This window comes from Cavia porcellus, unplaced genomic scaffold (genome assembly GCF_034190915.1).
Source record: "Cavia porcellus strain 051 isolate PalLab524CR breed Dunkin Hartley unplaced genomic scaffold, mCavPor4.1 scaffold_5, whole genome shotgun sequence".
In the NCBI taxonomy this organism is placed as follows: domain Eukaryota; kingdom Metazoa; phylum Chordata; class Mammalia; order Rodentia; family Caviidae; genus Cavia; species Cavia porcellus.
In genome coordinates, this window is record NW_026947488.1 from 63,490,589 (window position 1) to 63,729,610 (window position 239,022).

At 40.3% G+C, this 239,022-nt stretch overlaps 3 protein-coding genes and 1 pseudogene across 20 annotated transcripts; 2 read left to right on the forward strand and 2 right to left on the reverse strand.

The window, feature by feature from the left end:
• The first annotated feature begins 31,900 nt into the window (after nt 1-31,900).
• Esyt3 (extended synaptotagmin 3) lies at nt 31,901-95,900 on the forward strand. Of its 5 annotated transcripts, none has more exons than XM_063249069.1 (23): nt 31,901-32,431; nt 48,946-48,987; nt 52,003-52,137; nt 58,816-58,892; nt 60,380-60,446; nt 60,965-61,054; nt 61,572-61,627; nt 63,074-63,194; nt 65,201-65,371; nt 66,183-66,265; nt 67,722-67,770; nt 68,219-68,308; nt 68,739-68,801; nt 68,900-68,962; nt 69,464-69,532; nt 70,060-70,146; nt 70,865-71,014; nt 71,629-72,110; nt 72,746-72,844; nt 73,340-73,471; nt 74,859-74,964; nt 75,598-75,647; nt 95,688-95,900. In XM_063249069.1, coding segments are annotated over exons 1-23 (2,619 nt in total). In that variant the 5' UTR covers nt 31,901-32,095; the 3' UTR covers nt 95,689-95,900. The 5 variants fall into 5 exon arrangements, 4 of the variants coding, with proteins under 4 accessions (XP_063105139.1, XP_013015416.1, XP_063105140.1 ...); XM_013159962.2 differs by lacking the exon at nt 95,688-95,900 and adding an exon at nt 76,105-77,680 and having other exon boundaries at nt 73,358-73,471; XM_003476745.4 differs by lacking the exon at nt 95,688-95,900 and adding an exon at nt 76,105-77,680 and having other exon boundaries at nt 31,902-32,431.
• On the reverse strand, nt 80,917-131,932 carry Cep70 (centrosomal protein 70). 9 transcript variants are annotated; one of them, XM_063249072.1, is made up of 20 exons: nt 131,770-131,932; nt 121,257-121,351; nt 121,061-121,133; nt 108,920-109,045; nt 107,337-107,427; nt 107,094-107,217; nt 106,525-106,705; nt 102,260-102,429; nt 98,798-98,854; nt 97,756-97,843; nt 97,583-97,671; nt 95,931-96,005; nt 93,432-93,537; nt 90,459-90,626; nt 85,020-85,166; nt 84,761-84,929; nt 84,324-84,438; nt 83,158-83,237; nt 82,328-82,426; nt 80,917-81,605 (listed from the first exon to the last, which is right to left on the reverse strand). In XM_063249072.1, the coding sequence occupies exons 4-19, from the start codon at nt 108,932-108,934 to the stop codon at nt 82,347-82,349; spliced, it is 1,755 nt and encodes a 584-aa protein (XP_063105142.1). In that variant the 5' UTR covers nt 108,935-109,045; nt 121,061-121,133; nt 121,257-121,351; nt 131,770-131,932; the 3' UTR covers nt 80,917-81,605; nt 82,328-82,346. The 9 variants fall into 9 exon arrangements, with proteins under 9 accessions (XP_063105142.1, XP_013015413.1, XP_063105141.1 ...); XM_013159959.3 differs by lacking the exon at nt 131,770-131,932 and adding an exon at nt 124,084-124,289; XM_063249071.1 differs by lacking the exon at nt 121,061-121,133.
• On the reverse strand, nt 104,615-106,039 carry LOC106029049 (heterogeneous nuclear ribonucleoprotein L-like; annotated as a pseudogene).
• Nucleotides 131,933-132,150: 218 nt separating the features above from the next.
• On the forward strand, nt 132,151-181,879 carry Faim (Fas apoptotic inhibitory molecule). 6 transcript variants are annotated; one of them, XM_063249076.1, is made up of 7 exons: nt 132,151-132,292; nt 140,673-140,848; nt 141,561-141,619; nt 143,379-143,511; nt 143,850-144,078; nt 162,270-162,319; nt 164,681-165,155. In XM_063249076.1, the coding sequence occupies exons 3-7, from the start codon at nt 141,576-141,578 to the stop codon at nt 164,828-164,830; spliced, it is 606 nt and encodes a 201-aa protein (XP_063105146.1). In that variant the 5' UTR covers nt 132,151-132,292; nt 140,673-140,848; nt 141,561-141,575; the 3' UTR covers nt 164,831-165,155. The 6 variants fall into 6 exon arrangements, with proteins under 6 accessions (XP_063105146.1, XP_063105148.1, XP_063105144.1 ...); XM_063249078.1 differs by lacking the exons at nt 141,561-141,619; nt 164,681-165,155 and adding an exon at nt 176,551-181,879; XM_063249074.1 differs by lacking the exon at nt 140,673-140,848 and having other exon boundaries at nt 132,153-132,292.
• The last annotated feature ends 57,143 nt before the right edge of the window (nt 181,880-239,022 follow it).

Sequence of the window (239,022 nt, forward strand, 5' to 3'; positions counted from 1 at the left end):
GTTTCTTACGACTGTTATAACAAATCACAAACTTAGTGGCTTAACACAGAAGTTTATTCTCTCATGATTCTACAGGCCGGAAGTCCCCACTCAGTATCCCTGGGCTATAATCGCGGTCACATGGAGACCACTAATTCCATCACTTTTGGAGATTAAAGATTTCCTTTTCTGGAGTATGCCCAGGTTGCTAGGTCTATAAAAGCACTACTTTAAAGTCCACCTCCATCTTTGCACACTTTTGAAGGGGCCATGAATAAAAGTTCCAGGTGCCACAAATGTCAGCATTGACAGTGCTCAGAGCTTATGGGTCATAATGGCAGCCCCAAGGCGCTGAGGAAGAATCCGCACTCTCACAAGACGCCAACTGGTCATTGCATACAGCAGTATACGCAGCCCTGCCCCCGAATGTCAAGACTGACATGGGGATAAGATCCAGCCCCAACTTCACTGTGCAGACAACTATGTTAAATATGAAGAATGAGAGAAATTAAACAGACTGAGCTAGGGAAGTCTTCAAAAATCTCCATGTTCTTCAAAAAGTGCTCTGTGCAAACTTGGGTCCTCTTGTTCCCCAGGATTCTCACTTTCCATGACTGCTAGGCTCCAGCGTGTTGCTCAACAGCTAATGGTGATAGCTGCTGGCTCTCTGGCAAAGTTGCCCTGGTCCTTCCTCTTTCCTTCTTGCGTCTGATTAGTGAGGGACCCTCAAGGTCTGGAAGCAGGGGCCCTCGGAACCTTGTAAGCTACACAGAATGAAGGTGTATTTCCATTCTGCCAGACTTTCAGTGGGTGGTTGTCCAGTATCAGCCTCTGTAATCTTTTCTGATGCCAGGCCCTTCGGGTAGTTTCACAGCCACAGCGAATGAGAAGAGGAAATGAAAGGAGCAAAGAGCCATCTACTGTGCCACTTCTAGAAGCGCTGACAAAATCGTTCATTTGGTGGCCGGGTCCCTGAACTCCCTCCCACGACATCCTGAGGGAGGGGAGGGGCAGGTTTCTCTGCTCCCAGTTCCCCCCACATGACTGAGTGTGCAGCCTACACATGACTCAACTGCGACCTCCTGCCTCCCTGGCCCCCAACTCGCTGCCCAGACTTGGGAAAGAGGAGGAAATTGAGGATATCGTAACAGCCCCAGGGTGATCTGGCAGCCCATCAGGGTGGGAGCCCAGCTGGGAAACAAGGGCAAAGGAGAGCCGTGAGGATTGCAGGAAAAGCACTTGAAGTCAAATGCTATGCATCTGCACATGAGGTCGGATGTGTAACCATCTAGGCCAGTGTTTGCAGCCCCGGGGTATGTGTTACAATCACACAGAGAGTCTGAAAAATTATCTCATGGCCCAGACCAACCCCCAGAGAAATGTGTGTGATTGCTCTGGCTTGGGGCCCAGGCATCGAGACTCTACAGCTCCCCAGATGATTCTCCCATTGAGTCAAATTGAGACCAACTGGGGTGTGTTTTATTCTGGTCCCTTGAATGCTATGGCTTTCCAGTGAGCTCCGGTTATTCAGAAAATTAGCTGTCTGTTATTTCCAGTGTCCCAGCCCTTTGTGTGTACATAAATGCTGGACCATAGATAATGCTTCCCATTAAAGCAGGTTCTGCCTAGAGCCTGGCTTATATTTTTGATTTATCTAATCACAAACTACAGTGACTTCTCATTTACCCTTTCGTTTTTATATACCCTAAGGTCCAGGTAAGGGCTTGGTGGAACAAAGTTAATGCTTAATGTTTATTAAATGAATTAAGTTCTTACTTGATCTCCATGCCTTGAAACTGAGGCTAGATTGACTCAAAAACTCGGCTTCTCCACCCCTCATCCCATAGCTTGTGGCAGTCCCGAGGCTATTTTAACTTCAAACAACTCCCCAGGTCAAGATTGCCTGTCCTCTGCCTCTTCTCTGCTGTGTGGTTTTCCTTCTCAAGTTCAGCTCCTGCCTCAGTTTCCATGAAGAAAACTGATCTCAGTAACTTTGCTGAGATTTTCTGAGGACTTGAGGGTCTCAAGGGCAGTCTCTCTGCTGTCAGGGCCTCTCAATGGACCTTTGCCCTGTGCCACACCAGACCCTCTGCCAACCCTGCTCCTGCGGTAGCCCCCACATAAGCAGAACATCGGTTCCTCAGATTCTGTCAACCCCATTTCTTTCTTTAGACACATAATCTAATAATCTTTTTAAAAAATTATTTTTTATGTTAAAGATAATAAATCCCAAAAAGCAAAACAGAATAAATCCAATCAAAACAAAGCACTGAAATGGGTACAGAACCTCAAAGCAGGACAACAGGAAAACAATGGCTACCATAGTATATCTTGTCATCTTCACAATAGTTGTCCATTCCACCAGACATAACAAGATCAAACCAAAAAAAAGCAATCAAAACAGAATACTGAACAGAGCGAAACAATCAGAACAAAGCATAACAGAACAATATTGGATTTCAAAAACAAGACAGAAGGGAATACCCCCTAATGGCTATACTGCACACGGTTATCCTCCATGTAGATGCTCAGACCATGCCCCAGGCTTGAAAAGTCAAGCAAACAATACAAGCACTCAGCTGCCCCTGTATCTCAGTTGACACCAACTCAGACTGCCCTCTGAACTGGCCAGCCATCCCTGGTGGGGTGGGAGGGGTGTGTGGGAGGTGCTATCTGACTTTTCTCTTCCTGGGCCCAGTTTCCTGGGCTTGCACAGTTTACCAGAAAGCCTGGCTAGTTGGCTTGTTGGTCAGATCTTCCCAGTCCCAGCATGGCTGATTCTTTGGAGGTGTAATAATCTTTTCCTAGGGTGAAATATGTGTGGTTCCAGCTGTTAACTATGTAACAAAAGCCTCCAGTTTGCTCAGGAAGAGGTGTTTTCTGTGCTGCCGGACATTTCCAATTCCATGTCCAAATCTGGGTCACTCAGGACTGTCACTCACCTTACTCGATAAAGAGTAAAATGTTCATCCCCTTCTATGATAATAGCACCAATAACTAAATTAGTTTAAGGTTCTCAGTAGTTAACAACCATCCTAATCCCTTAGGAGGCTGGTTCACTTTGTAGGTGGCTAACTACAATCCTTTGTCACAGCCCCAGGATCCAACCACCTTAATTTGGGATGATGCAGTGTAATTGGCCCAGCAACCAAGTTGTCTGGGAAGTGATGCTAGTATTGTTAATGTCACAAAGGTAATCTAAGTATTGCGTTGCAGAGAAATAGCAATTATGTGACCCTGATAATGTCAAGGGAATCATCCACCATAGTAGATGATATCTACCAAGACAAATTGGATGTTAATGTACCTTAAGAAACCGCTATGAACCACCCTTAATCCTAAAGAAGAAGTCCACAATTAAGGTACAAACACTAAGACAACCCGGGTGCTGACTTAAAGCTAATGAGTACTAAATGGGGCAGCTGTATCTCCACTAATTGGTAGAAAAAAAATCAACAGTAATTGTACAGAGTTAACTATCAAAAGATTAATAAAGCTTTCTGGTTATATTAGTAAAGATACAGGGCTTGGGGGTGGGGAATGCAAAAAGAAGTCTTTGGAACTTTAAACTTGGACAGGAGAAAGGAGAGAGTGGTACAAAGGATCTCATTAGGGAGCAGAAGGGTAAAATTTATAAAATTAGGTAAAGGCAAGCAAAAACTGACAAGAAATAGAAGATTTAAAAGGGAGTAAAAGAAAAATTGTATAGAGGTAGGAGAGAAAAATGTAAAAAGAGGAAAACATTTTTAAGGTAATAAGAAAAAGAGGTAAGCAAGGAAGAAGGACAAAGAAAAAATTCCCCAAGTCCAAAAAAACTAATGAAAAAGGAAGAAGAGGAAAGAAGAGAAAAAAGCAAAAACAAAATAATAAGAATAATAAATATGTATACATACACACACTCACCAAGAAAATCAGCAAAAAACCCACAGAAACAAAAAACCAAAAAGATAAGAAAACCAAACTAAAACCAAAACTTTTTTTCTGTGATTCTGAATGTGTGCTTTTCTCCTGGGAACCACAGTTTTGGGGCAGGAGTGCAGTGGGTGCTTGGATTGCGGGTGCTCACCAGCCATTGCAGCTCCCAGTGTCCGCCATTACACCACTGCTCTCCCAGAAGCCCTCTGGAGGGCCCTGCTTTTGCTTTCTCCCTGAGGATTCACTTTTCATTTCTCACGAGCCAGGATCTGATACCCAGAGAGAGAGCACAGCTTAGTGTTGCCCTAGTCTTCATTTTGTTTTGTCTCTTCAATTTTTCTGTAAGTTTTAATTTTCCTGTCAGATTCTTCCTGGTTCCTAGGCATCTACTCCCCGCCACCACCCAAGTTGTTTTTCGTAGTGTCTGGATTCTGAGTCTCAGAGGCTGAGCTGTTGTCGCTGACTACTCTGCCATGTTCCTGGAAGGCTGATTTATGATTTAGCATGTCCAGGTTAGGCCTGAGAATGTGCTTTTCTAACATATTTCAGATGATGGGATTTTGTTGGCCTGGGACCCCTCTTTGAGAACTCTCTAGTAGCTAATTCATGTGGCACACTCAGTAGAGTGTTGGCTTGAGCAAATGCCAGCTAACATTGTTAAATGCTTCCCGCGAGCCAGGCACAGTACTGCCTCTATGTATTCTCTCATTTAATCCTCACAACGATTTGTGAGGTGATATTTTATAGAAAGGAAAACTGTGGCCCAGTGCCAGCTAAAACTGCTTGAGGCTGGCCATGCACCAGCTCTCACTCTGAAGCCCGTGCTCCGTTACCTGCACGCCTGCCTGCCACACCGAGGACCAGCTCGGCCCAGCTCTCTGTGCACCCTATTTTAAACGTTACCTTTGTTTGAGGAAAACGTTTCAGTACCATCTCCCACATCCCACCCTCTTCCGAGTGAGCTGAATGCAGATCAGCTTCCTCCGGATGACTCAGCACAGCGTTCTGACCTTTGATGACAGTCATTTTCCAGAGTGTCTGCATTAGGCCTCCTCCCAGGGCGGCCCTCACTCTGACCTCTGACTCCAGTTCCAGTCCCTCCTGCTGCCCTCCCGCCTTCCAGCAAGAACATCCAGGCCAAGACAGCCCAGTGGTTAGCACAGGGGGTGAGGTACAAGAGGTGTTACCTGCTGTCTAGGAGCCTCTGGCTCCCCTCACAGGGGAGCACCCATAGCCAGGGGCACCTCCTGGCCCCCACCTTGGCCCTGTTTCCTTGGCCTTCAAATGGATTCCCTCATGCAAGTCACTACAGCGACTTGTTATTAAATAAATTCCGACTCCCAAATAAATGCAGACTCTGAGCTCCCTCGTTGTGGCTAGCATCTAAGGCCTCTGGGCCTACAGTTGCAGAAGGCTGTGTGCAGCTGTGGGGAGACCCCGGGCTGCCCTGGTCGAGCCTGGCTTCGCTGCTATCTGAGGACCTCAGGCGAGGTGTCCAACCTCTTCAAGCCTCAGTTCCCTCACTTGTCAAAATGGGTTGATGAGAATGCTTCAGAGAGTTACAGGCTGATTGTTGGGTTTGAATTCAATATATACTTTCAGAATATGGCTGGCACATAGAAACCGTACTTGAATGTGAGCAAGAATCCCAGAATCAATTCCACAAATGCTTTTGAATGCCTCCTGGTAGCTACCGGCTCCTTGTACTGAAACTTAGCTTGCACCAGTCCCTGTGACTTGCACAGGTCATTTCATTTAAGGTGTGGAGGAGTCAGGTGACTTCTTCACGCACACCTCTTAGGAAGTGGGGTCCTGGGATCCAGCCTGGGTTGACCGACCCAGTGCAACCCCCCCTGCCTGCCTGTGGGACAGGCCCTCGCTGTGCATTCAGCAGGGAGCTTCGGCCCTATCCTAACTCCATGACAGCTCCTGCCCTGCCCTCTCAGCCTGCCTCAGCCACGTGACCCTGATGTTCTCCATCAGGGTCACCCTGCGGCTGCCTAGTGTCTATCCCCAAGATGCCTCTCTGAGGAGCCTCTCCCAGAGAAACAATTGAATGTGCAAAAAAGGATAGACAGAGATGACCTTTGCATTCATCTGACAAAAGATTCTAGGGGCTGGGGATTTAGCTCAGTGGCATAAGTGCCTGCCTGGCAAGCATGAGCTCATAAGTTTGATCTCCAGTACTGAAAAAAAATTTTTTTAAAAAAGATTCTAAAGGATCCGAGTGGACAGTAAGAGGGGAATGACTGAATAAATACTATACCTCTGTAAGAGCAGATTATGCAGCTGCATGAGCAACAAAAGAAATGTTTGGCTCCCTCATTTTCTGTGTGTGTGTGTGTGTACTGGGACTGAACCCAGAGCCTTCACGTGGAGCTACATTCTCAGTTCTTTTTGGGTTTTGAGTCAGGATCTTGTTAAGCAGCTTAGGCTGGGCTCCAACTTGTGTTCTCCTGCCTCAGCCTCCCAGAATGCTGGTGTTACAGGCACATGCCACCATGACCGGCTTGTTATCATCTTTTAAAAAAAAAAAAAGTTTGCTTAGTGAAGATGTTGGAGAAATGAAAGCCAGTTTCTAGTTTATTAACATTTCTTTGATCCCAGATAAGATCAAACTTTTTAAAGTTTTTGTTTCTTGTGTGTGTGTGTGTGTGTGTGTGTTTTTCCTTTTTATCGGTAACGGGGATTGAACTCAACTGCTTGCAAGGCAGGCACTTATGCCACTGAGCTAAATCCCCAGCCCCAGGGTTTTGTTTCTTTATTCGTTACAAATGGCTCATTTGTGCCTTCTTTTTAATTTTTTATTAGAAATCTCATTTATTTATTGGTTTTTGTACATTAAATGTATTAACTGTTTATATGTCATATTTATTGAAGAATTTTCTCCTAGAGTATAATTTCTTTCTTCATTGTGCTGATGATTTTTTTTACTATACACATTTTAAGTTTTAAATGTTCAGAGCTATGATTTTCTGTCTTACAGCTTTTGACTTTGGTGTAATGCTAACAACCTTTTCCATACAAATATTATTCTTTTCTTCAAACACTTTTATAGTTCAACATTTCACTATGGATGACTTTTTAATCCATAAAACAAGGGAATGGAAATATCCATAGCTCATGCCATTACACTGAGGATTAAATAGAAAATTTATAGAAAGTTTTAGAAATAATAACTGGTTCACAGTGGTTTCCTTCTTATTGTTGGCTATTATTCCTTCAAATTTTGATTCATTGGAAACTTATTCTGGAAGAAAACAAGAAGTCACCAAGAAGCAAGCCCTCCCCGCAAATCGGCACCATGTGTGGGCCACTGTGAGGAGAGCTAGATGCCAGCCCCTTCTAGCGTGTGGGCTGGGAGACAAGAAGAGCCAACCTTCCTCCCCTTCCACCCCACCCCTGCCATGTGACCGGCTGATTCGGAGAAACACAGGCTGTGAGGGTAGCTATTGAGGAAAAATACAATTTAATGTTTGTAGTGTTTAGTATCCCACTGACTTTGCAGATCTAAGGCCAGCAGCCTGATCATCTATTCAGTGGATAAAAATATGAAATGTAGCGTCTATGAAGGAATCTCCTTCTGAAGGTGGTAGCCTTGTTAATTCCATATTATCTTGTTTTGAAGTCCTGGATCATTTTCATTGTTTTGTTGGGTTGGGTTTTATTCTGTTTTGTTTTATTTGATTTTGTTATATCCGATGGCATGAGCAGCTATTTCAAAGATAACAAGATATATTATGGCAGCCATTTTGGATTTACTATTATCTTGTTTTGAAATCCTTTATTGCATTCATTGTTTTATTATTGGTTCTGTTCTGTTTGATTTATACTGTGTCTGAAGGTATCTGCAGCTGTTTTGAAGATGACCAGAGGCATTATAATAACAGCTGTTGATTTCCTATGGTTTTGAAGTCCTGTGTCACTTGCACTGGTTTGTTTTGATTGGCTTTATTCTGTTTTATTTTGCTTGGATTTATTCTCTTTAAAATAAAAATTAAAAGATGTTTAATCTGGATTAGGTGTGTGATGGGCTTTAGTTTCCTACTGAGCCCACTGCCCCATCACCACTTACAACACTCCTGTCCTGGAATGCAATATTACTGGTGGCCCAAGCCCAGGGGAAATTCTTTTCTGAGGCAGGAGATGAGTCCAGAGTTCTGGGCTCACCCTCCCACCCTGGTCTTACCCTGTGCCAAGTTCATAAAAGGTCTCTTAGGAAAGGGTACAGAACAAAGCCGCATCAGCCCAAGTACACTTGCCTTTCCTAGCCCAGGGTCAGAGACTCCTGCCTCAGTCCCTCCTCCTTGGCTTCCTTACCCACACTCTGGCCTCCAGGGCCGGTGAGGTTCCATGTTCTCCCCTCTGTGCCATGGACTTGCCCATGGCCAAGCCCCCACTCCAGGCCAGCATGCCCAAGCTGGGGTCATGAGGAGGGCAGTCCCTTGTCTTTTACTGGGGGGTGGTGCAGGGAGAGAGTGCTTCCCTCTCTCCTGGGGGAAGACACCCAATGAGGCACCCCTGGCCACTGCCAGTTTGGACCCAAGAAAGGGCCAAAGATTGTGGGTCTAAAATTTAGGTAGTGTTAATCCCTCTTGTTTCCTGAAAATTTCCTCTAGAAGGAAGTCTCCAGAAGCAATGCACATTTTCTCCTCAGGGATGGACTTGGTTGATAGATGACGCCTCTTATTAATCAGAGATATCCTTGCACTGTGCTGTTACATGGCCTATGAGGGGATGGCGCCCCCTTGCTTTTGTAGCAGCCACTGCATGTGTGAAATGCTCTCACTAAATTCTCCCTGCTGGCGGTAGGCTGTAAATAACCCTTCAAGACCTCACAGGCCTGTAGGCAAAGCTAGAACTCAGACTTATGTGTGTCTGACTTCACTCCATGCCAACCCGTCTAGGATCTGAAGAGATTTCCTCACTAACTGTGACCCTGGGCAAATTACTGCAACTCTACGGGTCTGGGCTCCTCATCTGGAAGCCTAGAATCCTGTAGGTATTTAGGGCTCTTGGGAGGACTGAATGACTTAATGCGTTCGAAGAGCTTATGAAAGTACTTAAAATACATATAGAAAACTCCAGGCACTTCACAGTTGCTATTTTTAGCATTTCCAGCGTTACTATTTATTCTTACTTGAGTTTCTAGGTGCCCACACCGGAGCATCAGGAAAGTTGAGCCAGTGCCCCTCTACTCCACCAGATGGCGCCATCGCAGAACAAATGCGTCCATTTCCGGCCAAACATCTTCAGGGCTTTGTGGGACTTGGTGGATCCAGGAGGCTGTCCCAAAAGGCTATCAAAAGTCACACCCCTCAGCCCACATGTTTTTGTTCTTACGTCTGCCGCCTGGGACTTCCTAACCCTCCAGGGATTCTTGTATTAGAGAAACACGTCTGGGGTGCAAATTCAGCACTTAATTTGCTGCATGCTTTGCACAGGTCCAGGCCAAAGACGTTCTCGACCACTGTTCCTCTGTACCCACGGTCACCTGGCTCTCCAGAGTCTTCCAGCTGTGCTGTGTACCTTCTAGAGTGGATGCTTTGTCTGCTTGAGCTTCCCAGGTAGGCACCAGAAATGTGGGGCCCAAAGAGGCACAACAGGACAGCTCTCAGGGCCCCATGCTCCAAGGCTCCGTACGCAAGCCTTTCTACCCGCCTCTGCCTAGGGAGTCTCAGCGCACTGACCTCTGGCCTGGAGCCTGCCTACTATGCACCCAGCATGTCAGAAGTGTGTGTGTGCATTGCCTGCTTCCCATCAGAGGTGGAGTTTCCAGGCAGATTCCAAAGCCACAGTTAGGGACGGTGGTCCTCAAAGTGCAGTCCTGGGACAAGGGCAGTGCATCTCCTGGGAGCTTGTAAGAAAAGCAAATATTTCACCACTCTACACCTACTGAATCTGAAACTCTAGGGCAGGGTCCAGCAAGCTGTGTGTTAAACCTTCTAGGTGCTACACAGGGAGGTTGAGACCCCTGGCCTGTCCTCTCCACCCCCAAGGGCTACCGGATACTTCTGCAGATGGTGCCAATCTCATTGACTCTTCTAGCACACAGGTGGACCCAGTTCACTGTTTCTGAGAGTCATAGAACTCAGAATTGCCATGTAGTAAGAGAGGGAAGATCTGGTGGTTCATATACAGAAAGCTGTCTTAATGATGCTGGAAACTGCTGGAAAACAAAGACATTTTAAACTTACAGATACATTTGTATGTTTTGTAAAACTTCTCAACCCAATGATCATAATTCTATAAACAGAGGTGCAGGAAGTTGAATAGTGTCTGTAAGAGGATAAGTCCAAGTCTTTACCTCCAGTCCCTATGATCATAAGCTGATTTGAAAGTAAGATCTTTGCAGGTAAACTTGAGGATCTCAAGATGAGATCATCCCAGATTTAGAGCAGGCCCTAAACCCAGTGACTGGTGTCATTGTTACAGAAAATGGGTTGGAGCCAGATAGAAGACACAAAGCACCAGAGGCACTTGAAAGGCAACCAGCTTTATTTATGCCAGTGGGATGATGGGACTCTCAGATCCAAATCATCAGCCCCATCTTGGGGTTAATCAAACACTTATGTATGTTGTTAATAGGAAATACAAAAGGCTAGCAGGAAGTACATAAAAGGCTGATAACCAGGCTTTCTATAGTTGGTTACTTATTATCTTGCCATTGGTTGTTAGGCAGGTTTATTTAGGCCAGTTAGTTGGGCATGTTTTATCCTATAGTAGGAAGATCAGGGTTAGGGTTAGGGTGAGCAGAAAGAATCAATTACTGTTTTAGACTGAGCCAAGGTGTCTCTGAGAGGTAACTCCTTAAAACCTTGGAAGGGGTTAACATAACAAGATGCTCTTTTTTTTTTTTTTTTTTTTGGTCTTTTTCCTTTGTATCTGTACTGGGGGTTGAACTCACGACTGCTTGCTTGCAAGGCAGGGGCCTATGCCGCTGAGCTAAATCCCCAGCCCCAACAAGATGCTCTTTTATCCGAGTTACACTTCTCTTACATGCTGCAGCTGGTACTGGCACTGGAATGCCAAGGCTGGGTTTTGCATTCTCTAAGAATGAGAAGAGGCTGCACCTGCCTTTCCCATCCTTGAATATAGTGGCAGACTTATGAATTTTGAAATTTCCTTAACAACCTCATATGAGACAGGAAAAGACAACTGGAGACACAAGGCAGAAAGGCCCAGTGAGCACAGGCAGATATTGTAGTCAGGTGCCCATAAACCCGGAAATGCTAAGGATTGCCAGGCCTACTAGAAACTAGTGGGGAGGCAGAAACAGACTCTCTCAGAGAGCCCCCCCCCCAAAAAAAAAAAACCTTACTGGCACCCCTTACCGGCACTTTGCCTTGACAAGTATGAGAAAATAAATTTCTGCTGCTTTAAGCCAGCCAGTGGTAATCTGTTACAGTAGCTATAGTAAATTAGCATAAGAACATTATGTACTACTTCATAGCCCTAAATTTCAGCCAAGAATGAAAATGGAGGCTTCTCTGGCAATGTTTATACTGTCAAGTGTGACATCAAAACAGGAAGAAAAAAGTGAACAGAAACACTTGGAAAAGTTATTAAAGATTTTATCACTTTTTAAAGCATCATATGAAGATTGTTTTACAATCAAGTTTTGCTTAACTTTCCCCAAATTCTTTTGTTATTTAAAGTATGAAAAACTAGAGAGAAAGCCCCTAAGTTATCTGATAAAGCTAGAAACTCATTAGCGCTGAAGTCTGGTAAAGCAAACAAAAAATAAATAAAACATAAATACATATAACATTAAAGTATATAGATATACAAAGCAAACCAACTGACAGTATATAAAAGAGATGTGGCATGATTCAGGAGGTTTGTTTCTGGATAAAGAGCAGTAAAGGCTGCTCTTCTGCACATCTCAGTCTTGGCAGGGCAAGAACAAGGGCAGACTTGCGAAGCCGCATTCTGGAGGGAACCTGACCTCTGTGCAGGCCGGGGGGCTCCGGACCATGGGCTTACCTGCAGGGCTGATGCATGGCTACTGTTTGGTGCTTGCCTAGCATGCATGAGACCTGGAGTTCAGTCCCCCGCTCTGCAGAAACAAAAGCAACAGGTCCTCTGTGGGGAGTGAAGAGTGAACACGGGCAGGACAGACTCCAGGGAGAGGCTGTGGCTGCAGCTGCTCCTCTGTGCTTGTAGACTGCAGTGAGGGTGTTCTTAACAGAGGGTCTGGGTCTCCACCTTTGGCAGCTATAATATGCATGTTGCCAGGGAGCACCTCACGGAAGAGAGAGATACTTAGCGGGGACCCCTACCCTTGGCCCAGTGTACCAGGGAGAGTACACTGTCAGCTGGAGGAGACACTGGCTGGGTCAGAGGCCCTCCCCAGGCACTATGAGGACAGTGCATCCAATGCCAGATGGCTGTGCCCTGGACCAGGAGGGCCTTCCTGCTGCTTAGCTCTGCTCTCTCCTCAGAGGCCTGTGTTAATTCCATGTGTTCAACTTAACTGGTCCACAGAGTACCCACATATTTGATTAAACATTAGTTCTGAGTCTGTCTTTTTAAAATTTTTTTTATTTTTATTTTAAAAGGGGTAAAATTAAACACAACAAAACAGGACATAAGAAAGCAATGTAAGAGGTATAAATTTCAAAGCTAGACCACCTGAGATCTTCACTGCCTATCATATTACCTCTTGTGTTCTTCCAAATAGTTGTCCATGTCTTCTCATACAGAGAATTCATACAAAACACCATAGTATAAAACTGATCCGAAGAGAATGAGGAAGGTGTTTTAGGACTTCAAAACTAGATAATAGGGAAGTTGCTAATGGCTGTTGTAGAGTCTCTTGTTCTCTTCAAAAATAGCTGTCCACACCCTCATGTATTTTGAAGTTCAACAAAACAGAACAGGTAAGGGGGAAGGGATTACTTGGTTTCCTGGCACTCCAGGTCTCAGCATGGCGCAGGCCCCAGTACTGAGTATGTCTTCATGGGATTTGGGACTCGCATTTGAACTGGTAGACTAAGTGAAGGAAATTGACTTCCCCACTATGTGTGAGCATCACCCAGTAGTGAAGTTTGGAGCAGAACAAGAAGCAAAGGAAAAGACAATTCGCTCTGCCTGACTGCTGAGCTGGGACATTAGTCTTTTCCTGTTTAGGACTGGCAGTGACTCCACTGCCTTCCACGATTCTCAGGCCTTTGTACTCAAGCTAAATGACAGCAATAGCTTGCCTGGGTCTCCATCCTGCAGATGACAGACTGCAGGACAGCTTGGTCTCTGGAATTGCATGACCTAATTCCCGATCATAAATTTAGATGTGTGTGTGCGTGCATGTGTGGTGCACATGTGCAGTTGGTTGTTTCCCTATTACAACCTCCAAAAAAGAGCACTTCAGAAAGAGTCTCCATCACAGTCACAGCCACAATCTCCACCACAGGTTTCTCAGCTGAAGACTAAAGGAAAGAGGAAATTTAAATTAGATTTAAAAAAAAAAAAGTAAAGAGAAAATGGTTATATTCCTTCCTTTTCCCCAGTACTGAGGATTGAGCCTAGGACCTTGCTCATGCTCAGCAAGCACCCTGCCACTGAGCTATCTCCCCAATGCTTTTTCTGTTTTGAGGCAGAGTCCTGCTAAATTACACAGGCTGGCCCCAAATTTGCATTCCTTCTGCCTCAGCCTCCTAAGTAGCTAGGATTCCAAGTGTGCACCACTGCTATTAAAGTAAAACTGTTCTTAGAACAAAACTGGTTGAAAAGCTATGAGAGCCACCCATGATTCTGTGCAGGACAGAAGAGCACACCTTAGGGTGGGCTTAGGGCGGTGGGGACAGCTCGCTTTCCACTGGCACCTTCCTGGGGACACCTGTGGTAAACTGGTTGCCTCAGGAATGCAAGGGTGGTTCAATGCTAGGTACACTTTAAAGCATACGTTCACATCTATCGGTGACAAGAAGACATTTAATGAAATTCAGTACACATTCCTAACACCAGATAACACCAGATAACATAAGAATAAAAAGAAATCACATACTGTTTTAAAGGCAAACCAACTACTGTCTATTTTGGTTTTTAAAATGCAGAGATGTACAAAAAGGAACAAAAATCACTCATTCCTATCCTTACATCTAAAAGTTGGCATATTTGCTTACTACTTCTAAAACTATATATGTATATGTATATGTATATATCTATATATATATATATATATTAGTGTCTATTAATGTCTCAATGTGGCATTTTCATGCTTGTGTATATTTTTATCATATCCATCCCCCTTTTATCATCCCTCTTTCCTCTTCCGCCTTCTTGGATTCCACGTACTGGGGACTGTCTATCTGAGTCTGGCTTATTTTGCTCAACATGGTGATCTCTAGTTCCATCCTGGAGATGTCCATTTCCTGGGAATGAAAATTTGGGGATTCTTTACAACTAATGATAGTCCATTGTGTGTGTGTATGTGTTCCACATTTTCTTTACTCATTCATCTGCTGACAGCTCTTTTGTGTTGCAGTAAACATGAGTATGTGGGGAGCCCTCGGTGTGCTGACCACAGTTCCTTCAAGTGGTGTAGCTGGGTCACCCAGTAGTTCTGTTGTCAGTTTACTGAGGAGCTGCCATCCTGACTTTCATAGTGTCTAATTCACATTCCCAGCAGCAGTGTAGAAGGCTTCTTTTCCCTCTTTGTACAATCACCAGGATTTATTTTCATTTCCTTCATAGTTAAGAATTTTGAACATTTTTTGATACTTATTTGCTATTCTTCTGAAAAATGACTGTTCACTACATTAGCCCATTTACTAATTGAGCTATTTGATTTTTTGGCATTTTAAAAATTCTTTATATATATTCTACACACTACTCTTCTGTCAAAAGTGTATTTCTTCCATTCTGTAGACCGTTCTTCATTCAAGTGCTTGCTTTGCTAAGCAGAAACTTTAATTTGACATAGTTCTTTCTAATTTGATGTTGGTTCTTGCTATTATTTTCTGTGCCACTGGAGATCTACTGGGGAGTCTTTTTCTACAAGTGTTTCCCCTCTGCTTTCTTTCAGCAGCTTCAAAGTTTCAGGCCCCATACTCAGGTCTTTGATCCATTTGAACTGATTTTTATTTGGGGTAAGAGATGAGAACTAGTTTCAGTCTTCCACATGTGGATGTATCTAGTTTGCCAGCACACTTGCTGAAGAGGCTGTCTTTTCTCCAGCATACGTTTTTGGTTCCTTGGTCTAGAATCTGATGGCTGCAGTCGCATGGGCTTGTCTGTGTGCTCTCCATTCTGTTCATTGGTCTGCATGTCTGTCCTCATGCCAGGATCATCCTGGTTTTGTGGTTATGACTTGGAGTGCAATTTGGAGTCAGGTGTTGTGGTGCCTCCCTCAGCCTTACCCATTTTTGCTCAGGCGTGTTGTGACTATTCTGGATCTTTGGTGCTTCCAATTGAATTTTAGTGGTGTGTGTGTGTGTGTGTGTGTGTGTGTGTGTGTGTGTGTTTTCCTAGGTCTGGGAAGAATGTCATTGGAATTTTGCTGGGCATTGTTTGGAAGCTGTAGATTGCTTTCAGTAACATGGCCATTTTTTTTTTTTTTTTTTTTTTTTTTTTGTCTTTTTCCTTTTTATCGGTACCGGGGATCGAACTCACGACTGCCTGCTTGCAAGGCAGGTGCTTATGCCGCTGAGCTAAATCCCCAGCCCCAACATGGCCATTTTAACATTAGTTCTTCGGATTCATGAACATGGTGGGGGGGGGCGTCTTTCCACCTTCTCTGTCTTCTTCAATTTCTTCCTCCAGTGTTCTGTAATTGTGGGGGTGAAGGTACTGGGTGGGGATCGAGCTCACCATCTGGAGCTTGCCAGACAGGCACTTACGCTACTGAGCTAAATCCCCAGCCCCAGTGTTCTGTAATTTTATTGTACAGGTCTTTCACCTTCTGCACTACATTGATTCCTAGTTTTTTTTTTTTAATATTGTGAATGGAATTATTTCTTGATTTCCTGCTCACTCTAGAAAAGCTATTGATTTTTTAATGTTGGCTTTGTATCTGGTACTCTGCTGAATTTACTTATCAGCCCTGAGACTTTTGGTGGAACTTTCAGGGTCTTCAAATATTGGATCATATCGAATAAGGATAATTTGATTTCCTCCTCATTTGTGTTTCTGTTCTTTCTCTTGTCTAAAAATTTTAGCTGTTGAACAGAAGTGGTAAGAGTAGTCATTCTTGCCTTGTTTCTGATTTTGGAGGAAATACTTTGGGGTTTTTTCCCATTCAGAATGATTCTGTGCTTCCTGCCTTTTTAATGAAAGATTATTCTGCTATATAATACATGTCTTGATAGAATTCAATGACAAAAAAATGTGCAAATAGAAGTTTTAAGTTGCCAATCAGAAGCAGTCTTTATTAACACTAGGTAAATACTTGAATCTTCAATAGACATTTACAGGTAGAAGATATAGTAATACATACATATGTTTAATTTTACTTAAATTTGCTTGGATGTTCATGAGGAATATTGGCCTGCAGTTCTTTTTTTTTTTTTTTTTTTTCTTTCTGTCTTTATCTTTGTCTATGTCTTTGTCTGATTTGAATTGGAAGAATTCCAGCTTTCTGGGCCTGGAATTTCCATTGTAGAAAGCTTTGAATTACAATTTCAAATTCTGAAATTAATGTAGACACACTGAAATTTTCTGTTTCTTCTTGGACAAGTTTTGGTATTTCAGGTCTTTGATTCTTCATCAAGACCATCTAATATTTTGGCATAAAGTTGTTCCAAATATTTTATCCCTTTATCTTTTTAATATCTATTGTAACCATACTGATTCTCCTGCTTTTATTTCTGATATTATTATATGTCAGCTAAAAATTTATCAATCGTAGTGATTTTTCAAAGAATTGTGTTTTTATTTCACTACTTTTTCTGTCGATTTGTTAAATCAAGTGCTGTACTTGTTTTTGTTATTTCCTTCCCTCCACTTTTTTTCTTTTGTTTTTGAGACAGGGCTTCACTATGCAGCTCTGACTGGCCTTAAACTCACTTTATAGCCCGGGCTGGTGTAGAACTTGCAGTTCTCCTGCCTCGGCCTCCTGTGTGCTGGGATTACTGGTGTGTGCCACCATGCCTGGCCTCCTCCTACTTATTTTGATTTGTACTTTTCTTCTAATTTCTTGAGATAGGAACATATATCATTGGTTTTATTTTTTTCTAATACTAACATTTATAGCTACAATTTTTCTTCTTGGTTTTATACTATTGTTTGTGTCTGGATGTCCCCCCACAGTTTTATGCAGTCATGGGGGCAGGTTTCTAGAGTTTGTGTGTGATTCATGGTCCAGTGCTGGGGCTATGGGTATGAGTGCTACACCCACCCTAGAGTGAGTAACCTGCATACAAGGACAGAAAGAAGCTCATCTCTATGTTCCTCCCTTTTCGCTCTTGTTGCTTTGAGTGTGTTCTGCAGACATGAACCGTTGTCCCTTTGCTGTGCCACCCTGCCCTGGAGTCAGCTCATTATGAACTGAAACCTCCACAAATTGTGAGCTTAATAAACCTTCCCTTCCTTAATTTTGGCGTCGGTTGTTTTGTCTCAACAAGAGACAAAAGTAATTAACATACTTTATTTTAGCTACATCTTACAAAATGTGTTTCTATTTTTAAATTAGATTTAAATATCATCCACCTTTCCTTGACCTTCTTTAGTCTGTGGATTTTATAGAAGCATTTTGCTGAATTTCCAAATATTTTGTGTTTTTCTAGTTATCATTTTTGAGCCCTCATTTAATTCCATTGTGATCAAAGAATATATTCCCTGTAATTTTGATCCTTTCAGTTTTATGAGGTAGCATATGATATATACACCTGAAAAAAATGAAGCTAGCCATTTTGTATCAGTTAAATAAAGTACCAATTAAATCAAAGTTTGACCGTGCTTTTCATGTCTTTTCTAATCTTTATTGAGGTTTTCCCTTTGGTCTAGGTATAGTGAGCACAAGAAAACTGGATGGATTATTTGTACTAAGCAGAACAGACTTCAAGATGAGAACTATCAAAGAGAGCAGGGCAATTTTACAACAGTAAAATCATGATTTTATTAGGTAGACATAATTATAAATGTGTATATCCTTAAAAGCAGAACTTCAAAATACATTCAACAAGCCATGATAGAACCAAAGTCTCCATAATACTGTCAATCTCCTGATCTAAGTGACATTTGTAGAATATTATACTCAATGGTTACACAGCAAGCCTTCCTTTCCAGGACATATGAAACAAACACGCTTCTGAACACTTAGCGCACATGAAGTATGTGCTTTACTCACAATGAATTAAGAAGTCAGTAACAAATGAACTACAGTCTCCAACAATTTTAGAGTCTTCTAAATAATTAATGAATCCTTGATTATTCACTTCAGTCATCAGTGAATGGAAAATAGAATATTTTAACTGAACGAGTAACGAAATTTATAGTTTAGATGTCAAATGTCCCTCAAAGCCAAGTATGGCAGGTCACATCTACAATCCCAGCCCTTGGGAGACTGAGCCAGGAGGGTTACTGCAAAGGTGAGGCCAGCCTGAATTACAGGTGAGTTCAAGGCAGCCTGAACTATATAGTGAGACCTGTCTAAAAAACAATCCCCCACCAAAGTCTGATGTGTTTGGAAGATGATTAGATTTCTCAGTAGAGTAACCATCCTTTAATGAATTCAGTAGCCAAACGCACTGTTAGGAGGTGGCACCTGGTTGGAGGCAGGTCACGGGGGTGTGGCCTGGCAGGGTCCATTCCTCTTCCTGGCTCCCTTATTTGCTTCCGGGCTGCTATGCTGTGAGCTGCTCTCTTTCAGTTTCACCACTCAGCTTCTGCCTTGGAGCCAGCCAATCATGTACTCAACCCACTGAATCTGTGAGCCTAAGTAAACCTCTCCTTCTTTAAACTGTGGGTACTGGCTGTTTTTCCTTAGAGATGGAAAGGTGACTAACACACGAACTATAACATATTGAACCTAAACCTGATATAAGAATAAACAAAAGATTTAAGTAGTCCTATGTGTTAAAAAAAATCAAACCAATAATTAAGAAACTTCTTACAAACTTAAAACTCTGGGCTCTGGTAGATTTACTGGTAAATTCTATAAAATATCAAAGAAATAATACCATATTAATTATTATTTAATACCATATTATCTATGGTATTATTTAATACAATATTAGTTATTAATACCATATATAAATTCTTATAAGTTTTGTGGTACAATTTAGATATAATGATCACATTCATCAGAGAGAACTTGTACCTGTACATAATATATCCTGATATAAATTCTTTCAAAGTACAGAGGAAAAAGAAAACTTCTCAAGTCACATGAGAAGATACCGTAATCCTGCTGTCAAACACTGATGAGGGTAGGAGATGTAGTTCAGTGGAAGTTGTTTGCCTACTACATGCAAAGCCCTGGGTTTGTTACTCAGCACAGAAAGAACATTCACAATGGGTGTGCCTGTTAATCTTGATAGTCAGCTTTGTTGGATTAAAAGACTCCTAGAATGTGTTTGGATTGTGAAGGCACTAACCTCATTAATTTGTTAAGAGGGTTAAATGGAAAATTCGGAAGTTAGTCCTAAATTAGTTGGAGGCCGCAGACTGCGGGGAGGGGAGTGGTCTCTGGCCCCTTTTCTCCAGCTCTTTCTGATTGGCTCTCTTCCCAGCTGTCAGGAGTGAAGCACTTTTCCTCTGCCATCCTCTTCTGGGGTGATGCTTCTGCCTTGGAGCTGTGGACCCTGAAGCAGTGAGCCAAAATAAACCTCTTCTTTTTTTAGTTTTGAATGAAACTGACCAGTGGGAGGTATAACCGGTGGTAGAACATGTGCTTAGCATGGATAAGTCGTCCTGGGCTCAATCGCCAGCACCCCTCCCTGCAAATAGTTGACATGGAAAGAAAATCCCAAGAACCGAAAATTTCAGACCGATCCCTCATAAGCATAGCTGCAAAAATTCTAAACAGAACATTAGCAAGTCAGAGCCACTATTAAAAGGGTAATATTTATTTGCACTAAGTATGCAGGTTATTTCATAGATACAGACATTACATTTATCTCATATATACCCATAAATTACACACTATAATTCTATGTTAACAATATAAAGGGAAAGATCATATGATTGTCTCTAAAGATGCAGAAAAAGCATTTAATCAAAGTATTTGTAACATCAAACTCAGAAAACTAAGAGGGGAAATTTCTTAATGTGATAAAGGACATATATTTGAAAATTACAGTTAGGTCATGCATAATAATGAAACATTGAATGCTTTTCCTCTAAGATCAGAAATATAAAGCTATAGCTACAGCTATATAAAGCTTAGCTATATAAAATATGGCTCTCATGATTATTCAATAGTGTGCCAAAGGTCCCAACCATTCAAAAATGTAAATATTATATAGAAACTAAAGACATGAAGATGGAAACAAAAATGTACAAATGTGCTTCTTGATAGAAGACATGTTTTGGAGTGAAATATCCAAAAGAATGCATAAGCAAACTAATAAATTAATGAGATTGCTAAACATAAAGTTGATTCATAAAAATCAATGGTATTTCCATGTGTTATCCATAAATTACTAGAAAATGAAATTTAAAAATCAATACCACTTACAGTAGCATCAAGTCAAACATGGTAGTGCATGCCTATAATCCCAGCACTTGGGAGGCTGAGGCAGGAGAATCACAAGTTTGAGGCCATCTTGGGCTACAGTGTGAGTTCAAGGGCAGCCTGAACTACATAGCAAGACCCTGCTTCAAATAAATAAATACATAGCTGCGTGTGGCAGTGCATTTTGTAATCCCAGCACTTGGAAGGCTGGGGCAGGAGGATCCATACAAGCTTGAGACCAGCCTGGGCTACAAAGTGAGCTCATGACCAGCTTGAACTGCATAATGAGACCCTGTCTCAAAAAATACATAAATACATTTTTAAAAACCAATAGCATCAAAATATTTTAAATTCTAGTTCTGAGACCTCTATTTTGAAAGCTAAAAACATTTTCCAATGAATCAAACAAATGCTATAGAATCCTTAAAAAGTAAAGGAATATAGCATGTTCATAGATTGTACAACTTAATATTGATAAGGTGTGGTGGGCCAAAGTCTAAGATGCCTTCTAATTTTAAGTCTTGTATAATTCTCTCTCCTTGAGTATGGCAAAACCAGTGACCTACTTCCAAGCAATGAAAAATGTGAAAGATAAAGAACTGTCATTCTTGTAATTATGTTATTATATAATTATAAATACATTAATCCTTGCTTTGCAGTTTTGTAAGTCAAGCTGAAATTGTTCAAAGTCATCATAATTACCTTAATAATCAACAGAGAAAATTAAGATCATTTTCTGACATTAAATATTTGACAAAGCATTAAGAACTCTTCATATGGTATAAAGAAAAACAAGAAATCCCAAGAAAGAAAGATCATTTAATATTCTGTAATTTAAAATATTAGGAACATGATAAAACTAAAAATTTACCTATTTTGTGATCGGTAATTCTACACAAAGCCAAGAGAACACATGTTCACTTTAACAGTATATGCAAGAATTTTTATAGGAATTTTCTTTACAATAAAACAGTAAAAAATGATAATAGCTTAAAAAATTTAAATGTTCATTTTCAGGAGAATGATTCAACAAATTGGAATATAACCAAATAATAGAATTTTTTTTATTTGAAAAAGAATAAAGCCAAACAAAATAGAATACAGCCAATCAAAACAAAACAGTGAACACAACACAGGAGTTCAAGATAATAGGAAATCAACAATGACTACTATAATGCCTCTTGTTATCTTTACAGTAGCTCCCTATAAGATAAAATAAAATCAAACAAAATGAAACAGTGTAAAGTCAATCAAAACAAAGCAATGAAAATGATATAGATTTCAAAGCAAGATAATGGGACATCAACAATAGCTACCTTAATACATCCTTTTTTTTTTTTTTTTTTTTTTTTGGTACCAGGGACAGAACTCATGATCTTGCTCTTGCCAGGCAGGTGTTTATGCCACTGAGCTATTCTCCAGCCCCAATATATCTTACTATCTTTGAAATAGATGCCCATCAGATATAATAAAATCGAACAAAACAAAACAGCAGTGAAAATAATTCAGGGCTTCAAAACAATAGGAAATTAACAATGGCTACCATCTTCCCTTTTTAGACATTTACACCCCTTTCACTTTCATAATATCTATTGAACATTTTGGATCCCACTAACTCCTTCCGTTTTTATAGTAGGGAGACACTACGATGTTTACCCATGTGAGTCCAAATCATTTTATCCATGAGCAGGATCTCAGATTGCATCAGTTTACCTACAGAAGCCTCGTGGCTATCCCTCTTTATAGCTGAGTGGCTTTCCATTATATAAAAATACCGTATCTTTCTTATCCATTCTGCAGTTGGTGGGCAAGCTACTCCTGCTTTTTTCTGATTACCTGTCACATGGAGCATTGTTTTCTCTCCTTTGACTTTCAGTCTATGAGTTTCCTTTTGAGTTAAATGTTTCCTTTATACCACATATTGATGGATCTTGTTTCTTGAAACACTCTGCCTGTGTTTCTTTGTATTGGTGAATTGAGGCCCTCTATATTAATGGTTATGTCCAACATGCACTGGCTCGTCTTTGTCTTGCTATTTTCCTGCTGTTGGCTCCCTGCTTTCCCCCTCTATTCAGTTGTCTTCCCTTCTTGGTGATCTCTTCCGCTGCTGTTCCTAGAACCCTACCATTTTTCTCTTTCACAATGTCCTTCAGTATTCTTTGTAGGATTGGTTTAGTGGTCATAAATTCCTTTGGTTGTTCTTTGTCATGGAAGTATCTTGTTTCTCCATTAATTTTGAAAGATAGTTTTTCAGGGTACATCAATCTGGGTTGGAAGTTATTTTCTTTCAGGACTTGAAATACTTCACTCTAGCCTCTTCTTGACATGAAATCTGTCATGATTCTGATAGGTTTTCCTTTTAGATGATCTGTTTCTTTTCTCTAACATCTTTGAATATTCTGTTCTTGTGTTGAATTTCTATTATTATATATTTGGGTGTAGCTTTATTTTGGTTTTGGCTAGCTGGAGTTCTCTGTGCCTCACTTATCTGCATGTCAGGTTCTTTTCTCATGCTTGGAAAGTTTTCTGCTATTACTTCTGTAAATAGTCTTTTTGTGTCATTTATGTTAACTCCTACTTTTTTTTTTTTGGTCTTTTTTATTTTTACTGGTACCAGGGATCAAACTCACGACTGCCTGCTTGCAAGGCAGGCACTTACGCCGTTGAGCTAAATCCCCAGCCCAACTCCTACTTTTTTATAACATCTATCACTCTTAAATTACTTTTCTTTGCATCATCTTGCAGCCATTGTATTGTTATTTCTTGGTTCCTTATTATTTTTATGAGATCTTGCCTTTTGTTATTGCTGGCTGTAAGCCTGTCTTCAGGGTCTGAGAGTTTACCTTCAATTTCTTTCAAACAGTTTTGTCCAGCTTTCAATCGAGTTTTTAATTTTTCTAAATCTGTCTCATGCATTCCAATTCTTCCCTATATTTCACATTCAGTTTTCCTCATTTTTCTATGTCCACTTTTTAAAATCTATTTTCTTTAGATATGTTCAGCAACCCTCTCATTATGTTTGTCATTTCCTCTTTTACCTGAGATATTATTTCTGATCTAATTATTTTTACAGCCTAATAAAGTATTTTTTTATTTCAGTTGCCATCACCCCAGAAATTTCAGGTGTAAGACTTGTACTTTCCTCTATGTCTGTTTCTCCTGGGCTTGTGTAGGCTGGAGACCAGAGATAGCCTTTTGCTCTTTTATCTTGACATTTTTCTGCTTTCTTCTAGATGAGCCAGTTGTGGCGTTCCAGGTGCTTTGTGTGTTCATCACCCATCTGCAGTGTAGGAGAATGGCTCAGGCACCTGGGTATCTCCAAGCCTAGGTTCCCAGAGAGGCAGTGGGGTGCAGGGTGAGCTTCTCCAGACACATGCAGCTTCTTCTAAGTCTGGCTGGCTGATTCTCCTGACCCATTTTGGCTACAGGTCCCTGATGGTGGCCACTGGGCTTGCAGGAGTAGGGATGGCTGCTTCTTTTCCTGGGCCATGCCTGCTTTCCTCAGCAGTGTCTGGATGGCCCATACAACAGAATATTACATAGCAAATTTTAAAACCTAATTCTCATACATAAAGCAAGAAATATTAAGTTGAATACAAGAAATATTAAGTTGAACAAAAAGGCCAGACATGAAATTATACATACTCTTGGACTACTGTTGGACTTGATCTATATGAAGTTAAAAAACAAACCACACCTAATTAATCCTTTTAGGAGTCAGAAGAGTAATTACCGTTGAATACGAGTTTTAACTGGAATGAAGCATAAGAAAACTTTCTGGGATAAGGAAGTTCCATATTTGGACTTGGTGATTATACAGATGTATAGTTGGTAAAAGCTGATTGGAATATATTGTTAATGCTTGTGCATTTTATACTAGGTAAATTATACTTAAAAATAGGTATATGGAAAGAGATGCTTACAGCTGGCACATTGTGGGCCAATAACACAATTACATGATCTTAATAAATGTCAGCAATTTGCTGCTTAAAGAATTTGTAGTATGCAGTTATAGTTTGACAGAAGTCTAGAGTTCTAAATGCATGTCATAAAAGAAGATGAAAATTATCCTACTTTCTATCTTGAGACACTAGCTAAAGGATACAATAAAACTCAAAAAGTAAAGCCCAAGAAAGTAAATAAGATAGAAGCAAAATCAGTGAAATAATAAACATATATACAGAAAATAATTCCAGCCAAATGTTGGCTATTTAGCATATGTGCTATAATTGATAAGCCCTTAGCAAGATTGACAGTAAACAGAAGTCACAGTGTAGCTCTAACAAGAATGTAAAAGGAGCATCAGTCCAGAATAAGAATATGAACACCTCCATCCCAATACATTTTAGAACTTACCTAAGAGTAAAAATTTTCTTGAAAATAACTTCCATAGTTTGGAAAATACAGCTAATCTTCAAAAGAGAAAATCTTAAAGCTCAGAGGTATTAAAAGAATTGAGTATAAAATAATCACTGGGTTGGAGCCCAGTGGCTGCAGGTAGGACTGTAGGGTAGGACGCGCTACTAGCTTTGCAGAAAGACAGAGAGGACAGAGGAGATTGCCTGCTTCTCACCTGCGCCTTGATCTGCACAGCAAGGTTTGCGCCTTGGCCTGCACCGCCAGTCATGTCTTAGGGATGATCATGGTAGTTATGGGTGAGGACATGCTGCTATCTGTGTGGAAGACAGTCTGAGGAACGAGGGACCTTCCATATGGATGCAACTCTGTCAGTCCTGCCAGCTCTGGGGGAGGTGGGGACACAGTCCCAAAAACCTGCCTGCTACCCAGAGACAAACAGAAGGAGAAGTCTTCTACTGGGTACAAGACTGGAACTGATGAAAGATCCTAAAGATTCTAAAGAAACTAAAACTGCATGTGGACCAGAATAATCCACGTCTGAGGCCAGCATGTAAGATGAGATGAGATGAAGATTCTCTGCTGAAACCTAGTACGTCTATCTGAGGTCAATAGACAGTGTTTTCTTCTAACCACAGGAAGAAGCAAGTTATTTTAGGCACCTAAAGAGCAGAGTGGAAGATGTTACAAAAAAAAAAAAAAAACCTTACCTCAGTGAGCTAACTAGGTCAGAAGATCAAAACTCTTATTAGTTAACCAAAACTAATAGCCTTTTAAAAAAGGGACAAGCTAAGTGTGGTGGCATGTGCCTGTAATTCCAGCTACATGGGAGGCTGAGGCAGAGGATCATTTGAACTCAAGAGTCTGAGGCTAGCCTGACACAGATGAAGAGTTCTGAGTTCAGTGCATCTTAAAACAAAAAGAATGCTGTGATTTACCTTGAGAACGTCCCCCATAGGCCTCACAGGTGCACAGGCAAGGCTTTTGGAAGCGGACGGGACTTGGTGTCGGGAGGTGTGGCCTGGCTAGGGGAGGCAGATCAATAAGGGGTGACCCGGAAGGTGTGTCTCCCTCTCTGGCTCCTCCCTTTCTGTTTCCTAGATGATGTGACGAGCAGCTTTCTTCCACACTGGCGCCTCTGCCAACCATGCTGTCTTGGAGCTGGCTGACCGTGGACTGTAATCAATCTTGAACCAAAATAAACCTTTCTTCCTTTGAATTGCAGGTGTAGTTTGTCCCAGCAATGAGGAAGTGACTACAGCAGAGGACATTCTGCCATATGCTACAACGTGGGTGAACCTTGAGGGTACTACGCTAAGGAAACAAGTCAACCCCAAAAGATACAACTATGACTCTGCATCTATGAGGTATACTACCCAGGAGTCAGACTCATCGAGACAAAAAGAATGGTGGCTGCCAGGAACTTGGCAGCTGGGAGAAATAGGATTTATTGAGGAGTGTAAAGTTTCAGTTTTGTAAGACAAAGTGTTCTGGAGATAGATGTGGGGATGGTTGCGCCACAGTATGAGTGTACTTAATACCAGTGAGCTGTGCACTTAAAAATGGTTATGCTTGTAAATATTACATTTTAGCTCAATAACAAATTATAAAAAACAATTACACACAAATACATTCCTGTGGTTAAAAAGTCAAACAATCCAGACAAAATTAAATTCTTGCCTCACGAATGCCCCATCTGGATCGACAGCCTCACACGCATTGCACCTTGCCTGATGCTCGCGCCACCCTGTGATTTAAGTATTATTATAACCTGCATTTTACAGAGAAGGAAGTAAGACTGCAGCTTTCCCACAGTCCTGGGGCCAGGGTCGGGGACGCGCTGGAGAGCAGACTCAAACCGAGGCAAGTGCAGTACAGCCCGTGCTCAGCCCTGGCTTCCTGCTCTGTGGAGCCCAGACCTGGGCCCTGCACAGACTCTGCCCTCAGGGAAATTTTAGTCCTGCAGTAGAAATGACTGTGTGGCCTCGTATGGAAATGCAAAAATAAAACTAATGACAGCTACATATTGGAGGATGTTTTTGCTTATGATAAGACAGACAACTTTATAATACCAACTTTCTGTAATAAGATGAAATTGTATGCATACTTTCCATCTTTTTATTTGATTCTCACCTTCTCAGACAGACCTCTTCAAATTGAACAGCCCTCTGCTCGCTCTGATCATACTGTTTCACACTAGCGCACTGTCTTCACAGCATCTTTCCCTCCCTTCACTTTCCTCATTTTTAAGACATGCTTTTGTCTTGTCTTCTCCATTAGAATGTCACAGCAGGAATTCTTTTGCTCCTGTTTACCCTAGATCTCCTGTGCCTTGGACAGTACCTGGCATTCAATAGGTGGCAATAGCTGTTTTTGAGAGGTGCTATAGAAAGTGCCACGCACTAGGAGGCCTAAAGAATAGGAATGTATTCACCTTACAGTTCTGGAGGCCAGGAGACACCAAGCTCTCTCCAAAAAGTCTACACAACACGATGCCCCGGCTTCTTCCTAGCTTCTGTTGTTTGCAAAGCAATCCCGGCTTTCCTTGGGAGTAGCTGCATCATTTGTTTGTACTTCTGTCTTCACGTGGGCTTCTTTCCTTTCTGTGCCTTCTCTGTAACTCTATGTACAAAATTCCCTTTTCTTAGGCCAGGCATGGTGGTGCACAGCTGTAATCCCAGCACTTGAGAGGCTGAGGCAGGAAGATTGTTGTTCAAGACTAACCTGAGCTACATGAGCTCAAGGCCAGCCTGAACTACATAGTGAGACCCCATCTCAAAAAGACAAAAAAATTCCCTTTTTTTTGTGATGTTACTCATACATTTGAGGCATATATAATGATCACATTAATCATAGCAGAATTCCTTTTTCTCAAAAAGATACAAGTCATTGAATTGAGCCACCAATAATAATAATAATATCATAATCTAATATAATCTGATCTTAATTTGATTATATCTGCAAAGACTGTCTCCAAATAAGATAACATTCATGGGTACCACGATTTAGGACTTCAATATAGCTTTCTGGGAAACACACTTCAACCCACAACAGTAGTCCAAAATTATTTGAGCCACTATGTTCCGGAAAGCTGACGTGCAACATGATGAACTCACGAGAGTACAAGTGAAGGTTCTGAAAGGCGTCATCCTCCCAGGTTGTGCTGTGATCGAACAGTCCACGATTTGTTGGACTGCAGTAGTTAGGGTGTCCTTTCCCACCACTGGGATTATATACCTGACATCTACAATTTAAAGGAATAGAGGTTTATTTGGCTCACATTTCAGTGGATTCAGTCCATGGCCAGCTGACTCCAAGGCAAGAACAGCATGGCAGAGGAAAGCTGCTCACCACATGGCAGGCAGGAAACAGAGCAAGAAGGGAAGAACCAAGGACAAAACTGTACCGGCCCAAGTCACACATCCAGTGACCCCTTCTGATCAGGCCTTGCCTCTGAATGTGAGACTTTTAGGGGACACTTTAGATCTAAAAGGTAACATTCTCTCCCTACACCCAAGAGGTTCATGTCCTTCTCATTTTGAAAAATGCATTTAGTTTATCTCTTCTGTAAGACTTGCCAGTGTCTACTCAGTGCCAGCAATGCGAAAAGTTCAAGACCAAAATATCCTCAGAGACTCAAGGCAAACTCTTAGCTATGAATATCTGTAAAAATAGAAAAGAAAGTTAAATACTTCTGACATAGAATGGCACAGGGTAAATATTCCCATTCTTAAAAGGAGAAATGGGAATAAAAGATATTGGGCCAAAGCAAGACTGAAACCTAGCAAAGCAAATATTAAATCCTTTAGCTGTATGCGCAGCTTCCAGGACAGGTTGTGGTGAGACATGACCTCCAAAGTGCGTAGGCAGTGATGTCACTATGATCTTCCTGGTTGCACCCCACATGACCTGTCTGTTGGGCTGGCTTAGTTCACTGTCTGCAGCTTCCTTCAGTAGATGATCAATATATCTGGAATTTCCAACTTCCTGGTGGCTCCACTGTCTCAGGGCATGGGCAGTACAGTAAATCCCTGACTTACAAACATTTGAGTTGCAAACTTTCACAAGTGTATTGTAAAAAATTCACTTTGTCAGCTTATGAAAGAATTTGAATTATGAAAAATTCCAAAATGGAACTTGTCCATAAGTCAGGGGCAAATTTTCTGACAAAGTAAAACACATATGGCCTTTAGTCCAGGGGCCAAATGGAGTCCTTATTTTCAACTGAAACCTCCTGAGCCTGGCCTTTAACTTTCACATTCCTATCAGCATTTCAATTTTTAGAGCTCTGACCAATATCATTGCTTACAACATTGTAGAGCTCCAAATTTTTCCTGCAAACCCATTCCAAAGACTTCTGAATCACAAGAACAGGTACAGTAACAGCAGCAGTCTAACTTCTGGTACCAATTTTATGTATTAATCACTTTCTCATCATTGAGATAAAATATCAGAAACCCACAATTTAAATGAGAAGTTTATTTTGCTTACAGTTTCCATAGAATCAGTCCATGGTCAGTTGCTCCAAGGTGAAAATGGCATGGAAGAATGGAATGGTAGAGGAAAAGTATTCATTACATGGCAACCAGGAAAAAGACAGAGACAGAGAGAGACAGAGTGACACACACACACACACACACACACACACACAGAGAGAGAGAGAGAGAGAGAGACAGAGAGAGAGAGAGAGAGACAGACAGAGAGACAGAGAGACAGAGATCAGATACACAGACACAGATAGAAAAGAAGAGCCAGGGACAAGAATTCACCTTTCCAAACCACACCTCTAGTGAAATAGTGACATACCCTTTCTCACCAGAGCGCATCTTCAAACATGAGACTTTTGGGGGACATTTTAGATGTAAATCACAATATCAGGTGAAGAGAAGTAATGTATCCAATGTTCTAAGTACAGATTTGATAACAAGGATATGACATTTTAGATGCAATATTCTCATGTATTTAATTTCTGAAGGTAATTTAATAATACTATTCCTAAGCTTTAGAAATATCAAATCATAATCCTACCACCTTACTTACTGTGGAGACCACTTAGGGGAGGAACATTCCAGATAGAAGTAACAACAAGTTCAAAAGCCTAGAGGCATGGATCAGTTTTCCAAATTCCAAGAACAAAAAAAGGCAATGTTGAGGGCAAGTTTTACAGGATGTTGACCTGCCTTGTACTGGACATCTGCCTGGGTAGCCATCCCTTTTACAAGCTTCCTTTCTCTGGTAATCCTCCCTCAAACCTGCTACCTTCCCTAAGCCTCCCAAACACCCTAACCTAGGTGGAGCATGAGGTGTGGGGCCAGTGAGTGTGAAAAGCAAGAGGAATGGTAGATACAACCTGGATCTTCTCTCCAAAGAATCTGCAACTGAAACGGGTTCAAAGCAATCTCTCAATCTGCAAGAAGTGTTCTGTAGACCTGGATGCTGGAGGAGGACTCTGTGCTCTGTGTGAATGAGGAGCAAAGTTCTGACGATTAACTTTCTGGTCCATCCACTCTGACACCAAGCCACATTCTGTCCCAAGTCCCAGGAGCCTTCCCTAAAGCTCTGCCATAAATTCTTGTTTCTTTAGCTCTTGCTAACCTTGGGCAATGGATAGTGGTGTTTCCAAGAAACCCTAGAGTAAATAATGTTTAACTAATGTTTTTGTCTTTAAGATTTTTCAGAGGCTTTAATAGGATTTGCACAGTCCAAAAAGGAACTCAGGTGTGCAGCAATTCTTGCATTGATTTCTCAGGCTATACTAGGAAGTGCCAGTGTGACAGGATGTTAAATTGGGAAGTTTTCAAACTCTGTTTAGACTGAGTCCTGAAAGGCCAAGAGCCTGTCAAGGGAAACGCAAGTATTCTGACTGCCAGGGCCACACGGGTGTTGAAAATCCTCACTGCAGCCAACAGTTTTATCCAGGACAGGTGGATAAAATCAGAGAGTAACAGAGCGAGCTGAAGGGCAGAGAAGAAAACAGTTATCTGCTTTCCACGAGGCCCAGCCTTTCAATAAAACTATCGAAAAAGGATTCTAACTCATGTAGTACACCTGCTGGCTCCAAAGCACATTCCAGTAACTGGTATGAATGAACTACATAAAACATATGCCACCCACAGGATGACTTACTATTCTCTGTTTTGGATCTAAAATGTTCCCTAAAAGTCTCATGTGTTCAGCAGTGGGGCTTTGAAAGGTGACTGAATCATAGGATACTCATCAGTGGGGTTGGTCTATTGATAAATTCATGGCTGAATATCTTGCTCTGAGGTGGGGCCAGATTGGGGGGATGTGACTTGAAAGGTGTGTTCTCGTGCGTGCTGTGTATTTTGCCCCAGTGATGGGAAACTGACTAGTACACGTCTCGACTTAGAGATGCAGAGCTGCACTTGCTCTGACCCGGGCTTCACCAGAAGACTCCCTAACACTTCAGACATATGTGGTTCATTCACAAGTCACTTGCTCTTACCTGACACTCGCGGAAGAGGAGGGCCGGCTGACCCTAGAAAGCACCCAGTCTGATGAAGCAGGGAATCAACGCCGAAATTAATACTCCGGAGAGAAGTGGGGAGAGCGGAGCAGATAGCGTTGGATGCCCAGGAGGGGCCCTAAGCTCAGCCTGCCTGTTAGTTGATAGGTTCAGGCTTTTTAGACGCCAGAAGGGGTAGTGTTGGGGGCTCCGAGAGCCACCTGGTGCGCTGAGATTCAGGGACAGGCCCATACTCAGGCTGGGGTGGTGGGTAAGGAGGTGGGTGGAGAGCCTCAAATGCCCAGCTAAAAATCCAAACTCAACTGGTATAGGAAACAGGATTTCAGTGATGTTTTCCCATCATACACCGGCTCGGTAACTCATAAACCGCGTGGGACAGCCCCTGGTTCACTCCAAGTGGGAATGCCCCTCTACTGCTGATAGGCAGGACCTAGAGACTGGGACTCCTTGGCTGCTTGGCCCCGCCCCTTTCACCTGGTCCTGCCTTGCAGGGCGGAGACTTCCGGATTCTCCACCCCCACCCCACCCCCACCCCATCCCCACCCTCGGGTGCGGGCTCCGCCCCAGTCGCATTCTGGGGCGCGCGCCTAGCTCCGCAAGTGAACACGGGCTGGCCCGTCCTGGTAGAGCAGTCTAGTCCTCGCGCTTCGTGGACTGATGTGCCCAGGTGTCATCGGGGCGTGGGGGCGTGCAAGCCTGAGCGCAGGTGAAGTTCTTGAAGAGGGCAACGCGGTGGCGAGGAGATGGAAGCGGAGGAGCCCTGCGCCCCTACAGCGTCCGAAGCCCCTGGCGCCCGGGGAGCCCAGCGCGCGCCGGGTCCCGAGCTGCGCCTGACCAGCCAGCTGCTGCCGGAGCTCTACAGCTTCGTGGTGCGCGTGCTGCTCTACCTGGCTCCCGTCTACCTGGCCGGCTACCTGGGGCTCAGCATACTCTGGTTGCTGCTGGGCGTCCTGCTGTGGATGTGGTGGCGCCGGAACCGCCGCGGGAAGCTAGGGCGCCTGGAGGCCGCCTTTGAGTTCCTCAACAACGAGCGCGAGTTCATCAGCCGCGAGCTGCGGGGCCAACACCTGCCGGCCTGGGTGAGCGGAGCCGGGCGGGGTCGCGGTTCGGAAGAACCTGGGTGCGCGGGAGGCCGGGGCGCGCAGCTCGAGGGGGGCGGGAGCCCCGTGACCGCACACACATTGGCTCCCACCGAGCGTGGCGCGCGGACTCCGGGGCGGTGACCGTCCCCTAGACCCAGCGGTGGGAGTGGAAAACCTGAGTTTCACTTAAAGCCCAGAACCAGTGGGAAGTCATAGGCGGGCCACACCCAGGAGAAAAACAGGGACGCCCGGGACTCTGCAAAGTTACCCGTGAGGAAGAGGCAGGCACTTGTTCCACTGCCTGTTGCTTCAGAGGACGAACGCGGGGTACAAAATGTCAATCGATGAACGCTGTGAGGCTGAAACTGCGAGCTCTGATTGCTTCCGGCTGAGTTTGGGGTGGGGGCTGGGCCGGGCTTTTGGCGGAGGGGGCGCAGCGGGGCGCGCGTCTCGCGCTCCTACCGCAAACGGGGCTCTCGCCGCGGAAGGGCCCAGGCTCCGGTTTCTGAAGGCGCCTGGCTCATTTAAAAGCCAGGTCTGGGGAGCTGGGACCGAGGCATCCTTGGGTGATTATTATAATCAGAAGAGGTAGGCGCCAGCTGGCAAGAGGAGGGTTTCAAGAGCTGGCATGTGACAAACCTGCCCCATTGTGCCGCGACATCACCTTTTCGGGTCTGTCCAGTGCACTCTTGCTCACGGGGCAAGATTCCAGAGTCCTCAGACTTACTTGTCCCCTCGCCCATGTGCCTATGTGTGACCTGTGCTGTGAAACCCAGCTAGGCCACAGATTCATCACTCCTGCCCTGATAGCAGCCTCCAGAGTGGGGTGTGAGAAGAAAACATTACAAAGGTTGTATTATATTTAAGCAAAAGACAGAAAGCAAGCTTCTCTGAATTTAGTTTGGTAGGACTGGCATAACAGAGTACCATGCGTGGCCTGGGTAGTTTGAACAGGAATTTGCTGCTCCTCAGTTCTGGAGGCAGTAAATTCAACATCGAGGTGTCTGCAGGTCGCTTTCTTCTGAAGCCTCTCTACTTCTCTGATTCTCCCTCTGCATATCTGTCTGAATTTCCTTTTCTTGTAAGTACACAGTCATACTGGATGAAGGCCCGTTCGAATGGCCCTATTCTAACTTAATTACATCTTTGAAGACTGTATCCAGATACTGCCATATACAGAAGTCCTGAAGGTCAGAACATGAATTTGAGGATACACAACTCAGGCCATAACACTTATGGATATTTAGTGTATGGCTTGACAATAGAGCTTTGTAAATAGGATTATTTACATTCGGTGTGAGGGGGCCAAAGGGTTAGTGGTAAGGGTGCACAAGGAAAATCTGTTGTAATCATTTTCCTGGAGCAGCAGCCACAAGGGCAGCCCCCTCCCCACATTTCAACTTAAGCACAAAAGGAATTTTATCAGGAGGGATCTCATCCATCCCGGTTGTTCCCCGCCCCCCCCTTCATCTTGGTTGTTCTGAGCAGTCTGACATTCTGGAAGGTATGGACCCAGAGAGCAGACCCGACTTGTCCATAGCTCTTGCTCAATGTCTAGGAGCTCAGGTCACCTGTCAGACCTGTGTTGTGACCTGTCATGGCTTCGGTTGGTGAGGGTGGGCCCATGTTTTTCTCAACCTTCCTGTATCAGAGAGGCCTCCAGGCTATTGAAAAGGCAGTGTTTCTGAAATTGGATCAAGAATCCTGTAGGGGCACTGGCACTCACATGGACACAATAGAGGCAGGTCTGGCTTCTACTGGGGCAAGGGACCCCAGGAGCAATGCAGACCTAGCCAGCAGGAAGCTCAGCCTGAACACAAGCAGACACTCCTTGGGTGCTGTACCCCAAAGCCCATTCCCCAGGTCTGATCTGGCTGGGTGTGGGGAGACACACAGGGAGGTGATAGGGTCTCTACCAAATGGCAGTCTCAGGAGTCAGACAGATGCATGACCATAATTGCCAGTGAGATCTGAGGGAAATCCGACACAGGAGCCTGAATAGGGTCTTCTGGTCTAGTTGAGGGTGTCAAAGGCCTGATGGAGGATGCCTTCCCTGTGTGCTTCCTATCTCACGTTGCCCATAGACTCCTGCCTCTTGACAGGGTCTTTGGGAGGGCCTCGATTTAGTTTTTCAGAACCCCCTTGGCAGCTCAGCAGGCTAATCAGGAAGGTCAGGGTGCGGATCACTTATTGAAGCCATGGTGGTGCGCAGGGCATTCCAGGCCAAGGGAGGCTGTGGGCACAGTGTGGCGGTATGGGCTGGCTGCTCTGAGGGAGCACTGTGTCCTTGGCGTGGCTGACGTGTGGTAGGGGCGGATGGACAGGGCCAAGGTGAGGCAGGTATGATAGCAGTTGGTCTAATTCTGATCCTGTGGGGGGTTTTCAAAGACCCTGCAGAAAGCAGCATGTAAGGAAGAGAGAAGCAACTGGGGGATGATTTGAGCTAACATGGCAGCAGTGAAGACCAGCAGGAGATGAGGGATGTGTAGGAGTGGGACTCTGCATGCTTGGTAGCCTCTAGAGTGGAGTAAAGGAAGGATCTAGGGGTCTCCAGGGTGCTTTCTGCTTTGGGGTCATGGGTGTCCATTACTGTGATTGGATCCCCAAATGTGAAGCATGTCTGGGGAGGGTGGTTATCTGTGTGCACCTGGGAAGACCCAAGGCTTTTTGAAGCCTCCTGAAGGTTTCTGAACCCAGAAGGGAGCCTGCATGGTGCAGTTCTCCTTTCCTCCTTAGGAACATGCACGGTTTATGAAGGCAAAAAGAGATGAGGCTCTTGCCTAAGATCTTGGAGCACACATAAAGGGTTATCTTTAGCGTTACATGTTGTCTTTTTCTTGTGCCTTCTCACTTTCGAAAACTGATTTCCTTGCATGGAAGAAGGGATGAGGCTTATGCCCTGCTGTGATATCAAGAAGATATGTTTAAAGGTACCAAATGGCACATGAAGTGGGGAGACTTTGTTGCTTCTGTGTGGCTCCTATGCTCTGCACTGCCTTGCTCAGTTGTGCAGATTATCTCTTCTACACTAGCACCCTCTGAGGGAGAGGTTGGATATCCAGCCCCCCTGCTGCTTGTCCAAGGGGATACCTTTTCCCAAGAAACCTTTTCCCAATACACACCAAGTTCCCATGATGCGGTGGAGGCCGAGACCAGACTAGCTGTAGTGAGGATATCGTCCCTCCCTCCTGCCAGGATGTGGCCCCTGTCACCTCTCAGTTGTGCCCTCCTTTCTCACCCAGACTTAGATTTCTCTGTGTTGCCTCAAGCTGCTGCCTCAAGGGGGTCACAAAGGTCGCTCTTTCTTCCCAGTCCTACCCAGACAAGGAGATGGGTCTGGGTGGTCTTTCAGAGCTATCTCAGCCCTGCTCTCTGATCTCCAATCAAACTTCAGACTGTCCTGCTCCTCTCCCAGGCTCCCTTCCAGGGCAGAAAGAACTCAAAAAGCGGCCATGAGCAAAGTTCCTGTGGATGTCTTTGTCGTGTGAATGTGGCTTGGTCACATGGAAAGAGCTAGAGGGACACAGCTGTACACACTCCGCAAGGAGTGGCTGCAAGTTTATGTAAGTGTGCCCCACTGGCACCATTTTTAGAAGTAGTTTTGAAGGACTTGAGCTGCCTTGCTCAGCTGTGCACACAGTGACAAGCTGCAGCCCTTTATATGACTTGTTGAGCTGTGGGCCTCCGTGAGCCACTAACACGGTTTCCCTGTGAAGTCGCAGTGAGTTGAATGTTTGAAGACCCACTTGTTTAGAGCCACTGAGACCCTAGTGTTTGCCTGGTAGGGTCTGTCACTTGCTGTTCCTCAATTTTTCAGGCCTCCCAATGCAGCCTTTTCATTATGACACTAATGGCCCAGTGTCTCAGCAACAAATGCATCTTTTGGGAGCTGGTTGACTGGAGAGGGCCGAGGGAAGAGGTAATAGCAGGGGCTCACAGAGCCCCTCAGTGAAACACCACCTGCCTGGGTCTGCTCCGGGCTTCCCAAATTGGGGCTGTGGTGGTCCAGTGAGTGCTCCCTCGCTGACCTCCTGAGCTGGGCCTTCAGGCTCTGTGCTCCTCAAGACTTCTTGTGGTTGCTGTCTGACTGCCTCAGCTGCCTCCCCAGCACACGGTGGACCATCACCAATCAGTCCCTTTCTGGGCTGTTCACTGAGCCGTTCATCAAAGCGCCAGTCAGACAACTGGTTTATCAGAAATGGTGTTTATTTTGCCCCTGCTGTGTCTGAGCTGATGGGAGGAGGGAAGTTTGGTGAACAATTCCCCTGGCTTCACCCCAGTTTATGTGTGGGGTGGTTAAGAGCCAATTGATAGGAAAATAGCCGGAGGCAGGTTAGAGAAGGGAAAGAGTTGTCATGGAGCTGGCGTTTTGCCTGTCTGTGGTTTGGATCCAGTGGGGCTTGCTGTTCTGCCAGCTGATGGCAGTCCATTGGCAGCTTTGTTAGGGACAGTCAGGCCTCGTGCCTTTCCTGAAGGGTGGCGCCAGTGTGGCATGGTGGATGCAGAGACTCGAGTGCATTCACTGAGAGATGTCCGTCTCTGGACTCTGCCTGCTATCTGAAGATGTTTCTGGAGCTGCTGTAATCACAGGAGCTTACCATCCTCAGCCAGTGCTGTCAGTCCTGCCCCCACCCCACGACTCATTTCCCAGCCTTTCTGACCCACACCCCATCTAACTGGCAGCGGGAGAGGAATGCCGGCCAAGTCAAGCACACAGAAATGACGAGCTGTTTACACAACGCAGCAGAGCTGGAGGCACTGGCAGCACCCCGGGATTGTCCCCTGGGAGCCTACCCGAGAGCTGCTCAGGCTGGCTGCTTTGCCGGTGCTGTGGGTCTGGCATTCTTTGTGGGCAGCACAGATGATTCTCGTGGTCTGTCTTGTGCAGGTGCTTGTGTCCATGAGAGGAATTAAATACTTCGATAACTTAGAGCCCTCACTGAGTACCCTCAAATAAGATCAAAGAACTTAATCCTTTGGGCTGGTGCCATGAAACTTGGTTTTAAACATCAGGACTAGTTGGGAGTCACTTGGGGCTGGAGGGAAGTGCTTACCCTGAGGTTCCTGCTGCTCTGGATCATTCCAGTTGGCTTGGCATCAGGCCTCTGCACAGGAAGAAAGAGGCAGGCAGGTTTTTAGTCATGCCCTTGGGTTTCTGCCCCATGTCTCAGTGATGATTTATGGATCTATCATGTCTTGCATCAGGATGGGGCAATGAGAGTAACAGGGTGCAGGCTTTCTTCACTCCAAGCCCAGCGTAGGGATGTTAGACATCTCTGTGTTCATTCCTGTACTCAGCCAGCAAACATGTGTGGAGGTTTTCGATGTGGGAGGCATGGTGTTGCGGGTGGGGCCGTGGACCTGAGTGACATACTCCCTCTGGGACCTGGCATGGGACTCAGACCATGAGGAGCGACTTTTCTGAGACAGTATGAATAGTCCTAAGAGGTGGCAGTTTAAGATGCTGAGCAGCTTGGGGAGGGCACCTAACCCAGACTGGAAGCAACCCAGGAAGCCTTCTTGGAAGAAGAGGCAGTGTGGTGTTACTTGTTGTAGAAAGGGTAGGGACCATGGGTCTCAAGCTTTCCATAGGTCACAGGAGCTCATCATTTTTCTTAGGGTATGCAGATTCCAGGACAGCAGCTCAAAGTACCCAAACTCTCCTGCCTGTCACCTCTTATACAAGTGCTTTCTGGGACGGGAGTGCCCAGAGCAACCTTTCTTGCAGGCCAGGGGCCTGAGGACCCAAGTAATCAGGAGGATCAAGGACAATTGTAAGGACAGTCCTGTCCTTTGCCTGTGTTGCAGCCCCTCCCCAGCAAGATGGGCAAGGTGTGGAGAGCTGACCACTGGCTTCTTTTGACTCCTGGCTCAGAGCCTTGGTAGCGGCAGAGGCTGCATTTCTGTAGGATGTGCCTTTGGGAATTTCTAGGGAAGCTTTTGGGAGGTGCAAATCTCCCTCTCATAATCTGTGAGGGCTTTGACCCAACTCCACTGGGGAGCAAGGGCCTGGCCATGCCCTTCCCTTCCTCAGCACTGTTCTCTCCCAGCCCTCCATCAGAGTTCCTTCTTCCAGCAATTTGTAGGAGACCTAGAGCTTACAGCACAAAGTGTTGGCCTGCGCTTCAGGCCATCAGCTTCCTACAAGCCCTGCCTGTGCAGGAGGGCAGGAGAGCCCCCATTGAGCCAGCATGCCTTGAACTGTGTGTCCATGGGCCACTTGGAGAAACTTCTCTGGGCACCACTCCATTTCTTTGTCCATGTTGTATTCTTTTTTTTCCTTTTACATAACTACTTATAAACTGATTAAAATTTGATTTTTCCAGTTATGAAACTAGTGTATTCCCCCGTAGAAAATTTAGGAATGGCCTAAAAGACAAAGTGGGAAAAAGAATTTATGATTCTTCTACCCAGAGCTGCATGGTTATATTTGACTGTGCTTCCTGAACATAGAAGGTGTATAAAAACTGCTTTATTTTTAAAGTTGTACCTTTCCCCCTTCTGTTCCTTTTCCTTTAAAAAAAAAAAAAAAACATTCCTAGCATTAAATTACAAAGGTTTACCAGATAACCCTTTTAACGGTGCTATCTTTGATCTGAACATACCTGAAGTGAGTTGACCTTTTTGTTAACATTGATTCTTTCAGGCGTTTGCAGGTTGTCCCTCTGCATGGCTGGCTGGCTGGGTGGTGGTTCCCATTGGGTCTGGAGTTTCTCCTCGGTGGCTGGGCTGGGTCTGCTGACTCATCCTGCAAGCCCTTCTGCTCAGGCACCCAGGGAGCCCCGAGCACGCATCTCTTATCACACAGCTTCCCATGCTGATTTGTACCCACTGATTTTTATGCCTTGCTTTTCTTCCGGGCTGACTGCACTTTTAAGGCCAGGCGTGCTTTCTTGTTCACTTCTGCACCCTTGGCTCCTAGCGCACTGCCTCCTGCATCGTGGAACCTCAGTAATGCTGAATGAATGGTGTAGTGAAAGTCTGCTGTATGAATCTTAGTTTACATTTTTGAATTTCCATAGTGCAGATTCCTGGAAGTTAAACTTTTTTGAAACATCAAAAAAAGTATAAACATTTTAAAAGACTACTGCGGCCTTGCCATCTGAATGTTATTACTTTTGGGCCTTTATTAGTTGGATAAACAAGAAGAAAAGTTTGCTCAGCTCATAGGCATTATGAAACCTAACCAGATCACTGAACTCTCTGGCAGCTTACCATTATCACGCAGACCCGGCTAACTCTGTAGTGTCCGGCTGTCCCCTTGTGCTCTGAGTCCTTCCTCCTCTTTGAAAGGTGTCGGGCTCCTGGTGTTTTCATCACAGGTGACCACCTCAGATTTCCTCTGCTCAGTCTAGCTGATTTTTGCAGTTTGCCAGGGAGATGTGTTGGTAAGGAGCCCATAGGTTATAAAACAGTGCTAGACAGCTTGACAAAGAAATTGTTTCAGCGCTTTTAGCAGGGTGATTTAAAATAGAAGAGAGTTAAAAGCAGTTTTCAGCTGGGCATGGGGTGCACACCTATCTATAATCCCAGCACAGGAGAGACTGGCCCAAGAACTTCCCTGCGAGTTCTAGGCCAGCCTGAGCTACACAGTGAGTTCAAGGCCACCGTGAACTACAAAGCAAGAGCTTATCTTGAAAAACAAAATATATGGGTAGATGGAGATGTGCATGCGGTTTTCATGGTTAAAATATTTGCCTCCCAAAACAGAAAAAGAGAACAAAAGACTGTGCTTCATCTGGAGGAAAAAAAAGAAAGTGAGGGTTCATTTTCCTGATAAAGCACACTCAGGAAGACAGAGCCAACCTGAGGTCCAGGGGCTGCCTTCATAGGACTGTACAGTTCCCATGGAAATAAACATGGGGTAAGGGTTGGTAACATCAGTTTGAGGCACACACAGGCTGTGTGTGTGTGTGTGTGTGTGTGTGTGTGTGTGAGAGAGAGAGAGAGAGAGAGACAGAGACAGAGAATGGACATGTCTGTAGGTCTGTCTAGCTCTGTGTGTGTGCATGTGCGTGCTTCCGTGTCTGCATATCTGTGTGTCTCATACCCCTGCATCTGTGGGTCAGTCCACAGGAGCTGCGTCCCTCCTTATGGGAGGAGCAGAATCTACCTAGTGACCCCAGGTAGGCAGGAGGCCCTGCCTCCTGAGCAGTTCTGATGGCGCAAAGCTCCTGTGAAGATTTCCACCCCACCCCAGAGCCTTCTGTGTGAGCCCACAAGGCTTTGGCTGGATGGGTTGCAGCCAGCACTCTGGCTTCTCCATCCTCATTTTTCCTAAAGGTTTTAGGAAATAAAGCACAGATAGCATCACCTAAAGATAGACTATTATTGATTTAGCCTCTTTTGTGGCCTCTGCTGGCTGAGGATTCTGCCTTGAACTTGAACTTGCTGTACAGTTTGTATCTGTTAAGTTCCCTTTACAAGCCATTCCTTGCCAGTGTCTCAAATTGCTCTCATGAAGGTATCATCACACTTTTTCTGGAAGGTTTTGGGCCAAATGAAGGAACCAGAGTGTTAGTTGAGGGAGGTGTGGATGGGGCTGCAGACTATTTAAACTTCCCTAGGGCAGTGCAGGAGGAATGGCAGAGGTCCCAGGTCCTGGTTGCTGACTCTGTGTTAGGTCATCTTTGGGATTTTCCAGGCCTACTTTGGCTACACATTCTCACTTGTGAGAAATCAATCAGAATAGTACAGTATCTCCATTTCTTTGATACTGAATTTGTCTCTAGGCCTAAACTAATTAGAAGTATTTCCAGGTCCATTATCTTGTGGGATTGTGGATTCGGGCAGAGCAGGGATTAACAACCTCATCCCAGTGGGAAGGCTGAGGCTGAAGGAAATTAGGACTGGAACTCAGCTCCTCTAACCCTTGGCTGCCCTTCCCACTGCTTCTGCAGCCTGGCTGGGTTATGAGTGGCTCACCTTTCAGAACAAAAGATAGCCCCAAAGCTAGGCAAGATCATGACGCCGTGTTTCATTACTTTCTAAGGTCTTGATTTCTCTTGTTCTTGAGGGAAGAGGTCCCTTCGTTGACACTTTTTCCAATGCTGGGAATCGAACCCAGGGCCTTCCACATACTAGACAAATCCTCTATTACTGAGCTACCTTCTCAGCCCATGCACGACAGGTCCCTTTCTGGAAGAACAGAGGTCCACAGAATGATGATGAGAATTTGATGACATAGCAGTGTCACTCAGCAGTGACAGCTGCAACCTCACAATGACTTTGGAGCCCTAGCCAGGAGCCCTGGGAAGAAGGGGTGGAGATCCTCCTTTCCCCAGGGCTCAAGAAAAGCCCTCTAACCTGAGGGATGTTGTCTGCCATTCTTCCATGCCCTCCACCAAGATCAGAATCACCAGAAGAACTTGATAAAGATGCAGGTCCTGCCCCAGTGTTCCTGCATCAGAATCTCTAAGGGCCCAGGCCAGGAATCTGCATTTTAATGAGCTCTTCCAGAGGTGATTTTTGTATACAGCTATTTGAGAACCACTGCCAGTCTAGCTCTTTGCCTGGGTAGAGGGTGTAGGGCTGGTCCCAGAGACTCTCAGCCTTGTAATGAATTGGAACAAAACTCGGTGCTTTAGGACTTAGTTTGAAGACGACCCATCCACCTTCATTTTCTGCCTTCTCTCTGTTTCCTCAGTAAGGAAAGACACAGGATGGCTCTCCTTGGGGCCCTTTGCCAGGCCTTACTGTGATGCACCCATTGGGCAGGGTTTCCTGTGGGCAAGGCTTTGGGCCCAACCCAAGGGTGACTGTAGCTGAGGCACAGATCCCCTCAGCCAATCAGCAGAGGCCAGGAAAATGACCAGTCACATTCCTTTTCCTTCATCTCAACCACTTCGCTGTGATCTCTGTTCTCCTCTCCTGTTTCTCAAAGTGCAGAGCCAGAGGCACCAGGAGATTCAGCCCAAAACTTCCTGGGCTTTGGGTCGGGCAGAACTGGACACAACCCAGGTGACATTTTTTTCTTGCATGGACCTTTGGTCAAACGTGTCAGACTGCCTGCACAACATCCTGAACTGGGAAGGGCACCGGGCACCTTGCACACCTCGTCCCTTTGCATCTTCTCAGAACTGTGAAGTTGGCAGTATTGAAGCCATCTTGCAGTGAAGCAAGCTGAGGCTTAGAGAAGCAGACTTTTAAGGTGTAAGGAACAAGTTGGAGAAACACCAAGGAATGAACTTCAAAGGCTCCACCTCTGGGGGAAGATTGGAGGGGGAAACGGATAAGAAAGGACTTGAGGGTGGGGATACGGGGAACCTGGGAAATCTTAACAAGCACCGCAATAACTAGCCTGGGAGCCTCTTCTGCTCATGGAAAGTAGGGGCAATTACATCTTTACTTATAGAGATTTAGGAGTATCAAAAGAAAATGTTTATGGAATGTTCTGGGTGTGTGTGAATGCCCTATAAAGCGTGGCTTCCCAGTGAGGCCAAGTCTCAGGAGGGTAACCCACTGCTAACTAGATTCCTGTAGAGGAGGAAGCGCAGTGAGGTGTGAGGTTTGCTTACAAGGAGTGAGTGAGGCAGAGTGCAAAGTACAGGCTGGGCCTGTCCCTCTCCAGCACACCATAGCTAGTGATTGCAGGTCATACAACCTCTCTGAGCCTCAGTCTCCATATCTGTAAAATAGGACTGATAAGAGAGTAGGCAAATATTAAATGATATGAGTTTGATATGAACTCAGGAGGTTGAGAAGAACATGGAAAAAGAACTGGGCAGTTTTGAAACACAAGGCTTGAATAGCAATTTTCATATTGGCAAAATAGAATATAAGTCAACTATAAGGGCAGGGAAAGATGTTCTATACTTGTAAAAATACAATCATAGCCACATATGTACTGTTATTTCACAATAGGAACTTGAAACCTAGGTCCACAACTGACACGAAGAATAAATTAACCAGTAGTTGGGCTTGGAAATGTGAATATCTTTCTCTCTGAAAATGATGAGCAAAGGATAAGCAAGGACACTGGTTTGATGACACGGGACGGTCACAGACATTAGTCATGGACCAGGCCACAGAACCTATCGGTGTGTTCCATTTGTGCTCAGACCACAAAGAAACGAAACTAGGAAACAGTATAAACGGAAAGCTATAGAAATCTCACATGTCTAGAGATATTTTTAAACATTGCTATTTAAAAACACGTGAAGAGGAAGTCATAATGGAAGAAACACACAGAATAACAATGAAAACATGTTAAGGCTGGAAGGAGAATTTGTAAGTTTGAATTTATCATAAAACAAAAATTAAAAACGATTAAACTCATGCTCATGAACCTCAACTCTGAATCATAAAAGAACAACAGATTTAGTTCACAGAAATAAGGAAATAATACATACTAAGATGAAAATATTTTATCTTTTATTAGTGTGAGTTTGTTACATTTGTTTTGGAGACTCGCACGTGTATGTCATATCTAGATCATTTTTGGTTCCTTTATTCCCCTTCCTCCACCCCCTCTTCATTTCCTCATTTCCAAGAAAACCTGCAAGAAAACAGTATTTTCCAAGAAAACACCGTTTCCTATCATCTCTCCTTTATTTTACTCTAAATAATATTTTTAAAGTAAAGGAAGAAGGGGAAGAGAACAATTTAACACTTCCAACCGAAAGCTGATTCTCTGAAAAGGCTGATACAGTGAGCAGACCTTTGACAAGACTTTTCATGTAAAAAATATAAAAGATGAAAAATAATATAGTGTGATGTAGCTCAGCAGCACAGTGCCTGCCTGGCAAGTACAAGGCCCTGAGTTCGATCTCCGGTACCAAACAAGCAAAAAATAGGATGAAAAAGTAAAAAATAACACTACATATAATACATTAGGAAAATTTAAACAAATACATCAGTTTGAGAGCCTAGATAAAATACATTCCTAGAAAAAGAAATACTAATGTTACCACAGTAAGAGCTAGACTTCTAATACACCATTAACCCTGCTAGTATTCAGTAGAGAAACTGTAATTACCCAGAAAGCCTCAGACCATGATAGTTTTGTGGGCCCTATAATTTCTATATTTAAATGTTATTTCAGAAGATAGAATAGGAAAGCTGTCCATTCTCTTTACAATTTATTGCAAAGTCTACCAAAACCTGATACAAATTTTATAAGAACAGAAATTGCAGGCATCACGTTGAATCACAGCCCTGTAAAACCTAAATGAATATCAGACTTCTAAAGACCTATCACATTGAAGTGGGGTTTACCCCAGGAACCAGAAATGGCTCTGCTTTAGCAGAGAAGGGGGTGGGGGGAGGTCAGTTTTCCCAGTAGGCTGAAGAAATATTGAATATAATTCAGTGCCCACTTACAATAAAACCTTGGAAAATTAAGAATTGAAAAGAACTTGCTCAGTCTGCAAGACACTGTCCAAAATCTACAGCAAAAATGTGTTTCATAGAGAAACTTTAGGAGCCATTCTTGAAGTTAGTGCTACTGCTGCTAGGCATAGCATCAGAGGTTCTGGCCAAGGAAGTAGCAAAGGAAAAAATCAGATAAAGGCAGGGAGCCAAAAATATAAAAGTATTATTTGCGGATGATAAGTTTATATGAGTAGGGGAATTGAGGGACAATTAGAACTATTAACAAATTTTAGCAAAGTTGCTCAGAAAAAAATATTTTATAAAAAAATCACAAGTAAATAAAAGTATAAGGCTAGTATAGAAAAAAGTTTTATCATACTAAATATATTAAATACCATAAAAAGTGAATAAATAAAAGGAGATACCCTGCTCCTGGATGTAAAACTTCAGGTTATGGAGGTGCCAGTATTCAGACGGAAACTCAATATCAAGTGTCATGCTTAGGGTCTGAAAAGGCCCCCAAAGTCCCGTGTTGAAGTGCTGGTCCCCACCCATGCTCCTGTGATGGGTGGGTAGAGGTGGGACTTAGTGGGAGGCAGGAGGTCACTGGGAGCATGCCCTGGACCCTATGCCCTGTCTGTTTCTCTCTCTGCTACAAAATGCTGGGTTGTTAGTGTGTGGCTCGACCTGGAACTGCTGCCAGTGTTCTGCCTAAAACAGTGGGTGAGCAACACAGACTGACACTTCAGAAACCAAGAACCAAAATAAACCTTTCCTCCTCTTAAGTCGACTTTCTCAGGTATTTCAATACAGTAATGCAAGCTAACAGATCTGTTAATTAAATGAATTTGAAAATGAAAAGCCAAAAAAAAAAAGGGGGGGGGGATCACCCTACCCCAGATCAGTGTGCAAAAACATAGTGATTAAAACAATGTGGTACTTGTAGAGGAACAGTGGACCAATGGAGTGAAAACCAAGTCCAGGAACACGGGAGCACATCCAGGAAGCTGGTTTTGAGTGAAACATCTTTACAAATCAGGAAAAGACTTTTGTTGTTGTTATGTGATGGTGGAAGACTGCTCTAGTAGAAGCATAGAGGGAGAGTAATAAAATCATATCCCCATCTCACCCTTTTTAAAAATTCCAAAAATAATTAAGAATTTAATTTAAAGATAAAGTCTTAGGATAGCTGAGAATTTGGAGTGGGAAAGATTTGTTTAGCAAGGGGCTGGGGGTTTAGCTCAGCGGCATAAGCACCTGCCTTGCAAGCAGACAGTCATGAGTTCGATCCCCGATACTGATTTAAAAAAAAAAAAAAAAAAGATTTGTTTAGCAAGATGATAAAAAAAGAGACCAATCTTGCTGGAAACTCACACTGACCATTCTGACTGTGTCAACCCAGGAAAATACTAGTGGTGAGAAGTTACTTTTAAGTTTTAGTCTCTGTGATGTCCTTCCTGCTCCACACTTACCAGGGGCAGTCACAAGAATGTGGTCAGGTCTTGTGTGTTACCTCACTGGGGTGAAAACAGGCATTGAGATTTGGGCAGAGGGAGGACCACACGTACCTGTGGCAGAACAAGGAGCCCTGAAAATTTCTTACTTGAATTGCTTCTCTTTTAGGGGTTCAGACTTGTCTATGGAGGCTCTTCCTGGTGAGGAGTGTCTAATACACAGGTACAGGAAATCGAGGGAGACCACAAAAACACAGAAGCAGTCAGGCCTGATTGTTTGCTGCTGCCTACACTTTCAGGGTAACCATGGGTCACACTAATGCAAGAGATGGCTGGTCCTTGGTTCCTCACAGCCAGTCTTGACCGAGCTCCAGAATCATGCCAGGAGCTCATTAAAAATAAATCACAGGGCCTCACCCCGATACGCTCTGATTCAAGAGGCGTGAGGCGAGCAGCTCAGGAATCTTCATCTGACCCAGAGGTGGCCAGGGCTGGACCTGCCACGCTGGATCACCTTTCCAGGACCAGAGTCAGAGCCACTCAGTCCCTAAAGATGCAGAACTGCCTGGGCCGGGGTGTCCATGGGTACACAGCTGAGATGTGCCTGGGCAGGATGGGAAGTGCTGTGGTTTTGGAGGGAAGGAGGAGGCCAGCCCAGCCAGCAGCTCAGGCAGGGAAGGAGACGGGCCCTGAGGTTCCTACTGGAATCAGACTCTTCTCGAGATGTTCACTTCCCCAGCTTTGGTCCTGATCCTGTGGGACAGCTTCTGTCCCCCCCATCTGCCGCCTCCACCAGCCTGGGAGCTGCTTGAGGACAAGAATCTGGCATTCATTTAGTCATATACTCATTTATTCCATGGGTGTGCAGAAATTCCTGTGCAAGGAGCAGGCTGTGACAGGGCACAAGGGCCAGTTAGCCCTCTGAGTGCTCCCAGTCTAGAAGGGAAGGAAGCAGTGACACCAGGAGGTCTGATGAGGTGTATGGAGCACTGTGATTGGGCCCCATCAGACACCCAAGGATACCTGTCTCTGGGAGATCTAGAGAGGCTCCTTGGAAGGAGTGAGGTTCGAGTGAAGCGGTGAGAGGGGAAGAGGGAAGACTGTTTCACATCCAGGGAATGGCTTGGGCAAGTCCTTGGTGGCAGTGGGAATGGTCCTGAGGAAGCTCTGGGGGATGAAGCCCTCTCCAGGCCTGTGTGCAGGAGTTGCTGCTGCAGCCAGGGAGCAATGGAAGGTTCTTGCCTTCCACTTTCCGGGCTTCCACCTTGGGACCTGGCCCAGGGTGCTGGAGAGAATATGTGGTGATGGTATCTCCTCCTGCCTGGAAGGACTGGCTGACCTGGGCTCATGCCTGCTCCCCCCTGTATTCCTTCCCCCATTGCTCCCCTTCCTTCCAGTGGCCTGGGCCAGCTCCCCATCAAGGAACCAGGCAGGGCTTTCCTTTAGCATCTGGAATGTTAACTTCTGAGTGAAGGGTACAGCTCAGCGGCACAGCGGCCTGCCTGGGAAGCACAAGGTTGTGAGTTTGACCCCAGTGCAGCACACACACACATACATGCATGCATATAGCATGCAGCTAGCCAACTGCCTGGCACCTGGTGGTGTATGCAGGAGATGTGTGACCTGCATAGACGTGTGTGCCCAGGCCCTGGATGTGTCACTAGGCCCCGGATGAGGGGGGCAGGTTCGTTCTCCTAGGTGGTTCCAGGCCGTGGTCAGTATGATCTCAAGCTGGCCCCATGCTCAGAGGATTGCCACGAGCATTATCATTGCCACCTTTTACTTTATTGACCTTTGTTTTGTGCCAGGCACCCTGCATGCCCACTCCTATGTCACTCATCCTCCCCATAAAATCTTCAAGGGGGAGAAGCTTAGCATACTGATATGGAGCCTGGGATGCCTACAAGGGGTGAGCACTCAGAAACTTGTTATGAAAGGACTATGGCACACACCAGCCTCGCCTCTCCTGCAGGGCTCACCCAGCAGAGGTGGTTAGGGATTGTGACCTAGAGGAAGGTGCCTGACTAGCAGCCCCTCCAGAAGGGGTTAGACTTGGATGGGGCTCCTGGGAGCCAGGGTAGGGAAAGGAGGGAGGGGCTCCAGAGGCACCCTCCCCCCAATCCGGTTGCCATTGAGAACATTCACCCATTAAAGATAATCACCAATAGGAGGTGATATTTCCTAATCTTTTCTTTCTACTTAACTAATTTTTGCACTTAACGTAGTTCTCTATTGAAACTATTACTTGTATCATTAAAATGACTAAGAGGATGAAATTTACAAGGAAGAAACCTAGGTGTCCTGGGAGGGTCCAGTGCTTTGGCAGGGAAAGCGGGGCTTATTTGCATATGCAAAAAAGCAGAAGACAGCCTTCTCCCTTTCCCCTTTTGACCTCGTACAGCAGGGGGCCAAGGGGCAGGTCAAAAGTGCAGGGAGTGACATACACCACCCCCCTTCAAGTCAAGGCAGGCCGGGGAACTGCCCACACATGTGCCTTTCAGCTTGGGAGCAGGCCTGTGCTGTGCAGTCCATGCCCGCTGCTGCTTGCTACCTGCCCCACTAAAGGTGCACTCCTGCAGGGCAGGGATGGTTGAATCTCTGGGGGCCCAGGGGTTGCCTTTGTGGGGGGCAGGTGAGGAGGTGCCCACGGGGTGGGGTGGGCGTGAACCAGACTCTCCAGGCTGCTTGCTTGGTTCCCAGGGGCTTGTGGCTGTATCTAAATCCCTCTTGCCCTTCTGTTCCTAGATCCACTTTCCAGATGTGGAGCGAGTGGAGTGGGCCAACAAGGTAAGGCCTCAGGCGACCTCTGGCAGGTACAGACCTCAGCCTTGCTGAGCCTCGGCCCATGGGTCATCAGCAGCAGCCGCCAGCGTATCTGTGACTCAGGCCAGGATCCTCAGTCCCTGCAGTGCCCATGCCGGGAAGGAGGAGAAGGGAGGGCCCTCCACTGCAGGGTGGGGGGCAGCTTCACCCTCCCTTTGTTCACCAGATGGCTTTCTTTCCTTTAAAAAAAAAAAATATATATATATATATATATATATATGCACACAGAAGACAGATTAGAAAATAGAAGTACTGTATAAAGAACAACCCTGCCCATACCTGTGAAGGCTCCAACCAAAATCAACACCTTCCTAGCGGGAGGAAGACCCTAACTAGACAACAACTCTGGCTTCCACCTGGTTCCCAGCCCAGATGTTAACTACCACTGGCTGTGCAGCCTCTGGCAGTCTGCTTGATATCTTTGAGCTGGTTTCCTTTTCCATAAAATGGGAGAAATCCCAGGTCCTGGTACATGGTGAACACAGAGGTTGTTAATAGCCGTTGTTATCCTCCAGGGGATAACACCAGTGAGATCTGCCACCAGATGCCCAGAAGGGGGCTCTCCCCCAGCATGAACCCCTACTTCACAGATGAGAAACCTGAGTCCTAGCTCTGCTTGCCCTGCCCATACCTGTGAAGGCTCCCCACCAACAGGCTCATGGCTTGGGACTTGCCTGCCTTCCTTCCTCTGCTTAGCCCATAGCAGGAAAGACCTGACAGATGTCAGTCTCAAGTTGGTACCTCACATTCCCAGAAATGTAAGCAAATACTTCTGAAACTTGCCCTAGCCTCTGGGCAAAATGTGGAGGAAGGAGGTTGCTGCTTTAGGAGCTGTGCCCAGGCCTCCATGTATCTACGGAGAGTCTCAGGCCTCTAGGGCAAACCCTGTAGAGTTCCTCCTGAGTGGCCAGTACAGGCCACTGCTCCTGTTCCGCCTTCCCCAAGCAGCACAGAAGCACACAGGAAGCTCTGAGGAGGGATCTTTTGGGAATCAAACCCCACCTTTGCTTGGACAGAGACATTGAACAGGCGTTTTAGACAGAGGTTGTGAAAACAGTTACAGTCAGGACACAGAATTTATAATATTATTTTATGATGGTCACCGAGTTAAACACAAAGTGCCAGAAATCTGTCCACAACACTAAAGGCCCAGAATATTCAGCCAGGGGCCTGGATCCCACAGCAATGTGCTGCATGAGTCCAGCTGAAGACCTAGAGTCCATGACAGTGCCTCCCATGAGTCCAACTGGAGGTCTAGAGCTCATGCCAGTCTGTTTTAAGAATTTGCTAGGAAGGCCCAAAGGTCAGTGGTGGAAACCAGAAAGTCTATGCCAGCAGGGTGAAGGAGCTGTGCCAGTAGGTTAAGGGTTCTATTCTGGAGCTGAGAAGTCATGCTCAAAATAAGGACCAGGGATGCCCTGAAAAGTACCACAGTTATTCTCAGTGACAAGGAGGTCCTGAGCTCATCCGATGATAAGAACAGTCGAGTACAAGCCAGGAAGCCAGGGTGACAAGCTTCTCCCTTAGAGATTAAACAGCACACATCTTCCCCTCCAGAGCCAGGAAATAATGCTCAATGTAAGGACCAGGGCTCCCCCAAAGTGAACCCCAGCCATTCTCACCAACAAGGTCCTGAGCTCCCCTGATAATGGCCAAACTCACACTGGGGAAGCTAGTCATGACAAGCTCCTCCAGGAGAACCAACAGCTCGAAACAACACTTTAGAGACTCTAACACAACACCTAGCTCTTCTCCACGTCTCTGTTTATGCTGGCAACTTTCCTCAGGTGGGCCATCTATGCCCCGCACCATGCTGATTTAATTCAGCTGGCGTTAAGTTGACCACCAGTTTTTAATCCATAACAGCTGGTGAACCACACATGCAGATGCACTCCAGAGACCCTGGGCAATGACCCTGGTGAGGCAGGAAGGTGGGCCCAGCCTCTCGAGATTTAGAACCTGCATTTTTGAAGAGGCCTTAGAAGTGAGGAGAACAATAAGCCCTGAAGTCTTGAACCCTTACGCTCTTCCAGCTATGGGTTTGGAAGACGAGAAAGGTAGAGGGAGGTGCTTCTTTAAACTGAGGCCCAAATCCATGGAGGAAAAGCAGAAGAGCCCTGCTCTCAGCCCTGCACACCCTCTGATTCCCATCATCCACCACTCCACCTAGAAGAGAAAAAGGACATGAGTGGTCAAAATGAAACTCAGATAGTCTACAGATGAGTTTAAAATGGAACAGTCTTCTTAGTTTTGACTATTGTGTACTCATGCACATGTAACAATGTTTCCATCAACAAGCACTCACGTACATAAACACAAATACCATTGTGTCACAGCAAATACAGTTGCTCACAGCGTTCAGCACAGTGACACGGTATTACAGCTGTGTAGCCTAGCAGTGGCAGGCCATGCCAGCGAGGTTTGTGTAAGTAAACTCGATATTTGCTCAGTGACAGACTCACCTAACCCTGTATCTCTCAATGCTGCCCATAGCTAAAGGACACATGACTATATTATGATTATATAAGGTGCTGATATAAAAGGGAACTGGGTCCTGCACATTCCTCGACCAGCACCATGACTCATTCTGCTACAGAAGTTGGCCCTTCTGGCTGCTGAAACATATACAGTGGACAATTTAACTTTTCTGTAACTCTTTCTTAAACCTTTGGCATCTGCTGCTTTTTATGTAAGCTGCAGTGTAGGATGAGATTATGTACCATAGGGCTTCCTATTTCTAAATTTAGTGAATGAGCATTTCCATGGTGCTCTGCGAAATGACCCCAAGCGTTGGGGTCCTAGATATTTGAGAGACAGACCGGGAGGTGGGTAGAAGGGGCATTAGGTGCTGCAGCACAGGGGCCATGGGACCCCAGCCCTGGAGGGGCTGCCAAGGCTCAGGACTGGGTGCTGGACACTTGTAGGTCTGTGATCCAGGCACAGACCTGGCCTCCAGAGGCCTCTTCCTGTTCCCTCTAGATCATTGTCCAGATTTGGCCCTACCTGACCATGATCATGGAGAACAAGATTCGGGAGAAACTGGAACCCAAGATCCGGGAGAAGAGCTCTTACCTGAGGACCTTCACCTTCACCAAGCTCTACTTTGGGCAGAAGGTCAGTGCTGCCTTGGAAAGGGCAGCCCGGGCTTGCTGTGCAGCCTCCTTTCTGTTGCCGCCTCCTTACCTAAGGCAGTCACCTATCGGCAAGGATCTCACTGGCCCTCAGAGGGGCACGACCTCCTCGTCCTCCGAACTTCCCAGCTCAGGTGCACTGCCCTTGCCTGTTGACCCCACAGCACCTGATCTCTCCAGGGTCCCAGGAGCCTGAGTCAGGGCTAGAAAGGAGAGGTGGCAACCAGTTCCTCTCTTCTGAAGTAAAATCTTGAAAACAGGCCACATTGATAGCCAGACAGATGTTTCTCCACAGATAGAGTTGCTGATTGCGGTTTTCAGCTGGACAAGTCCCCTTCATGATTTGTGATAGTACCATAAAGCAGTTTAGAATTATCTGAAGGGTTCTGGCAGTCAGTTCTGTGAAAACTAGTGGATATCCCCAGAGAAAATGGTCCATGGCCAAAGAAACCTGTGTCCAGCATACTTAATATCATGGTCCTCTTCCAGAGTGAGCTTGATATTTTGCCTTTTGTGCCCTACTCCTTTGACTCTGATGTGCTTACTGATCTCTCATTTTGATCATCCGGAATACATCCCCAGGCATTTGATGACATCCACTGCTCAGTAAGGCAGAGGCGTTCTCCTGCAGGATGCCCTGGAACAAGCAGGAGTCAGAGTGCAGGCCAGCCTGCTGGGAGCCACCACCACCCTGTCTGGCAGCCCCATAGGTGGGGTGGATTAGCCATGCCTCAGCCATGGAGAGGGTGGGTTGTGCCACTCAGACTTGGCCGGGACTGATTAGGCCCAGCATCTGTCGGTCACCTATTGTCTCCTGGTCTCAGTCACATATGACCTACTGAACACGTGCTGTGCATTAGGCACCATAGACTGACTCAAGTGTGCTGTGCCCTGCTTCAGGAAGTAGACGCACAAACTGTTGAAACATGGAGGTGCATGAGTTCAGGAGTTGGAGATATGTATCAGGGGTATTAGTCAGGGAAGACTTCCTGGAGGAAGTGATATCTCAGTTGGCTTTTGAAGAATTCCGTAGGCAAACAGCCAGGAAGCCTGCAGACTGCTGTGCTTAGAGCAGAGCCAGCTCAGCCAGCCACTCCTCTTCCGGTAGTGTCTGGGGGATGTGGCGTCCATGGCAAGTGATCATCAGGAATGGTTTTTACCATGTCCAGAGAAACTGAAGGCTGCAGGCTGGACACTGGTCTAGTCCTGCAGAAGAAAAGCCCCTGCCTGGCCTTGTAAGTCCTTCTTGTCCTCCCTGCCCACCTCCTTCCCACTTCTCATCTTCCCATCTCTCTGCTTCATCCTGGACTTGCAGAAAACTCGCAGACCCCTGCAGCCTCGGCCGGTGCCCAGTGCACTTGCGGCACCCATGAGTGCTCCGGTGCCCTCTGCAGTGGTGACTGGGTCAGCACTTAGCCTTGCTGAGTGCCAGTTTCCTCATGTGAAAAATATATTTTATTGTTACCTGTAAGTTTTACACCATGCTGTGTTTCACTGTGAGTTTTCATTTACACATGTACCACACTGTGTGTATTTTGGTCATATCCATAGCTGTTACCCTCTCTTAAGTTCTTGTCTCAGAGGAGTCTTCCTGCTACTTTCATGGCATCTTTTTTTTTTTTTCTTTTTAAAATCCCACATTTTAGGGAATACATGCAATTTTTGTCTGTGAGTCTGTCTTCTTTGGCTTAACATAATGATCTCTAGTTCTGTCCATTTTCCTGCAAATAATGTGATTTGTTCTTTTGCACAGCCGAGTAATGCTCAGATTTCTTTATTGATTCATATGTTGAAGGCCCCTCGGCTGGTTCTGTATTTGGCGACTGGTGTGGTTTGTACTTCGATAAACATGGGTATGCAGGTGGCCCAATAATGTGCCTAAAATCCTTCGGGCACATACCAAGGGGTAAGATAGCTAGATCATATGGTAGTTATATTTTTAGTTTTTTGAGGAACTCCGTACTTATCTCCATAGTGACAGTACTAATTTACATTTCCACTAGCAGCAAAAAAGGTCCCCCCCCATTCCCAGCCTTCCCAGAATTTACTGTTTTTTGTGTTCTTGATGATGGCCATTCTGATTGGAGACGAATCCCAGTGTAGGTTTGATTTGCATTCCTCTAATGGTTAAAGGTACTGAACATTTTTATGTACTAGTTGACTATTCTTTTGAGAAGTGTCTATTCAATTCATTTGCCGTTTAATGATTGGGCTATTTGGGTGTCTGTCTTTCTTTCTTTTTTTAGCTCTTTATATATTCTAAATATTGACCCTCTGTCTGAAGAGTGGCTGAAAAGATCTTTCCCTGTTTTCTAGGATGCCTGTTCACTGTTGTTTCTCTTGCAGCACAGAAACTGTTACTTCTGTACAGTTTCATTTGTTGGTTCTGGTTGTTTTCTGTGGGGCTGGAGTTCTCTTCAGGAAGCCTTTCCTGTGTCTCTCATGAGGAACAACCCTGCCCCACTTTGATTGTGCCCAACAGACAGACTGTTTCGAGGACTGGGAACAGCCAGAGTGAGACATTTTAGTTTTCCAGGTCTTGCAAGAACCGGGTGCTGGCCTAAGAAACATGGCTGTTTTTATTTTCTAATTTTTTTATTTTGAAGAAGTAAAAGTACAACAGAACAAGACAGAACAAAGGCAATTGAGACAATGTGGTGAAATCTGTAAGAACTTCAGAGCAGTTTACCAGGATAACAGTAATAGGTACCATAGTATATTTCATTATCTTCACAATAGTTGTCTAGCCAATTAGGTATAGCAAAATCAAAGCAAAAACAACATTATAAAACCAATCAAAAGAGAACATTGAATAGAGTAAAACAATTAATCATAATGAATCAAAACAGTGAAGACAACATTTGCTTTCAAACGGAAGATAGAAGGAAATCCCCTTTTTTGCCATATTGCATACAGTCAATCCTCCCGAGAGATGCTCAGACCTGTGTCCCCAGATGGTAGTGGTGAGGGGTAGGCTCACAGGAGATGCTGACTGGGTGGTCTCCTGGCTCATGCCGGAGAGAGGCGGTTACCAAGAGGGCAGACGAATTGCTTTTTGTGCAGCCGCCTGCCTTCCACCATGACAGTGGCCGATTCTGGTGGGGGTGTGTGTGTGACTGGTTCTCCTGGCTCACGCTGGAGGGAGCTGTTTTACTGTTTAAAATAAAAAATAAAATAAAATAGTACTTTCTAAAAAAAGCAAATGATTAAGCTACAGGAGGTAGCCTGTTAACTGCCAGTGTTTTCCTATCAGAGTTAGCATAGTGGATTCCACATTTGATTGTTTACCCTCCCTCCTCTGTTTAGAGACCCTGTCAGATGCTTGACCTTAGTCACATCCTCAGGCCACCTGACCTTTTCCTGGAACAGACGGCTTTACATATTTGTTTCTTACACCTGTTATTTCAAGTATTTCCACTTGTTTGATGTTTTCCTTTTTCTTTTTTCGAACTGGGGATCAAACTCATGACTGTGCTTATAAGGCAGGCACTTATGCTGCTGAGCTAAATCCCCAGCTCCTATTAGATGTTTTCATCAAACATGTCTAGCAGGTTCAAAGTTTCAGGCCCCATACTCAGGTCTTTGACCCATTTGAATTGATTTTTATTTGGGGTAAGAGATGAGAACTAGTTTCAGTCTTCCACATGTGGATATATCTAGTTTGCCAGCACACTTGCTGAAGAGGCTGTCTTTTCTCCAGCATATATTTTTGGTTCCTTGGTCTAGAATCTGATGGCTGCAGTCACATGGGCTCGTCTGTGTGCTCTCCATTCTGTTCATTGGTCTGCACGTCTGTTCTCGTGCCAGCATCATCTTGGCTTTGTTGCTATGACTGAGTGTAATTTGGAGTCAGGTGTTGTGGTGCCTCCCTCTGCCCTACCCATTTTGCTTAGGAGTGTTGTGGCTATTTTGGATCTTTTGTGTTTCCATGCAAATTTGAGAGACAGACAGATAGAGGGGGGGAGAGAGAGAAAGAGAGAGAGAGACAGTGTGTGTGTTTCTAGGTCTGGGAAGAAAGTTGGAATTTTGCTAGGGATTGCATGGAAGCTGTAGATGGCTTTCAATCAATCCATGAACATGCAAGATTTTTCCGCCTTCTCCATCCTCTTCAGTTTGTTCCTCCACTGTGTTATAATTTTTACCGTAGAGGTCTTTCACTTCTTGGGCTACACTGATTGCTAGGGGTTTTGTTTTGTTTTAGCTGTTGTGAATAGAATTGTTTTCTCAGTTCGCTGCTCAGTTGGTTCACTCTTGGTGTATAGAAAAACTATTGATTTTTTTAATGTTGATTTTTTGTATCCTGCTACTTTTACTGAATTTGATTACCTCGCTAAAATTCTTTCTTGTTCGAGTCTTTTAGGATCTTCAAATACAGCATCCTATCATGTACAACTAAGAATAATTTGACTTCTTCCTTTCTTCTTTGTATCTGAAAGGACCCCCTTTTGAAGGGTGCTCTGAGGCCCAAGCAGCTCGGCCTCAGGGTGGCTTGAGACTGTAGTGCCCTGCACTGTAGAGGGCAGATTCTTGCCTGGTGCCCTTTGCCCTGCTGTGAGCCCAGGCCAATGCCACCCTGCCTGGCACGCAGTGGATGCTTAAAGGAGGTCATCCTTCCTCTCTGTGGTAGCAGCCTCCAGGCAGGCAGTCTTCTCTGGAATCTGTCCCTGTAAATAAGGGTCTAGGTGCTCACCCGCTTTTATGGTTGCTGCTCCCACCCGTTATTTGCAGTGCACCCCCTCCAGCCAGGCTTCCAGGGGGATCCCTCTGAAGCTTCTACAATCTAGGGACTGTCTTTAAAAAAAGAATATAAAATTAGCTGGGCTTGGTGACACATTCCTATAATGCTAGCCCTCTGGGAGGCTGAGGCAGGAGGATCACTTCAGGCAATTTAGCCATATTCTGTCATAAAACAAACAGCTTGAGGATACAGCCAAATATGAAGAGCCTGGGCTCAATCACCAATAAGTAAATAGTAAAAATGCAAAATCAGAACAAAATAAACGTTAAATATAAAAAGCTCTATGTGGTGGCACATACTTGTAACCCCAGCACTCTGGGAGACTGAAGCTGGAGGATCACAAATCTGAGCCCAGTCTGGGCAATTTAGCATCTCAGTCAAACTCTGGCTCAAAAATAAACAATAAAAACTGGGCTGGGGATGTAGCTCAGAGGGTTTAATACCCTGTATTGACACAAAACAAAACACAACAAATAATGAGAAACAACTTTAAAAGGTTGTTGTATCACTCATATTACAGATTATGGGAAAACTACATGATATTATTAATTAACTGTTGAACATGTCCTTGTAATACTTTTTTTTTTTTTTTTTGCATTTTTGGTTCCACACTCTGAGAACCTTTTCTTTTTTACACTTTTTTTTTGGTCTTTTTCCTTTTGATCGGTACCAGGGATCGAACTCACGACTGCCTGCTTGCAAGGCAGGCGCTTATGCCACTGAGCTAAAATCCCCAGCCCCTCTGAGAACCTTTTCATGGGACAGTACATTTGTAAATAACAGTTTCTATAGCGTAAATGGAAAGTGCATGAAATCTTCCCTCTAGCAGGATTGATTAAATCTTTCTAAATTTTACTATGGAAAATTTTAAACACACAAAAAGTTGAATTACTACAGCAAACATCTTATACCTACTGTCTGAACTATAGCAGTGTTAGCTTATTGCTATATTTGATTTATTACAGTCATGCTTCTCTCTAGTCATCTTTTTTAAAAAATGCATTTCAAACTATATAGCAGACATCAGTGAACTACACCTCTAACCACTGCCTCTCAACGTGCATATCATTAACCCAGATTCAAATAATGTTATTATTGTGATGCTGAGGATTAGAGGGTTAAACTCAAGGCCTTTGCACTGAGCCATATCCCCAGCCCTTTAAAAAAATTTTTTTTTTTATCTTCAGACAGGGTCCTGTCAAATTGCTAAACTGTCGAGGATGGGCTTTGACTTTCGATCTGCCTGCCTCTGCCTCCCCAGTGCTGGGACTGCAGATGTGTGGCGCCCTATCTGACTTGAAATTTGGTTTTTATCTCTGATCAGTAATAATCAGATCCCTGCTGGGAAAAGAGGAATCTGGGCAGAGGGGGACAGTTACCAGGAAAATGGCTGGCTGTCGGCCCAGAGCCTGGAACTATTGCTCCAGCCACGGGACCTTGAATCCTGGGGATCAGACTCCTCAGCCGGGACCCTGCCCTCTTGCCTTACCCTTGTGGGGCCAAGCCGTACTCATCTGCCAGACTTGCTGTAATCGCTTTCCCCTCTAGGAACCTTCACTAAACCCATCTAGGCTGGGCTGGGAGATGTCCCTGAAGTCCCTGATCCCCTGGGATAACATGGGCTGCTCCTCCTTGTACCCCCAGCCCACTTTTCTCTGAATGGTCGCCATCACTCCTTGCCTTCTCTCCAGGCTGCACAGAGGCAGGTGTGCCCCACAGATGGCTGTGGCAGGAAGGGAGAGAAAGGAGGGGTCTGCTCAAGGGAGGGGCAGCACAGGGGCTCAGGGTGAGTTTCCTTGTGTGCTTCAGCCTAGAGGATATCGGTCATGCTGACTGTTGTGACAAGGCCCAGTGCTGGCTGAGGGCTGGGGCCCCCACTGCCATGAGAACCTGCTGACCTGGCCCTCCCCTCATCTCTTCCAGTGTCCCAGGGTGAACGGAGTCAAGGCCCACACTAACAAAAGCAACCCGAGACAGGTGACCCTGGACCTACAGATATGGTGAGCCTCCGTCCCAGGGTCTAGTGGGGCCAAGTATGCATTGAGAGGCAGGACTGCTCTGGAAGAACTGGTGTGGAGACAGTGATTTAGGGTATAGATTCCCTCCCAGACCCAGGACCCCATCCAGGCTGGAGCGCTAGGGCCTGGCTGGAGCTGGGGGAGCGGTGTCAGGAGAATAGATGGGGAGTGACCGGTCCCAAGGAAGCCACCCTGGCCCACTCCTGGCTTTTTTTTTTTTTTTTTTAACCCCATGGCAGCTGTGGATTCTAAGGGCTCAGCAGCAGAACCTTGTTGGAAACCAAGCCTGGATCACCTGGAGAGTCAGACTAGCTGCCACAATAAGGATGTGGCTAGAGGGAAAAGTGTGACAGGAGCAGGAGGGGACTCAGGTCAGGCTCGGGGCTCTGTGGCACGACAGGAAAGTGACAAGGAGCCAGGACACAGGCATGGCTAATTCAGTGGGTTTGAGAAAGGGCTCTTTGAAATGCGATTTATAAGGGGCTTATGTCAGGAAGAAGATTCCATCCAGAAATTTCCCTGGAGGTGTGAGGTTGGAATTGTGCTCCAAAGGTAGGGTTTACTCCTGAGGGTCCAGAGTGCTGCTGTCCCCTCTGGTGTCTCCTGTTTCCTGTCTTGACCCAGTGCTATCCTTAGCTGGTATTGAAAGCACACTGGGGAGGAAGGAGCCAGTTATGGGACCACCGTGTCCTGTTCAGGCGGGGGCTGGTGCCAGGCAACCAGGTGCTCCTGGCTGTGAGGCTTAGCTGTGTGAATAGCAGGGCACGTGGGGTCACCTGGCCCACTCAGTGCCTACAACAGTGCCTGCAGTCGCTTCTGCGCATCCTGCCTGCCCCGACTGAAGGGTAGCTTGGGCTTGCTGTGATTTGTGACATCGGGCACCTCTGCCCATGTCCTGCAACGTATGATGGCTGCCTTCTCCCTCTACTTAGACTTCTCCTTCAGCTCCCTGCTCTTCACCCTCCCTGGCTTCCTGGGCCTAGCAACTGAAAGGAGCCACAAGTCAGGCTTCCTTTCTTGCAGCCTAAGAACTTGTTACCTTTGCCTACCTCTACCACCCCCAGCAAAACCTGGGGTGACGGCTGGATCTAGGCAATGGGACTGCCACTGTGTCCTCAGGGTGGATGCCTGGGCAGAGACCGAGCAGGGATGCAGCGTAGTTACCAAGTGCCCCTCCTTCTCAGCTGTGGGTGACATGGGGTGAGAGCCCCCAGTCACTGCCCTTCTGACCCCACGTCAGACTGTCTTGCCAGGATTCCAGGTGCAGGAGCCTGGGTGGTTGCTTCTTGGGTCTGAGCCTGAGCAGAGCTGAACAATGTTGAGGCTGTTGGTGTAGCCACATGCTGACTGACACAATTCAGGCTCGTGGTCAGCAGCCAGGACTGGGGCTATATGTACACACTGGGCAAGTTTCCTGCCCTCTCTAAGCAGTGGACCTGCCTGTCTCTCCCCCAACATCCCCATGTCAGCTACATCGGAGACTGTGAGATCAGTGTGGAGCTGCAGAAGATTCATGCTGGTGTGAATGGCATCCAGGTGGGTGAAACGCAGCCCCTGGTCTGGGCTCAGGGAAGGGGGAGCCAGCTTTTGCTGGAGCAGCAGCAAAGGTGGTGATGACACTGCACAGGGGCTGGTCACATGGCAAGGAGGTGGTGTTGGGCTTCATCAATTGCTACTCTGCCTCAGGGCCCACAGTCTGCCTCTGTTTGCAAAGACTCTTTACTGCTGGGGGAGATGAGGCTGTTTCTAGAGTGACAGAGTCTTTCTGTAAAACCCAGGAGGTTAAAATGACCTGTATTGGGCTGGAAATCTGTTCTGGGTGACCTCTGCCTGGGTCAGCCAGTTCACGGCCCACTGTGGCTGGCAGCAGGGTCCCAGCTGTGTCCCCGTTCCTGTGCACTGGGTAGGCTCCCGGTGGTGACAGCAGGTGGGCTGGGGCGGATGGTCCTGACACTCAGGGAGGGTGTGGCAGGGGACAAGGCAGCGGTGGCCTTCACTGAGCATAGCAGAAGGGAAGGAGCCTGAGTTCCTCATACATTCTTGTATCTGTCTAGTTGCAGGGCACCCTGCGGATCATCCTGGAGCCTTTGTTGGTGGACAAGCCCTTTGTGGGGGCTGTGACTGTATTCTTCCTTCAAAAGCCGGTGAGTCCCAGAGCGGGGGTAGGCTGGCCGTTCCCTGTGAGCAGGCATTGCCCACTGGGCCTTGTACCCTGGAATTGAGCCCAAGCACAGACTGCCTCAGCCCCCAGTGGCCTCCTCACCTCAGCTTGAGGAGTTAAGACTCAAGATGAGGACTTCCCCATGATGAAGAAGCCACGTTCAGAGGGACTCATGGGTGGGCTGAACTGTTGCTGAGACAAACTTTAAGCTAATTAAAAATCTAGCCCAGAGAGGAGGGGGCCATGTGGGCAGGCCCCCTCCTCTCATGGTCCTGGCAGGAAGCAGTGGCCTGACCTCATGCCCATCCTGAGCGAAGACCTGGGTGCTCCACAGCCCAGAGGCCTGAGAGCCAGGCCAGGAAGTATCCTTAGCTACCTGATATTCTGAAAGGATGCCCCCGACACCCTGCCCAGCACCATTCTCTGTTTGGGTGGTACGAGTATCTGAGCTCTGGGCTCCCAGCTCTTTCCAGCTTCATAGCCTCTCTCTCCCCTGGTAGCACCTGCAGATCAACTGGACAGGCCTGACCAACCTGCTGGATGCACCAGGAATCAAGTAAGTGCTAAGACTTCCAGAATTCAAGTGTGGGCCCCTCAGGGCCCTGCGGTCAGTGCCAGGAGCTACTCTGAGCTTAGGGAAGAGGGCAGCAGAGGTGGCAGCAGCAGAGGAAAAATTCTTCAGGTATTTGGAGTGTGGGCTGAGGTGGGCGGCTAAGAGGGTCATGCAGCCTCTGGGAGCAGGTCTTGGCCCAGTATGTGCACACGTGTACTATACACATAGACACACACGAATACACACTGTGGGGAAGAAGTGCTTTGATCAATGTTGGGCTGAGGGATAGCGGGCCCCTGTGCTGGGCAGGGGAAAGGGATAGTGGCTCTGATCAGATGAGAAGTCCTGGAGGAGGCCGTGTGGACTAATGAAGCCACAGCCTCAGCCAGCTCCTGCTCTGTCACTTAGCTAATATGTGACTGTGGACAAGTCACTTTACCTCTCTGGGCCCTTCCTCAGTAAACAGGAGCCTAAGGGCTCTGTCTGGTAGTCCCTGGAAGAACGCCCAGCTGTGCATGGGGGGAGATCCCTGGATCTGGACACATGCAAATGGCCCCCTTCATCCCAACCCCTCCCTCCCCCACTAGCCCAAGTACGTGGGGGGCAGCCCAGGTGACCGTGATGGCTGCAAACATAGGCGACAGTGTCACAGCAGTAGCCTGAAGGAAAAGCTGCCTTCCAAGGCCACTTTCCTGGAGCCAGGGGCTCAGAGGAGGATTCCAGCCCCACCAGCCACCCCTGCCCCAGAGGGAGGGACAGCTGGACTGGCCAGATGGATGCCAGTTCTCTTGCCACATACTCAAGCAGTCATTTCAGGTCTCCCCACAGATCTTCCTATTCTGGGTGAAGAGAATCTAGTTGTGCATTCTCCCTTTCAAAAACGTATTTCTTGAGTACTTACTGTGTTCCAGTCCTGCCTATCCCCTGTCCCTCCTTCCCTGCACTGGGGGAGAGGGCAGCAGGTAAGAGAGTATCAGTGTGACACCAAAGAGCAGGAGCACAATGGCCAACTCTCGGGAACTCTGCCTGAGAAAGAGGCACTGTTCTCAGTGCTTTTATCACTTCCTGGTGAGAACAGCCAGGAGGCAGGCATTGATTGTCATCCTCACTGTTAGCTGAGAGACTAGCTCCCAAAGGTCGGGGACGGAGCTGAGATTCCAGCCCAGGCTGTAGCATCTGCTGGTGGCTGTCCTGCTGTGTTGCCTCAGTGCAGCAGACTGGGGCAGAGGGGTTTGGAGCATAAGTGAGGGCACAGCTTATTGGGCAGAGTGTCAGGGCCTGTCAATCAGTGTACTCACCTCCCTCCCAACCCAGGCTGGATGGGTGATGGCTGCCTATAGGTGGGAACCCCGCGAAGCAGGGCCCTTGGTTCCAGCACCGAGGGGGATGGGCAGGTGGCATGGGGAAGCAGAGTCACCCTTCCACAGCTGGTCATGCCCGGTATCCCAGTGAGGTGTCAGATGGCCTGCTGGAGGACCTCATTGCTGCCCACCTGGTGCTGCCCAACCGCATGACCGTGCCTGTGAAGAAGGGTCTGGACGTGACCAACCTGCGCTTCCCTCTGCCCTGTGTGAGTGCCCAGTGCCTGCTGCAGGGCCCAGGCCCCAGGGTGCGGGGGCTGGTGGTGGGGGAGTCCCTGAAAAGCATTCAGTGCTACGCTTAGTCCTGCCTTGTGGAGACGGTGGAGTCTGAGGCTGAGAGCTGGATTGACTTGCCCGAAGCCACCCATCTAAGGAAGGGGAGGACCAGCCGCATTCTTTCCTGTGCTCCTGGTCCCCCATGCTGCTTGTGTGGGGGCTGTAGGCACTTGCAACCAGGAAACATAGAGTCCCCTTCCTCTCCTCAGGGAGGATCTCTTACCTCTGTCACCGTGGGGTTTGCTGAGGAAGATTCTGGCTAATTCCAGACTGGTCCACTGTTCCTCATGTCCTATGGCCCTGGCTGTGGGAAGAGCCGGGAGTCAGGACCCCAGGGTGGGCAAGTGCCCAGTTTTGCCTGTGGCAGCAGGTGTGAAGCACCCCCTTTTGTTCCCACTCAGTCGGCTGCACAGTCCTGCAGAGGCAGGGCCCTGGAGGCCAGGCTGGCAGGGGAGCATCCTCACACCATCCTCGCAGCCTTCCCACTGGCATGCACTGGCTTTAACTCACACTGCGTGCCCGACAGCCCCAGATTGTCAGTACAACACCGCCACCCATGCCACAGTTACCAGAAACATTCTGTCCTTAGCATGTATCCTACATACTGTCAACTTGCTGCAGTCTGAATGCATCTAGGATAGTGTGTGTTTGTGTGTGTGTGTGAGTGTGTGAGAGAGAGAGTCAGAGAGAGACAAACCACAAATACTGACATTGATTTGTTTCATTTCTGTTTTTAGGGTTTATTTTTTTTACCTTGACTTCCTTTTATAGTTGTGCTTATTTTATGTAAGTACAATAAATATAAAAAATAAATTAGGAGCCAGGTGTGGTGGCGCATGCCTGTAATCCCAGCACTTGGGAGGCTGAAGCAGGAGGATTGTGTGTTTGAGGCCAGCCTAGGTCACAAAGTGAGTTCAAGACCAACCTGAACCGCATAGTGTCTCAAAAAGACAAAACAAACAAACAAAAACCCCAAATTATATTTTAAGGAGCTTGACTTGTACCTCTTGTTTTTCCTGCCTGATCCCCACCTTTCCCCTGAATGGTTTATTCTCCCGTTATTTTACATTCTTCTTAGTAAGACCAGACACATGTATGTGGTCCTAAGTACACATATGTGTCCCCATTTCTTTGGTAGTAGAATAGGCTGCAGCACTCCTGCCATGGGAGTGGACAGACTCCAAGCTCACCTGGCGCCCACCTATGGACAGCTAGTTGTACCTAGTCTTTTGCCATTACAGTGTCATGATTAGCCTATGCATGTGTCTTTTTATATTTCTGTCAGTTTGCCTCAGGGGTATATTTTCATAGGTGATTTTGTAGTCAAAAGACAAATGCATGTATGTTTACTGGGATTTAAAAAACTGTCCTAAGATGGAGGCATCACCCCTCTAAGCTGTTATTGTCCTAATCTTTATGTGCTGTTTTTTTTTTATTAACAGAGTCACAGTTTTTCATTTCATTAACAGTCACCTATGTGAATGAGGGAAGGGTAGCATAACAGGGTATGTGTATGTGTGGGGGTGATGCTTGATGCTGGGAGCACAGGTATCACCTCCTCAGGTGATACAGCTGGTGGCACAGGAGGGGCAAACAGCTGCAGGTGAATACAGTGGTACTTTGGTTCATGAACACTTTCATTTGCAGTTTGGTTCACAAATGGAAGTATTTGATAAAATTTTTTGTTTGCAAACTCTGCCTTGGGTGACAAACATGACTGTGGCCATCTTTCTCATGCAATCACAAACATGGCCATCTTTTCCAAAACTGTAGAACTTCAGTTTGTGAACCGAGGCACCACTGTAAGCCATTGGGGTGGCAGGATGGAGGCAGGCACGGGCTGAAACACTCTGATGCGAGGGAGACAGCCCTGGGCCCGAGGGCTGGCCTGGTCCAGCCCAGGGAGCAGCTGTGAGCCCTGGGCGGGGGCATTTTCTAGGGGGTGATCAGAGTCCACTTGCTGGAGGCTGAGAAGCTGGCCCAGAAGGACAACTTCCTGGGACTTGGATGCAAGTCAGACCCCTACGCCAAGGTGGGCATCGGCCTGCAGCACTTCCGGAGCAGGACCATCTACAAGAATCTGAATCCCACCTGGAACGAGGTATTTGAGGTGAGAGGCTCCAGGGCCTGTTCACGTGCCTCCAGGCTTCACTCAGGGGCTCACTGGGCACAGTCAAGGGAAACATGGGTACCACAGGGACTCACTGGCCAGGGGAGTGAGCCTTGGGGACAGGCAGGCAGGTCCATGCACATCCTACTTCCCTGTCACCAGGCTTCAGTGGCTGGCTGCTTTGCCACTCCCATCCCCCATTTGCATCCTGCAATCGAGCCCCTACCTTCTTTCCCCATGAGTCATCTTTGCTGGAAGTTTTCAGATCAAAGAAAAAGTCCCTCAGGCAGTTCTGTCTTACACTGTCAGCCTCAGACACTAGGGTCCGAAGTTCCTGAGTTCAGCCATGGTCCTTCCTACTTGAAGGGCGGGACCCAGAAGACCCCTCGCTTCTGTGTTCCAGGCCACCACCTAGGTGCCGTCTTCCACACTCTCCTCCCACTGTGCCATCTATGCGTTCTCCTGTATGGGCTGAGGCAGTGAATGCAGGGTGATATAGACGGCTTAGTTTTCTGGTGTCATGCTGTGGGGTCAGAAGGATGTGATGGGCAAATGCACTAAGACATTTAAGCTCGATGCAGAGTGGGCACCAGCCACTGTCCCTGGGCACCCACTGCCTGGGCTATGCATGCATTGCCTCTAATCCTGCCTGGCAGCTGTGGGGGTGAAGCACTGCTCCCTTCTTACAGGTGGGCTCTAGGGCACTGAGACAGCTAGAAACCTGCCAGGACATCAAGCTGGCACTTGGCTCCTTCTGGGTCATCCATGGCTGATCCATTCATTGTGACCTGCAACACTTTTGTTTTTCCAGTTCATGGTGTATGAAGTCCCTGGTCAGGACTTAGAGGTGGACCTGTACGATGAGGATACTGACAAGGATGACTTCCTGGGCAGGTGAGGAGGGGTGGGGCTGGGCCGGGCTGGGGGCTCTGAGCTAGGCCCTGGGGCACAGGGACCCTGCTCCCAGTGCTAAATGACCTGCAACCTTTCTGATCACTTTGACAGAAAAACCGTGCGAGACATCCTGTGTCCCCATTCCAGTCCTGCCACAGACTTTCCCAGATGTGTCTTGAGCCCCCAGCCCTCATATAGGTCCTTGGGCAGTACAGAGAGGACCCCAGAGTCCTCTTGAAGCAGTGAAAGAGGCTGGCATGGATAGCGAGGTTCCTGATCCCACAGAAGCCTGGCCTTCAGGGATATGTACAGATTGGAGTGGCTGGGGTGGGGTCAAATTCATATGTCTAGAAACAGTCCCACTTCCAGGATTCTATAAAATAAGAGCATGAGTATTTAAAAAGCTTATCGGAGTGTCTGGAAATAGACTTCCTCCTCAACCCAGAGACCTGAATGGCCAGCTGCAGAGGGCCCTGACTGAATGACAGAAAATTCTGCAGTTTTCAGAACCCATAGAATCAGTGTGTGTTGATGGAAGGCCACCTGGGATATGCTAGTAAGTGGGGGAGCACTGTGTAGTTGGGCTCATCTTTCCAGGAGAGATCCCCAAGTGTGCATGTTCACCTGTGTCCCTGAGCAGAAAGAGCCTCACAAGTGTTAGCATCCTCACCTCAGGGCAGGAAGTGCTGAGTCTATACACCCTGTACTGTCGCATTTGCTTTTGTGCAAATGTAATTATAAAATACCAAATGGGAGAGATTCAATCTAACAGCTGAAGAAAGAGTTCGTACCAGGTCTTAGCACTTTTATCTTCATCTTAATGAAAATTAAGTTGCAATTTTAAGAGTTGCAGGCTAGGATTCTGGTTTGTGGTCCATGCCTTGAACTGAGGTACTTTGAGCTCAAGCACATTTCTAAGTTACACAGAAATGACACGCTTCCCCTGTGGCTGTCGGGACCTCCTGGTGGGCTTCGGTCCTAGGGATGCTGTGATGTGGGAGTGACCTCCTCTCACATACATGCCATCTGTACTTAGCCCTTTAAATCAAAGGAGGCACAATGACTGCAAGAGATGGTACCATGGCATCAGAAGGCACAGGACTAGCAAGCTAAATTCCCACAATGCATGAGCAGTTTTGCACAATGAAGAATCATCCCACTCAAAATACCAGCAGCATTGCTGCTGGGAAATCCAGAGGCATGTGTGCAGCGTCCCCTGCTTGTCCTGGCTGGGCCTGGAAGCCATCTGCCTCCTGGGGGAGGGGTCCCATGTCCAATGGATCAGGCTTGATGGTTAGCTAATTCATCTGAGCTAGAATTGGTCTCCAGTTGTTTTCTTGGGATGCATAAAACCCACTATCTTAATGGCCTCCTCAGATACTTGAAAACAGATCCTGGGGTAGGTTTCCAGGACCCCTGTGGATTGCTGCTGACTCCCTCTCCCTGTGTCTTCCAGCCTGCAGATCTGCCTCGGGGATGTCATGACGAATAGAGTGGTGGATGAGGTAGACCTGGTGCCCACACCCCTGGGAGTTCTCGGTGTAGCCCCCTTCCTGCAGACAGCTCTAGCAGGTTGCGTCAGCCAAGCTAGTCCTATGACATGGGCCCCCTTCCAGGCTGCACACATACCCATCCTCAGGGACAAGCTGAGGGAGGCACAGGTGGTGCCAGGAACTGCTGGTCCACCAGAGCCCACAGAGTAAGGATGCCCAGCAGAGGGCAGTCACATCACGGGGAGGACACACTGGACCAATGTTTTCCACCCCAAAGTATAGTATTTCTGCCCTCCTACAGCCACCTCTGCCAGTCCTGCTGATCCTGTCTCAGTTGGGTCACATTTTCCCTGGAGCCTATGTTAAGATCCACCAGGCCTCAGGAGTGAGTGACCCCAAAGGGCTTTACAGCATCTCCCTATTCATGTCCTTGAGCTTTTCTCTCCTGCCTCTACCCCAGTGGTTTGTCCTGAATGACACAACCAGTGGACGGCTACATCTGCGGCTGGAGTGGCTTTCACTGCTCACTGACCAGGAGGCGCTGACAGAGGTGAGTGTCAATGACTCCCTAGTAGAACACTGAGGGTGCGTGTAGGTGAAGAAGGGAAAGAGATGAGGCGCCCCACTTCTTATCTCCTGGAGAATATGTCACTCAGCCCCCTTTCTCCATCCAGGGAAGCCCCAGTCTACTCTGGAGCAATAGCCTCTGAGCAACTCAGTCATTTTCAGGAAGAATGAGGTCCTTAGAGCTCTGTGTCTGTGCCTGTCATCCTGGTTCACAGGGAAACATACCCTTGTGTCTAACTTGAATCTGCCATGCTTCAGTTATTTCTTAGCTGCAGCATAAGCCTAGGAGGTGATAGAGGTAGGGCTAGTCTGGAGTGAGGGCTGGCTTCCCTCACCGTGAGTAGGCATCTCTAAAACCAGTCTGTTTCTCTTGCTGCTGAGGCCACTTGGTAACAGCTTGTGTCCGTTTTCAGGACCATGGTGGTCTTTCTACTGCCATCCTTGTGGTCTTCTTGGAGAATGCTTGCAACCTGCCGGTGAGTGGCGACATATTCAGTGTCACACACAACTTCCCTAGTACATAGCATTTCCAAATTTCCAAGGTGATTTAACCTTGACTCTCCTTGTGCTGCAGAGAAACCCTTTTGACTACTTGAATGGTGAATATCGAGCCAAAAAACTCTCCAGATTTACCAAGGTAGGCATAAATGGGCCAAAAACTCAAGAAGGCAAATTACACTTTTATCACAAAGGGTAACAGGAGTGCAGGTACCCTTCACTGTGTCTCCTGTATGCTGAGCACTGGCTTGGCAGCTCCTCCCGTTCCTTATCTGTGACTACTGTAATTTTTATTGCCATTTACATACTCAAGAGTACCCAGATTATGTGCCTGGGTCTTACAGTGAGGAGGCGGAACTTTACTCTGTCTGTTTTCATAGCCCCAGGGGAAGAGCCTGCTCCCTGCCAAGCCAAGCTCTGGCCCAGGCCTCTAGTCTGTAACTTGGAACCTCTGCCTGCATCAGCCCCATCCTGTGTAGTTGCGTAATTGTGGCCCAGTGAGCCAGAGGGCCTTCTCTAAGGGAAGCAGTTGCTACTCCAACTGCCCTGAGGGCTGATGGGAGCAGGGTGTGGTGGAGATGGGGACCCTGGCAGACCCTCATGGCACCATTTCAATATTGTGGGCTTTCCTATTTCACAGAATAAGGGCAGCAGAGACCCTTCTTCCTATGTCAAGTTGTCAGTAGGCAAGAAGACATACACAAGTAAGGTAAGAGTCTCTGGTGTGCAGGCCTGGGGTAAGGAACTGAGCAAACAGGAAGGAAATTAGCTTAGCCTGAATACCTAGGAGGCACTTTATTTTAGTGGGCCTCACAATAACTTCACAGAGTAGTTTTATAGTTCAGGCTCTGAGGATCAGAGGTACTGACACGCCCAAGAGCAGCACCACAAAGCAATTGTTAGGGTATAAGCTTGAGCATGGTTCTAGAGCCCTTGTCCTTTCTACAACACCATGAAGCCCTCAGTCTGGTACCAGACATCGGCCTGGCCCCACTCCCCCAGAGTGAGCTCTCACCATAGGGCAATGTTAAGCTTCCAGTAAAACTTCTGGCAGAGTCCCCCTGGCCTTTGAGTGTGGTCTCCTGCCCTCATATGTCCCTGGCTGGAGTGGGCAGGTCTGAGCCCTGCGTGCAGGTAAGGTTCCCATTGGTACATGGTGGCCAGACTGACAGCGGAGAAGGCCAGCAGCAAGCTCTGCCCAAACTGACCTGTAGCAACCTCCCCTTCTGTTCTCAGACCTGTCCGCACAGCAAGGACCCTGTGTGGAGCCAGGTGTTCGCCTTTTTTGTGCACAGTGTGACAGTTGAGCATCTCCATCTGAAGGTTTGAACTGGGGCTCTTGGGATGGAGTTAAGAGATCTCTAAGCTGGGAGGGCTTGCAGGCCTTGAGCAGGTTCCAGCCCTATTTCATCAGCCTCTGGTATGTGGGAGGACACTGGAGCCCCACAAGGCTGCATCTCCTTGGGGCTGGTACCCAATGTCATAGTGTAGGAGGCTTTCAAACCCCTCAAGTTCCTTAGCTCTACCTGAAAAGGGACTCTATAGTTTCACACACCCCTGAGTGGCCTATGTTGGTATCTATGCAGGACATTATAATGGCATACCTGTTTAAAAATTTTCATTGAATCTTCATAAAAAATCTGTTGGAAGAGATTAACTCCTTTTATATATAAGCAGATAGATGCTAAATCAGTGATTTGCCCAAGATCTCAGGACCAGTGAGTGGTGAAGCTGGGACCCTCTGGAATCCCTAGTTTTGCCTGGATGTCAGCTGCTGGTCCCTGAAGCCCCTGTGCCCGTGTAGCCCTGGGCATCTGCCTGACTGGCTTCAGAAGAACCATACTCACCTCTGCCCTGAGTCACTCTCTTGCCCTGACCACAGGCAGAGACCAGCTCTGACCTAGCTCTGTACCTGTTTCTAGAAAAGAATGAGATGCCAAATATGAACTGAAGTAAACCCAGACTGGCGGGAGCCCAGAAGGTAGCAGTGGTGTAGGTAGGGCTAGCCAGCCTTTCATTCTGTGACTGGCCCTCTGCCCAGGTCCTGGATGACAGCCAGGAGTGTGCGCTGGGAGTGCTGGAGTTCCCCCTGTGCCAGATCCTGTCCAGTGTGGACCTCACCCTGGAGCAGCGCTTTCCGCTGGACCACTCAGGCCTGGACAGCCTCATTTCTATGAGGCTGGTGTTGCGGGTAAATCTTTCTTGTCCCCAGGGAGAGTACAGCTTTGGCTATGGAGCAAGGTGAACTATCCCAGAAGCTCTGGACAAACAGGTTTCAAATACAGTCAGTTGTCTCTGCAAATACTGCCTTCCCACATTCTCTTTTTTTTTTTGGTACTGGGAATCAAACTCATGACATCACACTTGCCATGTCTCCGGCTCTCTCATTCTTAAATCCCTCTTTACAGCCTCTATACTGGTCCTTCTCATCTGTCTTCCATGTCTCTTGACCATACCTTTTATTTCTATTTCCTTAGTACTTTTTCACAGAGATCTCATCTTTATGGATCTCAGTATAACTCTCACAATGACTCAAGAATAGCTTAACTTTCATTTTTCAGTTTTCTTTTTAAAAGGAATTATGCTTGCTTGCTTATCAATTTGCTGTGCATTTTAAAAGATGCTCATTTCATTTTGGCATAGAAGATTTTTCAGGACACTTGGGTTAACATATTTTTGTAAATGAAATTCCCTAGGAAGGGTCTTGGTGATCGATGATTGAGGGGAAAAGGGAAAGAAACACAGTGACTGGGGTGGTAGAAGTGCTGGGCCCAGTCCATAAACTACCTTGTCGTCTGCTTCCAGTTTTTGTGCATAGAGGAACGAGAGCTGGGGAGCCCATACACAGGACCCAAAGCCCTAAAGAAAGGGCCTCTGTTCATCAAGAAGGTGGCTACCAACCATGGTCCCAAAGACCCACCCCAAGGAGAAGGCCCTGCAGAGTTGCCGTGTCCTCTCGCCCCTGCTTCTGACACCACGGATGCCTGCAAGAGCACCTTAACCACCACCACTGTTGCCAACCCTGTAACGCAAGAGACAGGCCCAGATCCCAAAGGCAAGGACAGTGCCAAAGGGTTCTGTGAGCCTGCAGGGAAGAAGAGCTCAGCTACCATCTTCCTGACTGTCCCAGGCCCCCATTCTCCAGGGCCCATCAAGTCACCCAGACCCATCAAGGGCCCTGCCTCCCCATTTGTATGGCCACCCAAGGGTCTGCTTCCCAGCATGTCCTCGCTCAACTCCCTGGCCTCTTCCTGCTTTGACCTGACAGATGTCACCTTCAACTCTGAGTATGCACCTCTCTGCTTAACCTTTTCTAATACCACCTGCATGACAAATATTTCCTGGATGGGAAAGCAGACATGACCTTAAATAGCTATAGAAATTGTGGTTTTCCACAGAATACCATATCTTTGTGAGGTAGCATGGTGTGATAGAAAGAATATAGGATAAGGGAAAAAGCCCATCTGTCTGGTTATGTCTCCAGCTATATACAATGGTAAAATAGAAAGTCTCTTCTAGCAGAACCATCTGCTGAATGCTAAAGCGCTATGGTGTAATGAAATGAAAAGCTTAAGATATGTAATTATGTAACTAGTGGCTGCCACTTATTGTTTACTATAGACTGAATATTTTATCTGATTTGGTTCAGTCTTCACCATAATCCTAAGAGAGAACTTAGTATCTTAAAAATCAGATTGACCCAAAGGAACTGCAAGGCAGATCCATTCCAGGGTTCATGTTTGTCCTACTGCAAAACAGGCCAGCTATGATCTGATGCTGGGTGGAACCAACTTCCACCTGAAAGGAACTTAGAAGTATGCACCCACATGGCTCTGGGTTCCCGCAGAAGAACACACTTCTGTTTTGAGGGGAGAGGGTTAACCCGTTATGACAAGAGAGGTTACAAGCTCTTTCTTCACAGAATTGGCAGCTGCAGACCGCAAGGGCTTGGTGAGATCCAGCTCACGGTGCGCTACGTGTGTCTGTGGCGCTGCCTCAGGGTGCTGGTCAATGGCTGCAGGTAAAGGGATTCTGGGACAAGGAGGTTCTTTGGAACCATCAGGCAACCGTAAATCAAAATGTGGGCCCTTGGAGCAATAGTAAGGGCATGTAGTAGACAGAGACGAGGTAGTAACATTAACTGGGGAGAAATGAAATTTAAAGGCCTGTGTGTCATGAGTGGAAAAGGACACACAAGTGGTTATTCATTGATGGTGTTGATGAGGTCAGGAAGCTAAGGCTGTGCTAAGACCCTTGGGTTGGCTGACAGCCAGTAGATTTTCCCAAGCAGAAATATCTAACTTAGATGGAAAGTGTTTGGCCTAACATGGTTTTGAAATTATGCACCTGGTACTTTGTCCTCTAAATTCTGGAGACTTTCGTGTTTTGTAAACTTTCAAGTAGACCACAAAAAGTGTTTATTCTCAAGCCCACCTAACGGCAGATGTTTAGCTCTCCCCCGAATGACTATTTTCAGTGTCTGAAATCCAAGGGCCTTTTCCCCCCTACAAATCAGAAACCTGACTCCATGTAGTAGCAGAGGAGCTGACCCCTACGTCCGCATCTACCTGTTGCCCGAAAGGAGGTGGGCAAGTCGCAAGAAGACCTCAGTGAAACGCAAGACCCTGGAGCCCCTGTTTGACGAGACGTAAGTGGCCGCGGGTCAGCCTAGAATGCCCAGTCCTTTCAGGTAGCTGCTGGGTGCTGCCGAGTGCCAGAGGCAGCCAGGCTGTTCAGGGTTAACGGTCTGACTTAAAGAAGCCTCTACATACTTTTTTGTGGGAGAAAAGGGCTGCCCCCATTTAACAGCCCACTGAGACCAGTGTTCCTGATTATGAAATGTTCTATACTCATTCTCTTTAAATATTTTTTGGCAATAAGATTTGAATTTGATCAAAATTTGTGTTCTGTATCTGTTTTAATGGAACCTGAGGACCTAAAATTTCCTCTATGGCTCAAAGCTTTTGGCCCTCTTGCAACATAAGAGATGGCAGGTGAGACAAATGCTTTCCACTTCTCCACAGAGGCTTCTCCACCCATGTCCGTAGGAAGACAACTGCTTGGCAGGTTCTAATCACATAGCAAATTTCATTTCAAATATTTTCAGTCTTGATAATCCACAAGTTTCTGAAGTCAGAATTTCATCATTACTTCTGTTTCAGAGTCCTAAGAAAATCTACTTTAGCCAGCTTAGAAGATGGCACAAATATACTCCTAATTTTGGCCAACACTTTAAAAGGATTGTAACTGATTCTTTTTTGACAATGTCGAAGAACTATGTCTATGTTCTCTTAAGAGCTATGCTCTGAGTTTGTTAAGAAAAGCTGTCATAGCTGGGCTTGGTGGTGCAGGCCTGTAATCACAGCATTTAGGAGGCCGAGGCAGGGGGATCATGGCAAGTTTGAGACTAGGCCTGAGTTACAAAGTGAGCCCAAGGCCAGCCTGACCTGCACAGCAAAAACCTGACTCAAAAAGTCCAAAAAAAAGTTTAAAAAAGGGCTGTCAGGAAGATATTTTATTGTTCATTTACTCAGTACCTCATGCCAGACACCACTGTATCATCTAGAGCCACATAAGAGACTTTGACCTCAAAGACAGCTCAGCCACACAAAAAGATGTCAAAATGCTACGTAGGGATTGAAGGGGTAGGTTTAACATTTGACTTAACACACAATTAGTTTCTTATTCTCTCAAAAGAATCTGGAAGACAGACTTGGCCACCCCTACCTTAAAAATAAACCTAGATATACTGGCTCCAGAGTCCTTTAGGAATATATGACAGAGACTCTTCTGCCTTAGTCCAAGGAGGCAGCTGCTAATTTTCAAGAGGTACTTCTCAGGCCCCTTTCTACTTCCCGGGTTCATGACCAACATGGGACGGTAATGATCTATAATCAATTTACTGAGGTACTCAGTCAGAACCACTCCAGATGCTCAATCTGTGGTTCCTGTTTCAGTGGGGGAGTAGATGAAACACTTTAAAATTTCAACCAAAATGACTGAAATACGTAAATCTCATTTCTTGCTCCTTAAAGATTTGAATTTTTTGTTCCTATGGAAGAAGTACAGAAGAGGTCATTAGATGTTGCGGTCAAAAACAGTAGGCCACTTGGTTCACACAGAAGGAAGGAGTTAGGAAAAGTAAGTATACAAGACAAGGACTGCTGGTGTCCTGATGGGGGAACTTAGCCTTGCAGAAATTCTGGCAAAATCATTACAGCTAGTATTAGAACTGACTCCAAAACCCTTTTTGTCTTTCATATTCTTTAAAGAATACAGAAATATGAATTGGTATGAATTATTTTAATTTGACAAGCCAAATTCAGCATTCCACAAATATTTGAACATTTGCCATGGTATTAACTCCCAGGAATATGCCCAGGAGAGACCCACTCAAAATGTATTTGTGTAGCACTCTGTACCTGTTGTATTTTAATAAATACCTTATAGTCACCTCTTTAAAGCACTCACTGCGATGAAGCAGATGGTATTATTCCTGTTTACAGATAAAGCAAATTTTATTTTTATAACATTCATTTAAAAATTTAAAAAGGAAAAAAACCTGAAGTAAACTCTGAAGAGCAACTGGCCTTTGCCCAGGACACTGAGGTCAGTGTCTGCACTGTCCCTGGAGAGGTGCAATGTCGAGAGCCAAAACAAAATCGCTGCTGGAAAGCTGAGTGCTATGGAGCTCCTTTTATGATCAATTCAGTTTATTTCACTGTTTCTATTTAAAGCAGTGTTTTATATAAGGGAACTTTTTGTCACCTTTAGGTACTGATTGATTTATCAAAAGAAGATCTGATTAAAGGCTTTTCACAATGGTAAGTCTTTTTATTTTATCACTGTTAATGTGCTATTCAAGATAGTCTCAGTTGCCCATATTTTCTCTCCAAAGTTCTTCCCCTTTCAGTAATATTTCACTGTAGGAAACGAGACAAATTAACACCTCATAGCAGTAATGGTGAATTTAGAGACAAGGGCCTAAAGTGCAACCCTCTGATTTATCACAGAGTACCAACGCTGAAGTAAATCTCAACACTGAGGTTTTAGTTTAGAAAAAACATTTCATACAATGTGCATGCCCTCAGTGTGCCACCACTTCCTTAAAGTACTGCCTTCAGGTCTCGCCCATATGACTTTTGTAAATTCTAGTGTTAACTCTGCCCGGCCAACTCAAGAGATGGGACTGTAGGCTCTGTGGAGGCCCAGACATCTTACCCTGTTACAGCTACAACACACTGACCTCCTAACACAGGTGCAAACCCCACTGTCTTACAGGTATGAGCTGACTCCAGATGGACAGCCCAGAAGCTGAAAAGTGCCATTATCATCAATGTTAGAATGTGTACATATGTATAGTATTTAAATAAGTCACTTGTTGAATATATATATATGTATATATTGTATAAAATTTAGCTATGACTAGATTGGAAGAGGCAGTATTATATAAAGGCAAGAACTACTTCATCTTGGTTAGATTTGTTCAAATCCAGAAAGAAATGGGATATTAAGTTATCAAAACTTCAGGGGTAGACTATTTTTTTACTTTTGGTAGGTAATTAGACACATTTGATAGACACATTTGACTTAGGACTTGACTGAATGTATGCAGCAGAAAGTGTCTCAGCCTTGACATAAGGGCCAGGAGAGATCTGTTCCTGGAGCACTTAACAGTTATTCCTGGCCAGTTATTGACCAAGGGAGGGAACTTCTGTGGAAACACTGACCCAACAGCTAACACTGCCAAAGCCATTCTGGCTGTCCCTGTGATATTTCTATGGTTGGAGATTTAGTCCTGTATCTGATTTGGAAAATGCATTTCCCTAATGACAACTATGTTATAACAACATACTTAAATACTCTGGAAATAATTCCACAGGCTAAGGGCTGGCCCTAGGCTATGCACTACAGTAGGAACATGGAAGCCAATTTCCAAAGCCAGGTCTGATTTGAACTTACAGCAGAGCTTTGGAGACTCCCACAGAGTATAATTACAAACTTGAAAGTTGTCACTTTTTTTTTTTTAGGAGATAACCTTTAACATTATTTAAGTGAACCAGCTAATTGTATACAAAAAGTGCCTCTTTTGCAGTTCAAACTTGAAAGATCAAATAGACTTATTCCTTCTTCTATGTTCTTACAGCTACTGTAAACATCATGGCAGGAATGTTGTCTGAGTGGTAAGGGGAGAGGATCTAAGATGGTTTTTGTTTTTGTCTTTTTGAGAAAGGCTTTCACTAAGCAGTTCAGGATGTCCTTGAACTCACAGCAGTCCTCCTGCCTCAGGGATTACAGGTGTGTCCTACCACATTCAGCCTCTGTCATAAGTTTTTTGTCCTCACCAATATTATTTTTCTTTCTTTTTTTTATTTTTGGTACCAGGGATCGAACTCAGGACCTTGCGCTTGATAAGCAGGTGCTTGTGCTGCTGAGCTAAATCCCCTAGCCCAACAATACCATTTTTCTAACGAATGGCAACATTTTAAACATATTTGTTCTCACAAATTTCTGTAAAAATCAAAATGCACTCCTTAATTTTTGCCTTTTAGATGTAAGATAACCAGGTTTCGGTTGCTTTATTCACCTACATTAAGCCAACCCACAATGAAATGGCCTATTCCCACCTCCTGTAGAGTGTTTCTCATATTAACAATCATAACAGTAAAATATTATACATGTTTACTAGGTATTGACTAAGGTCACATGCTAAGCTATGTTACGTATGTCTGGTATTTAATGTTTCGGTTTACATGTCAGTTGAACTGTTACCTGAACTGTTCTTCACCCTTGCCATCCTAACCTGTGCAATTCTGAACAATGAATTCTCAGAATAAACTATGTCAAGTGATGTTTATCTGGTGTACTTCATGACAACACTGTAACTGCTCTCTAAATGGAAAAGTGCCTCAAAAATGGTAAAGTACAAGAAGTAAAAGAGAATTCACGGTATAGTCCATCCTAAATATTTGCAACTACTGTTGATCAAGATGACAGACAAGTGAAATCTCTAGAGGTGATATCCCGCTGCCAACTAAAAAGCACACAGGTAAAGGTCTTAGTGATGGTTAAAACAGGAAACCAGAACAGTTTGAAGAATACAAATGGGACGTTAAAGTGTTGAAGGGAATGAGAATTTTAGCACACATCAGACAGGAGGCAAGGAACCTCAGAAGTTTTGTCTCAATAGAAAACACCTTGCTTGGCAGGTTGGCAGGAGGGGTGAAAGCAAGCTGTCCTACAGAAGCACAGGGTCTGAAGTTCCCTACCATCAACCTGAAGCAGAACCCTAAAAACTAGAATAGGTTTAGAAACTGGAACTCTGTGAAAACCTTCGTTAGCTACAACACTGGTACTTGGTGGCTACTTGTAGCCAGGGCACATAGGAAAGCACTGTAGCAGACACTGGCATGAATGGGAACTTGAAGGTAAAGATGACGGAACTTGTAACGCGGAACATCACACTGAAAATGACTAACATTTCCATAAGAGAGGAAAGGTTCTATTAAGGCAGAAGTAGCATAAGGGATGCAAAGATATCTGTAAAATACACTGGCAAACATGTCTTGGTCATTTAGCAATATAACCAAGTATGTTAGTCAGCTTTCCAGTACTATAACAAATGCCAGAGACGACCAGCTCATAACTAAAAGTTCATTTTGTTTCGTAGTTTTGTAGGTTTCATCAGTGATGGTGCATGGCATGGCATATTAGGAAAGTATGTCAGCTATGAATTTCTATGCTTAGAAAATTAGGCTCAAAATTTTTTGAAATTTTGTATTAGTATTTCCTAGAAACTGGCAAATCAAGCACAAAGATTTACAAATGTAGATTTAAATAACACAGTAGCATGATGTACACTGAGAATAGACTGTAAGGACATATAAAAAAATTTATCTAAAGCCATAAAGTCTCAACAGATTCTAAAGACTCCATACCAGAAAGACCACACAGTATTCTCTAAATACAAGGCAAATAAAATTAGATCAAAACAAAACACCAGGTTAGCCAATGTGTTAAGTTACTTTCCTTGTTGCTGAGGCAAAGTACTAGACACCCAAGGTAAAAGGAGGAAAGTTTTATTTTAACTCACAGTTGGTAGACATTTCAGTCCATTGGCTGGCTCCAAGGCAGGGTGGAATGGCAGACAAGAAACAGCCCATAGCAGCAGGCCTGTCTTCCATCTTTCCTTTTATATTAGTGTTGGTTGGTACAACCCACATCCAGAACTGCTAAATCAATCAATGGACTGATTTAATTATCACACTCCCTTCATCCATATTCACACCCTCCTGATTCACATTCACACATCCAGCCACTTCCACAAAGCCCCAGCTAGACTTCACACCATAATTCTAGAGCAGCGTGGTGATGCATGCCTGTAACCCCGCACTCAGAGGCTCAGGTAGGAGGACAGAGTTCCAGGCCAACCTGAGCTATGCAGTGATACCCTGTCTCAACCAATGCCTTTTCCCAAATACTTCTAAACTATATTCTAGCCAGGATAGAGGGACAGACACCAAATTAACCCTTCTACCTTTAACAGCCAAATAACATACAAATAAAACTACCAAAAACAAACAACCACCACCAAAACAAAAGCTCCAAAACCAAAATACATGGAACAGGCTGAGCCACTCAGTATCAGGCATATGTTCATATGAATATGAGTGTAGGCTGCAATTTTATAGTATTCAAAATTAGAAACTCAAATTTCCATCAACAGGTGAAGGAATAAACAAATTATGGTATATTCATACAACAGAACAGTACATAATAATGAACTATTAATACACACAAAAATCTTAATTTCTGAAAAACTGCCAAGCCAAAACAAAAAGAACATGATTCCATTTATACTAAATTCTATAACATGCAAACTATAGTAATCTATAGTGATAGAAAACATAAAATGTTGCTGGAGGATAAGAGAAAATAGAAAGGATTAGCAAAGACAGAAAACTGGAATGACAGGTACACTGAATCTTCTAATTTGACTGCGGTGATGGTTTTGGATATATTTGTATATCTGAATTTATCAGATTGTGTATTTTAAGTGTGCACCACTTATATACTAGTTATACCTCAATAACACTGTTAAATCAATTTTCTAGTATTTTAAATGTTTTCATTTAAAAATTGCTAAGTAATTGTACTTTTATTTATAATAAGAATTCATAATAAGAAGTTGGTTAAGAGCCGATCTGATAGGGACAGCCTAAAGCCACTGCTGTGTCACTGCACTCCTCAGTGGTCCTGAGGTCCCTCCAACACATGGCCTCTGGAAAAGTGTTTCAAAATTTCTATATTGAACTAAGAGTTAATCATAGGCTCATAAACTAGATGGCAAAATTCAGATGAAAATAATATTTTGGGCATATTTCTTTCCAATATATAAACTTTTTCATAACAGTTTCTTGGGATAATTTTCAGAGTATTTATATAATCAAATATTCAAATACTGTACTTTTTCTACTCAATCCTCAAGACATATGTTCTTTACAAACTGTTGGCTTGTGATCTAACTATAGGTTAACAAAGCAATGTTAAATATAGAAGAAATCCAAGATACTGTCTTATATATCCCTGAACCTAAGGTCACACCACCAAGGATGTGGATGCTGATCTATCGACGTTTATTCTTCACTGCACCTTGCCTCTTGGTAGGCTCTACAATATTCTATGTGCCACCTGGCCACAGTGACTGAGAAATCTTCCTTGGCTTGTTACTTATAAAAAGTAGGATGGGGGTTGGCTTGAAGCAGTTTGTACGCATGCATGTGATGTAGAACCCTCGTCCCTTTTAGAGAGCGAAAAACAGTAAGCATAGTACTTTGGTTTGGTTTGGTTTTTTTTCAGACAGGGTCTTACAACATAGACAGGGCTGGCCTTGAACTCGCAGCAGTCCTCCCGCCTTAGCTTCTTGAGTGCTGGGATTACAGGCGTGCACCACCATGCCTGAGAGGCTAGTACTCTATGTAAAACACACAAAGGGTAAAATCAGGTGCCCAAGGAAAGCTCAGCCTAGGAAGTGTATAACTCAATATTTGTAAATAATATAAATAAGTCACTAAGAACACTTAGGTTTGGAAATATTTTTTACAAAACTTTTATTTGAGATTGAATCTCCTTATAAAAGCACATTACATGAAGACTACAAAAAAGACATTAAAAAGAGGAGCTTTTATCTAGTCACCTATTTTATTCCACGATTTCCTAGTCTAAACAAAGATACAAATTTTTTTCTTTTTTTCCTCCTTCCTGCTCTAAAAGAAAAACTGCCATGAGGGATATCTTAATAGAACACCAATTAATCCTTGCCAGGAAAGCTGACTAGACTTGGCATTCCTTTTGCCCGAACAGAAGGGAGTAAATCTTTAACTTAAATACAACTTTTCCATTATTTCCATACTCTCTCTCTCTGGGTCTTTTACTCACAAACTCTACCCTAAATTTTAAGCACTCAAGAACTGCTTAAAATATGATTAAGGAATCTAGAGTTAATTTACTAATTTACCAACTTTTTAACAACTTAGCCATTTTTTATAAAAGAATCTCAAAGTTAATAAAAAAAAACTATAAGGAGAATCACCCACTACTAAGAGGATGAATTCTGAAAGCAAATATATTTTATACCTTTTAGCTCAAGATAAGACCAAATCCATAGAATAGTTAAAATGGCAAAAATGCAATTTACACACTAAAATGATTTGATTTGTTTCAGTATGAAAGTACTTTTAATTTCTTTACTGCAGGTACAATGGCATCCAAGTCATCAATTTCTGTAATGGAAAAACAAGAATAATAAAGAAGAGAAACTTTTTCTAGTGATAAACTCAGAAAAATGAGAACTTCCATCAGTTATTTAATTTTCTCACTTAAGTCAGAATACTTGTCTAGATCCACTTATACAACAGAGAAGCTGGCTCACCATGGTAAAGTACAAGACCAAGTTATTCCTTGGTGCCCCACCCTCACCTCATTCTGAAATCAACCTGTTTTCTCACTAAATGAGAAACTTGACTTACAGAAATGCATCTTACAGAGAATACTTTATAAGAAAAAAATATTTAAAAGAATCTATTGAAAAAAGACTCTTATCTGGCACTCAGTACACCACTCTGGACTGAGTGGTAATGACATTCTGCCCAACAGATTCTAACTTTTTCAATCCTAAACATAATAATTAAGCCCATAATTTAAATTCTGACCAAAATGCAGAATTCATCTACAAAGAAACTTGGCTTTCTAAAGCAACTGATCTTATGTGAACCAGATTAAGTGTCATAATATCTGAAAGTTTCTATAAAAGAATCTAAATAAGAGTTACAAGTATACCTAATATTTGTTAATGTACAAGATGGTATTTATTAGTGACAAATACATCACTATTATGTTACTGGGCATTCTAAAGCAAGTAGAATCACTCTGTGAAACCAAGCTCTTCAGGACGTTAGCAACACACTTACACATTTACACATTTACACACTTACACATTTCATACCTTAAATTTAACTTTGCAGTTACACTTTGACTTGCCAGGACTTTTCCAGTGTATTGGCACACCTACAGGACACTCGCTGTCTCCCTTGCTCTGACAGCCCTTTAAGCAGCACCCAGAAAACCTGTTATGTTCACTAGGCTACATATTCCAGTCAGAGAGTTCATTCATTTATTAATCTTACCAAGTTGGAATCTACTTATTTCCTGTAATCCCTGTACTCAGAGGCTGATCACAAGTTTATGTCCAGTCTGGACTTAGCTATAATATGTATAGCTATAATTTAAGGACCTAATGAGATCCTGTGCCAAAAATAAAACATACAAAAGAGGTCTAGAAATGTAGCTCAGTGTGAAGGCCCTGGGTTCAATTCCAAGTACTAAGAAAAAACAAACAAAACCCCCACCTACAAGATTGGTTATTAGAGTATGACAGAAGGCCAGGCGTGGTGGGGCACACATGTAATCCCAGCACTGGGAAGGCTGGGGCAGAAGGATTGCCATAGGTTTGAGGCCAACCTGAACGACATATTGAGACCCTGTCTCAAAAAAAAAAAAAGGAGAGAGAACAGGACAGAGCCAGAGATGGGCAGTCCCTGTCTCCTTAAAGACCCATTGCTCCCATTCTGTGGACTGATCCCAAACAACTCTAACTGCAAGTGAGAAGTGTGTCTGACAGCCATAGTATCAGTGGCTTCCAGACACCTGCCAAGTACTCAATCTAAAACTACTCACCTAGCCTAAAAGCACTTTTCTCTCAAACCCACTGACATTTTAAAAGTCAAAGTCACTGACATCTTAAAAGTCAAAATTTCCCAACAACAGAGATCTTACCTAAGATTTCAAGTAGATCATTAGCAAATGCCTGAAACGCTGGGAAAAATTCCTCATGTTCTTCCAGTCTGCTGATAATGCTGTTTAAAAAACGTACAGTTTATACCAAAATTCTAATTTAAAGGTTCCTTGCACTTGATTGGAAATAGGTGGCTGCAAACAGAACATCTTCAAAGTAGAAAGAAACTATCCTAATTCAAATATAAACTACGATTCTTTGTTTTTGAATCCTCTGTTCACCTAATATCACTTTTCTAAAAAAGCATCTTATTATCAGCATAAATATTTGTTAAATTTATATAACATTCATAACAAAACAAATTTTCCATTCAGCTTGAGACTTCTTAGTGAACGATACTTTCATATTATTTTCTAAAAATAGGCCTTTATATCCAAAATCCAATTAAAAATGAAGAAAAAGCATTAACAGTCAGTAAATCTACCAGAGGGGGAAAAAGACCAACACCGGGATATATGTTCCTTTTAAAAGCATCAAATACCAAATAGGTATGCGCCAGATTAAGGTTCTTCCTGGAAAACCTGCAGAATATATCTTCCTATCCCATATGTTCTGTATAAAATTGGAGGTGAGAACTGGGAAAAGTTTCTTTATCTATAGCTAATACTGTCTTAATGGGGGAGAAGGCTAAGGATTGAACACAGGGTTTCGCGTATGCTAATCACAAGTTCAACCACACAGCTACACCCTAACCCCCTCAATATTTTTAAGACCTCAGATTTTATGTTAGTAATGCCCAGTCTTTTTTAAAAAAACCCTTAACATTTGTCTTCTAATCAAATAATATGTATACATGTATCATTTTCTAATCAAATATATGTATTTGTGTATAATGTTGGCAATTATTCAGTGGTCTATGATGAATCGTAAAATAGGACTTCCTAATATAATTAGAACTCCCATGAAGTAGTTTAAAGATCTGAACTTCATCATATGTAATTTTCCTTGAGAACAGGAGTATGTTGAAGAGTATCTGACTCACTCTATGGGCCTACAATCTACTTTATCTTGAATACTTGGCATTTTCTCTGTTCCTAAGGTGTGAGATTATGCTCTTCCAGACAGAGAGGGTAAATAACATGAAGGTTTGCATGTCTTTAATTTCACCATTTTAAGCATTCTGAATGATTATTTTTCAAACAAATACCTTTGGAGGTCTTCGGGTCCTAATACTTGTTTAACCTGCTCATTCACATCCTCATTAATCAGCCTACACAATTTTCCAACTGTGCTTACCAGCACACACAATGAGGATGAACTATCTGCAAAAGAGAAATAATAATATAAGACTTTATTTTTTTGCTTTTTTTTTTTGAGACAGGGTCTCACTATGAAGAGTTTAGACTGGCCTTGAACCCACTTTGTAGCACAGGCTGGCCTCGAACTCACAGCATTCCTTCTATCTCAGCCTCCCAGTACTGGGATTAAAATAACACATTTCAAGAGACAATTTCCAAAATCAGTGCAGCTATCAAACATTTTGTTTCAGTTATCCTCAATTTTTACTTTAAAAAATTTTTATTTTTTTATGATTTATAAGAAATATTTCTTAAATGGGAGCTAAAAGTGATAAAAGGTCATCACCTAGTTCTAGGAGTTCTTGGAGGTTCCTCACAGCATTGTTCATTTCTCCAAGCCTACTATAAACTTCATTCATTCGGGGATAGACTCCATTTAAAGAAGGTACATCAAATAACTTTTGGAAGTGAGAGACAATAGCTTGCAAAGTTTGAAAGTTTGGCGTGTTGCTATCCTGTTGAAAAGCAGCAAAAAGTTCAAAATAATCCCAAACAGATCATCAAAAACTTCAAAGTGTGAGCCTTTAGTAAGAATTAAGTATTACCTTTTTCTTATTTTCAGCTTCTTCCAACATGGCATCTACCATAAACAGCAGGTCTTCAACTCTGACGCCTTCACTTACATCCTGTTTCTTAAAGTTATGCCAAGGCACCAGTTCTGTAGATAGTATTTTCAAGGACTTATACAAATCCTTTAAACAAAACAAAACCTAGATGCTATTATTATTTTAATAAACAGTTCCAGCATTTTCCAGCTTACCTGCCTACTTACTCTTGCCATTGGATGTGCTCTCTCAATTTTCATTTTATTGTGATAAAATATACATAGTTCACAGTTTTTGCCACTTTTACATATAAGTTATGTGATATTCAACAGATTCATCATTTTGTTTAACCATCTTCACTACCCATTCCCCATCTCTTTGTCTTGTAAAATGGAAACTTGCTACCCATTAAATTACTCTTTTTCTCTTCTCTTAGCAACCACTGTTCTCTCAGTCTGTGATCTTCTCTACTGTAATAGTTATATAAATGAAATCATATGGTATTTTTCTTTTGATGACTTCTTTCACTTAGCATAATATCCTCATAATATTCACTCAATGTTGTGGTATGGATTAGAATTTGCTTCATTTTTGTGACTCAGTAATATTCCTGTAAATAAAGTAACTCAGTCAGGAGTGGTGGCACATAATTGTAATCTCAGTACTTGGGAGGCTGAAGCAGGAAGATCACCACAGGTTCAAGGCCAGCCTGGACTACATAGTGAGTTAGTTCAAGCCCAACCTGAACTATATAGCAAGACCCTATCTTAGAGAGAGAGAGAGGGAGAAAGAGAGACAGACAAAGAGAGACCAAGAGAGACTGAGAGAGACAGAGACAGACAGAAGGACACTGAGATTCTAAGCAGATTGAGTGATAAACAGCAAAGAAACAGCCTCTCTGAGATTTGGCGCCTACACACTGTAATGTAACAACCTGAAGAGGAGGAGGAGGAGGTAAGTGGGGTCTACAAGAACCAGCAAGCACCTGAAGCAGAAACTGAAGCCCACAGGGAGAGTGAAGAGAGAAGAGTGAAAGCAGAAGAAGGTGGCAGGTGGTGTATTTTCCCTGAGCCCTGATTTGCTGAAAGTGAGGAGCAGCTTGAATCTGCAGACTCACAGTGAATCCTGGTGACATCTGAGGCCTCCACAGTGAAACACACCAGTGGCATGGAGCACAGATGCAGTGGCTGCTGATAATTGCGGTTTGGTCGTCCCCCAGGAGAGTGTGACTGGTGCTGCCATCTTAGAGAGGGGCCGACAGGACTCAGAACGCAGAGCCACTATAGGCTGGCTCCATCTAGCCTCTCCCAGTGTCCGTGGGAGGTGGAACCAACTGCAAGTCAGCACAAGGTCAAGGAGCACAGTTCAAGGTGGCAGGAGGTACTCCGTGTTGCAGTCTGAACAATGCACACTCCAGCCCCACACTCAGAAGCCAGCCTGAACTTCAGAGGAACTAAAGAGGCAGGCTTGCTGGGTTATTCACTACCCTGCCTTAAACCTATCACTGGCTTGCTGGGATTAATCAGCACAGATCTGGGCTCTTCTGCCTACTTGGTCTACCAGGCACAGCAGAGACATGCCCTGAAGTGGATGTCTCCTTTTTTGTTTTTGTTTTTGAGTATGAACACTGTTTCTGGTTTATTGTTGTTCTGTTCTTTTTATTTCTTCTTTCTCTTTCCCTCCTGCCTTCTTCACTAGTTTCCCAAAGTCCACATGATCATCCTTTGTCCTCCAGCCTTGCTTCTAATCTCTTCCTCTTGTTTCTCTCTCTCTTTCATCCCCCCACCCCCCTCACTCTCTCTCTTTACCTATAACTTCCTTTAAATTTCTCCCCGAGGGTAAAATTATCATAGTGAGTGATGTCCACCTATCTATTATTTGCAATTTTCTGGTTTGTTTTAGATTTTGTTATATAGGCACAAATTAATTCATGTGGTTAAAGGTGGCAAATTAACAGTTACCACAGTTTGTCACTTTCTAGGCTGTGTTTACATTAGCTAAGGTGACATAATTCTGATTAGCTGTTCTTTCTGGCATACCAAGACTGAGACTGTCTAACCATCATAAACAATACTTTAGGCCAGTGCCAAAGAACCAGGGGCTGGGCCACATAGGCAGCAACTTCTCATCCCAGGTAGGGGGGGTCTGTCTCTCCCTCTCTCCCTCTCTCTCTCTCTCTCTCTCTCTCTCTCTCTCTCTCAACAGGTACGATCTTGCAACAGACTTAAAACCCAAAAGCCAGCTACACCTGGAGGACACCTCTGAGAAAATATCAGAAAATGCAAAGATATCCCTTGTTGTTGGGTAGGAAAAACAAATATAATAAAAAGTGCTGTACTTAAAAAATTGTTAAACAGATTTAATGCAATCCCAATCAAAATGCCAATAGCATATCTTACAAAATTAGAGAAAACCCTAAATTCTTTTGGAACCAGAAAGAGACTTTGAATAGTAAAAGCAAATTGTGGGTAACAAAGGCAAGGCAGGGGCGTTATAATACCTGATTTGAAATTATACTATGAAGCTACTGAGATAAAAATATGGTACTGGAAAAAAAAAAAAAAGACCCAAGGATCAATGTAACAGATTTAGAAGATGCAGAAACAACTCCAAACACACTCAGCCACCTTTTGTTTGATAAAGGGGCCAAACACCTTCACTAGAAGACAGCCTCTTTAATAAGTGGTGCTGGGAAAACTGGCTTTCCACAGGCTGAAGTTTAAAACCAGACCCATATCTATTATCTTGCACTAAACTAAAATCAAAATGGATCAAAGATTAAATATTAAATATTCCGCTGGAAGGTAGAATAAGTAGAACTCTTGAATACATCGGTCTAAGCAGAGACTCTATTAGTAAGACCCCAGTCACACGGGAAATACCACAAAGGATCAACTGAGATTTCATCTTATTACAAAACTTTTGCACAGCAAAAGAAACCACTAACAGAGTGAAGACACAACCTACAGTGTGGGCAAATATTTTTGCCAGCTGTTCCTCATACAAAGGACTAATATTCAGAATATACAAAGAACCTAAATCATATTCCCCAAATTCAAAGACCCATCAAAAAAGGCCATCTGAAATGAACAGACACTTCTCAGATCAAGAAATACAGGCAGTAGTATATGCAAAAATGTTCAGTATCACTATTTGAGAGATGCAAATTAAAACCTTAGGATTCCATCTCACCCTAGAAAGAATGGCTATCATCAAGCAATCCACCAATAACAAATGCTGGTGGAGCTGTGAAGAAAAACAACCCTTCTCCAGTGCTGTTGGGAATGCAGACTGGTGTAACCACTGTGGCATATCAGTGTGAAGACTGCTCAAAGACCTAAAACTCAGCTATTCCCTTTCTTTGTATCTTCCTGAAAGAATTAAAAGCATTACACAATAGCAATATATGCACACCCACTATTTACAGTAGAACAATGTGTGACAGCTAAATGCTGGAATCAGTCCAAGTGCCCACCAACCAGTGAATGGATACAGATGTGGTTTTTAATACAACGGAGTACTACTCTGTCATAAAGAAGAACATGCTTGAGACATTTGTAGCTAAATGGCTGTACCTTGAGACTGTACTCTTTAGTAAAATAAATCAGACACCCACATTTAAATACTGCGTTGTTTCTCTGGTGTAAGAAACTGAAAGAATAAATGAGGCTCAAAATACATAAAAGATACTGGGAAATGGGAAGAAAATGTTCAAAGGGGAAGGGGAACAAGGTGAGGGGAGAAGAGAAGGAAAGAAGGGACAAGAAAATAGAAGAAAAATGCAAACAAAGCTTTTGTAATAAGGAGGGAAAGAGGGGTAAGAAGGGACGGGGAAGGGGCGATGGGACAAAAAGAGGCCAGATATGTCATGCACAGCTACAAACTCCCTATGATGAGCGCTGTCACTGTGTATATCTAAAGTGTATCAATAAAATTGAAAAAACAACAGATGATAACTCTCATGCACTGCTGGTGGGAATGCAAATTACTTTAGCTATTATGGAAAATATTATGGAGGTTCTTTTAAAAAAACTGGAAAGAAAGCTGTCATACAATTCAGCAAGCCTACTACTGGGTACATATCCCAAGAAAATGAAATTAATACATCAGAGAGACACCAGCACTTACATGATTACTGTGGCATGATTCACAATTGCCAAGATACGAAATCAACCTACGTTTCCAACAAGAGATGAATGGATACAGAAAATACGGTGTATAAATACAACGGAATACTATTCAGCCACAAAAGAAGAAAATTCTTGTTGCTTGCAACAACATAGATGGAACTGGAAGACATTGTAAGTAAAACAAACCCCAGATGCAGAACAATAAAACCACATGTTCTTATTTACAGAAATTAAAGTTGTTTTTTTTTTTGTCTTTTTCATTTTTATCGGTACCGGGGATCGAACTCATGACCACCTGCTTGCAAGGCAGGTGCTTATGCCACTGAGCTAAATCCCCAGCCCCATGTTGATCTTGGGGAAGGGAGAAGGGGAAAAAGAAGTAAAAAGAATTAAGATGTGTTATATGGATGTACCAACTCCCTATAATGAATGCCGCCATTATGTACTACAAACATGTACTAATAAAAAAATAAAAAGCTCCCTAGTATCTTGATATAAAAAACAAATAAAAATAAAAACCTAAATAAAATAAAATGTTGATCTCATAGAAGTAAAGCAGGGGTAGTGGTTTTCAGAGCCTGGCTAGGATGTGGGTAAAACTTACAGAGATGATGGTTAATGGGTATAGGGTGCACCTGGACAGCAGGAATAACTTTGATTGTTCTATAACACAGCAGGATAACTAAAATTGACAACCGGCTAGTAGCAGGGTTAGTTGCCCAGGCTGGGTTCAAACTTAGGATCCTCCTGTTTCAGCCGCTGGGTTGGGATTAAAGCATGCACCACTATGCCCAACAGTAAGTGAACACATTTTAATCTCCCATGATAGATAGAATAATTAGTAGTAAGGTTGGATGCTAGTTGACTATTACCTGCTCTGAAAAATAGACAAACATAAACTTAGCTCTGAGAGAAGAAAAATACAATGTGAAGAAAAGAAAGATTCCCAATTAAAAGGAAATGAATATGATATTATGTCTGGATAGAAAAATCCAGGAAAATCTACAACATGGAAATATGAATAGAAGTGAAATAAAGGTAGAAGAGAACAGCCTAGAAGTATAAAATTGGATCTTCTACAGATTTTCAATGAAGCAATGGGCCTAAAACATCTCTTGGTAGAACTTTAGAGGTAAACTTAACAGTAATGATAACATCATATTGATACTATTTAAAATCAATATGCAATATAGTTCTAGATAAGCTAAGCTTTTATAGCTTTATAAACAGCAAAAGCCAAGTCTTATAAATAAGGTCACCAAAAGTGCAGCAGATTTTCAAAGCATGTAAAGAATATTCAAACTCTTACCTTCAGGGATGTCAGTTCATCTGCCCACATTTCTATTATAGGAACAAGATGTTCAAATCCATAGTCTTGAACAAAGTCTTTGTTAAAATGCTGGGATTCTTTGCTCTGTTTATAAATTATTACTGGAGCTCTTGGATTGTGAATAATTGAATTGATGCTACATAGTACCTTCAAAAGAAGATAATATTTTGAGTTAAAATATTTATCCTAATTCTATGAAGTGACAGACATTAAAAGAATGTTTTCTTTATATTTCAACATGACACCATTTTCAGAGCGACTAAGTTCAGGTATTAAGAAACTCTTTAACACATTCCTGCTGGCTTGTACCATCACTGTTTAAAGCTGCCCGGCAATGAGACATGAGATTTATGACTGCCTTGTGAACATGTTAATAAAATTGATATTTGTAATCTGTTGGTAATACAGTAGTTTCATTAACATGTTAAATATATAACCAAATAAAACCAAAAACTTCACAGAAAAACTAAAATGAATTTGACTTGATAAGCAATTATGAATAACATAATCCACATGGAGAATAATAACCACCCAGACATTCTTAGCTACATTCTCTGCATTTCTGTTTCTGTCCCTCATATTTAAGCTAAGTAACAATACTAAGAAGGGCTTTTCCGGGCTGGCTTTAGCCCAGCGGTTCCTTCGAGTCTGGCTTCCCAACCGCCCGGGCCGATTAGTCCGGTGGTTCGAGACCCCAGGGTGCTCTCCAGTCCTTTTTTAAAAAAAAGAAGGGCTTTTCCAATGTTATATAACTTTAATTGAAGTTCACAGTGAAGACATTTACTAATTAAGTCTCATATATTCTAAAGAGAAGTCATGGACACATCATGTAGATTTGGGTAAGAGGTGATCAAATTAACTCTAAATGGTGATCCAAGAAAACGTTAGATGTTCATTAGACAGGCTCATCAACAAAGTGTCTTTAAAAGAATAGACAGAACTAATGAAAAACACTGTTGCTCTTTTCTTCCCATAGAAAGCTACACAAGCAGGTCTTTTCATAATCTGACTTTGAATATTTATTTATAAGCAATTTTTTTTCAGTGCAGGAGGGTACGTTTCAATATTTGACTTCTCTACTTAAATTTGTCTATGAATACCATTTTAATTAAAATTCTTCTACTACATTAGAAGCAGTAGTATCCTTTTGCACCTGCCATGCCAAAGGTCAAGAAGGTGGCAGGAGAACTCAAAGGGAACAGGGAACTGATACTATCCAAACTTCAGGAAATCAAAGGTACTTCTCATGAGAGTAATAGTAAGCTAAGTGTTATTACTTGCATGTTTAGCAGTTTGTATACATACTTTGTCTTAGACTGTTGGAAAAAATGATCTCAATTATTTCTGTTTATATTCTTGCATATTTGCACTTGGACATGACTCTGTGAGTCTGGCCTGGTTCTGGGCCTGGACTGGACCCTTGGAATGTGTCTGAATGTTATGCCAGCTCAAAGCCCAATTCTCAAGAGGGCTTGATCACTTTTGCTTTTGCTCTCTGCACTCTGTTGCTGACATATGTCAAGCCCAGATTGGACTGCTAGATAATGAGACACGTGGACCAGTCAGCCTCATTGCTGTGAGGCAATATTCACTGAACTCCCAGAAGCAGAGCCACTATACTGACTTGTATCTCACAGCAGATGCACAGCCAACATCACCCGAACTACCTAGTTGTTGAAGTACATTAATATTAAAAGTGCACAACAAAAAGGCTGTCTCTTTACATTGTGATGGGGTAAAAATACATTCTGGCCAACTAGACATTCTGGTAGAGTTAAGCTTTACTTTCAAAAGAAATGATTGCCTAAGACTAAAGGACCTGGGGGAAGTGAGGAATTCCTAAGAAGTCACCTGGAAAATGTACTGCTCACAAAATGAGTACTGCTATAGTCCCTAATTAGTGGACAGGAAATAACTAAACAAATATATACAGAGGCTGACAAGTTCTAAGATTTAGTTAGCAAGCAGAGATCCAGGATTACTGATGTATAGTTGTATTACAATACTTTTGAAGTGCTAATGTTTCAATTCAAGTCCAAAGGTGGGAAAAAAATGATGCCAAAGACAGCTAGGAAAAACAACCTCCTTCTTACTAATAGATAACTAGATGATTTCAGAAAGGTGCCTTGACCCATTCACAATAGCAATAAAAGCTGTTAAATATCTAGAAAACAAGCCTAACAAGAAATACATGAGAACTAAATTTAAATGTTAAACTTTATTGAACACTATGAAAGAGATCCTCCAAAAATCAGACATGTTTCTCAATAGGATGATTCAAAACTGTAAAGATATGACTTCTCCAAATATCAATCTGTAAAGTCAATCCAATGGGATTTATTTTCTAATTTGAAAAACTGTTCATCCCGAAGGAAATATTAGTTTTTATATATTGCCAATTAATTCAAAATTTAAAAGCCTATGTAGGCTCAACGAGGATGAGTGCAGGTCTGGTTCAAACAACCTGACTTAATTGCTCATCTATTCAATAAGTAATCTATAAACCAGTAAGGTTAGATTCCCTGTGATATCACATAGAAAATTAAATTTGACATGGATTAAATATCCAAACAAAAGCAAAACTACAAAAGAAAGCTACAAAAATAATTTACTTACGAAATAGCAACAATGAAAACAAAGGGAAAATAGCTTTGAGGGGAGCATTATCTTTTAAAATTCCTAATCAATACTTTTCCCTGCCATTACTATCTAGAGAATACAATGTAACAATGCTATCTGCATAGCATTTATGTTGTATTTGGTATAAAGATGCTATTTTACGTACATTTATTTGAGCATATGCAGATTTTGGTATTCACATGTATCATGAAGCTAACCTTCCACATATACCAAGGGACAACTATACAAGTATTCCTCAAGTGCTAATTAATCATACTGTAACCCAAACACAGGTCCATCATAAACATCACTGTTTTTTCAGCTATTCAATACCTGAAAGTATCTCTGGTCAATTAAAGCCTGTTGCTGGTTTTCTTTGTTGGCTTCATCTTTTTTCTCTGTGTCCTCAGTTTTTGTATAACTGATTAGCTCCTGTAGTCTAAAGGAGAGAGAAAAAAAATCAAAATAATACAAATGCTTTCCTAGACACTAGATTAAGATGATAAACTAAGTCAGTGATCCAGATGACCTTCCAAAAACCTTGACATTTTATTTTTATGTGTGTGCAATGTGTATATATGTATTTGTGCATAAAGAAAAATTTAAGTCAGTGGCACTAGAAAACAGTAAGGTCCTCCCAACAGACTGTAAATTAAGAAATCCCTGCAAAGTGACCACAGGGGATCTGACTGAAGAAAAAAAATTTTTCTAATCACCCTTTAACACCAATGAAAAATAGTTTGATAAAGAAATACGACAAGACATGAAAATAATTTCCACCCCAAGGTGCTCCAAGCTTAGAGGATATAAGAAAAGGGGAACAATCAGCATAAGCAGGACAAGCGTTTGAGCAGTGAAACAGGAAGACTGAAACCTTCTGTCTAACTTGCCTTCTGAGGTATCTATTGCAATGTGACTTGTATAATATGCTGCTGAACATTCCCTCATTTCCTCTCGAATTGGTGCTTCAGAAACCTGTGTTGCGACAGCCTCAGTGCTGGCAAACTTATGGCAAGAGTGTTATCTGTTTTCCTTCTAAGACAAAAATATGAGTTATTTTTTTCTAAACTAAAACTTCAGTTTTCAGGTTTAACTGCAATGTTGGTACTTTGCAATAAATAAGCAGGTTTTGAGTTGCAGTTTGGGCATTTGTCTCCATAATTTGCAAACACTGGACTAGGTGATACCCATAAATATGTTATGTTTTGTATTCCCCAAAGCAATCCACAGGCTTGCAGGATACAAAAGCTCCCTAGTAGCTCAGAAATACTGCACGTTTAATGCAGATACTTATTCTATATAGCCCGGGGCAATGGCTATTTCTCTGTAGACTCTGAGAACGTCAGAAAACTGCACATCCAATTAAAAATATGCTGTGCTCTTCCTGAGTTAAAAACATCATACCACAGTAATATGCATCACATGTTTATATAGCAGCACAATTTATATTACCTGGATCTTGGAAACAGCCCACATATCCATCAAAAGATGAATGGATAAAGAAAATGTATTTATATATAATGGAGAACTACTCTGCCATAAAGCATCTTTAAAACAACAACGAAAAGCATAAAAATGAAAAAAGAAAGTTGTACCAAATAGTGAAAAGGACACTTGTTTACAATATGAATGTTGAAATAAAAGAGGGCAGACCATCGATTTGTTCAGCAGTTGAGAATGTACACACTGGGTGACTCTGAGCCTGCCCATCAGTGATTACAGCCAACCAATCATAAAACACTATCAGTTCTACCGCCAGTATTAGTCCAATTCTGAACACTTCCAGGCACCTTTACCACTGCCATCACTGACCATATCACAATTTCTCCCTCTTGTCCACACTCATACAGTAGCTACTTTCCCATTGTTTTACATTTAGTACTTATATTGAAATGTCTCATTTATTCCTCCATTACCCTTTTCTCTTTGGGACATCTCTATGAGGGTGGGGACCTTTTCTATTTGGCTTATTTCTGCAACAAGAATCTAGAATGCCAAGCAGATTACATTCTACATGTACTCAAGACATCAAGCAATAATGGAAAGGCAAAAATTATTCACTGAATAATGAATGCATCCTTTCCAAATCTACTTTTTATTTTTCCTCCCAGCTATATTAATTTAATAGTTAATTCCTGGATGCTCACATTTGCCTTTCATTGTGATACGTGTTGCCACAAGGAGGAAAGACAGCTCTCTATGAAAACTGAATAAAGATATACTGATACAACTCTCTCACATATTTAATGCATATGTTAGCTCACAGAATTTCAAAATATTTCATTCCAATGTCCTCAAATTATTCAAACAATAAACATATAATATTTAGGATATACTTCTCCTATTATTTGAAGATCAACTTTTGAATGTTTGCTTTTCAAAGCCAGAGAGAATAAAAGTGGTGAAGAATGGTTCATTTGATGCCTTCTGGTACCAAGTGACAAGACTTACTTTAAAATCTTCAAATCATGACTATGAACAAGAAAAATTGGGAATTTGTCATCTGTAATTTCACTGATTCTCTTGCAATTCATTATTTCTAAAGAATTTTCTATTTAAAATCTTTTTCCTTTTCCCCTATTACACTAGACAACTACCTTTTCCTTGTTTGCACTGAAGATGAACATACAGCCAAATCCAATACACTGGATGTTGCTTTACAACTGTGAAATGAGAAACATCCCCCTTTAATGTCATCTCCTCCACGTGGGTGATAATTCCAGACTCACATGCTACTGTGAGTTAGCATGAGGTAAGCTGATGGGTAAGTAAAAACAAACTACAAAAGGCCAAACCCTAATAAAAGCTGTAACTTTATTAAAACATAGTTACTTTATGTTTTTCTTGAGGGCTTTCTCCAGTTTCTTCACTTGTTGTTTATAAAGTCTTAATTCATGTTGTGTGGGCCTGTAGAAAATAAAAGAATGCATTCAATTTATTGGCTAAAACTACATAAATACTTGCTACTTGATTCAAATAACATTCTTAAAATATCTCATGACTGTTAATGAGGTGTTTTCTGGCCACTTGGATTTTTTTTTGCATAATTCCTTATTCAATCTTTTTCTCTTTTTTGGTAATTTAGTATTTGATTTTATAGTGAAATACTTCAAATATACAGATATTAAGAGCATATTATAATAAATCCTCACTTATCTACACTTAGCTTTATAAAACGCTGAGATTTGTTACAAATCTTTGATTAAAACAAATACATACAAAAAACTCAATGTGTCCCTCAATGTTATTATTCTCCTTTTTAGCCACTATCCTAAAGTCACTTTATTATTCCTGAACATGTTCTTAATTTTTACTATATATTTATATAATCATAAACTTAGACCTTATGTTAGGACAGGCTTTTAGACTTTATATAAATTTTACAATTTATGTTTATGTTACAAACTGTTAATGGCCCTTTTCCATGAAAGTGTAAGCTTCAGGGGCAGGGAATGTAGCTCATGGGCACAGCACTTCCCTGGTACACACAGGGCACTGAGCTCAATCCCCTGCCTAGCTGAAAACAAAATATAAGCTTTATGAGAAGCGAGGGTCACTGTTTTATTCTAGAGCTTGGGACACTGGCTGACTAGTGAGAAGTCTTGGTAATGTTCCTTTCTCACTAGTCCTTACTAGTCAGTGTGATGTTACCCTCTTGGACCTATTCCATTCTGCATATGGTCTTCTGTTGTGTTATTTTTCTTGTTCTCCCCTAACACAGAGATAAAAAGAAATCACACGACATCCTAAAGCAACTTGGGAATGAGAAATTCATGGGTATAATATTGGATCCAATATAGTAAATAATAATTTATTTTAAAATCACTTAAATTTCAAAATGTTTTTATCTAAGTATGTGATGTGATAGACATGTTAATTTGCTTATTACACAATGCATTCATAAATCACATTGCTTTGTACTCCATAACATATGCAACTATAATTTTTTGATTTGTAGTTTCAAATTTTAAATTTAAAAAATTATCCTGAGTCAAAGAAAGCAAAAAAAAAAAATGTTACATGCCTCCATTTATAAAAAGTACAGGAAGTACAAGTTAATATAAAACTAATGTAAAAATGACAGATAACAGATCAGGAAGAAGAGATTACAAAAGGGACAAGAGAAGACTTTTAGATGATTATTTTAATCACTGCCTCATGGGAGACGTACATCAAAACTTTTACATTGTGTAATTTGAATGTATGCAATGCATTGTACATTAATTATACCTCAACAGAGCTAATTTTAATCTTTGAAATTCTAATCACTTTTATCTTCAACATGGACTCCTGTTTTCTTATTTCTCTTGCCCATCAATGAGTTCTTAGTCCATCATTTATAATGAGACATATGACTACAATGAATATGAGTTTGAAGTACTCAGGATTAGTTTCAGAGTAACAAGTCTAGCATGATTCATATAACATTTCAACTACGTATGTGCTTTTAAACAGTAAAGAAACATTACTTGAGCTTTTCTCACCTGTTTTCTAAATCTTTTTGGAGTTTTAGCTTTTCACTTAAAAGTGCATCAATCTTAGAATTTGATTCCTTGAGTTGATTCTGTAATGACTAGAACACATTACACAGAAAAATAATTAACTTTCCTAGGTAATTATTTTACTTCAGGAAAAAGATTTGGTATTGTTTTCATACCATTAGAAGGCCTTTGTAAGGTCGTGAAACATTAAGATTTCTGTAATCCTTTTCTTCTTCTGATTGACTTTCATCTTTTCTATATTGCCTATGAAAAGACATATGCAATGTATTTCATGAAACATCTACCTCTGAAGAAAAATACCAAGCTAATAAAAATTAAAGCAATCTACTAAGTGTTTAATAAACGTTAATTATGCTACAATTAAGCCAAACTTCCTCAGTCTCAGAGAATATTAGAACACACTTCTACCTATTATATGACATATCTGTTTACTATTCCTCTACTTAGAATGTATGAGGACCAGAATTTAGGTTTGTTCAACTTTTTCTCATTGCCTAGAAGATAATGAAAAAAACACTTGGTGAATAAACATAACATGTGAAACACCCACGGCCTAAATTGCCAGGTTCTAGGAAATCACTATATCAATCCCGATGACCACCAGGTGTGATGGCACACACCTGTAATTCCACCACTTAGAAGGTTTGAGGCTGGGGGATTACTGTTGAGTCCTAGGCCAGGCTGAACTACACAGTGAAACCCTTTCTCAAAACAACAGCAAAAATAAAAAACCAAAAAAAACCTCAGTATTTTCATGAACACTGTGCTATGTTGTATGGTAATCTCTAGCTAAGCTATGGCCAATAAGCATTTGAAATACTACTTATACAACTACAGAACTGAACTTTTTAATCTCACTTTAATTAAACTTTAAATTCAAAAGTAGCAGTAGTATTTTACTCATAAAACCCAAGCAGAAGATAACTAAAGAAAAGGATAAACTTTTTATTTTATGCTTTTTCAGATTTTACCTATCCCTTAACTGAAGCACAATTCACATCTGCTTTAGTTGGTTCCCTGGTCACTCCATGGAAAATTCTCCTGCTCTAAACCCCTATATATTGCTGTATATAGTTTTTTGTAAACTCAATATGACATTTTCTATTAGTGTTCAAGTCATGTTATTTTTCTTACTCATATGTTTATTTTTTATCTTTCTTATTGGACTGGAAACTGTCAGAAGGTAATTATTCATACCTTTGTGTAAAGATTTTCCTAATTTTAGATTCATAGTAGTCAATCAAGCAAAGCAACCTAAAAGAGATAATAAATTATATCACTATTCTAATTCAAATTATAGTGAAAAAGTACAGATTATCTGGAAGGCTTAACACATTCCTGCTATGTAGTTCAGGTTGGGCTAAAACTTATGATAATCCTGCCTCAGCCTCCTGAGTGCTGCCATTACAGGCATAAACCACTGGCTCTGGCACAGGATTTTAAATTTTTAAATTTTCGCTGGAAGAAAATATAATGAAAGCCAGGCATGGTGGTGCACACCTGTAATTCAGCACTTGAGAGGGTGAGGCAGGAGGATCTTTGTGAGTTTGAGACTAGCATGAGCTACAAAGTGAGCTCAAGCTCAGCCTGAACTGCACAGTGAGACCTTGTCTCAAAAAAAGGGGTGGGCTGAGGATTTAGCTCAGTGGCACAAGCGTCTGCCTAGCAAGCGCGAGGTTGTGAGTTTGATCCTCAGTACCAAAAAAAAAAAAAAAGTCATATTTCATACTAACTTTAATAACAGATTTTACTCACATATTACACCTTAAATGTATATTTGTCTTGTCTCAATATAATTCTACATGTAGCAATTCTCTCACAAAAATATTTGCCCAAGAACGCATCTCTATAAAAATTATTCACTGCGTTATCAGTGAAAAAGATACCATGTGTCCTTCAATGGAGAAAAGGTTAAATTATGACACATTATTTCTTATACTGCATATATATGCAGTGTTGGAAGAAAAAATAACTTTCCATGTCCAAATAAGAACTGAAGGGGGAAATAATGCATAATCTACTTTTGTCTAAAAAAAGAAAACATTACACATGAATTTATATATGCACTGAAAAAGAACTCTATAGCCCTTTATCTGGGGATAAGTGTGATCTACAGGACAGTGCGTGGAAGGGCAGTGCTGCTCATCACACTGACTAACCTCAGGAGGCACTAAAATGCCAGAAGTTCATTAATGAATATGGTGATGATACAACACAATTAAGAATGTCTTGTACTGCAGACCTCATGGATTATTTGCCATTCTCATTTCGTTTTTCCTCTATGAAGAATTGTTTCTTCTATTTCCTGCTAAAATTGTACAGTTGCTAACAGTCTAGCTGAAGTTCACTCCTTTAGGAAGCCTATCTAGTGCTGGGTTCAATCTGCAGTACTAGAAAATAAAAGTGGACAATCCCTGGCCCACGCGGCAAATGTACACCTAAGTTAACCTGACTTCATCTGATGTAGCAAAGTCTCTCAGTATTTCTCTCAGCTTCTCATCTTTCATCCATAGGGCTGTTTTATGGCTTTTATTTCCCATTTGCCCTTATCTCTGTTATTTTCCTCTTCCTCCCTCTGTAACTGTCTTTTTTTTTGCCCCCCTTTCTGTTCTTCTTTACTGCCCTTTTCTTTCCTGCTTCCCTCTTTTCATTTTTTCACATCTATTGCTAACTACATTTTTATCTTTTGTTGTGAATCATTATAAACTTTTTTATCTTCACAAGAATGAAAACTGTATACATGTATATTGTCTATTGTTTCTCAGATAATCATTTAGACCACTTACAACTTTAAGTTTTTACTTGTATGTGACCTAATTTTATTTTTATAGTACAACGGAAACACCCAATCAGTATATTCTCAATCCTAGTATGTAAATACCTAAGACTGGCTAAAATGCTATCAGTTATACATTAAATAAACACAATTGGCTAAAATGTTATCAGTTATACATTAAGTAAAAAACAAAGTGCTAGCTTTTATAGAAAAAGGGAGAATGTGAATATAATACTCATACACACATAGAAAGTATTCCAACATATTTTGGACAACCATATTTTGAACGCATGCACAGTGGAATATATTACTAATATCAAAGAGCATTGCAAAGAATTTTAAATTTCATTCAATAGGTTTTTTGTTGGCAAATTTATTATTATGAAAAGTGTTACTTATTATAGAATGAAGCAAATAAGTAGTTATAATATTGTTCTTAGAAATAATGATTTTCCTTGCAGAAGAATAGTTACAGGGGTAGGCTTACAGCTCAGTGGTCAAGAGCATGTGTAAAGTCCTGGTTTCCATCCCTAACTTCACAGAAAAATAATAAAAATTTCAAAATTTTAATAATTGAAAAGTAAAATCTACAGTTTAAATTAAAATGCTATAATATTAATGTAACTTGAAAAAACATCTATACAGATTTGGTTGAACTTTTCCCCAGAAATATATAATTCCTAGATCCACTGAAAAGTTTAAAAGTCATTGACGACACAGTCAAAATGCAATTCAGTGCCCATAGAGTGGTTTTTAAAATGGTTCCTTACTAAAAGGAATCAGTTCTTTTGAGAAACAGCTGACAACTAGGGAATTATTAAGTGGAAATTTTTGGTGCTAGAAAACCTGGATAGCCAAATGGAGAACAATAAAACTAGACCCCTATCACTAATCAAAAAAATCAATTCCAAAGAGATTAAGGAGTTGAACTAGAAAACTGCTATAAGAAAACAAGACAACTGCAATATTGGATGGGCAAAGATGTTTTTTGAAGAAAACCCCAAAAACACAAGAAACAGAAACAAAAACAAACAGGATTATAGCAAATCTCAGAGATTAGACATAGGAGAAAAAAAAAAAAAAGGTCAACAGAGTGCATACAACCTACAGAAACGGAGAAAATATTTGCAAGCAGCACACCTGAAAAAGGATTGATAACCAGAAAAAACAAGGAACTCTGAATAACAGATCTCAATAGACATTTCTCAAAACAGGATATACAAGAGCTAACAAGTTTATGAAAAAAATGATTCATATCACTAACCACCAAGAAAAGAAAGTGAAAAGTACAATAAGATGTCACCTCACTCCAATGAAAGGCTATAATCAAAAAGACTAAATGTAATGAGAGCTGGAGAGAGAAAAGGAAACTTTGCACATTGTTGACGAGAATGTAAATTTACAGATATTATGGGAAGCAGTACAAAGGTTCCTCAAAACGTTAAAAGAGAACTACTATTTGACCCAGCAGTCGCACTACCAGACATATACTCAAAGGAAGTATCAGTGTGTCAAGAAGCAGCTGTACATCCACGCTTGTGCAGCATTATTTCCAAGAGCTAAGAACTGGAAACAATAGTGTCCAGAATGAATGTACAACTTTTATGTTTTTATGGGCCAGTTAAAAATTAATGTTTAAAAACAGCTCTCAAAAACTGGAAAAAAAATTAAAGAATTGGGAATTTAATTTTAAATGTTTAGTGTTATTTTTAATAAATATCTAATTTCATTCTTCAGAAAAGTGCTAAGGCAAAAGAACTGTATAGAATGAGCAAAAAGCAGAATGGAAAATCCTCCTGTTGATAAGAGACAGAACCACTCCCAACATATAATCAGGTTTTTAAAAAGTGAATCTAGCCATATTATCATATCATAAATATTACTGTTTATCCAAGACTGTGTGAGGAACTCTTTTGCAGAGATAGGCAAACACTCTGTTTTGAGTGATAACTCGTTCTTCTTCCTCTTTTTTTAATCGACAGATATCCTTTTGCAAAGAAGCAATAGTCTGATGCTGTTCCAGTTGTTTCTTCTTATAATGCTGGCATTTTGACTGTAAGAAAAAATTTAAAAACATAATTATGAAATGCACACTTAGAACATGCTGTCCTAATGACATCTTCAGTTTCTATTGAGCCATTGCATTCAAGAAATAAAAGAAGTATAGCTTATAACGGAATGCATTTAACAGTTCTTGTTTAACTACTTCTTTTGGTACCAGGGATTGAACTCGTGACCTCGCACCTGCCAGGCAAGCACTGTGCTGCTAAGCTATATCCCTGGCTCCCATTGAACAGTTCTTAAAATGGAATTAAAATATTCATAAAACTGGTAATTTTGGGCCAGGGATGTAGTACACACCTGTAATTCTAGCACTCAGAAGGCTGAAGCAGGAGGATTCCTGTGAGTTTGAGGCCAGTGTGGGCTACATAAGCCAGTTCATGGTCAGCCTACATTATATAGTGAGACTCTCCCTTAAAGGAACAAAAAATACCAAAAAAAAAACCCCCAAAACTAATAATTTTATGTTTAGGTTTAGATAGGAACAATAATCAGGCAGAGACCAATATTAAGAATGTTCAAGAGAATCAGGAATGAAAGTTAAGGTTCGTAAGTGAAGAATGAAAATGTAGAATTGCAAAGAGTGTGGTCAGCTTGGACATTCAGGCAATGTGGGAGATTGCAAACTCACAGTTAAATCCATAACCAGAAACAATCAGTATACACCCTAGGATTTATACAAGAGAACCCTAGACACTCTCTTCCCTTATTTTAAGCAATATATTATCTGTCTAGTTTCCCTATTCTATAGTTTCTGTCCCTCAGTTTGAAAGCTCATCAGCAAATTCTTGATCACTCTTATTAATATATTGTATAAAGCTCAATGATAAGCGTTTCCCTGTATGACTTGCACATTATGAACATACATTCTCTTCAAAAAAGGACACCCATATCTAAGCATGTGTACATCTGCCCACTGTATCAAGTTTGTTGAAACTTCGCAACTTTCAAAAGGATTTCATTTTCTTCTGTCAAGTGCCTCGTTGAAATTATCATTTCTCTAATTTCTTTATCTAAACTTTAAGGTTCTTCTTCCACATAGGAAATTAAAAATTAGGTTATGACTGAGCTTACTCTCCAGAATAAGAGGCCTTTACCTTAGTTTTCAAATGGTTCCTATAAACACTTTTTGAAATACTACACCCTTTATAACAGACAACCTGGGACATCAAAAAAACATCATGAACTATGACCTAAACAAACAAGACACGATAGATCAAATCTACAAAGAATTTCTATATTGGATTGGTCACACATTGACAACATAAAAACCATACTACTATATACTTAAAGAAGTATATACTTAAAGAATTCCTGTTCTGTAAATAAGATTAGGTAACTCAGACCGACCTTTCTACTGGAAAAATTTTATCAAAATGTACTTTAAAAATCTGTTTGAAAGTGCTAACAAGGCAGTGAAAATTATAGAGTTATGACTTTGGAGGAAAGGAAACAAAGTATGGAGTCCAGCTTCTGAAGCCATATAGCCTATGTTTTGAAATATCTGAAAAGGTATCATGGAAGGTGAAAGTGAACAAAGACATTTTACTATTTTAATTATTATATTCTATTTTATTTACTGTATTCTATTAGCCTGGCAGGACTATGGACAAAATTAGGCACTGTGGTCATGCAAAATGAAGATGGCCCTAGGAAAGTTCTCACTACATGCTAAGAATAAGGGTGAAATATGGGGCTGGGGATTTAGCTCAGCGGCATAAGCACCTGCCTTGCAAGCAGGCAGTCGTGAGTTCGATCCCCGGTACCGATAAAAAGGAAAAAAAAGACCAAAAAAAAAAAAAAAAGAATAAGGATGAAATAGAACTAGACCAGTTCTCTTTGGGACTGAAGCTTAGCTTCAATTGTCACAGTCTCTGAAACTGAAATAAGAGGACCCCAAAGTACTAGTGTACCTCGATACTATTAGAAGCAAACATGAGCCAGGTGTGATGGTACAAGAGCGAATACTGATGATATTAATACTCTACACCAACATGAATTGTCTTTCTCCCCATATACCTTCCAATATAGCTCAAATGTGATTTCCTTGATTTGCACCACAGACATACAAAAACAGTGTTTCTTGCTCCCAATTGAGAAATATACAGCACTAAACCATTCTAAAATTGAAAGCGATTATATACTAAAAATAGAAGAACATGTCTTTTTTTTCCCCCCCAAGCAATTTTTTTGAATTGTGCCAAGAATACATAGGCAGCACAAATGTATGAACAGGAGAAAAAAATCACATGTACAATAATTTTTAAAAAGTGAAGGTTAATCTTGGGAGATATCAGTTCCCCTCTCCCACCCTTCCAGACTTCCAGCATTTCCATGATGGTTAAGCCTCTACTAACTAGTATTAAAAAAAGGAATGCAGGAACTTTTGCAAAAAGAAAAAACAAAGAAACCCCAATGGTGAAAACAAAAGAGAACCGTTTTCCTGCTTAGGTGGCTCTTCCTGGGCCCCTGATTAGGAGGCATGCTGAGCAGTGGAGAAGCACAACTTCAGAGTGTAAGGGTATAGGCCATCTGGGTTCTTCATCTGGTAATGGCTCAGGAAGCCCAAGGTCTCCAGGGCATCACTCTTGGATTCCCACTCCAGCAGCCCAGAAGAGCTGCGCTCACTTTTGCCTGAGAATACTTTCACAGAAGTTGGTCGCTTCACTCCCAGCTCATCACAGATCTCGAAGAAGTTCTCCTCAGTCACCTCCAGGGGGCCATTGAAGAAGTGTAGCACATTGCTAGGGTGCTGGATGTGGTTCTTGGCAGCCTGCTCTGGGGTGGAGAACCGACTGTTCCTTGACTCGTTGAACTGCAAGAGCCACCTTCTAGCCCGTATGACTGACCAGGCATGATGGCTGGCTGCTTAGAGACACAGACACTCATCTTCTACCCAAACATAAAGTTGTTGCTCAGATGAGTAATAGCCTGGTCCACAGCATAGCCATCAGCCATCTCCACCACAGCAGCCCCCGGCTTGCTTTTCATGAACTTCACCTTCTCCACATTGCCATACAAGCAGAAGACATTGAAGACTCGATCACAGTTCATCTTAGATTGATCCAAGCCATAGACCATAAGCACAGGGTTGTCGGTGTGGGGACCATACTTGGGTGGTGGGGGAGGGCGTAGGGGGTGCCCACACTTGTGGCCATAGTGGCTTGGGCCTCGACAGTGACCCCCCACAGGTGGGCCTATCCTCCCTTCGTAGTGAGGTGGGGGGGCCCGTAGCCCTCATCATGGTAATGGCTGTGGTACCTACCATGGGGCCCTCCATATTCTGTGGGGTGATCTCCCAGAAGAGGGGGCTGCCTCTGGCATTTGTTGGGGTTACTGCCAGGGTCACCTTGTCCACTGAGGTTGGGATTTGTGTAGTCCCACGTATCTTGATCATTCTTGAACACATTCAAGCGCGTAGGCTTTGCATATTCAATTTTCGGAGTGCAACAGCCAGAATAAATGTCAGCCCCATTGAGCGAAGCCTCGGCTCGCTGGGCACTTTGCACAGAGTCAAATTCCACCGTGGCCTGGACTCCATTAGAAGAACATGTCTTAAGGTGTGAAATAATTTTGTCTAGGAGCATTTCATCTTGCCCATCATTCCCTTTTACCAAATAAACACCAAACTTTTAACAGAATTTTTTATTAGAAAACCAAGTATTCAATGTTATGATATTGCCGTTTCTATAAAAACAACTCACTTTTATACATATAAAGTTCTATGCTTATCAGATATTCAATAAAGATAGCCGTTTATTAGGAAAATAGTCTGGATTATAGATATAAATCTGTGAGTCATGAATACAGAAAAAAAGAAAAGGTCAAAGTATTCAGCATTAGGGAATTTCAACACCAAGATGTTAGGGAGACGAGAAGAACCTTCAATAAAGGAACTAAATGACCAGTGAAATAAGACAGAAAAACAAAGAAGGTATTCTGGAGACCAAACAACAGGTTATTTCAAGAAAGCACAATGAAAGGTAAAATAAGGTAAGAACCACTGAATTAGGCAACATGGGAGTCACATGGGACCATTACAAGCCACTTTTATACTAATCATCTAAGAAAACACATAATTCAGTACCTGTAAAGTTCTATGCTCCTTTTGAAGATCTTTCATTTGATTTTGTTGCTGGCAGACCCTATTTACAGATTCATCTTCCAATTCACCAATTTTGCATTTCACACTCTCCATAATTTGTTCCAAGTCATTAGCTCGTTGTTCCTGATGTGCTGCTCGGTTTTTTTCTAGTTGAAGCTCATTCCTAATTTGATAGACACAATTCCAACCCTTATTATTAAAAATAAAACAGATCACCAACATACCCACTGAACAATTTACTTTCTAAAATGTTGCTGCATTCTTAATGCTGTATTTTTGTTTTGGTGCTAAGGACTGGACAAGACACATAATAAGCACATGTTCTACCACTGAACTACACCCCCAGCTGTCCATTCTAGAACAGAAGCTAAGAAACAGACAATAATACCATTATATTATTTATGCTATTAGCTAAATATGTGTTTATTGAAATTTTAACTATTTCCCTACAAAAATAGTTTAAAATGTTAACATTTAATCAAAATGAAAAATTAAACTTTAGGATCCTTTTCAAAGGATCTTTTTAGGATACAAACAATTCAGTTTCTTACCTAAGCTGCTGATTAGTTTCTATGAGCTCTTGTATCACATTCTGTTGACGATCTGTTTCTTCCACCAACATTTTCAAATTCTGCCTCATCCTTTGTGATGACTGTTTATCAAAAATGATAAGATCTACATTTTAAAAATATAATACAGACAGTAAAAATAAAGGTAAGGTAAAAACATTTTAAAATAAAAAAATTAAAAAAATTTTTTTTTTACTTTGTAGAACAAAAATAAGATCTGATTACCTGTAAGATCTGTTCTTTTGACTAGGGACAAAGGTTTTAATCCATGCCTCAGTAACAGCACATTTGTGATTTCCCATTCTGCTTCCTCCTGCTACAATTACAAGAACAGAGAAAAGGATCAACTTCAAGATAGGAAGTGAAGAAAAATCTTACATATAATTTCTTATGCTTTTATAATAGAAAAACTTTTGCTCCAAAGAATTTTACTACATGTAAATTTTATGCTTATAACTAAAACACATATATAATTTCTAACAAAATAAGCAACAGACTACAAGTTTTCAAATTAACACAAATTATTGCATTATACAGAATACACATGTATAGGCATTAGTGGACAAATTAAAACAACAAACAATAACAAAGATGCTTGTAATTTCTATGAACCAAATAGATTTAACTGAACCAGACCAAGCTCCATCAGAGGAAATAGATGCAAACTAGGTAATATTAATTAAAAAGAAAAATCTAAATCTCTCAGAAGTAAGTGCCACTTTAATGATTGGTAGGATGACAAAAAAGAAAAAAAAAATCAACACGTGGCTGACTACACAAAGATAACAATTTACACAGTTGCTTGTATAATGGACAAAGTTTAACCATACAGAAGAGCCTATCAACCTGAATAATAGATTCAAATAGAATCGCCCTGAAACAGTCAAATCTCATTATCTCTAATTCTAAATTTACAACTTAAAAAAAAAGAGTACTCTAAATGTCTGAAATCAATAAAAACATTATAACAATAAGAAACAAGAAAAAGAAAAGGGCATAAAGATCATATACAATTTTTTAAAAGCACACTTGGGGGTTGGGGGTATAGGTCAGTGGCAAAGTACATGCTTTAAATGTTTGGGTGAATCCCTTAGTTCTATCCTCAGTGCTCCACACACAACAAAGTAAAAAATTTGGACAACGGACAAAATACAAAGAAAAGTACTATAGTCTTCATATCTAAATGCCTCTGGATATTAAAGAGCCTATCATCTCAAAATAGGAGATGCCTGATGGTTCTCTGAAATAAGTTTATTTTTCACTACTAATATTTCCTCCTTATTTTAATATTTCTCTCTCACACAACTTTTCACTCCTTTATGCTTTAGGTCTTCAGATCAAAGAGCTCAACTATTTTGGTGGATGCAAAATTATCACTGATACCTGAAAAGGAGCCAAAAGCTCTGTATGGGTATCTCAGTGGAAGTTTACTGTAACTCATTACAAATAAAATACTCTTACAAAATAAGGTTATACACTTCAAATAATATTCTTACCTGATAGCTCTTGGATCTTAATGAATAAATTCTACCAATGGCAAGAGATGTTATTTTTCAAAGTAGGTGCTATAAACACCAACCTAACACGTACTAAATAAGAAGGAAAACCTTGAATACTGACTCCTCCTTTTGGAGTCACAAGATTGTGAGGTCATATTGTGATAAAAACATTTAATAGTCTTCCACGCGGAAGTCCCCAAAATTATTTGATCGAAGATCTTTATAATATCAGATTTTTCACATTTGTAAACCTAACCTTTTTTTGGCACATACTCTGAGAAACAGTGACTTAAAATATTTCAAGTTTACCTGTTTTTCAATCATGAATCTGTCTGATAATTGACTGGATTCCTGGGATTGAGGGGTTGCTGGAGGCACAGTTTCTCTTACAGAATCAAAAGAGGTAGAGGTTGGCAATAAAATAATTTGAGTTGCCTAAATTATAAAAAATAAAATAAGAGTTAAAGGACATTAGATTTAAAACAACCCACTACTCTTGCAGGGCAAATCAGGTCATTCCTGTAATATTTATTGAATAAACCCTATCTTACAATGTTTTCCGGGGCGGGAGATGTATTATAGGGTTTTACACACACATGGAATGACAGAGAAAACTTTAACTAGACAATGTAAAAAAGATGTGACAGTAGTAAACTATCTTTTTGAAGTTGTCAACCAAACATTTAAAGGAACTGTATTTGACAAAAAATTACAAGCCAGTCTAACAAGTCATTGGACTCCAAAGATAAATGGAGTACCACTTTGTTAGGTGGTCCTTATTTCTAAGTACAACAACAAAGCCTTCTCGGACATGAAATAATTTGTATGGTCCTTTCTAGCATCACTCACTCTTATCTGAGGCTGCTATTTTAGAGCAAAGAATTTCCTTGGTTTCTCTGATACAGAGACATACTTCTTTTCCAGAAGTAAAACCACACATTCATAAGGTTAGAATTTCAGAGTTGGGGGGAGTCTTGGAAAGATAAGAGGATAGGGACTGTTAATTCAGAAAAGACTGGTCTCAGGGAGACAGGAAGACAACCAGAAAGGAAAAGACATAAATCAACCATGTATGCCAAGGAGGTCAGACACTTGAGAGCATAATGATACCACAACTGCTCCAACAAACTGCTTTTGGCACCCACACTGCCACCTTTGTGCATTTTAAAACATCAGATCAGGCATGTAGAACAGCTAAAAAAGAGAAGAATTCACTTTTTCCTCTAAAGACATTACCAATTGCAAAGAAGAGCTGCAAAAACAAATGAATGCCAAAAGTCAAAGTTACTCTAACTTAATTGTGGCCTAGAAGGGCTAAATGCTCAAAATAATGATGAATCAGAAGCAAACCAGTTCTCCCATGAACCTAAACATTAGTTTCCCCTCTTCTAGATTATCTCATTATGTCAAGATGATTCCAGATTGTACTTGCAAGCATTTGGCAGAAGTAAATGAAATCTTCTCTGAAGAAAGGACTCAAACTACCTCCACAGAAATATTTCAAATACAACATCTAACCAATCAAAGATAACCATGAAAATAAGACACAAGGAGAACATAAAAATGTAAAAATAGAAAACTGACACTGTAATTACTGAGTATATCATAAATATGTTTACAGTGCTCAATGCCTAGTAAATTTATGTTGGCATAGTTTCTTTGAAGAAAATAAAGAACTAGAGAGGTGTAAAATATTCTCAATGGGTACCTCAGAACTCAGTATCCTTATAGCTTAAAACCAAAACTCAAAAGTATTTTTCTTAGGGGCTGCAGAAATAGCTCATAATAGAGTGGGTTTGATTTCCAGGACCACAAAATTTATTGATCAATTCACCAGCAGCTTCAAGTAAATTTGGGTTAATACACAGTAGTAAAATGTCATAGTTTAAATTTTAAATGTCTTCCGAAGACTCGTGTGCTTAAGGCTTTTTGGAGATGTGACTGGATCATGATGGCTCTAATTTCATCAGCAGATTGATCCACTGATGAGATTAGTGGCATTATTGGGAAGTGATGTGTGCTGCTTTTTTCATTATTGAGACAAAATTAAAGGAAGAAAGGTTTATTTTGGCTCACAGTTTGTAGAGTTTTTAGTCCATAACTAGCTGGCTGCAAGACAAGAAGGCATGGCAGCGGGGCATCACACAGCAGGCAGGAAGCAGCAAAAGATAAGCAGCAAGGGGCAAGTGATGACAGGATAGCAGTGCTCTTTCTGTCTTTATATTCTACTCAGGCTATACACCCTTAGGGCAGGGAGCACTCCCACCTTGGGTGGGCCTTCCCATTACCCACACCCCAAAATTATACCAAGCCAATCAGTGGACTCCTTTAGTAATCCCACACCCTTAATCCCAGCATCACACACCAGATCCAGCCACCTCTGAAAAGGCCCACCTATGACAGACAGCATGAGGCTTTGGAGGACATTTGGACACAAGCCATAACATGACAGAAATAGGAAATAGGACCTACTTAAGGGAGCAGAAAATGGTGTCCTGACGCTATAGTATTTTTTCTCTCCCTCTGCTTCTTGGCTGCCACAAACTGAGGAACTTTGCTCCTCTATACCCTTCTGCCAGGATGGTCTGTCTCACCTCCGGCCCAGAAATAAAGATGCTAACTGGCCATTCATTGAAATCTCTGAAACTATGGGCCAAAATAAAACTTTAGTGTGTTTCTCTCACATAATTTGGTCAGTGACCAAAAGCTAACACAGAGAGCTGATAGTTTTAACAGAAAAATGGCGACCGAGCAAGGTAGGAAACTAAGGCTGAAGATGAAAGGAGGGGTTTAACTAGATGGGAAATTTTTCTCTACCTCCTAAAAATACCACTTCTTTTAGGATTTAAATTACTAGTAAGTATCCTTGCCAAGTGGTCAGGATTATTGTTTTTATTCATCACTTCACCTCATACTCCCCTCTTACTTGTATATATTATAAATATAACTGTATACTTAAATACATCATTATATACTTAAATGTTTTTATGTTTATATATGTACACATACAGTATATACATAAATATAATTTTAGACGTAAATTTATTTAAAATTTATGGAGGCAAAATGTTAAATAAGCATAAACTTGTAACAAGGTTTACTGAAAAAGTTGACAACTATTACCTCTTTGTGATATTTTTCATTTCAGTTTCATAGAACTTTCAGCCTAAAATCTCTCATGTATTACCTCAAAAACAAGTGATATTTTCCCCCGTGCTTTGTACTATCAACTGTATTATCTTTTCTTTAGTTACTTAAAGTCATATTTATGATTTGTTCTTTCGCATAACACTGAACAAATATGTGATCCAGAATGTTTTTCTGTTATGTGGCAAATTCACTGCCTCTTTAAAGAGGAAATAGAGAACAGCAGATCTCAGATAATGTAAAACAAAACAAACTGAGTAATTTTATGCCCCAGCTTCTAGAGAGAAAACACAATCTAGCTTTAGTTTTTGGTTATGGTTTAAATGTCCTCTTACCCACTATACACCATGCAAGAAAGAATCCTGTCCACTGCTAGAATCAAACCACAAACTCCTAGACGACTTTACACTTCGGTTTCCCTCGACACAGGACTGCATAGGTTGACAATCAATTGACTTGACAGAGGAAGAGGCTGATACCCCAGAGAAGAGTAAGCCTGCCCAGAGGAGTCAGCTGCTTCAGGGAGAAACAGTGGATGCGAGAACACAAGGAAAACCCACAACCAGTATAAACTAAAAACAAAAATAACCAGTGTGAAACTTTCATAGTGGGATAAAGTTACAGAACAAATATAGTGCAGTACCCGCCATATCGCCAGAGTATCATCAGGTGCCATTTTGGGAGGAAGTTGACTGTGTGGGACTGAGTCACAGAACACCTATACTACAACTTCACTCCAGGACTGAGTAAAGAACTGCCACAGGAGCCATACTCGGAGAGAGTAAAGGCTAAAAATATATTCTTTCAGATCCTCTGAGAAGTCTAAGCTCAGGCCAGGAAGGCAGAGGGCCTGAATTCTGTACACCAGATTCAGCAGGCCTGACTTTAGAAGTGACTGGATCTACAAGTATTTAGGCTGCTGGTTTGCTTGAGCACCCATATCACTGCTTACATCCAGAGAAGATCAGTGGTCTGATTGCTTTCACACGTACAAATGTGAGTAAGTACATGTCTTGGCTTGGAAGGTTGCTGCAGACTAGAGTTTATTGATAGGGGGACCTCTTGAGGACTGTGACTTGCTAGATTCCAAAGGCTGCAGATCCTATGTATTTGGAAATACGTAAGTATTCTTTTTTTCCTTTCTCCTTTGACCTTTTTTTTTTAGTTTCTCTATTTTGCTTTTGGTGGTGCTTGGAGTATAAGCTCCCATTTTCATTTCCCCCCTTTAAAATTAAAATTATCTTTATTGCCAGGTGATGCACACCTGTAATCCCCGCACTCAGGAGGCTAAGGCAGGAGGATTGCTGCAAATTCAAGGCCAGGCTAGGATACAAAGTGAGTTCAAGACCAGCCCGAACTGCACAGTGAGACCCTGCCTCAAAAAGACAAGAAAAAAATATTCATTTATTTAATTAGGTTCTTTTTTTGTCTCTTTTTTGGCTTTCTTTCAATTTGTTCCCTTATCTTCTTTTTTTTTCTTTTACTGTTTCTGTCTTATTATTTATCCCTTTTCTTATTGGTCCTTTTCTGTTGCTTTTATCTAATACTTCTAATTTCTTTTTACTCCTTAATTAAGGCTCCATTTCCCCACTACCTCTATATTTACAAATATAACCATTAAGTTTTATAAATCTATAGTTAAATATATCTTACTATGCTTGAACACTGTTATACTGTTAATGGAGGTAAGGTTGTTCTATAGGTACTTACTGCAGATGGTCATCTGGTATATAATAGTGTTTATACTGTAAGTATAGATCTCTTTTCTATGGTTAAAAGTAGTATATTCGTAGTTTTAGGGTTGGACAATATCCAGCTTGCATTTAACATTACTGTTGTTGGTTTTATGAATTAAGCCAAGGTGACATAGTTGTTGCTATCAAATGGTTTTTTCTATGTCAGTATCTGGATTGTCTGGGGATCATAAACAACACATTCCATGGGTACTAGCTCAAATATGCTACAACCTCCTCTCTCAGAGATGGGTGGATCTTGGGACAGTGGCAAAGGCTAATAGATATGCCCAGGCACCTCTTTAAAAAGTAGATACTAAACAGGTCTCTATATTAGCAACTAAGCTACTCACTATAATCAATCTGCAAGTCTCAGCACAGAAAACAAACAAAAAATAGAAACATGAAAAAACAAAGAAATACAATACCTCCAAAAACTCCCAACTCCCACAAAGTCAATCTAAAGAGCACTGAGGGAGAAGAAATCAAAAGCCACACAGATGAAGTATTTATTGAACATCTATTATAGGCCAAACACTGTGAGGAAACTATTAAAACAACTTCAAATCTTTAGTTGTATACTCTGGGAAATGTGTGACTCTTGAAGTACCTTTGTATGTAATCAATGCCATCAATCTAAATTTTTCTTCAATATGCAAGCCATGAGTCCCACATACCAGTGGAATTTCATTCTTCTTTGAAAAATTTCCTGTTTTCTTTTTCACAGTAATTTTTAAGCTGATGGAACTCTAGTTATTACCCCATTTCCTTCACCATTCTTTTATATTTTTGTGATGGACTGTCTCCTAAACTTTGATTCATCTCTTCAAACTCCACCCAGTTTTACCATAAGTTATCTTTTGTCCATCTTTCATCAATATCTTTATGGTTTTAATTAGTGACGTTTCTTTGCATTCACATGTTTTATCCAAACTCATGTTTTTGATTAGTCCTCTGGAATCTTATAGTTCTCCTGAAACATAAATTTTTTTCATGTATATATATTCATATATATACATACATACAAATATAATATAGTCCTCTGGAATCTTATAGGATAGTTCTCTTAAAATAAAGATTTTTTTTCATGTATATATATTACGGTTTAGGAAAGTTCATTCTTTATCCTGATTCTACTATTCACTAAATGAAAAAATATTCACCAAATTTTTATGCTTTAAATGAGGAAATACCTGATTTAAAAAAAAAATAGAATCTGCAAGTCATGTGACCTTTGCTTCACTTCACCTTCTAATTGTTATACTAGATCATATAGCTGGCTAAACCTCACTAAAAGAAGGAACAATCCTGTCTGATGGACACAATACCTTAGCCAGGTTTTCTCACCCAGGAACCTATCTGCAAAGGAGTGTAGCAAATGTAAGGGGACAGGTACTGGAAGTCAGATGGTACAGATGTTGAGCTAAGCCTCGTCCTCCAGTTCCTAGTATAAATTCCTTCAATGTATTCAGTAGTTCAAACACACTCACATATAAACACACATGCATACACATAGTGTACATACACATACACATAATGTACGCCAGGAACAACACTATTCTAGGGACAATGAACTATAATGAAAAGAAACAATGTGCATGATGATAACTGCCTAGAAGAGTTCTTGTTATTGCACAGAACAATTTTATATTGTTCTACAAGCTAAGAGGTAGGAGGCTTGGTGTCTAGTCCTGAATTTCACTAACCAGACTTATCATCTCTGCATCAACACTATCACAAAAAGCATTACTTCCTGTTTTAAAATTGTGTTCCAAGGGCTGGGGATTTAGCTCAGTGGCATAAGCACCTGCCTGGTAAGCACAAGGTCATGAGTTCAATCCTCAGTATCAAATAAAATAAAATAAAATAAAATTGTGTTTCAGAAGCCACTCTAGGATTATATGATTCTTAATAGAAAAAAGTATCATATACAGATCCAGAAATATTTACAATATTTACAATAGAAATATTTACAATAATAGGTCTTCCTTTCTTTCCTTCACCTTTTTCCCTTGGTGCTGGGGATTGAACTTTGAGCATGCTAGTGGTTCATGCTTTATCAATGAGTACATTCCTTTTCCTTCTTTCATTTTTATATTACCTAGGTGTTGTAGTCAGGTTTGTAAGGGAAACAAATTACATACAGGACATATAATTTATAAAATTATTTTATAATAGTCACCCCAAGAGTAAAACACAGAAAGTGCAGGAAATCTATCCACACACTAAGACCCAAAGATTCTAGCTGAGGGGCCTGGATCCCATGGTAACATCCTGCCTGAGTCCAGCTGAAGATACAGGGCCATAACAATGCCCCCCCCCCCAATGAGTCTAACTGGAGGCCTAGAGCCCATAATAATATCTCATGCAAGTCTGTTTCATAGATCTGTACTGTGAAGGCTCAAAGGAAGCCAGAAAGTCTGTGTAAGCAGGATGAAAGATCTGTTCCAGTAGGCTGAGGGTTCTGCACTGGAGCCAGGAAGCAATGCTCAAAGGATCAGAGCTCCCCAAAAAGTATCATAGCCATCCTCAGTGACAATGAAGACCCAAGCTCCTCTGATGATGATACCAGCCAAGCTGATAAAAACCAGTATGACAAGCTTCTCCTAGAGACTGAATGGCACACCATATTCCACTCTGACAGAATAATCAAGTTCATATCAGACTTGACAAGCTCCTCCAGGAGAACCAACAGCAATAAGAGAACCCACAACATTACTTCTTCCTTTCCAGTTCTCCTTTATTGGGTTGGCAACAATCCTCAGGTGGGCCCTCTACATTCAGCACCATGCTGATTCAGTTAGCTGGTTGTTAAGTTAACCACCAGTTGCCAATCCACCACACTAAGCTTCCAACATAAACTGATGTTCATATGCTGCTAAATAAATTTTCAAAATTGTATGAAATAGTTCTATAATAAAGACCATCTAAAGAAATTCATGATCACCAAAGGAGGCCTCCAAATGATTCTCAAGAATATCACAGAAAGGGACAATGAAGTTAGCATTGCCAAAAGGTAAAACAGAATGAATGCATAGAGAGAGAGCAATAAAATAGAAAAGAAAAAACAGCAGAAAAATAATACAATGACAGGAATAAGTTAGTATCGTATCAGGTACAACCGTCAACCTGAATGGTCTCAGTTTGCCAATAAAAAGACAAAGATTGGCAGAACAGATCAAGAAACAAAATCTAAAAATATACTATATACAAGAAATACATTTAATCCTCAAAGAAATTCACAGATGGAAAGTCAGAGGTTGGAAAACAATTGAAATGGGAATCTGAAAACAAGCAAAAATAACTACTATTTTCAGACAAACTGGAGTTTAAGCTAAAACTGATAAGAGGCAAAAAAAAGCTTACTATATATTTGTTAAGAAAAACATTTATCAGGAAAAGATAACAACTATAAATATATATGCACCAAACAGTGCCCCAAAATATCAGTGCAATTATAGTGAGAAACTGGAATATCCTACTATCACAAATAGATCAACAAAACAAAACAAATCAACAAAGAAATATGAGAGTTGAACCAAACTTTCAAAACAACTGAAGCCCAAAACAACAAAATACTCATTTTTCTTGGCAGCAGTGGAATTGTCTCCAAACAATACCACATATTAGCAAATAAAGCATGCAAAAAAATTTGAAATTCTGCCATGCATATTATCAAATCATAGTGCAATGAAACTAGAGATCAATGGCAAAAGAAATCACAGAAACTACACAAATGCATGGAGATTAAACAACACATTCTCGAACAATCTATAGATTACAGAAGAAATTAAGAAAGACATAAATTAGTTCCTAGAATTAAATGGCAATGCCAATACAATGTATAAGAACTCATGGGACATTAGGAAAGCAGCCCTTAGAAGGGACTTTATATCTGTAAATGCCAACATCAGGAAAAAGAAAATGAGCACAAATAAATAACCTAATGATGTACCTCAAGTCCTACAGAAACAAGAACAATCCTAACCAGAGCTAATATAGGGATGGAAATTATAAAGATCAGCACAGAAATCAATGAAATGGAGGCTAAAAAAAGTACAAAAAATGAATTAAACAGCTGGTTCACTGAAAGAATAAACAATCTTAGCCAATCTTATCAATAAAAGGAAAGACACAAATCAATGCAATTAGAAATGAAAAAAGTAAAATCACAACAGGCAATACCAAAATCCTGAATATTACCAACTACTTCACAAACCTGTACACCAATAAATTAGAGGACTTGGAAGAAATAGAGTCCTAGGGACTTGTAAATTAGCAAAACTGAACCAAGATGACTGAAAAATCCTGAATAATTCAGTAACAGGCAATGAAATTGGAGCAGTAATAAAAAAAATTGACCTTAATTAAGCCCAGGACCTGAGGGATTATTAGTTGTCAAACTGTAGAAGAATGTCGGTGAAGATCTAAAACCAACACTTTCATACTCTAATAAAATTGAAAGGGAAGGAGTACTCACAAAGTCATTCCTAAAAGCTACGATTACCCTGACTCCAAACTCAGACAAGTATTCAACCAAAAAAGAAAACTCTAGACCAGTCTCTAACAAACACAGACTCAAAAATCCTCAGCAAGATACTGGCACAGAATGCAACAAATCAAAAAGATCATAAGCCATGACCACATAAGCTTTATCCCAGGGATCCCAGGATGGTTCAATATACACAAATCAGGAATGACTTTGTGAGTACTCCTTCCCTTTCAATTTCAAAAGAAGTACAGATGGCCAATAGATACCTGAAAAAAATGACCAACATCACTGGCCATTAAAGAAATATAAATTAAAAACAACACTGACATACTATCTTATTCCAAAAAGAATTGCTATCATCAAGAAATCAAATAATTAACACTGGCAAGGTTTTGAGAAAAAAGGAACTTTTCTATATTGTTAGTGGGAATGTAAATTAGTGTAGCCACTATAGAGATCAGTATGGAAATTCCTCACAAAAAATAGAAATTCTATTCAACCCAGCTATTCTCCTTCTGTGTATCCTTCTGAAAGAATTAAAAGTTTTCATAGTGCAGTAATACATGCATACCTATGTTTACAGCAGCACAATTTACAATAACTAAATCTTGGAAAGAGCCTATGTATGACCATCAGCAATGACTGGATAAAGAAAATGTGATATTTATATACAATGGAGCACTACTCTGTCATAAGGATAAATATGAGGCATTTGTAGATAAATGGATGCAGCTTGAGATCATATTAAATGAAGTATGTCAGGCACAGAAGTTTAAATATTGCATGGCTTCCCTTATATGAGAAATCCAAAATATAAATAAATAGCAAAATAAAATAGGCAGTACAGAGGTGTTTTTCAAACAGGAAGGAGAATATATGGAGGGAGAGGAGTAAGAAGGAAGGGAAATGGGGATTAAAAAAGAAAATTGAAGGTAAAAATGGATATAGAGAATTTGCAAATGAGAAGGACAACCAGTTGGAAAGGGAATGGAAGGATGGGAGGGGAAGGGGACACAAAAAAGAATGCCTCAGCCTGAGTGCTGGGATTATAGGTATGCAGCACCATGTAAACAATATTTATTATTAATTGTAAAACTAGTAATTTATTTTTTCTTCCTCAAAACTACACATTACATTCCCAATACACTAAACAGAGCTAACTAGAAGGGGGCAGAACTGACATTTATACCACAACTTCATATTCATCCCACAAATGGGATGAATTCAGGAGGTGGTAGCAAGAGGATCACTAAGTCTGAGGCCAGGTTGGGCAATTTAGTAAACAGTCTACCTTAAAATTTTAAAAACTTTAGAAAGGAGGGGCTGGCTAAGGATGTACCTCGGTGACAGTGCACATGCTTTGCATGCACAAGGCCCTGGGTTCCATCCCCAGTACTGCAAAGAAAATTCCTTTTTTCAGCTAGGAAAAAAAAAAAAAAAAAACGAAAAAAGAAAAACACCACTACCACCATCATCACCACCACCATCACTACCACCACCACCACCAATCACAAAAACAGAAAGCAAAGCAAAAAAAAAAAAAAAAAAGGGATTAACTGATTTCGGATCTGGGACAGAGACTGATAACAAAGTTGCTTTAAAAAACTCTTAGGGTCCTATCACAAAAGCATATTGACTAGGTCTCCACTAGCCAAAGATGAGACAATATAAAGTTTACCAATAATAATTACAATGAACAGACATTCAACATTTAATACTATATCTGAGTTTTAAGTGATATTAAATTTTTTTTTACAAATTGTTTACTCTTCTTGCTGAGACAAAATACCCAATACCCAAAGTTAAAGGAGGAAAAGTTTAATTTTGCTTGCAGTTTGTAGAGGTTTTAGTTTAGTTCAGTGGCTCCAAGGCAAGCTGGTATGCAGAGGACCATCAGAGAAGAAAACAGTTCATGGCAAACAGAAGACAGCAAAGCAAGAGACAAACCACAAGTAACTAATAGCAAGCCTCTTTCTGTCCCTTACACTATACCCAGGCTATTTGCCCTTAGAGCAAATAGCACTCCCACCCTTAATCTTAGCACCTTTAATTCTAGCATTACACACTCTAGACCCAGCCACCTCTGTAAAAGTCCCAACTATGGCCACATGAGGCTTTGGGGGAGCATCTAAACGTGAGACATAACAATTGCCTTCAGAAAATAAGGAACCAATTCATTATTATGAAAATTAGTTAAACAAATGGAGAGAACCATTATTTTGCCTTTCCTATATAAACTGTACTTCTAGATATCCAAATGACAGGCACAAAACTATACACTTAAAAGGAGGGAAAATAATTACCATAAAAATCAGGTATTCTGGTTTAGATTAAAAATGTTCCCCAGAAGCCTGGTGTGTTCTGAGGTAGCACTTGTAGAGAGACTGGATTATGGGAATGATATAGCTAACTCACTCTTAGAAGTTGGGGCCTATCAGAAGAGGCAGGTTACTAGGGACCTGGGTTTCTCCCTTTCCTCTGTTCCGTGGCCCCTATGGTAAGCAGCTTTCTTCTGCTCAGCCCATTCCACCATGTAATTTCTGCTTTGTTACAGCTGAAGGAACGTAGGCCAAAACTTCAGAACCTGTGAGCCAAAATATATCTCTCCCTTTAAGTTGTGGGTTTCAGGTATTCTGTCCTAACAATGAAAAAGTAACTAAGACGCCAGAAGAGTGGCAACTAACAGGAGTACAGGAGCTATTTTTAGACCAGGGCAGTGGAAGAGTTCTAGCATACTGTCTGTATATCTTAAAATAATTCATAAAGGTATACATTGTGTATATGAGGGGTTTTTTATTTCATCATAAAAATGCATTTTACAATAAAAATATTTTGCCTAAATAAAATACTAACCAAAAGAAATCTGGTATAACTCTGTATATACACACACAAGCCAAGAAAGCATTAATTTTCTAACACTTTAATTTCCTCATGAAAAAAATGAGGACAATAGCTCACAAGATAGTGAAGATAAGAATTCATATAGAAAGAACACGGAACAGTATCTGGCATACAACAAATTTGGTGGTAAGAGTTGGTAATAAAGAGTTGGTGGTAAGAGTTGTTGTTGGTGATCACCTGTATTGTCTTAAGCAGTTACTTGATCCTTCTAAACTTCAGTTTCCTTACTCAATTTCCTTACTGTATTTACCTGAAAAGATTATCAGGAAGTGAAAAAAAAAATACATGTAATATATCTAGCATAAAATTCAGTAAATAATTTTTTTCCATGACCCTCCAACATCTATAGAGTCATCTGTCCCATGAGTCATACCTCAGTCATTGCACATTCCTCTTGCACTTCACACCTGGTCATTCAAGATATCTCAATGAAATGATCACCCAGTGAGTCTGAAACTGGATCTTCATCTAGGTTTAAAAAAGATACAGACCAAAATTGTGAGAGTCAATGTTAGTAAGAATGGCCTTGTGTAAAGTCTCAGAGCAGGTATCTGTGGTTCTGATAGCCACTAAACCAAAACCCGAACATCTGCAATAACTGTTAATGGCCTCCACAGCTCCCTACCACATCATACGTTTCCTAACTTCTTTCCCCTTTTTAGCTTTCCTCTCTGTTTTGTTGAAACATTTTCTGGGTATCCAAGTCTGTCATCATTGTGGATTACTAGCTTCAAAGGTAAGTTATCCTCACAAGAGCACTAAAACGAAGCACTCACAGTTACAAAATGTGATTGACTATAAAGCACAGGCAGCGTAATAGTTTGTGTGTAGATGTCCCCCCAGAGCCTCATGTGGTCAGAGGGTTTTTCTGGAAATGGCTGAATGTAGAGTATGACTAATTCATAATGCAATGCTGAGATTAAGGGTGAGATTAAGATTGCTATAATAGTTCACTGACTGGATTGGTACCACTCTAATCCCAGTAGACTGTGTACAATATAAGGAACAGAAAGAGGCCTGTCTGCCCATGCTTGCTTACTTTTGTTGTCTGTTGTCTCTCTGCCATGTGCCATCCTACCTTAGAGCCAGCTGATAATGGGATGAAACCTCTACAACTGTGAGCTAAATAAATCTTTTCTCCTTTAACTTTGGTGTCAGGTATTTTGTCTCAGCAATGAGAAAAGTAACTAAGACAGGCAGAAAGAAAACCATTAGTTTACACTTGTGATCAAGCCCTCCTCCTCCATTTGAGGTCTACTCTGTGAAATGAATGTATCAGTAATTTGCAGCAGCTTTTTCCTGACTTCAAGCCGTTATAGGACATAGATTTATAACTTTAATATATCACAGGAAGAGACCGAATGCACCCCGAGGCAAGGCAGAAGCTGTAGCTCTAAGAAGTGTCATTAACAGACACAAAGTAAGACTACAAGATGCTGGGAGTGGTGGTTCATACCTATTACCTCCAGAGCTCAGGAGGCTGAGGTAGGAGTATTGCCATGAGTTCAAGGCCAGCCTGGACTACTTAGTGAGACTCTGTCTCAAAAAACAAAACAAGGACTACAGGAGTAGAAAATGGAGGAGTATATGGCAGTAACGGTGAACCTTTTAGAGCTTTCAATAATACAAACAGCCCACTGTGGCACACGTCACAGGTTTGCCATCACTGGTATGGTATATAAAGCCAAGTGCAAAAAGCAAAAAAAAAAAAAAAAGAGAGAGAGAAAGAAAGAAAACAACCCCCCCACACTATATTCTAGCACTATGTTTTCCAAGAACCTTTCTTTAAATTGCTCTTTAAAAGTCTGAAGCCTCTGTAACATGAATACATTAGTTTCACCATTTTTTGGAGAAGAAATCTGGAAAAAAAAAAAAACATGACTGACATCTGTTCTTTTTCAAACGAATCACACCAAAATTAACAAAGATCTTCAAATCTTCAAAGTGTATCTTTCAAATCAATGCAATAAATGGACATTGTTAACGCTATCATGTCTGTTTTCTATTTATGTAAGAACTCTTTTCAAAATATTCAAATTTGCTTTTTAATGTTCCTATACATTACGAAAGAGAGTTAGGACTGGCTATCATCTCAACTAACATTCTGTCCCAGGATAAGTTACCCAAAGGGCCAGAATAGGCTTCTGCTGTTTTGAAGCAAAAACTGTCAGTAAAACTTCAGGCCAGTCAGATACCTCTGCCGTGTTCAGTGGTCTATTCAGCAATGTTGAGAGAGAGAAGAAAAGAGGAATCTCGTGCAGAGGATTATAACTAGTGAGTGATGTCTGAATGTTAAATATTTTCATGACTAAAAATAAAATGACCAGGGTTGGTGATATAGCTCACCGGCATAGCGCCTGCCTAGCAAGCGCGAGGCCCTGAGTTCAATTTCCAGTATCAAAATAAGTAAATAAATAAAACGACTGCACACCTGTAGTCACAGCATTCTGGGAGGCTGGACAGCAAGTTCCAGCCCAGCCTGGGCAGTTTAACAACTTTCTAAACCCTGTTTCCTCAGGAAAAGGCGGTAAGCGGGAGACCTCGCGAAATGCAGCACAGTGCGAAGGCCCCAGGTTCAATCCTCAGTACTGACGTAAATGAAATGCACAGGCAATCAAGACCCTTGTGTTTGGTTTGTTAGGTGTCTCTTAAACCTCTGACCTTTTTCACATTAAAGTATCAAGCCAGACGCCACATAAGTGTCAGAATTTCCCAGGAATGAGCCTAACAGAGCATAGTAAAAGGACACCCAGCCACCTGCGACCGTGATCTACCGCTTTTGCTTCAAGGCTCAGACGCCCGCCACCGACACCTGGGCGGGCGGACCAGGCGCAACCGACTTTTGCGAAGGCGGTAATTCCAGTTCCCAGAACCTCCCTAAAGCGAAGTCCGTGCCAGGTAACTCTAGGTCTCATCATTGCCTAATTTAACCTTCACAATCACCTCAGACAACCCTTACCATATTTATTATCTCGATCAAGAAACTGAGGCGCGAGGCTTTACGAAGCCGGAGGGTACAAAGGCTGAGAGGAGCAAGGCGGGAAACCAAGTTTGTCCAAGCGCCAGACCTTTACACACGCATTTTTAATTAGCGCCGTTCTGTCCCAGGTGCTCCTCACTAAGATCCCGGTTAAGGCCAAGTCTAGGGATCTTCTAGGATGGGAACGCTGACACCTTTAGAGACCTCAAGCACCACTCACCTTCCTAAGCCGCTCATCTTCCACGAGCAGCCGGCCCAACCCCGCTCGGCTCAACTGTTGGATCCCCGCCTGCACGACCGTTACCGTGAGGAAGGCCAGCCAATCGAGCCAAGCACGTCGAAGGCACGCCCCCACTCAGCCAGAGCTAGAGCTACTCGGAGCGACTCTCTCTGGAAACCAGAGTAGGCTGGGACTGCCCGTATCCTCCGGTTGGCTCTGCTGCTGGGGGCGGAGCTTATCGTGACGTAGACGTAGCCGGCCGTGCTGTCGTAGGCACGCTGGTACGCCCATCGCACGCCCAGCGAGCTCCAGCCAGGTAAGCCCTTGAACACCCACTTGGAACCTTGTTTTTCCGGAAGTTGTCAGATATACGTTTTTGCGACTGCAGGTGAAAGCGAAGCCTGAATTTCCTGGTCACTCCAAACTATCATCTTGATGCGAACTTTCGGCGTGTCTCCTCCCCACCTTAACTGTGAACTCTTCCTAGGGGCCAGTCAGCACGGTCTCCTGTTCCAGCCAAGGCTGGTCACTGTAGTGGCTGGCGTTGGACGACCCCCAGTAATTGTTGATAACGTTTCACCCTCTCGTGCAGCATTTTTTTCAAACGTTTACGAATGGCAAGGTCCTACATTAGCCTGCAGCAATGCAGAAATGCTTAACTGCTGCACAGAAGTTGAGATGGTATACGTTGAAGATCGTGATAAGCCTGATCAGAGAGGATGTGCGAGCCGCGGAAGGGAAAGGATTACTGTACATAAAGTTGTGGCAGGAGCCTCCTGGGCCGGTGTGGCTCAATCCTCGAAGCACATTCGAGTCACTTTGGAAGTTTTGAAAACTCAGTACTTAAGCCCATTAAATCAAAATCTCTCAGGTAGAATCCCAGGTGCCAGAATATGTAAGGCTGTTCGGATGACTTCATTACGCAGCCAAAGAGAAAGGGAAAGGTAGAAAGGGCTCCTTAAGAATTTCTGAAAAGTAAAGAGTTCCCCAGCAATACAGAGAGGAAAGGTAGAGAACACTTTATGGTCCTCTTTGGTATAGTGCATGTCTGCCCTCCAGAAAACTACAAAACTAGTTCCCAAAACATTTACAAATGTAATAGAACTTACTGAAGGCTTCCTGGGGGATCTGAGTGTGCTGCATCATTAGAGAAGCAAAGAAAGGCTGTGGGACACGGGATATGGTGGTGGGACATTATCCAGAAGGTGGTAACAAACCAGTGACATATTCCAAGACATATGTGATGGAAATATTTTTGCTTTAAATATCTTCAAGCTTCCTTTTCTTTCACCCTAATATATGTTTACAAAACATATGTACAAGTATGTTCCACATTATAGAAATACCCCTTTTTTTCACAAACAAAAAAACTTATATAAGAAAAACGTAACTCCCAAACTGTTAGATGTCAAGTGTACTAAGTTTGTGGTTTCACAACAGAAAGGGATGAAGCTGCAAACCAAAAGAAAAAATTAAGAGTTTTACTGGAAATGAGGGGATTAAGAATAGTTCCTGGATTTCCAGGAAGGGTCTTGAATAGGGTGAACCTTGAGGTCCTTTGTCAGAGGTAATTTACATAGCAAAGTCACAATGTATTATGAGTACTGTATAGCAGCAAAACTGATATTGATCCAGTAGGGAAATGAGTCATGTAGCAAGGATACAGGGAAAAAATAAAGCTATTTTTGGGAAGTGGGGAGTAAGGGACTGGATGTTCAGGTCGCCCACTTAGGCACTCGATGCCTGTCAGGGCTCACTGGGCCAAGTGGTGCTAATTACAGTTTAATCTCACATTGCTGTTTATCTTGCAGGCCCAATTAGTGCTTATCCATCCTGAGGCCTGGCTCTTTTCAGATTTTCCTCCCGCCACAATTCTGACTTTACATTTTTGCATTGACTTTCTTGCGGCCCCACGCCCTCTCTGACTGTACATTAATTTCTATCAAACTTAGCCACCTGCAAGAAAATAAGCTCAACCTTATATTTCTGGTTAATAAACTCACAATATGAAATTAGGGTCTTGTCCATCATTTCCAAAAACTTAAAAGGGCTCAGCTGATCAAAAATGTTTAAAGGCAAACTCCACCTTCCACACCTGGTGGGAAGGCCTGAAAGCCTAGGGATCCACCATAGTCATTGTATCTCATAGTCACATGGTGTTGCTATTGACAACGTCTCTGTAATGGTTGGTCAAATGATGCAGGTCTGTGACAAATGCCAGTTCTACGCTGACCAACAAGGGATCTACTACAGAGGGCCTGGGCTAAGGTGTCTCTAACTAGGAGACGGCTCTGAGGCCTTTGTACTTTCAAGCGCGAACTCAGCTTTCTTCCAGGTAGATGAGGCCACCATAAAGTTTGATTTCAGTCTCAGCCCCAGAGCTACTCCTGGGCCTTTCCCTTCCCATAGGATATTCACATTAATAGTGGCTGGCAAACTGGTTTTTGTTTTTGTTTTTTGTTTTTGTTTTTTTTGAGACAAGGTCTCACTTTGGAGACTGGTCTCAGACTCTAGCAATCCTCCTGCCTCAGCCTCCTGAGAGCTAGGATTAAAGGCATGTGCCACCATGTCTGCCCTAATAGCTAGCTGTCTTAGTTACTTTTCTCACTTATTGCTGAGACAAAATACCCAACATTCAAAGTTAAACAGAAAATGTTTATAGTAGCTCACAATTTTTACAGATTTCAGTTCATAGTTGGCTGGCTCCAGGGGAGGGTGGCATGGCATAGGGGAATCACACAGGAGAAATAGTTCATGGTGGGAAGAAGGTAGGAAAGTGAAGTAACAAAGAACCAGCAGCTGGCTGCCTTCTTTCCATCCCTCTATATCCATCCAGGTTACCTGTCCTTTGAGTGATGCTACCCACACCCAAAACTGCATCAAATTAATCAGTGGCCAAATTTAGTAATCCTGCATCACACATCTCAGCATCACTTAATCTCAGCATCACACATCCTAAATCCAATTACCTCTTAAAAGCTCCACTTATAACCACACGAGACTTTAGGGGGACATCTAAACACAAGCCTTCATACTGGACACTTATATGTAACTTTCAAAGTACAATCTCTGCTTCACTTTTGCAGGACAATAGGATGACTTGCTTACTCTTCTGAGTTGGCTACCATCGTTTGTAAAAAAAAAAAAAAAATGGCACCACCACTGCCAGCCAGTATACTTCATTTTCTTAATTTCCAAGGTAATAGTGTCTGTTCAGTTGCATCTGTCTCTTAGAAATGGCTGGTCACTGTGATGCACATTGTATAAACCAGTCCCCAGTTGACATGCCATTTTGCTTCTGCACTTCCTGCTTGTTTATCCCATATAAGTCCTAGACCACCAGAGATCAGGCCTGGCTGATATTTAGGAAATGATCCTGATCAATGCCCCTCAGAATAAATAAATCTGCCTCCAACCCTGGGTGTCATTTTGGTTCTTCCACTTGTCTTCGCACATCGAGTCCAGGAGATCAAACATCTTTAGGTTAGAATTGTATCAGAGTCAAGTAAAAGAAAACCTAATCAAATTGTCTTTTTAAACAATAAAGAAACTGATGATCTCATAATAAAGGAAAGCCTAGGGGCAGGTAGACTTTGGGATTGCTTACTTCAGTGGTTCAACAAGTTACCAAGGACCCTTTGCTATTAGTCTCTCTGTTCTACTATAAACATGATAAGCTTCAAATTTACACTAGAGTGAATTTTTCAGCTTTATTCAATGAACAACCAGGATATCCTTTTATTTTCCATGAAAAAGAAATTCCTCAGATTTTCTGAGTGAGGTCAGCCACATGGGCATACCCTGTTTGGTCAGTAACTGCCTGGCAAATGCACAGGTGGCTTAAGGCTGCATTCCATAAGGGAAAGAGAGAGATATTGGAATTGGCTTCTACAGGACCACATAGCCAATAGTCTAATAGTTATGCTAGACCAATACTGGAAAGAGAGGAAATTTTAAATCTCTAGGCATCCAATACCTGTATTTTGTTCATTTTACTTTTGTCTCCATTTGCTACTCAAAAAAATAAAGTTTGAAAACATTGCTCAACCATTAATAATTACCTTTTCTAATGGAGGTCCCATGAAAACATAGACTACTATGATGGCTATTTAGCTGGTTTCTTAAATCAGTGGTGTTTATGGACAGATTTGTGAGAGGCAGTTTATGAAGCTGAACAACATTTAGATACTTCCTGGGGGGAAAAAGTGGAAATAATTCAAGAGAAAGAACAAAATTAAGTTTGACTTGAAGGAGCATGTTTCATACTTAAATTCAGTACCTTTCACAGTGTTTTGATCAGACATGATTTCTTTCTACACAGTTCTGTCAGGTAACATGAGTGTTCCTACCACAGATGTCCTGAGCCTACAGAACAAATAGGTAGAAAGTTCAGTCCAAACTCATTCCTCAATTCCAGTTATTCCAGAAACTATGCCCAGAGGAGAAATAGCAGCACAGAACTAGCCAGCTGAGGAATCATGAACCACCTTCCCTAATCTGGTTGCAGACATAGGTGTACCACAGGAGTGGGCCAGACAGTACTCTGGGACCCATGAAGCCTCTCAGGTACTTTCTTTTCATTGGGCCATAACACCTGACACTTACATTTAAAGGTTTATTTTCTTTCGTGTTCTTAGTCCATAGTTGGCTGGTTTCAAGGCAGGATATGGCAGAAGGGTATAGCAGAGGAAATGATGCTCATGTCATGGCAAACAGGCAGCAGATACAGTTTGCCAGGCCATACCCCAATGACCCAGCTTCCTAGGCCCCTCTTCCTAATATCACATTTAGCTATAGCATCCCCTTCAGTCAATCCACCTATAAGTGCATGAGGCTAGCGGAACAGTCAGATACAAGCTGTAGTGGCCTCTGAGAGTTGTCCAAATAGTAAGACTTCGTTGACATGAACTTTTTAAACCTCACAGACCTGCCTCCAGATCTTAGCCTTTTTAAACACCCCCTTCCCACCTTCATTCTTTCAACAGTAATTTATTGCAAGCTTTTGTTCTAGAAAAAAAAAGCAAATAACTAAGAAAATGCAAATATTAAGTCTTTATCTTCAGGGAGTTTTCAATGCATGCTAGCAAACAAATTAGTGTTCACTAAGCAGAATCACTGTAACATAATTTAATAATTTGGTCACAACTTTGAAAACCCCTTAGCTTGATCATACAGGTTGTTCCCTGTTATCTTTTCTCTCTGCCTTCTTTCACAGACTGTACTTGCTTAGCACCTAGAAAACTGCCTCCACTCTACCAACTCAAAGATGAAACAGCTTTTCCATTAGCAAACTGCAGAAAGAAATTATGCAATGGGGTTTGGATGTCCCTATACCCTATTTCAGTCTGTTAAGGCTGGTAAAACAAATACCTTCGACTCTGGTAAACAACAGTTTATTGCTTACATTTCTGCCAGGGAAAGTCAAGGTACTAGCAGATTTAGAGTCAGTGGAGGGCTTGTTTTTTCTGTTTCAAAGATGGTGCCTTACAGCTGCATCTGAAACCAAGAAACAACCTGAATAAATTCTCTAATCTGCTTTACCTGCTTTTAGTTATTTGCTTGTCTAGATCTAATCCCCTTCACCTGTTCCTGGTCTTTTGCCTTAAAAATTACCTCTTTTGGGACTATAACACCTCTGAAACATGGGTCATGATAATAATTGTTGAAGTTTGATCACACATGCACAAGCCTATATATCCTATATATCCTTATGTAGCCTAACTTATAGCACCTTTCCACATGCCTCAAGCCATAAATATCCCCAATTCCATCCTCAGGCAGGCAGACTTCAAACTTGATCTCCAGGATTCAGAAATGGTGGCTTTGTGAATAAACTCTTTCTCTTTTGCAAAACTCCTTGTCTTAGTGATTGGCATACTACTGCAGGCAAACCAGGCTTAGTCATATCACATTCACTCCCTCCAACCTTTTTTTAATAAAGGCCCCACGTATTAATACTTGTGTTAGAGGTTAGGCTTCAGCATACTCTTCAAGGACCACTCACCAATCTTCTCAGATAAACACTGACGAAATGAAGACATTAGAGTATAGAAAGATTGACATAATTGCTACAATGGCCAGATTACCACAACTTACCCACAGATTCAATATAATTCTCATCAAAATACCAATGATATTCTTCACAGAACTAGAAAAGGCAATTCTAAAATTCATCCAGAAACACAAAAGACTCAGAATAACCAAAGCAATTGTATATAAAAACAGCAATCCTGGAGGCATCACAATACCCAATTTCAAATTATACTACAGAGCCATAGTAACAAAAACAGCATGGTGCTGGCACAACACAAGAGACACATAGACCAGTGGATCAGAATAGAGGACACAGGAATAAACCCATGGAACTATAGCCATTTGATTCTTAACAAAGAAGCCAAAAACACATACTGTATTGGAGAAGGAACAAACTCTTTAACAAATAAGGCTGTGGAAATCGGATGTCCACTTATAGAAGACTGAAACTAGATCCCTCTCATGTTGTGCAAAATTGGATCCAAAATGGATCAAAGACCTAAGTATAACACCTGAAATTCTGAAACTTCTAAAACAGGTAAAACACTTGAAGCGGTAGGCACAGAGACTTCCTGAATAGTCACTGATAACACTAGAAATAATAAGAACCAACAAATGGCATTATAAAACTTTAAATCAAAGGAAACAACTATCAGTAAAGAGACATTGTACAAAATAGAATATTTTTGCCAGCCACTCCAAACAGGTTAACACTGAGACTATAAAGAATGCAAAAAAACTAACAGCAAAAGAAAAACGACCCAATCAATAAATGGGCAAATGAACTGAAGAAATAATTTTATCCCACCAATATTGGGGAGCAACCTTAGGGCCTTCATACTCAGTTACATCCCAATCCCTTCCTTAAAATTATTTTCTATTTTGAGTCAGGGTCTTACTAAGTTCCCCAGGCTGGGTTTGAACTTGCAATCCTGCTGCTTCAGCTTTTCAAAGTGCTGGGATTATCGTTGTACATCACCTTGCTCAGCTTCACACTTTAGTACAAATGGTCAATAAATATTGGAAAACAATGTTCAACATTGTTAGCCATTAAGGAAATACAAATCAAAACTAGGTTGAGATTTTATCTTCCTTTAGTCAGAAGAGTTATCCTCAAGAATTTCTTTTAAAAAAGTAAATGGTGACAAAGATGTAAGGAAAAAGGAACTAACCCTTCCTACAGTACTGGTATGGAAGGTCCTCAAAACACTAAAAATAGAGCCACTGTTTGATCCAGCTGTACCACTTCTTGGTTTATATCTGAAGGAATTAAAGTGAACATTCTATAGGGATACTTGCCTTCCCATGTTTATCGTGGTACAATTTATAATAGCCAAGATACGCAACCAGCCTTGGTGCCCACTGACAGAAGAATGGATACAAAAAATGTACCATATATAGTTAACGGAGCATTACTCAGCCATGAAGAATGAAACTGCCACTGGCCGGAAAAAATGTATGCATCTGGAGATCACCATGTTTAGTGAAATAATCCTGACTCAGAAAGACAAACACCGCTTGGGCTCCCTAATATGTGGCATAAAAACAGATAAAAAGAATGTAGTAGAGAGATTATTAGACACACATACAAAAGAGAATAAGAGTGTAAGGGCAGATAATAGGGAGAAGAGATTTGATCAACGTATCATATACCTTGAACCGTCCCCCCAAACTCCACAGAGTGTGGGACAATGGGCATGACGATCCTAAAAAAAAGTAACAGGACTCCCTAAAGCCGTCCTAGGAAGAGCGAACCTTCCTGTGGCTTCAGGGTCCCACGGGTCTGCCTGTGCCCATCGGGTTAATGCCAGCGTCCTCTCCGCACTCGCCGGCTCGGTGGCTGCATTTGGTGCTGGGGATGGGGGGGTGGGGGGCGTCTGAGCGAGGCCGGGGCGCAGTAGGCCCGCTGGGACCCCACAGGAGCTCCCTACAGAGCGCGAAGCCTCCGCGGGCGGCCGCGGCGGGGCTGGGTCTCCGCCTGGGGAGGCGGCCTGCGCCGAGCGCCCGGGGGAGCCGAGGCGTGACAAACAGTCGGCGCGCTGCTACTCGCGCCTGCAGAGCGTCCAGCCTTCAAGCCCTCGGCGCCGTTCTCGGGGACGCGAGCTAGGCCGCGGCCAGTAGGCCCGCTGGGACCCCACAGGAGCTCGGCGCGGCCACGCCGCAGCCCCGCGCGCAGGTGAGACCGCGGCCCGCCTGGGGACCGGCCCGGCCGCCCCGCCCCCTCCCCAGCCCCTGCGCGCAGTTCTGGCGCCCCCGCGCCTGGTCGCAGCCAGGCTCTGGGCGGGAGTGGCGGCTATGCGAACGGGGAGGCCCCGCGGCGGGCGGCGAGGGCTGGCACCGGGTGAGTTCTGGGCCCGGAGCCTCGGGAGGAGAAGGCGGAGGAGGGAGGCGCCGCGGAGGAGGGAGGGGCCGCGGGGACCGGGCGGCCCTGCTCGGCCTGGCCCTGCGGCGTCCCCTCGGGCCGTGCGCTGTACACTGAGACCCTGTGGCGGGGACGACGTGGGGGTCCCCTGCGGTGAATTTCCTTCTAGTCTGGTTTTTCCCTGGAAGCGCGAGTAGTGTTTATTTGTGCAGCATCTGGTGGACAAAACGCCGCGACCCGGCTTCTTTCTTCCCCAGTGCAGCTGCGCGGTCCCCATCCTTTCTGTTGGCTGCGCCACATGCGCCTCCCCCGGGGCTGCCGTGGGTCCAGACGCTCGTCGGAGCGGCCCCTGCCAAGCTCCCTGGGCCTTTTGTGACCTTAGTGGGAGAATTCGGTCAGGCCACGTAGACGGCTGTGGAGAAGTGTAGATTGAATTTGTTGTAAAGTAGACAGAGAACATTACACCTGCAAGTGTGAGGGCAGGCACCGCTACAAAGGGTGTTGAGGCTGAGAACCTTTTTATGCACACAAACTTACTCTTGGGGTCAGGGAAACCAGGGTAATTAAGAAGCTTAACATTTTTGTTAGATGTTACTTTGGAGTTGTAAAATGTTTTCATGTCCTTTTTCAGATTACCAGTGTTCTCTTAGGGGCCTTAATCATGCCAGAAACTTACGAAAGAAATGCAAAAGAAAGTTCTTTATTCAAACTGGTATCCAGCCTAAGTGGAGAGGCTTTTAAGAAAGTATTCCTTCCTGATGTTATTGCCGCAATCTATGCTAACCAGGATTGCTGTATATCTTGTTATAGAAATAGAGGCCCTGAGGACTAATAAATGATTATAAATATATAGCCTTTGTTTCTTTACCTATTAATGATAAAGTGTGCAATTTTGGATTCCCTGTTTGTCCCTCTGGCCATGAAACCTGGCCAACACTGACCACCACATCCATCCAGGATTATGATTTGCTTAATGTAGTCCCTCCCTTATGGCAAATACATTGGTGGTCTTCAGTTTTTACCTGTTACAAAAAGCCGTTCATTGAGCCTTACTCGTGTTTTGTTGTTGCTGTTATTATTTATTTAAAATTTTTGCCCTGTAAGGGATACAACTCAGTTTGCATAGAGCTACAGCCCCCAACCTTTACCCTATTTTGTGTTACTAGGGACTGAACTCCAAGTCTTTACACTAAGTGAGGTCCCAATCCCTCCTTGTTATTTATTAAATTTTGAGACTCACTAACTCTTAAGTTTGCAGGCAGGGCTCAAACTTGTGTCTTGTCTCTTGAACATGATTGTTCTTTGTGTTTTGTTTTGTTTTGACAGGGTCTTGTTATATAGTTCAGGCTGGCCTGGACTAGTCTCAAACACACAACAATCCTCCTGTCTCAGCCTCCCAGGTGCTGGGATTACTAGTGTGAGCCATCACTCCCAGCAGTGATTATTTGTTTAGAATGAGTCCCTCCTAAACACTTATGATACACATTCTGAAATGGTGCTTAGAAAAGTTATTCTTGCTTTTGTTCTTCCAGTTAAGTAGCACTGGGAATACCTGGTCCAGGGAGCTTCTTGAGACTCTGAAGGAAGATCCTTCAAAGTCCTGTAAAAGATCTTGGGCATGTGGTGTCAACACCGGTTAGGAATCACCTGCTTTATGGCTGGTCTTACAAGAAATTTTTGTTGAAAAGGCAACTTTAAGCATCTCAGTAATTTTTAAAATGACTTGAACTGTGTGGGCAGTTCAATACAGTTAAATATAAATTAAGTCAAAATTGATACTGAGTTAATGAGAACAGTGAAAAGTCTCCATGTTTTTTAAGCCATGCACCGAACCATAAATACTGGGTTAATAAGGGATTTTCAAAGATTATGCTGATAGGTAAATCAAGAGATGTCAGAAAGATTTCTTTGAAGACATACAAAACTTTCAAGTAACATTCCTATCATGAATAAAATGTTTATTCTATTTTTTTCACTTTAAAATCTCCACTTAAACATAAAGGGATTTAAAATTATTTTGCCCTTTCCAGTTTAACCATATAATCTTGAAAATACAAGCTATGCATAAGAGTTTTTAAATGATAATAAACTTATTCCTTTCTTCCAAGATTTTATCCAAAGCCTGTCTTCTCACCTGTAAGGCAGTGTAGGACCCTTTCTCTACAGGCCCATTCTATTCTGCATTGGTTCTCTTTATAAGGATGCTCCTATTTGCTGTCCTATAGTTGTTCTTTGGTCTTTCTAGGGTTCTCTACCCTGAGCTTAGTGGCCAGCTTAGTGTCTAGCACATAAATGCCCAGTAACTGCTGGTGTCCTCGGTAAATTTAGAATATGACATGTATTTACTAAATTGAATCATAATTTATAGAGGTCTAACTTGCATGGCCATAAAATTCACTCATTTAAAATGTATGACTCAGTTTTTGTATATGTCTTTGTTACTTTCGTATTGCTGGTACAAAATACCCTACATCCACATGTTGAAGGAGAAAAGGTTTATTTAGCTCACAGTTCATAGAGGCTTCAGTCCATAGTGGCTGGCTACAGGTCAGGGAAGCATGGGAGAGAGGCATGGCAGAGGGAGAGGGAAAAAGCATCAGTGAGCCTCCCATTCTCTCTATATTCCATCCAGGATACAAACCTATTGATTGGTGACACCTACACTTAGGGTGGGACTTCTGATTTAAGCAAATCCATTCAGCCACACCCAGAACTATGATAAACCAATTAGCAGGCTAATCCGATACCACATATTTTCAATCCCAGTAAAGTATCACATAATCCAGCCATCTCACAAAAGATCACCTTGTGAGCATATAAGGTTTTGGGGGAACATCTAGATACAAGCCATGACAGTATAATAGTTATTTCTTAGGTTATGGTAAGTATATATGTAACATAAATTTACCACTTTTAAGTAAACATTTCAGTGGCATTAATTGCACTCACAATGTTGTGCATCTATCCTCACTACTTTCAAAATGTTTTCAATACCTAAAACATAATCACTGTAATCATTAAACAGTAACTTTGCTACCTCCTTTCTCCAGCTGCTTGTAACCTCTAATCTACTTTCTGTCTCTATGAATTTGCCTAGTCTAGATATTTTATATAAGGGGAATTGTTACAGTTGATTAGGCCATTAATAGCCCAGGTTCTCATGTAGATGAAGGAGAAATTCCCAGGTGTACTCCCAGTAGTAAGTAGTAAGCAGCTATGTTTATTGAACATCAGAAGTTATGCTCAGAGCCAGTCCTTGCCAACAAAGATATAGGTGCCAGGGCACCTGTCTTAGTTATTCTTCTCTCATAAGTGAGACAAAATACATGATCCCCAAAGTTAAGGAAGCAAAGGTTTATTTACCTAACACTTTGTAGCATTCTCAGGCAGGTGGTAGGCAGACTGTAGCAAAGCAACAAGGAATCTTAACATTGTCTTTCTGCCCCTTTTATACTCAATCCTGGCTACCAGGAGTAGGGTGATGCCAAACCACTCAGTAGACTTATTTCATAATCACACATCCTTAATCCCAGCATCACGCACTCTAGATTCTGCCACCTCTGAAAAAGCCCCAGCTAAGATGGCATGGGATTTTGGGACACATCTAGACACAAACCGTAACAGCGACAGAAAAGCACTGCACCGGATCAGAGTTATCAACAGCAACAGGAAAAGAGAGGGTCAATAACTCAGGCTTTTATAATTTAAACGGTAGACACCTTTGCTTTAGGTACCTCCCACTAAATTGCCCATGGCACGTATGCTCTGGTGCCTTTGCTCCCACCTAGAGCATACTAGGGCAATGGTAATCTTCTAGGCTTTTGATATTTTATTTCTTACCTCTCTTAGAATAATGAAAACAGGAATAACATTGGTGTGTTGCTTAGTTCCATGGTGAAAGAGAGTGACTCACTCAATTCCTTTGTTTCTGACTATACTAGAATCAAAGAGTCCTTGTGATTTTTAAAATTTTTATTTTAAAGAGAATAAAACTATCAAAACAAACCAGTGTAAGAAATACAGGACTTCAAAACTTTACAAAATCAACAATAGTTACTATAATGCCTTTTGATGTCTTCAAAATAGTTGCAGATAACTTTGGACGTAGTAAAAATCAAACAGAATAGAAGAGAATAGAAACAATAAAAACAAAACAATGAATGCAGTAAAGGATTTCAGAACAAGCCAATAGTAAATCCAAACTTGCTACCATAATATATCTTGCTATCCTTGAAATAGGTGCTCCTGCCATCAAATTTGACATAATCAAACAAAACAAAAAAGAATAAAATCCAGCCCAATAAAACAATGGAAATGATGTAGGACCTCAAAACAAGACCATAGGGAGTCAACAATGGCTGCAGTACTCAGAAGGAGATCCCCCTATGTGTCACACTGTTTACTGCTATCCTCTGAACCTGTGATCAGACTACTGGCCCTAGGTCTGCAATGTTTGTGAAATATCAGAGCACCACAGGCATCCCATTGCATTTCACCTTGATAGCTATCATCATAGCTTATGTTTCTCTGATTAAGCTGGTTGCTTACTCGGGGTCGGAAGGTTGAGAGGGGTTGTTACTTCTTGCTTGCCAGCCTGCACCAGAACTGGCTTGGGCCTAGCTGTTGCCAGTCTTGCGGTAGCCTGTGCATGGCACTGGATCCAGACCAGCCATGTTTGCTGGTTCAGCCATTGTTCTCTCTCCCCTCAGTCCATGAATGGTGCTGACTCACAGGAGAAGTTTGGGTCTGCTGTTCCTAGTCCTGCGGGGCCCACATTGGCACTGGTTTCCTGACCGTGCTTGTTTGCTGGTGTGGCCATTGCTCTCTCTTGTGTCTTTTTACTGGTGTATTTCACTTAGCATAATGTTTTCAAAGTTCATCTGTGTTATGTATCAGAATTTCATTTCCTTATGTGGCTGAGTAGTATTCATATGTATATATTTTGTTTTTTCTATTCTTGCACTGATGAACACTTGTGTTCTACCTTTTGAGTGTTGGAATGATGCTGCAATGAACGAGTCTCTGAGTGCCTGCTTTTAGTACGCTGGGGTATAAAATTAGAAGTGAAATTGTTAGGTCATACAGTAATTCTGTGTTTAGGTTTTTTGAGGAACTGTATACTATTTTTCTTAACAGTGTACCACTAACATTCTTACCAGCAATGAACATAGGTTTCAATTTTCCACATTCTTATTCTTTTGTGTTTTGTTTTTATTATAATCGTCTTAGTAAGGACAAAGTTGTATCTCTTTGACTTGCATTTCTTTCATGAGGTACTAAATTTGTATGTGTTTGTGTTTATCACATATATCTTTTTTTGAGAAATATCTATTCAGGTCCATGACCATTTTTTTTTTATATTTTATTTAAGAAGAAAAAGAAAAAAAAAAAAAACAAAAAGGGTGCAAGTTATACAGAATTTCTGAAAAAATAAACAGTAGGAAATCACTAGTTAATAGATTACATATTGTCATCTTAGAAATAGTTATTCAAGTTACAAAATTAAAGCATATAAAGTGGACATTCAAACAGTGAGATTGCACACAGTTCTGTTCAGTGATCCAACAAAACTCAGTAATATGGTCATCTATCTTATACACTTAAATATACATGCAGTTATATCCTTTAGAGCACTTTCTTTTCCTCTCAGGTCCATGACCATTTTTAAATTGAGTTTTTTCATGCTGAGTGACAAGAGTTTGTTGTATAGTCTAAAGATGATTCTCTTACCATATATATGATTTCAAGTATTTTTTTAATTCTATGTGTTGTCCTTTCATTTTCTTGATAATGTCCTGTGATGCACAGAAGTTTTAAATTGATCTTCATGTTATAATTATTTTTCTATTATTGCTGTGCTTTTGGTGTTATACCTAGGAATCCTTTACCAAATCCAAGAAAATCAGGAAAAGTTTAGTGATGTTAGTTCTTATATTTGGATCACGGCTCCATTTTGAGATAATTTTTATATATGGCATGAAGTAGGTGGTCCAGCTACATTCTTTTGCATGTAGATATCCAGTTGTCCTCATTCCATTGTTGAAGAGACTTCTTGTTCCACCGATAAGAGTTGGCACCTTTGTCAAGTTCAACTGGCCACAGACATACACATTCATTTCTAAATTTGTAGTTCTATCCTGTTGTTCTATATCTATTCTTCTACCAGCTCCATTCTATTTTGGACTGAACACTAATTGAAATAAATTCTTCAGGAACATTTGTCAGATTGCTAATAACATCTAAGTGAATTGATGAGTGATTTTTGTTTTCCCTGACATAAATTGCCAAAACATACATCAATCTGTTAACAAATTACACTTATAGCTATTGAAAGTATATTCCACATATGCTCCCCTAGTTGTGAACCAAAAGAGCAATTCCAATTAAATTTTAAAGTGCAGAGATTGAAATGAAACATGTAAGATAACAAGACCAGTGAACCTCGTGGAATTAGAAGCACCAAAGCAGAGCTTTTACAGACTTGATTGTGAACAGTTTTCTTAAACATTACATGAGATTTGTTGATGGAGAGTATGCTTTAAAATGGCATCATGTGGGAATTTCTCTTTACTCACAGTGTATTGTTGGAACCCTCACAGCCTTAGAAAGTTAGATAGGTAAAATCCCAGACTCAAGTTTAGTGGTGCACACCTGTAAACTCCTGCTGAAGCAGGAGAATTATGAGTTTTAAGGAGCGGGGCTATCTAGTGAGGCGTTCAAGCCCACCCTTCCCAATGTGTTAAGGATGAAAAGTTGCTACCTATTTGACTCAGCTCTCATTCCTTTAGTACTGGATTACAGTGTTCCCATAATCACAGTGTTGTCATACAGGAGAGAAAAACTGAGTATAGCAGGGATGGTATCCTGAATAAAGTAGTATCGTTAACAATAACAATAGTCTCCAGTGCAGCCTGGCTACTAATAAACTGTGGTAACTATTAGCCTGATACTTTTAACCATAGGAGCAAATTCTACAGTTGTCTAACAGAATCCATCATATACCAGGAATCTGTGTACAATGTTTTTCCCTTCAGTGGAATGATTTTACCTTGTTGTGAGGGTGGGGATTAATAGGGACAGGGTACAACGGAGAGATGACTGAGGTCCTATGTAGTAGGAGCGAGACTTGGGGGCATAGGATGACCACCCAAGTTTTGGGAAACTGGAGGACAGAAGAGGGAAAGAATGGAAGAGGAAGCAGGGCATAGTGAACTGGCATAGAAGAGATGTTTATTTACATGGAAGTATATAATTGGCAAAAGAGAATTAGAAGAAAAGTAAATGAAATCATAAAAGAGGGTAATAAATCTAAGTCATTGAAGAGAGAGGGGAAAAAGAGACTAAAAACATAAATAACCCCCCAAAATAAAATAAGACCAAATTAAACTAAAAGACCAACTAGACAAAAAAAGGAAAACTGGTCAAACAAACATAGAAAAATTAAAAAAGTAAAATAATAGTATGACGAATCCTATCAAGTCTTAACTAATCTTGCAGTTCCTCCAGCAGTTAACCTAATCAGAGTTATCATTATATCAACTTTTTCTTGATGCAACTTCACAGTCATTCTTACTAGATTAAACATACAAATCACAGCCCTCTACTTACTTTTTATATTAACTTCAACATAACGAGGAAAACTACCATCATTCTGTGGTAGGTCCAAGTGTGATCTCAGAAATGTGTTGTATACTCCAGCCCATTTTGCAGTGGGATTGGTGCTGGGTATAGGGCTAATCATGGCGTCTGGATGCAGGGCCTGCAGGTAGCATTCTGTTGCTGGGGTTCTCCCCAGCCCTTTGAGACATATTATATATAAAAGGAAAGAATGGCAGTCCCACTTATCCCCTTCTGTTCTGCCTGTCCATATGCCAAAGCACAATAATGGTTCATCCAACTGCTGGTGTGTGTGTCCATGCCCAAGTCGAGGGGAGGGGTCCCTGCTTGGGGCAGTCTGGCGGCATGTGTCTACCACTGCTGCTACTACCACAGGTGCCCTGCTGGGTTGCTTGAGGTCCCTGCCTGGAACAGTCTGGGTTGCTAGGTACAGATTTTTTACCAAGTTTCATTCTAAAATTCTTAGCAAGGTTTTTTTTTTTTTTTTGCTTGTTGCTCATTGGAGTGTTTTTATGAGTGCTTATTCCTTCCAAATTAACATTATTTTAACAAATTTGTGACATTTGGATTTTTCCAGCCAAAGAAATTGGGAATCTCATTTTTAGCAAGAAGATAGTACACTTAAGGCATCAACAGAGAAAAGATATTAAGGAGAAGACTAAAACTGGAGTAGATCTTGAGAATAAAAATGATTGAATTTATGATTGGCAGGGGCCTGTTAACACCAAATCTTATAATGTGGAGTTCATTCATGTGAGTATATGTGTGCACCAGATTTTAGTAAAAGTTAGTGCTGTCGCCCAATTACTTATTTACTTCACTGCACAGTATTAGGTTCTAGCTCTAGCTTAGACCGTACTAGTTACCAAATGAGTCCCATAACTTTTGTGAATTCATTATTACCACTAGTACATTAAATGGGCTTAAGTAAGTTTTACTTTTAAAAAGTAAATCAGTATACCCATGGCTACTTCCTGTAAGTTCACCGTGTATTTCAGATAATTTTTTAAAGTGTAAAATGTACTGTGAAGATTGCATGACAGTAATTGCTACCTTGTAACCTTGCTGCTGCTAGAAGAAACATCATATTTAAGAGTTTTATGTATTTCTACTCTTTCAAATACTTGGGACCTCTAGAGCTTCAATTTAGGAAGAGTGGGACACAAAGGATTGGGCTCTTGCAGCTCTGACGCGTTGTAGGTACTTGAAATAAACTAGAGTTTACTCGTTACTTTTTAAAAATTATACTTTTAAGAAATTCTAAATCCCTAACAGGAGAAAATATGATTTGTATGATCTGTCTTCCTACCTGAAAATTAAAGATGTTTCATCAGAAACTGCTTGCAATTTAAGAAATGCCTGGCAAAGTTAGAAAAATGCTTTGTAGATATCATTTATTATTGCTTTCAATCTTGCTTTGCTGCAATTCTGCTTTTTTCTTTCCTGGCTGCTAATTGGACTAAAGACTGTTTTGCCAACCATGGCATCTGGAGATGACAGTCCTATCTTTGAAGATGATGAAAGGTAAATGTCTTGCATTGCAATAAAACCAGGCTTCGAAATTGTCAGTTGTGGTGCTCATTCAGAACCTTTGTTTATCCGAGCTATTCTGTTAAGGAAATGCTTTGTACTATTGAAGAATGCATGGTTCTGCTTTATAATGTAAAGCAGAGGTAGCAAATACCTGCATGGACATGGCCACCATGACCATACCATCCTTTCCATAGATCCTGGATGTGAAGTCCTTCTCAACAAAGCATTCTTGGCAATCACTCCAAAATGAAATTACTTTCTCTGGTTTAAAGCATGTAAGGGAGAAGTTATGAATGAATAGGTGGAGCCAGGTGTGCTGGTGCATGCCTGTAATCCTAGCATGCAGGAGGATTGCCATTCGTTTGGCACTAGCCTGGGCTACAAAGTGCAGGACAGCATAAATTACATAATGAGACCTTGTCTCAAAAACAAAACAGAAAAATGAAGCACCTCATGTTGTGGTACTTGCATGTAATTCCAACAGTCCAGAGTCTGAGGCAGGAGAATCACTGTGAGCACGAGGTCAGCCTGGTGCAGATAGTGAGTTTAAGACCAGTCTCAATATACAGTGTGATTCTGTCTCAAGAAAAGAAAACGAAAAAAAAAACTGAACAAGAGAGGCAGCTATCAAGAAAACAGGCTATGGAGCAAGTCCTAGGTTTCAATCGTATCTTTGCCATTGAATGTCATTGTGACCTTAGATAAACACTTACCCTTTCTGAGCCTCAACTGTACAGTCAGTATTTTAATAGCTCCTGGCAACTTCTATAAATCAATAATATAAAGCTCAAACTAGACCTGATACACAGAAAGCACATTAACAGCTGCTCCTAGCCATGATCGTCATTACTGCTTACTTTCCTCAAAGCTAGTAATCTATATCCATATCAGAGTATCAATTATATTTTATTATGTAGAATATAGAATATCATTTATACTCTATATTAATAACTACATTGACACATTATGTATTTTATAGTAAAATATTGGTATAGGGCCAGGGATTTAGCTCCGTGGCATAAGTGTCTGCCTGGCAAGTGAGAGGTCATGAGTTTAATCCCCAGTACACCCCCAAAAATAAAATATTGATATAAAAAAGTTTAAATTATGCCAGTAATTTTTTTTTATGCCAGTAATTTTTGAAAAGCTAGAATCCTTTTTAAATTAGTTTTACTAGAATAATTAAAAAATTAACTGCTTTCAAAATATTTTTGTATCATTTTAATCTTTATTACAGGATTATTTTCCTTAGCTGCTTCTTTGTTTTGTTTTAGTACGATAAATTAGGACCCTTTTTTGTTGAAAACAAATCCCTAGTCATTATGTGTAAAGTTTGGATAGTTCTTGCTTGTCATCAGATCTAGAAGAAAAAGCATTTAATGCTATGCTTTTTAAATGCTGATTAGGTAAGGGACAGAATCTTTACTAACCTTTTCATGTAAGAAACAGTAGCCTAACTTAGAATACTATCCAGGATAAACTGATACATTCTTAATCCTATTAGTATTAAGGTCACTGTTTGGAATTATCAAACTGTATACCCAAACATAGTAGTTCTTTCTTAAGGGAAAAGTGAGTAAGAGAGAGAAAATAGTTACATGTGCCGTGAGTAGGATTTCTCAGGAATGTCGCCTTCATACTTTGTAATTTTAGAGCCTTTAAAAATCTGATATTCTCATCTTAGGAGGATTAATTGGTTATTATGCTGCTGTCTGGGGTCTGTTATAATAGCTTTATTTTATTTCTTTAGTCCTCCTTACAGCCTGGAAAAAATGACTGATTTCGTAGCTGTTTGGGATGTTGCTTTGAGTGATGGAGTCCACAAGATTGAATTTGAACATGGGACCACATCGGGCAAACGAGTAGTATATGTAGATGGAAAGGTAAGAAAAGATGTCCCTTTATAAAAGATGGTTAAGGAGAAGCTTGATTTTGTTAATGTAGTTTCTTCAACTACATATGTGAAATCAGGTTTTTTCTAACAGTGAATATCTTTATGTTTTTAGCTTGAATCACTTGTATAAAGCAAACTAAAAATGTAATAGAGTTCACAAATATAAACTTGAAGTGGCTTTATTTTCTTAAACATTGGCATTATGAATTAATGAAAATATAAATCACCTCGCTATTTGGTCACTTGGACATTTTATATCATTACTAATATTAAATATTAATATTTCTTCCATTTTCATGTTTTAAACTTGTATATTTTACTACATAGGAAGAGATAAGAAAAGAATGGATGTTCAAACTAGTGGGCAAAGAAACCTTCTATGTTGGAGCTGCAAAGACAAAAGCAACCATAAATATAGATGCTGTCAGTGGTTTTGCTTATGAATATACTCTGGAAATTAATGGGAAAAGCCTCAAGAAGTATATGGAAAATAGATCAAAAACTACCAATACGTGGGTAATGAACTTGGATGGTGAGGACTTTAGAGTTGTTCTGGGTAAGTTGGTGCTATTTCTGCAGAATTTATTGGCTTTTTATGATACTCATTTAACTATTCCTCTAACTCTTCAGGCTTTTCTGAAAGCTTTGAATGGGAGAGGGAATGTAAGCTCCGGTGTGTTTCTCATGTGTTCTATGTGAACTGTTCTGTACATAACATGTGTCTTGGAGCCCAATTTGATGGGGATGGATTTGAGGATTTATATGTATGCTTGAGTTTAAAAAGTAATATTGATACAGACACATAATTATTTGTTATTTCTCTTTATGAATATGTCTTAAAGGAAGTTAGAAACTTAAGGTTAATCAGCAAAACAAAAATTTTCTGTAGGTAGCAATAGGAGTAAGACTACATTAGCTTAATGTTGTCAAAGTCCAAAAAAAATTTGTAAAAAAAATTACCTTTTCTCTCTTTTGCTGACTCCTACTATTTTTCTCCTTCTCATATCACCAAGGCTGATCATTTTATTAATTTGCTGACTTATTTATTTAGCTAATGTGTATTAAATACCTATAAAATGCCTGTTAGCATACCAGGCCCTGAGGATCTATACATGAAAACCTTGTCCTTTGCCATCACAGAGTCCATAGTTTAGTCTGATGTCAGCAGATACTTTTTTAAATGACAAATGTTTATCAAGTGATAAATACACATAACTGAAGAAAAAGCAAAGAAACTAAAACTCCTGACTACACAGTTTATTTGTTGAAGAAACTGAATTGATAGTCATTTCAAAGTGTGTTGGTATTATTTTAGTCTGTGTTGAGTTTTCTATTGTCTAGATTCTGCTGATGATACACATGTCATATTCCTCTTTTCTATATTTCCTGCCATGTGGTAGTTGACTGAAGAATTGGTCAAATTTAGGTTTGATTTTTTTCTGGTGAGACTGCATCATAGTTTGCTATTCCTGAGGTACATGGAATTTTTTTTCATTCTTTTTAAAAAAAAAAAAATTTGACAACCATTAATGTCTAGTAGTTGCTAAATAGTGATATTCTGGTTCTCTTATTTCTTGTTTCTTACTGAAATATTTCTATAGTTAAAAATTTCTTATCATGTATTTGGTTATAAAGTGGCACATTTATATAGAAAATCGAAAATAACTGCTTATTTTAACTTCTATTCTCTAGCTTTCAAAATACTAAATTATGTCCTTATCCTCCTCTCTAGGTGATCATGCAAGTTGTTCTTTTTAAAATCATGATTAATTCATGAATTTAAATAGTTTTAAGTGTTTTAATATATCACAGTTATTATTAACGCTCACGTTGTCATTCTTTACTAACGTGGGGCCCTTTAGTGGGTTCCTAAAGCCTTTGGACATCTCCACAGTAAACTTCGGTGGCTCCTTTCCTTCTGCTACTGTGACTCTGTGATGCAGGCTCGTTTTGAACATTTTCTGCCCAGACCTGGAATAACGATTTCTTCAAGAAGCCCTGCTTTCTTTTTTTCTTCTTCTTTTTTTTAATTTTATTTAAGGAGAAAAGGGGAAAAAAGCAGAAAAAGGGTACGAATTATACAGAATTTCAGAAAAAAATAAACAGTAGGAATCACTAGTTAATGTATTACATATTGTCATCTTAGAAATATTTGTTCAAGTTACAAAATTAAAGCATATAAAGTGGACATTCAAACAGTGAGACTGCAAACAGTTCTGTTCAGTGATCCAACAAAACTCAGTAATATCATTGTCTATCTTATACACTTAAATATACATGCAGTTATATCATTTAGAGCACTTTCTTTTCCTCTCTTTTGTACAATGACTATTACACATTTTGGGTTTTATTGCTCCCAAAGTTCTTATTACTTTTTTTGGAAGACAGTAAAACCAAACGTGACTTAACAGAACAGAGTCAGTTAAATCAAAAGGGTGGACATAATAGATAATGTAAAAACATAATACAAGGTGATCAACAATGGTTACCATAATGCCTCCCGCTATCTCTAATAGAATTGCCTATATCATCAGTTATAATAAAATTGAACAAAAGAGTAAAGAATGAAACCAACAAAACCAAAACATTGGAGACATTACAGGTCTTCAAAAGTAGATAATAGTCAACCAGAATGGGCATCATAATGAATCCCACTATCTTCACAGCTGTTGCCTAAACTTTCAAACCTGGTACTATCAAGCCAAACAATATAGAGGAACATCAGTCAAAACAAGATGGTGAGAACAATACAGGGCTTCAAATCAAGTTAATAGAAAATCAAAGTGGGTTACTATAACATATCCTCCTATTTTTTATTTATTTTTCCCTTAATTAAAAGGATAAAAATAAAAAAGTAAATAATAAAATGGAGATTGAGATAAAAGAGGGCATAACAACAAAACAGGGCAGATCAAAATGTAACTATTTAAGCAAAATAGTGTTTCACCACAAGATAATCCTGACATAAAAGTAATACCATATTGTCTCTTTCCTTGAAATCTTTGAGTATAACTTCATATACTATAGCATCAAATATATCAAAACAATGTAAAACCATTCAAGAGAATGACAGTATTACAGGGTATTTAGAATCCACTAACAGATAATGAACTATGGTTTCTGTATAATCTCCTTGTCTATAAAAGTTTTTGTTTATACTATCACATATAATAAAATCCAATAAGATAAAACATGTTAAGACCAATGGAGACAGAAGAACAAAAGCTTGATGGGACTTCAAAACAAGATGATACCAAATCAGCACTACGTATTATGATGTCGTTTTCTCCAAAATAGCTGTTCCTATCATCCAATCTTCTCTGCCTCATTTCTCTTGAGTTCTTTTTCTGTCATTAGGTGTCAGTTTGTCGTCTTCATTATGTTTTCTGCTCCATTCATTGTGGCCTCTCTGCCACTATTTCTGGATTCTTCATATTTTTCTTTTTTAGAATATCCTGCAGTATTCTCTGTAGAGTTGAATTGGTGGTTGCATATTCCCCTAGTTCCTCTTTATCCTGAAAGCACCTTGTTTTTCCATCAATTTCCAGGGATAGTTGTGCAAGATATCTCTTTTTTTTTTCATTTTTTTTAAAATTTTATTTAAGGAGAAAAGAGAAAAAAAAAACAGTGAAAGGGTACAAGTTATACAGATTTACAGAAAAAAAATGAACAGTAGGAAATCACTAGTTAATGGATTACATATTGCCATCTTAGAAATAATTGTTCAAGTCACAAAATTAAAGCTTGTAGAGTGGACATTCCAACAATGATACTGCAAACAGTTCTGTTCAATGATCCAATAAAACTCTGTGATATCATTTTCTATCTTATACACTTAAATATGCATGCAGTTATATAGTTTAGAGCACTTTCTTTTCCTCTCTTTTGTACAATGACTATTACACATTTTGGGTTTCATTGCTCCCACGGTTCTTATTGCTTTTTTGGAAGAGAGTAAAACCAAATGTGACATAACAGAACAGAATCGGTCAAGTCAAAAGGGTGGACATAATAGATAATGTAAAAACATAATACAAGGTGATCAACAGTGGTTACCATAATGCCTCCCGCTATCTCTAATAGAATTGCCTATATCATTAGTTATAATACAATTGAACAAAACAGTAAAGAAAAAAACCGACAAAACCAAAACATTGGAGACATTGTAGGTCTTCAAAAGTAGATTAAAGTCAACGAGAATGGGCGTTATAATGAATCTCATTATCTTCACAGCTGATGCCTAAACTTTCGAACCTGATACCATCCAGCAAAACAGAATAGGGGAACATCAGTCAAAAACAAGATGGTGAGAGTAATACAGGGCTTCAAATTGAGATAATAGAAAGGCAAAGTGGGTTACTATAATATATCCTGCTATTTTTTTTCCCTTTAATTAAACGGATAAAAATTAAAAAGTAAATAATGGAGTGGAGATTGGGATAAAAGAGGGCATAACAGCGAAACAGCGCAGATCAAAACATAACCATTTAAGCAGAATAGTGTTTCACCACCAGATAATTCCGACCCAAAAGTAGTTACCATATTGACTCTTTCCTTGAAGTCCTTGAGTACAACTTCGTATACTGTAGCATTAAGTATATCAAAACAATGTAAAACCATTTAAGAGAATGACAGCATTACAGAGTATTTAGAATCGACTAACAGAAAATGAACAATGGTTTCTGTATAATCTCTTTGTCTTTAAAAGGTTTTTGCTTATACTATCATACATAATAAAATCCAATAAGATACAGCCTATTTAGACCATTGGAGACAGAAGAACAAAAGCTAGATGAGACTTCAAAACAAGATGATACTAAATCAGCATTACCTATTAAGATGTCATTTTCTCCAAAATAGCTGTTCCTATCATCCAATCTTCTCTGTCTCATTTCTGTTGAGCTCTTTTTCTGTCAGTAGCTGTCAGTTTGTCTTCTTCATTTTGTTCTCTGCTCCATTCATTGTGGCCTCCCCGCCACTATTTCTGGGTTCTTTGTATTTTTCTTTTTTTAGAATATCCTGCAATACTTTCTGTAGAGTTGAATTGGTGGTTGCAATTTCCCCCAGTTCCTCTTTATCCTGGAAGCACCTTGTTTTTCCATCAATTTCCAGGGACAGTTGTGCAGGATATCTCAATCTTGGCTGGAGATTATTATCTTTCAAAGCTTGAATTATTTCCCCCCATGCTCTTTGTGATTTGATGGTTTGTGCAGAGAAATCTGCTGTAATTCTGATGGGTGTTCCCTTGTAAGTGGTCTGTTTCTTGTCTCTGACAGCTTTTAATATTCTGTTCTTGTATTGAATTTCTGGAATTTTGATTATTATATGTCTGGGTGTTGCCCTGTTTGAGTTGTAGGTAGCTGGGGTCCTGTATGCCTCATACATCTGAGTATCTTTACCTTTTGCTAAATTAGGAAAATTCTCCTGGATTATTTCTGTGAGTAGCTTTTGTAGTTTACTTGTTTGTGTCCCTACTTCTTCTTTTATGTTCTTAATCCTTAAATTATGGATCCTCTTATCATCTTCTTGTCTTTGTATTATTGCTGTTTGTTTCTTTGTTATTTTTAAGAAGTTTTTCATTTCATTCTCCCATATTACAAATCTGCCCTCCAGTTCAGATAGTCTGTCCTTAGTTTCTTTCAAGCTGTTATGCCAGTCTTGGATAGACTTCTTAGTTTCTTGATAGTCCCTTTGAACCTGCTTCACGTACTCTATGCTTTCTCTGTTTTCTTCATCAAACAATTCTCCCCTCTTTTTCTGTTCTTCCATTCCACCATCTGTTTTTTCTTGGGTGGTGCTTAGCATTTCTCTAACTATTCTGCATACTTCTAGCTTCAGGTCGTTGATAACTTCATTCCTGAATTGGTCTATGAGGCTCTCTATATAGCGCTTTATGTCTATTGGTGCGGTGTCGGCTATTGCCTGTTTCTCAGAATTGGGGGCCGAGGAGCCTTTCTTGTTGCTGCCTTTTCCCATATTCTCTGTTCCTTATATATGCAAGCTTACATAGGAGGCCCAGCTTCCCTCCCTGTCAGCCACAGCCTGATCGAATTGCGCTGGCTAGGTGTTCCCGCCCACCGCAGCGCACCAGGGAGTTACGGACTAGGCAGCCTACGCGGGAGTCGCCCCTCCAGGCCACTGTCAGGCTCTGGGATCTGGGTTGGGCCAGCCTACTGGGTCCGCCGGCAGCGTCATGCAGGCCAGGCACTTTTCACCAATCCCGTCCGAGAGGGGAATGTGTGGCTGGAGTCTCCACCGCGCTCTGCTCCTGCAGGACTGCCCGAGCCCAGAAAGTCCTCCGCTGGAGTCGAACTGTGGTAGAGTGTCAGTTTCTCTCACTCACCTCACCACAAGTCAGTGTACGCCTCCCTGGCCGTCCTGTTTTCGACTCCGTTCGCAGACTCCCATTCTCAGAGCTTCTGCGTGTCTCTCTCCTTGCCGAGCCGCTGTAGAGGCAGCCAGCTGCGGCACGGCAGGAAACCCAAATCGCAGCTTTCAATGGCGCAGGGTCTAGCCTCCACACTGAGGCTTTTCTGTTCCTGTTTTAGCACCAGGACTGCATTCCAAGTTGGTTTCTCTCAGCCCAGTTCGTTCCTGAGTCAGCAGAGCATATCTCTACCGGCTTATGTCTCCTTAGTCCGCACCATTCCTGACTTCTGAACCAAGCCTTTCAGAGAGCCTCCGTAGTATCTGCTATCTGTCTGCTATGTTCTCCCCTATTCCAGGATATCTCAATCTTGGCTGGAGGTTATTATCTTTCAAAGCTTGAATTATTTTCCCCCACACTCTTCATGATTTGATGGTTTGTGCCAAGAAGTCTGCTGTAATTCTGATGGGTGTTCCCTTGTAAGTGATCTGTTTCTTGACTCTGACAGCTTTTAATGTTCTGTTCTTATATTGGATTTCTGGTATTTTGATTATTATATGCCTGGGTGTAGCTCTGTTTGGGTTGTAGGTGGCTGGGGTCCCGTATGCTTCATACATCTCAGTATCTTTACCTTTTGCTAAATTAGGAAAATTCTCCTGGATTATTTCTGTGAATAGCTTTTGTAGTTCATTTGTTTGTGTCCCTACCTCTTCTTTTATGTTCTTAATCTTAAATTATGGATCCTCTTATCAACTTCTAGTCTTTGTATTATTGCTGTTTGTTTCTTTGTTATTTTTAAGAAGTTTTTCATTTCATGCTCCCACCTTACAAATCTGTCCTCCAGTTCAGATAATCTACCCTTAGTTTCTTTCAAGCTCTTATGCCAGGTTTCAATGAGTTTTTAGTTTCCTGGTATTCTCTTTGAACCTGCTTCATGTATTCTATGTTTTCTCTATTTTTTCCATCAAACAATCCTCCCCTCTTTTTATGTTCTTCCATTTCACCATCTGCTTTTTCTTGGGTGGTGCTTAGCATTTCTCTAACTATTCTGCTTATGTCTTGCTTCAGGTCATTAATAACGTCATTCCTGAACTCGTCTATGAGGCTCTGGAGATAGCGCTTTATGTCTATTGGTGCCGTGTCTGCTGTTGCCTATTTCTCAGGATTGGGGGCCGAGGAGCCTTTCTTGTTGCTCCCTCTTCCCATATTCTTTGTTCCTTATATATGCAAGCGTATATAGGAGGCCCAGCTTCCTTCCCTGTGAGCCACAGTCTGATTGAATTGCGCCGGCTAGGTGTTCCCGCCCACTGCAGCACACCAGGGAGTTATGGACCGGGCAGCCTATGCGGGGCCTGCCCCTCCAGGCTTCACCACTAGGGTGCACCTCCAGGTGCTGAGGTTGTGCTAGCCTACTGGGTCTCAGCCAGCAGTGTCACGTAGGCTAGGCACTGCTCACCAATCCCACTTGAGAGGGGGATATGTGACTGAAGTCACTACAGTGCCCTGTTCCGGCAAGTCTGCGCAGTCCCAGAATGTCCTCTGTTGGAGCCTCCTAGACTGTGGAAGAATCCCAGTTTCCCTCACTCATCGCAGGTTGATGCACGGCTCCCCGCCCATCCAGCTCTCAACTCGGATTCCCGTTCACTGATTCCCGTTCTCAGAGCTTCCGTGCGTCTCTCTCCCTGCCGAGCCAATGCAGATGCAGTGGCGGCAGCAGGAAACCCAAATCGTGGCTTCCAATGGCGCGGGCTCCAGCTTCCACGCTTAGGCTTTATCTGTTCCTGTTATAGCACCAGGATTGCATTCCCAGTTGGTTTCTCTCAGCCCAGTTCGTTCTTGGGTCAGCAGGGTATATCTCCTCTTGGTTAGGATTCCTCACTCCGCACCATTCCTGGATTCTAAGCTGGGTCTCTCAGAGAGCCTCTGTAGCTGCTGCTGTCTGTCCGCCATGTTCTCCCGGAAGTCCAAGAAGCCCTGCTTTCTATTAGAGGAAAATGTTATTCCAAGAGCATAATCTGATCACGTACTAAAAATAAAATGTACATTCATTATTTTTAGGTTTTTAGTGAACAGAGCAAAAGAATTATATACATATATAAATAAATATGTAGGTAGTGGATGGGTAAAGGAAGGGAGAGGGAATGAGGGAAAGACTATTTTTAGATAAGGCATCTTGTAGGTTTATACTGTTATAATTCAAGTTCAGTAGTACAAGACTTTACTTAGGTTTATCTAACATCTACCTCTTTTTTCCCCACTGAAAAGGCTTATTTTCAAGGACACAAGATAATGGAATTAGAATGTCACATAATTACTCATTTGCTTCATACCACATTGCATACATACATACTAACCTAACATACATACTAAAATACTAACATATATACATAGGCAACACTTCTACTACTGTCGTCATTAATATGATTACCAAAAATATTTTATTTTGTGTAACAGCTTCCATGTAATGTATTTACAGTATAAATACTGCATTTGTACTGTCAGAGTGTACAGGCAATATATAGTGAGCTCTCTCCCAGTCCACATTTAAGTTCAATAAGTAAATATTTACTTATTGCTTCCAGATCTTTGTTTCTGCTTCTTTCTGATCACTCAGGTTGACTGAAAGTTGCTCTGCATTAACATTCCTTAGGAAGCACTCATGCAACAATCCTGAGTTCTCCATGTTGATGATTTATGTGTCTTATATTTGAAAGTCAGTTTGACTAGATATAATGTTTCTTTCCTTAAGTATCAATGTGTTACTTTCTCTTCTCCTGGCATAAAGTGTTACTGTCAAAATGACTGATAGTAGTTTGATTTTTGTTCCTTTAAAAATGAATATTCTGCCTCGATATCCAAAAACATTTTGTGTTTTTCTTTGGAACCCAGTAGTTTTAGTACAATTAGTCAAATTCCGTGTTGTAATAATGGTCATTTTCAGTTAATTTTCTTAGATAAATGGATAATCTTTCCATTATGTATTGTCAATTTTTTTGGAAAGCTTTCTTTTAAACTGTAGTTTTTGCCAGGTGTGGTGGTGCATTGCCTATAATGCCAGCACTTTGGAGGCTGAGGGAGGAGTCTCATCATAAGTTCAAGGCTAGTTAGTGCTTCATAGTGAACTCAAGGCCAGCCTAAAGTACAAAAAAAAAAAAAAAAGAATCCAAAAACCCCCATAGTTTTATGTTGTTCACCAAGAATTGTTTAAAGAAAAATCTTGCCATCATTATTCATATCCAATTAATCATTTAATACAGGTAATAGTGTGGGAAAAGACTAAACCATTATCTACCAATTGTGAAACCAATAATTCCTAAAATTAAAGAGGTCTAGGACTTACTTCTATGAAATAAAAGTTCCATCTTACCACTCACAGTACCTGTGTTACCACCTCACAGTATCTATTAAGTATTTTTTAAACTTACATACCATAAAACTTATATCAGTTTTCATATATAGTCTGGTGAATTTTAGCACAGTCTCAATTTCCATCTATTATTTCTTCAAATACTTACTTCTTCTGGCCATCTAGGGATCATATGATACAAAAGTTAGGCCCTGTGCTGTGGGTCCCAGTTCTTTAAAGTAGAGGCTCAGTCACCTGCATGCACGCTGCCCCCTTCCTATTTCATGTGCAGGCTGGAAAAGTTCTGACCTATCTTCAGCTTACTCATTCTGCTTTCATCTTTATTGTCTTACTGAATCATTCCAGTGAGTTTACTAGACTTTTTGTACTTTTTAATTCCAAAATTTTGTTCCTCTTTATCTTTTATTAGTTTGCTGATACTTTTAGCCTAATATTTGTTGTAGGAATGTTTGCAATCATTTTTATAATGATAGATTTAAAATCTTTGTCAACTAATTCCCATAATGATTATCTTGTTCACTTTTCTCATTTCTGGGACAAAATACTTGAAACCCACAACTTGAAGAGAGATTTATCTTAACTGTTATTTTAGAAATTTTGGTCCTCACATTTTCAGCTGCACAGTTGAAGGACCTAGCTGGAAGGTAATAATATTGATATAATATTATCATTATAATAGTTTATATCTGAGTGTCCTCCAAAAGCCTCATTCACTCAAACGAGAGGCCTTTGATACTGTCCATGAGTTTTTATAATAGTTTTATAATAATTTATATCTGAGTGTCCTCCAAAAGCCTCATGCACTCAAAGTTTTTAGGTTTTGCTGCTCTGTTTTAACGGGAGAATTTGGGGAAACTAAAATATCACGCTGCTGGTACCACTACAACCATCTTCCTTGTCAATTTGTAAATTTACTTCATCACTGTGGCATAAGGTTGGGCTGTAAACACTCAACTTCCACTACTTTCTCCATCTCTCAACCTCTGTCTCCTCTACTTTGTCCAAGCAGTTAATACTTGTATTTTATTCTGCAGCCATTATTTGTTGTGGTGGTGGTGGTTTTATTTCATTTTATCTTACGAGAATAAAGGCAAAAATGGAAGATAGAATAGTTGCCAATGCAAGTTCAATATGAGCCACTAGTATTGAGCCATTCTAGTATTGGTTTTAAGGTACTGGATCCTCAAAGCGTAAAAAGCAGGCAGAATTTGTCAGTGAGAAGTTTTGCTATTGTTTTCTAAATCAGCAACAGAGGCTGGACTAATTTGATTTATGTGGGAATTGATGTTTTCCTTCTAAATCCTAATGGAAAAGCACTCAATTTCAAGCTGCAAAAATAAATATGGATACATGCTGCCACTAAGCAGGGGTACCTTGCTGTATTTTGGGGTTTTTTTTTTAGAAAAACCCACATTTCAAAGGGCCGTTTTCTTCCATGTGGAAGTATTTATTTGCTGGCTTTCAAGGAACTGTTGAGATGCACCAAAGCATCTTCTGTTTAGATTTTCAGAAGCAAATTGCTTCTGCACATGTTGTCTTGAAGCCAAAGGTTCTGTGTTGTCTCTGTGCGTCTTAACTACATTAATCTTTTTTTTTTTAAGTTAAGAGCCTTTCATTACTGGTTTTTAGAAAACCAGGTGCATTGCAGTACCCTCTGTTAGGCAGGAACCTTGTCTCCTGTGCGTGTGTGTTGTTAAATTGCTGAGTACCTGCAACGAGCCTGGTGCTGCAGGGGGCCCCTGCCCTCCAGCCGGCTGCTGCAGCCATTATTTTAGGTTTTTTAGGTTGGCTCTAAAATTAAAAACCAATAAATAACATTTAAAATTATGATTATCTAATTATTTTTATATAATGGATTGTGTTTATAACTTTCCTGTATTTTACTATTGAACCTTCTGAGCCATTCATAAGAAGTTATATTGGAGATTGTCAAAGTCAGTGTCTTTCATAAACCCTTTTGTTTTTCCTCTTATTGAATTTTGCAGCTCCCGGTTTCATCTTTGTTTGCTGGGATATATCCTTAAGTAATTTCTCCTACTCTTTGTGAGATAAAAATTACTTGGCACTCAGGCTAAGGAGATATTTTTAATGAGTAAAGAATTTTAACTTCAAAATCATTTTCTCTCAGAATTTATGAAATGTATATTTCAGTATCTTCTATTCTTTTTTAATTTTTTATTTTAAAGAGAATAAAACAAAAGAGAACAGAACAAAACAAATCAGAACAGAATACAAGTAGCAAGACAACCGGACATTGATAGCAACTACCATAATGTCTCTTTTCTTCAAAATAGCTGAGTATACTTTCATACACAATAATATAAAAAACACAAAATAGTATAAAACCATTCAAAAGAATGAAAGCATTACAGGGCTTCAAAACCAAATAACATGAAATGAACAGTAGCTACTATACTACCTCATTTTCCTCAAAAAATTTGTCTATACCATCACGTATAATAAAATCAACTAAGACACAACAGGAAAGAACCAATCAAAACAGAAGAACAAAAGCATGGTAGGACTTCAAAAGAAGATGATAGTAAATCAGCAATGGCTACCATAATATCTTGTTTTCTTCAATATACCATATATCTTGTTTTCTTCAATATATCACACATAATAAAATCAAACAAAATAATAAAACACATCAAACGAATGAAAGCATAAGACTTCAAAACAATATAATAGGAAACCATGATTACCATAATATATCCCATTATATTCAAAATAGCTACCCCTACTGTCTGACAGAATAAAATCTAACAAAACAAGACAGAACAGAATAAAATCTAACAAAATTGTGTAAACAATGCAAGAGTTCAAGATAAGTCAATAAGAAATTGACAGTAGTTTCCACCTTTCTTTCCCTGATGTTTCCTTCCTTTGCTCTTACATTAACTATTTTGCTTTTGGATCCCAGTAACTCATTCTGTTTCTTATGCTAGGGTTCACACATATGCGTTCAAACTGTTTTGGCCATGAACATGATCTCCAGTTGTGTCCCATTTACCTATAGGAGCCTTGAGGTTATTCTACTTTATAGCTGGTTAGTTTTCCACTACATGAAAGTACCGTATCTTTTTTTATCCATTCTTGATGGGCAAGTTACTCTTGCTTGGTCACCTGTCACATGGACAATTGTTTCTCTCTTTTGATTTTCCGTCTGTGAATTTCCTTTCCAGTTAAATGTGTTTCTTATATACAGTATATCGATGGATCTTGTTTCTTGATCCCCTCTCCCTGTGTTTCTTTTTATTGATGATCTGAGGCCATCTACATTAATGGTTACAACCAGCATACATTGGTTTGTCTTTGCCCTGCTATCCTTCTGTTGTTGGCCCTCCACTTTTCCCCTTCATTCAGTTGCCTATCTTGTTTGGCGATCCTCCTCTGTTGCTGTTCCTGGAACTGTGGTCATCTTTATCTCTCTCTAGAATGTCCTTCAGGATTGGTTTGGTATTCATGAATTCCTTCAGTTGTCCTTTATCATGGAAGTATCTTATATTTCCATCAATTTTGAAAGATAGTCTTTCTGGGTAGATCAGTCTAGGTTGGAAATTGTTTTCTTTCAGGGTTTGAAACACTTTACTCCAGACTCTTCTTGACTTGATGGTTTGTGTTGATAAATCTGCTGTGATTCTCATTGGTTTTACTTTATAGGTGATCTGTTTCTCTTCCCTAACAGCTTTTAATATTCTGTTCTTGTGATGAATTTCTGAGATATTATTATATGTCTGGGTGTAGATTTACTTGGGTTATGGCTAGTTGGAGTCTATATGCCTCACTTATCTGCATGCCAGATCCATTTCCCATATTTGGGGAGTTTTCTTCTGTTCTGTGAATATCCTTTTAATTTCATGTTGACCCCTGCTTCTTCACTGACACCTAACACTTTTAAATTATGCTTCTTTGCATCATCTTGCAGCCATTATTTCCTGATTCCATTTTATTTTTAAGAAATCTTTCCTTTCACTATCACTAGCTGCAGTTCTATTTTCAAGGTTTGAAAGTCTGTCTTCAGTCTCTTTTGAGTGGTTTTGCCTGCTTTCAATTGAATTTTTAATTTCCTGGATCTCTCTTTGAATGTTTCGTGCATTGTTAATTCCTTTCTACGTTCATTCAAAGTTTCCATCATTTTCCTGTGCTCCTCTTTTTTTCTGTCTTCTTTAGATCTGCTGAACAATTCTTTCAGTATGTTTGTGATTTCTTCTTTTACTTGAGACATTACTTCTGATTTGACTGCTTTTACAATCTCACGAAGTTGTTTCCTTATTTCAGTTACTAATCTCTTAGAGATTTCACGTGTGTGACTTCCATTTTCTTCCATGACTGTATTTCCCAGACTTATTCTATATGGGCTAGAAGTCTGAGTTTGCCTTTTGCTCCTTTCTCTTGACATTCTCCTGGGTTCCTCCCAACAAACTCCCTGTGGGGCCCCAGGCACTTCCCACATTGGCTACCCCTAGGCAGTGTAGGGGGATGGGACAGGCACCTGGGTTTCTCTAATTCCAGATTTACAAGGAGATAGCAGGGCGTGGAGCAGGCTTCTCCAGACCTGTGCAGCTACACTGTGGCTTCACTGATGATCAGGGATGGAGGCATGGAGGTGGGGCTGCTTCTCTCAGCCTGTGTGTCTACACTGGGACTTCCACGATGGTGGCAGACACACAGAGTTTTGTTTGTCTGATTCTGTTAGTGGGTGATGGCTGCCTGAGGGAACCAAGGGCCTCCAATGGGGGCCTACGGATGCACAGGGCTTACCTGGCTGTGTGTTCCTATTCCTGCTGGCTGCCTGCAGGAAGGAGCCTTCCTGTGGCAGCTCCCTTAAGATGAAGGTGGATCTGCTGGTTCTCTCTGCTCACGCTGGCTGCCTGCAGGATGTGGCCTTTGGCAGCTGTGCGCAGCAGGCAGAGGTGGATCTGTCTGTCTCCTTTGGCCTGCAAGAAAGGGCCTTCCAGTGGTGGTGCCCGGCAGGCAAGAGGCAGATCTTCTGGCTCTCTCTCTCTCTCTTCTATTCTTCATTGGTTTAAATGACAAATTTTATGCCCATTTGAATCTCATTAGTTTTCTTTCTGGGGGATTTTAGGAGCTATCTTATTATCTTTTGAAATGTCACACTGATGTTAGGAATGTGGTGACTCAATCTACAATAAAGTTTTAGAAACAATGTATCTCATTACTTACTAATGGAAACTTTAATTTTGAAAGGATTAGAATTAATGTCAACACATTTAAACACATGAGGCTTTTACCAATGAAGAAAAAAGCCTTTACAATGATTTTAAGCATTCAACCAACTATTTTTCCAGTATTATAAAACTAATTTCTCATGGGGGAGATGGAGAAAACTACCTAAGGTAGGCCTAACTTACAGTTAACTGTCTTTTAAATTAGTCTTATTACCCTCTTGTGAATCCGTTCAGGCCTTTAAAATCTATTTTTTTCTTCTTCCATTCTTTGTCTGCCTTTACTCCTCTATTCCTTATGATGTACCTAGAAGGGAGACAAAGTACAAACCAAATTTGTCTCTTTTGGTACCTGGCTGAAAGGGACCAGGCAAGAAGATACGGCAGAATCATTTAATAAGGTGAAGGCAAAATTACCTGAGGTATTCATATTCATATTGGCTGGAGTTCTAGCTGTAAGTTCTACCAATCCTCACACTACATTTTTCCAAGGCTGCCATCTGGTTAGTCATGAAGGTTGCAGGCCTTCCTGCATCAGTCAGAAGTGGTGAGCAAGCTACTGAAACTCCGAGCTTTGGTTTCCGTTTCTGTAGAGTAAGTCTGTGGATAAGGTCTGAGTTAGTGTGTGTAAAATACTTAGTGTATTTCCCATAGTGAATTCCTTCAAAATAGTATTTGTAGTTGGTTTTATTATTTATGGAAAAAGAATGGGCTTTCCTAGAATCTTATGGTAAACCACACACACACACACACACACACACACACACACACACACACACACGCACACTTAAGGCCACAAAAGCTTTTGATAACAAAAACATCATAAATTACTGAGGTCATGTTTTATGCTAACTACCGTTTTAGACACTACATAAATTAGTCCTGACCATTAGTATTCCCCAGCCTGTAAGAAAACTGGTATCATCCTCATCTATCTATGAAGAAATTGAGGCCAAAGTGGTAGTGCTGGTGAAGAATAAAACTGAAATCTGACTCCAAAGATTATGCACATTCTTTTTAGCATTCTCAAAGTGTAAAGCATCTAAGAGGACTGAAAATAGGATTGGCTAGAATCTTTAGACATGTAGTGAATACTTTGGGAGGAAAATAAGACAGCAGGGGAACAGTAATATTTAAAGAAAGTTTTTTGTTTGTCTTTTTGAGACAGGGTCTCACTGTGCAGTTCAGGCTCTCCTGGAGCTCACTTTGTAGCCCAGGCTGGTCTCCAACTCCCAACAATCCTCCTGCTTCAGCCTCCTGAGTGCTGGGATTACAGGCGTGAGCCACCATGCCCGGCTCAACCATGCCTAGTTTCTGAAGAAAGTTCTTGCTAGGAGGAAATTTTCTTTCTGTTCTGAAAACTTCCACTTCTCAGGAAACATTTCTAGAAATGTCTGTGGCATCCCTGGCTGTGGAGCTGAGGGCGTGTGCAGGCAAGAAGAGGAGAGGCTCCCACATGAATGTGCGTGGGGCCGCCCCCCTTATCCAGTGCGCTTCAAAGCTGTAAGGGAGTTGGTATTTACAGATATGTGAGCTCATTTCTTTATCATTTTCAGTAGGTTGATTGTTCATGTGATTCAGAAATCACAGTGGCATAAAAAGGTACATTGAGAAATCTTGTTTCCATCTCTGTTGTCATCCCTTCTGTTTTTTCTACCTCCATAAAAACAGCATTTTTTAAAAAAGACAATCTTTCTCCGTGTTATCCAGGTTTTCCCAAAACTCCTAAGTTTAAAGTGGTACTCCTGCCTTGGCCTCCTGAATAAATTTTTAGTAGTGTGTTCTTCTGGCATTCTTCACTCAGATTGAAGCAAATATATTTTATTACCATATCATTACACAAGGGCATCCCACTGTATTCGTTTATTCTGAAGAGCTTTTTATATTAGTACATAAAGAACTATTTTTCTTTTTATAGCTATATAAATTTCAATAGTAAACAGTGTATTTAACTTAACCCCAAATAATGGGCATTTGGGCTGTTTCTAATCTATTGCTTTTAGAAGCAGAGATAACTAAATAACTTTGTTCACAGACCTCTAAGAATTTAGTGCACCTCTTATTTTAGTACAAATTCCTAGAAGTGGGAAGTAGGGTTCAGGGGTCAGAGAATAACTGCTTTGGTCCTATTAGTGAATTCCGCCTCATGGCCCCGTAAGGTCTCCAGCCGCGTGTTGCTAGGCTTGGAATTTTGTAACACCTTGTTATGTGAAAAATGGTACTTTAGTATTTATTTGTCCTGTTCAAAATTAAGCGAGGCATTTTTTCATATGTGTATGTTACTTTTCTCTATTTCTTTCGTGTCCTTTGATCCTGGTTTTTTTTGTTGTTGTTGTTGGCCTTTTTCTCCTTTTTAGGAGTCTTTGTATTAGTACAACTGTCCTGTTTCAAATATTTTTTTCTCAGGCTGGGAGTTTATTGTTTGACTTTCCTTATGTGTATACATAATATTTTCAATCAGGTTTGTTTTTGGTTTTTTTGTTTTTTTGTTTTTTTTTTTTTTTTTTTTGCTTTTATGAAGTCAAACTTCATTTTTCTTTCTTGGCTTCTAGATTAACCAGGTTCCTCAGAGGCAGGCAAGTAAGCTGTTATAGAAAATCTAGGTATGTGCACATATTCAGTGATATAATAATAAAATGCCAGTTTTCATTATCACTGTAGTTTATCTCATTCCCGTGTGCTCTGACCTGTGTTGGGACAAGCTGGACTCCCTATACCTGTGATCCTACATGCTACCCACTCAGATTGTATTTAGGGTAGCCCTTGCATGTGTCTCCTGTCTTTCCACTGTTTCATTCAGCCATCTCAGAACCTTTATTCCATTGTACGTGAGGTATCCATCTGAGGGTGTGGGCAGAAAAGCTGCTTTAGACTATGCTGCTGGAGCACATGGCCACCAGATTCAAACCCTTCACTGGAGATTTGAACTTGACCCTGAGCCAGCTGTTTGCCCCTGCAGATCACCAAGATGTGTACTCCTTTTATTCCCATTTTGGCTGCTTGCTAAGTGCAGTTTTCTCTCCTAACACTTTCCAAGACTCTTAACACTTGCAGAGGAATCTGAGGGTCCTTTTAGCCCAGTATTGGCGAGCCTGTTGCTACAAGTGCCACAGCTGCTGGCTGTTACATTTGAACGCTTTGAAGGATTCACCATTCCTGCTACAGCCTGAAGTAAGCTATAGCAAGCTGACAGATGCAGAAGTGTATTCTGGCAGCATCTTGTTTTTCATTTATGCGGTCTGCTTCATTGGTGCTATCTTCTTTCTATTATTTTTAAATTTTTCTCAAAGTGAAGATATTCTAAAAATGACTATAGATGATTTGCTACCCAGTAAGACACTGAAGACTCAGTTTCTGTAAAGCTGAGGTACTGTCTATCCTATATAAGCCTCAGGCAGTTTGTTTGGTGATCTTTTTGCCATTGTCCAGTTGGGTCAGTGTCAGAGCCAACTGGAGTTATTTAGTCACTGATATTAAAGAACGTCCTAGGCAGAAAAATCCCTCACATTCATTTGTCTGCACTCTTTAATGGCGGTCCTTCAGGATTTATTTTGTTTAACAAGACTTTAGAAGTTTGTATTGGGACCCTGATTTTCCCTTACAAGATTGTTTTGTAAGAGATTGTTTTGTTCACTTCTGGTTTCCTCTTTAAATAAAAAATGAGTAGTTTCAAATTTCAATAACCTTTAAAAGCCATAAAAGTGTTGAGTTTTAGATTTTTAGCAATCCAGTTTATAGAACTTTTCCTAAAATAATAAATATGAAAATATAACTTTACCTTTAAATCACAGAATTATAACTTAAACCTTATATTACTTTTACAGAAAAAGACACCATGGACGTATGGTGCAATGGTAAAAAGATGGAGACAGCGGTAGGTTGGTCTTTTGGTTATTCTTAGTGCCCTGTGTGTAAGTTGCCATTGAATATAATTAATGTTCATTCCAAAGCTTTATAATTAACCAAAGGTAGAAACAAAACATAAATTAAGTATTCCTGACTTCAGATCGCCAGACCTTGCCCAGAGGGTTCTGGGGCAGTGACAGTTTGGAAACCACCTGAGTTCTGAACTGGCCCCAGCCTTCTCCTTGCCTAGGCCAGCATCCTTTGTGTTTATCTATATGAACATATGAAGTAATGCTTCATACCACTGGTTCTTAAATTTGTATCAATGGACAACAGCTAGGATCTTGTTAAAACGAAAAAGACAAAAAAAAAATGTAAATTGCAGCATTTTCCTCAATGCTGTCAGTGTTGTTGGCCCACCAGTTACACTCAGAATAGGAAGGCCCCGTAGCACATTCCTAAAACAGATACACTTTTCTAAAAGCTGGCTTTAAAAAAAAAAGTACACACAAAACCAGATATTAGGAAAAGCAGAAGGGAAGGGCACTGTCACAAACCCCAGAAGACAAGTCGTCCTGTGGCCCCATTGGAATAGCTGCAGTCACCACAGACACAGCCTGGGACCTGCTGTGTGCCTTGTGCCCACCAAGTGGTCTTCTTTTCCCACCTTGGAATTCTCTGGATAAAGAGTCAGCACTTTTGAATCACATTTCCTCCCACTTGGAAGGAATTTTCCATTATAAATGTAGAGAATGTTGTTTTATGGTGTGAAGAATGTGGGTCTAGGGCTGGGGATGTAGCTTAATGGTAATATGTTAGTCTAGCCTACACAAACCTCTGGGTTCAATCCCTAGCACTGGGAGGGAAAAAAAAAACCCATGGTTTAAAGGTAAAACAGAATGATCATCCACAGTGTCTGTTCCGTAGTAACTGATAGAAAAGTACACTGCTTGGAAAATAGCTCTGTGTAACCCCACTGCCCCCTCATTGTAACTACAATCTAGTTGCAGGGGAGACTGGGCAGCTCAGTGCTCAGGCAGCTTTCCCTACCCAGTCTACACCTGTGCACCATACTGCTCTTGCTGCTGGTGAGTTGCAGCTTACTTTGGCCTTTTTCTGGTCATCTCAACATATCAAGGCCAAATTACGAATTTGGCAAATTGCCCAGAAGTGACTTACAGAACTGTATTACTTCACCCTGCCCTGCTCTCCAAAGCCTTTTTATTCAAAGCCCAGTATAAAAGAGGGGGATTATGCTGCATCCAGGAAAGTGTGTGCTGACGGCTCAGCATACCATGCTGGCTGAAAGAGCCACGGGCCACTGCTCATGTCCCTGTTGTTCCCTGTGCTTTCATCTCCTAAATAGTGTTAGCTAAGGAGCCTTGTTCTGTCTGCTGTGGACATCGTGATGCTCATAGTCAAGTATTAAATCTAGCTGTGATGTCTGCTGACTGGTATAACTCATTTTTAGCCTCTAATCCTCTCCTACCTTCACTGTACTGCTTTTTGCTCACTTTTTACTCTAGATCAGTGCTTTTCAATAGAAATGTAACAGCTGCTACAGTTATCAGCCTCATGTGTAATTGTTCTTCATTAGTCACAGTAAAAAAATTTTAAGTGAATTAATTTAAATAATATACTTGATTTAAATCAATATACATAAATATAATTTAATATATATTCAACAGGTTATTCTAATAACTTTTTCATACTGAGTCTTTAAAATTCAGTATATATTTTAAACAGTGTATTTCATTTTAGACTAGTCACATTACTGGTCTCTGGTTTTATGTGTGTATATTTTATTAGAAACCATGTATACTCTGAGAAATCAAATATACACATTGGTTAAGAATACTCCATACCCTTCTGACTATAAATGGAGTAACAATAGTACAGTGTTTCTATAGAGTTACTGTAAGGATGCAGTGAAATTATGCATATACACTATTCTTGGTATAAGTAACGAGAAATGTTTCATGTTCATTTTTACTTTTGAAACACAGTCTGTGTTATAGATGTACAGTCACATGTCCATTCCCTCCCCCCAAAATTAAAATTCTTAAGAATTATAGGGATGATAAAAAGAAAATTTCAGTTCATAGCAGAAATGTAAAAGCACCCAAATACAAGCATTAGTCTTTAATGTTGCAAACTTGATACTTCACTTAATATATTACATCACCTATGCCATTGTGTGTGTGTGTGTGTGTGTGTGTGTGTGTGTGTGTGTGCAGCTTTAGGGATTGAACCTGGGCCTTGTCTGCCTTAAGCAAGTGCTGTGCCACTGAAATGTATCCATAGCTCTACCACTACTTTCAGATGGTGTTAATGCCGTAGGAAAAAAGAAATATTCCTGGAACACTAATCCCTTCTTTTGTTGTCTTAGGGTGAGTTTGTAGATGATGGGACTGAAACACACTTCAGTATTGGGAACCATGACTGTTACATAAAGGCTGTCAGTAGCGGGAAGCGGAAAGAAGGGATTATTCATACTCTCATTGTGGATAACAGAGAAATCCCAGAGATTCTTAAATGACTTCATGTTAGTGGATTTTCATCTTAAGAAATAAAGATCAGAACTTTTTAATTACTGTGGCAATTAAATGTTTCAACATGTACCTGTCAGTACACTTAATCTACAAAGTTTTTATTTTTTAGTTACTTGAAACTAATAATCCAAGGGTTAGAAAAAACAAAACTATGTATAACATAAAAGTTACAGCTTATTAAGACAATGTGAAATATTTAAAATCAAGTAGAAAATAAGATATTGACCAAATTCATGTCACACCTGTCACATGTCACATGTCACACATGTCACTAATACTTTACTATAATAAACAGTACAAAATAAATTCAAATCAGTGCTGACTGATTTTTTTCTGCAAATGGATGTCTTTGTAGATATATATATGTGTGTGTGTGTATGTATATATGTAATTATATACAGTTGTAAATGTATGTGATTATATATATATTTTTTCAATATTGGAGAGTGAACCTAAGAGCTTCACAATGAACATATCCCTAACCCCTTTTTAAAGTTTTTATTTTAAAGCGAATACAACCAAAAAAAAAAAAAAAAAACCCGGAATAAAGCTAATCAGAACAAAACAGTAAGAGTGATACAACACTTCAAAACAAGATAATAGGAAATCAGCAATGGCTACCAGGTCTCTTGTTTTCTTCAAAATAGTGGTCCATACCATCAGACATAATAAATCAAGCAAGGGGCCAGGGATATAGCTGAGTTGCATAAGCACCTGCCTGGCAAGTGTAAGGTCCTAAGTTTGATTCCTGGTACCAAATAAATAAATAAAATCAAAACAAAACAATAAAACCAAAAGAATGAAAGCATATTTTATAGGGAATGAAACCTAACAATAAAGCCAATCAAAACAAAACAGTGAAAATCATACAGGATTTCAAAACAGGATTTGAAACAGGATTTCAAAAAAGAAATCAACAATGGCTACCATATTGCCTTTTGTTATCTTCAAAATTGCTGTGCATACCATCAGATATAATAAAATCAAAACAACAGAATAAAACCAATCAAAATAGAACACTGAATAAAAAAACCAAAATGGAACAACACAAAACAATAGGCTGGGAATTTAGCTCCGTAGTTTAAGCGCCTGCCTAGCAAGCATGAGGTTGTGAGTTCAATCCCTGGTACCAACCAAACAAAACAAAACAATATTGGAATTCAAAAAATAAGACAGAAGGAAATCCCCTGTATTTGCTATATTGCATGCTCTTATCCTCTTAACTGACCTTAGGCCTAAGGTGCTTAACCTCCATGAAGAAAATTCTCCATTTTCTAGACTTGCTGTATCCAATATGGTCATCATTAGTACATGACTATTCAGTTAATAAAATTGAAATGTAAAGTCCTACTCCCCAGTCACACTAGCCACATACAGAGTGCTCAACAGTCACATATGGTAGTGGCTGACCTCTTGGACAGGGCAGCTATACACCACTTCATCATCACACCGAGCTCGGCTGTACAACACTGGTCTACACACTGCCTCAGATCCAGGGAACTGTTTAGTAACAGACTAGGCAGGATTGAAATCCAGATTGTCCTGACACTTAAGATTCATACCCATTACAACTATTTTTCCCACATTAACATAATCTCCAAGAGATTTTGGGGGCAGAACAGAGGCAGAGCCAGATTCTAACTCTAGGACAGGAGCCAAGAGCAAGAGACTAAGTAATAAAAGACTCTTGGTGGCCTTGGCCAGGCAGGCAGCACACGTGGTGGACACAGGAGCATATTAAAGCTGCCGATTGCTTCCTCTAATGTCTTTTTATGTTGATTACTTCACAACCGGCAACTCAGTAAAAGTTTACAAAAATAACCCCTAACTGCTCTTCTTACTTCTCCCCATACCCAGTTTTACTACCCTGGAAAATTGGGATAACACAAATGATACTGTAAAACTTACAAACTCTCATTTGGGTTTGTTTTCAGGTGTATAGGTTTTATGGTTTGTTTTTAATTTTTCTTGAGAAAAGAGCTTCTTTTAAGGTCCATATTTATCTAGTACAAATAAATATCTTGCGTCATGTTCTAAAACACTGCAATTTATGAAGGCACTTTACTTTAAACTGTAGTTACTTTTGGTAAAAACCTGTGGTTCTCCTCAGTCTCATGTACCAAGGCAAAGACACGCTCAGGGACTATTTGATGAGGCCTTCTCAAAGAAAAAATTCTGGGGAGGTCATTTTCCTTTTAAAATTAGTGAATCTTGTTTTGGTTTTCAAAATTCAAAGCATGAGAATGTTGAAGAAGAGAGCTTTGCTCTAAAGTTTGATGAACGTTAAGTTCTTGAGTCTTGGTTTGCTCACGTTACAAATTTAGGCTATTACTTGTTTAGATGTTTTAGTTGTTTAATGAGATATTTTGACAAGGAAACCAATAACAACAACAACAAAAGAAAGAATATTGACTTGTTACTACCTGAGCTGCAGAAGATACTCTCTTACACACATGCTTAAATGGTAAAAATTGCTATCGGCTCTTAGAACACAGTATGGCAACATTTATTAAATTAAAGGATTCCAATTGTAAATAAAAAGCAAAATAAAACATAATAGGAAGTAGGGAGATAGATCTTTCTTAGATGGGAAGAGAACTGAGATGGAGGAAAGGCTGGGGAGGGAGAAGGGATGGAAAAGGAATTGAGACCTGCATATGGACCAACTCCCTACACAGAAGGTAAATGTTATGTGCGTTATGTACTATCAATATATATTAATAAAACAATTTAAAAACAAATTTCATTATATATAAAGTTCAAAAGTAGACAAGAGTTAGTATATTATAATCTTAGAAGTCTAGTTAATGCCCTCTTGAGGGGAAACTTACTAGCTAGAAAGTGGTATAAAAGAAACTTCAAGAATAATGGTAACTTCTACTTTTGATCGTGTTGGTTACAAAGATAATTACTGTGTAAAATTAACCTTGAATACCTACATGAGTTTTATCTTTCTGAAATGTATTTTATGTATTATACAAATGTTAACATCAGTAAAAATTTTTAAATGGGGGCTGGGGTTACAGCTCAGTGGTAGAGTCCTTGCCAAGCATGCATAAAACCTTAAATTCAGCCCTCTACCAACAGAAAAGATTTTAAAACATGCTCAAAGGTTTTAAAACACATTGTATGTATATAGATGTTTATTGCAGCATTGTTCATTGTGGAGAAAGAAAAGCAGTTATGAATGCCCATCTACAGATAAATGATTGCATTAGGTTATTACACACCATGGATTATAATTCAGTCATCTAGAAGAATAAATCAGAAAGATTTCCATCAGGTATTTTGGGGTGAAGAAAATGATAGTTGCAGAAGAGTGTATATAATGTTGTCCAATTTTATTTTAAAAGACAATATGATAAATAAGGTGTTAAATTTTTTTTCTATATAAGGCTAGATAGGCATGGAAAGAAAGTTAAATAATACAGAGTTACCTAAGACTAATAATATAGAGCACTAAGACTGGTAGAGGGCAGAAACTAATTAAATTAAATATATATGTATATTTAACTTTTTGGCAACAAGGATTTATCATCTCACAGCGGGGTAGTGCACAGAAAGAAAACAAACTCAAGGGGATAGACTTACCTGCAGAAAACAAAGAAACTAAAAACTAGGAGGCTCCAGCTTCTGAAGAACCAGGCAGAAAGATGCCAAATCTGATTAATCCAACACCATAGCTTACAGGTGGTCACTGTCTTCCTTCTTTTCCAATCCAGAGGACTATTTTTATCAACTATTTCCTCAATGCAATTTTTAGCAGCTCTAGTAGCTTTGGAAACTTTTTTTTAAATAAATGAATTTTTTATTAGTATAAGTTTGTAGTACAAAATGATCACATTCCTTGTGGGAAACTGGTACATGTACATAACATTTTAATAGAAATATTTTTTAAAAGAAAAGAATTTCACTTCATCCCATTTCTTAAAATTTGGGTGATTTTTTAGAGGTGAAACCATTCACTGGTTGTTTATAGAAAATAGTGGGATTTGAAATATGGGAAGCTCTGATCTTAGGTGCCAGTTCAACATTCCATAGGTAGGGGACTAGTCTTATATTCTACAATATAAAGCATACTGAACAGCAGTGTAGAATCATACTCGTGCATTTAAATGTCTTACATATTTTATATTACTTCTATTCCCATGTTGCTTAGCAGAAATGTTTCCTAAAGAAAATGACTCCTTGATCACTTCTCTGACAGAATTGTGTGTACTCTGTAACATCTTTGGACCTAGTACCTAGTAGCATTTGTTAATATGCTATGAAAGATACAAAATTTGAATATGTAACATACATGATATAAAACTGAATTTCTGGGACTTAACAGTTTATCACCATTTTAAAAATAATGGAAATATTATTTCATATACCAATTCCCCATGAAAAGTGTAATCATTATGTACTGCAAAATCTTTATGTACTAGTAAGTCATGTAATAAATTATGTAATCACTATGTACTAATAAAATATAAAAGTTAATAAAGATATTGTTACTTGATATCTTTTTTTTTTCCTTTTTGGAGTGGGGTAGGTCTCACTGGTGTAGTTCAGCAGGCTGGCCTTGACCTCACAACGATCCTTCTGCCTCAGCCTCCTGAGTGCTGAGATTACAGGTATGCACCACCACACCTGGCACTTGATGTCCTCTTAAGAAAATTTTGCCTCTAAATTTGAAGCTGGAAAGTCAGTTGAGTAACTGTTTAAAAGAAATGTAATATGTGACTTTTCAATTTCTAGATTATGTGTTAAGAATTATGTACAGTTCTGGAAAGATAATAGAGGGATAAACAGCAACAAGCAGTCTCTGAGATTCAGAATCAAAACATTGAAAAATAACTACTTAGGGAAGAAAAAGAGGGAGGTGGATCCCTGGGACCCAGGAAAGAGCTAACAAAAAATTGAGGCCACAGGGAAAGTGAAGAGACAGACCTCAGTGCAGAGAAAAGAAGTGGCAAACTGCACTTTCTCCCCAACTCCTGGCTTGCAGTGGGAGAGAGGAGGCTGGAATCTATAAAGACATAGCAAGAGCAAGTGCCTCCAGAAGACCCTTCGGGAAATCCGCCTGTGGAATAGAGCATTGGATGCTATGAAATACAGCAGCTGGTGAGTGACTCCAGTCCAGGCAGCTTCCTTATGCCCTGGGGAGGGAGCTTGGTCAGATGTCATTTCAGACAGTGGCCAACTGAACTGTATGCTGGCTTCATCTCTGGGCTCCCAGTGACTGGGTGAGGGACGACTGCAGGGGATGTGAAGTCAGGGAGTCAAGGTCAGGCTACCCAGAGATTCCCAGAGGGTGGTAAGCTGAACAACTCAGGCCCTGACCTCACAACCAGAGGCCAGGATCAGCTGGAATATCTGTGAAGTTGAATGCACCAGAATCAGCACCTGCCCTAATCCTACTGCAGGCTTGCTGGGATTATACAGCCTAGATCTGGGCTCTCTCTGCCCCCTTTGTCTGCCAGTGACAGCAGAGACATGTCATGAATTGAACGTGACCACAAAACTGTAGACCCCTAAAGATAACACAGGCTTGGAATTGCAGAGAAATCTTTTTTTGCTTTGTTTTTTATTTTCTTATTTTATTTTTCTCATGAGTGTAAACACTTTTTAGGGTTTTTGTTTTGTTTTTGATTTTTTTTTCCTTCTTTCATTCACTCCTGCCTTCTTCAGTAGTTTCTCAAAGCTCTAGAAATCTTTCTTTGTCCTTCAGCCTTGATTTTAAAATCTCTTGTTTTATTAATCATTTTTTCCTGTTATCCCTTTTATATTTTCTCCCCCAAGGGTAAAAATTATTCTATTGAGGATATATAATTTTCATATTTGTTTTCTATTTGGTTATCTAACTATAAATCTGGTACCCATGACTAAAGGCAGCAAATTAAGTTACCACAATATGTCATTTTCTATACTGTGCTTGATGCTACTGCTATTACTGATTGTACCACTTTAGCCAAGGTGACAGAATTGTTGTGATTGTTCTTTGTATGCTAATCCTGAGATTTTCTGGGAGTCATAACAATACCATAATCCATTACTAAAGAACTGGGTGCCAGGTCAAACAGGCAGCAACCTCTCATCCCTAATAAATTAAAGTGGCAGGATATTGGGATAGTCTCAAAAGCCCAAACCAGCTATACCTAAAAGTCATCTCTGAAAAGTAGTCATTTCCTAAAGAAGTTTCAATACTATTAATGAAGCTCACTACCATAAACAATTTATAACCATCTATTCAGAAAACATATTTTAAAAAATAGAAGATGAGAAAATACAAAGCAAATGCAACTCTAAAACTGCAGCTCACCCAAAGTAAATCCAGGAGATACTGAGGTAGAAGAAATCAAAAGCCACTCAGCTGAATTTTCTGAAATTTTGGCAGTAGAAGTAACAAAGCAGATGAATGACTCTCCAGGAAAAAATCAGAAATAATTACACAGCTAACTAAAGAGGTGATGACCACAATGCAACACATGGTTAGTGAATGTAAGGTAAGCACAGATTTTAAAAACACTACAGGAACCTAAATAAGTGATAGAAAGCATGAATGCCCCATGTAGAAAAGAATTGGATTCCATAAAACAGATTCAAACCGATGTCTAGGGGATTAAAAACTCTATTGAGAAGCCATGCAGCGCCCAGAAAAAAGAAGTCAGTACCTCCCAAGAACTGGTCATGCTGGGACTAGGAAGAGTCCACCAAGAAGCCAAATAGCAGCCTTTCTAGTAAGCCACACAAGCCATGCAGGACCCAGGAAAAGAGAAGTCAGAGAGCGCCTCTGCACAACTGAGATACCAGTTAACTCAGTTTGGTTAACTTTGCAGGCCTGGGGCTGGTGGTCTGAGCATCTGTTGGGAGGATGACAGTATGCACTAAAAAAATATGAGGAATTTCTTTCTGTCCTTTTTGAGGTCCAATATTGTTCTCACTGTTTTGCTCTGAGTAATTGTTTTACTTTATTTAATATTCTATCTTAATTGGTTTTATTCTATTTTTTTTATTTTGCTATATCTGTTAAAATGGACAGTTATTGTGACAATAACACACTCTACTATGGTGGTCACTGTTGTTTTCCTATTATCCTGCTTCACAGTTCTGTACCAATTTCATTGCTTTGTTTTGATTGGCTTTATCCAGTTTTGTTTTGTTGTGATTTATTATCTTTAAAAGAAAAAGTCTACTGAAAGTATATGCAGGGCTCTGGCAAACGGCGGATGCCCCAAGGGGAGAACAACCCAGTGTCTCCCAAGATCTACGCCATGTTGGAACTTAGGGTGCTGGGAAACCAAGCAACCAGCCTGCCTCCCTGATAAGCAGCCATGAGCCTAATGGTGCATGGGTTGAGAATCAAATATCTCATTCACCACCACCCCCTCTTAGCAAATGGGAGCCAGAGGTCTGAGCATCTCTTGGGAGGTTGACCATATGCACTATAGCAAATAAGGAGGATTTCCTTCTACCATCTCTTTGAAGGCAAATATTATCACTGTTGTGCTTTGTTCTGATTAATTGTATTTCTCTATTCAACATTCTGTTTTGATAAGTTCTATAATGTTCTGTATTTGGTTTGATTTTGCAATACTTGATTAAAAGAACAACTATTGTGAAGATAACAAGATATACTATGGCACCTATTACTGTTATTTCGGTAACCTGTTCTGATGTTCTACACCAATTTCACCACACTGTCTCAATTGGCTATGTTCTGTCTTACTTCACTACCTTCAAAATAATAATAATAATAATAATAAAGAAATCAATCAATGTGAAGGTAGACTATCATATCTAGAAGACAGATTTGTAGTTAGCAACAATCAAATGAGCAACTTCTTTAAAATAGCAAGGGACCATGACAAATAAATCCAAAGATGAACAGATAAATAACATCAGATTAATTGGAATCAATAAAAAAGAAACAGAAAATAGCACAAAAAACATAAAAATATTGTTAGCAGAAGCTGGGCATTGTGGTGCACACATGTAAACTTAGCACTCAGAAGACTGAGGCAGGAGAATCAAGTTGGAGACCAGCCTGGGCTACAAAGTGAACTCAAGTCCAGCCTGAACTATATAGTGAGAACTGGTCTCAAAAACACAAAAAAGAAGAGGAACAAGGAGGAGGAAGAGGGGGAGGAGGAGACTATGATGATGAAATAATAGCAGAAAACTTCCCAAGCTTGTCAAAAAATTTGATCTAGAGATAAGTGAGGCACCTAGAACTCCAAGGCATATAATAGTAAAGATTACAGAAATTCAACACAAAAAAATATTAAATATTATGTTAGACAAAAGAAACATCACGTGTAAAGGAAAACCCATCAGAATCACTGCAGACTTCTCAACACAAACCCTCAAGTCAAAGTGAGCTTGGAGGGAAGCTCAAGCCCTAAAATAAAGCAACCTCCAACACAGATTGATGTGCCCCACAAAATTATCTTTCAAAGTTGATGGGGAAATGAGACTTGCAAGATAAAGAACAACTGAAGAAATTTATGACCACAAAACCAGCACTTCAAAAACTGCTGAAAGATATTCTAGAAAAAGAAAATGAAGACAATTCCACGAACTCTAATAGAATGAATCCACCAGACAAAGCAAGCAGTTAAACAGAGAAGAAAGAGAAGCAACAACAGGAAAATAATATGACGAAGATAAGTTAATATATATGAGCTATAATCATCAATGTAAATGGTCTCAACTCACCAATAAAAATAAACATATTGACAAATGGACTGAGAAACCTAGAAATTAATCTAATGAAGGAAGTAAAAAAAATATTACACTGAAAACTACAGTGTTCTGAAAAAGGAGATTGAAGAGGGTATCAGAACATGGAAAGATATTCCTTATGCTTGGGTAGGCAGAACCAATATAGTGAAGAGGGCCATACTTCCACAATTGTTATACACATTTAAGGCAATACCCATAAAATATCAATAGCATATTTCAGAGAATTAGAGAAAACAATCCTAAAATTCATTTAGAACCAGAAGAGACCTAGAATAGCAAAAACAAATTTTGGGCAACAAATGTGAGGCAGGGGTCCCATAATCCTAATTTGAAATTATACTATAAAGCTATCTTGATAAAACAGCACGGTACTGGCAAAAACAAAACAAAACAAAAACAAAGCAGGCCCAAGAAGCAATGAAATAACATAGAAGATGCAGAAATAACTCTAAACAAACTCAGTCACCTGATCTTTGACAATAGAACCAAACACCTTCACTGGAAAAGAGATAACCTCTTTAATAAATGGTTCTAGGAACATTAGGCTTCTGCATGCCAGAGATTAAGCCTAGACTCACACTTCTCACCATCCACTAAACATAAATTGAAATGGATCAAAAATCTAAATAATATTTAATAAGGACCAACATAGATTATAGATATTGGAAAGTAGGAAAAAACGTTCAAATGTGAAGAGGAACAAAGGAGTGGGGAGAAGAAAGTGAAAGAAGGGAAAAGGGAAAAAATGGAATATAAGGAAAAATGAAACAAAGCTTTTGTTTAGGGAAGAAGAAGAGGATTGAAGGGAGGGAAGGAGAATCAGGTAAAAAGAATGATCAAGATATATTATGTATACCTACACAAGTTCCCCATTATGAATGTGATCACTGAGTTTATCAAAAGTGTATCAATAAAATTAATTTTAAAAAGAATTGTATACAAAGTGAAATGCTTTAGACTGTAAAGGAAGCAAATAAGAAGTTAACAAGAAGCAAGCCCTCCCTACTAGCCAGCACCATGCACAGGCTGCTGCGGGGAGGTCCAGATGCCAGCCTTTTCCCATGAGTCACTGCCAATCACGGACTGCAGGGAAAGAGAACAAGAAGTCAACAAGAAGCAAGCTCTCCCTGTGAGCTGGCATGTGTGGGCTGCTAGGGGGAGACCCAGATGCCAGCCCCTCTGGTATGTGGGCTGGGAGACAAGAAGAGCCAACTCACCCACCAAACCCACCTCTATCCCCAGCCATAAATGACTGGCTGATCTGGAGAAACACAGGGTGTGATGATAACTATTGAGGTAAAATATAACTTAATGCTTGTAGAGTTTAGTGGTTTACTGACATTGCAAGTCTAAAGCCAGTAGTCTGATCATCGATTCTGAGGATAACAACGCGCAATGTAGCATCTAGGGGAGAACTCCTTTTGAAGGTGGTAGCCATTGTTAATTTCCTATTGTCTTGTTTTGAAGTCCTGTATCATTTTCATTGTTCTGTTGGGTTGTGTTTTATTCTGTTGTGTCTTTTTGGCATATCCAATGGAATGGGCAGCTATTTCAAAGATAAAAAGATATGTTATTGTAGCCATTTTGGATTTACTATTATCTTGTTTTAAAGTCCTTTACTGTGTTCATTGTTTTGTTTTTTGTTGGTTCTATTCTGTTCTATTTTGTTTGATTTTTACTATCTTTGAAGGTATGAGCAGCTATTTTGAAGACAACAAGAGACATTATGGTAACCATTGCTGAATTCCTATTATCTTTTTTGAAGTCCTGTATCACTTGCACTGTTTTGTTTTGATTGGCTTTATTCTGCTTTATTTTGCTTGTTTTATTGTCTTTAAAATAAAAAAAATTTTAGAAGTTAAATGTTTGTGTACTGATCCTGAACATACCAAGAGAAGTCTCAATTATGAAGGAATGTTTTGGAAGGAAAAAAAGAGTATACACGTCAGTCTTAGTTACTTTTCTCATTGCTGAGACAAAATACCTGCTACCCAGAATTAAAGGAGAAAAGGTTTATTTGGCTCACAGTTTGTAGAGGTTTTAGTTTATAGCTGTTTGACTCCAAAGCAAGGTCACATGGCAGAAGGGTGTTGTGGTGGAGAAACAGGTGATGGCAGACAGAAGGCACAAGGCGGCAAGTACCATGTGACAAGTGATGACCTTTTTTCTGTCCCTTATACCTTACCCAGGCTACCTATCTTTAGGACAGGTAATACTCATACCCAGAGGTGGGGCATCCTTAATTCTAGCATCCCAACATAAATCACCCCCAGCATCACATCTTGATCCCAGCAGGACATACTATGTATATCCAGTCACTTCCAAATAGCCCCTCTTATGACCACCTGAGGTTGGGGGGGGCATCTAGATACAACCTATAACCACATACAAAGAAATATTTAGATTTGTAAAATATTTAGATTTGTAAATTATAATTGTCATAGCAGCACTATTTGTTTACCCTCAATCTAGAAACACATATATAAATTATGGGATAACCATAGAATGGACTACTACACAATAATAACAAATGAACTAGAGCTACCTGCCACAATATAGCTGACTCTAGAAAACATAATGAATGGAAGAAGCTTGACCCAACAGTAGGCAGCATAACTCTAAGGTAAGAAAATAAATAACAATCATAAGAGAAGGACTGGAGATTACCTTAGCAGAGGAGGAGGTCCAGACCTGATAGGGAAATTCTAGGGTTCCTGAAGTATTGGCACTCTTCTCTCTTGACCTAAGTAATGGTTAGATGGAGTTTGCAGTATAACATGTTCACATTACTCATGTTGTTAGTGCTTTATGCACTTCTGTTTGCACTTACAGGTCATTTACTTCCTTTACTATTTTTCACAATAAATAAAAGTTTAAAAAAAAGAGATAAGGGGGTATGAAAGACCACTTTTCTGAATTACTTAACTCAGGCCTTGTTTATTTGTTCATTTGTTTGTATGTTTGTTTGTTGATGCAGGTCTTGATCTGTAGGCCAAATTGGCCTTGAACTCTGGCCTCTGCCTTCTAAAGTACTGGGATTGCACCATCATAACCAGCCACTTGGACTTTGTTAAAAGTGAAAATGAATCAGGAGCTCTAGCCTGAGTTACCCATCTCAGGGTGGGAATAACTCAGAAGCTGATGCCCACTTGTCTGCTGTTTAAGAGGCGGGTACAATTGCCAGATACGGAAGAGGAAGAGCCTCTGGGATGATGTGACTGGAAGAGGAAACAGTTCTACTTCCCCCCTTTCAGGATGGGGGATCAAGCCAGGTCCACGCACAGCTCCACCAGTGCTTTACTACTGAGCTGCCCTCCCAGTCCAAGAAGACATATCTAAAAAAGTCCATTTAGCTGGTCCACACAATTTTGCTTTTTTCCTCTGATAATCATGGCTCAGGGATGGTTTGCCCAGATCTTCAAGTCAGTGCTGACGGACGTCTCTTGAGGCTTATGGTATACAGCATAAGAGTTCTAAAAGCACTACATCAAAATGTATAGACTTGGGGCTGCAGAGGTAGTCAGCAGTAGAACACTTGCCTGGTGCATGTGAAGCCCTGGGTTCAATCCCCAGCACTGGGGAAAACAAAAATAAACAAACAAAAACAAGATTTGGAAAGCAAAACACATTCATGATACTTTATTTATAGACATGTGATTTGTGAAGGAAGAGACTCAGAAAGGGGGTCAAGCCTCTTTTCACTGTATGACAGATGATCACTGTGAGGATGACAGCGACAGACTTGTGATTCTCACTGATCTTCAGTTCCGCAGCAGAACAACCCTGGTACGATCAGGACTAGATTCATTATGAAAGGCATCTTTGCATGCAGTGTTTATTTCCATGACTTGTATTTTTCCTGTGTACTAATAAGCTGCTGAGAGTAACATTCCACTGCTTAGGGAATATTTATATGCACGACAGTATGATTTATGTGTCCTCCTCTCTCAGCTGTCTCTGCTCTACCATGGTGTCTCTGAGGAAAATAAATAACCCTGTAGCCAGGGATGGGAGCATCACCCAAAGAACTATGGATTTAACACCTTGTGGTACCCACACCCCAGACAGGATTGTATTCAGATTTTGAACAGATCCTTGCTAAACGTAATTATCTGCTTTGCACTTCATTCCAGAAATGCTGACTATATATAAAATATAGAAGAAACAGTAAGTATTAATCAAAGGATTATTCCAGCACAACCAACATCTAACTAGGCTGTTTGAAGTGAAAGGAGGCTACTGCTTTTGTGATGCCATGACAGTAGAAGCTCTATGATAATTTTCACATGGAGAAGGGAGAGTAGATAAAGAGTTTGGGGAAGGAGCTAAAGACAGGCAAGATTTGGAAGGGCTTTGAAGGTGCAGAATAGACTTTGAAAGACTATTCTAGAACATGAAGGAAGAGGAGAGGGGAGAGGTGGAAAATGGAATAGATAAGTTCATTCATAACCTTTGGTACTAAACTCAGTGGATTTCCATCTCCCATGGAATTAAGCTTGCATTTAATTCCTAGTTTGCTCCCTTCCTACGGAATTTCTCACATTCTCCGCCTTGAGCACTATTCTTAGGCTTTCCTTTCTAGTCTCCACTTGCCCTGGTTCATGTGCTGTCTCCCTGTGGAGTGGCTTGCATTGTATCACTCACATTACAAGCTCCTTCTCAAGCTCTGAGTTGTTTAAGGATCTTCTCATTAAGCCTAGATTTCATATACTCTTCTCTAACTTCATATGCTACCCATTTTACAATTGCTGCCTGTGGACATCTGTTAATTTGTTCTCTTCAACAGAGTTCTAATTTCTTATATTTTCATAACTTACCTCTCCAAAAAAAAAAAAAAAACAGATTATGTGTCATTCTTTGGTGACAATATAAACATCTGCATGAGAATCTAGTCAAAGTTTTTGGGGAAAGAGAAATACATTCTGCTTCATATAATAGTTACTTCTTGGGAAGCTGGATTTCCCAGTTAGAGTTTCAAGGGAGCTTGTAACATAAAATTCAAAGGGTCTATATTAAATGACTGGGTTTTTTTTTTGTCTTTTTCCTTTTTATCAGTACCGGGAATCGAACTCATGACCGCCTGCTTGCAAGGCAGGCGCTTATGCCGCTGAGCTAAATCCCCAGCCCCATGACTGTCTTTTTTATTAAATGTTATGTTAAGCTGCATTGTGCCCCTAAAATATGTCTATCTGGAATCTCAAAATGTAAACTTATTTGAAACAAGGATTTTTTTAGATATAATTAAGAAATGCTGTAAGTATCAGATACTGGAGAAAACAAGGAAGAGTCTTCAGAGAAAATGTGGCCCTGAAAACATGTGATCTCAGATTTTAGGTTTCCAGAACTATGAGAACACACATTTCTGTAATTTTAAGCCACCAAGTTTGTAGTAATTTGTTAGACAGCTTTGGGAAATTATTGCCGCTGTTTAGTCCCAAGTGGGTGATAGGTAGGAAAACATGGGCTATTATCTATTATAATTTGCTATAACAAATTACCATAAGCTAGATGGCTTATAAACATTAGCAATATATTTCGCATAGCTCGGAAGGCAAGGAAGTCTAAGGACAAGGCGCCAGTAGATTTGGTGCCTGGCAAAGGCCTGTTTCCTGTGTCTTCATATGGAGGAAGAGTTGAGGGTCTCCTGGGTCTGTCATATAAGAGCACTAATTCCATTCACGAGGACCCCACTCCCCGGGAGCTAAGCACCTCCCCAAATACCATCATCTAACAAGTGAGGACGACAGCATAAATTTGGGGGAAAATAAGTACTGGGACCATACTAATCCACACTGAAGAAATTAAATTGGACTGAGGGCTGGGGATTTAGCTCAGCGGCATAAGCTGCTTTGCAAGCGCATGGTCGTGAGTTTGATCCCTGATACCGATAAAATAAAATAAAAAATTTTAAAAAATACATTGGACAGAAACATAGATGTTTTACAGCATCACCAGACAGAAATAAAATTTATTCAGTAACTCATAATTCTGGCATGATGGAGGGATGAACACATGACCTCATTTCAAGTCATCTATGTGGGAAAAAAAAGGCCAATGACTAAAAGCCACGACTCATAGAAACAGTAACAGAACACTGGAAAGCAGTATCAGAAAATACCAAGAGCCTCACAAATGCTTGCCACGAGTTGTAGCACAAGGGGACATAGAGAGAGGGCGGGGACAGGGGAAGGATCAGTTTCTGCTTGCACAGTGCACTTAAAGACTAAATTTTCCCTCTCGCCTTTAGTAATTTAAAAACTAGACAAAGCACTTTTAACTTGCTTTTGTATACTGAACAATATCCACTGCAGGATTGCGATGCTTAAGAAAATAGAAACAAATAAGGTAAGCTGTATGATGGCTTTAGATTTCTATCTGGAGTTACATCCTAGAACCTGAATGAGGGAGGAGGATTCTCAGCCGATCATGCTGTCTCAGCAAGTTGAGATAAAAGAATCAGGAAGCATAAAAAGGGTAGAAGTAGTGAATCAGAATTTCAAAGAGGAAGGAGCTTTGCAGAAATATAAGCATTAAGGAGTCTTCCTTGAGATTTAATTGAATACTAAGATGTGTAGGGTATTAGTAGAGGGTGAATTAAATCCCTTGAGAATAGGCAAAACTTGTCTGTGTGAGCTGTAAGCTGTATGCCCCTACAGCTCACACGAGGCTGGGGATCCTTTGGGATTGCTCTAGCCAAGTAGAGTCCTCATTGATCACTTTTTTTTTTGAGACATGATTTCACTATGTAGTTCAGGCTGGCATTGAACTCACTATGGAGTGTAGGGTGGCCTTGAGCTAGCTAGCAGTGATTCTCCTGCCTTAACCTCCCAGGTGCTGAGATTATAGGCATGTGTCACCATATCCAGCATGATAGCTTTTGAAACTCAATAGAGCTGTCAAAAAAGTCACATCTTACAATTGACCTAAATCATACCTTGAGTTATGCTGCTCCAGGAATATTCAAGGAAAAGAAAAACAGACCTCCAAAGAGGAAGGGCAACCTGCAAGGGACTTAATTGCCTTCTAGAAGAAAGACCACCACCTTTCTGGGACAAAAGTGACCAGCCACCACCACTATAATCTACACATGAGGATTAGACAAAAATAATCACACAGCTAAGAATCAGTGTAACTTACCATGTTAATAGAAAAAAGGAGAACAATCACAGGAGCAATCTACCAGATTCAGGAAAAAAAATTCAAAAGATCTGTCACCTACTAATGCAAACTATCTCAGTAAACCAGCAATAGAAACAAACACTCCCACTATCATAAAGGAAATCTACAAAAATCTATAGCTAACATCACACCAAAAATGAAAGACTGATTTCTCCCTAACATTCCTAGTCAACGTTGTCTGGAAGTATATGCAACAAGACAAAGAAATAAAAGACACACAAACATGAAAGCAGGAAGTAAAACTTTTAATTAGCAAATGGCCTTCCCCTGTGTGTAGAATCGGCTAAGGAATCCACATTAAAACTACGAGGTGTAGTAAATGAGTATAAAAGATTGTATAAGATATCAACATAAAAGTACAGGGTTACCTTCGGAGGTGAAGCTTTTGTTTGTGAACAATTTGGTTAGCAAACAGAAGTGTGTGGCTGTCTCTCTCTTATAAAGCTTTTGGAACAAAAATGCATTTTAATTTGAAACACCAGTATTTTCATAGTTTACAAAATATCATTTGTAATAGTTAATGGATAAAATGAACTGCATTGAACATAAGAACTGCTCTAAAGTAGGTAATATTTAAAACTGAAAATAAAAGCTATAAACAGAAAAATACTCACTATATATATTATTTTAATTCTCAAAAACTATTTTTTTGGTTGACACAATAATTGCGTATATCTATGAGGTATAATGTGATGTTTTCATTCATGCCTGTATTGGATAGTGATCAATTTAGGTTAAGTAGAATATCCATCTTTGAGGAAAAATTGTTAAAATTAGTAAGAAATGTCACAAATGGAAAATATAATAGGATAATATGCATCAAAAGGAAGAAGGGAAAACTTGTCTCTGTTTTCTCCCCCTCCTCTGATTACCTTTTGTAATTTTAATTTTTATTAATATATATTTACAGTACATAACGATTACATTCATTACAAGAAGTTGGCACATGTACACAACACATCTTAATTCTCTTTCCCCCTTCCTCTCTTCCCCCTCCCTCTATCTCTGGCTCACCCTCCCATTTGCAAAAGGTCTATCTCCCTGTTTCCTATTATCTGTCTTTTATTTAGCTCTTTAATGTATACATACTTTTGGTTCTCATATAAAAGAAACAATGCAATATTTAAGCCTGTGTATCTGATTTATTTCACTTAACATTTTTATTGTCTCAAAGTATATTCATTTTCCTACAAATGACTCGTTTATCCTTCTTTATAGCAATGTAGTACCTATTATGTATAAATATCGTATTTTCTTTGTCCATGTATCTGATGGATACGTAGGCTGTTTCCAAGATTTAGCTCTAGTGAGTTGTGCTGCTATTAACATGGTCATACATGTATCTCTATAATATAATGTCTTTAACTCTTTCTGGAAGATACCTACAAGGAAAATAGGTGAGTTTACTTCTATTTTTAGTTTTTTGAGACTCTGATACTGATTTCCATAGTAATTGCACTAGTTCACATTCCCACCAACGATGTAGAAAGGTTCTTTTTCCCCTATAGTTTTTCAGATGTTTGCTATAATTTGACTTCTTGATGACTGCCATTGTTTCTAAAATAAGATAGAATCCCAGGGCTGGGGATTTAGCTCAGTGGTATAAGTGCCTACCTGGCAAGTGCAAGGTCATGAGTTTGATTCCTGGTACCAAAAAATAAACAAAAAACCCCCGATACAATCTCCGTGTTGTTTTAATTTGGATTTCTCTACTGACCAGAGAAGTTGAACAAACATTTTTTATTTGGTGGGGGGTGTCTAAATATTTCGATTTTTTTTTGTATATTCTGGAAGAGTTGGCAAAAAATGTTTCTCATTCTATGGGTTGTCTCTTTACATTTTTGGTTGTTTCCTTTGCTATGAAAAAGCTATTTAATTTATATAAGCCTGTTTGTTAATTCTTGATGTTACTTAGAGTGCAACTGGGGTGCTGTTCAGAAAATCCTTGCCTATGCCTATGCCTTTAAGAGTTTTGTCTATTTTATTTTCCATCAGATTGTTTCTGTTTTAACATTTATGTCTTTAATCCATTTTTACTTTAGTACACAGTGAGAGATGAATATAGCTGCCATATTCTGCATGTGAATAGCTAGTTTTTCCAGCACCATTTGTTATAGTGCATGTTTTTTGCTTCTTTATCAAATATCAGATGGTTGAATGTGCCTGGGTTTTTTCAGCATCCTCATTTCTGTGCCACTGATTCACATGGCTCTTCTTGTGCTAATGCCATTCTGTTTTCATCACCTTAGTTTTTTAATGTAACTTCCACCTGGGCTTGTTGCCCAAGACTGCTTTTGCTGTTTTGGGTCTCTTCTGGTTACATGTAGATTTTCAGATTGTTTTCTCTAGTCCTGCCATGTTTTGATTGGCATTGTGTTAAATCTGCATATCAATTTTGGAAGTATGGGCATTTTGGCAATATTAGTTCTGCCTATGTAGGACTAGAAGTTATCTTTCCATTTTCCATTACTATAGTTTTCATATAGATGTCTTTCACCTCTATTAGTTTCTAAGTATTTTGATTTTTCTTGAAGCTATTGTGAATGATACTCTTTTTCTAATTTCTTTCTTCATGAGTTTCTTTTGGTATACGACAACACTCTTGATTTTTATGCATTGATTTTCTATCCTGCTACCTTGATGAATTTGCTTATTAGTTCTAGTTGTTTATGGATTTTTTTGGCTCTTCCGGGCATAGAATTATGTCATCTGCCCCAAAAAAGGGAATACTTCAATGTCTTTCTTTCCTAAATGTATCCTTTTATTTTTTTCTTTTGCCTTATTGCTCTGGCCAAAATTTTGAGTACTGTATAGGTGATAGTGGGCAAACTTGTCTTTCCTGATCTTAGAAGAAAAGCTTTCAGTTTTTCCTCCATTAAATATATTAGCAGTAGATTTGTCATAAATAGCTTTTATCAGGTTGAGATAAGGCCCTTCACTTATTTTCTGAGTTTTTATTATGAATGAATGTTGGATTTTGTCAAAGGCTTGTTCTGTGTGATGATCATGCGATTTGCTCTTACTTCTGTCAATGGATATATTTATTGATTTGCATATGTTGAGCAATCATCCTTGCACCCCTGGGATGAAGCCTTCTTGGTCATGATGTATGATCATTTTCATAACTTGCTGCATTCTGTTTGCCAGTATCTTGTTGAATAGTTTTGCATCTATGTTGATTAAAAGTTTGCTGTGTAGTTCAAAAATGGCGGCTTGCTAGGGGATTGGGCGGTGAGTCTCTCTGGAGAAATCATATTAGATGCTAGAATATGACAACATGGAGAGGGCCAGATGAATGGATAACAATTCTTATTAACCAAGACAGCGCGACTGGAGGATTTAAGGTCATGCTGAGATTGCAGTGGCTGATAACAGGAGTCTGCAAATCCCGCACCTTTAGAAAAAGAGTATCATTCACAATAGCTTCAAGATGCCAAAAGCCCAGTGTCCCGCAGCACACTGACCAGTGGATCCAAGAGGAAAAGCTGTATTGGCCTTTGGCAACTGCTGGAAATTGAGACCTGGGACCCCGCGAAGCAGTCAGGACTGCCGGGCTGCGCCGGAGGAGATTGTGAGAAGTTCTGGAGCTCCAAAGCTGAACACTGTGCAGTTTTCTGACCATTCTACGCTGTGTCAGGAATGCAGTGAAGGCAAGTGGCACAGTGTGCAGTAGACCCAAGAGGAAGACCTGCACTGAGTCCTGGTGAATACTAGGGACTGGGTCCCACAGCTGCTGTGGCTGGCTGGAGCACATCTTGGAATTGGGCAAAGCTTGCCACCACAGTGACATCATTAACACGGAGAGTCTGGTGGAGGACATCTTGGAATTGGGCAGACCCAGTGCCGCGGTGACATTAGATTGTCGCTCCTGGCACAGAGAGGTCTGGTAGAGGACAGCTGGGATTTGGGCAGAGCCCTGCATCACAGTGATATTAGTCAGCTGCTTCTGGCACAGAGAGAACTGGCAAGACCTTCTGGGGCTGAACCAAGCCTCTGGTTGGGACCCAATAAGCAGATACAAAATAGTAGTGACTCTGTGACATCCACAAAGTACAGCCTAACTTGTGTATTGACTGGCAGAGGCTGGAGGCTAGCCTGCACCATCCCTACATCCATGCCTACCCCAGATAACAACAAATTGGGGAGGACAGCAAAAACTCAAGTCAGCATGCTTCTGAAAGGCCCTAAGCAATATGGAGAGGGCCAGAGACCCCCAGGACACTCCAGTCTGAAAGAAACCAGAAACATGACAATAGATAGAATTTTTTAAAAAATCACCAGCTGCCCAACATGAGAAAATAAGCCCAGGAGAAGTAAATACAGAAGAGAACCAGCACAGTAACCATCCAATACTGGACACAGCATCAGCTGAAATAAAAAACTACCTCCATGACCTCATAGATGAATTTAAAGCTGTATTCCTGATCCAAGTGAGGCAAGATATAAAGAGATTAATTAAAGAAATGACAAGCCCCACCCAAGAGAACACAGATGGGAGAACAGAGGAAATCAGAAAAGAAAGAGAAACTTCTGAAGAAGAATTTAAACATAACTTAGAATACATGAAACAGATCCAAAGAGATTACCAGGAAACTCCTTTGAACACTGGCAAAATGCCTTGACAGAAACTAAAGTTAGCCTTTTGAAACTTGAAGAGCAATTTATGATATATGATCGTGAAAGAAAAGACCTCTTAAAAATAACAAGGAACCAGAAAAAAATAATTCAAAGACTAAAAGATGACAAAAAGATACATAACTTAAGAATAAAGCATGTGAGTGAGGAAGCAGGAGCAACCAAAAATGAAATACAAAGAATATTCACAGATATATTAAAGCAAAATTTCCCATGTATAGTACAAAGAAATGACATCCAGATAAAAGAGGCATACAGAACGCCAGCTACCTACAACCAAAACAGATTTACACCCAGACATATAATAATCAAGATTCCAGAAATCCACCAAAAGAACAGAATATTAAAAGCAGCCAGAGAAAAGAAGCAGATTACCTACAATCGGAAAATTATCAAAATAACAACAGACTTATCAACACAAACTCTTAAATCAAGAAGGGAATGGGGAGAAATATTCCAAGTCCTGAAAGAAAATAATATGCAACCAAGACTCATATACCCATCAAAACTCTCTTTCAAAATTAATGGAGAAATAAGATGCTTCTAAGACAAGGAGGAACTGTGGGAGTTCATGGGCACCAACCCAACCCTACAGAGAGTGCTGAAGGACATTCCAGAGAAAGAGAGGAAGGGATACCAGGATTCCAGCAACAGTGGCAGAGAGGCCTCAATGAATGGGGCAGACAGTGGAATGAGGGAGTAAGGTGGACAAATTATAGCAGTAAAGTGGAGTAGCAAACATGAGGCAGAGATGGTAAGCTATAATCTTTAGTATAGATAGCTTTGATACACTATAAAAAAAGCAGAGGTCATTGTTAATAGTGTATCATGATTTAAAAGACACAGTAGTCTTATCACCCTGTTTAGTTTGAATTTAATTTGTTTTGGTCTGTCCACTCATATCAGATTTGAGGGCACAGACATCTGACCCCAAAATAGCAGATTATACCACGGTAACTAACCTTAATTTCCTATTAACTTAAACTGAAATCCTGTATTACTTACATTGTCTTACTATGACTGAGCTTATTTGAATCTGATTCATAAGACCACAGTTTTGCCTTGGCTGATTTTATTTGAATTTGGTATGCTTGATAGTATCAACCCTAAAAGTAGAGGCAACTACTCTGAAGATGACAAGATGTAAAAGGTATCCATACTGGTTTTGATTATTAACAGCTCTCAAGTCCTACAATGTTTTCAAAGTTGTGTTTTTATAAAAATAGCTAGGTAATACTATGTTTAACTATATTGTCTGATGATGTGGACAAATCTATTGAAAATAACAAGAGAAAGCATAGTAACTACGGTAGATCACCTAATATTGTGGTCTTATGTGTCTTTTTCATTGCACGTTTTTCTAGGAATTTGTTTTGCTATCCTGTTATGATTTGTTTTTCCCTATAATACAGAGAGGATAGATATACATGTAGAAATTCATACATGAGAAGATTTTTCTAAAAACTATTTATGGGAACAGATTATATAATGCAAGATGTAATGAACAGATACTCTGAAGAAGAGACACTAAGAAACCCAATGCTAATTTTGTAGCATTATGATATAAAATCTAGCAATACTATGTATGATTCACTGATCAGAGTGATATTAGTCTAGTCTCTTAAGTTCAATTTCAGCATATGTAAGGACAGCTACTATGAAGAGAATGAGAGACGTGATGGTAGTTATTATTGTCTTCCCCAATGTCCGATCTTGAAGACCTAAAAAGCCTTCACATCCTGTAATGATTTGATTAGTTCTATAATATGCAGTATATATTTAATGTGCGTGAAGATGGTGCAACTATTTGGAAGAAACTAGAGACAATTAGATGAACAGTGAAGATCTCCAGTGGACTTGCTTTGAAATCTGTATTTCTTTAAATTGTTTTTTTTAAACTGTTTTGTTCTGTTTTGATATGTTTAATCTTACTCTCTTTATGATAAAAAATAAGTGTGTAGGACTGATAACCATATTACTAAGTTTTTGTTAGATCATTGAGCAGAACTGTTGGCAGTGTCACTATTTGAATGTCATTTTACATACTTTAATTTTGTAACCTGAACAGCTATTTCTAAGATGACAGTATGTAACTTATCAACTGATGATTTTTTACCATTTATTTTTCTGTAATTCTGTATTATTTCTACCCTTTTTTTTTTATCTCCATGTATTTTTTTGTTTCTTTCTCTTTAAATTAAAAAAAGTTTGCCATGTAGTCTTTTTCAGTGGAGTACTTGTCTGGTTTTGGAATCAAGGTAATTCTAACTTCCAGGAATGACTCTGGGAATACTTGTCTTTTCTGAATTTTATTAAAAATTTTGAGGAGTATTGGTGTTAGATTTTTTCCTGAAGTTCTTACAGAATTCAGTGGTAAGTCTTTCAAATCCTAGGCTTTTCTTAGTTGGTAGATTTATTTTAATACTTCCTCAGTTACATCACCTATTATCAGATTATTTAGGGCTTTTACATATTCTTGGCTCAGTTTGGGTAATTTGTGTGTATCTAGGAAACTATTCATTTCTTCTGGATTCTCCAGTTTACTGGAGTACAGGTTTTCCAGTAGTTACTAAGAATGTTCTAGATTTTAGTGGTGTCCATTATGATTTGACCTTTTTCATTTATAATTGCATTCATTGATATGGGTTTTTTTTACAGTAAGATTTGTTAATGATGTACTTATTTTGTTTATTCTTTAAAAAAACCAGCTTGTGATTCACTGGTTCTTTGTATTTTTAGTTTTAATTTCATAAATTTCTGCTCTTATCTTTATAATATCCTTCCCTGTCCTAGCTTTGGATTTGAATTGTCCTTGTTTTTCTAGGACCTTCAGGTACATTGTCAAATTATTCATTTTGAGTTGGCTCTGTTTTTCTGCTGTTGGCATTCACAGCTATAGACTTCCCTCTTAGGGTTGCTTTCACTATGTTCCATAAATTATGATATATTGTGCTGGCATTATTGTTTGATTCTAGGAACTGTCTAATATCTTCCCTGATTTGTTCTTTGAACTATTGATGATTCAAGAGTATATTATTTAACCTCCATGTGTTTGCATAGCATTTGTATTTTCTCTTGCCATTCTCATATTTTCATTGCAGTATATGATAATACACATGAATAAGTTTGATTCTTTCTGTATTTAATCATGTGCTAGTATGTAGTCACTTTTGGAAAAGGGTTCATGTGCTACCAAGAAGAATGTGTTTTCTGTTGTTGGGTGGAACACTTTGTAGCTATCTATTGAGTCCATGTGTTCAGGTATGGCTCACCTCTGCTATTTTTCTTACTTTTTTTTTGTCTACTTGTTCTATTTGTGGTAGTGAAGTACTGAGATCCTCCACTGTAACCGTGTTGATGTTTCAAAGTTTGGTGCATCAGTATATATCCATGTTCCTGTTGCATATGTTCCCTTAACCAGTAAGTAGTGACCTTGTTTTCCACTTCTGGTCAGTTTGTCTGAAAATATGATAGTTATTCCTGCTTGTTTTCAGCCTCCTGTTACATGAAATATTATTGTCCAGCCTTTGACTTTTTTTTTAGTCTAGGACTTCTTTGGATTCAATGCTTTTTTATATACATCATACCACTGGGTTTTTAAAATCTAATCTGCAAATCTATGTGTTTTGGTTGGTGAGTTGAGGCCATTCACATTGAGAGTTATTACTGAGAGATACTGACTTGTTCCTATCCTTGCATTATTTTCCTGTTGCTGATTCTTTATTTCCTTTTCTGCTTAACTGCTCTCCCTACCTGATTTATTCATTCCACTAGACTTTTTGACATATTGTCTTCATTGTCTTTTTTAATGACATTCTTGAGAATTTTTTGGACTGCTTGTTTGGTGGTCAAGAATTTCTTAAATTGTTCTTTGCTATGGAAACACCTTATTATGCCTAACAATATGTGTTAAGATAATAAATTGTTTACCTGTTATGAAGTGAAAGATAACTAATACACTCACCAACAGAAAGGATATAGCTAATGTATTAGTTTTCTATTGGTGTATAATAAATCACCATAAATAATGGCTACAAATAATGTTTGTTATATAAATCACAATTGTACAGATTCAAAGGCTGGCATGGCAGAGCTCATGAGCTCTCCTGTCAGGTCTTATCAAAAGAGTGATCTCATCTGAAAGCCAAAGTCCATTTTGAGCCAGATGCAGTGGCACATGACTGTAATCAGCACCCGGGAGACAGAGGCAGGAGAATAGCTGCAAGTTCAAGGCCAGCCTCCGCTACATAGTGAGTTTAAGTTCAGTCTGAACTGCATGGTGAGATACTGTCACAAAAAACAAAAACAGTCCCCTTTGAAGTACAAATGGTTGTTGACATAATTCATTTCCTTATGGTTGTAAACTGAGAGCTCAGCTCAATACAGAGTAGGTCTCACCTAATGTTCCCTGTGACATATGCTTAGCTTTTTATTTTTTTTTTCTTTAAACAGGTCAGGTGTCTCCTTTGAAAGCAAAAACAGAACTTCTCCCATGTTTTAGACACCTCTAACTTTTTCTAAAAATCTCACCTAGAGCTGCACCCAGGAATATCTCCCTAACTTGAAGTGAACTTATTGGGATTTTAATTACCAGACAGTAATTAACTTTTTAACATTTTTAGAGAAAACAAATATGACCTATGGCAATAAAAAGTAGGTCAGTAGTTTCCAAGGGTGGAGAATTGACTTGAAAGAGATAAGAGAAATTTTCTGAGATGAGAAAATTATACATTTTAATGTTAATGGTAGTTACACATGTATATAGCTTTGTCCTCCTCAAATAGTATATTTGAAATGTGTGCATGATACTCTCTAGATATTCTCCAACAAAAATCACTTAAACAATCATGCTGGGAGTGGAGTGCCCTGTATCAGTTGGTTTCAGGTTTTGTTCTAAGCTTTGTGGAGAGTGCTGTCAAAAGAGATGAAGTAGGTTTGTGCACAGAAAGCTCGGGAACAAATACAACTACATCCTGGAGTACAAGGACCGGACAGGGAGCCAGTACGTATGTGGATGGATTTGGGGACCTCAAGAATGCAAAACTTGGACTGAGTCCTTTATTTTCACAAAGGTTAGGGCCCTAGGAATGTGACTTCCATGGAAGGGAAGGGATTAAAAGGACAAACTATTTGGGGAAAAGATTTGTAGAAACAGCAAAGAAAAAAAGAAGTAGTCTACAAAGTATGAGGTATCCCAACAGAATGTGAGGTCTGCATTAGAAGAAAAAGAAATACCTACTACAGAGAAATGCTAAAGAATGAAAAATAGAAAGAAGAAATAGAGACAAGAAGCAAAGATGTTTATGAAAAAGAAAAACTCCTTAGTAAAGAGACCAATGAGGAATTCTTGACCCCACCAATTCAACCTCAAGTTAAAGGGCATGCCTCTGCACATACTTTGGACAAGAAAACCTTCAGTGGCACCCACGAGCATTGGTAAATCCTTTCAATAGGCATCTGGGATGCTACAAGATGGTAAGAGTTACAATCAATGAATTGTGATAAGGTAAAATTTCATTTACATGGACACGGCCATTTTAACAAAAGAAGTTTAAAATTTGATTATATTTATGGAACATATAGTAGCTCTGTATTCCAATAAGCTTAAGAGTTCATTTTTAATATGCATAAGAAACCTGAGGTTATGATCCATATAATACTAAGTTCTTTTAGCCTGAAATCTATACTTCATTTAGGCATTCTTGCCTGCAACTGGTTTTCCCTTCTTTATTCCTTGAGGAGTATCACATAGTTGTGAATGCCTGGTATATACAGAATTCTAAGGATTATTTAGGAACCACCCACAGACACATCTTTGTAGAATAAAGATAAAAGATGAGCTTTCCTAAACATGTTTTATTTCAGGCAAACTACCTATAAGATTCCAGAGGACTAACCAAAAACATGAGTTTGGATAAAACATGTGAATGCAAAGAAAATTTCACAAAAAACAAAACATGAAGATGTCGATGAAAGATGGGACAAAAGCTAACATGGTAGAACTATGGTTAGAATTCGAAAGAAATGAATTAAAATGTAGGACACAATCCATCACAAAAATCTGAAAGGATGGTAAAGAGGAAAGTGGGACAATAGTGAGTTCCATCAGAATAAAAATCACTTTGAAAAAGAAAACAGGGAAATTTTCAAAGCAAAATGAAATTCCACTGCTATCTGGAACTCAGTGGCTTCTCTACTAAAGAAACATCTAGGTAAATGGACATTGATTGCATACAAAAGTACTTTTAAAGGCTTATACAATTCCTTGAGTACACACCTAAAGATTCCACATTGTTTTAATAGTTTTCTCACAGTGTTTGGCCTGTTCAATAAATATTCACTAAATGAATAAACATTCACCAAATATTTATGTTTTGAATAAAATGAGGAAATCCCTCCCAAAATAAACAGAATCTACCAGCCAAGTGACCTTTGCCTCACTTCACCTTTTAATTTTTTTTATTTTTTTAATCAATACTGGGTATTGAACTCATGACCACCTGCTTGCAAGGCAGGTGCTTATGCCGCTGAGCTAAATCCCCAGCCCACACCTTTTAATTTTTACACTAAATCATATTAGCCAAGCCTCACTAGAGGAAGGAACAGCCCTGTGTGATGGACATAATACCTTGGCTAGGTCTTCTCACCCAGGAACCTAGCTGCAAAAGAGTATAGCAAATGCAAGTTTTATTTTGGTTCCATGTTTCATGTAAGGGAAAGGGTACTAGAAGCAGGATGGTACAGCTGAGCCTGGTCCTTCAGTTTCTAGTATAAATTCCTTCAGTATATTCAGCAGGTTAGAACTAAAATCAAGCCAGCAGAGGCAGTCAGCCAGGAAAAGAATGAGGAAATCAGCCCACCTTTCCTATGAGTCAGTACATACATGGGCTGGGAGACTCAAGAAGACCACATCTCCCTCCCCTCACACACACACAAACACACACATTCCTTGTGGGCAACTGGTGGATTTGGAGGAACACATGCTGGGTGACAGCAACTGAGGTGCAAAAACAACTCAATGCTTATACTGACTGATTGACTTTTCAGGTCTGGGACCAGTAGTCTGGGCATCTGTTTAGAGGATAATAATATGCATTATACCAATTAAGGAGGATGTCGTTAAATCTTGTTTTTGACTTCCAGGAGAACATGGCAGATAGATAGCAGCAGCTACAGAGGCTCTCTGAGAAACCGCACTTAAAATCCAGGAATGGTGCCGGGTGATAAATCCTAAGCAAGGGGAGATATACTTTGCCGGCCCAGGAACGAACTAAACTAAGAGAAACCAACTGGAAATGCAATCCCAGTGATATAACAAGAACAGATAAAGTCTCAGTGCAGAAGCGGGACCCCATGCCACTGGAAGCTGTGATTTGAATTTCCTGCAGCCACTGCTGCGTCCCAATCGGTGTGGCAAGGAGAGAGACACGAAAGCTCTGAGAATGGGAAGCAGTGAATGGAGTTGAGAGCAGGACTGACCAGGAGCCCTGCATCGACCTGCAGTGAGTGAGCGGATTGGGGATCCTTCCATAGAGTAGGAGGCTTCAGCAAAGGACATACTGGGACCGGGCAGACTAGCCGGAACAGGTTGTCGCAGTGACTTCAGTCACAAATTCCCCTCTCAAGTGGGATTGGTGGGGAGTGCCTGGCCTGCCTGACGCTGCTAAGACCCAGTAGGCTAGCCCAAACCAGGTCCCAGCGCCTGGAGGTGCACCCTAGCAGTGAAGCCTTCAGTAGGTTGACCTGGAGGGATGGGCCCAGCATAGGCTACCCAGTCTCTGTCTCCCTAGTACACTGCAGTGGGTGGAACACCTAGCTGGTCGAATTGAAACAAACTGTAACCAACAAAGAAAGAAACGGCCTCCTATATTTGCTTGTATAAAAGGAACAAAAAATATGGGAAGAGGGAGCAACAAGAAAGGGTCCTCAGCCCCCAATCCTGAGAAACATACAATATCAGACACAGCACCAATAGACATAAAGCGCTATCTCCAGAGCCTCATAGACAAGTTCAGGAATGAAGTTATTAATCACCTGAAGCAAGATATAAGTAGAATAGTTAGAGAAATGCTAAACACCACGCAAGAAAAAACAGATGGTGGAACGGAAGAACAGAAAAAAACAGGAGAATTGTTTGATGGACAAAATAGAGAAAATACAGAATACGTGAAGCAGGTTCAAAGAGATTACCAGGAAACTAAAAACTCTATCGAAAACTGGCATAACAGCTTGAAAGAAACTAAGGATAGATTATCTGAACTGGAGGACAGATTTGTAATATGGGAGTATGAAATGAAAAACTTCTTAAAAATGACAAACAAACAAACAGCAACAATACAAAGAATAGAAGATGATAAGAGGATCTATAACTTAAGAATTAAGAACAGGGGGCTGGGGACTTAGCTCAGCGGCATAAGCACCTGCCTTGCAAGCAAGCAGTCGTGGGTTCGATCCCCGGTACTGATAAAAAAGGAAAAAGACAAAAAAAAATTAAGAACATAAAAGAAGAAGTAGGGACACAAACAAATGAACTACAAAAGCTACTCACAGAAATAATCCAAGAGAATTTCCCTAATTTAGCAAATGGTAAAGATACTCAGATGTACGAGGCATACAGGACCCCAGCCACCTACAATCCAAACAGAGCTACACCCAGGCATATAATAATCAAAATTCCAGAAATCCAATATAAGAACAGAATATTAAAAGCCATCAGAGACAAGAAACAGATCACTTACAAGGGAACACCCATCAGAATTACAGCAGACTTCTTGGCACACACCATCAAATCACAAAGAGCATGGAGGGAAATAATTCAAGCTTTGAAAGATAACAACCTCCAGCCAAGATTGATATATTCTGCACAACTGTCCCTAGAAATTGATGGAAAAACAAGGTGCTTCCAGGATAAAGAGGAACTAGGGGAATTTGCAACCACCAATTCAACTCTACAGAGAATACTGCAAGATATTCTAAAAAAGGAAAATACCAAGATTCCAGAAACAGTGGCAGAGAGGCCACAATGAATGGAGCAGAGAGCAAAATGAAGAAGACAAACTGACAACAAACGACAGAAAAAGAGCTCATCAGAAATGAGGCAGAGAAGATCGGATAGTAGGAACAGCTATTTTGGAGAAAACAAGACATCATAATAGCTAGTGCTGATTTAGTAACATCTTGTTTTGAAGTCCCATCAAACTTGTATTCTTCTGTCTCCATTGGTCTTAAAAGGTTGTATCTTATTGGATTTTATTATATATGATAATATAAGTAAAAACTTTTATAGACAAGGAGATTATACAGAAACTATTGTTCATTTTCTGTTAATTGGTTCTAAATACCCCGTAATAATGTCATTCTCTTGAATGGTTTTATAGTGTCTTGATATGTTTGGTGCTACAGTATACGAATTTATACTCAAAGATTGCAAGGAAAGAGACACTATGGTAACTACTTTTATGTCAGGATATCTTGTGGTGAAACACTATTTTGCTTAAATGGTTATGTTTTGGGGGCTGGGGGTTTAGCTCAGCGGCATAAGTGCCTGCCTTGAAAGTAGGCAGTAGTGAGTTCGATCCCTGGTACCGATAAAAAGGAAAAAGACAAAAAAAAAAATGGTTATGTTTTGACCTGCGCTGTTGTGTTGTTATGCCCTCTTTTATCTCAATCCCCTTTTTTAAAATTATTTACATTTTTCTTTTTATCTTTTTAATTAAGGGAAAAATAAATAAAAAATAGCAGGATACATTATAGTAATATATCCTTTGATTTCCTATTAACTTGATTTGAAATCCTGTATTGACCTCACCATCTTGTTCTGACTGATTTTCCTCTATTCTGCTTTGCTTGATAGTACCAAATTCGAAAGTATAGGCAAAACTGTGAAGACAATAAGATCCATTATGACGCCCAGTCTGGTTGACTATTATCTTCTTTTAAAGTCCTGTAATGTCTCCAATGCTTTGGTTTTATTCTTTACTATTTTGTTCAATTTTATTATAACTGGCAATTCTTCTTAAAATAGCAAGAGGCAGTATGGTAACCATTGTTGATCACCTTGTATTTTGTTTTTACATTATTTATTATATCCATCCTTTTGATTTGACTGACTCTGTTCTGATATGTCACATTTGGTTTTACTCTCTTCAAAAAAAGTAATAAGAACTATGGGAGTTATAAAACCCAAAATGTGTAATTGTCATTGTACAAAAGAAAAGAAAGTGCTCTAAAGGTTATAACTGGTTTAAGTGTATAAGGTTTAAGTGTATAAGATAGATAACCATATTACTGAGGTTTTTTTTGGATCATTGAACAAAACTGTTTGCACTCTCACTGCTTGAAAGTCTACTTTATATGTTTCAATTTTGTAACTTGAACAACTATTTGTAAGATGAGAATATGTAAACTATTAACTAGTGATTTCTTACTGTTTATTTTTTAAATTTTGTATTACTTGTACCCTTTTTCTGTTTTTTTCTTTTTCTCCTTAAATTAAAAAAAATCTTGTTTTTGAAATTCTATATTGTTTTCACTGTTGTTTTGTTCCATTTAAGTTTTTTGTTTTATTCCCTGTAAAAGAAAAAAAAGAAAAAATCAAACACACTTGCATATAAACACATACACATAAGTACAATATGGAAAACACTATGCTAGAGATAATGCACTATAAAGAAAAGAAACACTGTGCATGATGATAACTGCCTAGAAGACAGAGTTCTTATTAATACATAGAACAACTCTATGTTGTTCTACAAGGTAAGAGGTAAGGGGGCTTTGTCCTGAAGTTCACTAACCTCTGGATAAGCACTACCATGGAAATCATTACCTCCATTTTAAAATTATGGTTCAGTTTTGATACTCAGGGAAGAATTACTCTAGGATTATATGATTAGTAGTAGAAAAATGTGTCATATACAAAAATATTTGTAATAATGTGTTTTCCTTCTCTGCCTCTCTTCTTTTGTTCTTTCACTTTTTCCCTTGGGGCTGGGAATTGAACTTCAAGCATGCTGAGCTCACACTTTACCACACTGAGCAAACTCCTCTCCCCTCTCTCATTTTTATATCAGCTAGATTTATAGGGTGGGAATCTTCAGTAATCTCTATTCAAACACTGGGGATGCAGTGGGATTTTTTTCCAAGCCAAATAATCATTGTGAAATGAAAGAGGAGTGCTTCCTAGTCACAAGCATATGTACATAGGTTAATAAATTAAAACATGGATTAATGAGAAATTTTCAGCATGCCTGGGAAGAAATTTCAGGTGATAAGCTACAGGAACTCACCACTTGTGAGACACTCATACAATAAATTGTATCATAGGGCAATTAGCAAGATTTAAACAAATTGTCACTGTTCATTGACTGTTTTTTCAATGTGTACCACTTAAAGAAAAAAAAGGTAATTAAAGCAGTGTTGTATAAGGGATGTTGCTTATCTGATTTTTAGCAACACTAGGAATACAAATCATAAATTCATTTATTACTGATGTCCAGAAAAATTACATCTCTATCTCTAAGATAAGTTTCTTGGGATCTTTAACCCTTGACAAAATGAAAAACTAACCAAGAAACAAAAAATGATGAGATATTAGCTTATACTAAAAAAGGATTTAATGGTGGTCTGAAGAAATGGAGGCACAGAGAGACCAAGATGGTGAAGTGGTAAGTATGAGAGAAAACAGTCTCCGTGAGAGTTGTGGTACAGACACTGGAATATAGCATTGTGAACAGGAAAAGAAGGTGGGAAGTGGGTCCACTGGACCCAGAAAGAATCTGAAGTACAAACTGAATCCCACAGGGAGAGTGAGGAGAGAAACTCAATGAAGAAGGAGGAGGTAGCTGGCAGCACCTTCTCCCTGTGACAGTACTCACTGCATGAGAGAAGCAGTTCAGACCTGCAGATGCATAGCGACAGTGATAGCTGGTGACCCCAGAGGTCTCTGCAGAGAAACACAGCATGGAGGAGAGCAGCGCATGTGAAGGACTGCACTGGCTGGCTATGAGTGCTGTCTTGGTTACATTTTTCTCATTTTTTGAGACAAAATACTTGACACCCAAAATCAGGGAAAGAAAGGATTATTTAGCTTAAAGTTTTCAAAGGTTTCAGTCCATAATCAGCTGGCTACAACGCAGGGTAACATTAGCAGTCATTCATGGTCACTGCAAACAACAAGGGTGAAAGGGCAAAAGAGAGAAAAGCCCGCCTCCTTCCCTCTTTTATATTGTATGTTGGCTCCCTGCCCCTGGGTGGGTACAGGACACCACCAATCCCAGTGCTAGACAAAAAACCAATCACAAATGCTCCATGATTGCCTGATGCTTGGGGGTGGGTATCTGAACATAAACAATAACAAGTGCAGAGGACTTAGTCCTTCTGTGGGAGACACCAGTTGACCAGAAGACATCTTAGTGATGGACCAGCTTAGTTCAGAACCCAGAAGTGCTTCTGGCTCCATTTAATGCCCCAGCTGGGCTCAGACCCATGGAAATTGCTGGAACTACAGTGAACCCAATGAGTCTGGTGTCAGGGCAGGCCTGCTGAGACTATCCATGACCCCACCAAAAATACTGTTGGCTTAGTGGGATGGATTTGCATGAATCAGGACTCTGTCTCCACAGGTTGTCTACTAGTGAAACCACAGAGAAACGTGGAAATGGACTTTTTCTCTTTCTCCTTCATTGTTTGATCTTGTTTCTATATAAGTGTGAACATGGTTCCTAGACTCTTTGTGGTTGTGGTTCTGTTCTGTTCTTCTTTTATCTCTTCCATCTCTCTTTTCCTTCACTTTTCTGCACCTGTTTCCCAAAGTTAGCATGATCTCCTTCTTCTTCCAACCTTACTTCTATTCTCTTTCTCTTCTTCTGCTCCTCTATTTTCTTTTTAATACATTTTAAATTTTAATCCCTGAGGGCAAAATTGACATATTAAGGATCTGTATACTGCATGTAATTTTCTGGTTTTAGATTTTGTTATATGACCACAAATCTAGTTCATATGGTTAAAAGTGGCAAATTAAGAATTAGCTCACACTGCAATTTTCTAGGGTGTGTTTGATGTTATTAGTACCACAATAGCCAAAATTGATATAATTGTACTTCTACACAGCTGTTGGTCCTGGTATTCCATAACTGAGATTTACTAAGGGTCACAGAAAATATTGTGGCCTAGTGCCAAAGAAAAGGGACTTAGTCAAACACACAACATCTTATCTCCAATAAACTGAAAAGGTGAGATCTTTATACAGACTCAAAATCCAAAAACCAGCTACCCATGAAAGATATCGCAGAGAAGTAGTCATTGCCTAGTGGTCTTGAATACTAGCAATAAAGCAACACACCACAGGCAATTTACAAGCATCACCCCAAGAACTAAAGCAGACAGGCTGAGATGATAGCTTTTGAAGTAAAGTACAAGTTAATGCTTGTAGTGTTTACTGTTTCATTGACTTTATAGGCCTAAAGCCAGTAGTTTGAAAATCTATTTAGAGGATAATAATATGTAATGTAGCATCTATGGGGGATCTCCTTCTGAGGTGGTAGCTATAATTAATTCCCTGTTATTGTTTGGTTTGGTTTGGTTTTATACTGTTTTGTTTTGTTTGATTTTATTATATCTAATGGCACGGGCAACTATTTCAAAGATAACAAAATGTATTATGATAGTCATTTTGTATTTGCTATTATCTTATTTTGAAATCCTGTATTTCATTCATTGTTTTATTTTTATTGGCTCTATTCTGTTTCTGCTTTGTTTGATTTTACTATGTCTGATGGTATGGGCAGCAATTTTGAAGACAACAAGAGGCATTAGGGGCCATTGTTGATTTCCTATTATCTTATTTTGAAATCTTGTATCACATTGTTTTTGCTTTATTCTGTTTTATTTTGCTTGGTTTTATTCTTTTTAAAATAAAAATAAAGAGAATTAAACTAAAAAATAAAATGAGAGGACACTTAAATAAGATGTAACCCCAGACTCTAGTTCATTAAAGGAAAATACAGGGGGCAGTGAAGTGGGAAAATATGACACACACACACACACTCCCCCCTCCCCGCCTCTCTGAAGTGGTGACAACAAAGCAATTCAGTGAAGCTCTGGAAAAAGTGAAATCAGAAATAATCTCTCAGATGACTCAGAGATCATGTCCAAAATAAAGACTACACTTAGTGGTGCTAGAGCAGATACAGAAGAAAAAATAGACAAGCTTAAGAAAATTATGGAAACTCAGCAAAGGAAAGAAATAGAATCCATAAAGCAGATTCAAGAAGATATCCAGGATGGACTTCCGGGAGAACATGGCAGACAGATAGCAGCAGCTACGGAGGCTCTCTGAAAGACCCAGCTTAGAATCCAGGAATGGTGCAGAGTGAGGAATCCTAAGCAAGAGGAGATATGCCCTGCTGACCCAAGAACAAACTGGGCTGAGAGAAACCAACTGGGAATGCAATCCTGATGCTATAACAGGAACAGATAAAGCCTCAGCATGGAAGCTGGAGCCGGCGCCATTAGAAACTGCGATTTGGGTTTCCTCCCGCCGAGGCTGCATCTGAATTGGCTCAGCAGGGAGACAGACGCGTGAAAGCTCTGAGAAAGGGAATCCGTGAACGGAGTTGAGAGCAGGACAGGCGGGGAGCCATGCTTCGAGACCTGTGGTGAGTGAGAGAAACTGGGACTCTTCCACGATCTAGGAGGCTCCAACAGAGGACATTCTGGGACCAGGAAGACTTGTGGGAACAGGGTGCTATAGTGACTTCAGTCACGTAACCCCCTCTCAAGCGGGATTGGTGAGCAGTGCCTAGCCTACATGATGCTGCTGGCTGAGACCCAGTAGGCTAGCACAGCTCAGGTCCCAGCAACTGAAGGTGACCTGGAGGGGTGGGCCCCGCATAGGCTGCCTGGTCTGTAACTCCCTGGTGCACTGCGGTGGGCAGGAACACCTAGCCAGCGCAATTCAATCAGACTGTGGCTGACAGGGAAGGAAGCTGGGCCTCCTATATATGCTTGCATATATAAGGAACAAAGGATATGGGAAGAGGGAACAATAAGAAAGGCTCCTTGGCCCCCAATCCTGAGAAACAGGCAACAGCAGACACAGCACCAATAGACATAAAGTGCTATCTCCAGAGCCTCATAGATGAGTTCAGGAATGAAGTTATTAATGACCTGAAGCTAGACATAAGCAGAATAGTTGGAGAAATGCTAAGCACCACTCAAGAAAAAACAGATGGTGGAATGGAAGAACAGAAAAAGAGGGGAGAATTGTTTGATGGAGAAAACAGAGAAAGCATAGAATACGTGAGGCAGGTTCAAAGAGATTACCAGGAAACTAAAAACTCTATCGAAAACTGGCATAACAGTTTAAAAGAAACTAAGGATAGATAATCTGAACTGGAGGCCAGATTTGTAATATGGGAGGATAAAATGAAAAACTTCTTAAAAATAACAAAGAAACAAACAGCAATAATACAAAGACTAGAAGATGATAAGAATAGCTTAAGAATTAAGAACATAAAAGAAGAGGTAGGGACACAAACAAATGAACTACAAAAGCTACTCACAGAAATAATCGAGGAGAATTTTCCTAATTTAGCAAATGGTAAAGATACTCAGATGTATGAAACATTCAAGACCCCAGCCACCTACAACCCAAACAGAGGTACACCCAGACATATAATAATCAAAATACCAGAAATCCAATATAAGAACAGAATATTAAAAGCCGTCAGAGACAAGAAACAGATCACTTACAAGGGAACACCCATCAGAATTACAGCAGACTTCTCGGCACAAACCATCAAATCACAAAGAGCATGGGGGGAAATAATTCAAGCTTTGAAAGATAATAGCCTCCAGCCAAGATTGAGATATCCTGCACAACTATCCCTGGAAATCAATGGAAAAACAAGGTGCTTTCAGGATAAAGAGGAACTAGGGGAATATGCAACCACCAATTCAACTCTACAGAGAATACTGCAGGATATTCTAAAAAAGGAAAATACCAAGATTCCAGAAATAGTGGCAGAGAGGCCACAATGAATGGAGCAGAAAACAAAATGAAGAAGACAAACTGACAACTAATGACAGGAAAAGATCCCAACAGAAATGAGGCAGAGAAGACTGGATGATAGGAACAGCTATTTTGGAGAAAACGACGTCATAATAGGTAATGCTCATTTAGTATCATCGTGTTTTGAAGTCTTATCAAACTTTTGCTCTTCTGTCTCCATTGGTCTTGGCATGTTGTATCTTATTGGATTTTATTATATGTGATAGTATAAACAAAAACTTTTATAGACAAGGAGATTATACAAAAATCATTGTTCATTTTCTATTAGTTGATTCTAAACACCCTGTAATACTGTCATTCTCTTGAGTGGTTTTACATTGTTTTGATATATTTGATGCTACAGTATACAAAGTTATACTCAAAGATTTCAAGGAAAGAGACAATATGGTAACTGCTTTTATGTCGGGATTATCTTGTGGTGAAACACTATTTTGCTTAAATGATTATGTTTTGATCTGCGCTGTTTCGTTGTTATGCCCTCTTTTATCTCAATCTCCATTTTATTATTTACTTTTTTACTTTTATCCTTTTAATTAAGGGAAAAATAAATTTAAAAAATAGTAGGATATATTATAGTAACCCACTTTGATTTACTATTAACTTGATTTGAAGCCCTGTATTGCTCTCACCATCTTGTTTTGACTGATGTTCCTCTATTCTGTTTTGCTTGATAGTACCAGGTTTGAAAGTATAGGCAACAGCTGTGAAGATAGTGGGATTCATTATGACACCCATTCTGGTTGACTATTATCTAATTTTGAAGACCTGTAATGTCTCCAATGTTTTGGTTTTGTTGGTTCCATTCTTTACTCTTTTGTTCAATTTTATTATAGCTGATAATATAGGCAATTCTATTTGAGATAGCGGGAGGCATTATGGTAACCATTGTTGATAATCTTGTATTATTGTTTTTACATTATCTATTATGTCCACCCTTTTGATTTGACCGACTCTGTTCTGTTATATTACATTTGGTTTTACTCTCTTCCAAAAAAAGTAATAAGAACTGTGGAAGCAATAAAACCCAAAATGTGTAATAGTCATTGTACAAAAGAGAGGAAAAGAAAGTGCTCTAAATGATATAACTGCATGTACATTTAAGTGTATAAGATAGACAATGATATTACTGAGTTTTGTTGGATCATTGAACAGAACTGTTTGGTCTCACTGTTTGAATGTCTACTATATAAGCTTTAATTTTGTAACTTGAACAAATATTTCTAAGATGACAATATGTAATCCATTAACTAGTGATTTCCTACTGTTATTTTTTTCTGAAATTCTGTATAACTTGTCCCCTTTTTTCTGCTTTTTTTTCTTTTTCTCCTTAAATAAAATTAAAAAAAAAAAAACAAGATATCCAGGAGAATACAAATATCACTGGAAAGGGGCTGGGGATTTAGCTCAGCGGCATAAGTGCCTGCCTTGCAAGCAGACAGTCGTGAGTTCGATCCCTGGTACCGATAAAAACGAAAAAGACAAAAAAAAAAATTAACAAATATCACTGGAAGTATTCGAAGCAGATTAGGGAATGTGAGGACAGGATCTCAAATATTGAAGACAGGCTTGCAGTTGGCAACTGAGAAAAGAAAGTTTCCTCAAAAATAGCAAGGACCATGAGGAGTCAATTCAGAAAATGCTGAATGAGATAACGAAGAATAACTTAAGATTGATTGGGCTCAAAGAAAAAGCAGGAGATACCAAAAATGATATTAAAAAATATTGACAGATGTCATGGCAGAAAACTTTCCTGATAGAGAAAAAAGAATTTGACATTCAAATAATCAAGGCATATAGAGCTCAAATTAGCCATGATCAAAAAAACATCTACAGCCAGGCATAGCATACCCAAGATACCAGAAATTCAACACAAGAATAGAATGTTAAAAACTATTAGGGAAAAGAAATAAATCACCTATAAAGGAAAGCCCATCAGAATTACAGCTTTCTCAGCACAAATTCTCAAGTCAAGGAGAGCTTAGTAAAGTATTCCAAGTTCTAAAGGAAAACAACTTTCAACCCAGATTAATGTACCCCACAAAACTATATTTCAAAACTGAGAGAGGAATAAGATACTTCTGTGACAAAGAACATCTGGGGAAATTTATAACCAGCACTCCAAAATGTTTTCAAGGACATATTAGAAAGATATAATAAGGACTCTAGCTCCATAAATCCCAATATAAGGAATCCACTAGGCAAGGCAAATAATTAGAGGGAATGGAAAAATAGAATCCAACAACAGAAAAATGACACGACAAGTCAATACAAATCAGTTCCAACCATCACAACTCAGCCAAAACACACAGACTTGCAGAATGGATCAAGAAGCAAAAACCAACAATATGCTGTATATAAGAAACACATTTAATTCAAAAATAAATTCATAGACTGAAAGTCAAAGGATGGAAAACAATACTTTATATGAAAAGAACCCAGAAAAAAGCAGGAGTAGCTATTCTATTTGCAGAAAAAGTGAATCTCAAGCCAAGACTCATTAAGAGAGAGAAAGTCATTGCATCCTCATAAAAGGAATGATCCAAGAGGAAAAGATAGCAATCATAAATGTGTATGCAACAAATACTAGTGCATCCAACTATATAAAACAAATACTAAAGGACATGAAAAAATAATCTCTAATAAAACTGTATTAGGAGATCCCAATGCCCCATTGTCACAAAAAGACAGATCAACTAGACAAAAAAAAATCTATAATTAAATATTGGAACTGAACCAAACTTTTGAACAAATGGACTTAGTAGATGTCTGCAGAATGTTTCACCACACATCAAAATACACATTCTTCTCAGCTGCACATAGGACATTCTCCAAAACAGACCATACACTGACTCATAGGATATACTTAAATAAACGCAATGGAACTAAAATTATGCCATGCATACATTCAGACCACAGTGCAATGAAAATAGAAATCCATACCAAAATAAATCACAAGAACTTCATAAACACATGGAAATTAAATAGCACCCAACTGGACAACCAATGGGTCACAGGGAAAATTAAAGGAGAAATTAGACAGTTTTTGTAGTGTCCATCCAATATACCAGAACTTATGGGACACAAAAAAGCAATCTTAAAAGGGAAGTTTATAGTAATGAATACCCATGTCAGGAAAACTGAGCAAGCACATATAAACAACTTAATGGTGAACCTCAAACGTCTAAAAAAAGAAGAGCAGGCTAAGCCAAAGGGTTATACAAGAGAGGTTAATTAAAAAGATCAGTGCAGAAATTAATGCATCGGACACTAAAAAAATTATAAAGAATCAATGAATCAAAGAGCTGGTTTGAAAGGTTAAATAAAATTGACAAATCTTTATCCAATCTTATCAAAACAGGAAAGAAGAGACTCAAATCCATGCAATTAAGAATGAAGAGGGTGAAATCATGACACACTCTGCAGAAATCCATAATAACATCTATACCTACTTTGAAAGCTTGTATTTTAATAAGATGGAAAATACAAAAGAAATGGACAGATTCCTAGATACATATGAATCACCAAAACTGAATCAAGAAGATATAAAGATTCTAAATAAGACAATATCAATCAATGAAATTAAAGATGTAATTAAAAACCTACCAACAAAGAAAAGTGCAGGCCCTGATGGATTCACTGCTAAATTTTACAAGAAATTTAGAGAAGACCTAATATGACTACTTCTCAAACTCTTTAATGAAACTGAAAGGGAAGCAATACTCCCAAATTAATTCCTGGTAGTAAGCATTACCCAATGCCAAAACCAGCGAAGCACCCAACTATGCAAGAGAATTACAGGCCAATTTCCCTAATGACCAGAGATCTTAAAATCCATAATAAGATACTAGTAAACAGAATGCAGCAAATCATCAAGAAGATTATACACCATGATCATTCATTCTAGGGATACAGAGATGGTTGAATATACATAAATCAATAAATATAATACACCACATATTAACAGAGCCAATCACAAAAATCATACAATCATCTCAACAGATGCTTTCTTTTCTTGCTTTCTTGCTTTCTTTGACTTGTTTTGTCTCAAGATAGTAAGATAGTACACTCAACATCCTCTTCTCTTGATTTATATGATATTAGTCACTCTAGAAAATGATCTTCAGGGGCCAGGGATTTAGCTCAGCAGTGTAAGTGCCTGCCTGGCAAGCATAAGATTGTGAGTTCTATCCTCAGTACCAAAAAACAAATAAACAAACAAAAAACAAAGTAACAATATGCAAGGTATTAGCCATTGTTACCCTTCTATTATCTTGTTTTGAAATTCTGTTTTGTTTTTTTCTCTAAAACAAAATGTAAAAATTTTTTTAAAAATTTAAGATAAAATATTTTATATATATTTTGGCACTGGAAATTGAAAACAGCTACTTTGCCAGCCCTTTCTCTATCTCCTCCTCCTCCTCTTCCTATTCTTCATCCTCCTTCTCTTCTTTTTTGTCTTCTCCTTCTTCAAGACAGGACCTCACTAAATTGTCCAGACTGGGTTTGAACTTGGATCCTCCCCAAGCACTGGGATTATAGGTGTGGTCTGCCATACCCCTTAGTACAGATTTTTTCAGTGCTGCTAAAATTTTGTTTTGCTTTTTAAAAAAAAAAATCATTTCAGGGGATATTTAACCTGAAGAAATAAGGACAATGAACTTTGTTTATCTGCCTTGATAACCATGCTACTTCTAGTGGTCCTTTTACTGGTTACAGAATCCTCACAGGAAAGTTAAAAGTTTGATTCTATGGGAGTTGAGTGTGGACGTACCCATTTGAAGTGGGTACTCAGGGCCCGAGATAGAAAGATTGTTTGACTCCTGGTGTTTGAGGCCAGCCTGGGGCAACTTAGTGAGACCCTTTGGGAGACAGAGCTGCAGGACAGGACAAAGAAAAGAAGGAATTCTAGCTTTTTGAACACGGTCTCGATCCCCTCTGTGCCCTAACACACTACACTCTCTGCTTGCCACCACACCGGCTTCCCATACCTCTGTGATTCCTTTGCCTATACCTTCAAATCCAGATTATGAGAACTTTCATGGGACCCTCTTTTCTCCTGAAACTTTCTCCAAGAAGTCCAGTGATCCCTTCCTCTTCTGCAATCTTAGGCCACTTATTATCCATTTTGCTCCCTTGCATACATGGCCTGACTTTCCACCAGCACAGCGCCCACCCCTCAGCCTGAGCTCTCCTGGGCTCCCTGTGAGCTGCGGCACCTGCAGCACAGGGAGGGACGAATGACAGCCTCTGTAGGAACTTATGCCTTTGACCCACCTGATTATCAGGAGTGAGAGCAGCCCAGGTACTCCATGTCCAGCGGTCCCTGGCCTCCTGAGGAAGTGTAAGTGTGCCCAGCAGACAGGCCATTTCTCTCTGGCATGTCCAACCCAGTCAGGAGCAGTGATACTCCCGTTGCTGGTAAAATCTGGAGGGAAAAAACACATTTTGGGAACTAAACAGTTTCTATGACAGCGCCGGCTACCTGGCACCCAGAAGGCATTCAGAAAGGGCACAGCAATGTGACACACAGGATGGGACTCAGTGTCACAGGAAGGGAGCTCCAGCCCAGCAATGCCTGGCTTCCATGTTCAGCCTTCGTGTCGATGGAAGGAGACTGATGCTATTAATGTCGTTTTATTTTATTGTGGTACAACATGGCCAGTATAACTGAAAGTGCACTCTCATTTCTTGAAGCCTTCCTTAAGAAGATTTTTTTTGGAGTCTCTTTGGCCAGTATAACATTCCTTGACACCCTCCTTGCCCTTTCCTTCATTAATGACAAGCAAGAGCCCTCTGTATCAACTGACCATGTGGGTACCTGGCTAATGCTGGTGGAGTTTTTCATTTCCCCTCATTTTGCGAAACTGTTATTGGTTCATTCCAAGTTAATTGTGTTTTAAAATATTTATCAGAACTTATTTGGTTTGCTGAAAGTTGATTTTTGTTTCCTGTTTCTTCCATTCCTTAACTTTAAAAATGCAGAAATTTGACAGGTGGTTTGTCTTTGTGTTTTTCTTGGTGGAAAGTATCATTTCTAAACTGTTTTTTTTTTTTTTTCTGTACTAGAGGCCTTGAACATAAACTTCTGACCAAGCTGTCTCTAAATTTTTTAACACAATGGGAAAAGGTCTTAAAACTTGGGGGCTTTGAAATTGACTAAAATCTCTAAAAAGTTACGCTAAAAAACCCAAACAAACAAAGCTTTAGAAAATTCAAACTCAAATTAAATGACCAAGTAATCTTGCTTGAGAAGTATGTTTCTCACCTGCTACAACCAGGAATGTTACCTTTCAGTATTAAAATTTAGGATTAAATATTGCTTAAAACTGTAAAAGCAAAAATTATGCCAATAGTGTAACTTTTTAAAAAAGTTTATAAATTTAAATCTTTGTTTTATGTGTGTTTACAGGAATGTGTGTTCTATACGTAATGTCTATATATGTCTTTGTGCTTGTATATTGCTAAGATGAAACTAGATCAGTTTAAAAGTAAGAATGCTCAATAATTAAGAAAGCACAAACACAAATGCTTTTTTGTTCTCATGATGTAACAAAATGCTTTGAAGATGTTATGAATGTATCCTCAAAACTGATAACACGCATTTTGCTTGTGTGGGCCAAACAGAATTATATTATAGAGGCTTGACTTCCTGAAAAATTTCAGTTGCATAAGGTAATTAAAAAGATTGAAGAGCATAATTAAAATCTTTTAGTTTGTTAGCTCTTAAAGACTGTTGAAAATCAGAGTTAGTTAAGTACTAACTCTGATAATATGACACATGTTAACATAGCACTATCTGGGTATTCTTTTATTTAAAAGTGTACATGGTTTGGCTTCTCAACAATTCTGACCATAGCAACAGTCAGTATGAAGGCTTCATCTAAGTAAAGGTGCTGGTTAGGAAATCCCTTGAGACCTTTGGAGAGAACATTGTGTAGCCAAACCAGCCTTCCTTTGAAGAAACCTACAATGCTCACACACTTGCACATCTATGCTGCTGGAAGGTGAAAAAGCAACCATGATTAATTGCAGTGTTTCCTCTTGAAACCTAAACAGATTCTTATTTCTAAGAAGAAAATGACAGCAAAGTATCTTTGAAAAGAATGAAGTTTCCAAAGAAATCTGCATCCTCTCATCAAATCCCAAAAGACAAAGCACATCAGGCTGTTGACCTCACAGCTGCCCTTGAAATACTGTTGATACTGTCCCTCTCTACTTTGTCTTCCCCTTATCAAGAGTATGGAACCGTTTTTCCTTCTACAGGTAAGCTGCAAACACTAGTTGTCAAGTTCTGTGAGACTTTGATCAGCTAACTCCTTCTTAGAAATCAGAATTGAGGAAGAAATGAGAGAAAAAAGGTTAGCAAGAAAGCAAGTGGAAAGTAAATAAAAAGATAAAATGTCTCCTTACATCACCATTGGCTACCGAATGTAGAAACATTTTTGTTTGCTCCCATTTTCTTTTATATAATGTCAGTAATGGATTTGAAAAACTTACAAAGACACACAGACAATGGACACCAACAGATCACCAGATCCAGTCACAAGCTCTGTTCAGCTTCCTCAACACTTCTCCACCCCAAACTGACACTGTCCCACACACTCCGCCCTCTGCCCTTTATCATTCCGTGGGATTGAAATTAGGTAGAAAAAAGAAAAGAAACCAGAACCATGGCAGGCTGCTCCCCTTTACTCTTAGCACCGCATTCCAAGTGGAAACAAATCTAAGCCCAAAACCAACCTAACAATTATTATTCCACAGTGTTAGGTTTGTTTTCTCAACAAATACTGTCAAAGTAAAATTAAACTATAAGGTCATTTTATTTAGTTATTTTTTACTTGCTTTTTGGATTATTTTAATACTTATTTTAAAGTTCATATCTCCCTATTTGCTGGCCACCAAATAAACCCAGTACAAAGTTCCCAACCTGAATTCTTTTAATTATAGAAAGCATCAATTCTCACTCAATAAAGACTTTCATATGACAGAGAAATGTGGAAACAAGGAAACCATGCAGACAGAGACTAGAGTGGTATAAATTCACTCCATTCCTGAACACTGGTGAGGGGACACATGTCTTGCCTGTGTGTGACATGGGCCTAACCTTTTTAAGCATACTGATTCTTGATCTTCAAATGCCATTTTCTCTCTAGGCCCTTCCCAAGCCTCAAGCCTACAAACATAAATTTCTGTCTCACACAGCTCTTCTTAATAGTCAGTGATGCACTGGAAAAGAAATGTAAATAGTCCCTGACCTCATGAAATGGACAGTCACAAAAAAGACAGACATAGTCATGGCAGGAGCATGCTACAGTACCAGGAGATGCCTGGCGCACAGGAGAAAACTCACTCAACTGGATGTCAACTGCAAAGATATTTCAACAAGTTTAAGAGACAATAGTATAACCTAGACTATGGGTGGTGGCTAGAGAGACACGTGTGATTTAGAAGCTGGATGTGAGCAGGTAGGAGAACAGGAAGAGTAAGGTAAGATGCCTATGTTTCTGTCTGGACATTTTGGTGGCCAAAAATTCCATTCACTGTGAAAGGGAATATGTCAATAGGTTCAGCTGGAAGTTCCTGTGGAAAGTATAAGCCAAGGTAGGAGAGAGAGAGACAGAGAGAGAGAGAGAGAGAGAGAGAGAGAGAGAGAGAGAGAGAGAGACAGAGAGAGACAGAGAGAGACAGAGACAGAGAGACAGAGAGAGAGACAGAGACAGAGAGAAAGAGAGAGAGAGAGAGAGAGAGAGAGAGAGAGGGACCTTATGAGCCCACCAGCCACCATCAGGAATTGGTAGCCAGCGCCAGTGGGGAGAACCAGCTGGTCAAACTCCTATGCACATGCTGCCATCAGGCAAGCCTTAGAGTAGCTGTGTGTGTCTGGAGAAGCCAGCCTCACACCTCAGCATCTCCCTAGGAACCTAGGTAAGGAAAAACTCATTCCCCTACACGGTGGGTGCGCAGCCAATGCGGGAAGTGCCTGAGACCCCACAACCAGTTCATCCAGATGCTGGCAGGAAAATGTCAAGACAAAACAGCAAAAGGCAATCTCAGACCTCCAGCCTACACAGAACAAGCCTTGGAGATACAGAAATAGAAAAATTTGGAAGCCACACACCTGAAATTTCTAAAAGATAGCAACCAAAGTAAAGAAACAAATTCATGAGGATATAAAAGTAATCAGATCAGAAATAATATCTCAGGGAAAAGAACAAATGAGAAACACAATGAAAGAAATGCTGAGCATATCTAAAGAAGACACAGATTTAAAAAAAGAAGAGCATTGGAAAATGATGGAAACTTTGAATGAACAATATAAGAAAGAAACTGCATGAAATAAATTCAAAGATACATCTAGGAAATTAAAAATGCCATCAAAAGCTGGCAAAATAGTTTGAAAGAAACTAAAGACCTTGAAGACAGGATTGCAGTGCGCAATCATGAAAGAAAAGATCTCTTAAAATTAACAAGGAACCAGGAAATAACAATTCAAAGACAATGAAAAGAAAAATAATTTAAGAGTGAAAGATGTCAGTGAAAAACCAGGGCTCAGCACAAATGACATAAAAAGACTATTTACAGAAATAATAGCAGAAAAGTTCCTAAGCATAAAAAATAGATATGTGAAGCATTTAGAACTCCAACAAGTCATAATCAAAATAAATCTATACACAGACATATAATAATGAAGATCCCAGAAATTCAGCACAAGGACAGACTATTAAAGGCTGTTAGAGAAAAGAAACAGATCATGTAAAGGAAACCCATCAGAATCAGAGCAGACTTCTCAAGACAAACCATCAAGACAAACTTGAAGTGTTTCAAGTTCTGAAAGAAAACAATTTCCAACCCAGTTTGATGCACCCTGAAAAACTGTCTTTCAAAATTAATGGAAAAATAAGATACTTTCATGATAAAGAAGAACAGAAGGAATTCAAGACCACCAAACCAACTCTACAGAGAGTGCTGAAGGACATTCTAGAGAGAGATAAAGATGACCATGGTTCCAGGAACAGCAGTAGAGGGGAATCACTGAGCAGGGCAGGCAATTGAACAGAGGGGAAAAGTGGGGGACCAATGGTAGGAGGATAGCATGGTAGAGATGAACCAGTGCATATTGATTGTAAGCATTAATGTAGATGGCCTCAAGTCACCAATAAAAAGAAAGATGAGCAGAGTGGATCAGAAGACAGTATCAGAGTGCTGTATACAAGAAACACATTTGACTTGAAAGAAAATTCAGGGACTGAAGAGAAGGTTCAAGGAGACAAGACAATGATCCATGTGACAGGGACCCAGAAAAAAGTAGAAGTAGCTTGCCCATCAACCACAGAATGGATAGGAAAAATATGATACTTTTATACAATGGAAAGCTACTCAGCTATAAAGAAGGATAATCTTGTAGGTAAATGGATGTCCTGTAGGTAAATGGATGCAACTTCAGATTATGTTCATGAGTGAAATGGCTTGGACTCACATGAGAGAAAACTGTGTTCTCTCTCTAGTATAAAATACTGAAGGAGTTAGTGGGATCCAAAATGTACAATAAATACTATGAAGGTGAAGGGAGGAAATGTCTGAAAGGGGAAGGTGATAGCCATTGTTAATTTCTTATTATCTTATTATCTTGAAGTCCTGTATTGTTTTCAGTTTGGTTTGGTTTTATTCTGTTTTACTTTGTTAGATTCTATTATGTCTAATGGTATAAGTAGCTATTTTTTAAATTAAATTAAATTTAATTTAATTTTTCTGGTACCAGGGATCAAACTCATGACCTCATGTTTGCCAGGCAGGCGCTTATGCTGCTGAGCTAAATCCCCAGCCCTTAAAAAAATTTATTTTAAAGAGGGTAAAGCTAAACATAACAAAACAGAACAGAGCAGATCAGAAGAAAACAATGTAAGTGACACAGATTTCGAAGAAAGACAACAGGAGAACATCACTGGCTACTACAATGTCTCTTGTTTTCTTCTAAATAATTGTCCATATCTTCACACACAATGAATCTGTACAAAAAAAAGTATTAAACTAATAAGAACAGAGTGATGAAGGCATTATAGGCCTTTAAAATCAGACAATAGGCAAATCAACAATGGCTGCCATAATGTCTCTCGTTCTCTTCAAAATAGCTGACCATACCTTCATGTATGTTGAAATTAAATAATACAAAACAGACTAAAATCACTCTGAACAAAGAATAATAGCATTCCTGGATTTCACTGCATGACGATATAGAATCAGTAATGGATATCATAATGTATCTTTTTCCTCAAAATAGCTGTTCATTTCATCATGCATTAGATAATCAATTCTCATAAACTGTTTAGGAGAAGTTCTACACATGTATAAATCTCCACATGTATACCTATTCTTTCTGCATTAGAGGGAAAAATGAAACAAAACAAATTACTAGAAAAACACAAAACAAAAAGACAAATGACAATAGCAAAGAACCCAAAACACTGACAATATAGGCCTTCAAAACAAGGTGGTAGGAGCATAACTAGGATTATTTTGCATAATGCTCTTCAAGAGTTCCTCAGATCACAGACACTAACATGCACAACTGTTCTAATCCTATGAATGTTAACTGTTTGTTCCAAGAACTTACAGAATTTGTAGCAGTCGTCTTAGCTATCCTAAGCGTATTTATACAATTTTAGATATTTTTCTTTTCCTTTTGTTTTCCTTTTTCCTCCTTTTCCCTGAGATATTATTTTTCTGCCTTTAAGCAGATTCTTATCCTTTCACTGTATTTATTGAGGATTTTGTATCTTATGTACTCTTACCATTTCTTACACTAGGGAAACTATGTGGTATTCACACATGTGAGTTTGCTTTATTTCACTTATGAGTATGGTCTCAGATTGCATCCATATATTTATAAATATCTCAATGTGATCATTTTTTAGAGCTGAGTAGTAATCCATCATGTAGAAATACCACATCTTTTTTATCCATTCCACAGTTAATGGACATTTAGGTTGTTTCTGAGATCTGGCTTTTACAAATTGTGCTACTATAAACATGGATGCACATATATCACTGTGATATAATGTTTTTTCAGTGCTTCTGGGAATATGCCCAGAAGTGGAATACCTTGGTCAAATGGGATTTCCAATCCTAGCTTTTTGAGGGACTTCCAGACTGATTTCCACAGTGGTTGCACCAGTCTACATTCCCACCAACAGTGCTGGAGAGTTCCTTTTTCTCCACAGCCTCTCCAGCATTTGTTGCTGGTAGTTTTGTTTAACCTGACCATTCTTTCTGGAGTGAGATAGAATCTCAGTGTGGTTTTCATTTTCATTTCTTTAATGACTAATTATGCTGAGCATTTTTTCATGTATTTATTTGCTACTTGTATTTCTAACATCTGAGAACTGTATTCATCTCAGATGCCCATTTTTGAATTGGATTTTTTGAATTTTGGCCATCTGATTTTTTAAAATTCTTTATATGTTCTAGAGAGAAGTCCTTTGTCTGAGGGACAGTTCACTAAGATTCCTTCCCAATTTGTGGGTTTTATTTTCACTATGTTGGAGGTTTTTTTGACATCCCAAAACTCTAATAAGACATAATCCCTGTTATTGATTCTGGGAAGTATTTCCCATGCAGTTTGATCCTTGCTCATGAATTCTCTACCTACCCTTATGTCTTCAATATTTCTACCTACTTTGTTTTCCAACAGATTTAGTGTTCCTGTTTTAATATTTAGATCTTTGATCCATTTAGACTTTAATTTAGTACATGGTGATAGGCATGGGTCTAGTTTTAGTATTTGGCATATGGAGAGCCAGTTTTTCCAGCATCATTTATTAAAGAGACTTTCTTCCAAAGAATGTGTTTGTCCCCTTTATCAAACATAAGATGGCTGGCTGTGTTTGTAGTTGTAGTTATATCTTCTAATCTATTCCATTGATCTTCCGGTCTGTTTTCATTCCAGTACCATGTTGATTTTTTAACAGTAGCTTTGTAGTATACCTTCAAGTCAGGGATTGTGACGCCTTCTGCCTTACCTTTGTTGCTTAGAATTACCTTTTCTATTCTAGGTCTCTTCTGGTTCCAGATGAATTTTAGAAAAGATTTCTCTAGATCTGTGAGGCATGCTAGTGGCATTTTGATTGGGATTGCATTAAACCTGTATAACAATTTTGGGAGAATGGCCATTTTCACAGTATGTGTTCTTCCTACCCATGAACAAGGGATATCTTTTCCATTTTCTGAGGTCCTCTTCGATTTCTTGTTTTAGGATGTTATAATTTTTCCTGAATAGATCTTTTACTTCCTTTGTTAGATTGATTCCTAAGTACTTCATTTTTTGGATGCTATTGTGAAGGGTGTAGCTCCTCTTATTTCTCTCTTTGTGATTTTGTTGTTAGTGAAATGCTATTGATATTTCAGTGTTGACTTTGTATCCAGCTGCATTACTAAATTTATTTATTATACCTATGAGTCTTTCAATGGAGTTTTGGGGATCTTCTATGTAGAGTATCGTGTCATCTGTAAATAAGATAATTTAACTTCTCCTTTTCCTATCCTAAGTCCTTTTATTTCTCTCTCTTGTCTAATTGCTCTGGCTAGTATTTCCAATATTATATTAAATATTTATATTATATAAATATAATATTTATATTTATAATATTTATATTATATAAAATATATATTATATTAGTATTTCCAATTATATTAAATAGGAGCAGTGATAAGACACATCCTTGTCTTGTGCCTGATTTTAAGGTAAAGGCCTTCAGTTTTTGGCCATTTAGTATGATACTGGCTGTTGGTTTGTCATAGATGGTTTTAATCATATTGAGGTAAAGACCATCTATTCCAATTTTCTGTAAGGTTCTTATAATGAAAAGTAAGTGTTGGACCTTGTCAAAAGCTTTCCTGCATCTATAGAAATGATCATGTGATTTTTATTTTTGGCCCTTATTGATATGATGGATTATATTTATTGACTTACATATGTTGAACCATCCCTGCATGCCTGGGATGAATCCCTCTTGGTCATGGTGTATAATCTTGATGATTTGCTGCATCTTGTTTGCCAATATTTTATTGAGAATTTTTGTAACTATGTTCCTTAGGGAGATTGGCCTGTAGTTCTCTTTTTTGGTTGGGTCTTCTCAGGTTTTGGTATTAGAGTAATATTTGCTTCTAGGAATGAGTTAGGGAGAATTGTTTCCCTTTTGATTTCATTGAAGAGTTTGAGGAGTGTCAGCATTAAGTCTTCTTTGTATTTTTTGTAGAATTCCAAAGTAAATCCATCTGGGCCTGGGCTCTTCTTTGTAGATAAGGACTTAATTACCTTTTCAATTTCATTAATAGAAATTGGGTGATTCAGCAGTTTTACATCTTCTTGACCTACCTTTGGTACTTCATATGTTTCTAGGAATCTGTCCATTTCTTTTATTATCAAGCCTGTGAGATTTTCAAAATAGGTATTGATGATCTTCTATATTTCCACAGGATCTTTAGTGATTTCACCCTTTTCATTCCTTATTGCATGAATCTGAATTTTTTCTTTCATTTTTAAAATAAGGTTGGCTAGGGGCCAATCAATTTTATTTATTCTTTCAAAGAACCAACTCTTTGATTCATTGCTTCCTTGGATTGTTTTCTAATCTCTATTGCATTGATTTCTGCTCTGATATTTATAATTTCTTCCCTTCTTTTGGCTTTGGACTGGACTTGTTCTTCTGTTTCTAGATGTTTGAGGTATCGCATCAGGTTGTTTATTTGTGTTCATTCTGTTTTCCTGATGTGGGAATTCACTGCAATAAATTTTCCTCTGAGGATTGTTTTTACTTCATCCCACAGGTTCTGGTAAGTTGTATTTGTAGTTTTCATTTGCTTGTAGATATTGTTTAATTTTGTCTTTAATTTCTTCTGTGATCCACTGATTGCTCAGGAGTATATTATTCAATTTCCATGTGTTTGTGGGGTTTTTGCAGTTTCTTTTGCCATTAGTTTCTAGTTTCATGGCACTATGATCTGATAACATGCATGAGACAATTTTAATTCTTTTTCACTTACTTAAGCATGTTCTGTGGGCTAGTATATGGTCTATTTTAGAGAATGTCCCATGTGCTGCTGAGAAGAATGTATATTCTGATGTTGTTGGGTGGAACATTCTGAATATATCCACCAAAAACATTTGTTCACAGGTGTGATTCAGTTCTGTTATTTCTTTGCTGATTTTCTATCTAGTTGATCTGTCCCTTTGTGTCAATGGCGTGTTAAAGTCTCCTGTTATAATTGTGTTATTGTTTGAGTTTTCATTTCTGTTAATACTTGCTTTATATAGCTGGGTGCTCCCAAATTTGGTGCATATATATTTAAGATTGTTATCTCTTCCTCTTGAAGTTTTCCCCTTACTAGTATGTACTGACCTTCTTTATCTCTTTGGATCACTCTTGGTTTGAGGTTTACATAGTCTGCAAACAGAATAGCTACCCCTGCTTTATTGGGGGGGGGCGGTTCTTGTTGCATGAAATATTGTTTTCCATCCTTTGACTTTTAGTCTATGAGTTTCCTTTTGGGTTAGATGGGTTTCTTGTATACAGCGTATGGTTGGATGTTGTTTCTTGATCCATTCTGCCAGTCTGTTTCTTTTAATTGGTGAATTGAGGCCATTTACATTAATGTCCATAACAGATATATATTGGTTTATTTTTGACGTTATCTTTCGGCTGTTGCTTCTTTACCTTTCCACTCTGTTTGTTTGCCTTGCTTAGTGGTTTCTCCCTATGTCTTTTTAGAATATCTTTCAGTATTCTTTGCAGGGTTGGCTTGGTGATCATAAAGTTCTTCAGCTGTTCTTTGTCATAGAAGTATCTTATTTCTCCATCCATTTTGAAGGACAGTTTTTCAGGGTACTTCAATCTGGCTTTGGCACTGTTTTCTTTTAGGATCTGATATACTTCACTCCATGCTCTTGTTGATTTCATTGTTTGTGTTGAGAAGTCTGCTGTGATTCTGATAGGCTTTCCTTTATAGATGATCTGTCTCTTTTCTCTAACTGCTTTCAATACTGTTCTTATGTTGGATTTCTGGGGTGGTGATTGTTGTATGCATGGTTGTAGTTTTATTTTGGTTATAACTATTTGGAGTTCTATATGCTTCACTTAGCTGTGTTTCACTTTTGGGAAATTTTCAGCCATTACTTCTGTAAATAGCCTTTTGATATCATTTGTGTTGCCACCTTCTTTTTCATTTATACTATTGGTCTTTTGTTGTTTTTCTTTGCATCATCTTGTAACTGTTGAAATGTTATTTCCTGATTCCTTCTTTTTTTTTTTTTTTTTGTCTTTTTCATTTTTATCAGTACCAGGGATCGAACTCACAACCATACACTTGCAAGGCAGGCACTTATGCAGCTGAGCTAAATCCCCAGCCCCAATTCCTTCTTATTTTTAAAGGATCTTTCTTCCTGTTCACTAGCTGCAATCTTGTCTTCGAGGTCTGAAATTTTATCTTCACTTTCACTGAGGTGGTTTTGCCAACTTTCGATAGAATTTTTGACTTCCTGTATATCTCTTTGAATCTGCTTCCTGCATTCTGTTTCTTATATTGTTCATTTAAGGTTTCCATCTTTTTACATATTCCTCCAGTTTTTTAACTATGTCTTCTTTAGATGTGTTTAGCATTGCTTTCATTACATTTATCATTTCTTCTTTTTACCTGGAAGATTATTTCTGATCTGAGTTCTTTTATAGATTCCTGGAGTTGTTTCTTTACTTCAGCTGTTATCATTTCAGGAATTTCAGGTATATGGCTTACATTTTCTTCTATGTCCTTGTCACCTAGGCTTGCTTGGGATGGGCTGGAAGTTTGTTATTGCATTTGGCTCTTTTGTTTTGTCATTTTCCTATATTTCTAGGTTTTGGGCAATGTTGCAAAGCTTCCCTGTGTGCTGGGAATCACCTCCCACACTTTCAGCTCCTGGGGCAGAATGCAGGCAGTTGCTACCCACTTGGAGATTACTCAGCATGGCCCAGTTAGGCCTGCAGGGACCTCCTGTGCATCCTCTGGTGATTTGGTGTGCTGGACCAGGTCTTACTGGCTGGAAGGAATGTTCCAAAACTTCCCGGGTGCACTGGGAATCACCTCATGCACTTTTGGATCCCAGGTTAGAATTCAGGCAACTGTTAGCTCTGAGCAGCTATTTTGAAGATAATAAGATATATTATGGTATCCATTGTTGATTTCCTATTATCTTGTTTTGAAGTCCTATAACACTTTGTTTTGTTTCGTTTGGTTTTATTCTGTTCTATTTTATTTTACTATGTCTTAGGGTATGGACAGCTATTTTGAAGATAACATAAGGCATTATGGCAGTCATTGTTAGTGTTCTATTATCTTGTTACAGTATTTTATTTTTTTATTTTTGGTACAGAGATAAAACACGACCTCAGTTGTTTGCCAGGCAGGTACTTACACCACTGAGCTAAACCCCCGCCCCTTATTATCTTGTTTTGAAGTCCTGTATTACTCTTATTATTTTCTTTTAATTGGCTTTATTCTGTTTCATTTTGTTTGGTTTCATTCTCTTTAAAATAAAATCTAAGAAAAAAAGGGGAGCTGGAGACTTTTCAGTAGAGCAACTGGTACTGACAGTGCTGAGGCTGATGGTGTGACGTGCCTGTGTCTGTCAAAGTGAGGCATCCTAGGAAAAAAATAAAACCAATGATATGAAGATTACTCAAAATTTTTTTCTTCTACATGATTTATTCTTTTTTTTTAAATTTTTTTTTTTTTTTTTTTTTTTTTGTCTTTTTCCTTTCTATCGGTACCAGAGATTGAACTCACGACTACCTGCTTACAAGGCAGGCTCTTATGCCGCTGAGCTAAACCCCCAGCCCCTACATGATTTATTCTTCACCCTTCTGCTTTAGATGTGACTTAAAACACTCTTACCTCTTAAAAAAATAAAAAGAAAAAAGAAAAGAAAAACACTTTCCCCCAAAGAACAACTTCAACTTTAGTTCAAGCCTTCACAAAACCAAAGTGGTAAAATATTATGTGACTCCTCTTCTTCAGCAACTTTACTTTAGAAAATTCAGCTAAATCTAAACAGTATGTATCAGAAAGGTGGTGACAGAACAATGTAGAGGCTCAGATCAAATTCCAGACTCCTTAAGAAAATGTTGACCCATGAGTGATGCTTACTTCGCTATTGAAATTAAGATTTCAACAGGAGCAGAGGGCACTCAAACCTACCACACAGCATTTGACAAACAACAGGAGCCTTCCTGGAGGTAACATTGTGTCTCCTATAGTCTTAATCTACAGATTTTTTTAAAAAAAGAATCATTTGGCTACAAAATGGAGCAAGTGCTTAGTCTGACAAAGAGCAGCAAATCAAACACTTCAGGGTGTGTGTGTGTTGGCTGTGGTGGTGGTGGCGGTTTTGTCTTTCGGTGCTGAGGATGGATGAATTGTGCTTTGTACAAGCTCAACAACCCTCTAGCCGGCTTCTACAGAGCCACATTCCTGAGGGCCAGGTTTTGGTGTTTTGTGATTTTCTTTTTTGCCTTTTTAAGTGTCAAAATGATTGTTTTAATGATCCATGCATTTAAAAATGCTTTTCCCCATCTCCCTCAGAGAAACCCTGTTCAAGTCATCCTTGTATCTTCAAAATCATCCAATTTATAACAAACTCAAAACCAAGATTTCTGAATTTTTTTTTCTTCCATTCTGCTCCAGGACTGCAGAAAACAAGTGCATTTTTGTAGGAAGCTACTTTTGATTTACCGAGGACAGCTTCATAATTTGAGTCTAGTTAGCAGCTCTGGTGGGGTCAGCGTCTCCTAGGAGACTAAGGACGCCCAGGTAGGGCTCGCTCAGCGCCTCTTACAGCGACCACTAATCGCCTTTGGAATTCAGTTTCAGTTCAACACGAGAAAGCTCCAAGATCTGTTTTCGAAACTGGATAACGCAGGGCAGACGCCGCACGGGGGCCTACCAGAAAAGGCGCAGGAGCCAATAATGCAGAGGCCGCCCTCCACCGGGCCGGGTCCCGCCGTGCCGCGCCGGTCCCCACGGCGCGCACGGGAGCAGAGGCGCAAGCGGAGGCGCCGGGCCGTGGGAGCGCGGCGGCTGCGGCTCTGGAGCCTGCGCGGGCCTCCGCCTCCCGGGCCGCGCCTCGGGGCGCATCGCGTCCGCACGCGGCGGCCCCTGGCCCCGGCCCTCTCGCTCGGGCTGGGCGCTCACTTCGCTGGTCCCGACGCCCGAGTCTGCGTCGCCGTGTCGTTGCTTCGGTTAAACCCGGGCTTTGTGCCCGAGCCTCGGGCCGGTCCTTCTTCCCGCACTCTCCGCCCCGCCAGGTCCGGAGCGCGGCGCCGCGGCCACCTGGGCCCGGGAACAGCGACCTCGTCGTGCCGAAGTGGACCGCGGAGCTCTTCCCCGTTCCCAGAGACAGCTGGTTTTTCTGACTGGAGCTGCGGGTCCGGGGCTTCCTCTCGGCCCGCCGAGAGCTGCCAAAGTCGGACTCAGTGGGGGCGGCTGCAGGCACAGGCTGGGTGTGGAGGGAGAGGCCCGGGGACCCCGAGAACTGGGAAGCCCGGGCGCCCCCGGACCTCCGCAGAGCCTGGGTGCCGAGCCTCGGTCTCGGACCTCGGCGGCGCGGCTGCGCGGCTGCTCTCTGGCCGGGCGCCACCAGGCAGAGTGACTCAGAAACAGCGCCTCCCCGAGGGCGAGGCGGTGAAAATTAAACGGGAAAAATGCTACGGCAGCCTGCCTGGCGCATAGTAAGTACCCAGTAAATGGAAGGTAATATTAAAAATTCGTGGTTGGATCAGAAAAAGAAAAGAGCAGAGAAAATAAATCAGTTACCCGGAACACCAAAATTGCTTCCAACTGCAAGTTAGCCTGGAGGGTTAACCTGGCTGTTTCTGAAAATTACAGAGATTTTTTTTTTTTTAAATGGTGAGGGTTTTTTTTTTTTTTTTTTCCTTATGGGGAGATTTTTTTAAAATCTCAGCACCTGGGGCCCAGGATGTAACTCAGCAGCGCAGCCTGACAAGCACCAGACCCTAAGCTTGATTCCAAAGACAAACAATAACAACAAAAACCAAGGCCTGACCCTCACTCCAGTGATTCTAATTTAACTGGATTTCACTTGAATCCAGTTTCCCTAAAACAAGTCCAAATGGATGAGAGGCAACATGAGTAATGGCTGAGGACTTCCTAGTGGTTGAGGAAACAAATCATTGTAGGTATACAGCACTTGGAATTTAAATTTTTACTGAACATACTACATTTTGTGAAATCAAGTAGAAAAGATCAGCCCAGTATTCTGGAAGGTGAAGCAGAATTGCAGTGAATTGGAGGTCAGTGTGGGCTACATAGTGAGTTCAAGGACAGACTCAACCACACAAGTAAGACTTGTCTCCGAAAAACAAAAGCAATCAAAAAAAGGTGATTGGGTTGTGAGGCTTTATAACTGACTTTTTGCTAGGATGGGAGTCCTGAGGAGCTGGGGATATGGCTCTGTGGCACAGTGCCTGCCTAGCAAGCGCCAGGTCATGAATTCACATTACCCCTACCAAAAAGAAAAGAGGAGGAAGAGGGAGCCGGGTCAGCAGAAGAGGGCCTGGGACATGGCCTGGAATAGTTTCTCTCCAGCAACCACTCCTCCCTCTGCTTTCCGATGCCTGTCAGCTCTCCTCTGCCAGGTGGTCCTGACTTGGTGCCAGACAACTATGGACTGAAACGTGAGCCCAAATAAACCGCTCCTCTAAACTGTGGCTGTTGGATATTTTGTTCCAGCAGCAAGGCAAGTGACTAAGACAGGGATCATTTCAACCAAGTGCTAGGGTAAATCTTAGCATTTATTAATCACTTCTCTTACAAGTCAGTAAATATTTTAGAAAACTGAAAAAGATACATTATCCATCGTTGTCACTCTGGGAAGCACAATACATAGTAGGTTCCTAGGTATTTGTAGTTGAATATTTTCTGCATCGTGTTGTTTGTTTTGGTACCAGGGATCGAAATCATGACCTTGAGCTTGCCAGGTAGGAACTTATGCCACTGAGCTAAATCCCCAGCTTGTATCATGTTAATAAAAGTATTTATATATTCTTACCAGATCAAATAATTATGCTTTTTTGTGTGTGTTTTTGAGACAGGGTTTCACTATGCAGTTCAAGCTGGCTTTAAAATTATTTTGTAGCCCAGGGTGGCCTCGAACTCACAGTGATCCTCCTGCCTCAACCTCTTGAGTGCTGGGATCCTGGTGTACTTTTAAAATGTAAATTTTACAGATTTAATGTTTTCTGCATTACATTACTGACCACAAAATTCTTTTTTTTTTTTTTTGGTGGAGAGTGGCAGTTGAGACAGAATCTCACTATGTAGATCAGACTGGCCTTGAACTATGTAGCCTCGGCTGGCCTCAAGTGGCAATTTATCTGCCACAACACCTGGCTTCTCACAAGTTTTTAAAAAATGTATTGCTCTGAGAATTAAGTAACCTTGAAAGTAGCAGTTTATGTTATTTATGAAATTATTTTTTAAAAAAATGTTAGATGGTGTCGTCTTTAAACTTTGGTTTGTAATTATTTTAAATAAACAGTGCTAAAATTATGCAGTATGTGAAACTTATTAGCAGCCTTTCAAAAACTCTCCGTGGCTATTATGAAAACTGTGTCTCCTGGAAGCTATCATGAGAAGCATCATTAACTCTGGAACAGACAAACTGTTTTATGTGCTCAACCAAGCTAGCAGATAGTGCACAGCAATTAACTAAATTGTCCTGTGTTAGTAAAGCACCAAGCACTCTATGTCTTGTGACCTCTAAACCAGCAGAAAGGTGATTTCTGGTCCATCGAGAAGGCAGTAATAAGACAGACACAGGTACCTCTGTGATTAATAAAGCATCCATCCTTACACAAATATCTCAGCTATTTTGGATCTATCAACAAACCTACGATAATTAGAGTTCTCCAATCACATCACTACTGCGTTCTGTTTAAATTACCAGGGACATTGATAGCATAGGTTAAGTGCATCCAAAAGTCATTTATTTACTCCTAAGCAATAATTTATTCTGCAGGTTTTAAAATTTTTATTAGTACATTCTTGCAGCACATAATGATTACATTCATTGTGGAGAGCTGGTACATGTACATAACATACCTTAATTCTTTTTCATCTCCTTTTCTTCCTCCAGCCTCCTTCCATCTCTTGGTACCTTCACTTGTGCAAAAGATCTGTGATCTGTTTTTTATTTTGCTCTTCCATTTATTTGTATTTTGGGTTTCACACATAAGAGACACCAAATGATATTTAAGTCTGTGAGTCTGATGTATTTCACTTAATATTGTGGTCTCAAGGTGTGTCCATTTTCCTACAAATGACTCAAGTATCCTTCCTTATGGCACAGTAGCACTTCATTGGGTATAAATATCCTCTATCCATTCAGCTATTAATGGATACATAGGCCACTTCCAAAACTTACTCATTACGAACTGTTCTGCTATAAACCTGGTATGTGTGTATCACTGTAATGAGATGCCTTAGTACTGTGGGGAAGATATCTAAAAGGAGAATAACTAGAGAATAACTCCATTTTTAGTTTTCTGAGGAATTTGCATAATCATAGGACAACTTTACATTCCAACAACAACATAGAAGGGTTCTTTTTTCCCACAGCCTTGCCATCATTTATTATTTTATTTCTTGATGTTTGCCATTCTTTCTGAAGATGGAAGTTTTCTTTTAATGTGAATTTCTCTTATGACCAATGATGTTCAGTATTTTTCAGGTTTTTTTTTTTGTACCAGGAATCAAATTCACAATCTCACAGTTGCCAGGCAGGTGCTGTGCTGCTGAGCTAGATCCCCAGTCCCTAGTTTTCAGGAATGTATTGGCTATTTATACTTCTTTTGTGAATATCTATTCATTTAAATTTCTCATTTTAATGATTCTTTTGGGGAGGAGCACCTAAATTTTTGAGTTCTTTATTCTAGCCATTAGTCTTCTTTTCCAGGAATACTTGGGAAATTTTTATCCATTCTGTAAGTCATATCTTCACCATTGGTTGCTTCCTTTGATCTGTAGAAGCTTTTTAATTTGATGTGATCCCATTTGTTAATTCTTGATATTTCCTGTGCAACTGGGGTTCTGTTCAGAAAGTTCTTGCCAGACCTGTGTCATCAAGAACTTTATGTATTCTTTTAAAGAATTTTATGTATTTTACCTTCCAGCAGATTAAATGCTTCTCTTTCAACATTTAGACCTTTGTTCCATTTTTACTGTAATTTAGTACCTGGTAAGATATTGGGCTCTAGAATCAAGCTTACGCATGTGGACTGCTGGTGTTCCCACTACTGTTTATTAAACAGGCTACCTTTCCTCTTTTCCAGATCGCTGGATGTGCCTGGAGTTCTTTCTGCATCCTCTGTTCTGTTCCTTTGATCCACCTGTCTGTTTTTGTGTCTGTACCCAAAAATCACTGCAGCTTTGTAATGTAACTTGAAATCCACGATGTCATGCCCCCTGCTTTGCTCGTTACCCGGATTGCTTCTGTTTTTCTGGGTCTTTTTTTGTTCCATATGCTTTTAGGATTGTTTTCCTAGTTCTATGTAGAGTGATGTTGGTATTCAATTGGTATGTCTGAGGAGTATGACCATTTTGACTATATTGATTTTGCCTGTTAGAAATAAGGAATAAATTTCTATTTTCTGATGTCCATTTTGATGTTCTTTTCCCAAGGAGTTTTCAATTGTTGTGGCCTTTCACTTTCATGTAATTCCTAAATATTTGATTTTTCTTCAAGCTATTGTGAATATTACTTTACTAATTTCATTCTCATTGTCAGTGTAAAGAATGGTATTGATTTCTGTGTGTTCATTCTGTATCCACTACATTGTTGAATTTGATTATTAATTCTAGGAATCTTTTGATGGAACTTCTTGGTCTTTTGTGTACAGAATCGTGTTGCCTGAAAATAATGACAATATGACTTCAATCCTATATGTAACTGTTTTCTTTCTCTTGCTTGATTTCTGTGGCTGTTTCAAGTACTAAATTGCCTGTGACTGGATTATTTAGGATTCTTAAATCTTCTTGATTCAGTTCTAGTAATTCATATGTATTTAGGTATCTCCTGTTTGTTGGCATACAGACATTTGAAGTACTTGCGTATAATTTCCTGAATTTTGACAGTATCTGTTGTGGTTTTACCCTTGTACATTTCTAATTGCATTAATTTGGGTCTTTTTCTCAGTACGAGTGACTGATAGATTGTCTATTTTTATTGTTTCAAAGAACCAGCTGTTTGAGTGATTATTTTTGGATGTTTTTGTTTTTATTTTTTGAGATAGGGTCTTCCTCTGTAGCCCAAGCTGACCTCGAATTCACTGTATAGCCCCAGTTGGCCTGGAACTCACAGCGTTCCTCTGATCTCAGCCTCTTGAGTACTGAGATTACAGATGTGTGCCACTGTGCCTGGCTTGTGTTGTTTTCTTAAGTCTCAATTTCATCAATTTCTGCTCTGATCTTTATAATGTCTTTGCTTGTACTAGCTTTAGATTTGAGTTGTTCTTGTTTTTCTAGGACCTTGCGATATATCGCTTGGTCATTGATTTTAGTCTGCTGTTTTTGTAATGTGGATATTTACAGCTATAAAATTCCCTATTAGGCTGGCTCTCACTGTATCCCACAAATCCTGATATGTTGTACTGGCATTACTGTTTGATTCTGGGAACTGATTTTTTCATTGATTTCTTCTGTGATTCATTGAGCATGCAAGACAGTATTGTTTAATTTCTATCCATTTGCATAATTTTTGTGGGCTTTTGGCCCTTAATTTCTAGTTTCACTGAATAATAATCTGATGAGATAATTTTTATTCTTTTGCATTTATTCAAGCATGCTTTATGAACTAGTATGTGGTCTGTTTTGGAGAAAATTCTATGTGCTGCAGACAGGAATGTGTATTCTGTTGTTGGATGGAACACTTTGTAGATATCTATTAAGTTCATTTGTTCAAAGGTTTGGTTCAACTGTGATATCTCTTGATTTTTTTTGTCTAAGTGATCTATAGGCAATAGTATGATATTGAGATCCTATACTATTATTGTGTTTATATTTATCTGACCTTTTATGACCAGTAGTGTTTGTTTTATAAAGCTGGGTGCACCAGTGTTTGGTGCATATATTTATAAAGTTATCTCTCATTGTTAAATTGCTCCCATAACCAAAATGTAGTGACCTTATTTGCCTCCTCTGATCAGTTTTGGCTTAACATCCATTTTATCTGAAAATAGAATAGCTACTCCTTGTTTTCTGATTCCACTTGCTTGGAATATTGTTTTAAATCCTGTGATTTTTAGTTTATGAATTTCTTGTTTTGGGTTGCTGCTAGGTTGAATCACCAGTGGTATAAGCATTACTATCTCATTGGGCAGTTAAAACCACTGATGGTTAATTATTTAACTTAAGGGAATGTAATATAAGTCAGAGTTGCCAAGCAACAAGACATGATTTAAAGACCCACCGTGAATGTGTTAAATGTATTTCTAGTATACAGCATACTGTTGGATATTGCTCCTTGATCCACTTTGCCAATCTGTGTCTTTTGATCAGGGAATTGAAACCATTCACATTGAGAATTACTACAGAAATGTATTGACTTATTCCTGTCATGCATTACTTTCCTATTGCTCATTCTCTTTTTTTCCCCTTCTACTTAACTGTTAGAAAAACTGTGTTCAGGTTTTTTTTGTTTGTTTGTTTTGAGACAAGGTCTTGCTATGTAGTTCGGACTGGTCTAGAACTGTGTAGCCTAGGCTGGCCTCAAACTTATGGCAATTCTCCTGCCTCAGTCTCCTGAATGTTAGGATCATGGGCACGCACTACTATGTCTGGCCTCTGTGACTGACTTTTTCTTTCTTTCTTTCTTTCTTTCTTTCTTTCTTTCTTTCTTTCTTTCTTTTTTTTGAACTTTCTGAGACAGGGTTTCACCATGCAGTTCGGGTGTTCCTCTTGCCTCAGTCTCACAAGTGCTGAGATTAGACATGCGCCACCATGCCTGGCCCTAGTGCATTTACTCTGCTAGACTTTTTGACATTGCTAGCTTTCCTCTTTCCAGGATATCCTTAAAAATTTTTGGAATGCAGGAATTTCTTAAGATGCTTTTTGTCACAGAATGAGCTTAATTCTCCATCAGTTTTAAAATGTAGTTTTGTAGGATATTTAAGAAAGATTGCTATCAAGAACATATAAAGAACTCAGAAGTCTCAGATTTAAAGACCCAATCCAAAAATGGGCACCGGAGATGAATACACACTTCTCAGAGGAAAAAATACAAACAGCAAATAAATATGTGAAAAAATGTTGAACATCACTGGTCATTCGAGAGATGAAAGTTAAAACAACACTGAGATTCCACCTCACCCCAGAAAGAATGGCTAGAATCAAGACATCAACCAATAATAAATGTTGGAGAAGCTTGGGGAAAAGGAACCCTTCTCCACTGTTGGTGGGAATGCAGACTGGTACAACCACTGTGGAAATCAGTGTGGAGCTTCCTCAAAAAACTAGAACTAGAAGTCCCATTCAACCCAGGTATTCCTCTTCTGGGTATCTTCCCAAAAGATCCTACCACAGTGATATATGTGCATCCATGTTTATAGCAGCACAATTTGTAATAGCCAAATCTTGAAAACAACTTAAATGCCCGTCGACTCAGAAATGGATAAAAAGATGTATTTTTATACAGTGGAGTACTCCTCAGCCACAAAGCATAGACTATAGACTTTTATAGGTAAATGGATGCAACTTGAGACCATACTCATTAGTGAAACAGACACACATTGGGTAAACATATCATCTCAGTGTGAGAACCTGGAACAACATATATATGTGTATGGGTAGGTATAAATAGAATGTAGTTTTGTAGGATATTTAAATCTAGGTTAAAAGTTGTATTAAGACTTAAAACACTTCACTCCAAGCTTTCTGTCCTTTAAAAACGTCTGTGGTGAGGTATGTGCTATAATTCTAGTGGGTTTACCTTCCTGAGTGATTAGTTGCTTTTCTCTAACAGCTTCTATGATTCTGTCCTGGTGCTGACTGCTGAGATTTTGACGACGTGTTGTGAAGTTCTTTTCTGATCATGACTATTTTGGTTTTTGATCATGACTATTTAATCATTTGTATATCTCATCTATTTGTATATTATCTATTTTGTATCTCATCTATTTGTATATTAAATTTTCTACACATTTGGAATGTTGTGTGCCATTATTTCTGTAAACAGTTTTGTGCCTTTTGCATTTTATTCTGATTTTTCACTAATTCTAATTAATCTTAGTCTTTGCACCAGCTGGCAGCTGATTAGATACATTTTTCATGTTCTCTTAAGGTATCTCTGAATAATTGATCTCCGACAGCAGCCCTGTCTTCTGGTTTTTACCTTGTTGTCACATTGGTTGTTTCTGCTGCCCAAATTTTCTTTTTTTTTTTTTTTTAATCTTTTTCCTTTTCATCGGTACCGGGGATCGAACTCACGACTGCCTGCTTTCAAGGCAGGCGCTTATGCCGCTGAGCTAAATCCCCAGCCCCTGCCCAAATTTTCAATACAATTTTTAATCTCCTACATTTGTCTGATACCTTTTAATGGACTCTAATTCTTTGCTAAAATGCTTGTTCATATTTTGTTATTTTGTTTAGCTTAGCTAGCTTTTTATTGGTGTTTCCTATAAAGATTGCTTATTAAATGCCTTTCCTCTTTAGTTGTATCTCATTGGCCACCTTATTAATGTTTTTAAAATTTCCTGTTATGTTTCTGAATAATTTGGCTGTGTAGCTTTTGATTTCCTCCATCTCGATGCCTCATGGATCAGCTATGGGGTGGGGAGTAAGGTTGTTGAGAATTTTGGTGTCTTCTCATTTTTTAACTTTTTATTTTTTGTTGTTGTCCTAAAGTTTGCAGGTTGATTATAGCAGAAGACTTTATGCTAATATTGAGACATATTATTGTCTGCTTTTCAGTGATATGCTTTGGGCATTGCTGGGTAACTACAGGCCTTTGCTTCTGTAACAAGATTCAACTACCTCTATTTACTTGGGAGGGAAACCCTAGGAATGGGCCACAGGATTGTTAATGACACACAAGCGATCCAGTTATTGGCACACAGAGCAACTCAAAGCAATGACTATGCCACCTTGCCAATAGTAATAAAATCAGCAATAATAGTTATGTCAAGGACAAACTGTCTTTTGACATACCCTAAGAAAGAGTACTGTACTACCCCTCATTATAGAAAAGAGATGTGCAATTTTAGTATAAATACTAAAACAAACAAAATATTGACATATAGCAAATATCTACTAAATGTAACAACTATACCTCCACTAACAGTAGAATAGTATTCAACAGTAATAGCATAGTTATCTATCTAAATATTCATAAAGTTTAATGGTGATACAGTGATACCTTGGTTCACAAACTTAATTTGTTCTACAATTATGGAAAAAAAATGGCCATGGTTGTGTCTGTCACTTGAGGCAGCTTGCAAACGAAGACAAAATTTTGCTAAACACATCTATTTGAAAAAAAAACTGTGTGCAAACAAAAGCATTTGTGAACTGAAGTACCACGGAACCATTGAGGATGGGAGAGGGGCAGGATCGAAGAATAAAAAGTTGATTTTGAAAAATTAATGAATGGAAAATGAGAGAAAAGTGAGATAAAGAATCTTATTGAGGAGTAGAAGGCAACTAATAGCAGTAGGTAAAATTAATAGAAAAGAATAAAAAGAAAAATGAACAAAGTGAAAAAGAAAAATAAGAAAAAAAGGAACAAAAAACTCCCTAGCACCTCCCCTAGTCAATAAAGGGAAGAGAAAAATTGGATTCCCAAAAAATCCTTTCTTTTTGAATGGGTGGTTTCCTCCCAAGATCTGCGGTTTTGCAATCCAGCAAGCTACGATTTTCTCTGTAGATTTGTGGGGTCCTCCTGTTCCAGAGGCCCCTCTACAGTTAATGCCAGACTCTGGCCCTACCCATGTTCAGGCATAGCCTTATGTAAGTTACTAAATGGGGAAACAATCAAACCATAGGTCTTTGCTGGATGGAAGCAACAGGGTGGAAGTTCCAATGACTACTGGACTTTATGCCAGTTCTTTCAGATCCTTCTCCAAAAGAAGCCACACCCGCAAGACCTGGTTTCCCATCATGGAGGGCAGGGCCTGTGTCCTCAGCCTGAGCTTAGACTTCTTAGGTCTGTGCCTGGCCCTCACCCTCCCATAGCTGTCTCCCTCAATCACTGTGTGAGGTTAATACTGGAAACCCTGAAGTACTGTTCTGTAGCTTAGCCTTAATTACCTACTTCCCCAGATTCTTCCTGATTAACATGTTCCCGTTTAATGTAGCAGTGGTCCATGCATGACTGTCCTATCAGGTGGCTTGTAGCACTGATTGTTCAGAGCCGCCCACCAGCGAGACATACAAATTGACACCATCTCAAAAAGCCAAACCAAAAAAAAAAAAAAAAGCCAGACCAAACTGACAAAATAAATAAATAATATGTATGTATGTATATATATATATGGCCTGGTCTATTGTTTCTCCCTGGAGCTGCCAATCCCTTGGGCTTCCCTATTCTACCTGTTGACCTCATCCTCAATCAGGTCAGTTGGTTGGTCAGCGCCTCTATGGACACATCTCAAGGGGAAACAAAACAGAATAGGCTTAGAGTTGGCAAGTGGCCACATCTGGGGCATAGAATCCATGGGTGTGGAGTGGGCCCCATTTTTATTTGACAATTTAAACAATTATGCACCACAGGTTTGTGTGTGTGTGTACTGGGGATCGAACTCATGACCCAGTGCTTGCCAGGCAAGTGCTTATACCACTGAGCTAAATCACCAGCCCCTAATTTAAACAACTATAGCAAAACACACACACAGCTATGAATAGGGAGGAATCACTATGACTTGGCATCTTAATAATCTGCCAATGCTATGATTTCTAGTAACCTGTTTTAACTATGGTGTGATATCTCCTAAGTATCAGCATCAAGTCTTTAAGGATACTTTAGGGGTGAAGGAGATTTTTTTTTAATTTTATTTAAAAGGAAAAAGAGAAAAAACAAAACAAAACAAAACAAAGCGGTGTAAGGGTACAAGTAATACAGAACTACAAAAAAAAAAAAACAGTAAGAAATCACCAGTTAATAGATTACATATTATCATCTTAGAGATAGTTGCTCAAATCACAGTATCAAAGCATACAAAGTGGACATTCAAACAGTGAGACTGCAAACAGTTGTGTTCAATGATCCAACCAAAAACATTAATATGGTCAGCTATTTAACACCCCTAAACACACTTGCTGTTGTATAGTTTAGAGCACTTTTTTCCCCTCTCTTTTTTACAACAAAATTTACACATTTTGGGTTTTATTACTCGTTAGTTCTTATTACTTTTTTTGGGGGGGAGAGAATAAAGTCAAATATGGCAAAACAAAGCTGGCAGTCAAAACCAAGGATAGACATAGCACATGATGTAAAACAGAGTACAAGGTTATCAACAATGGTTATCAACAATGTCTCTTGTTTCCTTAAAAAGAATTGTCTATCTCATTAGATATTATAAAGTTGAACAAAACAGTAGAGAACAAGACCAATAAAACTTAAGCATTGTAAACATTACAGGACTTCCAAAGGAGACAATAGTCAAACCAGAATGGGCATCTTAGTGAATCTTATTGCCTTCAAAGTAGTTGCCTATACCCTCAAACTTGATACTATCATACAGAATGGAACAGAGTCTAATCAGTCAAAACAAGATCGTGGGAGTATTATAGGACTTCAAAATAAGTTAATAGGAAATCAAAAAATTTACTATTATATATCCTGCTAATTTTTAAAAAATTTTCCCTTAATTAAAAAAAACATAAAAAATAGTTAAATAATTTTTTTAATGAATAAGGGAGAGATTGAGATAAAACAGGACATAACAATATAACAATACAGGTCAAAGCATGACTGTTTCAGCAACCTAGTGCTTCACCACCAAATAACCCGACTTAATAGTAGTTACCATAGTGTCTGTCTTTTTCCTTGAAATATTTGAATAAAACTTCATATACTATAGCTTCAAATATTTCCATATCAAGAAGCCCAGAATAAAGCCTTTCCAATTAATAAGTGAAAACTTTATAAGGTTTCAAGGCCACATAATGGGGAATCATGATTACCACATATTTTTATATATTTGAATCATTACTTACATTAGGGAAACTATTCGGTATTCATACATGCGAGATTGATTTATTTCACTTATGAGTATGGTCTCAAGCTGTGCTCATTATTGATAAATATCTCAATGTGATCCTTCTTTATAGCTGAATAATACTCCATTGTTTAGAAATACCACAACTTTTTTATCCATTCCTCGGTTGATGGACACTTGGGTTATTTCCAAGATCTGGCGATTACAAATTGTGCTGCTATAAACATAGGTGCGCATATGTCACTGTGGTATGATGCTTTCAGTTCTTCTGGGAATATGCCTAGAAGTGGAATAGCTGGAATAAATGGGACTTCCAATCCCAGCTTTTTTGAGAAATCTCCAGACTGACCTCCACAAAGGCTGCACCAGTCTACACTCCCACCAACAGTGTAGGAGAGTTCCTTTTTCCCCACAGCCTCTCCAGCATTTGTGGTTGTTGGTTTTCTTGATCCTGGCCATTCTTTCAGGAGTAAGATGGTATCTCAGTGTGGTTTTAATTTGCACTTCTCTAATGACCAATAATGATGAACATTTTTTAATGTATTTATTTGCCATTTGCATTTCTTCATCTGAGAAGTGCGTATTCATCTCAGATGCCCATTTTTGGATTGGATCTTTGAATTTTGGGGGTCTGAGTTTTTTTTTAATTCTTTATATGTTTTAGACAAGAGTCCCTTGTCTGAGAGAGAGTTCACTAAAATCTTTTCCCAGTTTGTGGGTTTTCTTTTCACTATGCTGGAGATTTCTTTTGACATACAGAAACTTTTTAATAAGAAGTGGTCCCAGTTATTGATTCTGGGAAGTATTTCCCGTGCGGTTTGAGCCCTATTCATGAATTCTCTACCTACTCCTATGTCTTCAAGGTTTCTACCCAATTTGTCTTCCAATAGAGTTAGTGTTTCTGTTTTAATATTCAGATCTTTGATCCATTTAGATTTTAATTTAGTACATGGTGATAGACATGGGTCTAGCTTTAGTTTTCGGCAAATGGAGAGCCAGTTTTTCCAGCACCATTTATTAAAGAGACTGTCATTCTTCCAGTGAACCTGCTCGGCTCCTTTATCAAAGATAAGGTGGTTGAGTGTGTTTGTAGTTGTGGTTGTATCTTCTAATCTATTCCATTGATCTTCAGCTCTGTTTTGATTCCAATACCATGTTGATTTTACTACTGTTGCTTTGTAGTATAACTTCAAGTCAGGGATTGTGACGCCTCCTGCTTTGTCTTTGCTGCTTGAATTGCCTTTGCTATTCTAGGTCTCTTCTGGTTCCAGATGAAATTTAGGAGTGATTTCTCTAGATCTATAAGGTATGTTGATGGTATTTTTATTGGGATTGCATTGAATCTGTATAACAGTTTTGGGAGAATGGCCATTTTCACAATGTTTGTTCTTCCTATCCATGAGCAAGAGATGTCTTTCCATTTTCTGATATTATCTTCAATTTCTTTTTTCAGTGTATTATAATTTTCACTGTATAAGTCTTTCACTTCTTTCGTAAGAGTAATTCCTAAATATTTCATTTTTTGCTTGCTAATGTGAAGAGTGTAGTTTCTCTTATTTCCCTCTCTGTGATTTTGTTGTTAGTGTATAGGAATGCTATTGATTTCTGAGTATTGATTTTGTATCCAGCCACATTACTGAATTCATTTATTGTATCTAAGAGTCTTTCAATGGAGTTTAGGGGGTCTTCTATGTAGAGTATCATGTCATCTGCAAACAATTATAATTTAACTTCTTCTTTTCCTATCTTTACCCCTTTTATTTCTCTCTCTTGCCTAATTGCTCTGGTTAGTATTTCCAGTACTATATTAAATAGGAGTGGTGATAAAGGACATCCTTGTTTTGTGCCTGATTTTAAAGTAAAGGCTTTCAATTTTTGGCCATTTAGTATGATGCTGGCTGTTGGTTTGCCATAAATGGCCTTTATTATATTGAGGTAAAGACCATCTATTCCAATTTTCAGTAAAGTTCTTATCATGAATAAATGTTGGACCTTATCGAAGGCTTTTTCTGCATCTATAGAAATGATCATGTAATTCTTACTCTTGGCTTTATTGACATGGTGGATTACATTTATTGATTTACGTGTGTTGAACCATCCTTGCATTCCTGGGATGAATCCCACCTCGTCATGGTGTATAATCTTTTTTTTTTTTTTTTTGTCTTTTTCATTTTTATTGGTACCAGGGATCAAACACACGACCGCCTGCTTGCAAGGCAGGTACTTATGCCGCTGAGCTAAATCCCCAGCCCCATGGTGTATAATCTTCTTGATGATTTGCTGCATCCTATTTGCCAATATTTTATTGAGGATTTTTGCATCTGTGTTCATTAGGGAGATCGGTCTATAGTTCTCTTTTTTAGTTGGGTCTTTCTAGGTTTTGGTACTAGAGTAATATTTGCTTCCAGGAATCACTTAGGAAGGATTGCTTCTCTTTCAATTTCATTGAATAGTTTGAGGAATGTCGGCATTAGGTCTTCTTTGTATTTCTTGTAGAATTCTGCAATGAATCCATCTGGGCCTGGGCTCTTCTTTGTAGGTAAGGACTTAATTACATTTTCAATTTCATTAACAGAGATTGGGTTATTCAACAGTTTTACATCCTCTTGATCTAGCTTTGGTACTTCATATGTTTCTAAGAACCTGTCTATTTCTTCTGTGTTATCAAACATTTAAGAGTAGAGGTTTTCAAAATAGGTGTTGATGTTCTTCTGTATTTCTATCCTCTTGACATCCTTTATGTTGTCTCCTTTTTTATTAATCCCTATCATTCTTATGTTATTTTTCTTTGCATCGTCTTGCAGTTGTTGAATTGTTGTTTCCTGATTCGTTATTTTTAAAAGATCTTTCCTTTCCTGTTCACTAGCTGCAGTCCTGTCTTCAAGGTCTGAAATTCTATCTTCACTTTCATTAAGGCAGTTTTTACAACTTTCAGTGGAGTTTTTATTTCCTGTATATCTCTGTGCATCTGCATTATGTATTCTGTTTGTTTCTTATATTGCTCGTCTAGGGATTCTATCTTTTTGTTTAGTTCCTCCAATTTTTTATCTTTATTCTTTAGATATATTCAGAATCTCTTTCATTTCTTTTATCATTTCTTCTTTTACCTGGGAGATTATTTCGAGTCTGAATTTCTTTAAAGCTTCCTGGAGTTGCTTGTTAATTTCAGTAGCTTTTGTGTCCAATATTTGAGGTGAATGGCATATATTTTCTTCTATATACATTGCTCCTAGGGTTTCTTGAGATGAGCTGGAGGTTTGAGGTTGTAATTTGGTCTTTTGTTTTATCATTTTCCTATATTTCTGTGTCTCAAGTGTTATTTGAAAGCTTCCTCAGTGTCTGTTGGAAATCCCCTTCTATGTTTGCAGCTCCTGAGACTCTGGCACGCCATTACCCCAAGCCACTGGGCCTGCAGAACCAATGGCCCTCCGCTGCCTGTTCAGAACTCTGCAGTTCCAGATAAGCTGGGCCTCAGGGACACTGTGCGCCCACCTGCCTGTTGGAAGCTCCACAGCTCTCCAAGTGCAGCCGGGATGCGGAGACAGATATAGATGCCTCAAACCCACCTCTCCACTTCACTGCACCCAGAAGCCTTTAGGGACCCGAACAGTCTGGCCTTTGGGCAGAGTGCACTGAGACTCACCACAGGCTGCAGGGTCTCTGGAACCTGCGATGCTCCACTGCCCACTGAGACATCCAAAGTCCTCCAGACAAATGGGGAGGCTGATGCAGCACCCCAGATCCGCCCAGCCCCTCCTCTACACACCGATGGTGAGGTGCGGGAGTCCCAAACAGGCTGGGCTCCGGGGATAGCGTGCGCTCACCCACCCGTTGGAAGCTCAGCAGTTCTCCAAGTGCAGCCGGGATGCGGAGGCGGATGTAGAGGCCTCAAACCCACTTCTCCACTTCACTGCACCCAGAAGTCTGGAGGGTCCCCAAACAGTCTGGTCTTTGGGCAGAGTGCGCTGAGCACTCACCACAGGCCACAGTGCCTCTGGAACCTGCGATCCTCCCCTGCTTGCTGAGATATCCACAGTCCTCCAGACACACAGGGAGGCTGATGCAGGCGCCCCAGATCCGCCCAGCCCCTCCTCTGCACACCGATGGTGAGGTGCAGGAGTCCCAAACAGGCTGGGCTCTGGGGATAGCGTGCACCCGCCTACTTGTTGGAAGCTCCACAGTTCTCCAAGTGCAGCCGGGATGGGGAAGCAGATGTAGAGGCCTCAAACCCACTTCTCCACTTCACTGCACCCGAAAGCCTCGGGTCAAGTTTTGGCCTGTGGTGCGGTATATTGTGCGTGTGTGTGTAAAACAAGTCTGATAGCTCTGCTTGGTCTGAGATATTTACACACAGGAAGGAAAAGAATGATTATGGACATGAAACCATTAGGTCCATTACAAAGCTGATGTCAATATAGGACCCAAACTGTAAGAAATTTTGGAGACAAGTGCATGTGAAGGAAAATCGAGAGAGAACAGAAGGCTGAAAAAAACTTGGAGAAAGGTGAATACAAATAATTCCTGAGCCTGTTCATGACCACAAGCTCTACTTTTTCTCATTCCTAGGCCTTTATATATGCAGTGCCTTTTTGTCTAGTCTGCTTCTCCATTCACTCCTTCCCCTAGCTCCCTGAAGATCCAGCTCAGAGGCTTTCCTCTCTTGTGAAACCCCAGCACCTCCCCTCTTAAAAAGCGCCCATCCTCAATAGTCAGGACCACACGTCATGGTACTTTTCTGCTCTCTACCCCTGGACCAATCTTCCACATTCTATAGTTAAGTGACCCCTGCATTTCAGGCTGCTTGACTGAGGTCTAGTGCTAACAGAATGGTAGGCTGGAGAAAGCAGAATCTAGAATGCACAAGAGAACTCTCCCCAGAGAGGAACAAGAACAGAGCTGTAGATGGGGCTTTCCTTCTGAACTTCCTTCCCACAACAGCTCTGGAGAAGAGACTCAGGAAAAGAAGTGTTTGTGTTGAGATTCAGCACTCTTTTCCTTTTTTGGAGAGTGCCTTGCTAAATTACCCAGGCTGGACTCAAGCTTGCAGTACTCCTGCCTCTGCCTCCCATAGTTCTGGGATCACAGGCATGTGTCACCACACCTATCTTCTGTGTGTTTCTATCCCTAGTTTATCCTACATTTTCCTTATCCCACACTGAGTGGATCAGGTATTGTTAATCCCTCTTTATAAAGTAGGAAACTCAGAACTTTGGAAATCAGAACAAATCCCCTATTCAAGGATCACAGAGGTAAAGCTAGATAGCAAATATTGGCCCCTTAAGTCTGCAGTCTACCTATACATGCAAGTGGTACTCAAGAATCTGTCTGACCTGTCTGACAAAGTCATTTTCTCTTCCCACATTAAGATCAAATTCTGACCTCAAGTATAGACAGGTACGATTCCTAAAACATCATTACATTTTGGAGGACCATGGGAGAGGAAAGAAAGACAGGAAGCAAGTATTTTAGGGCAAGAACTGCATAGTTGGTCAGTGCTTAATACCAAAGCATTGGGTAACCAGTATAACCAGCTGTTGTACAAAACACTGTTCCTATACCCTGCAGTCCTAATTCATTCTGGATGGTGGGTGTTTTCTGCCTTCTACCTTCCTTCTTAGCCAGAGACACGTAATTCAACAAGTATCTGCAAGGCAGTATCTATAAGGAATGTCTAGCAGGTGAGTCACACCATCCTCACTATCTTGAGGGTAGGGGTACGACATAGAAGAGGTGGGAAGAGATGTTAAAAGCCATCCTGGGTTCAGACCCAGCACTGCTGGGGACGTTCATGAAGTTTTATTTCTTTTTTTTTTTTTTTTTTTGCTCTGGAAAACAGTCATATTCACCTGGAATTTATTTGTCAAGCCCCCTATTAGGGGCTAAGGACACCCTGATAGAAATAGTGGTCATTACTCCTTCTTGGAAATGTATACTATTCTTGAAACCACTGACCTATGGCCTGGCATATGCAAACTAGATTGTGACTAGTCAAATATCCCAGAAAAACAGTCTTTCTACAGCCCTATTTCTGGAACTTTCACTAAGTCTGGACAAATCCAGGGAGTAAGGAATTCAGAGGCTACGCCCTAGCTCATCTGAGTAATGTCCAAGAAATTGGCCCGCTGTGAGAATCTGTCCCATACAAGACAGCTCCAAAAGGGGCTGCAGCTTGGCCTTGGTTCAGGGGTCAAGCAACTAGCCAATAAAACATCTGTGTACCTCGCAGACTTGGAAAACCTGCCAGCGGCACCTCCTGACCTTACGCTCCCACCAGAGTCCAAAAGACCTCCCACACTGTGCCTAATAGGGTTAG

What these genes read in the sequence shown, in the direction of transcription:
- Cep70 (XM_063249071.1), bottom strand. Translation starts at nt 121,298, where the DNA reads ATGACCAGGTGTGAAGTGCAAGAGGAATGTGCAATGACTGAG. An exon ending in CAAAAAGATTTAGAAAACAG is followed by an intron (nt 96,006 to 97,582) that starts GTGAGAAAAGCT and finishes TATTTTCTACAG; the next exon opens with GCCCACACAACATGAATTAA. An exon ending in AAGCTGAAAATAAGAAAAAG is followed by an intron (nt 84,930 to 85,019) that starts GTAATACTTAAT and finishes GCTTTTCAACAG; the next exon opens with GATAGCAACACGCCAAACTT.
- Faim (XM_063249076.1), top strand. Translation starts at nt 141,576, where the DNA reads ATGGCATCTGGAGATGACAGTCCTATCTTTGAAGATGATGAAAG. An exon ending in ATCTTTGAAGATGATGAAAG is followed by an intron (nt 141,620 to 143,378) that starts GTAAATGTCTTG and finishes TTATTTCTTTAG; the next exon opens with TCCTCCTTACAGCCTGGAAA. An exon ending in GTAAAAAGATGGAGACAGCG is followed by an intron (nt 162,320 to 164,680) that starts GTAGGTTGGTCT and finishes TTGTTGTCTTAG; the next exon opens with GGTGAGTTTGTAGATGATGG.
- Esyt3 (XM_003476745.4), top strand. Translation starts at nt 32,096, where the DNA reads ATGGAAGCGGAGGAGCCCTGCGCCCCTACAGCGTCCGAAGCCCCTGGC. An exon ending in CGAATAGAGTGGTGGATGAG is followed by an intron (nt 67,771 to 68,218) that starts GTAGACCTGGTG and finishes CCTCTACCCCAG; the next exon opens with TGGTTTGTCCTGAATGACAC. An exon ending in ACCAGGAGGCGCTGACAGAG is followed by an intron (nt 68,309 to 68,738) that starts GTGAGTGTCAAT and finishes GTCCGTTTTCAG; the next exon opens with GACCATGGTGGTCTTTCTAC.